We start from the raw sequence: 224,097 nt of genomic DNA, 5'->3' as shown, positions 1-224,097 counted from the left end.
TTGGTAGAATTGGGATGCGTGCCCGCATTCCTCAGCTGTAACCCCACACTCTTCATCAGAGAGAAGAAAGTCAGGGAGTGAAGGAGAGAGAGTCTCTCCCACACTGTCACACTAGGCAGAGTTTCAGCTCCTGGACATTACAGGGGTCTTACCACCCCAGAACTGGGCTCCTAAAGTTTCACCTGTGTGCTTCACTTATACACATAATTACTGCTTCCAAACTCACTCAGAGTGCGAGGGACTAGGTCAGGAAAGGCTGCCAGCCTACCACATTCTGCCCATACCAGCCTTTACAATGTGATAACCTCAGTGCTGGTATTGAGCCAAATTCACATTGCGGGCTCCTCTTGCTGTCAGTTTCAGTTGCCCCTTGGGGATCCTTCATGTCCCTTTCTGCCTGCTGGCCCCGGTTGGTACTATCTCCGGCATCAGCATCAGAAGTATCAAAAAGTGTTAAACCCCAAGAGAGATACAGTCTGGCTATTGGATCCTTTCATTCAAGCAGGATCCTTGGCCCACAGAGCACATTTCTCCAACCTCTCCCCCAGCCAGCCACATTCCAGGGACTAGAGCAAGCCTTAGCCATGAAATTGGTCCTGTTTGCTTCACTCCTCTAGGAAGAGGGGCTACCACTGCCTTAACTTTGCTTAACCAAAGAACCAAATCAGATAATTCTTGCAAAACAGGATCTGCCCCCAAGGCCTTTTGCTGTAGCCATCCTAGACACTGGCTTCAGCAAATACCTCTTTTAAAGAGCAGCTTTCCTCTGTAATAAAATAATTAAATTTTTGCCTTGTTTGGGCTCTTCTACTCAAGCTTTGGCAGTTTAATAGTGTCATCATTCAACATATAGTGAGCAGCTACCCCATGTAGGGCACTGTGCCAGGAGTGAGAGATGAAGGTAAGATACAGGCTTGCTAAATGGAAAGGGGAAAGGCCATCCAAGGCTGCAACGTCAACCCCAGGACTGCCCCAAAGAGGACAGAAAGAGCATGGGGAGGGAGGAGGAGAGCTGGGGTGGACGGGGTAGAAGACGCAGTGTTCAGGAGCCTGAAGACTGTCTGCTGGTAAAACCAGAGCAGTCTGACATTGTCTAAGGACAGCCTCAGCAGAGAAACCTTATTAGCCAAACCTATCGAAATAGACCCACTTACTAAATATATAGCCAGACTTTCACTCCCACTCAACTACATATAGAAACATCCTACAGAAATAATTTTTTTTCAGCACACCCTTGTGAAATACATGGTAACAGTCCCATTTGAGGAGCAAAATAATTGAGGTGTGGGTGGTAAGTGACTTGCCCGATATTATGGAGCAAGGCAGTGAAAACTCTAGAAACAGGCCAGGTGTGCTGGCTTGGGCCTGTAATCCTAGCACTCTGGGAAACTGAGGCGGGAGGATCACTTGAGGGTAGGAGTTCGAGACCAGCCTGAGCAAGAGTGAGACCCCGTCTCTACTAAAAATAGAAAAATTAGCCAGGCATGGTGGCACACGCCTGTAGTCCCAGCTACTCAGGGCTGAGGCAGGAGGATCACTTTAGCCCAGGAGTTTGAGGTTGCAGTGAGCTACGATGACACCACTGCACTCTACCCAGGGCGACAGAGGGAGATCCTGTCTCAAAAACAAAAACAAAAACAAAAAATCACCAGAAACAGGTTCTTAGGAGCTTCCTGGGAACTGCCTAAGATTTCACAAATGGCTGGCCCTCAGGGGAGTGTTACAGTCATCTGTGACTACGTAACAAGCCGATCCTGAACTTAGCCACTTAAAACAACAACCATTTATCTGCTTATGAATCTGCATTTGGGGCTGGGCTCATGGGCTCACCCGGGCAGTTCTTCTGCTGGTCTTGCCTGGAGTCATTCATGAGCTTGTAATCATCTGGTGGACTGACTGGAGCGGGGTGATTTAAGATGACCTTACTGACGAGACTGGGGCCTTGGTGCTAGCTGTCAGCTGTTGCTCTCAGCTGATGTCATTCAGCAGCGTGGCACTGCAGGAGCATGCCAAGAGGGCCCCCAGGAAGCTGCAAGGTCTCTTAGGCTTGAGTTCCCCTCCCTGTCCCCGTGAGCATACTCAGAGGAAAGGCCATGCGAAGACAACGCAACTGTCTGCAAGCCAGGAAGAGAGCCCTCGCCAGAACCTTGATCTTGGACTTTCTGGCGTCCAGAACCGTGAGAATATAAGTGTCTGTTGTTTAAGTCACAGAGTCTGTGGCATCGTGTCATGGAAGCCTGAGCAGACTGCTACAGACCTTTCACCGTTTGGGGCTGTTGCAAATGAAGCTGCTATGATCGTTTGTGTACAAGTCTATGTGGAGCATACACTTTCATTTCTCTTGAGTAAATACCTAGAAGTCAAACAGCTGCGTCATAGGGTACATACATGTTTACCTTTTAAAGGCACTATCAAAACTGTCTTAAACTATCAAAACTGTTTTTCAAAGTGGCTTCACCATTTTGCATTCCCACCGGCGGCGTGTGAGACTTCCAGTTGCTGTGCATCCTTGCCCACACTGGGCGAGGTCGATCGTTTTCATTTTAACCGTTCTGGTGAACGAGCGGTGGTCTCTCACTGTGGGTTTAATTTGCATTTCCCTAACGACTAATGATGTTGATCGCCTTTGCATGTACTTATTTGCCATCTCTACATCTTCTTTAGAGAAGGGTCTGTTCAAATCTTTTTGCCCTTTAGTTAGTGGTTGAGAGTTTATGAAATGTAAATGTGAATTAGCAGAAGCGTAGAACCTCCCTGGCTGTCCAGGTGGGGCAGAACACCCAGGAAGAGTCTGTGGGCATTGAGTACCCGGAGATGGGCCTGTGAGGGCAGAGAGGAAAGTGGAAGGCCTGAAGATAGAGCCTGCCGGCTTCACAGTCTCGTCTAAGTTTAGCCTTCAGGCCTCCCTAACAGTTTTCTCACCATTAGCACTGCCTTCCAGCCCCCAGATCCTCCGAGAGCCCCAACTGCATGACACTTTCTGTGGGAGTTTCCTGGTTCAGGAGTGCACCACCATATGTCACTCTTGCCTGAAGAAGCTTGCCAAGTTTGTAGGCAAATACAGAGACACCCACGATAAGTGCTTAGATAAGATTTGGCCCAGAGTCTCGTCTCAGGAGGTGGGCAGAGCTGGGAACAGAGTGGTGTCTAAAACACATTCCACTAGCTCCAAGCCTTCGGAAGGGAGGAATGGAGAGACAGGTCTGAGGAAAGATAGGAGTGAGGACGTGAGGGAACAGTTGGTGCTCAGATCAAGGACACTGTGTTCAGCCACGGATAACTCCACGCCGGAAAGAGATAAGTGGGAGAGAGTCCAGGAGAGAGCAGAAAAAATGATTAAGGAACAGAGAAGCTGATGTATGAGGCTAATTTAATAGAGCTCACCAAAGCTCGTTCATTTAACAAAATGTAACTGAAGCTAATCTTCCATCAGAGCCTGAAAGGCAATGGAAATGCACATATAAAAGACGAGGAAAGTAGCAAATGTAAGAGTCAGCTTGCCTAGCAAACCCATTAGGTACAATGAGCATAATTTCTGCATTACGTCGACCCGTTCCTGATCTAAACTTGTCTCTCTGTGTCGTGACAAGCCTCTTGTTGACATTTTCTCATTCTCTTCCACATTTCTCATTCTCTCCCTCTTCCTTTTTGCTTAGTGAATGTGATAATTATAGGCAAAACCCCAGCTCTGAGAGTTCTTGTTTCCTTACCTTTTAGACGAGTCTTTCGAGATGGGTCTTGTACATGGGTCCACCCATCCATGTTCCACCCGCTTGTCCTAGGCTGAGGTTTATCCTAATTTCCCTTGCTCCTCTTTGAGTTAGGCCTTTCCTCAAGCCAAGAATTTGGAGCAAGGTAGTAAATGATCCTAATTCTACCATCTTAACATGGTCACCCATGATGTTTTGGAGCATTTCCTTCTAATCATTTTTTCTTACATATTGGAGCCACTCAGGTCAAATCACATCATCTCAGTGCATATATTGGAGATAATCATTTCATGATGGTTAATTTTATGTGTCAACTTGACTGGGCCACAGTGGCCAGGTGTTTTCTCAAACATTCTGGATGGTTTTTTTTAGTGGACTTTGAGTAAAGCACATTGCCCTCCGCAATGTCGTGGGCCTCACCCAATCAGTTGAAGGACTGGCTAGACCAAAAGGTTGACCTCCCCCAAGCAAGAATGAACTTTGCCAGCACACTGCCTTCAAAATTCATCTGCAACATCAGCTCTTCCTGGTTCAATAGCAGGCTGCCTTTGGACCTGGATTGCAACTCTTTCCTGAGTCTCTAGCCAACTAGCCTCCCCCAACAGAATTGGACTCACGAAGCCTCCATAGTTGGGTGAGGCAATGCCCTAAAATAAATCTTTTTATGCACACATACACACACACACACACACACACATACACACACACACACTCCACACATCCTATTGACTCTGTTTCTCCGGAGAACCTTGACTGATACAAATTTGCATGTCATTAAATATCACTTTTGACGTAGCTAAGTATCTAAAATACTAAGAATATGATCATGGGCTTCCTCAACAAAGAATCCAGAACTGGGAACTTTTAAGTTAACTGAAATTATGATATGCTCAGGGAGGAGATTTTGCAAGCAAAGAAGCAGTTATTTTCAATGGTACAAAAGGCCATTGGGAAGAACGTATCTATTTCAACCCTCTTTGAACTCTATGAATTAAAAATAAAAAATTAGACTGGGCGAGGTGGCTCACACCTGTAATCTTAGCACTCTGGGAGGCCAAGGCGAGAGGATCACTTGAGGTCAGGAGTTCCAGACCAGCCTGAGGAAGAGCAACCTCAACCACTGCATTCTCCAGGGGAGTGAGGGAGACGCTGTTCCTCATCACATGGCAGAAGAGAAGAGGGCAGAGAGAGAGAGAGAGAACCCACTCCTGAAAGTCCTTTTTCAAAAGCATTAAACCCACTCATGGCCTAATCATCTCTTACAGGCCCCACTTCCCAATGCCATTGCATCAGCAATTAAATTTCCACGTGAGTTTTGGAGAGGACAAACATTCAAACCACTGCAGGCAGGCAGGCTGAGTTCCTTCCTACTCTGAGGATGATAACTACTGAACTTGTAGCTGTGAAGACAGGGGACCAGAGAGGCTCCCTCCCCGTGACCTGGTAGAAGATCCACAGCTTGCAAGTAGGACACACCCTCTGTACATCTCACTGGTCACAACTGTGCCTGGCTCAGGGAGCACCAAAAGCTTTGCCAGAACTTTAGATTTTTATAAGACAAGCCACTAGATGCAGATTAAATTGTTCTTGACCTTCCCAAGAAGTATACCAGGTAGTTAACTCTTTTCACATACAAGGTGTAATTTGGATACGTAACCCACTAGCAATCTCTTCAAGTTTCTGAGGCTTTTTAAAAGATGAGTCAGTAAACATATGCAAAATCCATTGACACTGAAAGTCACAGTAGAAGCAAGCCCATTCCATGTTAATAATGCCAAAGTCTGTTTTAAACAGTCTAGTAGTGTGCATATTACAAGATAGGGATGACATTTTTCCGTCCTCTTGTTCCAAGGGTAGAACGCTGTGGTCAGGATTTATCCAAATCAGACCAGTTATAGCAGAGGGTAGAGGAATGATCTGGGAATTTAGAGTTCTGTCTCTCAACTGGCCCCATGACTGCATAAGTCATTGAACTTTTTGAGCTTCAATTTCTTTGTTGGAGCAATAAGGATTTTACCAGAAGATTTCATCACACTTAACTGTATGAGTTTCCTGGGACTGCCATAACAATGTACCACAAACTGAGTGGCTTAAATAAGAGAAATGTATTGTGTCTCACAGTTCTGGAGGCCAGAAGTCTGAAATGAAGTGTTGATCCCTTCTGAGGGCTGCGAGGGAGAATCTTGCTGCTCTTCTAGCTTCTGTAGCCTTGGTTTGCAGATGGCCATCTTTCCCTGTGTCTTCACATTGTCTTTTCTCTATGTGTGTCTGTCTCTGTCCAAATTTCCCCTTTGTATAGGGACATCAGTCATATTGGATTAGGCCTGCCCTAATGATCTCTTTGATCATCTGCAAAGACCCCATTTCCAAATTAGGTCACATTTACAGGTACTGGGGGTTGGGATTTCAACATCTTTTGGTGGGGACACCATTCAATCCACACACTAACTTCCTAAAAATAATCAATAAGGGAGAATACATGTGAACCCAAAAGTAAACTGAAGTAGCTACCAAGAGAAGCTAGAATGAATGCCAGTAGGGAGGTAAGTGACCACAATTGCCTACCTATCCTGATCTCTGCCCAACTACAGAGTGTTCTACGGGCTCCTTCCATAGAGATTACAGGACCCACGCAGGTAGAGTGCCCAGGGAGGAAAACACACAGCTCCAGAGACATTCTCAAATAGTACCAGTAACATGTACATAGAAGTGCGAAAGTGTGTATGGATTTATCTGTTCCTTATAGATGTAGAGCCAGCAATACTCAAGCACATAAATATAGTCTTTCACACTTGATAAAAAGCCAAAATGGCTCTCTCATTCATTTATTAACTGGATCTACATGCCTATATGAACCCCATCTTCATTTTGCCTGCTGGGTGAAAATGAAAATCGCATTGACTCACCCTAGTCCTCAGACTCTCAGAAATAAAGGGTGAACCTTTCATGAGCCGCATGTCTAGGCCAGAACCCAGAAAATGTCTGTGTCCTAACCAAAGGTCAGTTATTTTTATGCTTTTCCCTTTCACCAGCATTTTACCTTGGCCTTTTTTTGCTCCCATCCTATGTGAATTTCCCATGCCTCTACCCCAACGCACACTCTCCGTAGGGAGATGCAAAATCTTTGTGGAGTGGCAACCTTTGTAACAATGAAAAAATTTCTCCCCAGATGACTCGGGACAGATTGGAGCCAAACCATTTCCTTCAGTCCCTGAGCACATTGTTTCCCTCCAGTGACTTCTGCAATCCAGAAACAGCTGCAAATTCCAGTAAAACAATGTTCTGATCCAATCCCCCAAGCCATCTTTACCCTTTTGTTTTTCTCTCTGGAGGGAGGAAACAGAAAAAATCCTTGAAAAACTGCCATGGTGCATTATTTCCAAGTGTCTGTTGATGGAGGCATGAGCCAAGCAGCCATTTTCATTGGAGAAAAGGAGGAGAGAGTAAAAATGAAAGAAAGAAAGATACAAAAAAAAAAAATGATGGAAAAGGTCATGGAGAAAAATATGAGTGGAGTAAAGTTACACAGTGGGAAAAAACTGAGCAAAGACATTGCTTATGCGATGCAGTTGAAATGTGCAGAAGGCTTACACTCACCTTGCCTCTCATTCACTTTGGACAAGTCAGGAAGCCAATCTATTTCAACATTTAATTTGGGCCATTCTTATCTGAAACTAACCCAATAAGAAAACATCAAGACATATAACAATGATACTGTGGCCAGGTGCAGTGGTGCACACCTGTAGTCCCAGCTACTTAGGAGGCTGAGACGGGGGGATCACTTGAGCCCAGGAGTTTGAGGCTATAGTACTGGTATGATTGTGCCTGTGAATAGCCACTGCACTCCAGCAGGGGCGACGTAGTGAGAACGGGTCTCAAAAAAAAAAAAAAAAATTCATCCCTGCAAGGTCTGAGAAAAAAAAAAAGATACTGTGAATTGAAAGTGCAAAAAGAGGATATTGCGCAAAGTAATTTACAGTAATACTCTTGTAATTAGCAACATCCACAATATGCTTAAATGGTGTTTCAATTTATAAAATTATCTGTCATTTGCCCTTTCAGATTCACTCTTTAGCTTTCTTCATTCTTTGCCATGCCTGGGAGACAGGTCTTTATGGATAGAATCCACGCTGGCCCTCTGGCTTCTGCTTGGGGTTAGCTAATGGGAAAACATCCCGAGGACATTGAAGAGTGGAAAGAGTGAGACTGAGGGTCGCCATGGGTTGGCGGCTTCCCTTTACTGAAGGTCACAGCTCTTGAAAGAGGGGTGTGCTCCTTCCTGTTCACGCGGGTATGGCTCTTCCTCACCCTTGCCCCTGCATGTCTTGGGGGCATGGGTAACAGAACCCTGTCATTGCTAGAACCCAGGTTACTGCACTATTCCTGTCCAGTCCCCTAAACCTCACCCACATTTTTATAAATAGATTAGTTCTTTACATTCTCCTTAATTGTCCAGTTTGAGTGTGCTCTTTGCGCCAGGAGGTGCCCTGATTATTACAATGCATAATTTTTCCCTTCAGCTAGACTCTAAGTCTCTTGAGCGCAGTCTTAGGGGATGTTCTGTGTCTCCTTCCAAACATCTAGCATGGTCCCATGTACAGAGAAAACATTTGTCATTCACAGCGTTCATGATCTCAGGAAAGTCCTTCACTTAGTCTGACCCCTCTTTCCAAGGTCACACTTCTAGACGCATTTAATGAACCACACATGATTCTATCTATTCACGCGAAGGCTGTCCATCATTGCTGTTTAATGTCTGCATTTAATGGGATTTTGTTGCTTGCAGTAGGGAGTGTGATATAATGGAAACAGTGGGTGTTTTGGAGCCTTACTGACCCAGGCTCAACTTCTAGCTCTGCTATTTAGTAGTTGGGTAACATGTGAAAAGCTAATTAAAGTTCCCAAGAACCAAACCACTGTCATTGTATGATATATAAATGTGAGATGCAGAATTGCCACATCTCTGCCTCTTTCTCCCCCTTGCTGCTTACCCATCTTTCCCAGTGTGGCCAACTGGAGTCCTTTGTGCCCAGTTTAAACACAATGGCCAGTGGTACGATAAAGCCAGTAGTACAATAGAGCCAGGTTTCTAAGGAAAAAGGGGTAGAAAAGAAAGGAAGGGAACATGGTAGAAAGTTTAGACATTGGCAACATGGACCAAGCTTATAATGAATATTTATGATTTGGGGAGATGTGGAAGAAATCATGATATCTAAAGAAGCTGATTAAAAACAAACCAACCATGAGGAAGTGTAAGAAATGAATAAGACGGGATATTCCAATGGTGCTTGTCTGAGGCAATGGTGCTATATTAGTACTCCTTTCATTGGGAGCTGGCTGAAACAAAGAATTTATCCAATGTAGAAAGGAGGACATTAAGTAGAGAGCACGTCCAAAAGAGAAACGTAGTAAGTGACCATGATTCATTCCACCCCTTAAATGAGTTGGCTGGTAAGTAATTCATAAGTTCACACCAAAATGGTACTTTAAATTTCCCAACTCTACCAATAAAATGAGCACTATCATGCAGAATTCAAAACAAGTTAATTTACTCTTGTTATTTTCCTTATAGATAAATACTCCAGTTACCTTTGCAGGGTGGGGAAGGAGGTTGCCAAGCACCCGCACAAGGCAGAGTGGGTGTGCCCTGAAAGACAACCCAAGGGAAGAGGACAGGAAGGTCTGCACCAGGCCCTGGGCTCAGAGTATCCCCATCAATGGCTGTGGCTAAGTGTGTTCTTTCTATGGGCCAAGTCTGTGTGCCTGCCTGGCTGTTGTGAAGAGTCACAGCAGGGTCACAGGGATTATAATACCTTCTTCAAAATGTTGCTGTGAGGCAGTTCAATGAGGCAACATACACAAGGCAGCTAGTATTCAGCATATAGCAGACACTCCATTCATGCTCTTTATTATTTTTTGTAGGGGTTTAGAGGCTGTATTCAATTTAGTTAAAAGGCATTTTTTTTAATTTGGTTGACATTCTGCTAGCTGATCATGCCAACTATTGCGGTGACCCCAAAGGGTTGCCCCTTCCGCTTCCCAGGCCTTGCATCCGTGATAAGCAATGACAAGGATATGACAACACTGAGAATCAAATGGTACAATGGAGTTACAGCACACAAACATTTAAGTTGCTGGAATTCAACTATATGCTCAGCAAAAGGAAATAATACAGATGCATATATACATATATGTGTAATTTCTTCCTCCTACAATATGGCCCTTAAATTCAAGCCAACTACTTCATCTGTCTGGACCAAAGAAACAGCCACGACCATCTGTTCCAACTCTGGAGGGAAAACTGGCTGTGTTGAATTCACTGAGAGACAGCACAGAATACATAAAACCATGTAATCTGTACTATATGGGTGATTTAAGAGGTTTTTAATGGAAATTTTTTTTCCATGCATAAGTTTTGCCACATGTGTTGACTTTAGAACCTAAACTTCAAACATGGTACAACACCAGTGCTACACACCATTGTGTGTCATTTTAAGTTGTCAGAGCTTAAGTGTATATGAGAAATGACTCCTAACAAAACCCGTACGTTTCAGTCAGTTTTGCACTGCTATAAAGGAAATACCCGAGGCTGGGTAACTTACAAAGAAAAGAGATTTATTTGGCTCATGGTGCTGCAGACTGTACAAGAGGCTTGGCGCCAGCATCTGCTTCTGGTGAGGGCTTCAGGAAGCTTCCAATCAAGGCAGAAAGCCAATGGGGAGCAGGAATGTCAGGTGGCAGAGAAGGAGCAAGAGAGACAGGGGGACATGCCACACTCTTTAAATAACCAGCTCTCGAGTGAACTAACATAGAGCAAGAACTCACTCATTGCCTTGGGAGAGCACCAAGCTATTCATGAAGGATCCACCCCCATGACCCAAACACTTCCCACTGGGCCCCACCTCCGACAATGGAGATGGAATTTCAACATGAGATTTGGAGAGGATGAACATCCAAACTGTATTACCCATTACTCTGAGGTTAATTTGGGAACTGCTTAGGCAGCCTCATAGCTGCAAAGACATCTGCATTACCATGTTCTCTCCAATAAATTCCTTCTGTCAATACTGGCATTATTGACATTTTCAATTATTTATTCATAAAAATACTTACTGAGTATCTACTACCTATTAGGCCCTGTGCTCAGCTCTATAAAAACGGCTTGGTCTCTGGTCTCATGGAACTCACATTCTAGGAGAGTATTCAGATACATCGATCAATTAATCACACAAATTTATGCAGTTATTTTTTCCATAAATATTCATTAAGAGCCAACTATGTGTCATTCGTTGTGCTAGGCATTGGGGATAATATTGTCAACAAAACAGATCAAAATCCCTCTTGTAGGGACTGCCAAGTGTGGTGGCTTACACCTGTATTCGGCCGAGGTGGGAGGATCCCTTGAGCTCAGAAGTTTAAGAGCAGCCTGAGCAAGAGCAAGACCCCATCTCTGCTAAAAATAGAAAGAAGTTAGCTGGACAACTAAAAAAATATAGAAAATAATTAGCCAGGCATGGTGGCGCATGCCTGTAGTCCCAGCTACTCGGGAGGCTAAGGCAGGAGGATCGCGAGAGCCCAGGAATCTGAGGTTGCTGTGAGCTAAGCTGATGTCACACACTCTAGCCCAGGCAACAGAGTGAGACTCTGTCTCAAAAAAAAAAAAAAAACATTAGATCATATCATTGAGTACTGCCTTAAAAAAAAGAATGACAAAGATGGTCAATTGTATGTGTTTTTTTAATCATAATTTAAAATTTTAAAGAAAAAAAAGAGGTTGGACTTTTCTGGATTTTTTTGAAACTCACTGCATCATGTAGTATCAGAAAATCTAGAACCAAGGGAGACTGGGAAACTGATAAGACCACATCCCTCATTCTTGCTCCTGTAATAGACATTATAATCCCAAATTGCACAGGGCTGCCTTTACTTAAAGGATATGACTGACTTGACTAAGATATATAGGAATCCAATCACAAAATAAAGCAGTACTATTAACTATCTAAAAATTAGGAAAAGAAAAAAATATGGCATATATACTGTAGGATTTGGATTACTAAAGTTCCCTGGTAGGTAGAGGGGAGGTGAACCCCAAGGGAGAACCGAGAAGGGTAGGGCTTTGCTTTTATCTGTTTTACATTTTAGGCTAGCATAACTTCTTTTTAAAACAAAAAATGTTCATGGTAAGAAAACCACTGCTCTAGAGATCATCTATAAGGAGTGAGATTCCTGGAGATTTTCCCACTAGTTATAAATTTATAAAATTTTTCTTTTTTTTTTTGAGACAGAGTCTAGCCTTGTCACCCCAGGTAGAATGCAGTGGCATCATCACAGCCTACTGAAACCTCAAACTCCTGGGCTCAAATAATCCTCCTGCCTCAGCCTCCCAAGTGGCTGGGACTACAGGCGCATGCCACCATGCCCGGCTAAGTTTTCTATTTTTTAGTAGAGATAGGGTCTTGATCTTGTTCAGGCTGGTCTCAAACTCCTGACCTCAAGCAAACCTTCCCCCTTGGCCTCCCAGAGTGCTAGGATTACAGGCATGAGCCACTGGGCCTGGCCAAAATTTTTAATTTTTACAAGCTGATGTTACTTTTGTAGTTAGAGGCAATAATGAGATTATTTTAAGATAAGAAATTCACTCTATAGGCAATGTAATTCTTAGGACACATTGTTTCTTATTCTTTGTGACTCCAGTCTTTGGCCTGGGTTCTTGCACATTGTAAATCACAATTCCTAAAAACCTTGTATTCAGTGTGACTATATTTATTTTCTAAAAGGATGAAAAATTGGAATAATGATTTTGAATAACCATTATGAGAAATCAGGTGTAAAACACATGTGATTACTAATTTTGTGTTAGAGATGGAAGATACCTCTTCTATCTCCAGCATTATTTCCAAGGGCTACCTTGCTGCTCCAAGTGCTATAAGCTGAATAGTGTCACCAGGCCCTCGGTTTATATGTTGAAGTTCTAATCCCCAGTACTTCAGAATGTGACTGTATTTGGAGATAAAGGGGTAATTAAGTTAAAATGAGGTGATTTGAGTGGGACCTAATCCAGTATGGCTGGTGCCCTTATAAGAAGACGAGATTAGGACAGAGATGAAAGACCATATTAAGACACAGGGAGGAGATGGCCATCTGCAACCACGGAGAGAGGCTTCACAAGAAACCAACCCGCCAATGCCTTGATCTTGGACTTCTAGCATCCAGAATGGTGAGAAAATAAATTTCTGTTGTTTACCATCTGGTCTGTGGTACTTTGGTATGACAACTCCTAGCAAACTAATACACTAGGTATTTTTTAAACTGCATAGAATGGACCTATTTTCACGGCATTTGCGTGCCAAATGTACAGAAATAGTATCCAAGAGAAAGGCTGTATAATACACTTTTGGGTGACCCCTAAGCCTTATGTCAGTGTGGCTTAAAGCAATAAACCTCAGCAGGCTCATCCCTAATGTCAGACAGAGGAAGCAACTGAACTGCCTGTGTGCTGGTCTCAGTGTGCACCCAGATTTGATCTCCACAAATTTGGGAGGCAGATGTTCAAAATCCATCTCATATTTTACAAGGCAGCAGAGGATAGTGTGTTAATGGAGCAAGACAGATTGGAACTGGAATGTCGGCTCCATGCCCTTACTGGCTACATGGTTTTGGGCAAGTTCACATAATTGAATAAGCTTCTACTTCGTTATCCATGAAATGGGAGTTGGTCAAAGGACACAAAATTTCGTTTAGATAGGAGGAAAAAGCTCAAGAGATCTATTGTACAATACAGTGACTATAGTTAACAACAATATATTGTAGTCTTGAAAATCACTGAGGGTAGATTTTAAGTGTTTTCACCACAAAAAATGACAAGTATGTAATGTATATTTTAATTAGTTCAATTTGGCTTGTCCACACAGTGTACAAAACATCAAAAAAAGTATTCAAAACATCATAAACAGTATTCAAAACATCATGGTGAAGAAAATAAATAAAATGGGAGTAATGATAGTATCTAACTTTAGGGCTTTTGTGATGATTAAAAAGGATGAAAGTGTAAAGCTTTTAGTACAGTACTCACCATTTAATTTTTTTATGGATACGTACTTCTCATCTCAGGAGATGGAGGAGAAATTGGCAAGGAGGGCAACAATTTCAACAAGTAACAATCAAGGAAGAAGAGAGCCTTAAGGCAATTATAGGGCCAAGTCATTTTAGTCGCCTGATTTACGGGGCACAGGGCTTCAGGTGCCTACACTATCCTCAAATGAGCAGGTGGTCTTTACACGTGGCCACAGCCGTGCTGTAAAAGGGAAGTGACACACCAGGCCATGACACAGAGCTCATGTTCCATGCACATCACAGATCTTGCCTGGAGAGCTACTCACCAGCCCTGCCTATGGGAGAAAGGAAGAGAATACCACTGAAGAGCCCCCTTCCTCACAATCTGTGTGGGGCCTGGACTTCTCTCAGATCAAGTAAAAACTGATACAGATAAAAATTATAATTCAATAACCCGAGGCAAGTTTCATGATCCCAATTGTCTTTAGCCTTTTCCAATATCAGTTAGGATGCTGTTAAGAAATACTGTAACTTCTGGCCAGAACCAATGCCTCTAAATAGGCCAGTCTTTACGTAAGTCTGCTGGCCAGCTGTGCAAAGTAAAGTCTGTTTTTCAACTTGACCCATAACTAACGGTGGAGTTGAGGTAAGTGCTGATGGATGAAGGTTGCTGCAGGACCAGCTTCTATACAACTAGAAAACGTGTGCTGAAAATGGCAATTGAAGCCAGACGTGGTGGCTCGGGCCGGTCATTCTAGCACTCTAGAAGGTGAGGTGGTGCTCTAGAGGTAAATGGCATCCCTTGAGGTCAGGAGTTCGAGACCAGCCTGAGCAAGAATGAGACCCCCGTCTCTATTACAAAGAAATGGCAATTGAATAAAATCCTACTCTAAATGTTCAAAAGGCCCATCTGGTAGCAGAAATGTGAAGCTGAAGTTTTGATTGTCTTCCCAGGATTATGGGTTTGAGAAACCAAACATTGGTCAAAAACCATTTTAGCAATTTTAGAACAGTCACCGCGCCAATACACATTTTTTCATTCTTTGGATCATTTTATCTCTTCCATGATGAGTCACGGAGTGCAGAGCTTTTAATAGTGGACATTTTAAGAACTCAGGAAGGCCCAGGCAGCTGCCCAGGCTCTCCATAAGTCTATGCTTCACATTGGATTTATATCCTTTTAAATACCAATTTTATTTCTCCAATTCAAGTGCATACACTGTTTATTAAATGGGTTATCATAGGTAATTTGACTTGGATTGTGGAGATCATTCAAATTGCATATCTTAACAATTTCAGTACTGGCTGACTTAGCGTGAAAATCTGCCAAACTATGTCCTTTGTATCTAATTAATTCTTGTCCTGCTTGAGTTAGCAGTTTTATAGTTAGTCAGTCTCTTCATTAGCGTTCTGGGAATTCTTACCCAGTCCAATGGTATGAAATTAAGGTTAGCAGAAACCTGCACTTGTCAGAGTCCTTTCCATCCTTTCTACGGACCTCCTTGAAGACACACTTTAAGATTATATTTGCTTACAAAGAACCTTCAGGAAAAGCATCAGAATTAAGTAGTTAACTGTGGACAACAAGACTTAAAATGGTCATAGTTAAAGACACAATTGACAAGAAAATTTAGTTATTTCTGTGGCCTATAATAATTCAACATAACCATAACTATGACTAATAACATATACCAAGACATATCAGAATTTTAAGAATGTCCTAAAATTTTAGAACACATATTAATAACATATTTATAAAAATATAACTCAAAAAAAGAGGTTAAACATCATTTCTTATTTGTCAATGCTTCCCATGTAATTTTTCTTTTTGAGACAGAGTCTCGCTCTGTTGCCCAGGCATCAGCCTAGCTCACAGCAACCTCAAACTCCTGGGTTTAAGCAATCCTTCTGCCTCAGCCTCCCGAGTAGCTGGGACTACAGGCATGCACCACCATGCCTGGCTAATTTTTTTCTATGTATATTTTTAGCTGTCCAAATCATTTCTTTCTATTTTTCGTAGAGACGGGGTGTCACTCTTGCTCAGACTGGTCTCAAACTCCTGACCTCTAGTGATCCTCCGGCCTTGGCCTCCCAGAGTGCTAGGATTACAGGCATGAGCCAGCCACCGCACCCGGCCTCCTATGTACTTTAATATATCAAATAAGCCTCTTTATTATCTCTCCTTTGGAACATCCCAAAGTTAGTCTGAGGTCAAAAAGACTTTCTTTTGTTTGTTTTTAATTTTTTTAGAGACTTGTTCTCACTGTGTCACCCAGGCTAATTTTTTTTTTACTTTTTGTAGAGATGGGGTCTCACTATGTTGCCCATGTTGGTCTTGAACTCTTGGCCTCAAGTGATCCCCCTGCCTTGACCTCCCAAAGTGCTGAAATTACAGGCATGAAGACTTAATTTTTAAAATTTGATTTTGAGAAGCCTGTCAAATATGTTAAAGGTTTAAAACACTTGATCTAAATAGGATCACAGGTCACTGTAACATAACAGTCATTCATTTAGCCAAAATAATAAATAAAAGATTTTTAAAAACAAAAACCTTTACTCTTTGTACTTTTGGAGCTTGAATTGCTCATTAAACAAAACTAACCACTGAAGAAGTTCAGGAAATATCACCCCAAAATATGTCACTTTGGTATATTATTGCTACCAAAAGATATGCAGAGCCAGGCTTTTTGAATTCTCCTTGTTTATCTAAAGACAGATTTTCCAAAGGAGTTCAATTGCCATCAATGCTCTCTCCAGGGAGGTCCAACAACCAGGAAAGATTAACTTTTATCACAGGAGAGGAGACTTCATCACACCCAGATAGACCTTGTCACAAACCATTACCCATTCTTCTAAGGGCCCATTGGTCTTTCCCAAAAAATATTGACTTCCTCGGGCCTGAATCCTATCATTTGCCCAAACCAAGAAAGGAAGGTATAGGAAAAGACCCAGTGAAGACAAGATGGCCAGGAAAGTCACCCCAAAACCCCAAAGGTAAGTCTTGTTAAGTAAATTTAAACCAAAGCCTTTTCCATTGTCAGAGTTTTCAGTGATTCATCTCCCTTTCTTCCTGGTGCATAGAGGCAGACACCCTTACAGATGGAGGTTTCCTTTACAGATGTGAATTTCTTTTACAAAAGGGTTTCAAAATAGCCAGCTAACAGTCAGACAGGAGTATCTTATTTCAATAGGTGATCTTTTTAACTTAGCTTCTGTTTCTTGGCTAAATTACTGAGTTCAGGGCAGACCCCATTAATGAATAGGGCAAAGAAAGCATTCTCCAGGCTTGGGTCAGCATGAACGGCTCTGAAAAAGAAGCAAGCCTACTTTACCTGAGGGCCTACTTTTTGTAAGCTCTTAATCCAGCTTTCTCTTCGCCTTGGGGTGGGATAGTAACTAGGCCAAAATGTTAGTAGATTCCATTTCCCTTATCATTTAGTCAGTTAAGATTTTTATTTGTCTTCTGTAAAGAGTCCTTTAAAAGAAGCAATAAAAATTTTGAAATCTTCTTAGATGCTTCTGCACATCACTGGGCATCCCTGAGTGAGGTTAATTCAGGAGCCCTCATTTTAAAATGCACTTCTCAAAGTGAAGTGCTCTTCATTTGAAACTTTCCCCCATAATTCCAAATTATTTTTGGTAAGATTTCTCCATTTTTGTAAGCTTCTGCTGCATCTAGAGCCTGATACTTACACAGTACTTGTAAAGGCAGGTGTAGCCAGAAGGTGGAGTACTCAGTTCTTCAGAAATTAAGGAGCCCATTTTTTTTTTTTTGTGTAGAAGGTTGGCTGTGCCTCTGAGATCCCCTCAATAGAGTTAGCCAGTGATTTTTTTCCTACTAAACAGTGTAAGAAAAAGAAACAGAGGGGATAGAACACAAAATCCCTGCAAATTTCCAAACGCTAGAGCTTGTACTCCCTGCAATAATCACCATTTACTGCCAGTTTCTGCCTGACCCAGTCAGACATGGAGACCTCTACCTGGATCCAATCCAGTTAATCACTGGATCTAATCTGATGCTGGACCTAGTCTAGTTTCTGTTGTGACGTCTGACCCTGGTCTGTATAAAAAAATTCGCTCAAACAAACTCAGTTCAAAACAGAAATCAGGCTGGGCGCAGTTACTCACGCCTGTAATCCTAGAACTCTGGGAGTCCAAGGCGGGTGGATCTTTTGAGCTCAGGAGTTCGAGACCAGCCTGAGCAAGAGTGAGATCCCATCTCTACTAAAGATAGAAAGAAATTATATGGACAACTAAAAATATATACAGAAAAAAATATTAGCCAGGCATGGTGGCACATGCCTGTAGTCCCAGCTACTCGGGAGGCTGAGGCAGGAGGATTGCTTGAGCTCAGGAGTTTGAGGTTGCTGTGAGCTAGGCTGACCCCATGGCACTCTAGCCCAGGCAACAGAGTGAGACTCTGTCTCAAAAAAAAAAAAAAAAAAAAAACAGAAATCAGTTTGGAATCCAAGAGAGAACTTGCCCCTGACCCCCAGCTGCTGCCAAAGAGCAATGGACATAATGGGCCTGGCAGTTCAGTTGTCAGTCAATGTTCTCAGGAGGTCACTGGGAGCTCTACTTCAGATTCCACTTCTGACACCATCTGTTAAAAGAAAAACTTTAGACAAATGTAACAGAATTTAACTGAGCAAAGAACAATTCTCAAATTGGGCAGACTGCAGAACCAGAACAGATTCAGAATGCTCCAGGGCTGCCATGTGGCCGGATAACATTTATGGACAGAGAAAGGAAAGTGACATATAGAAAACAAGCGAGGTACAGAAAAAGCTGAATTGGTTACAGCTGGATATTTGCCTTATTTGAACCAGGTTTGGACAGTTGGCTGCCTGTAGTTGACTGAAAATTGGCTGCTGTGATTGGCTGAGACTCAGTTACTAGTGTGTTTACACATCAAGTTAGGTTACAGTTCACTATGTCTGGATAAAACTTTAGCCCAAACTTAAAATATGGATAGAAGCAGTTTCAGGCCAAACTTAATAGCTTTTAGACCATTTCATCAAAATTTTAAAAATAATCCATGATGTAGCCTTTTTCCTTTGTTCAATGTATTTCTATGGGGGAAGATACCCTCACAACTTCCTTGTTACTCTCTTAGCATCCCCAGATAGCTTAACAGAACTTGCACTATCAATTTCAGCCTGTTCTGAAGGTCTTCACAGATAGGCTAAGGCTTTTTCTGTAAATGTGGAAAAGCTTACCCTGATCACTTGAAAATATTAACTTGCTGAGAAAATCACGTATGCATCAATGTGACTTCCGTGTTACATGGCTATCACTCACATCGAAGAATCTTGCATTGTAGCAAAAAGGATCGTAACTGGTATGTACTGAATTGTGGTTCTCCCTGGACACACGCTCTCTGCCGCCAAATTCATATACTGAAACCCCAACCTCCAATTTGATGGTATTTGGAGATGGAGCCTTTGGGAGGTAATTAAGTTCAGAGGAAGTGGTGAAGATGGGGTCCTTATGATGGGATTAGTACCCTTATAAGAAGAGACACCAGGGAGCCTGCAGTCTCTCTCTTCACCATATGAGGACAAACAGAGAAGGCAGCCATCTACAAACCAGGGACAGAGTCCTCATAAGAGCCTGATTATGCTGGCACCCTGATCTTGGACTTCAGGCCTCCAAATCTGTGAGAAAATACGTTTCTGTTGTTTAAGCCACTCAGTCTATGTTATGGCAGCCCAAGCTGACTTAGATGGTAGTCATCACAATATGACATAACAAGAGCATTTAAAGTGAGCATGTAACTCTAGAAGGGGTGGGGGTTGGAGAAAAGCTAAGTTGGGAGGAGGAGAAAGAGGTGTCAGGAAAGTCTTCCCACATGAGGCACTTCTGGCAGTTGAGTCTAGTCTGGAGGGATAGGTGGTAATTCTCCAGATGGTATCTAGGAAGATTCGGGGGCATTAAAGACCAGGGACATAGTAGTAATCTTTTTTATAGGCTGCCAACTGCTGTGGAATCTATAGCTTCAACTTCATTTGTTTTCCATGAACTCCACAATGACGTCTATGCCTTCTTCATGTACAAACATAGCATGACTAACCCACCACCATGATAGCATGTACTTTCTGCTGCTGTGCTATTTCCTGCTAAGGTGATATATTTGCGTTGCTTGCATCAGACAACTCTGAGTGATCAACTTCTGAAGAGTGGATGCATTTACAGACGGCTGCCCAGGTACAAACGATCAGTCTACAGCCATAAAATAGATAAAGTAGGCTTGTCACATTCTGAAATTGAAGCCATGATCTTGCTCTCATCAGAAAGTGCTCTAACTGATTGAACAAACTAGGCCTACATGGAGCTGGAGTTGTCATCTGGGAGATTCTTACAGGGAATGGAACATTCATTCTTCCGCTTGCATATGTACCACATATGTGCTCCTCTCAACTGGCTTTGTACATTTCCATCTTTGCCTTAATTATATTCATATAGCACTTTTTAAATACTCTGACTATAATGAAAAAAAGATAAGGAACTGAAATGGTTCCAATCCATTTCTCATGAGAAAGTTGATTCTGTGCAATCTAATCCTATTTCCTATCAGTCTCTCACTCTTGGATTTAGCAGGGAAGAATGGGACACAAAATGTGGCATAATTAAAAGAGAATGAATGAAGAAGAAAGTTAAAACAGCTAACTGTTATTGTTTTAATGTGTATCATTTTTTTAAATTCCAGAATAACCCAAGGAGGTAAGCATAACTATTAGCTACGATTTACCAGTGAAAAATAGAAGCTTAGAGAAATGAAGTAATGGCTAGAAAGTCACAGCCAGAACTCAAAGTGAGAATTCCCAGCCAAGAAGTCTAACTCCAGATTCTTTACTCTTAATCTCTGCCATATTGCTTTCCTGAAATGAGGAAAGAAAGGGAAAAAATAGTGACAAGAAAAGGGGGAGGTGAACACAAGAGGACAAAGAAAAGAGGAAGGAACTCAAGTAGCTTCTATGTTCTGGAAAATAATTGAGCGGAAATAACAGTGCCCTCCAAAGAGAACTACTTTCCTCGCGTTCATTTTATTGTTTAAAAAAAATCACTTTGTTGTTTCATTTTCTTTTTCTTACATTGCACAGTGCCTAGAATAGCACTCACTAAACAGCATATGTTCAATAAACCCTATTGACTACCCATGGATTTGTACAAGAAGCACTGAAGGACTCTGAGGCCAGCAGATATAGTGGCAGCAGATCTGTGGCAACGAGATCTTTTGGATGACGTGTTTCTTGTTGTTCACTGCTTGTCAAAAATGATAAGGTCATAAGAGCCAACCCTCCATTGGAGTGGCACCCATGAAACTGTCTGCTGTGGAATGGGTATTGTAGTCGCTCTCCATCATGTCTACCACAGCTCCAGGGTGGGCCCTGAGCGTTCTGACACCCCTCCCCATTCCCCCTGCCAGTGAATGGGTCTGGGGTAGGCAGGCCTAGGCCAGTTTGGACCAGTGAGTCACAAAGAAGAGTTTTCTAGGCACTTCTGGAAAATATGCTTCCTTACCCTTATGACAGAACCATAGGAAGTTGGTAGGAGGTGAAAAGACAGGCAACTGGCCCACTGAAAAGCCTTTCCAAACCTAGGGAACTTTCCACAGGATGAAGTCAGCTCTGGGACAGCACAGTAGAGAGCTGAAAAGAGCCACTGAATCCACCAATCCTGGCCCCTGTCCTACCTCTGATTCCCTGAATTCAGGCCATGAAATTTCTTTACAATGGAAGCTAGTTTGAAGTTGAGTTGGTATTTCTGGTACTCAGGTTTTAAAGCATTCTACTGATACATCCTGGTAAACATAAGAAATGGTAAACATGCCTGGCCTGATTTTACCCCCAGCCTGGTTCACTGGTTCACGCTATGGTTTGAGCTACTCTTGCCCTTCTGTGGTTATGACAGTGTGCTCTGCTGAAAAGTGCGGCCTTTCTCTTGTCATGCCTGCCTGGATAAAAAAGCCCAGCCAGGGTCCCAATAACCATAATCTTCTTTCTGTCCATTCATCCATCCAGCTGATGGATCAATAAATGTATATCAAGCACTTACTGTGAGCTAGACACTGTAAGGCATTTTGCTAGACACTGTAAGGCTACCAAAAAAAAAAAAAATCAGATGCTCTTGCTCTCAGAGACCTTATAGTCCAAAAGGAAAGAAAACTACATATATAATTAACTATGTCAAAAATGTAGAAAATCGTTAAGTGTTACTAGCGAAGTGCAGATAAAGTGCCACAGCACAGCAGATCAACAAAAGGAAAAGACTGTTTCCAGCTGGGAAGATTAAGGCCATTTTTGTGGAGAAAATGGATTTTGCATTAGATCTTGGATGATACAGAACCAACATAGAGGAAATAAGTGTTCCTGGCAGAGCAGAGCAGGAGAAAATGCCCAGGAGAAAATCACAGAGAACGGACAGGAAACAGTCGGATGGAATATAGGGTTGGAACTTAGAAGGGTCGTTGAGGCAAGACAGTGAAAGGATGTAATTCTAGGTCAAGCTATTACTTTGTGGGCAGTAGGGTGGGTTTTGACTCAGGTATGAGTGGGGTGATAGAATGTGGTTTTGAAAGGAGAGTATTCAAGACGGAGCAGGGCAGGAGCACACAGAGGAACCCAGGTGAGCTGGTCTCTCTGACACGTGCAGGAAACAATCTTCTGCCATCATGAGCCAGGCAGGAAGATACAGGAGACTCTACTTGTGAGGCAGGTGAGTCTAGAATGAGGGGCAGTTCCCCAGAGTCTGGGAGCAACAAGCCGGTTTCTTATCAGTCAGGCCCTGCCAGCACACTTATGAGGAGTGGGATTAGGAAACCCCTTGGTCAGAACCACAAGGACCAACAGGAATTAGGTGAGTGCCATATGTCCCCAGGGGCCAGACAGGTGAGCATGTGAGCAAAGAAGACAGGACCCAGAAGGGTGCAAACCCAGGAAGGACAGGAGAAAGGCAAGTCAGGAGCTGACCGGGCAGCAGCATAACAGGCCCAGGTAAAGGGTCCAGGCAGAGGGTCAAGAGCCTAGACAAGGACGACAGCTGTGTTGTAGGGATGAAGTGAAGCGAGCACAGGCTGCAGAGTCAAGCAGACCCACATTTGAAACCAACACTGTTTTATCTGCTGTGGAAACCTGGGCAAGCCACTTAACCTCTCTGAGGCCTCTTCTTCCTTGACTGAAAAGGAACGTAATAATGTCTACCTCACAGTTATTGTAAGGAGTGTAAATAATACATGACAAGTGCCTGGCACTTGGAGCACTCAATAAATGAGAGCTCTTGTTATTCTGTGTATCATCCTTGTTATTTACCTTGAGCCACAGATTGCTTTGGCTCAGGCTGAGAAGACAGAGGGAGGGAGAGGAGCATTTGCCAAGAACAGAGAGACCACTGGGAAGGGGAGCCAGGACTCACCAGAACCGATCGCAAATGCCTTCCCTCACTTACATATTGGCCATTTCGAATTGTCAGTTTGTCCATTTGTTCTTCTACTCAGTGGTGCTAACACCATTGTCACCAGTGTGGTGACATTTTCCCTCCAACAAAAATATAGATTTCTGGCAGGGCACGGTGGCCCACGCCTGCAATCCTAGCACTCTGGGAGGCCAAGGTAGGAGGATCACTTGAGCTCAGGAGTTTGAGAGCAGCCTGAGCAAGAGCGAAACCCTGTCTCTACCAAATATAGAAAAATTAGCCGGGCGTCATTGCATGTGCCTGTAGTCCCAGCTACTTGGGAGGCTGAGGCAGGAGGATCGCTTGAGCTCAGGAGTTTGAGGTCGCAGTGAGCAATGATGACACCACTGCACTGTCTACCCAGGTGACAGAGTGAGACTGTCTAAAAAAAAAACTCTCTCTCTCTCACTATATATAGATATAGATATAAGTATAGATATAGATATAGATATAGATATAGATATAGATATAGATATAGATTTCTGTTAAGCCAGCCACACAGCCTGTGTCCTGCCCCTGGCAGACAGTTCATCTTTTCTGTGGGGTGAGCTCTCATCGGCATTCAGGGATACCACCTGCCTGGGGCTTCTGACAACCATCCCTATGGTTTCTGGCCAGATCTCATTAGTTAAGTGAGGTCGAGCCCGGTGAGGTTAAATGCTAACAAGGGAGATGGGGGAGGGGAGAGAGACAGATGGTTACAAGAGATGGTGCTTGTGATGGGAGGGCATCACTGACCCATCCTGGTGTTAGGGGATGCTTTCTGGGTTAGAAAACCAAGGTCACAACCTTCTGCAGTCTCTGAGGAGGCACGTGACAACATATTTCATTAGATGAGGATGTTGACCACAGTGATCCTGCATATTTCCAATTGATGTGGTTTGCCTGCTTTCTCCACATTCAATTCACCCAGCTATTAGCGCCCAATCCAATAATAACCAACAATTTATTAAGCTCTTACTGCATGCCAGGCTAAAGATAGGCTAAAATGCTAGACTAGAGCATTTTACATACTGTCCCCTTTAATCTTCACCATAACTCTGTGAGAAGTCAGTACTTATTATTTTCTCCATTTTACAGATTAACAGAAGCTCAGAGAGGTTAAACAACTTGTCTAAGTGCACACAGCTAGTAAAACTGTTGAGCCAGATTGGGAACCCAAGTTTTGCTGATTCCAGATCTCCAGCTCTGAATTAGAATGCTAACCAGTGATTTTCACATTTTAATGTACACACAAGTCACCAGGGAGTTTGTTAAAATAAGGTTTTGGTTCAGTAGATGTAGATGGGGTCTGAGATGCTGCATTTCTAAGAAGCTCCTAGGTTATGTGTGGTACTGTTGGTCCATGCGCCGCACTTTGAGTCGCAAGAGGGCTTGTCTGATAGATTTGGTTCACAATGGTTGGCGGGATTCTCTTTGAAGGAAGTTGGTTTTTGGTCTTAGATAAGAGGCTTCAAAACCACTGATGAAGTGTGTGTCCTAGTTTTATGTTGCATAACAAATTACGACAAATTTAGCACCTTAAAACAACATCCATTTGTTATTTTATAGTTTTTCCACAAAAACTGGAGTCTGGGAAGGGCATGACTCTGCTCAGGTTCTCACAAGGTGGAATGAAGTTGCCAGCTGGGCAGTGTTCACACCTGGAGCTCAAGGGCCTCGTCTAAGCTCATCAGATTGTCACAGAATTCAGTTCCTGTGGCTAGAGGACGGAGGCCCCTGTTTCCTGGCTAGCTGTCAGCTAGAGGCCACTCCCAGTTCCTGGGGACTGCACTTCTGGCCACCTCGTCCTTCTATTTTCAAAGCCAGCAGCTGAGAATTTGTTCAATTCCTCTCTTTGACTTTTTCTGTCTCTTCTAGATCCAGACTTAAAGGGCTCATGTGATTAGGCCAAGCCCACCAGACAATCTCTCTATCTTAAGGCCAATGGATTTAGGACTTCAATCACATCTACAAAGTCTCTTCACAGCAGAACCTAAGTCAGTATTTGATTAACTGGGAGAAGGCTCCCGGATTCCAGAGGCAGGAAATCTTGGGGACTATCTTAGAATCCCACCATCACAAAGTGTTTTTGTTTTCCTGGAAGAGCTGTGTTGTTGACTGATCCGTGTTTTTAGAGTTGAAGAAATTGAAATTACATAAGCTTCCTCATTTCTGGTTTCATTTCTACCCTTTTGTTGTAAGCCTCTCCTTTTGTATAAAATTTACCAACAATGGTTTCAAAATAAAAACGAGCTGTCAATTTCCAGCAAATTGAGCTAAGCCCCTTTTCTCGTTTGTTCTGTAAACTGAAAGTGTAAAATAACAACTGATGCATAGATCATTTGGGTTTTTTTACTGACTCATTAGCAATGTCCAGGAATAAGTCTCCAGATGCCTAGATGTTTATGTGAGGGCAGCACTTCTTATTCAAGGAAGCTAAGTGCCCACAGATGATGTGAGCCGGCAAACGTTAGTGCCTACATTTTGAAGAAGGGTTTGTGATATCCTGATGTCAAAGATCTGACTGAGATCACAGGGGTCAAGCCCATTGTTTCTGATTTCTAGCATATTTTCCTTCCAATGGCATTGCCCTATGGTTACACAGCTTAGAAAATGGTAGCACAGTATTGTTGTCCTTCCTTGTAACTGAGAGAAGTCAAAGTAAGAAAGGGGAAGCAAGCCCCTGGAAACCTCCAGGGGAGGGAAGTCCCAGGGGTTTTCTATGCTGGAGAGAGTTCTTTCCACAAGCAAAGGAGAAAGAGAAGCAACACATCCCCCCTGTGGATTCTGGGTTTGAAAAGAGTGGCTGTCTTAGTCCATTTGGATTGCTATAACAAAATGCTATACACTGGGTGGCTTATAAACAACAGAAATGTATTTCTCACAGCTCTGATGATGGTTGGGAAGTCCAAGATCAAGGTGGAGCGGATTTGGTGTCTAATAAGGGGCCAATTCCTTGTTCATAGATGGCAGTCTTCGCATGGCAGAAAGGACAAGGGAGTTCTCTGGGGTCTCTTTTTAAGCACATTAATCCCATTCGTGAGGGCTCCACCTTCACAGTCTAATCTCCTCTCAAAAGTACCACCTCCAAATAACATCACATTGAGGATTAGGTTTCAACACATGAATTTGGGTGGGACAGACATTTAGTGTATTGCAGTGGCCAACAATAGCCCCCGTCAAGAGGTAGAGCTGGGCAAGATGTAATACAGTGGGGCTTCCACATCCACAGGCTCCTCATCCTCAGATTCAGCCATTTGTGGGTCTAACCAATCTCAAATTCAACCAACCACAGATGGAAAATATGACAAAAATAAAAAATAGCAATACAACAATAAAAATAATACAGATAAAAAACACAGATAACTATGTAGCATTCACATTATATGATTTAAAGTATATGGGAGGATGTGTGTAGGTTAAATACAAATATCACACTGTTTTATATAAGGGACTTGAGCATCTCCAGATTTTGGTATTCTGGAGGTCCTGTGACCAATCCCCCCCAATACTGAGGAATGACTATACTGGTGATTCTATTTCATTGCAATTCTCCTTAGTGCCTCCAAAGCTGTAGCAACATCCACCACACAGGAAGTAGCACAGTTTTCTTAGCCTACTCACAGCATAGAGCACAGTGAAGTAACAGCTGTAGGAAAATCCAAGTGTCCATTGCAACCTCAGGGTGAGGAGGGAAAATTGGTAGTGGTGTTGCTTCCTTCGGAGCTTAAAAGGCACAGCTGGGGTAACGCCCTTAACCACACTGTTGCCAGCACATAACCAGATCTGCTTTGCATTTTTGGTCCCATGGCATCATTTTTGAAATATGACTCATAAAAGCAGTACATTTCTACTGTGCCTGCTGAGACCTGCTTTATCACCCTCCTATTTCAGCATCAATAAAATGATGCTGTCATTCCAGCTGGGAGGTATTTTGATCGTTCCAGACAGAAAGCTAGCTGATCACATTGTGTGAGTGTGTATACTTGTGTGCATATGCCTCCCTTTTGGGGCCGAGGAGGAAATTGTCTCATCTTAGTAATGGATAAATGGATAAATGCATTTGATGGTAATGGCTTACTAACTTGAGATTTTCTATAAAATCTTATAGCACCATGGCAATTTAATAACAAAGAGAATTCCTTGCTAAAGACATCATTAGCAAAAATCCTATGCCACTAGCTTCACAGTAGAAGCATAAACATAGGGTAGTAGAGACTAGAAATAAAATAAGAGGGTTGGAGTAAATGCTCTCTAAGGGCCCCTTTCATTTAAAGAAAATTCTAAACTTCGCATTGAAAGACTTAGAAATGATGATAAATGCCTGAAAAGGAAAAGTATAAGTTTAGGAAGGTAGTGGAAATCTTCTCAACTGATAAATGAATTTGTAACAAAGGGTATTTGCATGTGTGTGTGCCTGCTGTGTTGAGAGGAATTTTTTTTAAATCTCAGAATGATGGCTCAGTTGATGGCAAATGGAAAGGACTCAGAGAGTAGCCAGAAACCCAGGAGAAAGGCAGGCGTTCCCAGAAGGTCTTGGCAGAAAGAGTCAGACCGAGAAGCAGGCTGGCCAACCAGTGCCAAGGAGGGTGAGAGTTGAACTACAGATGGGTGGAGCACAACTCACACGTTACAGAGGTCTAGTGGAGGTCTAGTCGAATTCAAATTGGCTGCTCTGAATAGTGGGGAGCAGGGACTGTACCTTGGAGGGTGAGGTTCAGAGGTAGGATTTGTATTCTTAAAAGGATTAGCAGGAGAAAGAACATAATCCAGAACAAATGGGGATGCCAGCAAGAGTCACCGAAAAGGGACCCAGGGACAGGCTGTTAAGGACTTGATCTCCAGGCATAAGGCTGGCTACTAGAATCAGGGAAAAGGTTTGTGTAGGTCCCACAGCAAGGCTAATTCGATGGTATTGTCTGGAGAAACTGGCTTAGGGCTCCTTAAATTCTCCCACCACTATAGAGTGGCTTCCAACTGGGCCAATTGCCAAATCATAGAATTAGGCAGCTGACTTCAAGAAGTTTAAGAAGCTCTTCCTGTCCTCAAGGAGTTTATAATCTATTTGGGAAGAAAAGGTTAGCAAACATGAGGCAGAAAAATATGTCCAGTGTGCCCATTTATTGTGTTATGTACAAGTTATAGGTATTAAGAAAAAGAAAAGCCAGGCGTGGTGGCTCACGCCTGTAATCCTAGCACTCTGGGAAGCCAAGGTGGGTGGATTGTTTGAGCTCAGGAGTTCGAGACCAGCCTGAGCAAGAGCGAGACCCCGTCTCTACTAAAAATAGAAAAGAAACTATATGGACAGCTAAAAACATATATATATATAGAAAAAATTAGCCGGGCATGGTGGTACATGCCTGTAGTCCCAGCTACTCAGGAGGCTGAGGCAGGAGGATTGCTCGAGCCCAGGAGTTTGAGGTTGCTGTGAGCTAGGCTGATGCCATGGCACTCTCTAGCCCGGGCAACAGAGTGAGACTCTTTCTCAAAAAAAAAAAAAAAAAAAAGAAACAAAGAAAGAAAGAAAAAGAAAAGTAAGCAGGTGCTGGAGAGGTCAAAGAAAGCATCATGGAAGAGGTGAGCTTTGGAGGATTCTGGGCCCTGTGGATAGAAGATGTTCATGGAGATGGAGAGAGGAGAGTAAGAAATGTCCTGAGATATGTTTCTCATCCTGTTTCTACTCAAGCAGGAATAGCTGAGCCTGTCCTTCCTGCAAGGGAAGCCAGGAGTGGAGCCACTAGTGAGCACTTACAAAGTGGAAGATAAAGAAAGGAAGTGGAGTTCATTTGATAAGAGAACATGATTAGAATGACTGAGATGGTAGCTCCCAGCCTCCTTCTCTGTGGCTGAGTTTGTTTCAGTCCGCTAGCTATCTAGCCTAGATTTACAACAGTGCCAATTTCAAGCCTTCAGGGCATTTTTCTAATCGCTTCCTGCCTGTGCTCCCCACCCTTATCACTCCCACTTCTTGTTTTCCTTCCCTTTGTTTAATGACTACTATTGAATCAAATTTTCCTATTAATTAAAACCCTTGGGATCTTGGAGGCTTAGTCAACTTTCCCCCCCATAGATGACATAATGATACACATTGTGTTCCAATGGCTCTGGATGGCATCGCTGACAAAATAGGTCACCTGTTGAGCATAATCAAGATGAATGTCACCATCAAGATGACTACTTTATATTGAAGAGTATGAGTCAACTCAGCATATTAGTTTATCTTCGTGACTTTTACTGTTAGGGAAAAAAAAGCGTTTTAATATATTCCTTTAGCACTGGCAGTTGCCTTTCCCAGTCTGCTGCTGCTTAAAAAATTCCTAATGGTTAATGTCAGATCCCAGGACACTGGCCTATAGTGTTGGGAAAGGAGCTAGTGTCAGAGAATCCTGGCTCTTGGTTGCCGTTTCACTCTGCAGGAGCAGTGAGAAATAGGAGCAGGGATAATCCCTTTCCTTTAGCAACTGCTTAAGCAGATCTGACATTTGGATTGGAAAAGTATATCAACTCACCCCAATTTAGAGAAATGATTTTTTAACCTTCAGAAAGTAATGTATGTACTACACCACTGAGGAGGCTTTCCGTGGGATTGTATCGGGGAAAAGCCAGACACCCTACAGAGCTCAGTTACAGACCTGGTGACCCATGCAAGGAGCTGGCAATTGTGAGAGATAATTACAATGATTGGCACTTCTCTGGCAATTTACAGCACACTGCTCTAAACTTCATCTAATCCTCTCAACAAGCCTGAGAGAAAGTGGTTATTTTATTATGCATTCTACGAATGAGGAAATAGACTCACTTTCTTAAGCAACAGTTAGTTGCAATCCAGAAATGAACTCAGTCATTCTGAATCCCAATCCCACACCGTTCCCAATAATCCAGGGGTTCTATTCCACTGTATGGCCATCAGTCGTGAGATGTTTCACATAATAATTTGTTGTTAACAACAACAGCAAACAAAAGATTTGATCGTGATACACTTCAGAATCCTAGAGTAGATATGTCTCTCATTTTCTTGAATTCAAGTGCACTTTTTGAGCAGAGAGAATGGGTCAAATAGCATCAAGCTATCTGGGGAATCACACGTACTAGTTTTATCTATGCAATAGCACTAAAAGACCGTGTCTGGTGGAGATGATAATAGTTGTCATGATTATAAGTTATTGCCCTGTTTTCTTCCCTGCAAAATACTGGGTTTCACCAAAGTTTGAATCTAAGTTCTCCCATGAAAGTGTGTTGTTTTTCACACAACATACTTTGGAAGTTTCATTCCACAGAATGGAAAGTGTCATCCATTCTAAGTATCTCCAAAGACACCAGCAGGGAGTGACTGTGGCCCATCACGCAGCCTTCCTGGTAGATCTGCCTATGGTAGCACACACACAACCTTTGAGCCCCTACTAAGTATCAAAGCTCGGTACTTATCCCTAATGCAAACCCTTTTGCTCATTATGAGATTTTAATGGACTTTTGCTTATAAGGAAAATTTGTATAACCAACTCTCAATTCTTATTTGGACATAAGATTGAAACGACAGTGTTTTATTAGTGGCAGTACTGTTACCGTATAGAAAACTGTACGTACTCTTATTACACAAGTGTAACGTAAACATTCTTGAAGAACTGGGAACTTGCTGCAGCATCACTCCTGGCCACCTCCCAGAAGTCCAGAGCTTGTATTAATACAACTTAGTGTGACAGTAGAAATATTCAAAATACGTTTGGGAGCTATTTTTACACAAAATAATGCTGTTGCTTTTTTTTTTTTTAACGATTAAAGAAAGGTACGTTTTGGTGCAAGAACAGAGGATATAAGTGTGCATTGAATAAAGATCTATGTAACCTCTGTACCACAGGTTCTCTGTGGGGGAAAGGGATATTTAGCAATGTCTGGAGACATTTTTTATTTTCACGACTGAGAGCTGGTGTGTTAACGCTATTGACTTCTAGTGGGTAGAGGCCAGAGATGCTGCTAAACACCCTACAATGCACAGCTCCTTCCCCCCATGATAAAGAATTATTTGCCCCAAAATGTCAACAAGGCTGAGGTTAAAAAACCCTAATCTAGGCCGGGCACAGTGGCCCACGTCCATAATCTTAGCACTCTGAGAGGCTAAGGTGGGAGGATTGCTTGCGGTCAGGAGTCTGAGACCAGCCTGAGCAAGAGTGAGACCCTGTCTCTACAAAAAATAGAAAAATCACCCAGGGGTGCTGGTGCATGCCTGTAGTTTCAGCTACTTGGGAGGCTGAAGCAGGAGAATCACTTGAGCCCAGGAGTTTGAGGTTGCTGTGAGCTATGATGATGCCACTGTACTCCAGTAGACTCTGGAAAAAAGAGCAAAACTCTGTCTCAAAAAAAAAAAACAAAACCCAAAAAAACCCCCAAAACAATAACAACAACAATAACAAAAAACAGAAAAGAAACCCTAATCTACACTGACACTAAAATGATATGTTGGTGGAAATTGATGTCTGATGCAGCTGAGCAAACTGGAACAGGGTTCAATCACAGAAGGGAAAAAAGTATGTTACTATAACCACATATCATGATGTCTTATGTCTTCAGCTTTTGGGAGTTAGTTTTGTTCAAGTTTCCAGCCCTTGGTGGGAAGTCGCTTCCAATGTTTCCTAGGGGTTTACTGGTGACTTTATTTTAGCTGTGGGCTTGGGATACTCTTTGCTTTATTCACTGCTACTGTCTGTTCCACACTGTTGCTTTCAGTCCCTGCATCTACTACTCCTGTCCCAGGACCACTCAGTGTCACTTTGGATCTCATTCCTCCCTCTCCCTCCCTCCCGGAAGAACATCGCTTACATGTGCTTATTGTGGGTTGCAAACTACTGCTGGCAGTTCAGGGTTATTTTTGTATTTCTCAAGTCCTCTTCACCATGGGAAGTTTCCCCCACTGCCCTTGAACTTGCATAGGATTTGGCCATCCCATCAAGTTGCTGGAGTTCTTTGCCCTCTCACATCTCTTTTTCAGATCCTTATGCTGTCTCTCTGAGTAGCCAGCAAATTCCTATTTTTTTCTTATATAATACAAACTAATATAGCCTTTGTTTCACTCTCCTCTTCCCCTGCCCTAGATGGAGTGGGAGTGGGATTATTCAAATAGGAACATCAAAGTATTTTCCTAGACAAACAACAACAACCCCCCAAACAACTCATATCCCAGGAGATAAATCATGCCACTGTTCTAAAGGCAATGTGTAAGTGTTTTGTAATACATAAAATTAATTTTCTTCCCAACACACTGGGGAGAAACAAGGTATCGTAGCTGTTATGAGCAGTGTGCACTGGAGTTAGACCATCTGGGGTTTGAATCTTGGCTCCATCACCTATTATCTGTGTGACCCTGGACAAGTTACTTTACCTCTCTTCCCTTAGCTTCCTCACTATTACAATGTGGAAAATAATAGTACCTACCTCATAGAGCTATTGTGAGAATTTTAAAAAGGTAACACACGTGAAGTGCTTTTGGTCAGTGGCTGACAAATGGTAGCTGCTCAGGAATATCAAAGAGTGGGATATGTAAGTAGCGTGCCCACATGTGAGAGCACATGCATTAAGCACATTCCAATGGAGAGGGATGGGTGTACTAAGCTATAGGAGTTCTGAAGACAAAAAGCTTCTGACATTAAAGAACACTCAGTCTCCTGGGAAAGACAGAAAAGTAAACAAATAACTTTAATGCACTGTGACAGTGTTCCAGTAGAGATCTGTTTATACTTGTTAAAGGATTTTTACTCAGCGGTGACCATGACATCCTATTGCTGTGGATTGACGTTAGTTCCTATCCCACTAGAGAATCACAATGCATCTTACAATCTCCTTGCCGTGAAGGGGAGTTAAGCAGAGTGTCCCTGGGTATCTGGATTTGGCCAGCCCCACTGCCAAAATCCACAGTTTAAGGAACAGAGATGTGTCTCCCATCTGTCTCCACTGCTGGGCTCCCCTCTCCTGGGTTGTCTTGGAGGGGGCTTCATACTCCATGGCGGGCTGCTTCTTAATTAAGACTTTGGGGCTCAGCAGTGTGTTAGAACGCAACTAGAAACAAGCCACCTCCCCCAATCCTATAGGAGAGTAAAAAAGATTCATCATCCCACATCTGAAAAGAACCCAAGTTAATGAGCAGAATTTTAAACCTGCCAGTTTTAAGTGACTTAAATCATTGGAACATACTGTATTGTTTTTAATGATTTCTATGGTGAGTAAGTGTCCTGAGTAAGCACATTTCCAAAGAGCAATGATTATGAAAAGGCAGCAAACATTATTCTTTGTATGGTTTCAAGACATTTTTGCTCCATCCTCTTCCCAACATCCAAAATATATTATGGCCTAGGGTAAGTTACAGAAACTCTGTGAGTTATTGTTTTTCTAATTAAAGTCAATGAAAACTTAGATTTTTTAAAACAACTACAGAAAATATTTGTAAAGCCTTGAGTGTCACAAAACAAGAAAGTGGCATCATTTTGAAACAGCATAAAATATAAGTCAATCAAATGAGAAAAAAAATCAAAATTGAGTTTATTCCTCACACCTGAATGGGATAAATTCCAAGTAGATAAAATATCTAAATGTATAAGATGAAACCATCAAGGTATTAGAAAAAACTAAGAGAGAGTTATTCACCTTAAAGTGGGGAAGGCCTTTCTAATGATGACATTAAACCCAGAATCATAAAAGATTGATATATTCAATCATAAAATTTTCTGCATGGGAAAAACCATAAGTATAGTCAAAAAACAAATGACAAACTGGATGGAAATATTTCCAGCTCTATTTCAGATCAAAGACTAATTTCCCTAATATATAATGAGCTCCTACAAATCAAAAAGCAAAAGATCAACAATGTAGTAGAAAAATGGGCAAAGAATATGAACAAGCAGCTTGGAGGAAGAGCTACATGTGGCACCTAGGTACACGAAAGTGGCTCAGCCTCACTCACAATAGAGAAATTCAAATTAAAGCTACACTGAGATATCAATTTTCGATTATCAAATTACCAAAGAACCAAAAATCTGACAACAGGCTCTGTTGATGAAGGTGTTCTGAAATAGGCATTTTCATACTCTGCTAGTGGGAGTATAAACCGGTGCAATAGCTAGAGAGAACAAGTTGGCACTCACTCCACTTTTAAAAATTCATGCTTCAGAAAGATATACCCCAAATATGCAAAATGAAATATATACAATATTATCTACTATAGTGTTGTTTTGTATTTCTATGTTGGGGGGCAGGGAACCCTCAGAACCAGAAGAGGTTCAGAGAACTCCCACCGTTTTTTAAGTTGCTTTTTCTTTTTTTATTAGAGATGGGGTCTCTCCGCCACCCAGACTAGATTTCATCTCCTGGGCTCAAGGGATCCTCCTGTCTCAGCCGCCCGAGTAGCTGGGACTACAGGTACACACCACGGCACCTGGCTATAGCAGTGTTTTTAAACAAAACATTATTAGCCAACTAAATGCCCATCTATAAGCATTAAAGAAATTGCGGCACAGCTATGCAATATAATACAATGCAGTGAAAAAAAAGAATGAAGTTCTTTATGTGCTAATATAATAATCTCCAATATGCATTTTTAAGTGAAAAAAGCAAGGTGCAGAACAGTGTGTATAGCATGCTATACTTTGTGTACAAAAAGGAGGAAGTATATGCATATGTAATTTTTTTCCTTGTACATCCATAAAATATCCGTATGGCTACAGTCAGCACTGGAGAGGATGTGTACCGTTTTTGTATTTTGTATTGAATATTGAACTAAATGAAGGCATTACTTATTAAAACCTTAAAGTAAGAAAATAAAAATAAGCCCAGTATTATTTAAAAAAAATATGTATATATAAATAAAATGACCAAGTTTTTAAACCCATGTGTGGTTGGTTGTCTGTCTGTTATACATCTACCCCTCCTCTCTGGTTCTTAATATAATCCAGTTTTACTTACTCATCTATCCCTCCCAACATATCCTTTGTGTCTCAGTCCACATCTGGGACTGACTGGTCTAAGGGTAATTCCATTCCCCTGGCGAGTAATTGTTTCAGGAACCCAGGCCAGAATGAATCAGTGTATGGCAGTGCCCTGAGGACAGGGGCTGGCTCAAGAATAAGCATGTAACTAAAATTATGCTGGAGGTTCCCGGGAAAGAGGCCTCCCTGCTTTTAGGTGAATTTCTAATTGATGGCATCTCTATATGAAACTAGTAACGGGTATAACCATTTGCCTTCATGAAGGAAGCAGCTCAAGGTCAAAGCCAAAACTTAGAGGAGGTGATCTCAGGGTATTGCAGAAAGATAAACCACTAAATTAAACTTCCCCTGAAGCCTGCCTACCTCCTGGACTTCCAGTTATATGAAGCAATCATTTTCCTTACTGTTGACGTGAGTTTGAATAGAATTTTCTGTTACTTGAAGCTGCAGGCTAGTACCCATGTAGCACAGAGAATGTTTCCAAGAATCTAAGTGAAACACATGGGTAAGTCAGAAGGAAAAAATGTCTCCAAAGTTTCTCAGACTTAGCAAACTGCCAAAGCACATGGCATGTGTTGACATAAAAACTTTCCAAATCAGGCTCTGAACTCCAATTAGAATATGGTGCAGAAGTCGAGGGGGAGGGGTGGAGAGACTCAGCTGGGAGATATCGCACATCAGCAGTGGTTGTGAATGGGTAGTGGGCCTGCTGGCTGAATTCTTATCTCTCTTTTCTATATTTTCTCAGATAAAAAATATGAATGTATTACTTTTAGGAAGAAAAGCTAAATACTAGCCGAAATGAGTAACATGTGTGTGACATAAAACTCAGGAAGTACAAAAGATATATGAGTCTTTCTCTCAGCCCTGTGGTGATGCCTGCTATTTCCTCAGATGTCCTGTTAGGGACATTAAATACACAGATAATCACAATCTATTCCTTTTTCTTTAGGAAAATAACAGCATATGACTACGGTCCCCAACCCCCGGGCTGCTGACTGGTACCTGTTTGGAACCGGGGTGCACAGCAGGACGCAAGTGGAGCTTCATCTGCACTTCCAGCCTCTCCCCATCACTCAGCATCTCCAGTTCCCGGTCCGTGGAAAACTTTTTTTCTATGAAACCAGTCCCTGGTCCCAAAAAGTTTGGGGATCGCTGGCATGTGACATGCGCTGTTCCATATTTTTTTCCACTTCGCCATTTATCTTAAAGATCAGTCCTCATCAGTTCATTAAAAGCTATTTCAGTATGCGATTAGCTGCTTGGAATTCTATGTCTTAATATCAAAAGATAGAAAATAATCGGTGTTTATACTATTTATAACTCTCTAAGGATTCCCAAGACTAGGGGAATTTTTTTTAATACCCTATGTTTAGAGGTATCATAACTTAGAATTCTGTGTTTTTAATAGAAGATTGTGATGTGGATGGTTCATGGACTACACATTGAGAAACACTTGTCACAGGACTTGAGGCATAATGAGTTTAAAGGATGGAAATACTGAGAGAAAGGGAGCAAGAAAGCTGGATGAACAGGGAGGTATTACTTTGCATCATCATCTTTGCTGAATTATTTGAAGATTTTATCCTAAATATGTTATCCCCCAGGATGTATAAACAAAATATGCCATTTATGCATAATTAGAAAATGGTTATGTATGTTAACAGCTGCTGAATTCCAATAGGCAAGACAAAACAAAAATCCCACCAAAACCAAAAAAACCAAAGACCCAAATCAAATCAACAAATAAAACTAATATGAAATATATTCCCACATACTGTCAAGGTTTCCATAAAGAAAGCTGTGAAAAGTCTCCAGCAGAAAGACCTTTTTATTACATCATTGGAATCCCCAAACGTTCTGGCCATCTAAACAAAATGCAATGAGTCTGGAATGTTGAATTTCCCAGGACTCTTCCATTCTGCTTAGATTCCTTGACTTGGGGCTAGGACTAATTTAGAAACAGCAAAGGGTGGATTGAAACAGGAGTTTATCTGATTCCACACCCCATAATCTTTCCAATACTTTCCCACCAAGGAATGTTTCTGGTGCTCCTTGCCAGAGGAGCCAGACTTCCGGCCTCTAGAGGTGACAATTCTCTCATTTCTGCATAAATACAGGGAGGCATTACAGATGACACTGGTAGCTACTAACAGGGAAGGTCGAGCTCTTCAGAGAATTCCCTAGCTCCATCAATTGTCCCAGTGGATCCAGGGACAATTATGCTACCCTGAAATTATGCTACCCTTGCTGAAACATCAAGGTAAACAAGCTCTTTAATACAATATAGTTAAACACATAAGGAATCAAACTGACACAGAACAATCTTTTAATGTCAAAAGGTAGAAAACGATGTGTGGGTATATTGTTTCTAATTTATGGATTCCCAATATTTGGGGAAGTTTTGTAATATTCCATGTATTTCCTCTTTCCTTTCATTGTCTTGCCCTAAAAGTGTTTAAGAAAAGTGAATAGGTTTTTTGAGTTGCAACAAGATACTCTCAGGAACACACAAAATCATAAGAAGAATTACTGAACTAGTTAATGTCATGTTTTAAAACATGTTTGAAAATACTCTTCATATGGAATTGACATTAAAAAAACAGTAGATTAAGTTGAGATTTCCAAGAAGGATCATCTTCTACATAGAAAGTCTTTTATTTTTATTTATTTAGCTTCATATCCAGATATTGGTATTTTATAATTATATTATGTAAGATTTGGGAAGTCTCCTCCCCCCTTTTATTTATTTTTCTGATATGATACAAAGTGGTATAGAGCAAATGGCTAAAAGAGAACCAGGGACGGATTCTAGGGCATTTCCCTTCTTCACCTTTATTCCATATACTTTTTCCCTTCCTTGAACTGATCTTCAAAGCTGGTAAAATGCTTTTAAATGTTGAAGAGTTGCCAAATGAATGCTAAAACAGGTTAAAATCTCTAACTGCAAATCACTGGGTTTTGTGCTTTATTTATTGAATTTATATGAACTGAGAGTCAATTGACCTTAACAGCTTTCTGGTTGGCACTGTGGGACATGCTGAGAAGTGCCCTGCCCTCAAGGAATGTACAGTTTAAATGGAGGGATATCAAGTAGTACACAAATCAGTGCTAAGTGAGCAGAACATGAATGCTCTAGGCTGTTCAAACAATAGATGAATGAATTTGGAGTAGACATAGTGGATTTTAGTAGGCAGGTGGAGGGGGTAAGGTTTTCTAGGTAAGACAAATGGTATCAGAGCACAGAGGCAGAAATTAATAAATGGGTGGGCTGATAAAAATAAATAGGTATGCTGATATTCACCAATAAAAACGGGTCATGCTGGGCAGTAGCTGCAGTTAAGTTTGAGAAAATAGTGATTCAGGCTGTCGGGGACCTTGAATGCCCAGCTAAGTAGTATGCCTTTAGTCCTGTAAGCAACTGAAGGGAATTAAAGGCTTTTAAGAAAAGTGGATTAGGGAGATTAGTTTGTTGGTGGAAGGTAGAACAGTTTAGAAGAGGAGAGGTTGGTGGCAATAGGAGGCTATTGGGTATGAGTTAATGAGGGCATCCATCAAGATGGTTGATCTGGCAGCATAAAAGGAAGGGTAGAGCAAGAGAAAGACTATAAGAGACTAGATAATGGGGGAGGGTATATGAGGTTTCAAGTCTGAGCGAGTTGGAAAATGTTGGCTTTACTAAGAGGAAGAAGAGGGGCTGGTCTCTGGGAAGACATGAGTACTTGCTGTGTTTGGGTTGTTGGCAGGACATGTGGGCCATGATGTCTAAACTAGATCACTGTCCCCACATAAACTGACCAGAGCTGCAGTTTGTACAACTCTTCTCCAAGGTGGGCTTGGGTGGGGTTATTAAAGGCTTTGCACACTCAGCTTTGCCTTTTTAGGCAGGGAAAGAGCATCTGCTATCGAGCATTCTCAGTCCTCAGGGGGCCTATAAGCTAGTCAGGAAATATCATTTTAATAGGATTAGCTGAAAGATGAGCAAATGTCAGGTGATGGTTTGGTAATACGTCATGGCTGGTAACTTTGACATGCTAAGTGTCACATTATTCATGGCTTCTATGCATGGCTAAGAGGGTTAACACTTAGTAAATCAAATCCCTGAATTTTTTTGTCCTGTTCTTATATTTTATGGGTATGATGAAGTGTTACCTTGGACAAACCATTTAACCTCTCTGTGCCTCGGGTTCTTGTTTATAAAGTAGGAAGCTTGTGGCAGCATTCACATTTTGAAAGCTACAGATAAAAAGCACTGTAGGATTCTCTCTCCCTCCTACCCCAATGACTGAGTCATTTGAAAAGGTCAGTCTTTTCATTAGATTGTTTCAATTTGCTGCTCCCTAAATCAGTTAATTAGCATTTTTCTAAAATGATTCTACCAGTCCAGAGTTGAAAGATGTAGTCTCTAACTGCCCTTTCTACCTTCTGGGCCTGCCAATCCTGCTGGCGCCTTTTCACCCAGTGGCTGTTGCCATGTGACTACCACCATCAGGCTCTGGGATCAACCCCAGCCCTTTTAGAGGGGAGTTAGAGTTCTATGTTAACAGTCTGTGACCTCGACATAAGGCAACCATGCTCTGTGTGAAATTCGGTCCAGTTCCAGGTATTAAGCTCTTGTTTTGTTTGTAAGTCTCACTCCGTCCTCTACGCCCAGACTTTGGATACTTGTTTTATTCTCCTGAGCCCCTAAAACTTGCCCAGCCCATTAGCTCAAGGACTTGAATTCTATTTGTCTTCATCAGTTATCCATAGGGACTAAAGTCCAGCCCTAGAAGACCTCAGCACTGAGGCTGGGAGCTTGATATAAGCAACGTGTTTTCTCAATACTTGCCATGACTTCCTGATTTTTGCCTGCTCCTGGATTTCCCAAGGCTGTGTTCCAGCTGTCCCCTGGCTTGCAACACTTGCTTGCATTCTCGGTGTTGAATAGGCCTGATGCCGGCTGCCTCCTTGGCCTGCTGCCAGTACCATATCCTCCAGATAGTGTCTTCTGGCTGAACGTTCATCCCGCCAGCTGGGTCTGCCTCCAATTCCATGGATGTATCTGGTTCTAGTCTCCATTTCTCCCTGTCGACCTCATGCTCATTACAGTTAATCCTTTTATATTAAACCACAGTGGATATTTGCTGGTGTGGAAACTGATGTGGCATTGGAATTTTATTCTTGTTTACGTCTTTGTGTTGGGAAGCTTGGGATCACTTCCAAAACCTCCTCAGAGAGCTTTCCTGTCTCCTTGAGGAGAAACAAATGAAAACTTGATAATACCTTGTGTCTATGACTGAGCTTCAAGGCCACTATTTCAATTGTAAAATTACATTATTTAATTATAATTTTGTGTTTGGATATACAAATATATTTAAAATTGTATTATTGATCAGTTCAAAATCTTACCTTAATGGATAAGGTAGAGTGTACTGAGAAATAAACTTCCAAAGTTTAGTTCATGTAGTTAGGATGACTGCAGGTTTCAAAGTTCTTCTAAACCAATTATTACTTATAAGAATTTGGGCAATCACTTAGTTCTTTAAGCATAAGTTTCCTCATCCATTAAAATAAGGGTAGCCACTATGTTGCCCTCACAGGAGTATCTGGAAGGTCAAATAAAATGGAGGGTGACACGTTTGAACAGCTATAAAGTTATATGGAAGTATTGCAGTGGGTTTTCATTACTTTTGCTAAAATGTCACCAGTCTCTTTTGCCTCTCTTGCTTCCCTCATTAATGATAGCAACTTTAATCCGGGAATACAGAGTACTTTTATTGCTGTAACACAAACTTCTATAAACTCAAACTTCAAACTCTTTTTAAGAAAATTTCATTCAACGAGATCATTATAAACAATACACAGAGCCAAGAATGAGTCCAAGTTTTTACAGCTTATAAAAAGTACAAAACCTTATTGTAATTTGGGGTGGAGTCACACTTAATCTTTCAACTCCGTTTAGAGATGGGCCCATTGATAAAAATGGTTTCTAGTTACAGCACATCAAAAAAATAAAATCACCACATACAAACGATAACCTGTCCATTCCATACTTTCATCTCTTGTAACTTCTATTACTTTTTTATTTTTGGAAGTAGTAAATTCTCCAATCCTGAGCTGGGTGTCTATTTTTCTCACCTAAGGGCCAACACAGTTCTTGCTTAAACTGGGTGCGTTTGTGACTTTTCAACAGTGCCATCCGCGGTACCTAATTCTTCCAGGCCTTCAGTGAGTATCTCACATGTTAGCTTCAGCTCTTCCCAGGTCTTTAATGAATGTCATAAACGTCAGCCAGGATGCTTTTCTGAAGACAAAGGGTTTCGGAGTCAGAAAGGCCCCGTTCAGGGACTGCTAAGCGAACCTGCCAGGTTCGTCTCCCCGGGGCGGAATGGGGTCCCCTAGAGCCGCTACCCGCGTCACCCTCCGCTCCGCTGCCCCGGGCCGCGGCCGCGCCGGCGCGCACTTCTCCCGGGGGTCGGCAGGGGGCGCCCGCGGCGGCCAAGGCGCTGCGCACCCCCGCGGGGAGCCGGCCCAGGGGGCGGGGAGAGAGGGAGGAGGAGCTGGAGGGGGCGCGGCTTCCTCCCCGTCGCGCCCGGGCGCCGGGCCTGCTTCTCCGCCTGGCGCAGGGCTGGCGGCAGGCGGGGGTCGCGGCGGCGGCGGCGGCGGCGGCGGGGGCGCTGGCGGGCCGTGGCCGGCGGGGGCCTGGCCCCGGCTCCGGGTGTTAGGAGACAAGATGGCGGCGGCGCTCTGGAGGCCGGTCTCCTCCTCTTCGCTCTCCTCCGCCCCGCCGCTCGCCGCCTCCTCCTCCTCGGTCTCCTCCTCCTCGTCCGCTGCCTCCTCCTCCTCCTGCAGCAGCACTAGAGACCGCCGAAGCGCCGGGTCGCTCTCCCGGAGCTCCGGAGGGGGATAGACCGGGCAGCTGCAGGCTCCGGCGACCGCGGCCGAGCTGGGGCCGGGGCGGGGACGGCGACGGCGGCGGCGGCGGCGGCGCCGGGTGGGGATGGGGTCGCAGACGCTGCAAATCCTCCGACAGGGGGTGTGGGCCGCGCTCAGCGGGGGCTGGTACTACGACCCGCACCAGGCCACCTTCGTGAACGCGCTGCACCTCTACCTGTGGCTGTTTCTGCTGGGCCTGCCCTTCACCCTCTACATGGTGAGCGTTGGGGCGGGGAGCGGGTGGCTCCTTCCCCCTCCTGGCTGGCGGGGCAGCGCCCGCTTCCCAGAGTCCGCCGGCGCTCGCGCCTCCCGGGCCGGGCGCTGGGGTTGCGCCCTCTTCCTTGCCCGGGGCGCGCAGCCCACCGTCCTGCGCCCCGGCGCGCTCGGGGACCGCAGCCCCACTCGGTGGAGGCTCCCCTCCCCCACGCCTCCTCCCCGCTCTCCCCTCTTCAGGGCTTCCCCTGTGTCGGCGACGACTGGAGAAACGAGTCAGCAGAAGCCCGCGCCTCCGCCCCCGTGCCCCCCGCCCGTTCACTGGGAAATAACAGCTTGCTCGGCCCCTTCTCAGGGGGTCCTTAACCTTCCCCCCGGAGGGGCAGATTCCTGCTGGGCTCCCTGCCCTTGCTGTGTTGTGGAAGGCGCCGAGCGTTTTGCTCCTTTAGGGGACGCCGCATCCATCCTTGGCACGCTCGCTTATTTGCGCTCTGTTCCCCGGGCGCCTGGGCACCCCTGGGCTCTCCCTTCACCCGCGGCGGTTCTCGCACCCGTCGCCGGGGAGAATCCTTCCTCCACCTCGCCCCTGCCCCGCGTGCGGGCCTTGGGCGCGGGCCTGGGACGTGTGCCGCTCTGCTCGGAACGTGTGTGTGCGTCGTCCGGGCGCTCGCTCGGGTCTAGGTGGCGGTGGAAAACCTGGCTCTTGACCGTCAGGCCTCTAAAAACCATCGTTTTGCTTCCCACTGGCTCCTCTCTGTTCCGCTCCGTGGTCAGTGGCTGCGGTGTTTCCAGGCCAGCTTTGGGGGGAGGGAGCGGGGGAGATACGGGGAATCTGGCTGGCATTTCAGCGGATTTGTTTGGGTTGGTTCAAGGCCTGTGACTGATAGGAGAAAGGAAACTGCCGCCTGTTGCTGAATTCGGTACGATCAGCTTCTCGCACTGATTTACGTTTTTAAGCCATATTTTCACTGAAAGTTGTTTAAGCACCCGTCTTTTTTTTTTTTTTAAAGCACATTAGGTTAGGGTGGGACATTAGAGAAACTAATCTGGATAGAAATGATGTTTAAAGCTTCAGTTAAATTTTTAAAGTAACCGGAAGGGAGAAAAGGACAGTAACTTTTTATTTTAGGAGAATTCCTTTGAATATGTTTCTGCTAACTCTGTGGTTCTTCTCCGAGCTAGAATAGGTGCTGAGTTAGAAAAACTGGGAATGTGACTACCAGAAGTGCCAAAGGCGAGAACACCCAATTCTTCCTGAAGTGAAGCTCAGTTTCAATAACTGGCAGGAAAGTGTCTCCTTGGGGGAAGATGGGCTATATTTCACATTCTCAAGCAGATTCAGATTTTTCATTGAAATTGTTTTGAAGGGACTTATTGTTTAAAGTAAAAAAGCCACTTAAAAAATGCTGATGGCTTATGGCTTATTTTATTAGGGGACTTGTTCAGTCTTGTTGCATTCTGCAAATTTATCATGAAGTGTTATAATTTTAAATTAATTCTGGCCTAGGGAATTCTATTTGCACTACTCTACCTTCCAGGAATATGACATCATTAGTGAACAGGTTAATTACTTTGGGTGTAAGAATCCTCAGGCTGTGTCACGGAGCTTTCATAACAGATTTATATCCAGGAGAATTGTAAATTTAAAACTGAAAATGATTCTTGAGAGGTAAGGATTAGTTGCAGTGTCCCAGTGTAAGTAAGGTTTCTTTGTTAGCACCGTTAGTTAACTGTGTGTCATGATTAAGTCTCTGTGTGTAATTTACAAGCATGGCTAAAAGGATATTAGAGCAAATGGAAACCAATACATTGAGTTTACTTGCTTCATTTTGGGCATTTATTCAGTTAAATTTAATTCTCAAATATGTGAGTGTCTACTGTGTAGTAGATACTTTGCTGGGTTCTAGGAAAATAACATTGCTTCTCTGACCAATTCATGGTAATTCCACTCCTCCCAAACATTTACAAAAAACTCTTTGATTCTTTTCTTTCTCTTTGTTCACATCCAGTCTGTCAGCAAATCTTGTGGGTTCTATCCTCAAAACCTAACTAGACTCCAACTTATCATCACCAGCATCATCATCACTCCCTTGGTTCAAGCCACCTTTATCTCTCTCCTGGATTATTGCAGTGTTCTAATGAGGCATACTGCTTCCATTCTTTATTCTCTATTCTGCATACAGAAGTCTGTGATTCCTTCAGGTCACCTCACTCTTCTCCTCTCAGAGCCTACCCTCTTATGTGTCTATCCCCCACCCCAACCACACACACATTGCCTTCCTACTCTTCTTCCCCCACAAGTCTGCTCCTGCCACAGGGCCTTTGGCTTGTTCTTCCCCCTCTGTCTGGATGACTCCTGCCCTCCAGAGATCTGTGTGGCTTGCTCAACTTGTTTCAGGTTTCTGGTATATGTGAGGCTTTTCCTGATACCCTATGTGAAATAATAACTTCTTCAGTTCTTAAAACACTTCCTAGTCCTCCTACCCTCTTTTTAAATAGTATAATACTTATCCCTAACTAATATATATTTATTTGCTTTATATCTTTATTATCTCATCAGAATATATGCTCTCTGAGGGCAGGAGCTTTATTTTGTTCACTGCTATATTCTCAGGCCCTAGCTAGGTCAGTGCTAAGTACATGGTAAGTACTTAGATATTAAATGAATGATGACAAGTGAATTAGACACAGCTTTTGCCCTCAAGAACTGTAAAGTCTAGCCTGGGAATAATGCAAAATTACAACCATTAGAACTTTTATGAAATGCTGAGTAAAGAGTGACCCTGATCTTTATAGGCAGGGGATGAATCCTAGTCTACAGGTGGTCAGCAAAGAGGATTTGTAAACATTTCAGGAAACATTCTAGTGCTGTGATATTGAGGTGGAGAGTTTGAAGTACATACCTACAATAAAGTAAAATCCAACATTCTGTGTAAAATAAAATTTCAAAAAATATATATTATTATTTGTATGCTCTTTTAGTAATAATTAGAATTGATAATGACTTTATTAAGTATATGTATAGGTTCTTTATCCCAAACCCTGTGTCCTTATGAGGCTTAGCTGCTAGTGACTTGTTTTGTGACCTTCGGCAGATGGGTGAGCTGTGAGCTGGGATTTACACAGAGCTTTCTGAAGCCAAAGCCACTGTACCTGTTGCCTTTTTTTCTTTTTTTCTTTTTTAAAAGAGCCTAAGTCTGTTTTTGTACACTGAGTTAGGAAAAAGTCTTAGAACTTTTTATGTAAGATTCACTTTTGCTATCTATTTAGGAGCTTTTGTGGATACTTTGAAAGGTAGAATTTATAGTTTCTAGCAATTATGAAAACTTTTAAGTAGTGAAAATCAAGAAGAAATTTTTTCTTCTTAATTCTGATTGTTTCCCTTAAGGTACTCACTCCCTTTTATCTTCTTATAATTATTTTTGTATGTGACATGCCACAGATGGTGTGCTTTTTCAGGGTGGGTGGCAGATTGGAATTTGTATCTTGATTTTTGAATTTTGGTTTTGTTATTGATTGTCCTTTGGGCAAGACTCTACCTTTCTGAACCTTGATGTACTCATCTGTGAGATATTTCGTGTGTATTTTCCAAGAAAATATTTGTGAAATAGAAGAAATTATTCACCTTCAGAGTGGCCTTCAGTAAATGTCATTTGAAAGAATGGCTAATTAGAAGTGTTTCCTGTATAATGCTGTATGACTGGAGGAGATTAGCTAGCTCTGGATTTATTAAGTGAAACCATTATTGTAACATATTGCTCAACATACTTTCATCTATAAAGAATTATAGCCGTAGGTGATGAAATAGAACATTAAAATCTATTTATGTAAGTGGTCCTCAAGCTCTAGTTGACATCAGAATCACTTGACAATGTTAAAAATGTGCACATGTGCAAACCCATTCTGATTCAGTAGATCTGGAGTGTGGCCCATTAATTTGTATTTTATAAACATTCCACATAAGTTCAAAGAACGTGATCAGTATCCCTAAATCCCAGCCCCTGATTTATATCCAGCTGCTACTCGGTGTATCCTCTCGGTTGTTTCAGAGGCATCTCAGAGGTACATGTCCAAAAGCTTCTGAATTGCCCACTAAACCCACCTTCCCTACCACCCCCACAAAACTTTTTTTCTCACTCTGTTATCTCAGTTAATAACACTATTTTGTATCTGGCTGCTAGTACTATTCCCCTCCCCCTCTCCTTATGAGCAAATCTTATCAGTTCTACTCTCAGAATATTTCAGATGTTCCTTTCCACTTCTGAGTCCATGCCGTTGTTTGTCTGTACTACTGCCTTAGCCTCTTTGCTGGTCTTTGGCTTCTGTTGATGCCCCTTTACAATTCTTTCTCCACAAAATAAAAGATATAAATCTGTTTGTGTCATTCTCTCTTTTTAATATCCTTTAATTATTTTCTTTAGCATTTAGAGTAAAATCCAGCATCCTTACTATGGCATCATCCAAGCCAATTCTGCCTTTGTTTACAGTTTGTGCAGGTTTCCCACTGTACCCCAGTCACACTGGCCTTCTTTCTGTTAGTTCAGCTTACTTAGCTTCTTCTTCCTGCAGGGCCTTTGCACATGCCATGTCTTCTGAAAGGGTACTCTCGTTTTTTATTCTTTGCAAGGCTGGCTGCTGCTTATTCTTTAGGGTTGGGCTTAAATATTATCTCCTTACAGAGACCTAACCTGATAACCATAAATAGGTTCCCGCTCTTTTTTCCATCATTCCATCCTGCAACTTTCTTCCATGGTGCTTATCACAAACATATATTTATATCTTTGTTTATTTGTCTGTTCTTTCTCTCCCCACCCCCACCCCTCCCAACCCCTGTGTCTCCAGTGTCTGCTTTACTGCTTGGCTCATATTAGTCTCTAAATAAAGGGTTATTAAATGAATTTTTACATAGGTGAACCTTCTTTGGACTTATCAACATAACAAATAGAGAACAGTTGGGGGTGGACAGAGTAGTCTGGTAGTTTGTTATATGGTGAAGTCATGCCTTATCTAGAGGTTAGTTTCAGTGTTGGTGTGCAAGACAAAAATTAAGTATAGAATTACTGAAAAATACAGAATGACTGCTGAAAAACCCTTAAATCACTAAAAGTGCAACTTATATGGCTCTTTGTGCAGTTATACATACATGTATACACACATGATATATACAGTATTATATACTATATAAATTTATGGATAGATTATATTCAGAAACTAAGTCATATAAAATTTATGAAGGTTTCAACTTTTTCTTCCTGGTTATCATCATTATTATTTTCTGTAGCTGATTGTTATCTGTATAATGATAAATCCTTTATTATGTTGATTTCTTTGAGGCGCTCAGGTCATTTTTCTGCCTAAAAATTTGAAAGTATTTAAAGTCATTATAAACAAGATTTAGTTGAGATCACTAAAACAGAAATCTTCATATTTTAAAATTTATATTTCTTAAAAAGTCAGAAAAGTTATTGTCCTATAAGTTAGTAGTTTAGCACATGATTATTTAGTATTAGAATGTTTTCTGTGCCTGTAGGAAAAAGTGAATGAGTAGTGGATGGCCTGTTTTGATTTAGCCTGTGCAGTTTCTCACCAGTATTTTCAATATTTAGTATCAAGGTGAGTCTAATTATTTCCATAATTGGTGATGGCACAGACATAGATCTTATCTGTCTGTTCTATCACCTATAATAAATTAAGAGTACACTGTCCAAAGATGGTTTACAAATGAAGTATCCAAAAAGCAGCCATATTTTTCAACTTGTAGAAAAGCTTGTGAATTTATAATGATGGCAATTGATTCCTAAAATGTTCTACTGTCTTTTGTTACATAAAGATGGAACGTTTTCTGCCATTTGAGAAATGACTCCAAATCATAAAATCATTTGGCATTTGGAAAACTAGGAAAGTTTGTATTTCTTTTCCATCCTTTGAATACAGATTTAACTAAGTAGTTCTTTTCTTTAGCTGATTTTACTGAGAGTTAAATGTTCCAATATTTTATTATGAGAATTTTCAAGCATATAGAAAAGTTGAGAAAATTGTACCCCCACCTGGATTTTACAGTTTTTTATATTATAATACATATCTTCATTTATGCATCCCTCTGTGTACCTTTTTTAGGGGGATGCACATAAAGTAAGTTACAGACCTCAGTACAGAGCACCCCTAGACACTTCAGCAGGTGCACCATTAGCTCAAGTTTCAAAGGCACAAATAAACGTTCAGGGAACCATTGATGAGTTTTGATAAAAGCATATACCTGTGTAGCACAAACCCTGCACGTTGTTATTAGCATCACCCCAGATAGTTTCTGCTTGCTCTTCCCAGTTGGTCCTCTCACCTTTGTTCTGATTTCTTTATATTATAAATTAGTTTATCCGTTCTAGAACTTCATATAGATGGAATCATGTGGCATTTACTTTGTGTAAGCCTTCTTCACTCACGTTTGAGATTCACCCATAGGTTGTATCGGTAGCTTGTTGTTTTTATTGCTGAGTAGTATTCCTTTGTATGAGTAGGCTACAATTTGTTCATCTTCTTACATTCTCCAGTGGATGAAGACCCAGGCTCCTTTCAGCTTTTGGCTATTTTGTATAAGGGTGTCACATCAACATCAGAGTAGGTTTTATCAGAACTCAAAGGCATTGAAAAACTTTATTGAATATCAAAACCCTTTTCTCTTTCCAAGTAAGACTTTTAATTTAAAATAAATTAATAATTGCATACTGATATCCTCTCATTTCAATTTTAATAGTCTTTAATACTCTACTTTCATTTGTTCAGTATTTTTCTTTGTCAATGCAGTAAAGTCTTTTTCTTCAACTATTCTAATTTAGCTAGATCAGAAATTATAGATAAGTAAAAAGAAGAAAATAAAAACCATTGGTAATCACATCACCCCAGCCTGCAGAACATGTTAGTAACCAAAATGTATTTGGAGCTACAAATACTTACTCGACTTCTTTGCTTACCAAAATGAGCTCATAGAATTTGTACTGTTGGGAGGCCTTCTAGCTTCACTTGGCTATAAATTGTGAATGTTTCCATGTGGGGGAAAAAAGTGACTTTTTAAATAGCTCTGTAATAGACCATAGTATAGATTCGTTACTGTGTATCTAATCATTTTCCTGTTATTGGTTATGTAGGTTGTTTCTAGTTTTTAGTTATTTAGAAAACACTAGCATGAATATTCTTGTGGTTAAATCTTTGTACTGGTTTTTGTATAAATTCCTAAAAATAGACTCGTTGGATTAAAGGATATGCATATTTTCCTTTGATAAATAATCATTCATTTTATAAACATTAAGTGAATCTTTATATTGAGAGAGAATATGAATGAGAGAATGAGGACTTGGTAGATAATAAGGCAGGGTTCCTGAAAAGGCAAAATAGGATTATGGTCCAGAAAGTAAAGGATCATCCTCAGAAAGGAAGAAGGAAAGAGATAAAGATGAATGCTGATGAGGACGGGGTAAACACTTGATGGAAAAAGTTGAGGTTGATCTTTTATGATTTATGTAATCTCCTTGAAGTACAAAGTGAGTGTTTCCCGTTAAGGGTAAGGGGGAGGGTAAGGGGATAGTCAAAGTGTGAGGAAGATCCCCCAAGTGTGAAATGCTATCCTTGCTTTTAGTGAGTGGGAAACTGAACTATTGATGGTAGGATTGCTGAGCAATTTTGAGGGTACGTTTGAATTCAGAGTGTTGAAGAGGAATGTTCAGGAGAGATATTTGGGATAAAATTTACTTGGAAGTTATCAGCATATAGATAAGATCTGGGGAGAAAGTATAACTCAATAAAATGAAAATGGCCTTGGACAGAATTGCAAAACCCGACAGCACTTAAAAATCAGCAAAGGAGACAAGAAAGGTAGGAAAATGAAGAGAGAAACAGAGCCAAGGAAAGACAGTACAGCCATACCTTGGAGATACTGTGGGTTCACTTCCAGACCACAGTAACAAAGCGAATATTGCAATAAAGTGAGTCACCCAAATTTTTTGGTTTCCCAGTGCATGGGTTACGGATGATAGTTATGTTTACACTATATTGTAACCTATTAAGTGTGCAGTACCACTATGTCTGGAAAAAAGTATACTGGCCCGTATACTTTTCACACCTGTAATTGCAACCACTCAGGAAGCTGAGGTGGTAGAAACACTAGAGCCCAGGAGTTCAAGGCTGCAGGGAGTTACTATCGTGAAACTGTGCTCCAGCCTGGGTGACAGAGCAAGACTACATCTCTAACAAATAAAAAATGTAAAAATATACCTACCTTAATTAAAAATACTTTATTGCTAAAAATGCTAATTATTATCTGAGCATTCAACGAATTATAGTCTTTTTGCTGTTTGAAGGTCTTTCCTTGATGGTTACTGACTGATCAGGGTGGTGGTTGTGGAAGGTTTGAGTAGCTGTTTCAGTTTCTTAAAATAAGATAACAATCAAGTTAGCCACATCAATTGGCTCTTCCTTTCATGAAAGGTTTCTCTGTAGCACGCAATGCTGTTTAGATGGCATTTTACCCACAGCAGAATTTCTTTCAAAATTGGAGTCAGTCCTCTCAAACCCTGCCACTGCTTTCTCTATCAATTAAATTTACATAATAATCTAAATCCTTTGTTGTCATTTCAACAGTGTTCATAGCGTCTTCACCAGGAGTCGATTCCGTCTCCAAAAACCACTTTATTTTCTCATCCATAAGAAGCAACTGCTCATTTGTTTAAGTTTTATCATGAGATTGCAGCAAGTCAGCCACATCTTCAGGCTCCACTTCTAGTTCTCTTGCTGTTTCCACATCTGCAGTTACTTACTTATTCTGCTAAAGTCTTCAACCCCTCAAAGTCATCCATGAGGGGTGGAATCAACTTCTTTCAAATTTCTGTTAATGTTGATATTTTGACCTCCTCCCATGAATCATGAATGTTCTTAGTGACATCTAGAGTGATGAATCATTTTGAGAAGGTTCAATTTATTTTGCTCAGCTCTGTCAGAGGAATCCCTATGTATGGTAGGTAGAGCCTTATGAAATGTATTTCTTAAATACCCAGACTTGAAAGTTGAAATTACTCCTTGACCCATGGGGTCCAGAATGGATGTTGTGTTAGCAGGCATGAAAACAATGTTAATCTTCTTGTACCTATCCATTAAAGCTCCTGGGTGACTAGGTGCATTGTCAATGAGCAGTAATATTTTGAAAGGAATTTTTTTTTTTCTGAGCAATAGGTCTTAACAGTGGGCTTCAAATATTCAGCAAACCAGGCTGTAAACAGATGTGCTGTCATCCAGGCTTTGGTGGTCTATTTGTAGAGCACAAGCTGAGTAGATTTGCTGTAATTCCTTAAAGTCCTAGGATTTTCAGAATGGCAGATGAGCATTGGTTGTCACCAGCTACGTTAGCCCCTACCAAGAGAGTCAGCCTGCCCTTTGAAGCCAGGCATTGACTTCTCCTATTTAGCTGTGAAAGTCCTAGATGGCATCCTCTCCTAGTAGAAGGCTGTTTTGTCTACATTGAAAATCTGTTGTTTACTTTAGCCACCTTCATCAGTTACCTTAGCTTGATCTCCTGGATAACTTGCTGCAGTGTCTCCATCGGCTCTGGCTTCTTCACCTTGCATTTTTTTTTTTTTTTTTTTTTTAGACAGAGTCTTGCCGTGTTGCCTAGGCTAGAGTGCCCTGGCGTCAGCCTAGCTCACAGCAACCTCAAATTCCTGGGCTCAAGCAGTCTCCTTGCGTCAGTCTCCTTAGTAGCTTGGCCTATAGGTGTGTGCCACCACGCGTGGCTATTTTTTTCTATTTTTAGTTGTCCAGCTAATTTCTTTCTATTTTTAGTAGAGACGGGTCTTGCTCTTGCTCAGGCTGGTCTCGAACTCCTGACCTCCAGCCATCCTCCTGCCTCGGCCTCCCAGAATGCTAGGATTACAGGTGTGAGCCACCATGCCCGGCCCACCTTGCAGTTTTATGATATGGAGACGGCTTCTTTCCTTAAACATCATCATGAACCAACCTCTGCTAGCTTCCAACTTTTCTTGTGATGCTTCTTCACCTCTTTTAACCTTCATAGAATTAAAGGGAGTTAGGGCCTTGCCTGGATTAGGCTTTAGTTTAAGGGAATATTGTGGCTGGTTTGATCCAGACCACTTGAACTTTCTCTCTGTCAGCAATAAGACTGTTGTGCTTCCTCATTATTATTTGTGTGTTCACTGGAGTAGCACTTGTAATTTTCTTCAAGAACTTTGCATTCACAACTTGGCTAACTGGTGCAAGAGGCCTAACTTTGGTTTTATCTTAGCTTTTGACTTGCCTTCCTCACTAAGCTTAATCATTTCTAGCTTTTGATTTAAAGTGAGATGTGTGACTCTTTCACTTGAACATTCTTCACCATTTCATATGGATGGGCTTTGTGGCACCGCAAAACAATTACAATGGTAACATCAGAGATCACCGTAACAGATACAATATTAATGAAAAAGTTTGAAATATTTTGGAAATTACTGAAATGTGACTCAGAGACATGAAGTGAGCACATCCTGTTGGAAAAATGAAACCAATAGACTTGCTCCATGCAGGGTTGCCACAACCCTTCAATTTGTAAAAAATGCAGCATTTGCTAAGCCCAATAAAAAGGGGTCTGTCTGCGTTTTCAATTGGTCAAAAATGACAAATTGCCCTCCCGCAAGGTAGTTCTAATTTAAATTTCCATCAGCATTATTAAGAGTACTTGTCTTCCTACCCTTTTGCAACATTTTTCAAAACAGTGTTATTGTAAATTTCTTATTCAATGGAATGTTGAATAAAACCATTTCAGTAATACTTTGTCTTTGATAATCGGCAGACTTTCTCTTAAACTTTTTAATTCAAACTTCTTTTAGTCCAAATTAAGGATGTTTATTGCACTAAGACATAATCACATAACAAATTTGATCTGATTTTTCCAGCTCTTGGTACTCAGATTTTCACAGCAGGCAACTTGATAAGCAGAGATGTTTCTTTAAGAGAGACTGATTGCTTCCTTCTGTTACTTAATCTGAGTTAAATGATTTTCCTGTGTCTGTGAGCAAAGCTGGAGAGGGTGTGAATTATCTGGTAGGTGGAGTAGGACACCTGGGAGTAGTAACACTAGAGTAGCATAGACCAAAGATATGGAAAAAGGAAGATTACAACAAGCGTGTAGATTTTACTACTGTTGACTTCTTGAACAGTGAAATAAGTAGCTACTGATTCTGGTTCTTCTGCTTCTTCTGCCTGTCCCCTCCAAAAGATTAGATGCTTTATTTGGTAGAATTGCAAAACAGTTTAGAGATCTTCCTTTATTGTTGGAACCTGAATAGTTATCTTTTATAACTTGCACCATTGGTGCTAGTTGCTTTGTGTTACAGGGAAGAAAAGAAAACCTAGGGAAAAGCAAGCCATTTCCTTTTGAGGTTTTAATGGGAGGGAAAAAGTACTGTTCCGCAGAGCTTTGTACAAACCAAATACAAAGAACCCTGAGTGCCAACTGCCCTGAGAATAGGCAGGAAGATTAGTCATAAATTTGAGAAGCTTGAATCACATATCTGGCTGTTTTCCTTCCCCCCCTCACTTCTTGTTTAAGTGTTGTCTACATGTAAACTAAACAGGTATAATGACCATAGTTATCATCTTTAAAAATTTACATTTTAATATAATCTTAGGTTTACAGAAAAGTTGCAAAGATAGTACAGAAAGTTCCCATATACCCTTCACCCAGCTTCTTCTAATATTAGAATGTTACATAACCATGGTTCTTTTATAAAAATTACGAAATTAACATTGGTATAGTACTACTAACAGACATCATACTTTATTTGGATTTCATCAGTTGTACATTTTCTGTTTCAAGATTCAATCCAGGATATTGTGTTGCAGTTAGTATCATCATCTTTAGTAAGGCTGGCTGGCTTATGTTTTTCCTTAATATGCTGGGTTTCTATTCTTTGAGGAATTATACAATGTATAACAACTTATCAAATGTATCTTATAAAAATAATCCGTAAAAGATTTTAAGGCTTTGATAGATACATTTTAGATGGACAAAAGAAGAGAGTATTCTGAATATTTTTGAATTGTGTATTGACCTTTAACATGTATTTTATTTAGGCTATTTTAAAACTGAGATATTTTACATATGAGGAATTGTATAAAATGAAATAATTCTAAGTTGAAAAAGACTTTAGACCTCAGGTAGGGCAGAATGGGCACCTGTCTCTTAGCTTCCTGTATAATGCTGTTTTTCCTAATTTATAAATTAGAGGCTACGAACAAGTACACAGCCATATTACAAGGTAGAATATGAATAATTATGTGTCATAAAGTGTTCAAGAATTGGAAGTAATTCCTAGAATGCTCTATGCAGAGGATATTCATACTTTCAAAACATTTTCTGGGCTGGGCGTCGTGGCTCACGCCTGTAATTCTAGCTCTCTGGGAGGCCGAGGTGGGTGGATTGTTTGAGCTCAGGAGTTCAAGACCAGCCTGAGCAAGAGCTAGACCCTGTCTCTACTAAAAAAATAGAAAGAAATTAGCTGGACAACTAAAAATATATATAATATAAAAACTAAGCTGGGCATAGTGGTGCATACCTGTAGTCCCAGCTACTCGGGAGGCTGAGGCAGAAGGATTGCTTGAGCCCAGGAGTTTGAGGTTGCTGTGAGCTAGGCTGAGGCCATGGCACTCTAGCCCAGGCAACAGAGTGAGACTCAACAAAACAAAACATTTTCTTTGTGCTGGGCACTGTGGTAGGCCTTATGGTGGGACTTCTATGAGGTTTGTTATTTGTGGTGAAATAGCATTTCCATAGTCTTCCCACTGGGCAAATGAATATTTGTTCTGCGGAAAAGATTATTAATTAAAAGAATAGGTGTTCTTGGGTATAGTGTTTTGCTCTGCTGTCAAATATTTAATATATCCAGCATGTTAAGGGTTTCTCAGTGATTTATTTTTTAACTTCTGAGATATTATTTATGTTCATAGCATTACCATTTCTGGTATGTATCTGGAACAGTTAAAGAAAGGATGTAAAAACAAACAAGAAGCCCCAAATAAACCAATTATCATTTACATTTAGCAGTATTCTATTTTATTTTCCCAGAAATATACATTACACATGATTTCCACAAGCTTCACAGACCCCCATCACAAAACAAAAATTAACTGGCTGGGGAGTTAAGAGGTTTTCTTTTGTTTTTGTTTTTTTGGCATTTTAGTAATGAAATCCTCTATTTAAAGAATTTTTTTTAAGTGAGAATAAATATAGTTAATCTAAAAAAAAATTATACTGTATTTAGAAAGACTCACTTTTTTTAGTTCCTCATGTCACAGGAATAATAAAGTATACAGTATGTGTTATTGAAGAATAAGCTTAAAGTAATCTTATTTTTCCACTTAATGTGAAGATTTTGAAACGAATAAGAAAGTTGAAAAAATAGTACGTCGTCACCCATATTTCCACCTAGACTGTACAATTATGAGCGTTTTGAAAAATAATTGCTTCAGCTATGTACAGATGTATGATACTTCTCTGTACACACACTCTCATTCACATATGTATCTGAGTAATTGATATGTTACAGACATCATGACACTTTACCCCTAAATGGTTCAGGTTTCATCTCCTATATAATTATAATACCCTTATCACATTAGACATAATTGAAAATTCCCTAATATCTAACATCTACTCTATGTTCACCTTCCCCCAATTACCCTAAAAATGTCATTTTTAATTTAAATTTTTTTATTATTTCAGAATACTAAGAGAGTACAAATGTTTTTGTTACATGGATACCTTGTATAATGCCCAAGTTGGGGCCTTTAGTGTGCCCATTACCAGTAAAAATGTCATTTTTAGCCAGGTTTTCCAAATTGGGATCCAGTTAGGATTTAATCACTTTTCCCCCCATCCAATTAACTTTTAAAAAGTCTAGGTAAAAAAAAAAATGTATATATATATATATGTAAATTATAGTGTTTTACATTATGGATCTATTTAGTTGTGATGTCATTTATTTAATTGTGATGTCATCTCCCCCATTCTCTATAGTTCCTGTAAACGTAAACCTTATTTTATTGTCCAAAGTTAAAGTTCCTAGAATTTACAAATTTTAACATGAATAGCATTGTATTGCAAATTTCTCTATTATCATTACTTTGCCTTTGATTTGGTAATCTTGCATACGTACTGACAAATATTTATAGCATCATTTTTGTTCACATCATTATGCAGTGTCACTGTTATTCAAGCTTTTATTGTGTTGTCTGTTTTGGTTTTCTTCCTTATTAATGATGTATCTGTAGGTAAAGTAAAGAAAGTCAAAGTAACTGTAAAATCACAAAGTGTACCACATAACTCTTCACACTACTCCAGGCATTCACATGTGGTTTTCAGCTAATTTTAACTTTCTACTTTTTTGGTTACTAATAGGGGTAAGGAGAGTTATGGGATGATTTCAAACTACGTCTCCCCTCTCCTCCACTCCAATTTCTTTGTGAGCTATTGGTCACCTCTCTTCCTTCTTTCCTTCCTTCCTTCCTTTCTTTTTCCCTTCCCTTCCCTTCCCTTCCCTTCCCTTCCCTTCCCTTCCCTTCCCTTCCCTTCCCTTCCCTTCCCTGTCTTGTCCTGTCCTGTCCTTTCCTGTCCTTTCCTTTCCTTCTTTTTTTTTAGACAGGGTCTTGCTCTGTTGCCTGGGGCTAGAGTATCATGGTGTCATCATAGCTCACTGCTACCTCCTGGGCTCAAGTGATCCTCCTGCCTTAGCCTTCTGAGTTAATTTTTCTATTTTTTGTAGAGATGGGGTCTTGCTCATGCACAGGCTGGTCTTGAAGTCTTGGGCTCAAGCAGTCTTCCCATATCAGCCTCCCAAAGTGCTAGGATTACAGGCATGAGCCACCACACTGGGCTTATCTTTCTGTAGCAAGATGCATATCATAACACAGGCTAGAGTGAAGCTAATTCAAGGATGCTTTTTTTTTTTTTTTTTTAAAGGAAGTTATTCAGCAGCTGTGAAAGATTATTAGGAATTCTTTTTTGTACCTTACTAGTGTGTGCCATGATACTTCACTTGAGAATTGCTGGCCTGTTACACATGACATGGTCTTTTATATAGGTGATCCATAGGACAGAGCTATCATCACCTTTCTTCAAACAAAACAAAACAAAACAGCCATGTAATAACTGGGAATTAGCTTACCTGAGATCCTGTACTGCTCCACCCCAATACATCAGAATCTGGAGGAGATTCTCAGCCATGTACATTTTGAAAAACAACTCTCCCAACGTGTACCAATAGAAAAAGCCTCCAGGTGATTCTGGTGGATACTCCAAGCTAATGGAGTATCTACCTTGAGAGATCTTAGTCTGTTATTTGTGAATGTCTGAAAACACCTTATTGTTTCTTACTTTGGTTCTGGTTTAACTCATCTCCTTTTTTCAGCAGTGAATGAATTGTCACATAACTCTGATTCTGGTTAGACTATTATGGTACTGATCCTAGTAACACTTAATGTAGTACTTTTTATCCAGTATGGTATATTTCTCGAGCATTTCACCTTTCAGTTAAAAATCTTTTATTAGGTTTTTGTCCTGAAAATAATACTAGCTGTAGGTACTGTTCTAGACAATATGTTAAGTATATATACTCCAAAATAAAAGTCTTCTGTTTTCCTCTCTGTCCTTTGCCCCACTAGTTCTCACTCTTCAGAGATAATGGTTGGTATCTCTTGGTATTGTACATATACAAACATACATACATATTATGTGTGTACTTTAAATCTAATGGGATTATATTGTGCTGTACTTTCCATTGAGGTTCATGTAGCTCTTGTTTATTTTTTGAACCATTTGTGTAGTAATCCATTATATGAATGTATTATAACTAATATTTTATTTATCATTTTTTGCTGTTATGAACAGTGCTGTGACAGGTCATGAACATTTATGTATATAAGATTTTACTTGTGGGAATTTATGGCATAATGTCATGAGGCATACACATTTAAAATTAAATTAGATGTTGCCAAATTACACCTCAAAAAAATTCTGCCAATTTATATTCTCACCAGTGTTTGAAGGGACCTGTTTCCTTTTGTTCTTCCCAACATTGGTTATTATGAATCTTTTTTAATGTGATAGTGTCAAATGGTATCTTATTTTAATTTATGTTTTCTTAATAAGTTTTTGAGTATTTTTTCATATGCTTAGTAAACATTTATATCTTTTAACTGCCTTCTGTAAACTGTTTTTTTAAATACTCGTTGTCTAAGTGATTGTGAGAGCCCTTTTTATATACATAAAAATTAGCTCTTTGTGATATGTTAAAGTTTTATGCTAATTTCTCTTTTAACTTTATGATAGGGTTTTTGAGTATATAAACTTGAAATATTTAGTATTCACACCAGTTTCCTTCTTGTTATAAAGGCTTTTCCTATTAAAGGTTTGTAAAAAAAAAAAAATTCATGTTTTCTTCGGGTAGTTTTAAAATTTAGTAATAAATTTGTATGGTTAAGTCAAAAAACAACACCACAACACTAACAGGTGGTGAAAGGTTGACTTTCTATAGCTGTCTACAGTGCTCACATTTTCCACTATTGCACCGCCTTCCACAAGAAACCACTGTGAACAGATTCTTGTGAATCTCACCATAGCTTACAGATGAAAATTCAAATATATTTGTCTCCCTCCCCCAACATACTATTGTATATTGGTTTCCCCCACATAATATATATCTTAAACATCTGTCTGTCAGTGCCTAAAGGGCTTTTTCTGTTATTTTAATAGTTGCCTAGTATTCCATTGTCTGAATGTACTCTTTAACCTGTTCCCTGCTGATGGACATACAATTTTTTGTAGCCTTTTGCTAACATTATTAAGATAAATTCCTAGAAATAGGATTGCTTTTGTCAAAGGGTAAATGCTTTTGTAATTTTGAAAGTTATTGTCAAATTGCCCTCTTGAGGGGTGGTATTATTCACTTTGCATGTCTTCAAGCAATCTGTGAGAGTACCTGATTCCCTATAGCCTCATTTCAGTTTGCTATTTTCATAGGTAAGAAATAGATCTTAGAGTGGTTTTAATTTAAGTTTTTCCTATAAAGAAAAGCTTAAGGTCCTTTTTATTTCATTTTTCTGTGAACAGTTCATATGCTTTATCCATTTTTCTAGCATATTGTTTTTTTTTTAATACCAAGGGGCTTGTATATGTTAAAGAGATTAGTCCTTTGTGGTATAATTGTAAACGTCTAATAGTTTTATAGTTTATCCCATTTAGAATTTATTTTGCTGTAAGCAATGTGTGGGGGCTAGTTAAGAAAAATAATATTTGACAGGTAATTGTCCCTTTCATAATCTGAATTTCTCCTGGGGTAATTTTGGGTTTTCTGTTCCATCAATATGTGTATTCTTACATGAATCCCAATTTTTTTTTTTTAGTGACTCTAGTTTTTTACATTTTTTTTCTTTCATAGTAATCTTACTGTGTTATTCTTTCTTTTTATTATTTTTCTGGCTATTGTTGCATGCTTACTCCTCCATTTTAAGTTTCCTAAGAATACTATTAAATTTTTAATTGAGAGGGCATTAAATTTGCGGATTACTTTGGGGGAGGGGAGTTTGACATCTATTTGATATTGAGTAAGGTGAGCTTTCCATTTATTCAAGTATTCTTTTATGTCCCTCAGAGTATTTTTCTAAAAGTTTTCTTCTTCATGACCTTGCACATTTACCCTTAAGGATTAATCTTAGATTTTAGTTTCTAACATTAATGTAAATGGAACCGGTTTTTTCATTGTTTCTAATTGGTTATGGTTTGTATATAAGAAAATTACTGATATTTTAAAATAAACCTTTTATTTTAGAATAGTTTTAGATTTATAGAAAAGTTGCAGAGATAGTGCAGAGGGATCCCATATATGCCTCACCCAGTTTCTCCTCTTGTTAACATCTTTGATTCCTAGGGTACATTTATCACAACCAGTGAACCAATATTGATGCATCATTATTAACTTAAAGTCTATACTTTATTCACATTTCTTTAGTTTTTACTTAATGTCCTTTTTATGTTCCAGGTTCCCATCCCAAACTATTGATTTTAGTTTATCAATTTTGCAACCAGCCACCTTAGAAATTGCCTTATTCTTTCTAATAATTTTTATGGTGATTTTTAAAGGAGTTTCAGATATGTGATTATGTTTGTAAATAACAATTTTCACATCTTTTTGATATACTTTTTTCTCTTGTGTAATCGCTTTGTGACTTCTGGTCATTTACTGTCAGACAGACATTTACCTTTGTGTATTCTGAGGTCTCACAAATCTCACCTGCCTCATCTTTTTTGTACCTCATCTTTTTTGTAGCTCATCTTTGGTTCCTTTGAACTGTGTGTATTCAGAGGTCTTTTTGTTTGCTTATCTTAATCTTGTCACCACATTGCTTAAACATTAAAAATATCAGGTATTTATTGTGCCATTATATATCCATCCACCATATGCTTTCAAGTTTTCTCATTTAATTCTCATCGTAGCCTTGTGAAATGTAGATACTGTTATCCCCATTTTACAGATGAGGAAATAGAGGCTCCTAGAAGTTAAATCATTGGCTCAGGGTTATGCAGATTGCCTCTGCTGTTTCTTCCCTTTGATCTCAGGACCACCACTGTCACCTGCCACTGTGAACAGTGAACAGTCATGCAGGGTGCTTCTTTCTGATTAGTATGCTTCTGAAAGCCTGCCTGTGATTGATTTGAGATGAGCTAAATGTCCCCTGATCTTTTCCAGTCTGTGTTCTGAGTCCTCGACTCAGAGCTGCCCGTCCCATCACCATCTAATTATACCCTTCATCTTGGCTCCTCTTCTTGACCAGCATATTATGTGAATACAGTGGAAGCCCATTTATAAAGTACAGTGTTCTCCCAGGGATTTAGCTATGGTTCTCGCATATACTTAAAGTGAGATAATTTGTCTCACTGATCATTGGGGCCGGGCTAGCCTTGTTCTATGGCACACCATATAAATGGATTTCATTAAACTTTAATGTCCTTTCACTTATTGGTCTAATATGGGTCTTTCTTCCTGCTGTGTTTATATGAGATGCTTTCTCTCTCTCTTGCTGTTGCTCCTGCCATCACACCTGCTCCTTCACTCCTGTTACAGAGATGCACCATTCACAGTGTGTTTATATCCTGTCCATCCCAGTTTATTGTGAACAAAATCTGGATCATAGTCCTTATGAATATGTAAATAGAGGCAAGAGAAGCAAGTGCTGCCATTTAGTTGAATGTTTCAAGGGATGGAAACCTTTTTGGGGGGACTTTAACCTAAAGTTAGAAAAGTAGTGCTATTGGCCTCTAGTGGCTGGAGGCCAAGGATGGTGCTAAATCTCCCACAATGCACAGGGTGCCCTCCCTACACCAAAGGATTGTCTGGCCTAAAGTGTCAACAGTGTCAACACTGAGAAACTGCCATAGGGCATACATTCTCAGTGAGTGTGATGTCTTCATGGGGCAAAAACTAGCTCTTGAGAGATACTGTATGAAAAAAATCTTACCATTTTAGATTTAAAGTACAGGTGTACATACTGTAAATACAGGTATATAATATATCTGTGGTATTAAAATTTCATGAGGGTGGGCATGATGAGGAAAAAATGCCCAAAAAGCCTCCTTAGGAGGGCAATAATTAAAAAAAAAAAATGGATGAGAAACACTGCCTGGGAGGGAGACTGTCTAGTATAGTGGTTAAAAACTCAGGCAGTGGAGTCAGACTGTCTGGGTATGAATTCTGTTTCTACCACTTACCAGCTGTGAGCAAATGACTTTTTACTCTCGGTTTTCTCATCTGTAAAATGGAAATAATAATATTAGTACTTTGTTCTAAGGATTGTTGTGAGATAATCCATTTAAAGCACCTGGTACTTGGCAAAACACTAAATTACTCATTCTCCTAAGAAGCTCAAAGAGAGGAAGAAAGGATCTTGTTTATTGCTTTATTACCATTCCTTAGAGAAGTACCTGGAACTTAATAAGTGTTCTAGAAATATATGTTGAATGAATAAAGCTCTTACGCATTAAGTGTGTCTAAGTTGCCTTAAAGGTAAATGAGGAAATAGTGGTAGTAAGATATGCTGTGCTTTCCTACATTATTTTTTTCTATTAGGCATCTTTCGCATTTACTTCACCTTAAATTTAGTGTGTGATACATTGCCTAATTTTAGCACTTTCTTTTAAAGGTAGAAATGGATTATATGGCATGCAATACCGTCATTCTGTCTCAAGCAAATTAAGTGAGCTCAGGGCAGATGTGATGGAAATGATGTATGGGTTCTGATCATACTCTTATGAGAACTAATATACTTCCTTTAATTTACATATCATATTGATTTTCATTCTTGTGTTAGGATTTCAGCTTGCAGTTGATTCCACTGAATGTTAGTGAAACATAAAAGAATACAGTCACCCTCTGGGAGGCCGAGGCGGGTGGATCGCTTGAGGTCAGGAGTTCAAGACCAGCCTGAGCGAGACCCTGTCTCTACTAAAAATAGAAATAAAAATTATCTGGCCAACTAAAAAAATATATAGAAAAAATTAGCCGGGCATGGTGGCACATGCCTGTAGTCCCAGCTACTCGGGAGGCTGAGGCAGTAGGATTGTTTGAGCCCAGGAGTTTGAGGTTGCTGTGAGCTAGGCTGATGCCACGGCACTCACTCTAGCCCGGGCAACAGAGTGAGACTCTGTCTCAAAAAAAAAAAAAAAAAAAGAATACAATTAAAATAACTTGACAATCTAATTTTTGTGTGTAGTAATATTTTATTTTTAAAATATTTATTTTTTACTTTATCCTTATAGTTTTGACTGCTCTTTGGCTTATTTTGTTATTGAATTAAATTATTTTTATTGTTAAGTCTTAAATTTGAGCTATTGTGTTATTTATTTTGTGCTTGTGCATATATAAGACTATAGTTATGCTTTTATATAAGAGCAAGGAGAATCTCATTGTTCTATATTTATTTTCCCATTATATATATCCTGAACCAGCATTTTGTGAAATATGGTAAAAAGCAGCAACCTAGCTACTGTTCTTCAGAATTGCCAAGTCATGTTGACAGAACTTGTTAATGAATGCTTAATTTTACTTACTGTGAATTCTGAAAAACTGTTTTAATAGACTATATCAGAAGCACATGGAATAAAGAACTAGGTCAAGCTATTTAAATTGGACTTTAGGAGACAGCTTCTTGTCCTCATATTTACCGTTTAGAAATACAGCTTTTATCAATTTACTCAGGGACTTACTTAGACTGATTAAACTAATAAAAGAGTGATTTATACACCAAAATGTCAAGTTACTAATTTACAAAAGGAGATATTAATCAAGATAGTTCTCAGTATAGGGCACCTCACTCTCTTTCCAGGTTGGTTAGGTTTAATCAGAAAATCATGTGTAAATCAATACTTTATTGATGCCTCTCAAGTTATATTCGTATACATAATTCAGATTCCATTTTAGGAATTTTTGAATAAAGAATGGAATCCATTCTCTGGATGATACCATCTGGATAATCCTGAAAGATAAATCTATACCACACTCTTTCTTTTAGATGGTTAAATGCCTCTACCTTTTTGTTTTTATTTGCTGTTCTGACATTTTAATAACGAGTTACAATTTTCAGACATGAGGTTTTTTTTTAGTACACTTTAGGTTTGCTATTGCTTGATGGCTTGGGAATAAGTACCTTACTATCATCATAAAACCATTTCAGTACATGAGATAGGGAAGATTAGTTTTGGAAAAGGTTTTTGTGAATCACTAATTCCATCTATAAGGTTTAGATTGTTGGATATGTTGTATTTGGGGGCATACCTCTTTGTTACCTTCATGTTTGAAAAATTCCAAAGTGTGCTACCTTTAACAAATTCTTCTAGACAGGAATTATTTGGAGACCCTTTTGGAATTATGTGAACATTATTACCTTGCTTTTGTTCTCTACGGTAATCTAAAGATAATTTTGGAAACTGGGGAAAGCTCTGCTGTTAAGTATTAGTACATTCTACTCCCCCCTGCACCATCTTGCTCTTGTTTTGTATTATTCTTTCTATAGTCCACCATATGACTGTATATTTGATTTATAAGGCTAGGTCCCTACTTACCCCAGAACTAACCCTCAGGAAAGAAAGAATTATCATATTGTCTGAGTCATTACAAAGTCGCTTGTATGATTTGCTCTGTTACCTTTTTCCCTCCAAGTTCTTTTTTTTGTCTTTATAACAAGATGTCTGGTTTTTAAACAGTCTTTAAAAATTTAACATAGATAATAGTAGCTATTACTAGGGTTATAACAATAATTTGCAAGTGTTGAATATCATAATAAATTTTTAAAGATTAAATTAAAAGTAGCTTATGGAGATAAGAATATGTATTTATGGGAAGAATGCAAAAAAAGAACAGTTGTCCATAATGAAATACAGGTGGATATTTGTGACAAATAGAATTTCTAGTAACAGCATTATATGTACATTCAGAAAGTGTAACTCAAATGATTTATACTAAAATGATGATGTAAATGTGCTATGTAAACCTATGTTAGATAACCTGATGATGACTTCTGTGATGAAGAAAGCTCTTGCTAAAGATGTATATGAATAAATTGGACAAAATTGCTTCATGAAATAGAGTAGAAAACTAATATATTTAAATATGTTTTATGTAACATTTTAACTGTGAAGATGTTGACTTTCACCAAAATTTATAGATCCAAGTTGTCTAAAACCCTTTTTTTGCTTTTCTTTCTTTAAATAAGAGTATAAAAGTATAGGAAAACTCCTATAAAGTATATAACATTTATTTTAGTCCATCAGTATACATCCTTACATTTATTTGTTAGGATGTTTTTTCAATGTTTTTTCAACCCTTTGTATGACTCATTAGCTAAAGGGGATTTTTGCATCTTTTAATGGTTGAAAAAAATCAAAAGTAGAGTAATATTTTGTGACACATGAAAATTACTTGAAATTCAAATTTCAGTGTCCATAAGTAAAGTTTTATTGGAACACACCATGCACATTTGTTTACATATTGTGTGTGGTGACTTTTACACTATTACAGCAGAGTTGAATAGTTATAACAAATCATCTGCAAACTGAAATATTTGTTGTTTTGTCTTAAAACAAAAGTCTGGTGACTCTTGAGTGTGGAGCCAAACTGCTTTTTAATTGTCATTTTGAGACCAAGTTACTTAGCTCTTTGTGCCTTAGTTTCTCCATCTGGAAAATGGGTAGTATATTGGAGCCAGCCTCATGAGATGATTCTGAGGGTTAAATGGGTTGTACCTAAAGCATTTAGAAACATGCTGTGCACACGGTAATCACTAAGTATTAGAGTATTAGATGTTGGTTAACAGTAAGTATTAGATTTAATTGATGGTCACTTTGTAACTTAGACTGGAAAAGATGCATTGAAATTAGTTCTGATGGAGAACAGCTATAAGTATATTAAGGAAGCAGTCTTTGGCAATAGCATACTTCTAAATCTTGAGTCAGTGGTGCAGGAAATAGTGAAAATTATAAATCCATAGCAAAGCATAGATAGTGAGCATATGTCTTTACATTGCTGCACAAGGAAAGGAGTATTGTGTAAAGATTGTGTTTCTGCCATGAGGAGTGCTAGCCATAGGGGAGAATTATGCACTTAAGTTTTTAAAATGAAATATAGGGTTGTTGCATGACTGTGATAATTCTAGTATGACCATTTCTATGATTCCAGGTGGCTTTTTCAGGAGTTCTGTCAGAAATGTATTTGACATTTTGAATAGTTTGAACCTATCACTCCTGGATTAAATAGCACAATTTTTTCTATTAAGGATAAGCTGTCAGAATTTAAGAATACTAAACCATGGTGTAAATGGCTCAGTCTCCCAGCTTATTTCTCAACATTCTGTTTTCTTTCCTCACTGGAGAGAAAACAGTGAAATACTCAACCATCCAACTCCTTTTTTTAAATTGTGGTAAACACATGCGTGCATGTGCGTGCGCACACATACACACACACACACACGTACTATTTACCATCTGAACTATTTAAAAAAATTTTTTTTTCAGAGATGGGGTCTCACTAAGTTGCCCAGGCTGAACTCAAATTCTCCTGGGCTCATGTAACCCTGGGATTATAGCTGTGCACCACCATGCCTGGCCATCTTAACCATTTTATTTATTTATTTATTTATTTATTTATTATTTTGAGACAGGGTCTCTCTGTTGCCTGGGCTAGAATGCAGTGGAGTCATCACTGCAGCCTCAAATTCTGGGGCTCAAGCGATCTCCTGCCTTAGCCTCTTGCCGAGTAGCTGAGATGACAGTCATGCACCACTATGCCAGGCTAAGTTTTTAATTTTCTGTGGAGACAGGGTCTTGAGATGTTGCCCAGGCTGTTCTGGAACTTCTGGCCTCAAGCGATCCTCTCAAAATGCTAGGATTACAGGCATATGAGCCCCAGCACTCAGCCTAAGAGGGGTGATCTTATTAAAAGCATGTAACCCAGTTGTCAGTATGGCAGCTTTTTGGGTTTATATTTGATCTGAATTATGTAGAGTTATGTGATAACCATTAACACTTCCTGCTATTCCCAGTGGTATGTAATTAAGAGTAAAAAATTTTTTTTTTTGAATAATTGCAAATAAGGAGGAAGGAAAGAAACTGCCTTGGTATGGAACTTGACCTATTAATTAAATCATTCATCGTTTTGTCTAATTATAAAAGAACTACATACTCATTACCAAAAAAATTTAAAGAATACAGTGAAGTATAAGTTTATACTTGGTATACATTACATTATATTGTATTTATACAGTTTATCTTTGTTGTTGCAAGTAGCTGTAGTTTTCAATGCCATATCATATTCCACTGGCAAATAGTTTACAATTTTCCATTTTTCTCCTGATTTTCAATTGAGGTCCCATTTTTTAAAAAAATTTTCTTAGTGCTGCATGTATAAGAATTTCTCTCAATTTTATGCTTATAAGAATTGCTGGGCCTTGGGCTATGTATCTGTCAATTTATATTTCTACTAGCAGTTCATAAGAGTTCTGGTTCTTCATACTTAATTTTTATCTGATTTCTCAATTTTTGTCTATAGAGATGAGTATTAAATGGAATATTGTTGTGGTTTTAAATTTCCTTGTTACTGGTGAAATTGAACATGTTTTCATCTCTTGGTTTTATTGGCCATTTACTTTTTTTTTTCTTTGTAAGGTTTATCTTTTGTCCTTTTAATTGGTTTGTTTGCCTCTTTGTCATTGATTTTGAAGGAATTCTTTATATATATCCTGTATATACACATATATGCATATACACATACATATATATAGTAATACATGCTTTAATATGTCTTCTCCTAGTGTGTAGCTTGTCTTTTAATTTGTAGTGTCTCTCAATGAACAGAAGTTCTTAATTTTACTTCATCAGTCCTTTTATATTGTGTGTGCTTTAAGAGTCACATTTAAGAAATCTTCCATCTCCGAACGTCATATAGACATTCTTTTATAGTTCTTCTAAAAGTTTTAATAAAGTTTTGCTCTTTACATGAAAGTCTTTCATCCATCTGTCAGTTTAAGAAATTAAAATGTGATGAATCTTTACTTAGAATACATAGTTCACATGTTTGCTGAATGCCCATTGAGTCTGTGAGGCCAAAAGTTTGGCAAACATTGCCTTAAATAATGAGGTAGTTGCAATAGTGTGGGGGGGGACCCCCAAATAAGCATACAAGGTTTGTTACATTAATGATGGATATTTTAAGAGATTTGTTAGAAAAAATTGTTTTTCAGAGCCATAGGCTCTAAGTTACAGACACTGATTTCTGACTGAACTGGTTTTAATACCTGAGTATTACTAATCTGCACAATAAGTGAATCTCAAAAATCAAGCATAGCATAATAAAACTGAAAAATACCCAGCTTGTCTTTTTTTTTTTAAATTTTATAGCCTTTTGGTATATAAGACATGTAAGACACATAGATGTTTAAGATGTATAAGAAGAGCTGCTCAAGCCTGTGATGACTCTGCAGGCCTTTATCTTGTGCTTTCAGTGCCATGACCTTTGTAGTTATTTGTCCGTCAGTATTGCACCACCTGCTCTGCCACCTTCCTTGTCTGCTATCCACTGTTTACCGTTTCCTAGGAAAGAAGTAAAACCAGCCCTTTTTTATAAGCAGTTTATACCTGTAGATAGACTTTATACTGTGGAAATAAAAACAGATCAGCTTTATTACCAAAGGATGGTTCATATGCTTGGCTGCATCAGCATTAACTGGAACGTGACATCTACAATAAAATATTATAGCCTAAGATAAAAAGTATCCTTTTGGAAATACTAGTACTTTTTAAAGTATTGTTTGTTATGCAACATAATTAACATTAAGTCAATAATTACCTGCTAGAAAAATTCAAAATAGAGGTTTTAGTTTAAAATCATCGAATGAGATACAAAAATTATATTTTAAACAGAAAAATAAGCAATTTTATCTTGTAAATTATTTCTTTTCTGAAGAAGAGCCTGGTTTGCCATGAGATTCTGCTTGTTGCTCTTTAGAATTCTGATTTCTTTCCTTTTTTTAAAAAAATTTTTTGTAGAGATGGGGGGAGGGGGGTTCTTGCTATGTTGCCCAGGCTGGTCTTGAACTCCTGGCCCCATGTGATCCTCCTGCCTTGGCCTTTCAAAGTGCTGGGATTACAGGTGTGAGCCACCACACCTGGCTAAGAACCATTTTATTAAGCTCATGGAGACTAATTAGAATTCTGAATATCTCTGAAAATCTTTCTTTAAAAATGTAATATTGATATATCTGATTTAAGAAAATGTAAAAGCAAATAGTAAATACCACTGATTTTGCCCTTTTGGTGTATATAATCCATAAAACTGAACAATAGGGGACCTAACTAGTTTCTAGTTTGTTGGTGTTTGATTTTAGGGGATCATTGAAACCCAGTAAAGGCAGACACCATTTAAAATTTTCTTGTAATATTAGTGAGTCACAATTACTGGAAGGGTTTATGATCCATCATGATTTGATACTAACATTGTCAGCTGCCCTGGAATCAGTTGAGAGCTCAGTGAAGTAATGCAAGTATAGTAGAGAACAAGTTTAAACAGTCACCAAATAGCCTGGTGTGTGTCCATGCACTTTTACCTGCTTTGGGAAAAGAGAAACTATCACAGCACAGCTGTCCTTTGTCACCTAGAAACCTCTAGGGTAACTACTGGCAGGGCTTATGCATTTAAACCAGATAGTAGAAAACAAATGGGTAACTTTTGCAATTTCAGTAGAAAATACAAGTGTTATTCATCAGATATTGGTTTCTAGTATGTAATGGTCACTTAAATTTTTAAGATTTTTCAGCGTTTTTAAAAAAGAAATTCTGTGGTTAATGTTTAAATCATGCACGGCTCAGTGTGTTTCTTGGCATTCAGTTGCCACTGCTCTTAGCAGTGTAGTAGTAGGGTGAGAGAGTTTGTTTAGATCTGTTTTAAGTATCTGTAATCTTTTTGTGGGGGCAAATACTGTAGACCATTCAATGTTAAGTACTCTGTTTTATCTTTTCCCATTTGGAAGAGCCATTAACATTTTCACTGAGTGTTTCTAACACTCCCAGTAAAAATGTTAGGATTGTTGCCTTTCTGTCTACTTAATATAATCAATCATTTTTATCTTAATGTGGACTACAGTGAATTGATGGAACTCTGATTTAATTTTCATTGACACTTTACATTTTAAAATGGAATTTGTAACATGGTAAAATGCACAGTGAAATAGGTATAAGAAACCTCGCTTAATATTGTTATTAGGGTGTTATTAAAATGTGTGATCTTGGCTAAGTCATTTAAATTCCTGTCTGGAAATGAGGGTGTTGAACTAAATCTCCAATAATTCTAGTTTTTATGTGAACATTTCAGATGGAAACCAGCATAGAGTATTTTTGTAAATTCTCCCAAGTGGCATATCTGTTTGTATCAGACAGTTTATGTTTGCGTGTGAGTGTGTGTGTGTGTGTGTGTGTGTGTGTGAGAGACAGAGAGAGTGGCTATTTTGCTCAGAAAAGGTTGTTCAGGGCACTTCTGTTTTTTATAATGGATACTAGATTTATTGAAGCTATACATGAAACAATGAAGAATTTTATTAAACTCAACACTTTACAAATTTAACATTTTAGCAATCATTTTAAGAGAGGTTTTTTAATAGCTTAAGATCCCTTTACATTGCATTTATAAATTTAGTGTTTATTTTTAAATACTTAAATTATCTGAAAAATTTTTGTAAGTTGAGAAGATGCAGGACAAATGCTCAGTTTCTCCTGCTATACTCTCACAGCACAGAGCACTTCTGACAGGAGATGTGTGGGGGTATTTCTCTACACACCAGGTGGTAAACCAACTTTGAGGCAGATTCTCCAGTGGACAGCAGCTGGGTGTCCTCTAATTCAGTTTAGTTCTGACACTCTGCCTGGAGATAGCATCAGATCCCACAAGTTGAGGGCTCAGTCCCACAAAATTGCCCGCACATTTGATGACAATCGAAAGCCCCAGGTTGTTTTACTTGTGCTTCTGAGTCATAAATTGGGGTTCACACCACCCCTTCCTTGTGTTTAACTAATTTGCTAGAGTGGCTCACAGAACTCATGGGAACACTTCACTTACATTTACCAGTTTATTATAAAGGATATTACAAAAGATACAGATGAAAAGATGCATAGGGCGAGGCATAAGGGAAAGGGCCTGCAGCTTCCATGCCTTTTCTGGTCAGATCACCCTCCAGAAGCCTCCGCATGTTGAGTTATCCTGAAGCTCCCAAACCCTGTCCTGGCTTTTTATGAAGGTTCATTACGATTGATTACATCATTCATTGGCCATTGGTGATCAACTCAACCTTCACCCCTCTTGCCTCCCTGGAGGTCACGGAGTGGGACTGAAAGTTCCAACCCTCTAATCACTGATTGCCAGAAGAACCTGCTTGGTTCTTCAAGACCTTTTCAATTTCGCCATCTGAAGCAATTTGAGGTTATCCTTTCCAAGCACATTTGGGGTCATGTTGTCAGATGGCTGAGGCTGGATCTTATGAAAACATGTGGAATCTAGAGCTACAGACATCCAGGATGATCTTTCCCCATGAAAGGGATAAGTTGAGCCTAGTTTTATATTCTGCCAACAGTGACTCTTAGGTCATGCCTTGCAAATGGGTTGGTCTTTAAACCTGCCACCTTTGGATTCAGATTCCCCATCATTTAATCCTCAGGTATGACGGGTCTTCAGTCCCCACACCGAGGACGCTGGACTGACTTATTTAATTTACTCTGTTGCTTGATTCTGTTCTGTATTTTTTATTGGTCAGGCTAAAATTTTTAAGCATTTTAAAGCATTTATTTATTTTAAAATAAAACCTGCTTGGATTTTACATAGCTCCCATGTCTTACCTGGACAGTCACAGTTCTAAGGTCATTCTCATGACAGTTTTAACTTCCAGTTTTCTGGAACACAAAGAATGTCTGTATCCTAAAAAAAAGTTACACAGAGCACACAAACAGGGATTATATTTGGATTACAACCTTGATTTCTTCACATATGGAGTAATATAATACCTTAGCTCTCCAATTGTATTATAAGGTTTTTGGCCTGGACTGTATCCCAGTGCTGGCCAATGGAAATGTAACTAGAGCCACATATGTAATTTAACAGGTTCTAGTAGCCACAGTAAGTAAAAAGAAACAGGTGAAGTGAATTTATTTTATTTAATCCAGTATAATTTAAATGATTATTTCAAGAAATAATCAACATAAAAATTGAGTTAGTTTACATCCTTTTCTTCATACTGATTCTTTGAAATTCCGTGCTATTTTATTCTTACTGCACATCCCAATTCAGACTAACCACATTTCAAGTGATCAATAGCCGCATGTTGCTGGTGGCTTCGGTGTTAGGCAATGCAGTTGTATATGTACTTCTGCAACTTAGCTCTGGTAACATAATTGTTGCTATGTATGTAAATGTGTATATTTATTTTAGGTACAGATTTCTCTAATTGAATAGAAAATATTTTGAAATATATGTCTTTATTTTCTTTCTCTTAAAGGCCCTTCCTTCTTCCATGATTATAGTAGCAGTTTATTGTCCTGTGATAGCTGCTGTTTTCATTGTTCTGAAGATGGTCAACTATCGACTACACAGAGCCCTTGATGCCGGAGAAGTTGTAGATAGGAGTGCAAATGAGTTCACAGATCAGCGAGCCAAAGCTGAACAAGGCAACTGTTCAACCAGGAGAAAAGACAGCAATGGACCGAGGTAAGGAAACCTATGTCACTCTGTTTGTAACGATACAGATCGTGGTATGTGTATAATGGTGGGATTATTGTGTTGTACCTGTTCTCTTTATATGATATTAAGGCAGCATTAGATCTTACACTTTAGATACAATGACGAGTACAGATTGTAATATTAGAACAGAACAAAGCTAACTGGCATGTTTGAGGGATTAAATCAATATCCTTGCCCTCAATACTAAACAAATTAGACCAATCTGCCACTGTATAATAGTTACTTACACCAAAGGCCAAAGTCAATGAAAAACAGCCTAAAGAAATAATTAAACATGGTATATCAATCTCAAAATATACATCTTAAGCAAAGTGTAATAATATTTTACTTGACATTTATAATCTGCATTTTTCACTTAATCTATTGTAAACATCTTTCAGTTTTATATTCTTACCTTAAAAACTTAGCTTCTCCTTTCCTTGATCTTTGCAAGACTGACTTCTTAAAATTCAACTCTGGGCTAGATGTCATCTCCTCTTGGAGGTTTTCCCTTCCCATCCCAGCTGAAGTATTACTCCTATTGCTCACAGTCCCATTCTGTTGGAGACCTTGGCCTCAACCGCTTTCTCTTTGACAGATGAATCTACTTTATTTTATTCATAGTCAGAAGTTTATTGTGACCTCATAGAAATAACAGGTACCAGTAAGTAATATAACAGCAGTTTCTTTGTGAACACTTGACATATATAAACCTATTTAATTCTCAAAACAATTCTATGAGGCAGACACTGTTATTATCCCAGATTTACAGATGTGAAAACTGAGGTGAAAAAGATCAAATAATCTAAGCAGTTGTTTCCACTCAGCATGATATGAACTATTTCAGGTGTCAAAGTACAAGTAATATAATGAAAAGGAGGCATTCTTCCGCGTATTTTCCAGTGCATTGAAAGCCTTTGTTTATCCCTTTTCAGTTACATTTTTATTCATCCCTAACATGATTACCCTGTTTGTTCATTGAACAAATATTTTACCCTTGTAATAATTTTTTATTGCATTAATCACTACCTGAAATTACCTTAATCATTTATTTGCATTTATAAGCTTCTTGAAGGCAGGGGCCTTGTTTTTCCTATACACTATTATATTCCCAGGTCCTAAATCAGAGTCTAGCTCTGATAGGTAGGTACTCAGGAAATACTGGAAGTAGTGAAAACAGTTTTTCTGTGATATTATGTTTCATGATGCATAGTATTCCATTGAGTAGATACATTATAATTTAACTATCCTTTTTTAAATTATTTAAATTATTTCCAAATTTAAATATTAGAAATATCATTGTGATGTTTAAATTTTAGATGATTAAATGTTTTACCATAATTTATCAAAGATGGAATTACTAGAAAGCCTATATACACTGCCAAATTCCAAAGATTTTATTAAAATCTTTTACAAAGGTTTTAGCTAGTAGAAGCAGTACTTTGAGGGCTGCTTGTTTTACACTTTTGACAACACTGAGTATTTAGTGTTTTGAAAAAATGTGATATCTCATTGTTTAATTTTTCCATTTTTAGATTAGTGAAACAGAAATATTTTCCTTGTTATTGCCATTTATATTTGCTGTTTTGTGAATTGCGTATTCTTCTATTGGTGGTTAATTTTTTTGCTGTTTATTTGGAGAAGATATTTATGGAGGATAGCAACTCTTTTCTTTATCTTCTGTGTCAAATACTTTCCCTCAGTTTATAGTATTTTGTCTATTTATATGCCATAATTTATTTTTTTATTTTTATTTTTTTTGAGACAGAGTCTCACTCTGTTGCCCAGGCTAGAGTGCTGTGGCATCAGCCTAGCTCACAGCAACCTCAAACTCCTGGGCTTAAGCAATCCTACTGCCTCAGCCTCCCAAGTAGCTGGGACTACAGACATGTGCCACCATGCCAGGCTAATTTTTTCTATATATTTTTAGTTGTCCAGCTAATTTCTTCCTATTTTTAGTAGAGATGGGGGTCTTGCTCTTGCTCAGGCTGGTCTTGAACTCCTAACCTTGAGCGATCCTCCTGCCTCGGCCTCCCAGAGTGCTAGGATTACAGGTGTGAGCCACCATGCCCGCCTATGTATGTTTGTTATTTCTGCTTTTGATATCAAGTTTTGTAGAATTTTCTCTTCTCCCAAATTATATAAATATTCACTTGTATCTCCTTTCCGTATTTTTATCATTTTACTTTTTACTCTTAAGTTATAGTCAATTTGAAAACATTGTCACTTAATATGTTTGTTTGTCCAAACACCATTCGTTAAATAATTCATTTTTCCCAGTAATTTTAAATCTTTCTTTTTCACGTAGCATACTTACATATACTTCTGTCAGTTTCTGAGCTTTGTTTTCTGCCCCATTGATCTTTCTTTTTTTATTTATACCATACTGTTTTTATCATAGGAGCTTTATAATATGCATAATACTTAGCAGTGTGAATCCCTCCTCAATATTTTTCTTTTTCAGTATTATTTTGGTTATTCTCATACATATATTTACTTTTTTGTGAGATGTCTTCCTATGTGCTCATCCTCCAAAAAATTCCATTAGAATTTTCATAATTATATTAAATTTGGAGAAACTTAACCTTTAAAATAGGAACGTGGATGAGATTTCCATTTATTTTCATATTTTTATTTATCATCCATTTATTCATTTTTCTGTCTCATAGCATTTCAGATTTTTTAAATGGCTTCTGTACATTTCTTAGGTCTATTCTATTTCTATTAATAAATGCATACTCTTACATTGTGGGTAAGCAAACAGAATGTAGACTATGCACTTTGTCAGCTAAGGCTTGAATCACCTCCTAATTGTATGACCTTGGAGGAGTTACTTAAACTTTTTATGCCTTGGCTTCCTCATCAGAATGATGAGGCAAATGATGGGATTATCTCATAGACTTATTACAAGGAGTAAATGAGATAATATACATAAAGCACTTGAACAATTCTTGACATATATTAACTACTTCATACTTGTTCTAATTATTTTTGGATATTATGTGTATTTTTCATTGCTTCTGTTCCATCTTTTAGTTTTAAAAAATTTATTGTGAAATACATACATTCTAGACAGTATGTCAAATATATATATACTTTAGAGAATAATCATGTGAATACTTAATTACCCACCGCACAGCTTAAGAACTAGATTATGCAAATACCATACAAGCTCCTCATACTCCTTTCTTGTTTCATTCCACTCTTTTCTTTAAGAGTAATCATTATCCTGAATTTTATGTGAATAATGTTTTCTTTATTGTTATACAATCTTTGTAGATATTCGTAAGCATATGTATTATTTATTTTGTCTGCTTTAGGACATTCTAAAGAGAATCATACCAAATGTATATTCTCTGTGAGTGGCTGTTTTGGAGAGTATAGTATTTTACATATTATTTTATTGACTTACCCATACTGATGTGTGTAGCTAGAATTTTTTTTTTTTTTTTTTGTGACAGGGTCTTGCTCTGTTGCCTAGGCCTAGAGTGCAGTGATGTCATCATAGCTCACTACAGCCTCGAACTCCTGGGCGCAAGTGATCCTCCTGCCTTAGCCTCCCAAGTAGCTGGGACTACGGGCTTTTGCCGCCACACCCAGCTAATTTTTCTAATTTTTGTAGAGATGGAGTCTTGTTATGTTGCTCAAGCGGTCTTCTCACCTTGGTCTCCCCAAGTGCTAGGATTACAGGTGTGAGCTACCATGCCTGGCCTGTAGCTAGAAGTATTCAGAGTCACTGTCATACAGTCTACCACTGTAGGGATAGACTACAATCTTTTTATCCATTCTTCTGTTGATAGCTATTCAGATTCTTTCCAGTTTTTTCCTCTGGTAACACATTAATGTATATATCTTCTGGTACACGTGTATATCTAGTTTATATAAGCTGGTCCACAGGACATTTTTATGTTCAATTTTATTAGGCAATTCCAAGCTGTTTGCTAATGATTTTACCAGTTTACGCTCTTAGCAGTAATGTATGAAAGCCCTTATTGTTCCACATCCTTATGCACAGTAGATACTGGCAAACTTTAAGAATTTGCCATTCACTTAAGTATAAATTATGTCTCATTATGACTTAGTTAACTTTGCTGATTACTAATGAGGTTGAGAGTCTTATTTTATATATATGGTCCCTTTAGATTTTCTCTTCTTTCCAATGCCCATTTATGTCTTTAGTTTTCTTTGGAGCTGTCTTTTTCTTAGTGATTATTAGGAATTTTTTAATATAATCATACTACTCTTTTACTAGTTATGTACACTATAGACATCTCCCAGTTTGTAACTTGTCATTTTGGTTTCCTTAAGGTTTCTTATGATTATTGTACATTCTTAAATTGAATATAATGAAATTGATCATTTTTAGTAGTTAACATTTCATATTCATATTTAATATTTAATATTCTTCTTGTCTTTTTAAAATTTCATGTTTTGTTTTTTTTTTACATTTCAGTTCTACCTGAAATTATTTTATTCTGTGGTGTCAGGTAGGGACTTAAGAGTTACTGTTTTCTTTATGAATGACTGGTTTACCCAGTATTGGTTAAATGGACTATCTTTTCTTTAGTAACCTGCAGTATTCTCTCTGGCATAAATTAAGTTTTCAGATATGGTGGTGTGTTTCTGGAGTGTCTTCTGTTCTGTTGATCTAGTTGCCTATGCCTATGCCATTAGCACACTGTCCTAATTATATCTTTATAATTATGTAGCTTTATATCATGGCTCTTGGTAGCCGGTGGGGCAAACTTCCCACCTTGTTCTTTTTCAGGAGTGACTTTGCTATTCTTGGCTCTTGGCTTTTTGATATAAACTTTAGAGTCCACTAGACAAAGTCTGCAAGAACTTGATATTTTTATTGGAATTGTACTGAATATGTAGATCCCTCTATGAGAATTTATATCTTTATAATATTGAATTTCTCCATTTATGTAGTTTTTCAAAAATGTCTTCCAGTAAAGTTTTAATCATTTTCTCCATGAAAAGGATATTTATTATTTTATAGTGTTTCTACTATTATAAAACTTTTTTATAATTATATTTTCTGTTTTTTCTTCCTTAACAGTAGCAGTTTACTTTATCCAGCAACCTTATTAAACTCTCTTATTAATGGTGATACTTTGGTCTGTAGGTTATTTCTTTTTTTTTTTCTTTTTTTTTTCTGGAGACAGAGTCTGACTCTGTTTCCCAGGCTAGAGTGCCATGGTAGCTCACAGCAACCTCAAACTCATGGGCTTGAGCGATCCTCCTGCCTCAGTAGGAGGCAGTAGCTGGGACTACAGATGTGTGCCACCACACCTGGCTAATTTTTTTATTTTTAGTAGAGATGGGGTCTTGCTCTTGCTCAGGCTGGTCTTGATCTCCTCATCTTAAGTGATCCTCCCACCTCGGCCTCCCAGAGTGCTAGCTAGCATTACAGACATGAGCCACCACGCCTGGCCTGGTTTTTTCTTGATTTTCTATAAATGATGACAGTTGTATTTCTTCCTTTCTAATCCTTCTTCTTTTTGATTAATGTTTTCATTGGCTGTGACTCCTAGCACATGGTTAAATTGGAAGTGGTACACCATGGTTATTGGTGTACATCCATGTCTTTTTTTCTAATCTTAAAGAGAGTATTTTTTTCACCATTAAGTAACACCTTTTTTGTAGGTTTTGATTTTGACATCTTCTTTTCCTTTCCCTCCCACTTGTAGAATCTCACATTTTGTTCTAAGAAAAAATGAACAGGAAAATAAATACTTTTATTTCTAGAGCCCATCCCCATGCTTGCTACATTATAGCTATCAATTTGTTGCCTGAATGAATAAATATAGTAGGACTACTTGAGCCTTATGTTTTTCACTGGTCTCTCTTTTATGTGGTATAGCAGTTCAAAAATGCTTAAATCTTTATCTTAGAGAAAGAGTCAAAGTTACTAATGTTTGTATCACATTGCTAATGCTTTAGGAGAGGATATTGAATTTTATGATTTAAATACAAATATTTGGAGACAGATCATATTTTCTCTGTTTCTCATGGCAGTAACACTTATTATGAACTAAGGATCAGCTTAAACTCTGAAGCTGAATTTTAGGCGAAGTTTCCTGAGAGAGATATATTCTATTTAAGAACTTTATTTTTATCTATTCATATTTTTTATGAGCACCATTTTAACCTAGATTAGGTTTATAAATTTAGTACTGTGATGGTGCTGCAGAGTTTCTGATCAAAGCCTGAACATGAACAATTAATGTGATACTAATAACAAATTAGTTTGTGAAGTCTCCTCTATAATTCAGATTAGACCCCTTCTGCTTTTCTGCCTTTCCCTGTACCTGGTTTTTTTTCTTTTTAACAGATGGGGAAATTAAGGCAGAAAGGTAGAGATTCCCTGAATTTGGTGTATTGCTTACTGCAGTAGACCACTTTGCTTCTGTGAGAATTGTAAACTACTATACTTTCCAGGTATGTGCTGAAATCTCCATTGCTGAAAACCTGCAAGTCTTGCTAATAAAGAAAACTCTTACTCAGCCATTTATATGTTTAGCTATATTTAGAACATCTATAGCTTGGCTAAAAGTTTTACTGTGGAATTTGTAGAGAAGAGAGAAGTACAGAAATTTTGCTAGATGATTTTTTTTTTTTTAAAGCAGGTGTCCATTTTTTCCATCATCTTTTTTGTTCCTTTGATAGCTCATTTCTTCCTACCCAGTGTTGACCATTAACCATTAGTTTTAGATCCTTGTTTCTCAACTGGGGGTGATTTTGCCCCCAAATTCCCGGAATTTGGCAATGTCTGGAGACATTTTTTTGATTGTCATAACTTGAGGGAATGCTGCTGCTATCTAGTGTGTGAAGGCCAGGGATGCTGCTAGCCATCCTACAATGCACAGGACAGTCTTCCACGATCAAGAATTAGGTGGCCCCAGAATGTCAGCAGGGCTGTGGTTAAAAATCCTTTTTCTAGATAATGGTGTTTACTTTTGTTTTTGAACTGGAAAGAGAACTTCATGCCCATTTGGTATAAGGTAGTATTGTTTCTTAGAAAGAACATGGGCTGGCTGGTCCGAAGGTAGTGAGTTATCTCACTTGATTGTTCACAGTCAGTTACAGATTGAACTCCTTGTTCTGTTACTTTCCCTCCTCCTCACTACTGCACTTGACTAGTCTTAAAAAAAAAACAAAGAAAGAACATGGGCTTTAAGGTTCATAGACCTGGTTTTCAAACCTATCTCAGTTCATGCTGGTTATGAGTACTTATATTTAGGTGTGTGAAAAAAAAAAAGAAAGAACAGACATAACACATTGTAGAGTGCTGATAAGTATTGTTTGTTTTCTTCCCTCCCATCTGAACTCCATATCCCAATGACTCAGTTTATGTTGTTTACTCCTCTTACACCTTAGACAAGTTTTTATAGCTTTTGATTTTTAGTGTTTTCATGTATAAAATGAGAATAGTAGTACTTATATGATAGATTAGGAAAGATTTCATCAGAGAATGCAAGTAAAGCACATACTCCTATGATTGAAATATAATAGATACTTAGTAAATATTTGTTTTCATTTATCAATAATAACTTTATGTTCAAATTGTAATCATTTGGACTTGCTATCAGAAGTGATGTATAAAACTAGGCAACATTGTCTGTCAACTGACAAATGTGGTCTCGCCATACAGTAGAACATTATTTAACCATAAAAAGGAATGAATGCATGCTACAAACATGGATAAACCTTGAAAACATTATGCTAGGTGAAAGAAGCCAGTCCCAAAAGATCACCTACTATATAATTCCATTTATATGAAATGTTCAGAATAGGCAGATCTGTAGAGCCAGAAGGTAGAATAGTGGTTGTCTAGGGCTGGAGAGGATGGAAAAGGGGAGTAATAGCTAAAGGGGTTTGTTTTTGAGGTGATACAAATGTCCTAGAGTTGATGGTTTTATAACTTTATGGATATACTAAAAACCATTGAATTTTACAGTTTAAATGGGTGAATTTATGGTATGTGAATCATATATCAATAAAACTGATAGTGTAAACTAAGCAAGATGAGGGCTCTCTGTCCTTTCTCTAGTGTTGAGTATTTTATTTCTTAATCTGTACCTTGCCCTTCATCTTGTGATTTCTGTGGATCTCACTTAGAGGACGTATTCTAGTGGAGATAACAGTAATATTGGTGGTTATTACTCACCACGAATGCAGTGTGCTGATAGCTGACTCTGTATACATATTAAGATTTTTCCAGTTTAGAAAAATTTCTCATACTGGCCTATATAGCTTCTATGAGTTAACACCAAACAACTCTCAGACTTGAACATATTCTACATTTCTCACACATGGGCATGTGTGTAGAGAATTGGCCATTACATTTGTAACTGAGTTCCAATATGTTTTATTTTTATAAATGGATAGCAAGTTAGAAAGCTAATTTTCCTTATTGAACATTAGCTAGCTAACTGTAGCCAATGGCCTAGAGTTAGGAACCCATTAATAGGAACCCAGGAACATTATAGTTATGAGACCATTAATAATAAAAACATGTTAGAATTCAAACTACTATAATAATAGATACTTAAATGGAAGGTATGCTTTCAAGCAAATGATATTTTGCTTGTATCTTTTGATTGCAAGGGTCAGAATACCTCACCTAAATAGGCTCGAGGGAATTTACTGCTCACATTACTGTAAAGTCTGCATGTGAGAAATGTCTTCAGGTGTATCAGCATGCAGAGTTTCAAACATTTGCTTTATGTCCCCACTTCCCTTCTTTTAGCCAAGCTCTGCTCTTTTCTATTAGTTGGCTTCTTAGGCAGGCTCTCCCTTACGGTTGTAAGATGGCTGCAGCAGCTCCAGGCTTACATCTCTTCCTAAGTCTAGCAGATAGAAATTCCCTCTCTCAACAGTAGGAGACTCCTGGCCTGATTCATACTAGCCCGTGTTGGGCCGTGTACTTGTTCCAGAACTAATCTCAATAGCCACAAGAATGGGATGTGCTGATTGACATTGGCCAGTTAAGTCCACCCCTAAACTTGAGGATGGGGTCAATATTACCCAAAACCCTGTGAGAATTTGGAAAGAGGGGATTTAGCAGAAGAATTTTGGGTTGCTTTTTTTGTTAGCCAGGAGGCTAAATTGGATGCTGGATGGCTAGTTTATATCTATTATAATGTCCAGAAATATACTAGAACTTTTATCCTGAGAATAAATAGCTAAAAATTTTATTGAGTACTTACTGTTTGCACCAGGAAGAATAAGTAAAAAAAAAAACCTTTGGGCAAAAAAATAGGATTATGGCTTGTTCTAAGAGTTGTTTTCCTAAGGAAACTTATTGTATGGCATTTTCTAAGTTTTTTGAAATTTGGTGTGATTTTTCTTTTCCCTAATTTTGACTTCCTGTTATCTGTAAGTACCATATATGGGCTTCCCCAGCTCTTTGAATCTAGTACTTTTCTCTCTTTGGTCTTTCTATATTGCTACTACATATCATCGTTTTACTTTTTTAACTTACGCCTTCAAATTCAGCACACACAAATCTAAAATCTTAGTTTCCAGTTCTGTAAAACAGGTTAGTAGTATCCCAGTTAAATTGTACTTACTTAAATAATACAGATACAAATAGCTTGACCAGGATGATTGTTCTCTTTATGTGTTCATCATTGTGTCATGCAGCTCAGTCACACTGATCTCTTGGAGAGATCAGTTGATGGTATATCTGATTACTTTCTGTGTTTACAATTGACCAATTTCTCTTTGCTCTTGGGGAAAAAAAGCAAACGTTTCTTTGCAAGAGTGGTTTTATGGCACGTATAACATATTTAGTATGCTATAATTATAAGTAAGACCAGTTTCTAATGTTTGATTGGATGTAGACAGTTTGAGATTAGAGAGTTTTAAATATTTTCAAGTAGTGATGTGGTTGTAAAATAGTTGCCATTATCAGACTTGTAAATGAACAATGATCATTCTTTCCTTTTATTGCTTGCTCCATTAAAAATCAGAACCTTTTGGTTTTATAGAAAAAAGTATAATAATAATATAAATAAATATAAGTATAAAGTATAAAATAATATAAATAAGAAACAGAAAAACATGGTGTCAGAACAATGATAGTTACTGTCTCTTTCTCATTTTTTTCTCCACAGTGATCCTGGTGGAGGGATTGAAATGTCTGAGTTCATTCGAGAGGCCACACCCCCAGTTGGTTGCAGTTCAAGAAATTCTTATGCGGGTCTAGATCCAAGCAACCAGGTAGGGACCTGAGCTCTTCTATTTTGCCTTTTTCCCTTCTTCCTGGTGGTGGTCTCAGTTATTCTTATGTCTGCAATAGACAATTGGTGTTTTGTTTTATCTTTCTGATTATTATTTTTTGATTGTTTATTAATAACATCTTTTAATAACATTCTTTTAAAGTGACTTTTCACATTAATTACATGTTTGTTGAGCATGTACCTCATGCTTATTTTTAGGTATATGGTTTTGATCAAGACAGTTGTGAATGCCATTAGGAGATTTAGCTTCTAGCTTGCATTGTCTTATTTGCCTTCACATCATCATCTGTATTGGAGAGGTATAGATGTCTGTGGTTATCCCTAGTTGAAACATAGCAAAAAAGTTAAATAACTTGCTCAAAGTCTCAGTGTTCAAGATGTTAATGATAAGAGCTAAAAGTAAAATACAAATCTACTTTTGCCAACTTTAATGTCTTTTTGCTCTGTAACATTTACTTTTAACGTAAAATAGTAGCTCTGAAAGTATTATCTCAAAACTTGGCTGAAGCCCGGACTCTCATTCTGGCTAACCTTGGCTGGACCTTTGCTGCTACAGCTCTCTTATTCGTCCTCAACATCTGCTACACAAGTCAGAGTCCCAGTTATTCCTGCTTGTCTTCTCAGCAGATGTCTTTACTAGGTAGAGTAAAATTCTGTAAGTATAAGATTGTAAACTTTGTGAGAAACTTTAAAGGTTTTTTCATATTAAACTATGGGTTTTAGTGGTCATTATGTCAGCCCTTCATTATGTAGAAGAAGAAATAGCTGATTGATATCAAGGTCTAAGCTAGACCTCACTTCTCACTTCAGCTTTCCTATTGTTATACTGCTAGTACTCAGCTTGTGGATTGAAGCTTCCTTTCTGTTCTAGAGAGAGACTTACTCCTCTTTATTTTCTGGCCTAACTCTAGCTCATCTTGTAACTGCCTCCCATTTCTCAAGATTTTTTCAAAGACCTTATGGTGTTGACCCTTTCTTTTGCACTTATTTATGCTATTATGGAGCACTTATTTGTAGTACTTATTTTAGTGCTTAGTTTTTGGTGTATGGTATGTGGCAGTTTATAAGCCTCTACAGAGTAGGTTTTCTTCTTTTTTCCACTGTCTAATCTACTGCCTTGTGTACAGTTCACTTTTAATTAATGGTTACTAATTATATTTACGTGTATAGGTAATAGAACTTTAGAGCTAGAATCAGACCTCTCTCCTCATTTAACAAATGAGTAAGTAGCACACATAAATTCCACTAACTCTATCCCATAGTGTTCTACTCTTCTACACTGGTAGCCCTATATTAGCTAAGAACAATACTATGGAAAACGCCATATTCTATGAATCAAAATCTTGAACAGAATTTTGTTTCCTAATATATTTTGATAGATTTGCCTCCATCTGAATTGCATTTTCATGATTTAAAGTTGAAGTGAAAGAATTTTTGGTAACGGTTTTAATTGTGATTTAGTATAGAACAAGCAGGTCCTTAAATTTGTCTTCCTTCCATAACAAACTGATGAAATGAGAGGTGTCAGAATTTAAAAGAAAAAAATATTGTGAATGGGGCTATGACATACTAATTAGATTGATACTTTTTAAGTTTCAGATTTTACAATGCCTGTTTGAAGAAGAGTGTTACTATCCTTGATCCTGTTTTTTGTTGGCTTTGTGCCTTTTTCAGTATCTTTTTGTAGACTAAAATGACTCAATCCTTGAACATGGCTGCATGTTTTATATTTTTAATTAACCCTAGCTTTCTTCTTGACAAATGTAGGCAGTGTCAAATTACCCCGAGGAATAAGGCTACATTTTTCCAATAATTTTTTGGAGAGCCACACCTTTTTTTGATTTTTGTAGTAGGACAGGTGAAAAGAGTATAGCAGTGGCCGGCCACCTTTGGATACTCTGCCCTTGGCATTGCGTCTGTTGGAATTTGCCCTGTTTGTTTTAAGGAGAGAGTCCCTTCTTGAATGTAATTAAAGCATATGTGCACACAGCATGCCTTTTCCTTATAATAGAAACTTTTTACCTAAAATAGTAATTTTTGAATAAACATTGGCCAGTATTACAAGTTGTGCTAATAGGATTGTAGTGTTTTTGTTTTATACTGTTTATAGCAAAGTAAAAGCTTGACATAATTATTGTTACCCTTTAGAGAAGCTGAGGGGAAGAAGTAGAATCAGGCTTTTTGTATATTTGTGGAGATATTATCAATGTAGACATACTGTTTTTTCTTTTACATATTCTGTTATATATCATTTGTTGTCACACATTATCATAGTTGTTTATGTAACTGTCTTCTGTATTAAATAATGGACTCATGGACCATAGTGGCTACGTCATAGTCATTGTTATTCTTTCTTTCTTGCCGTCTCTACCCTTCTCCCTTCCATCTTCTACCCTCATTTCCCTTTCCTTTCATTTTTCCCCCTTTTTTTCTCTCCCTTGTCTTCTTCTCTTTTCTTTTGTTACTTGTCTACCTTCAAATATTTTAGTGCTTGATAGTATTCAAGGCATTTTACTTAATCTAGGATGGGGAGTGGTCTTACCCTCAAAGAGATTGTGACTTCATAGTAGATATGATATAAGTAACCAGACTTATAAATGTGATATGTATTACTAAGGAAATATAAGTGCAAGACGCAAAGTAATTATTGCCTTAGAAATGGTACAGGCCGGGTGTGGTGGCTCACACCTGTAATCCTAGCACTCTGGAAGGCCAAGGTGGGTGGATCCTTTGAGTTCAGGAGTTCGAGACCAGCCTGAGCAAGAGCGAGACCCTGTCTCTACTAAAAATAGAAAGAAATTAGCAGGACAACTAAAAAAATATATATAAAAAATTAGCCGGGCATGGTGGTGCATGCCTGTAGTCCCAGCTACTTGGGAGGCGGAGGCAGGAGGATTGCTTGAGCCTAGGAGTTTGAGGTTGCTGTGAGCGAGGCTGACGCTATGGCACGCTATCCTGGGCAACAGAGTGAGACTCTGTCTCAAAAAAAAAAAAGAAATGGTACAGAAGGGCTAATGATTTCCGAGGAGAAAATAATTATTTCCAGCTGAAGAGAAAGGCCAGGCTTTGTAGGGGAAGTGGCCTTGCCCAATATGCTCTCTAGTTAGAAGTAACCTTTCTTCTCTGACATCCATCATCCTTCCTGGACCTTTCCTATGGCACTTATCAAAGAGAAGAAATAGTGGAATGTTTTAGTTTATGCAAACTGCTTAAATAAATTTCACCCCCGCAAATGTAGGAAGATATTATTTTTTCTTAATTTTTTTCATTTTTTGAAAATTTAACAAATCACAGTAAACAAAAAGAAGAAAATTAAAATCATCCATAATGTAATCGAAAAACTTTCCTAAACAAAGTGGAATTATAGTGTGTATGCTGTATGGAAGTTGATTCTCTTTAGCAAATGCATCATGAATGTTAATGTCATTAGGTATTTTTCTACAGTGACACTTTGAGGAATGCATTGCATTTGGATGTACTATAATTTATATCCTTGATCCTCTGTTTTTTCATATGCAAATAGTCATGATGCTTAGATATTTTTGGGGGAAGCTTAATACAGAAAAGCATGAAGAGCAAAATTTAATTGCCCCATTGTATCCATTAAGAATGCTTTTTTTTCTTTGGAGACAGAGTCTTGCTCTGTTGCCTGGGCTAGATTGCTGTGGCATCAGTCTAGCTAATGATGCCCAGCTAATTTTTCTATTTTTAGTATAGTCAGGGTCTCACTCTTGGCTCAGGCTGGTCTTGAACTCCTGAGTTCAAGTGATCCACCCACCTTGGCCTCTTCAGAGTGCTAGGATTACAGGCATGAGCCACCAGTGCCCAGCCAAGAATGCTTTTGTCAGCAAGTAATAGAATATCCAACTAACAGTGACTTAAAGAGATAGGAGTCTGTCACCTAAATCTGGAGGTGATTGTTCAGCAGCTCAGTAATGTTAGGGTTCTGGTTTGGCGTTTTCACAGTTCTCTAGGCTTTTCCCTCAGGGTTACAGGATGAGTACAGCAGCTTCAGTTATGATTATTGAAAAGTTAGGAGGCAGGCAACGGTGTGGGCAGAGAGATTTTCCTTGGGTCACCTTCTTGGCAGACATGAAAAGATCTTTTACTGGAGCTGTCCAGCATTCTCTCCCATACATTCATTGACCGTAACTAGGTCATATACCAACCTCTAGACAGGGGACTGGGCCTACTTCTCATGGACCAGAAGATGTATGACCAGTGCCTGAACAAAATAAGGAGCTTATTAAGGAAGGAGAAGGAGAACACTTTGAGGTTGTGAGCAAATGACTACTATGCCCATATTCAAAAAGTTTTGGGTGTTTTTTTTAAAGTTTAAATTCTTAGAAGGGTATGCATAAAATGGTATTTTTGTTGACATGTTTGTTTTTAAATTTCTATCCAGGAAATTATGTGTTTATAACTCTAGTAGAAGAATAATGTGTGTTAGTTCTATAACTTGTGTAGCAGGTGTGGTAAGAACGAAACTTTTCTTTTTCAGTAAAATGCTTTTTGGCCTTTTTCATTCTGGGTAATTGCAGTGCCTTTTATAGCTAATTGAAAGTAGAAATTAGGAAAAACTGGGAGAATCAAGCTTAATAAATAGCTAAAAATACTACAAAGCTTATTTTTTATTGGCTGCATCAAGAGTTTATTGGTAGTTTCAACCCATATCTGTGTGCTTATTTTTATTTACTTTTTACGCTGGCATATAGCTTATATAGCATTGTACGCATCTTCAGTATGTAGCTCAGGGAATTTTTACATCTGTGTACATCCATTCAATTGCCATCCAGATCAAGAAAGTCCCTCATGCCCCTTCAAAGTCAACATTAACCTGTATTTTGAGCTGATGTCTTGTGGTATGGTATAATCCTATTTAAATTGAATCAATAAAAAGGAAGACTTGGTAAAATATGAAGTAGTATGTGAATAGTCTTAATTTTACTTTACAGGCGTAAATTTGGTTGACTGGGTTCTTTGAATCCTATAACAGGTTATAGGAGGAGTTTCTAAGACTTGTTGATTTAGTAACTGTCATGTTGTTATGTTTGGTTTCCCTAATTTGTTTGTGGAATTTGCAGTATTTATGTAATTTTTATGGTAGTATTAATAAATAGTGGCTCTGAAATTTTAGGGAAGTGTTATACCATCTTGAATATAAGCACTAAAAGTTCAGCAATCAGATTTTTGTTTTCTATCTATAGTTTGTGCTAAAAATTCATTTTTTTGTGGATGATTTAGATTTTTATTCTTTTTAAATAAATGTTCTGTCTACAAAGAAGTATTTACTTTTTGTCTGGAACTAAGGAAAGTACATAATGATATACTCACTAATAATCTGACAGTAAGATTTATGTTGCTCTTTGTAGCATATGCTAAAATGTTTTGTCCCCCAAACCTTCCCTTTATGTACCCTGAGAAGTATAAATTTATTTCAGTTAGACATAACACCTGGGTTTGCTGTTGTTTGTACCATGAGCATGTCATGATGCAATGTAAAAAATGATAATTGTATGACGTGAGTTGCTTGAGGTCGGAGGCATCTGGCCCTTGGGGCTCCTTCATTCCTGAGCATGCAGAGGGATTCAGTGTCTCAGCACATCTGTAAGATACACGCAGCATGTGCCACAGCACACAGGTTGTATGGCTCTGATAGAACGTGGCCAAGGTGTCTGTTAATATTGATAAAGTGACTGATAACATGTTTGATATGATAATTTTGATGACATATTTAGCATTTTAATTCATTTTATTTACTCATGTCCTGTTTTCAGATTGGGTCTGGCTCCTCTCGTCTTGGAACAGCAGCAACTATTAAAGGTAGACAGAATCGAATTTAAAAGTTGCCCCCGACTTTCCATTTCATTTTTGGTTGTAATAAAGATAAGTACTGTACATTTAAATGTAATGAAAAATCGTTCTTGAAATTATTTTATAGATAAGATTATATATCTTATTAACAGTTGTTTGATATAAATTGTATTCCTCTTTCATCATCCAAATTTCTCAAAAGAATGTTACCATTTGTGTTACATTCCATGGATTATAAGTTTGATCTATAAGAAATTTTCTTGCCTCAAGGGAAAATACTTTTATGAGTTTTGGTAGGGTTCATGATAAATTAAGTACTTTGATGTGAAACCTTTAAATGTGGGCATAGATGAGACACTAAAAAAAGGGAAAGTTATTTTCTGTCATTTGTTCTATACATACTTCAGATGTATAGAACATATAATAATAAATATGTAATAAAATAAATACTTCTTATTTTTACCCTATAATTTTTTGAGCTTGCTAATTTTCCCTAGGAGGGAAATTTACATTGTTTTAAGCCATTACATAATTTGCATTTCTTTTTAAAATCTACTTATTTTTAAAGAAACAGTTTTGTTAGTTATATTATGCAGCTTTCCGTATTACATGGTTTATAGTTCTGTGAGAATAATTATGTTCTCTGATAGTCTGTGATACTTCTTATAAGTTCAGTGCTTCTATTACTGTAATCCTTGATACACAAAACTGCTTTAGTTGATAGATATCTACCATATGCCTTGATGTCCTTCCTTGGTTATGCCGCACTACAGCCTTTACTTTTAAAATAGGGGCCTCACATGTTTCTCTTAACTTTGTAGGAGATACAGACACTGCTAAGACTTCTGATGATATCAGTTTAAGTCTGGGCCAGAGCTCTAGTCTTTGTAAGGAAGGAAGTGAAGAACAAGGTAAGAACATTATACTTCATAGTGACGTTGTATATTATGGTGACCTGAATGAATTTGTGGAATATACTGCTCACAATTTGGCAGAAGTTGAGAATAATTTATTATGGTATTTTTAGGAAATGTTAATATAAAATGTTACTGTAATGATAGTAATAAAGCATTATAAGTGCTTTTAGCTTATTGGAGTTCAGTTATACATATTCTGCCAAATAAACATGGTACCTTCCTGTAGCAGATTGTTAATAGAAATTTTGGCCATATGTGAATATTTTTTTCTTCTTATTCAGCTCCATTGCAAATGTATATTTTGGTTTTTACTGAGTTTTTTAAACTACCACATTTTCATGTTTGATTTTTAATTTTTAAACATACAAAGACAAATATGTCATCCCTATTTTCAAATGGAATTGTCCAAGGTTATATAATCAATGAGCCATAACTGGATTAGAAACCTGTCTTTTATTTCTACCCAATTATAACCCTGTTATTTTTATTTTTATTAACCTATGGGTGATATTTGGGCAGACAGGCTGATAAATTTCCTCTTCTTAATTATGCAACTTGTTTATGAGGCTACAAATACATCACTGAATTATGACATTTGTCCATTAATTTAATACTTTACCCAGGTTTATTTTTTTTTCTTTTTATTTTCTTTACCCAAAAACCCATTCCAAATGAACCAGGTTCATTTCTTACAAGCATATTTTGTTACTGTTATTTGGAACTTTAAGTTTTTAACTCTTTTTTTAAATTATAATACCCCCATCATTGTTGATTTGCTTTTATGGACTACCCCTTCCAACCCTACCAACCCCCAAAACTGAAAGACCTCTAAACATACAGTATGCAGTATGGTATAGGTACTTTTTTAAAAATGAAAGGTGAATCAATTACTTGGAGAATTACAGTATCATTTTCTATAATATATGTGACCATTTGTATATCTCCACAACTAGATAATAACCTTAGAGGGATTGGTGCCACTGCATTTAGGGGGTCATATATGTCTTTATCTTATTTTATATCTGCAAAGTACCATGTGCAGGCAAGAATTTTATAATTTGGCAGGTTGGGAATTATATACACACAAATCTACCTTTGCAGGTATGCAGTAACACAGATCATGATGTCTGACATTCTCTGACGGCATAGTGTTGTCCAAATTCAGGGTCAGCATACATTTTCTGTAAGAGGCCAGATAGCTTTGTAGGCCATATGGTCTCTCTTGCTACTCAACTACTTAACTATGCCTTTGTAGAGTGAAAGGAGCCATAAAAATACACAAATGAGTGGGCATGGCTGTGCTACACTAAAGCTTCATTTACAAAAACAAATAGAGGACAGGATTTGGCTCCATGGGCTTTCATTTGTAACCCTTGGTTGAAGTTCTCTTCTAAGCACCTTATATGCATTCAACCAGTTAATATTCACTTAATAAGCATTTGAAGTCGATACTGTTACTATTCTCACTTTACAGATGAGCATATTATGTCTTAAGAAAGCAGTTATTAGAAACTTGCCCAAAGTCACACAGTTACAAAGTGGCAGTCCTATAATCCAGATCTAGTTTGGATTATAGGACTATACTATATTCCTTTGTATATCTATAGAAATAAACCTATATTACACTCCTTTCATATAGTTTTATAATTTCTGTTTATTATATAACATTTTTCCACGTTTTTAACATTTAACAAGTATTGAGTATTCATTATGTTTATGGTACTGTTTTAAGTACTGGAAAAAATCAGCAAACACAAAAATTTCTACCCTCTTGTGGCTTCCATACTAGTATAGAATCATACGAGTGTAAGTTTATATATGTGGTAAATAGAGACAGGATAGGGAGAAATTGTAGTTTTGCATAGAGTGAGAACAAAGAGCTGAAGCAGGAGGAATGAGCTGTCAGGGTATCTGGGGAGGGAGGGACTCCCTCCATGCAGAGGGGAACAGCAAGGGCAAAAGCCCTAAAGTAGGAACATGCCTGTAGCTTTGAGAAATAATGTGGCTGGTGTGGAGTAAGTGAGGGGCCAAACTGCATAGAGTCTTTTAAGCCATTTTAAAGGTGTTAGTTTTAATTTTGAGTGAGATGGTTTGTGTTATGTTTTAACAAAATCACTCTAGCTCCTGTGTTGAGAAATATATTAAAAGGGGCAAAAGATAAGGCAGAGAACTCAGTTCGCAGATTACTGCAATAATCCAGGGCACAGATCATAGTAGCAAGAAATAGAGAGGGGGGGGGGAGAAAGTGTATGTGTGGAAGATATTAATAAGAGGATATGTTGATGGATTTTGATATGTTATATGAAAGAAATAGTAGTCATTGGATGACTCTAAGGCTTTTGGGTTAAGTGGCTGGGAGGATGAAGTGCCCGTTAACTGAAAGGGGGAAGACTGAGGAGGAGCAGATTTGGAGAGGTAAGAGAGGGAGTTCAGTTTGGGACATATCTGATATGAGGGGGTATTAGACCTGTAAGTGGCATGAGTAGATAGGTCTGGATTTCAGGTGAAAGATCAGGGTTGGAGTTTTAAGTTTAGGAGTTGTCAGTGCATAAATACAAAAAATAAAATAAAATCATGTCAAATATGGTGTTGAGTTATTAAAAGTTCATAAACTAACAGGGCAAGCCTGCTTGGGGTTTACGTTGCCTGGCTTCCTAATCCAAATCCTTCTTCCTGGCTATGGTTTGGCACCACCTAGTGGCAAGTGTTCCTTCTGGCTTAAATACCATTTGATACTGGTTTGCTGGCTGGTTTGGATTTATAGGACAGTGAACTTTAGTTAGGTGGTTAGCAGTTGTATGATTAGTTGGCACTCATTTTGTCACAGGATTCAGGATGATTGGAAGAAAACTGAGGAGGTATGTGTGGGGGTGCTCTTGATTATTTCACTTCTAAGAAGGGGTAATCTATAATTTCCCTGCCTAGCCTCACTCATGTCTTCTCTATCTAAGATTAGAACTTTAGACCATCCCCATATGAGTACAGGGGCTGGGTAGAAGATGGAGGAACTACTAGTTACAGGTATTTCTGAATTTCAGTTTATTGTGGGGACAAAACTGGATGAGATCTATAAAGAGGAAGTGTAGATAGAAAAATGAAAAGCCTTAAGGACTGAACCCTGAGCCCCTCCAGTTTAAGAAGTCTAGGAGACTGAGTAGGAATAACTGATGAGATGGATATTATATCCCTGTGTTTCAAGGAGAACGGATTGATCAGCTTTGTCAAATGCTGCTAATAGGTCAAGGGACACGAGGATGGAGACTTGACCATTGGAGTTAATAATGTAAAGAGAGTTGGTGACCTTGATAAGCACAGTCTTAATGGAGTGGGATTGGAATCTGCTTAAGAGGGAACTGGAGAAGAAGAATCGAAGACAGTGAATATAAACTATTCTTTTAGTGAATTTTTATAAAGGGGGCAGAGACCTTACATGATAACTAGCAGGGGAATTAAGGATAAGGGAGGGATTTGGATTTTATAAGATGTTGTAAGGGAAATAATAGCATGTTTTTGTAATTGATGGGCATGATCTGGAAGAGAGGAGGAAAATAATGATTTTTGTTTATGAAAGTAATGTACGTTAAAAAGTTTAAGTGTGAAGAAAAAATAGTTTGTACTTCTGTCACTGAGAAGCTATTGTTAATTTTTTTGGTGTTTCACTTTTTTTTGTATTTTTTTAATTGCAGTATAATGCAGTGGTTTTTAATCTATTCACAAGGTTGTATACCCATCACCACTATCTAATTCCAGAACATTTTCATCACTCCAAAAAGAAACCTGTACCCATTACAAATCCCCATTTCCTCCTTCAACTTCAGCCCCTGATAACTACTAGTTTACTTTTTATCTCTATGTATTTGCCTATTCTGGACATTTCATATAAATGGAATTATATATTATGTGGTTTTTAGTGTCTGGCTTCTTTTACTTACCATATTATAGCATGTGTTAGGACTTTATATTTTTATGGCTGGCTATGGTAAATCACTTTTAACATTTGTACAAACATATGCACGTATGCATTCTTTTTTGTCCCTCAAATATGATTTATTCAGCAATCACTATAGGAAATACAGAGAATTACAGCACATTAAAAGCACAAGAATTGTAGGTATCATGTTAAAAGTTAAATAAAAGAGGCTCTGGTTAAATGGAAAGACAAATGAACTTGCAAGATATATTTGTTGAGTAGCTGAGGATAAAAGTACAAACGGGACATGGGAAGTGCAGCAGCCTGACTCATCAATCCCTCTTTTCAGAATGGGCTCAACAGGTTTGCAAAAGGGATGGGCACAGATAACCTCCACTCTGACTTCCTGCTAATAAGTGCTAAGTAGTCTTAGAAAGAAAGGAAAGGAATATGAAAGACTAGAAGAAATAAGGAGAGAAGTAGGGAGTGTAGGGGATAGAGAGAGAGGGGGAGATTAGGAAAATAAGTACATCAAGCAGTATGACAACTTTTCTGAAAAAGTGAAGTATCTTTTCTTCATTCCCTCTGGAAGTTTGGTCACAGTGCTTTATAAGTGACATAACCTGGAAAATTAGTTTAAAGCCCATGTACAGAAATTGATGAATTCTTTGCATTCTCCTACTTTTTAAATAACGAAGTCTATAGATCTTAAAGTATTAATAGGAACAAAGTGGCTGTGTTTCCTGTGACGGTTGAGAAGCAGTGTTTCAATTTACTTCTCCTCGGAGAGATTCTGTAGCTTTACTGAAAGACAGCTGACTTAAATAGGAACAATAGTAATTAGATTTCCCAGATAGTTATATTTTAAGTGCAGAATATTTTCTAGCTGGTAAATAGCTCAATTTAAAAAGACATTAAAAGCAGTAGTTATAGTTTCTCCATAAATGGAAATGAAAGTCCACTTGTAAAGGACCAGAAGTCACCATGATTTATATATCTATAAATGTTTTCCCCCAGCACATTATTGTAGATCAATCTTTACTGCTTACATTTAAAATACCAATTACTTTGTAACATGTGTGATACAATTCAATTATTTAGCTGTGTTCTGCACAAGATTCAGGTAAAACTAAAGCTAACGACCTTATTCACAGAACATTTTTTTTTTTTTTGAGACACGAGGTCTCTGTTGTCTGGGGTAGCGTGCAGTGGCATGATCCTATATAGCTCACTGCAGCCTCAAACTCCTGGGCTCAAGTGATCTCCTGTGTCAGCCCCCTGAGTAGTTGGTATTATAGGCCCATGCCACTACACCTGGCTAATTCATGGAACATATAAAAGAGTCTACACACAACTATATCTTAAGTTACAATCATGCATACTAAATATGCATATAGAATATGGCTTACACATCAAAAGAGATCTAAGTTGTGAGTTATAAAATCTCACTACTTGGGCTTAACAGCTCCTGATTGTATCCATTTCTAAAATATTGCTTCCCGTTGTGAAACCCAGGAAGGAGGCAGGTGCAACAGAAAACTCGTTAGGATGGATCGATGGATCCTCCTTCATGTCATTTAATTGAAGACTACTCTTCTTGATTGTTTTCACAAAGATAAATTCACTGAAGCCCACAAACATTGAAATGTGTGTATACTGAAAACTTAACTTACAACACCTAATTGTGCTTGACCTTTCTTGTCAGCTAATAACAAATAAAGGTAGTTCTTCAGTTTGGAGCAAAGGAAAAGCTTTGCACTTGCCCAGTCAAAACATGACAAGGAAGCAGGGCCTTTGAGGGTTGCAGTTTGTTTCTATGTAGTAAAATTTAAAAGTCATATCACATAATGTTATCTGTACAGAAAAGGGTGGGCTTCCATTTTCATAGACATTTTTCAACATACACGCACACACTTCTTGCCTCTTATCCATTGGCTTGTAATATATTTTGTTACATCTTGATGGGATGAACGCCCCAGAAGGGAAATTCCATATTCCATTCCAGTGTCTGTCTTCACTAATGGCTGACAGTCTGTTTTCATGGACTGTAGATACCGTGTGCCCTGTGTTGTGAGCACACCTGTGGAGGTGATGCATGAGTCCTTTGGCGACACAGGAAGGATGCAGGTTCATCCACTGGGTTCAGACAGAGGTTTCCCTGCCATTTCCCAGGATGAGAGTTACAGTGAGATGTTCATCAGGTCACTGCACTGGCACTATGATGCTCCATTGTAGCCACAGGACTTCAGCTTCAGCTTCTGAGCAGTCCTACCTTTCACTCTGTTCTCATGCGTTTGAAGTAAAGGACAATCTAAGTAGCCTGTTCCCCAGCACTGCAACAGAATATTTTCCCCATAATTTTGTTTTTGCCTTCCTTTTATTTAAGACCTTGAAATATTTGAAGTTATAACACTTTGTATAAGACAGTGCAAGAAAGTAAATTTACAAAAGCTTCATCTTCTGCACATGTAATACACAGTCACTATGACTGGCTCAAAGTGAGGAAAATTTAAAATTGACTTTTGTCTTAAAAATTTATCTGGCTTAATTGAAGAAGGCCAGGTTGTGGAGGAAAAACAATGGCAGCAGCACTGGCTAAAAACAGCAACTTGAATGTATTTGGCCAGAATTATTAGCTCAAAATTTATGTTCTTCTTAATTCCTTGTATAGAAGTCCATAAAAATGGCTTGATCCAATTATATGTTGAAAAACGAGATATAGCTTTGTGCAAAATTGAGAATTTAGGATATTGTCATGCTGTTTTCATTATCCTCTCATGTTTAAAATGACAGAAGCCTTTAAGGTGTTTCAGATCTATGGATGTGTATCAGCATGCTTTTCTTCAGCATTTCCTAAGTCTTCTGAGTTCTTATAAAGATCAGGTGCACCTTGTGCAGCTAACTCTTTCCGCCTCTCTTTGTTCTGCTGAATGATGTCCATCAGGTTGTTTTTGAAGCTCGTCAGGTCCACTGCTGCAAGGGAATAGTCTGGGGAATAGGACCCATCACTCAGGCAGCCTTTTGTATTTGATTGTCTTAGTGCATCAGCAACATGTATCCCACAATGGTGGTTGAGCTAACAATAACAACCGAAGAAATCAGAAAATACCAATATCAGGATACGAGATGGGGGAGAAAAACCCAAATAACTTTATAAAACTGACTGGAGAAGCAGGATAGCAGAAGCTCAGGCCCAGTTTCATGCTCACCTCCCGTCCTTCCCTCCCCAAAGGGAGAGAGGGCCGGATACTCCTTGGCACATTTCTTAGTCCCTTAGCATTCTTTTTAACTTGCAGAACTGGAATTGTACTTTTTATATAGTGCTACCTTTTTTACTTAAGTATTTTTCTCATATTATTATATAATCTTTAAAAAGGTTTTTAGTGCCTTTATGAGCTTATTGATAGACTACATAATTTACTCAGCCATTTTTTATGGACATTGTTATCCTTTTTGTATTTTACGAACTTTTGTAATAACCTGAGATGAACAACTTTGTGCTAAAACCTTATACACATATTTGATTTTATCCTTTCACAGCAAATTCTAGAAATAGATTACTGATCAAAGGGTAAGAATACTTTTTCAAGGTTTTTGGCCATATTACCAGACTGATTAGGAGAAGGTTACACCAGTTTGCACCACCTTGAGGAGTATGTGAGTGTGCCTTTCTTATCCTAAACACTACTAATAACAATTACTGAAAAAAAGTTTAATTAGATAAAAAATAGTATATCTCTCTGTGTTGATTTGAGCCTCTTAACTTTGATGTATCTTTGACTCTATTGGTATGAGTAAGAACAAATGTGTAATAAAGTATATTTACTTGAAAATTTCCTAAAACCACCTAAAATTCTTCCTGACAGAATTAAACCTTTTATAGTATATTTGTTTAGCACCACTGAAGAGAGTACATGTTTTAAAGTAAGTTTGGCTGTCCTTTTTAAAATGAAAAACTTAAATTTCTGCTTTTTAAATGTCTTGGAGTGGTTTTGATCATTAGTATTTTTTTAAAAGTACTTTACTGTATAGTAGATTTAGTGATTTTCAACTACTTGTTTAGAGTTAAATTTTTATTCTGGAAAATTCATATCCTTGAAATATGACTATCACACCATTCCATAATTGTTGAGAGTTTATAGAAATAACATTATTATTTAATACTACAAAAAAGTAAATACAATGTTAACTTTTAAATTTTGGTATTTAGAGGATATAAGAGCCCAAGTACAGTGTCAGCTGTTTGGGACAAATGATAAAGAACATGGGTTTTACTTATCTTGAAAAGTTTAAAACATAAGAGAAAGCTTCATAGGTCATAAATCACAGTTTACATAATAGAATGTAGAGGCTGTCTCTGAGTTTTTAATTATTTAGGTCTAATCTAGGTTTAGATTTTTTAAAAGTATATAAACATTTCTAGTAACTGATTTTATTTTAATCTTAGGGGGAAATGTCTGCTTACATCATTGGGATTCTACTGGGAAGAGTCTGACTTACTATAGAATCTATTATTGTACTTTGTGCAGCTATGACAAATAAGACAATAATTTTTTTTTTTATTGAACTAATAGCAGGTTCAAACCACCCTTGTCTGTCAAAATGTGTGTAAAGAAATCAGCTGTTGTGCAGTTTGGTTGTCAAGCTATATTCTAAGATAAATTACAATGTAGGTAGATAGATAGATAGATTTATTTATATCTATATCTATATTTACATTTATATGCATAGTATATATGTTAAGTCACTAATCACTGCCCTGAATGATTAAAAGATACAGGAGGATAATGTATTTTTATGAGGTATTTTGTAATTGCTTATTAATAATGAAAAAGAAAAGAATATGCTATTTTGCCCTGTAATTATTGTTGTTGTTGTTTTAACTGTTACAAATAGCAAGATGCCTTACATCATTATATCATCTCTTGTTTGGGCATTGGTCAGCCTTTTTATTTATTTATTTTCTGGTTCTGATTACTGTAGGTTTTTGTTGATTTATAAAATAATTCATATTAGTTTTTAGAAAGGATTTTAGTATTGTGTTAGTGAGGTGAAACAGTGACACCTGTCATTAACTATGGCAGCACTGTACCAAGCAGTATATGTTATTAACTCAGTTATGCCTTCCCTCTGACTCAGTGAGGTGATACCACATTTTACAGATGAGGAAACAGAGGCTCAGAGGGTAACCTGAGGTTAGAGACAGAGTTTGCATAGAAATCCAGATCCATTTTAAATATAATCCTTTGTTGCCTCTTATTTTAATGTTGGTAGTCTATAGAACTTTTTCTGAGGCAGGTTGAAGAACTCAAAGATTTGGAAGTTCAGTTCATTCCATCAGTAGAATGCTTTCTTTGTGCAGCTGTGAAATAGAAACCAGTTCTTTGGAATGACTGGCCAACTCTTAGTGAGCTGCTTGGGAAATTGTTTATACTTGATTTACTGTATGCAGTGAATTCTTTCCATTGTAAACAGTAGAAAAACAGAGCATGCATTTGTGTTAACATTTCCAAATATGTGTTTGAAACAGATTTGGCAACTGATCGGAAGCTCTTTCGTCTGGTCTCCAATGACTCCTTCATCTCCATTCAGCCTTCCTTATCCTCTTGTGGACAGGACTTACCAAGGGACTTCAGTGACAAAGTGAGCCAGCCAAGTCATAGCCACCACCACCACGTTGATCAGTCTCTGTCCAACGCCTGTGACACAGAAGTAGCTTCTCTTGTACCTTTACATTCACACTCGTATAGGAAAGATCACCGGCCACGAGGTGTACCACGGACTTCTAGCTCTGCTGTGGCTTTTCCTGACACTTCACTGAATGACTTCCCTCTTTATCAGCAGAGACGTGGGTTAGATCCAGTTAGTGAGTTAGAATCTTCAAAACCTCATTCTGGATCCAAAGAATCTTTGGTGGAAAATTCTGGTTTATCTGGGGAATTTCAGCTTGCTGGTGACTTGAGAAAGAGTAATTCTCAGCCACCCACAAAAAGTGGGAAGATCAAACCTCTGAAAGCAGACAAAAGCGTGGACAGCTTGAGGAGCCTGAGTACACGGAGTAGTGGGTCAACAGAGAGCTACTGCAGTGGGACAGACAGGGACACCAACAGTACTGTCAGCAGCTATAAAAGTGAGCAGACCAGCTCAACTCACATAGAGAGCGTCTTGTCAGAGCACGAGGAGTCTCCTAAAGTAGGAACGAAGAGTGGCAGGAAAAAAGAGTGCTGTGCTGACCCAGAAGAGAAGAGTAGCTGTCCCAGTGACAAAAGGACTAGCAGTGAAAAGACTGCTGTGGAAGAGAGTACAAACAGTGGGGCTCCCGAGGCCAAGGACTCCCACACCTCCGAAGAGATGCACAGCCAGAGGAAGCTCAGCACCTCTGCCTCTGAAGAAGCCAATACAAATCCCCATGCAAACGAGGTTACTTCCCAGGGGGACAGACCACATGCAAACTCAGTGGAAAACAAAGAGGAGCAGAGTGATAAGTCAGCTGTTTCAGTGGATTCAAAAGTGTGTAAAGATGTTGGCGGAAAGCAAAAGGAAGGGGATGTCCGACCCAAATCCTCTAGTGTAATCCACCGGACAGCCTCTGCCCACAAGCCAGGCAGGAGACGGACAGGAAAAAAACGGGCCAGCAGTTTTGATTCTAGTCGGCATAGGGACTATGTTTCCTTTCGAGGTGTTTCTGGTACCAAACCACATAGCGCTATATTTTGTCATGATGAGGACTCCAGTGATCAAAGTGACTTGAGTAGAGCATCGAGTGTTCAGTCTGCTCACCAGTTCAGCAGCGACAGCTCTTCTAGCACTTCTCATTCCTGTCAGTCTCCTGAGGGCAGGTACAGTGCTCTCAAGACCAAACATACTCATAAGGAAAGGGGAACCGACTCTGAACACACACACAAAGCTCATTTGGGTCCTGAAGGAACTGGCAAAAAGCGAGCAACACGTCGGACTTCCAGCACGAATAGTGCCAAGACTCGTGCCCGAGTGTTGAGCTTGGACAGTGGCACGGTAGCATGTTTGAATGACCCAAACAGGCTAATGGCACCTGAAAGTATAAAACCCTTAACCACTTCCAAATCAGATCTTGAGGCCAAAGAGGGAGAGGTGCTAGATGAGCTATCTTTATTGGGACGGGCTTCCCAGTTAGAGACAGTCACTCGATCTAGGAATAGCTTGCCAAGCCAGGTTGCATTTCCTGAAGGGGAGGAGCAAGATGCAGGCAGTGGAGGTAAGTAAACTACAAAAAGAGATTTTCCCAAGAGTCACTACAATTTTTGGCACTGTTTATTAGAGTAATACTGGTTAAAATATGCCTTCTGTTAATATTCTACCTTCTACTATGTTATTAGAGTAAACTTTCTTCAGTGGAAAAGAAGGTGGTTATCCTAGTAAAGGTTTTGGTATGAACACCAAGAAAAAAAAATTTTTTTTTTTTTTTTTTTTTTGAGACAGTCTCACTCTGTTACCTGAGCTAGAGTGCTGTGGTGTCAGCCTAGCTCACAGCAACCTCAAATTCCTCCTGGGCCCAAGTGATCCTCCTACCTCAGCCTCCTGAGTAGCTGGGACTACAGGTGCAAGCCACCATGCCTGAAGAAAATATTTTTTCCATTGTAATACTTGAATATATCAATTTGTTCTTGATGGCATTCACTTTTCTAAGCCAGTTACCACCTGTGAATGTTTTGCCAGGAATAACAAAAATTATTCCTCTTTGTATAAGAATTGAACAACAAAATTTATAATTATATTAGGGTGTCAAAACCATTTTTAGTCATCTCCTATACACTGTGTGCCACTGAACTTTCAGAATTAGATCATTCAAGCTGTTATATGACTTTTTCCAAATATTGCTTTAGCTCTGGTTACGTACTTTGAAAATTATGGCTCTTTTTTATCTGTTTCTTTGGTTTTATATCTTGCTTACTCAAGTTTCATATATTAAGAAAATTTTATTTTTCTCTATAATTTCACACTTTATTCTTAAAGTTTACTAAATCGAGGTTTGTCATTTATATTGGCATTTTGTATCTGTTCATTGATGCACGGTGTCCTCTCTGATAACGTGCTGGTGTTTTGGTTAAAGTAATAGCTTATTTATTTCAAGTTTATGGGGAATTGTGCAAAATTAGACAGGTGATTTTATATTCTATCAGTGTGTGTTGGCCTCTTTGTTTATTTTGGAGTTGTTTTTTCCTGTTTTCTTTTGTCCAAAATAGTTTGGTTCTGGTTATTATAGAATTTCCTTTTTGAATAGAATCAGAAGAATGAGGTCCTCTGTTATCTAAGGTGCTTTTTTAGCTTCTACCACCATTCCCTTTATTTACGCTTGCTTGTATCTTTAGTTTTGAAGTTTATAGTCTGTCTGGCATAGTAATGTTCAGTCACTTATTAAAAGTTAAGCTGGATTTTCTGTGGGTGTTTTTTTTTTTCAGTCTCCAGTACATTCTGGTTATAAGCTGGTTTTCTGTTTGTACAAATATTCTGAAACATATGAATGTGCTTTTTCTCTCAAAGAATTTTAATTTCATCCAGAGTATTTTAAAAGCTCACATTGTGGTAAACACTCTCTTTGGTTTTGTTTTTGGTAAAGTTTCTAACAGATTAATTTCTAATGAGAATGTAAATAAATGATCTTTAGTACCTAAGGAAAAAAGTAGGCTATGAAACCTCAATATTGAGAACTAATTATATCTGAAGTGGCTGTAATCATTTGGTGACAATACAGTAATTAAATTCCCTAGAGTCTTTGACCTGGATACCATTCTGTTTTGTATAAAAAATCAGAAATACTTTTAGTGATTTCACAAATCATATCAGATATGTTCACAATGTGCAAGAAACCATTGAGTTTTAAAATACAGCTTAATTTTTAAAGTTGTTTTCAAAATGAATTTTAAGAGTGAACATGTTATGATAGAAAATTATTGCTGTTCTAAATGTTGTTGAAATGTAAATACTGAAAAAAATGTACAAGAGCTATAGTAAATCCTAATGTCTGTGTATTTAAAATGTCATTCTCTTTTCACAGGGAATGTGGGGTATCCTGTTTTCAGAAATAGTCATATGCAAGGTGTTATTTGCTGATCAGTGCAATTCTTTGACTAAAAAAGCCCTCATTTTTCGAGGTTCCTGATTTTATTTTCTTTTATTTCTATTCTTCATAATCCCATTAAATGTTAATAAGAAACAATGAACTAAAAATTTCCATCTACTTTGGTGGAAGAAATGTATTATAATAGTTTTGTGGGTTGTTGAAAAGTACCTTTTTGTTTAAGGAAGGTGTTGCAGGGGCTATTTTAATTTGGGTTTCGTTGGGTTTAGAATAAAAATAAGAGGAAACTAAACTACTTAAATGTGTTGGGGATTTATACTTAGTTGGATTTTATTACAACTAAATGTAGGGGTTTTGTTGGAGGGTTATTTGGACTTTTTGGAAGATTGGAGGCAGTGGGAGGGGATTTGTTTTTGGTTTTCATTTTGAAAACTTACATAGAATCTCAAATACTTGTTAAAGATATTTGTTTTATTAGCATTGCTTGTTACAGTCCTATCTGACAATTTAGATGTTTTTGGCCTACATAGTATTCTTCCTTACATAATGTACTCCTGAAATGTGTTAACAAAACGCATTACTGATTGACCATTCATATGCCTATACATAAACCATAGATAGATTTTATCCTAATGAATTCGAAGGTGTTGATGAGTTCCCAGTGATTTCTTTTTGTTTAGTTTTTAAAGTGGGTGTTGTAGTTAACATGGAGGGATGGAATTTAGAAAATGTACTTTAAAGTACTAAAATAAAATACTCTAAAATAGGAGCTAATCTAGTTTAGTGACATGGAGTCATATACTTTTGTTAGAGGGCTCCACTGTAGTTGTGACTCTAGGAAAACTCCTTCCCTTCTTGAAGCCTCAACTTCCTTGTCTTAAAATGAGATGATAATAGTGTCTATCTCATGGGGTTGTTGTGAGGATTAAAGGAGTTAGTTAATACCCATAAAATGCTTACAACAGTGTCTGGCACATAGTAAATACTTAGTAATGCTGCTATTATCAAACAGGCCAGTTTGTTATGCTATGCAAATGTATCCTGTCCTTGTTTAACCTTATTAATTCAATGGTATAAAATTCAAGTAGAAGAAAATGATTAAATATATAAATAAATTAGAGAGTCTAATTGTATCATTGTGAAACAGGACAATAGTAAAAATAAAAATAACATCTGAATTCCTAATTTCTTACAAAATACCAACAGAAAAACATGTTTAATAACATCTAATCTAGCAACATGGATTTTAAACTTATTTTTGCTGTAATATGTCATATAACTTATGTTTTGATATTGAGTCACATAGCAAATGATTGTTTTCATAGGACCTAACACCATTAATCAAGTACTTTGGTAAACTAGGATTTCATCAATAGTGGTCCGTGTTTACTTAGGAAAATGTTTTAAGTTCAAACTAAGGCATTTTTCTATTGACTTCTTATTTTGTATCTACTTTTTTTAATAATTATAAGATATATCTTTAATAATTTATGACTAATAATATTTAAGAATAAAAAAGTATACACAAGTTATATATGATAGAAAAATATCCTGTTTTCTAGCCTGTATTACTTTTAATAAAGTCCTTTTCTTTTTGTCCACTTAAGCTTGTTTCCTCTCTGATTCAATACCATTATTATGGCATATTTTCTATATCAGTTATCAAATTACAAAGAGTAGCCAGAATGGAGAGATTTGTGTTTACTTATTGTTTGTACTTTTTTCTGAATTCCTTAACCCCTATTTCTTTGAGAAAATTATTTGAAATATAATGTTTGGGTCACTATCTTCTAACCATGAAATAGGATAGTATTATAATATTGTGAGGAACTAAAGATAATCTTTAAAGAAAAGTCAAATCTTTTCAACAAACAATTTATGAGGGTTTGTGCTGTACATACAAATTGAAGGTCTACTGTATACCCAAATATCATTGAACGTTAGAAAGCAAAGAAAAAGATCAGTGAACAAGAAAATGTGAATTAAAGCTTTTGTACTTTACTTTAGAGGGACTCTAAAGTCTAATAAACTTAATTCTCTGATTTTCCAGTCTACATGGCAAGTTAGAAGAAGCAAATTAGAAGGGATGGGTACTTGTAGAGGCTGTCATAATGACAGCAGAAGAAATACACAGCTAACCCTAAAGAAAGAGATGTAATAACTCGACAAACCAAAGCAAGAAATGTAACAGTATGTAGTTATTAAATGTAGGGGCAAACGTATCTTTTTTCTTTTAATAGTGTTCAAGGACATGATAGTATCATAATTTACTGCTGTATTATGGTATTAATGCTGTAATAATTGTATATGTGGCTGACTTTGATTCATTAAAAGATTATGTTTTGGTTGTACTGTGAAGAAAGCTTAGACATATACAAATGCATAGAAGAATGCTCAGTAAATACAGTAAAATATGCTTGGAAAAATTATCTTCCCTTACAAAATTATCAAGGGAAAAAAAGAAAAGAAGTATTTTATTGGTGAAGCATATTTGCTGTTTATATATGGAATTATATCTATTATATTTTATATTATAATTATATATAGAATTCCTCAAAACAGCCTGTGCCTGATTTTGTCAGATGGAGAAAACATTATAGAATTTTTCTTTCTAGCAGCCGTGAAGTTCTGGCTAAGGAATGAAACGGTTACATTTCATACCGCCTCTAATTACTGACTGAATATTCTGGCATTAAATCTGTGTCTTAGTTTCTTCAATTGTAAAACAGGAAAACTGTCTAGGCCTGTCTCACAGTTAACTGTCAGACTCTAATGAGCTTAAACCTAATAAGCTTAGAAGTGTGAAAATGCTTTATAAATTGTAGATTCATTATGTAAACTAAGACACTGATGCCTTTTAGTTATTTGTAAGAACATTTCCCTTTTCAAATATGTCACTTTAAAATATATATTCTTCACTAATGACCCCTTATTAGGTGAATCTCCTGAAAATATATGCAAAATTATATCAGAATGCAGTTTTCTGGGAGAGGGTTGATATTTTTCATCCTGTTCACAAAGGATTAAAAAAGATTAGTAACCACCTGTGAAAGTAAGTAATCCTTAAACTGTATCTTTCAGGAATTGTTTTGTGTAAATTTTGACTACAGAATATCATCTAATTTCTTGAAAACTTCTCAGATTTGTTTGGCTGCTGCATTTGTGGAAAATATCAGTAAGGATATGCAGATTCTCTTTAACTCAAAACACAACTAATAATTTTGTTGTTGTTTGCCATTATTTGTTGGCTTACTTATCAAGAAGTAGAGTAATCCTTTAAAATGTTTTCCCAGATGGAAATTATTTTAATTCAGAATTGATGCTTAGAAGTTGTACAGTAGGTTGTCATTGTTCTTTTAGCCGCTCAGTAACTGACACAAGCATTTGTTTTTTCATTAGAACAAAAATCTTTGCATGTTAATGTTAGCATTATTCTTGGCTGACACAGAAACTAAGAAAGAGAAAAGCTGTTTTAAAGTAGATTTCATGCCTAGACTAAAATATTTCTTTTAGAATTTTTTTTTGCAAAATTATTGGAATGTTCATTTTTTACATCGTAATTTTAAGTAAAATAGTTTTTACCTTGAAGAATGTTTGTGTATTTCATAATGTTTACAGATGTCTTTTATATTTATGAGATGTATATGTACTTATTTAGTTCATACTTTTGTTGCTTCTCTTAAAAATTTAATTTCCTAGTAGCATTTTTTCTTGATCTTTTTGAGGTGTACCAAACACATTTTTATTTTCATGGTCTTCCCAGATTTACTCCTTTTCCCCCCACAATAAACATTTCTCACCAAAAAGAACAGTTTTCTTGAGTAGTTTCCTCTGCCTAAATTTTTATCAATTTATTTAATTGCAGTTGATCTATTGTAAGAGGCCAGAGCAGTACCTAACCACTAGAAAGTAACTTACTATAGATGAATCCTTTCACTTATCAGTGAGCTATATGATTGACAGTGATTTTAAAGTGGCATCTTTATCTGTTGTATCTATACTCACAGTTTTACTTTTTGAAATAGAATGTGAACAGCGCTTACCTCGTACCTCACCAAATTTTGCTCTTTTGTTCATTCCAGCCATTCTGGAAGTATATTAGTACCTTTAATACTTTCTCTGTTTTCATTCAGAGTAAAACGTTGTTTTGATGCCCCTATATAAAAATAAGTAGTTGCACTAAAATAATTAAGTATAGAATGCTTAGACTTTTCCTTAACTCAGGAAGTAGTTCCTGAGGTGGGACGTATGTATTGTGGATGTTACTGTCTTTGTGGTTTTCAGGAATAGACAAGACCACAGCTGTCTAAAATGTTTGAGGATGTTTGTGCATTGTCCATGAATTGCACTTAGGCACACACGCAGTAAGTGCTTAAACTTAAGTCAATGGTTGCGTCACTATACCAAAAGTAAAAAGTTATATTATCTGAAAGTCCCTCTTAAACTTATTATGATTGTAAATTTGGTCTTTTGAAGTCCTTTTTTTTTTTTAAACACAAATGATAAACTGTTGAAATTTTGAAAACAAAACAAGAAATACATTAAAAACATACAACTTTCTCTGTATTCTTGGAAGTATTCAAAAACTGTCTTGTCATTCATGGTTTTTGAATTACTTGAATGTTTGCGATTTCTTTCTCCTTTACCTCTGCATGCATAAAATTTAATCGTACCTATGGTACTAATTTTTCACTATTTGCATTTTATACTCTTGCTATTGAAGTAGTTAATTTCATTCTTCTTTCTCAGAAGATACTGAATTTTAAGGAACCAATTTTAAAAGTATTTTCTCCTTCCTCCCCGGTTCCCTAGTTACAATATTTTTTTTCTTTCTCCTATAAAGTTAAATGGTTCAAAAAGAGTTTATTACATTTGGATTGTGAAAGTGAATTTTCATCAAATATGGTTATAACTTGTGTGACTATATGCTTGTAGTAAGTTATTTTAAGCTTTAAAGACACTTCCCCCCCCATTAGTTCTAGTAGAAATGGACCCCCACTGGACCCTGTTCCAAATAGAGATGTTCTGTCACATTCCCAGTGGGGCATGGCTTAATCTTATCTACTGTGGCCATAAATTATAGCATACCATTTTCAATTGAATGTGTGATCCTAGCTACTGTTAAATCAATTGCCAAGTAAACATTTTGAAAACTTTTAACAGTAGGTATTTATACCCTATTACAAAGGATAACATATGCACTAATCATAACTCCACTTTAATACATTGTTCAATGGATGCCTAAACTTTTCATCTTGGTATGTTTCTTATACTATTAAGAAAGTAAGTAATGTAATATGTAGCTATTTTGTAGATAACAAAGTATAATTTGTATATTATTAGCCAAAAAATTGTTTTCTGAAGAGGCCAAAGAACATTTTGACTAAAAATGGGCACATTTCCCAAGTAGGAGGAAGATAGTAAAGAAACTTATCTTCTATTTCTCTTCTACCTATTCTCAGTATTCAGTGATCATATACTGCTCTTTTCTACATCCCTCCAAATAATTTTAATGCATTTTATGGACTAAATTATCTTCTGTAAATTATGTCTGGGTAAATTTTACTCTGCTATTTTGGTTCAAACAAAATTCACAACTAGAGAGAATGTTTGAAAGTTTTTTTTTTTTTTGAGGCAGTTTCACTTTGTTACCCGGGCTAGAGTGAGTGCCGTGGTGTCAGCCTAGCTCACAGCAACCTCAATCTCCTGGGCTTAAGCGATCCTCCTGCCTCAGCCTCCCGAGTAGCTGGGACTACAGGCATGCGTCACTATGCCCAGCTAATTTTTTCTATATATATTTTTAGTTGTCCAGATAATTTTTATTTCTATTTTTAGTAGAGACGAGGTCTCGCTCAGGCTGGTCTCGAACCCCTGACCTCGAGAACCCCTGACCTCAAGAACCCCTGACCTCGAGCGATCCACCTGCCTCGACCTCCCAGAGTGCTAGGATTACAGGCGTGAGCCACCGCGCCCGGCCTGTTTGAAAGTTTTTTAATGAAGTTTAGATTGTCCTGTACATTCAGCACAATAGTTTGTTGTTAAATAATGGTTTAAAATAATAATATAATAGTTTATAATTACAGAATGGAAATCTTCAATATAGTATTTCACAAAATAAGTATTGTATTGAGTTTTTAAATAGTGACTTAAAATCCATAACCTGATTTAACCTTGCTGATGTCTAAGAACTGTTAACAGGTATACCAATTACTCTTCTAATTTTTCATTTCTTTCCTCAACTGGCTTGTTTTCTTCTCTGTTTTGTTTCATTCTTCAGCCATTGACTGCCTTGCCCGATAAGTGTTTTCTCTTCTGTGACAATGATGGTTGCATCTTCATTTTATTGAGGTCATGGTTGTCAGGAATTGGCAAAGTGTACAGTGTGCGTTGTAGATGTGGTAACAAAAAGGCAGCCTTGACTTTTTAGATCAGCATTGTCCAATATAGCTTTCTGTGATGATGGAAATGTTCTATATCTGCAATGTCCAATAATGGCAGCCACCCGCTACATGTAGATAGTGAGCATTTCAAGTATGGGTTCATGAATCCAAGGAACAGAATTTTATATTTTATTTAATTTTAAGTTTAAATAGCCATGTATGGCTAATGGCTACCATATTGGACAGCACAGTTCTAGATGACCAGATTCAATCAGCATCATTTGCTGTCATAAGCCTTATATAATTTTTGTATGCAAGAGCTTTCACCCCATAAGTAACAACCTTTTCACATATAAAGGAATTTTCATGTTTGGAGAGAACATTTCTGTACTAATTTTTTTGTCTTTATTCATATTTGCTGACAAAATACCCTTTCTCAAAATGAAAATGATTCCCAAAATACTTAGGTCCCACTAGGAAACAATTGTTTTATATTCCAAGGGTGAAAATCTTTTATGTTTTGTTTTAGAAACCGCGATCAACCAATATGTATGGTTAAAAAAAAAAAATCCATGTAGTTCTACTAAGCCATTGTTGTGATTTTCTTGTTGTGTGCTTGGTTTTAGTTTGTACTTTATTGCTCCTAAATTAAGCTGTGAGTTTATATGCTTGCCATTTGCCATTTTGCTGATAATTTGCTTCCTGATGTTAAGAGGACCAGGGTCCAGGGCATCAAGTTGAATAAAGTTTGATGGTAGTGAAGAACCCTACAGTTAAGATACATTCATGCTATGTTGAACATTTAACAAACTAGTTATGCAACCTTGCAGTCAGAGGTTTTCTTTAATGCTATCAAAGTTATGGCCCGGAGCATTGCAAGATAAATTTACTGCCTTACTCCTTGGCATCAGCAATGAAGTGCTCTCTTTGCTGCTTTTACTGTCATCATGGGAGTAAGAAACAAGTGCCCCATTCCCATTAGTAGAAACTAACAAATACTGTACTTTTAAGCCTGACTTAATTAAAGGGGGAACGGAGGTATGTGGGACAAAAGTAAATGAGAGTTTCAGGAAAAAAATTAAAGCAACAGCGATCTTAAAAATAGGAAATTGAGGTTGAAGAGAAGATAGTAAGGCTAGATAATAGATCAAAAACATTATTTTTAAAGAAACAGTTATCTTTAAATAAATGACACATACCTCTGTGTATTACTTGATACGATAAGCCGACAGTGTACATGTGAAAGCAGTTTGGAGTATTTAGACAAGTTTTCTTTACCCATGAGGGTGGGAAGTCAAGGGAAAGACAGGCTCAGCTGCTATTTACATCTGACCTAGGCTCCCGTTTGACCTAAGTCTGTCTTGATGCAGCAGCACAGGCCAGCGAGGAGGCGGTGTCATTTCGCCGTGAACGCAGCACATTTAGGCGCCAGGCAGTACGGCGCCGGCACAATGCAGGGAGTAACCCTACCCCTCCTACCTTGCTCATCGGATCACCCCTAAGGTATGATATTTTGAAATTCCACCAAGTTTAGCATGCATGTAACAAATCTTCTAACCTATCAGTCCCAAGAAAGCATTTGAAGAGCCTTTTCCTTTCTGTTTCTCTCCTATACATTTAAGCCTCTTTAGGTTTTCTCTGCATGTGACCATGAGCCTATTACGTTATGCATGCCTTATGTTGTGCTATTTAAACAAAATGATCAGATTGGTTTAGCCAATTTTAAATTGCAAAATCACTTTAGGGCAGTTATAGAAATGTAAACAGTGGGCCTTAAATCAGCTTTTCTTTTTTTCCTACTCAAAATTAATAACATTAATGGAACATCTTTTTCTAGCATCTAGACAGTATTTAGTGTGAACAAATACAAAACCAAATGGTGAGCTTGTTGAGGAATAACAGATAACTGACTCCCACTTGATAAGCCAGTTTGATTATTTTATCTCACTAAAATATGATATATTTTATTTTATATTGCTTAAAACTTGGTGTCTTTTATTTCATAATAACCAGGACCTAGTAAATAACACAGAACTAATGAAATATTTAGTGTATGTAAAGTATGGTCGATTGGATATATATATTTGTATGCACATTTTTGTTGAATTCTCAACCACTATGGTATATAAAACAAAAACATTTTTACATTTTCCAATAATCCTAAGTAAGAAAGCATCCATTCATAACATTGGGGATAACTTTCCATTAAAATTCTAGTAACTTGTTTTATTCTTAATTGTATCAAATCTAATGAGCACATGCCTTGAATTAGAAATGTAAAACTCTATTCAGAAGACTTGTACTTTAAGAATACAAATATGGACATAAATACTTTACATGTGCTTGCTTAAACAGTACATATATTATACCATATACTTTTATTAACTTCTATGCCCCAGAGCACATTATATGGATTATTTTCCTTCCACATTTTAATTTTAAATTCAAAAGGAAGAGCATTTGATGAAATAATTGTTAGTGAGTGCATGGTAGGTTGGAAGAGGTAAACCTTCCCTTGTTAAAACCTTGTTCTTGAGAGTAACAAAGTCCTTATTTCTTTAAAATACTACTTTATTTTATATTCCCCTGAGATTTAAGACTTATTTTCCTGGATTTTACATTACAGTCAGGGACTTTATCTTTCATAGGTCATGTACCTAATTAATCCTCCATAATTCTTTAAAAGTAATATGGATTAATCAAACTAATATTTAAAATATAAAAATGAGAGGAAACAAATTTAAAAAGTAACATTTGGTTCTGGAAACCTTTTCTGAGCCCCTTTGCCTTTTGTGAGCGTTCTCTTCTCTTTCCTTTCAACCTCCTGCCCTTTTCCGCCTGAGGTAACTTTTCTTTCTGCTGGTGGATTTCGGGCATAGTCCCAACATGCAGAAAGAGCTCAGCATTTTATTTTACTTTTTCTATTATATTTCTAACCTCTTTTTTTTTCCACTTTGAATAATACTTGCCGTAGACAACAACTTTGCTTTCTTACTCATTTTGTGTTGTTATTTCTTAAACTTTTTTTTTCAAACCTTCTCTTTTTGATCTTCAAAAATCCTTTCATTCTTTGCCACAAATGACCCTAGTGGATCCCACTCACCAAAGAATTGTAGACAAATTAGTTTTTTTCTCTATCTGGTGGAATATTAAAGAGCTGTGTTCTAACTCTAAGCAATTACGTACAATTTTCCCATGTTTTTCTAGGGTTTTAAATATATCACTGTTTAAATAAAGATAGGGTGTAAAACCTGTTTCTAAAGTGCCCACGTTAGAATTTTTGGAAAGTAGTCTTCCAGTAGTCAGCATGTAGCTTTTGTTGATGTTCCAGGATTATTTCTAGTACAAAGGTTGCATATGTCTTAAATCAGCTGTCCTCATCATGGGTGAAGTAAAATAAAATTTAGCTATGAGGAATTAGAAATACCAATTTATTAAAATCATTTTTATAATTGTGAGAATATTCAGGTAAAGTATATTGGTATTATTTCTCCCTGTGAGTTATACTTGGTCTTAGCCAAAAGACCAAGAAGCGATTCTCAATGCAAGTTACAGAGTAATAATCTCATCTTTAAATAAATGTAGGGTGGTGTGATCACTTAAAGTTTAGAAAACTTGAAAAAAATGGTATGGATGTGGCAATACTTTCATTACAATTACTATATAAATACTAGTAAAATCTGATAATTTATTTTAAACTTTAACAAATAGTTAAAAAAACAACTTGGTAAAATATATGTCCCCAAGGATTAGTAATGAATTATCAATTTCCTAACAAAGAGAAATTGCATGTATTTTATAATGCTTGTAAGAATATACTGTTTCAGAATTTTTTTCAAGATTTTTTTTTTATTTAGCCTTATAGGTAGGTTTTATAGACCCTTGCTAATTCTTCACAGTTATTAGGGCTAAAAAAGACAAATATTTTAAAGTTGTCTGATACAGATATTAAGAGTTGGCTTTACATTTATCAACCTAAATGTGATATCTTTTTGAATTCTAGTTAGTGGACTGGAATGGAAAGAAATGAAATCATCAGTGCATTTTGGGGAAGGGAAAAAAAGCTTTAGTGTATTCTTAGATTTATTTTTAAAAATATAAGATGGGAGGAAAATACATAAGATTGAAAGATCTCTAATAAAATGAGGTCATAGTAATAACTGAGAGTCCATGATTAGGAATTCATAGGGATCATTTTATCGTGCTCAGAAATGAATCCACCAGCTATTTGTTGTGTGTGTACTATGTTCAAGACATTCTTGTGCGTTTTCTCTGGAATCTGGAGATTCATAGGAATGATATAGTCCTAGAGTTTGCATTTTGGTTGGGGAGACCCATACAAAGATAGCTAGCAGTGTAAGGCAGAATGTATCAAGGACCAATTAAGTGGTATAGAGGAAGGAAAGATGAAGGCCAACTATTTTTCTGTCATTTCAATTAAAAAATGTTAAACAGTAAGATTGCATGTTAGTAATAGCTGATAGTTACAGACCTAAATTTCTACCTTTCTTTTTGCAGTGTTACAAAATAGTTGCTACCTTTTCTCAAACTGGTAGTTAGGACATATAATTAAAAATGTAAAAAAAGATTAATTCATGTGAATTATTAATTAAAGATGAAGTAGAGCCCCCCAGGAAAATGTTTTCTAACAATTTATGCAAAAATGAAGGCATTTTGTTGTTGTTAAAGGATTTGAAAATAGGAATTCAGGCACAGGAAGGGGAAAAAGAGAATATAAATGTATTTATAAAAAATGGTAAAGATGGTAAATTACGTATGTATATTTTACCTTAATAAAATAATTTAAAATAAAAAGAAAATAGGAATTCAAGGAACATAAATATTTTATTACTAGCTTTTCATGTTCAAAAACTTGTTTATAATCATATAGATTTTGGCTAATTTTCTTTATTTCTTTATTCTAGAATTGATTTTCCTGGATTGCCTAATATTTTTAAAACCTTTTTGTATACGTGGATGTACATTGTGCATCTCTATGTTGAAGATTAGTATGTTCTCAAATATGTTCACGTTAAAATACATCTAACTGCTATATAGCTATTTTGCTTAGGATTTTAAGTGAAAAAATTGGTAGAAAAATTTGTTGAGTACATATTGTATAAAATTCCACTGTCTCTGAATCTGAAGGGACAAGGGACACAGTACTTGAACTGCTTAAACACTTTTTCCTCACTGTTTTCTCCCTTGTGAAATTTGTTTATTTTGGTAAGATTTGTGGATAAATTTAGATAGATTCTGAGGAAGAGTAACAGATTAACTATACGTGTATAGAAAGTAAAAACTTATCCCCCAAATCATCTCTTGATTTGTATCTATTGTACAAAGATCTAGTCTGAAGAAATTATTAAATAAGTACTTTCATAGTTAAGGCTCAAAAAAATAATGCCAGTAAGGATTGAAAAGTCAATATTTTCCAGACTTGATTTTTTCATATGTCGTATCCATTGTTATGCTCTGCTTGGAATGTGTACTTTTCATTGGCTCTAAAAGAAGCCTGAAAAATGAGTGTTCCAGGTAGTTCTGGTTAATGGAACTTTCTGGGATGATGAAAATATTCTATAATCTGCCCTGTCTAATATAGTAGATACTAACTACTGGCCGTTGCCCACTTTGGTAGCTAGTAGCTAATGGTAGCCACTAGCTATGTTATGTGGTTTTTGAGCATTTGAAATGTGGTTAGCATGACTGAGGAACTAAAATACTAATTAATTTAAGTAGTCACAGACTACTATACTGGACAGTGTAGTTCCAGAGTATATTCTGTTGCCATAATCATAGGCTTAAACAACATATAAGTATTTTCTACTTGGCCTTTTATTTCGTGGTTAGTCTGTAGCAGATGTACCAGAGAAGCTATTACATTGAATTCAAAGGATTAGAGATAACTTGATACTCATGAAAAATGATAAAGTAACTGAATAAGGCCATCCTCAGTGGCATTCTTCTTTTGTTCTAGAGGTTTAATAAGTTTAGTTATAGGCTCTGCGATTGTTCAAAGTAAAGTTAAATTGACAGAATGCAGAGTCGTAGTGAAGATCATACAGAGAATGACATATAATCATTATACTCAAAATGATTTCATGAGTTGTCAGTTTAAATTTGTTTAAATATTATACTAAGAACATTAAAATCCATAGTATCTTAAGTGTATGAGAATATAAAATGAATTAATAATAGTTTCTTAATTATTTAGAAAATTTAGATAATTTTATAAAAATTTTTAGTAAGTAAATTTGTAATAAAATACTAAGTATTTAAAATTTGTATCAAATTTAAAAAAGACTGTAATATCCTTTGAGAAATTCTTGGTTTCTAACTCATTTAAATCATTTTTAAGATTTTCTACAATGATGGATCCTCCCCCCCACCCCCCACCGTGAGACGGGGTCTCGCTGTGTAGCCCAGGTTGGTCTGGAATGCCTGGGCTCCAGTGATCCTCCCACCTCAGCCTCCTGAGTCTCCCGGCAATGATGGGATCCTTGTTAATGAGACTACAATATGGATTGGAAAAGGAAATAAAATTTGTTAAGGGAACATAATTTTTAACTAACACCTTGTACATGAAGCATGTGGCCTTATTTCGGAAATATGTAGACTTTTTAGAGATAACACTTTATGTTAATTAATTCTACTTCTGTCAATATCCCATGGCCATTTGTATTTCACTTAGTTGAGTCAGTTATTCTGGTTTTCTTGTACTAGTTTGTGATTTTCTTTCGATTCAAAATTTGGTTGCATTTGGTAAAGATTCTTTAGTTTTCACATGCACAGAAATTTTGTTTTATTGTGAATTTGAGATCCCAGAATAGTTGAAAGAACTATTCTAGAATTATTACAAGGCTATAAATAAAAATGCATGTTTAACTGAAAAATACAGTTATCTATTGGGGACCAGCTACAACACATATAAATTGAATGTACTCATGATTCTTTTTGGCTGCTTTCTTTTCCTTTATACTAAAATTTAGTAGGCTTGAGGAGGAAAAAAGTCTCAGATTAACCAGTTTACATATACATTAAATGTTTACTACATTCATCAGATTTGAATCAGATTTATAAAGATCAAAAGACTTAAGTCTGTCAGTGTAATCTGTATATTTTACAAAGTGTTGGCTCTTTCCTAGGTTACATTGATAAAAATGTCTTTTTGAAATCAGTTTTCTATATTGATTTCATTCGAGCTGTTGTTTTCTCTTTTCTTCCCTGTAATGTCTCCCCAATCCATGTTTTTTCCTAGCCTTCAAGATGGTCAGCAAGGCCCGCAGTCCACAGCCCAGGTCAAAGTCCAGTCCCGCCCCCCTTCCCAGGCTGCAGTGCTCAGTGCTAGTGCCTCCTTGCTGGTGAGAAATGGGAGTGTCCACTTAGAAGCATCACATGACAATGCATCTGCTGTAGGCGGTAGCAGTTTGCACGATGAACTTGGTATGCAGGCCTTATGTAATCTTGGGATACAGAACTTAAATGCAGCAGATAATGGGTAGCAATGATTGCAATTTTTTTCTTGAGATAGCTTCATTTTGGAACTATACATAGGAGCACTTTTTATACAGGATTTGCCCTTTGTGTAAGGAAAATTTGACTTTTGCTCTTTTCTGTTTCTACTCTTACTTTGCATTGTCTTTGAGTACGTCCATTATTAATAGGTACTTGAGTGTCCTCTTAAAATGATTTGGGCAATTCTGTTATCGCAAGGCATTTGTACCATGTGGGAAAATGTTGATTTTTTTAAAAAACGATTTTGACTACACCTGAATTTCTTTGAATTCTTTGAATGTGCTCTAGAAAAGGGAAAACTGCTTTCTAATTATCTATTACTGAAGAATCTTTCAAGTATTGTATACTTCACAGTATGTCTGTCACCTGTAGTAGGAGATACTATAATTCAAAATGCAATACTCCGAGGACATCATGACTCAAATAATAACTTTATAAAGTTTATTACTTTTTCTTGTTAATACTTCTATAAATATACATATACATTGTTAAATAGTATCAGGTATGGTATCACTTAAAACCTCAGTAATACATATCTACTCAAATATCTGCCTTCTGTGTTATTTAAGGATAATATTTTATACTACTTTGGAGTGTGTGTCTCTATATAATCCAGCTTTCTTGTGCTCACAGTGATGATTAATAACGATTTAAGTAAATATTAATATAATGAAGAAGGAAATCTTGTTATTCAGAAAGACTCACTTGAAAGCACTTACTCATTGTGATTTCATTATCCATGTTACACCTGCTTTTCACTTGTAAAGGTGATAATCCAGTTGATGCTTTAACTAGACAGATACGAAGTATAAAGTGCCCAATTAGGTTTAATAAAACTTTATATGTTATCTATTCATTGACTGTTTTTCCTTTTTGTAAAAGTCTCTAGTTACAGAGAAGTATTAATAATATATATGCATATTGATGAAAATAATCTGTAGCAAATCTTGCAGAAATTTGAAAATGGTCATCTAAGATATTTATAACATTCGAATGTATGGTGATTTCTAAATAAAATGAGAAAGCAATAAAACATTTTAATTTTAAATTTAGAATGCTTTTGCTTTTGAGTTTGGAGAGGCAAGAAAATGTATAAGGAGGTTGCTTGAGAGAGAATAAGTAGACTCTAATTTAGCTACTTATTTTAGTTGCAAGTGATACCTTGTTAGTTGCATATATATATAATTCTCTTATATAATACTTTATATTGATATTTTTCTTTGGTTAACCCAACATTCCTGTAGACAAAGGATTTGTGAATCTTTAAATATAAAATTACCATCATTATCTCATTGTCCATTGGCTTTATGGTAGTGTAGATCAGCTAAAATAAAAGGCTTCATTTTGATCCATTACAGATTTTTAGACTTTTATCGGATCAAGCATACAATGACACAGTAGATAATTTTCCTCTATAAAAATTGTTAGTTTGCTCAAAAAATTTGCTAAGTGATCTTTAATTATAAAGCCCGTTCCTAATGCCACATGCAGATTTTTGAAAATATTAATTTATGATGTCTTGGCCAATTCTGAAAATAAAATCTGCTTCTGACTGAAGGTGACTTTTAGCATCTGGTGGTGGATATTCAGGATATTCTCTTGAAATTTTGATTTTATCTCTTGTGTTAACAACTTTCTGGTAGCTAGTTCTTGACCTGTGGTAGCTGAATACTGCCAAGTTGAATGCTTAGTAATAATTAGCACAAAACAAGCAGTCAATGGAAAGTGTATATCTGTTCCATAGCCCATAAAGTTGGCCAAAAAAGATTCTAAAAATGAACTGCAGCTGAACTTAAAGGAATTGGTAGAGAAGCTAAAATATTTTATTGTGTAGTTTAATTATTTATGTAATTTTAATTAGCAGTAGTAAGAAAATGTGTGAATTAATTTGTGTACTATATACTCAAGTATGTTGAAGTTAGTCATGGTATTCCCTAAAAGTATGGAATATTTACATAGGTTTGCTTCCTTCCAAATTTAGCTTCTTCTATTAAAAAATTTTAACCAATTATTACATATGAAAATATATCCATATGCATAAGACATTTATATAAAACACTTATATACACATATATACACACTCATACACACCCAGACTTATATGTGCACTCAGATATGTTCAAGTGTATATAATGTTTGCATATGTATATATTTCTATGCCTATTTGGATCAAAGGAAACTCTCAACCAGACATTGTTTAATTCCAAGCCTAGATAGTTTTCCTAGACTGTGTTTTCTACATCTTTATTTTGTGGTATCCATGATAGATAACCACATCCATTTCCTATACTAAATTCTCAGAATTCTTATTTCTCTGTTGCATTTTAACTAGCATTTTAGGGTTACCAGGTAACGTTAGACATCATGGAAGAATTCACCAAAGGTAGCAGTATAAGGATTTTATTAGTTTATTCAGCAGAGGAAAAAGTATTTGCATCGTATATTCAGCAAGCATAATTTTTAATCATAATTTTAGAAACAATTATAAGTGGTATAATTCATTTCCATGCAAATCTATTTTTAAAAAGGTTCAAATGACATAAATGATGGATGAGTTTTGATGTTAACATCTTTGAAAAGGAAATTTCTATCAGAATTTCTTAAATCCTTCAATGTAATGTGTTGTTTTTTATTTTAAAGACCGCACTTTAAAGGTTAATTTCCTTCCCATCAGTCTTATTGGACTTGCTATTTGCTGTTGATTTTATACTATTTTCTGTATTAAACTATAATATTAAATAAAACAAGCTGTGGGTTAGTGCCCACGTTAAGTCACACAAGAGACTGAATACAAGTAGAACAAAAAGTTCTATTTTGTATCTGCTAAATTTTTCTATAAAATTTGGCAATTACTTTTCAGTTTTTATGTTAATCCTAGCTTCCTCTTATAAATTAAGACTAATAAAATGATGCAATGATGAAACATGCCATTATAGTTGATTTTACACCCTTAATGTGTAACAACATCTCAAAGGAAATGTAGAGAAGATCAGATAGAGCAGGAACACGTGCCTGTGTTTTTTTCTGTGTATGAAATTAGTGGGGGTCAATGGTGAGGGCAAGTTTTGAAAAAGTATGTGTAAAATTATTATTAATATTTTATCTTTATGTGAAAAATTAAAAAGTTACTGTTATAATACAGACAAGAAATGAGGACAAAGGAGTTTATGTTTCTCAAGACATAACATACATAAATATCATGGGTAGTGTTTCTCTAAGACTATCTTAATTTGATTAATATATTATAGGTTTAAAAAGTGATGCTTAAATTGATTTTGCTAAAGTTTTCTTTTGTTTCATTACTGCACAAGGATTGACAAAGGAAGTATTTTTTGAGATAATATGCCTTACTGCAGAGCTTATTAACCTGAAAATGTAGTCAGTTCTAGGAGAAGACTCGAAGGAAACCTGACAACACTCTATTGCTCTTCTTAATAAACAGTTTATAGCAGCTGTGCATTATTAAGCAGAACTGTAATTTGGAAGTTTCAAAATTTTTACTTTAAAAAACAGACTCAGATGATTTATATACTTTTAGTGATTTTTATTAGAGTTGGTCTTGATGTTTATAAAAGATTATATGTGTTACTCTGTAGCATTTTGGGCTATAAGTACTTTTCCTTGTTACTGTAATTACAGAGTCAGAGGACTATAAGGGACCTTGGACTTTATACTTCAGTTCCCTATGTTACGGTAGATTATTTTCATTCATCTGAACAAAAAAGATTAATTCTTTTTGTAACAACCTTTGTCTTGTCCTTTATTGTTTTTGAGTACAAAAAATACTAAATGTTAATTTTTGATCCTTTTTGGGGGTGAGAGGCAACAAAGTATATGTAAATAAATGTAAAATGTTTATTGAAACAAAAATGCTTCATTATGTCTGGAAGGAAGAAGTGATAAGAGGTTTGGGGCATATATTCTACTTATGCTTCCTTTTGATAAAATTGGAATGTGCTTTTCACATCCTTTTAACAGAAATACAAGTTTATAAATATTGGAAAATATAATGAAGAAAATTAAGTCATCTGTAATCTCATCACTCATTCACTATTATTAGAATATTTTATAATTTACTCCTTCCAGTCTTTTTTAATGTACACATCTATATACTTTTCTAAAATAGAATTAGGCTTATATTTTGTGACCTTTGTGCCGTGTATGAGTTTTGTAATTTGCTTTTTTCAGTTAGCATGTCTGAACATTTACTGATGTTATTAACTGTTCTTTAACTTGTTTTTAATTGGCTGCAAAATATTTTGTCACTGAGATCTACATGAAAGGCAGTACAGTATAGTGGACTCTTGAGCCAGACGTCCTGGCTTCCAATCCATGCTCTACCACTTACTAGCTGTATAATCTTGGGCAAGTTTATTTTCTCTCCCCATGCCTCAGTTTCTTCATTTATCAAAGGGGGAGAATAATAAAACCTATTTTGTAGGTTTATTGTGAGGGTTAAAGTATGCAAAGCAGTTAGAACAGTATTTAGCAATAGTAAGTTTTTATGTAAATAATCATTGGTATCATTATTATTGATAAAATATTATTATATTATGATTTATTTAACCAGTTAACTAACCCCATTGTTAGTCTTCAAGTTGTTTCCTGGTATTTCCTATTGTAGTAAACACTGTGCTGAACATCCTTTATGGATGCTTTTGTGTACAGCTGAGATTATTAACTTAGGATAAATATGTTGAAGTGGAATTATCAGTCAAGGGGATTATACATTACTGGCGCTTTGATGTATACTGTTAATTGCTTTATGGGAAACTCATAGCAGTTTATACTTTATCTGATAGGGTTTGGGATGTCTGATAGGGTATCTGTTTTATCCCCACAAATAATAAAAGTTAAAAATAGATCTAGATAAATTTTATCTACTGCAACCTTTATCCCCTGGATAATTTTCAGATGTTTATCATTGTTACTATGGAAAAAATACAGTAACAATTCTAAGACTACAGTAGAATATTATTTCAAACAGTTTTGGATACCTGAACTGCTCTAGGAATTTTACCAAAATTTACAGGGACTGGTTAAGACATTTAATTTGTCTCTTGCTAATATGTTGTAAAGAATTCATTGAAGCACTAGACTGAATTATCTGCTTTCTAACATTAAACATTCTTAAGATTTTAAATTAAAGTTGATTAATACATGCATTAGTTGGAATATAGGTTAGATTCGTTAAATTAGGAGAGACCCCTCAAATCAATGGCTGAAATAAAAGAGAAGGTTATATTTCTCTCATAACTGTTTAACGGGAGCCATTCCTGGCAAATGGATTGACTGTGTTAACTTTCACATGTGGCTTCCCTGCCTGGTCCAAAGTGACTGATGTAGTTGTTGACATTTCCCAGCAAACAGGAAGGTGGAGGGACTAAAAAGGGCAAGGACATCCAGACTTTAGCTTTCTCACTGTGACTTGGAAAATGTGCCTTTCACTTTCTCCCACCTCCCGTTGGCCATACATAGTCATGGGGCAACTTCTAGCTGTAGGAGAGGCTGGGAAATGTCTCTAACTATGGGGACAAAAGTCCAGCTCAAATTCAGTGAGGGGAAGGTCCTATTATTGAAAGGAATAAGAAGCAGATGGATACCAGAGGTAATTCGTCAGTCTTTGGCAAATAAGACAGTAAGAATTTCAAATCAAGATGAAGATCAGTGACTGGACAAGTTGGGAGTTCAAAGAAAAGAAATGCAGTGGCCAGCAATCATCGGCCAAAAGCCGAACATTGCTTATAATTTTTAAAATTGCAAATTAAAAACAAGATTGAGATTATCATCTGGTGAAAGTGTAGTGGTGTTGGAAAGGTCTAGAGAAATAGATAACTAAATGACAGGACGTTTTTATAAGGCAATTTAGAATTACAGACCAAAGTACTTATATATTTCTTGTTTATCTATCTATCTATCTGTTTATTTAAATCTTTATTCTTGCCCTGCTTTGTCCATGTTGAGAATCATATCTTTTAATCCACAAATTTTCCAAACATGCAGAGACGTATATATGTAGATATTTATTGTAGCATTGTTTGTAATTTTGAAAAACTGTGAAAAAATCTGTGTCCATCACTAGAGAACTGCTTAAAGAAATGATAGTACCTGTATAATGTAATATTCAGAACTTGATACATCTGTCTTAGTGACATGGAAAATTAGGGTATTTAGTAATAAAAAAGGCAAATTCCAGAACAATGTGTATGAGGAGAATGATCCATTTGTCAGGGGACAAAATGTATATAATAATTGTTCAGAAGGACACAGAAAATGCTTTTGGCAGTGGCTGTCCCTGGGGAGTAGGGAACTTTATTTTGTATATTACAAAATAATCTTCTGATTAGTAATATTTTTTAAATGAAACACCAAAACAAGACAACAAATACCAATGTCATTTCCAAGAATCTTGGTTAGTATCTTGTGGGACTTTCACTGACTACGTGCTGTCTCATGCCCATCCATCTACTCAGACTCTTACCTGGCAGGTCTTTTTTTTCTTGTTTTTTTCATCAATTTTATGAATATATAATTTAGGTACAATAAATTGCATTCATTTAGCATGTACAGTTCACTGAGTTTTAACAGATACGTATACCTGTGAAATACCACAGTCCAGATGCAGGACATTTCCATCACCTTCAAAAGATTCTTTGTGCCCCACTGCAGTCCATCCCTCCTGGCCGTAGGCAGCCATTAATCTGCTTTCTGTTACTGTGATTTTTCCCTCTTCTGAAAGTTGATATAAATAGTCATACAATATACTGCATTTTGTACTTAGTTTTTCACAGAGCATAATGCTTTTTGAGACCCTCATGTTGTTGCATGTATTAGTGGTTTGTTCTTACAATGCTGAGTACGTGCTTACTGAATATTGTTCATCCATTCACCTGTTGATGGGTGTTTGTGTTGTTTCGAGTTCTTGGCTATTGTGAATAAAATTTCTAAACTGTCTTTTTGGAAACAGTTCTATCTTTCCACCAGTGAGTTTGAGTTGTCAGCATTTGCTTTTGTTGGCCTTTATAACTTTAGACCTAATGGGTGTGTAATGGTTTAAATTCATTGTGGTTTACATTTACATTTCTCTTGTGACTCAGGATGATGAGCATCTTTTGATGTATTTATTGGCTATAATACATTTTCTTTTGTGAAGTGTGTCCAAATATTTTATTCATTTTTAAAACCGAGTTCTTTGTCTTCTAACTGTTGAGGTTAAATACAACTCATTTGTCAAATATAAATTATAAATATTTTCTCCCATTTTGTGGCTTGCCTTTTTGCTTACCTGACCAATCTTAATGTCATCAATATCATTGTTACAGATTATTTTACCAAGGTAAGGAGGACTTGTTCCTTTGAAATGAAATGTGAGCACATGATGAAATCATAGCAGAATGTAAACTTGTACATTCACTTTTGGAAAGTTAAGCTGATCTGGGGACTAGGGAGTGGGAGTGGAGTCATAATGATAAATTGACCCGTGTTAAGCCAGAACTAGAGAATGAGGTGGCCATATCAATAAAACATATCCGTGTATACATCTCCTTGTTGCCAAACGATAGAGATATCTGTCTTTCTTTACCAGTCACCTAAAGCTCTCTTCTAAACCAATCTCTTTCTTATACCTGCCCTTTTCCCTATTCTTTTGTTTTAAAAACCTAGCACAGTGTTGCATATTCCAGGAAGAAAAACAAGACTGGTTCTAAATATCGAAACTTGAAATTACAAGTATTAGTAGCATAGTGACTTGATTTTCATTGTATCACAAGAATTAAAGAGGTTTTAGGAACCTAAGGTTCTTGGTCTAGGACAGGGGTTGGCAAACTGCAGTTTGTGGGTTAAGTCCAGCTTTTGATGCCTGTTTTTGTAAATGAAGTAAATAAAATGAATTAGTGTAAAGTAAATTCATGTTTATATTATGTCCCATCTATGGCTGCATTCATGTACAATGGTAGAATTGAATTATTGCAACAGAGACTTATGTGGCCCACAAAGCCTAAAATATTTATTATCTAGCCCTTCACAGAAAAAGTTGCTGACCCCTGATCTAGGGAGAAACAAGTCCATTAACCTGTAAGCGATATAGTGAATCATTTCTGTCTGGGTGAAAATTCAGAGTCACCACTCATGATAGTAAGGGGTGGGGATGCTATCCAAGAAATTAAAGCTGATGTTAAAGGCCTTCTCTCTTAAAAGTGCAATTTATTCATTGAGATGGCATTGTGAACACATTTATCACCATCAGAAACAAGCATTTTTTGTACTTATTGAGTACTGAAGTTAGTCATATAGATGTATGTGCTCCTCCAACAGTCTTCTAAAACCCACTTTATAAATTTACTGCCCATGTGTCTCTCTCTGTTCTTGTATCCCCTCCCTGCCCTAAGAGTAATACTCGAAAAATGAGAAATCAGTTTAGGCAGTGTTAACAGGTTTAGGCTTGGAGGGCCCAGAAACAGAGGTGGGGTTGGAGGTCAAGTAAGAAAATTATCCAAGAAATTTAAGAGGCCCCCTTTATTGTCGGTACATAGAAGATTAGAAAAACCATAAAGGTGATTTGTTGCTCTAGTAACGACAAGATGCATAGGTATCTTTAGAAAATGAGTGACATCAAGAACACAACAGGAGTTTCTTGAGTTCTAGTGACTATATTCTTAGAATTCTTGAGCACGTGGTGAAGATTTTTGCTGATAGGACGAGTTAGAGAATCTCATGCATTTTTCATGTCTTTTATGAGTATCTTGCCAGTATTTGTTTAGAATTTGTCTGCTGTACCATTCATGGCTTTAGACAAATGGTTTAAGTGTCCTTGGTCATCAAGTCAGTATTTAATATTACTCAACCTTCCTATTCCTCATCACTTAATTATTGACCTATTGTTACTTTGACATGCTACATCAAAAAAACAGTTTTGTGTAATTAACAAACTTAATTTTTATAGACAATAAGTCATTATTGAATATTCGAGACTGAGAAATGCCAGGTATCTTACCTTTTTTAGATCTTTAGAGATGCCATCTCATGGCCACTAACATTTTTACAAGTCCGACATTCCAGCTTCTAGTTTTGTTTGTTGAAAATTTGTTGTTCTCTCCTTAAGTCATGACAGAGCCATTCAGTCAGATATAATTAATTATAACTTGGGAGCTGAATCATATGATGGCTTGATAAGGAAGATGCATTTCTTTGATCTGCTTTCTTCCCAGTTTATATTTATTAGAAAAAAATCAGTATTTAAATTGGAGTATTATTCTTAATGCAGAATAATATTAAAATAGATTTAATAATAAGGGCACATTTTACTTTGGATTTAAAGTTTAGATATGATTTTAATCTCAAATGGGATATGTAAAACTGCTGTGTATGCTGAGAAAACTTGGATAAATTTAAGATAATCTTTATAACCAATAGCAATATATACTTATTTCTGTTTCAGTTATTTTTAAAGCTGCCTTCAGTAGATTATATTAGCACATTAAAATGTTACTAAATTTTTCACTGAAACCTTAAACTGTACCTTTTTTAGTGTAATTTTTTCTGATTTGTTTATCTTATGAATAAGATTTGGTACTTCTGAAGTGCCGGCAGTTGCTAAACCCAGAGATATGAGGGAGACAGAATTTTCTTTTGGAGTTAAGTTTGGAATATACCATGAAGCCTTATTACAATGTTAGTTTGTTCTGACAAGTGCCATGTATATTTTTAAGAACCTGAACAAGCTCCTAAAGTTTAGTAGGCAAACAAAAACTTCTTAAGGAAAAAACAATAAAGCACTGTTGAAGTCATGCACATCTGTTCAAATCATAGCGTCCCTTAGACATGTTTCATGCTTCCATTTAAATTTTACTTGTCATTGGTTTGTATAGAAACATTTAGAGTTGTAGATTTAGGTAGTAATAAAACTACTCAATTTTTCTACCTCTCTTTCTACCTAAAAAAGCTTTCTTTTGCATTCTTTATGTTTATGTTTATATTTAAAATATACCAAGAACAGAAATTTTATTATTAAAAATCATATGGAAGGCTTAAATACTCAGAATATACTATAATAATTTAAATTCTGTTAAATATAGAATAACATTTCTAAAATACATACGAATTATGTGTCATAACACATAGGTTTATGCATTCCATTCTTACTGAACTTCACACACAGTAGCCAAGCACTCCCTGTTCTTTGTTAGTCTGCGATTTATTCATTTAACATAGCTTTATAATTCTGCATTCATGCAATCTGTGATTTTGATTAGGTGTTTCTTTTTTCTCTTAAGGTAAGTTTAATTATGATAGCACAGCTACTCTTTGATTATCCATGATAAATGAGGAAAGAGCAGAGCATAAAAAAGTAAAATTTAAAATAACTTTTAAATTTAGTAATATATCTATGAAGTAGCCAAATTAACAGCTTGTGTCATTTCATTTTAGTTTATTAATCTGGTTTCTGTGAATGAATGTCTCATGAATTAAAGACAAGAAGAGAACAAACATAGTCTTAGATAATCCACATGCGAATAACCTTGAAAAACACAGCAAGTGAACTGAGCATTTCACAGAAAGCTTTCTTCCTAAGTTATCTCAGGAATATATTATTTTGACAAAAAATGTTACTGTAGAAAACATTAAAGAAAATTTTGTATATTCTATCTCATGACCCATAGAAAGTACTTAATCATATTTATTGAAGTTTTTTTTTCCTGGTTGTAGTCTTTTTAAAGAATTAAGTAGTGCTTGAGATGTTATGTAAGCCCTTAGTTATATAATGGTTATATTATTAGTATATTATGGAGTCCTTTCATTGTCATTTTTTAAAGTATTTAACTTAAATTTTAAAAAAATTCTATTGTATGCTGTTTGCATTGTAGACATGGAAAAAAATCAGACTTTTAGCCCTGCTATCAAGTTGAAATTGCCTTTTAAGATTTCTAATATTTGTAACCTCAGTAATTCCACCTATTAAAACAGAAACCTCACACTCAAAAAGCAGCCTGGAGTAGACCCAAATGATTGCAGAGTTATATAATTCATCTTATTGCCCTCATGGAAATTTATATTAATTTATTTATGCTCCCTTTCTACCATCAATATGGCTACCTTAGATCCTCAAAGGTGAGAAATGCAGTTCAGGCAGTATGTAGAGTTTTAAAATTCTGTTACAGAAATTATTTCATATTATTAAATTCATTTTAAGCAAGTTGTTTTTATTTTAACGTATGTTCATTTGCAACCAATACAATTTCTAAACCTTTTATTGGTTTTGTAGAGATATTTGGCTGTTGCAATTGCTGTTTCTAAATTTTTCATAACATTGTTGTGGTAGAATCATACAATTAATAACATTCATTAAATGCTATAGTTTAATTATTGCTGACATTATTATAGCTCATTCAGTTCATTGAACTTCCTTAGATCCCTCTTGACACTTTTCATTTCTTCTTTAAAAAAAAAAAAAAGAACAGAACTCAGGAGGCAGTCACACAATTTTGTTGTCCTGCCATTTGAGCTATCTTAGAACTTAAGCAGCTTTGCAAATGGCCACTCACCACCTGCAAGTAGTGGTCAGGTGACTTTTAAATAGCATTAAATTCATTCATATGATTACTTGAATTGTATGTGCTAACTAGGAGAAAAGAGAGAGACTGGTATTGGAAAGCTGACTTAATAACAATTATATATGTTTACATTTATCCTACTGTCCAGCATTCCTTTTCAGTTCACCTCATGCTGAATTACATACAGATCATTGTTTTAAAAATATTTTTGAAAAAATGTTACAGTGTATTTTCTTAAAATGTAAAAAGTTATCAAGTTTAGTGTATCATAAAGAAAAAATTGTGAGTATTCTAATGGCTTTTTAAAATAATCATTTATTTGCTAGGTAAGTTCTCTTCTACGATCTATGAGACTGGTGGCTGTGATATGTCACTTGTGAATTTTGAACCAGCAGCAAGAAGAGCATCTAATATCTGGTATGTGTGAAGTCATATTAGGAGTGTATATGTACTTGCGTATATTTGCCATATTTAATGTTTTAGCCTTGAGATAGAAAAGTTAATTTTTTTGTTTTTATAATTTATTTTTCTAACTGACAAAAATTGTGTATAGTTATGGTGTACAACATGATGTTTTGAAATAGTATACATTATTAAATGGCTAAACTGAGTTAATGAACATACATATTACCTCACATACTTATTTTTTTTGTGGTGAGAACACTTAAAATCTGCTCTCTCAGTGATTTTCAGGTATATTATACATTGTTAACTATAGTCACCAGGTCAGATATAAAAGTTATTTTGAAAACATGTTTATATTGGCCCTAATAATTTTTCATAATGCATTTGTTTCTGAAAAGTTAAGGTAGAATTCTTTTGCTATGAAGAGAATATTATTTTTAAAATCAGAACCATTCTGTGTTTTAAAAAATTAAATCAGAATTTCCTGTAGATCTTATAGTGTCTTCCCACAGTTTCAAATTTAACCATAAATTTCGTACTCTACATACTGTGTGATATAAAAAAAGCTTATCAGAAAACTATTTATAATAAGTCAAACCCATCAGTTCTCTTTCTTTATATAATTTTAAAATTTCATTTCCTTATAAGAGTTTGGTCAAGTACCTATTTAAATGATTAACTTTCATTTTATTTAAAATTTCTTTTATTAGCTTTAAAGAGGAATTTCTTAAAGTATGTCACATGTTACCTTTTGCTTCTTTTCTCTCCTTCCCTTAGGAAGGAATTGTAAGATAATGAAGTTAGAAGAAAAGTAAATAAGTAAAATTAAACAAATTAGAAATCTTGATCATATAGCATAATCAATTATAGTTTTAGAATGTTAAAATTTTCTTTTCTAAAATTTTAATCGTATTGATTATTCAAATCGCTGTTTTGAAATCCATTATTGATTAATTAGCTCACTTTTCCCACAAGGGTTGTTCGATTCTTATTTTAGAACTTCTGTTTAATAATGGGTCATATCTGTTTCAATATTGCACATCTAAGGGGAGTTTACTTATTTTTAAGTTTTGTGGTGCTATGTAAATCAATGGGATCTTGCAGTCACTCAATTCATCATGCTGAAAAGATAGAACATATAGATAAACTATTCTCTTTAAGCTTCTTTAATCCAGGTTCAGAATTCACCCTCTCAAATAATTATTAAATTTAATTATTAAAAATTAGAGTGTTACCTGATTCTGTAACAGTGAAAATAATAGGAGGATGGAGAAATAGAAACACTGTTATTATGTTTAGTGTAATTCAAAAGGACAATTCCTTATACCATAATGTAGTAAAACCTCAAATTTTGAAATCCAAACATAACCGAAATGTGGAAGCTGAATTGTCATGTTCTAGGCTATTATATTATACCTTAAATTTATTATATCTTTACTGATTCCAGGTAAAATATGTTAATTATTTTCTCTGCATTATCTCATTTAAACATTTTCACAGGAACCTCGTGATATAGGTACTAATATGTACTGATGGGGAAACTGAGATAGAAAGAGGTTAGGTAACTCGAATTCAGTTGAAGCAAAGATTTGAGTATAGACACTCTGACCCAGAGGCTATGCTCTTAATCACAACTCTAGGAAAATGCTATTTAGCATTTTGAAGTTTACATGGAAAAGTGAAGATAGTATAAATCTCATCTATTTGTTAAAGGATTTATTTTTCTTTCCACTGTTTGACAAACTGTTTATTCTTTAAAGTCTTTTTCATTTTATTTTAGTGACACGGATTCTCATGTATCCAGTTCTACCTCAGTTCGATTTTATCCACATGATGTGGTAGGTTTTTCTTTATTTTTATAACATGATATAATTTCAGATTAAATATGAAATATACATCTATATAAACAGCTATAAAAATCAGAAAAATTGATAAAGTTACAAAATGTTAACTTTATTGAAAACTATGGCAAAATCACCTTTGCCGTCCCACAGAGGATCTCTACTTATAAGTCCCTTGATAAGAAGCAAACAAACTTAAAACAGTGTTAAAGTGTAGCCATGTTTATGAATCAGTAATTACACATTTTGAGGTTATGTAAAGGTCCATTTACTCACCAACTTCGTAATCTGATTGTATCATTTTTTATTGTGCCATTTTGCCCTCTTACTTTATATATGGAGTAGTTTTTTTAAATATTGGTTAATTATTAGTTATTCATATACCAGTGTGCGTGTGTGGAAAGCTTAGTAATGACAATACCATATAAAAAGTATGCCATGTGAGATACAGTGGAGATTTTTAAAAAATAGCGCTACTTTTGCCATCAAGAAGTGTATATTCAAGTTGGAAAAAACAAAATGGATGAAATACATATGAACAACAAATGTAGACACATGTAGATGAATTTAGTACAAAAGGGATTAATTTTTAAGTAGCTTCCTGAAGATGAATTATGAGCAGGGTTTTAAGACCATACATTTGAATTGGCATAGAGCAGTGGTTTTCAACAGGTGGATATTTGGCGATGTCTGAAAACATTTTTGCTTGTCATCACTGGGGGCATGCTACTGGTATCTAATGGATAGGGGCCAGGGATGCTGTTAAACATCTTACAGTGAACTGCACAGCTCCCACAAGAAAGAATTATCTGGCCCCAAATGTCTGTGGTGCCAAAGTTGAGGAACCCTGGCATAGAATATAAGAAAAAAAGTGTTTTGAGAAGTATTTGTCAGTGTTTAGAGATAGAAATGGCTGTGTTATATACAAGAAGCAAATTTTCTTGACAGTACTCATGTATGTGTTTGAAAAGTAAAGACTCTCCCTGCTTTTTTGCTATAGTGTATTACTGGAAACTCCATAGGAAAACAAAAATGGGAAGATGATTATATTATTGTTTTCTACTTTTAAATGGTGTAAGAGCCTTGAGATAGCAAAATGCTACCTAGTACTATGCCAGATACAGTAAACTTTTGATGCTTTCAGAGGAAGAGGAGACTGGTGAACTGGTACATGGATGAGTTAAAGCTACAAGAAATGTAGTGCCATAATTTCTTATATAGCCTCAGGTGTGCAGCCTGCCAAAACAAAGAGGGTGAGGGATTTGAACATAATTACAACAGTGGTAAGAGACTATGGGAAGAAATGAGAGTTGAAGGCATTGAATCTAAGGCAGCATAGCTGAGATTTGACACTAATAATGAGGTTCATAGCTCAATGAGAAAAGACCATAATGTGACAGGAAGAAGAGAAACCACTAACGATTCACTGTAAATGATTTTAATGGATTCACTGGCTGTACAGTTATGAAACCTTAAGATTTCAGACATTTTCCTAATAAAACCTTTCTAAAAGGTCTATTGATTAATTTACTTTGTTTTAGTTCACTTCCTATTGTTACCTTCTGTAGTTTCTAATGATCATAACATACTCACAAGGAGTGGACTAGAGTAGGGAATTAAAAGGCTTAGGTAATTGACAAGCTGATTGAGTAACTCTTGAATTATGATTTGCCTGAAGACATTTTAAGCCTTCCAATGCTGACTTTCTTTTAGCTCTCTCTCCCACAGATTCGGTTGAATAGACTATTGACCATTGATACAGATTTGTTGGAGCAACAGGACATTGATCTAAGCCCTGACTTGGCAGCTACTTACGGTCCAACAGAAGAAGCTGCCCAAAAGATTAAACACTATTATCGCTTTTGGATCCTACCCCAACTATGGATCGGCATTAACTTTGACAGACTCACACTTTTGGCCTTGTTTGATAGGTGAGAATTAAATTTAAAATATTTGTTATTTTATATGACTAAGTTTGTAACCAAATTTTGATACCAAGTGGTTTCGTTTTCCCCGTCTCTTAGTAATCTGAAATAATCCAAAAATTCATTTACTAGAATTACTTAAATACAGGCTCTTATATATCTTGAGAATGAAGACAGTGACAGTCTAGAAACTGTTTTGAGAATTGGTTTTTTAAACTTGATTGTATGTCTACTTTATTTGCCATCCAACCTTGTTAATATAACAGAAAAGCAGATGTTTAGGAGAGTAAGGTTTTTTAATAGATATTAGAACTATATTATGTAGTATAATTAGTACTTCCCAATTCACTGTAGCATGTTTTATTTGTATATAAGAATTTTTGTTGTGTCCACATGAAACTTTTTTTTCGGTATGATCCAAAACCTTATTCAAACCCAGTACCAAAAAGACATCTCAGCATATTATGAGCTTCATATTGATATCTTCTCTTTTTTTAGTCTGATTAATTTCTTATATTTATAATATACTTATTAATTTTTCTATCTGTAGAAATCGTGAGATCCTGGAAAATGTGTTAGCTGTCATCCTGGCTATTCTTGTGGCTTTTTTGGGATCTATTCTTCTCATACAAGGCTTCTTCAGAGATATCTGGGTCTTCCAGTTCTGCCTGGTCATAGCCAGCTGTCAATACTCACTACTTAAGGTACCAGTATCTCTTCTTTTCATGCTAAGGAATAATATTTGTGTTAAAAGTCAGAAGGTTTTGTACCATTCACTGAATTATAGTAAGATGATATTATTTTTCTTGGATGTTTATATAAAATTGTGTAGGTAACAAAAAGGGGATATAAACTTAAAAAATAATTATATGTAAGTAGAGCTTCCTAAAACTATTTTTTATATTATAAAGAAAATATTTGTGTATTTGTTAAAATAAGACTTTGCATTCTTGAAATTTATTTCTTTCTCATTTGTCAACATTAACTCTCCCACTCCCATATTTTGAATCTCTATTCTATGGGTGAAATTTATTAAAATCTGTCATTGGTAAATATAATAATGTCATAAGTAGTATATTATGTTCTTTTGGAACATGGAAAAGAGAAGATTAGTGTCCCTCTGTTATTGTTTAATAGTGACTCAAAAATTCCAAATGTTAATTTTAAGCTTTCAAAAAATGGGAGAATCAACCCATAAAACCCAAATTTTCACCTTCTATTTAAAAATCAGTTTGGATTATTAACACAGACTGTTTTCTTTCTTTCGTTCTTTTCTTTTCTTTTCTTTTCTTTTCTTTTCTTTTCTTTTCTTTTCTTTTCTTTTCTTTTCTTTTCTTTTCTTTCTTTTCTTTCTTTGTAAATACACTTTGCTTCGTATTGGTTATTTGCCTTATACATGCTAACATGCAGAGCCTTCAGTCATCCTAAAAACTATTCATTTAGTGCTATTTATACTACAAGCTGGTCCTTTCTTCTCTCTCCATTTATTGTGGGATACCTGGAGTAAGCCACCTAAGTCATCTGCTTCATCTCTTTAAGACTCACCCGTACTTTCCTCATTGCAGTACTGAAATTACAGTCTTTGTGGTTGCTAATAATCATTCTAATTGTTAAATCTATGTCCTTTTCTTAGTCTCCATTCTGCAAGTGCTGCATTGTTTAATACCTATTAGTACGGTCTTCCATATTTATGTTCTTCTGATTGTTTATCTGTGACTTTATACTCCCCTGATGATTCTCATACATTTCAGATCACTGTATTCTCTTTTATTGATGTGTCTTTGTTCTTTTATGTTCTTTTATCTTAATTTATGTTAATTCTCTGGAGTTTTATTTGGTCCTCTTCTCAGTTTATATTCCTTGCCAGTGAAGTCATCCTCTTTTATCATTTTATTTGCTGCCCCCATATATGAGTTATGTCCAGATTTACATCTCAAAGCCTTCACCTATTTTGCAAGCTTTAATGTTATACATACAACAGACAGTTGGAAATATTTTGAAAAGAGCACATTATCATCTGATTAATTTTTCTTTCCCAATTTCTTTGCTCAGAATCTTAGACTCTGCTTCTTCCTCCTTGATTCCTAATAACAAGTAACCAAATCCCTTTGATTAAATTTGGTAATTCTATGTTAAATTTACTGATCTTTTAAAAATATTTTTTGTTGATTTTTTTGAGAAAAGGTCTTGCTCTCTTACTCTGACTAGAGTGCAGTGGCGTCATCATAGCTTACTGCAACTTCATGCTTCTGGGCTCAAGTGATCCTCCTGCCACAGCTTCCTGAATAGCTGGGACTATAGGCACGTGCCACATACCCAGCTAATTTTTTTATTTTTATTTTTTGTGGAGATGGGGTGTCACTATATTGTTTAGGCTGGTCTCTCAAACTCCAGGTCTCAAGTGATCCTCCTGTCTCGGTCTCCCAAAGTGCTAAGAGTACAGGCATGAGCCACCATACTTGGACTGGTCTTCATTCTTGTCTTTCATTTCAGCCACCATAATCTATCCTTTTATTGCCTGAAACCATTCAAATTCGTTTCTTCTCTCTAGTGTCTGTTGTTCAGTTAATTTTGTCTGCTGCTTTCAGGTTAATATGGTTTAATATGGAAAAGGCAAAAGGTGACTGAGATTTTTTACTCTTGTTGACTAGAAAAATAGTAATAGTAATGTCATAAACAGAAATAAAGAAGGCAAGAACAAAAGCTTTTAGAGGATAAGTGTTATAGTTGAAAGAGTTTAAAGATTTCCGGGACTCAAATCCAGCCAAGGATCAAATGCCAAATTCAGCAGGCTTTGTCCAGTGTAGAATTGTAGGGTAGTGATAGACCATCCTAGTGAAATTGTTTGGTATGCCACTGGAAATGAACTGAAACTTGGAAGAAAAGTCATGATTTGGGAAATAGCTGTGTAATGCTTTTTGAACATTTTTATAGGAAGTTAATAAAGTCTCTTAAAAGGATACAGCTTAGCTTATTTGATTATTTCGATGTAAAAATGCAGGTAATGTAATTAATACAGGTATCATTCAATTGTTTAGTAAGCTTGAATTTTGTGGGCAGAACTAGAATTATTGTTATAAGCTAACCGGTTATTATTGTACATTTCCTAAATGGAGATATGTCCCATGAGAAAGAATTCTGAGTTAACAATATTTATGTATAGTAACAAGCCAAGCATTGAGATGAATCTGTCTATGCTATTTCAAAAACTTTAAGCTAGATGCAAATTATTAATTAATCAAAATAAGTAATCTTATTTCTCGACTCTTATCAGGAAAGATTTGAGATGTTTTTAATATCACAGTGATATCAGTATCTGGAACTGATGTTTCATCTGGGGAAAAGATTAATGGAGGTCATTTTACGATTGTGGAATATTTACTTGAAACCATTTCAGGCATTTTGTAAGTTGCTTATAAAATTACCAGGAATTCAGCAGTGTAATTTGTCTTTTTGTTTCATTTTTAGAGTGTTCAACCAGATTCTTCTTCTCCCAGACATGTAAGTTACTCTAATATGGCTATAACTTGTAGTTTCTTAACATTTATCAAGGGCTTTTTTGGGGGGGGGGCAGCGAATGCATCAGATTGAATTAAGATTTATGCTATTATTTTCTCATCTAAGTTTTGACACAGTACTAGAAACAGGTGATTTATTAGCTTGAAATAAAATGACACTGTATTTGTGGACTCTAAATTAAATCTTGGTTGAAAATGAGCATAATAATTCATTTTTTGATAGCTTGTTTCAGGCTATCAATTAGGTAGATATTGTTCATATAAACTGATGATTATTTGCATTTAGTAAATTTTGAATAATAGATTGTGATAAATATTGAAAATAGAGTTTCAAAGTGAGGAAAACTTTATATTATTTCACTTAGGTAATCATTAGGAGGAAGAATAAAGAAGTAATACTTTAGTTTGGTGTTAAGGTCATTAGACTAAGTGATGAGATAAAAACCTTGTTCACTTTGTGACTTTAGACAAAAATATTATCTCTCTAGCACTGTTTATTGTGAATTATGAACCAATTTTAGATCTAACTTTAGTATTTAATAGAAAGGCCAAAGGATATTCTCTTTAAAATAGTTCAAAAATAGACTTCAAGAATAGATTATGATGATGCTTTGTTTCTTGAATATAATTATGTTTTTTATCTGTACACTGGAATAATTAATAGTGGGAATAGATGAGCAAAATAAAACAAGGAGGCAAATGATTTTCTTTTGACTGATATGTTTATTATTTTGTAAGAATGTTTTTGAAATATAATGATATATGAAAGCATTGCTTTTTAACTTTTTATTTTGATGTAATTTCAGACTTAGAGAAAAGTTACAAGGGTAGTACAAAGAAACCTAGATAATTTTCACCCAGATTTCCTGTGTTAACATTTTACCATATTTGTTTAATCACTTTCTAGCACATAGTCTCTCTCTCTCTCTCTCTCTCTCTCTCTCTCTCTACTTGCAGACATCATGCCTCTTGATCTCTAAATATCTCAGCATATGTTTCCCAGAAACAAAGGCATTCCTTTACATTAGTTTAATGTAACTATCAAAATTAGAACATTAACATTGATACAGTACTGTTAATTCACAGATCTTAATTCAGGTTTTGCCCATTGACTCAATTGGCAATAGAAAGTTCCTGATTATGTTTGGTCTCTTAAATCTCCTTTAGTCTGGAGGAATTCTTCAGTATTTGTCTTTCATGATATTAAAATATTTGATGGATACAGGCCACTTACTTTATGGACTCTCTCGGTTTGAGTTTGTCTGATGTTTCTTTCTGATTTGATACAGGCCACAGTTTTTTGGTAGGAATGCTACAAAAGTGATGCTCTCTGCAGTATTAACATTTTGGGCTAGATGATCCTTTGCTGAGGGTGGGTGGGTACTGTCCTATGCATTGTAGGATGTTTAACATCCTTTCTGACTTCCACCCACTGAATGCTAGTAGGACCACTGCCCCAATTCTGACAACAAAAATGTGTCCAGACATTGCCAAATGTCCCCTGGGGAGCAAAACCCCCTCCCTTTTCCTTAAGGAGCCATTACTCTACGGTAATGTTATTGTTTTTCTCTTGTAGTTAATATGTATCTCATAGGGAGATAATTTGAGGCTTTATATATGTGTTGCTATGCTATAAACTTCTATCCACTTGCTTTAGTACCTACTGATGTTTCTTGCCTGATTCACTTATCATTTGATGGTTGCCAAATAATGATTTTACTAATTCCATGATTCCTTCTACATATGTTAGTTGACTTTTTACTGTAAGGAAGAATTTTCCCTTCTGCTTATGTATGTATGAATATATGTATTAGTGTGTATAAATGGATTATTTTATTCAGTGGATTACATTACTAGTATTACTTATTTCAATGCTCAAATTATCTTTGATTGGGCCACTGAGAGTTCATCAAGCTGCCTTCTGTGTCCTTTTGAAATATCTCTGTCATTCTTTAAGTATATCCTACCTTTTTGTCACAACAGTATGTTCCAGGTTCAGCTTATACTTTACCTACCCTAGCATGAAACCAGCCTTTTCTCTGTGGAGCCCTGGTGTTTTGTGTATGTTATGTGTTTTGTAAACTAAGTTCTAGATGCTAGTAATCTTTATTATTAGAATGTCATTGCTTCCAGGTCTTCTCAGTGGAGAAAGCTAGGAAATATACATACATATGTACATATACACACATATACACACATTATCTATTCTTATATCTATATATATGCATATTTAAAATAATGAGTTCATACTGATACCTCTAATTTTAATTCAGTGTCACAGTTCATTCTATTCTTCCTCCTTTCTATGTCGTTTCCTTCTGTGACTGTCAGAAACCTGGCTTCCATGTGGAAAAATTTTGAATCCTTAGAATATAAACCATCAATGATCTCAATAACTAGTTGTGACTCTTAAAATTAACTAATCTCACTTTTTAAAACATATCATTTTCAGGGTCATAATCGTATCATTGCCTACAGTAGACCAGTTTATTTCTGTTTATGTTGTGGTCTTATTTGGCTCTTGGATTATGGTAGCAGAAACCTGACTGCAAACAAGTTCAAATTATATGGAATAACTTTCACCAATCCACTGGTGTTTATATCAGCCAGGGATTTAGTTATAGGTGAGTCATCTTTAAGTATCTAATCTTAATATTAATTTATTTGTATATCAACAGTTAAGTTATAAACATCAATTAAATAGATAAAAATAGTTTTAATAAGCTTGTTTTGCTATTTATTGTAATTCTCTCTGAGGAGCAAAACTATAGGGCTATGATGAATGAAAAAAGCTAATGATAACAAATATAGTAATTCTTCTGTTATTGAAGCAGATGCAATGGAAAGGTTTTCTTGAATTCTTTGTCTTAGGTTCCTGTTATGTGAAAATGGTTGAAATAATTTTAAAAGGTGTAGTTTATAGGTTGAAAATATTTAATACCCATGTAATTATGTCAAAATAAATAAAATGATATCTTTTAAAAATTGCTTAGTAAGTAGTTGATATTAATTTTGGATTCTTTTTTATCATTTATGATCTTTCAATGAACAAAAGATAGATACAGTATAATATTTTTTAATATACTTTTCTTTCCTTCTATAGTGTTTACACTCTGTTTCCCAATAGTATTTTTCATTGGTCTCCTGCCTCAGGTGAATACATTTGTAATGTACCTTTGTGAACAATTGGATATTCATATCTTTGGTGGTAATGGTGAGTATTTCTTTATAAAAATTATATATTACTTTTACAAATAATGTGGTGATACGCTGAACATTAAAATGCTTTTCTAGTTTTCAGTTTAGAATCAAAATTAGAAGAAAAGACATGTAATAATTGAAAATTGAGAAACAATTAATTTGTAAATAGGAAAAAGTATTTTAGTGAAAGATCCAGGAATAATGGAGTAGATGTGTAAGAAGTGATAAAATCTGTGAAACGAAGAGTTATAGTGAGTTTACATGGAACTTGTATAAACTTATGAGATATTTATAAAAGATTATCCCAAATAGATACCATCATCATATAAAATTACCATTAAAGACAATCTGTTACCCATGTTTTAAAAATAAAGTCTCACTATCTTAGCGATCCCCTCTTCCTTATTACTAATAATCCCATTGGATCTAGTTTTTGATGTTATTATGGTTTGTAATTAGTCAGATCTGTGCTTTTTTGTGAAAATTAACATATAGGAATACAGGTTTACTTCTGTGGGTAATACAAGTTCTGTTTACATAGACAAATATTTTTCAGTGAATACTTAGTACATCTCCAGTTCTTTTTTAGGCCTCTGAAAGCTTCGTTTTTTTATATTTTTTGTCAATATAAGATGCATTCTTTTTTTCTTTCCTTGAGACAATGTTGCTCTGTCATCCTGGGTAGAGTGCAGTGGCGACATCATAGCTCACTGCAACCTCAAACTCCTGGGCTCAAGTGATCCTCCTGCCTCAGCCTCCTGAGCAGCTGGGGCTACAGGTGCACGCCATGACGCCTGGCTAATTTTCTATTTTTTAGTAGAGATGGGGTCTTGCTCTTGCTCAGGCTAGTCTTGAACTCCTGAGCTCAAGCGATCCCCGCCCCCTCCTTGGCCTCCCAGAGTGCTAGTATTATAGGAGTGAGCCACACCATGCACAGCCGAAGATACGTTCTTGAAGCATAATATAGGTATAATTTTTTTCTGCTATGTGTAAATGTTCATTACTTCCAAGATGAATATATTTTATCCTGTCACAAATGTTAAGGATAGCAAATCTGTCACGTCAAGATCTTTTGAAAGTACAGGATGAAATAACAGAATTTTAAAAAATCATATGAGTAGATATTTAATTATATTCAACATTATAACATTTTAAATGCTTTTTGATGACCTTATAATCTTTTTTCATAGATGTTTATAAAATATTGATTTTTTTTTTTTTTTCCTTTACTGTCTAGCCACTACAAGCCTTCTTGCGGCACTTTACAGTTTTATCTGCAGCATTGTGGCAGTAGCCTTATTATATGGATTGTGTTATGGAGCTTTAAAGGTGAGCAATAAATTGTAGACTGTTTTGTGTTTAAGACTATATTTCCATATGAAGATTGTTTTAAAATTGACTAATAATGATTTCTTTTCCTGGTGCCACTTTAGCATTAATTTCCATGATTTTCATATGATTATCATTATATTTATTCTCATTTACATTGAATGTGAAAGCAATTTAATAATTAACCATTATTAAAGAATATTATTTTCATGCAGTAATCATAGGTTAATATTAGATACAGACTATTAAAAACTAGGCTCATCTAGGGGTGGGCATGGTAATTATAGAATATGAAATTAATTTCAGATTTTTAGTTAAAGAATTTATATAACCACTTTTCATATCAAGGTTTCTTTAAACTTACAAGTTCAAGGACTACAATTTAAGATACATGCTAGTAAAAATTAATACACTGAAATTTAGTGTCATGATTGGGTTAGAAGGATCTGGATGAGCCTTATGAGCTCCCTTTTAAAAGGTTGTCACCAAATCGTAAACATGAAAATTAAAAATTTTTTATAAACAACTTTTAACCCCTGACACATACTTCTGGTTTTTTTTGGGTTTTGTGACTAATGCAAGATAATCAGAATGGTAGGGTTGAAAGGACTATGAAAGTGACTCACAGCATCCTTCCTTGCCTCATTTATTAAGTAGAATTTATAGAGCACTTACTGTAGGCCAGGTATTACGCTAAGAGCCATTTTCTGCTTTTAAGGAACTGATAGGTTAGCTATGATTAATAAGTCAACCAACATGTTCAATACAGGGTAATGAAGGTTATGAAGACAGTGCTGTGGCTATACAAATCAAGACTACTTTATTCAACTGAAAGGGATTTAAAACAATTTTCTAAGGGGGTGATTTTCACCAAATTTTGAAGGACAAATAGACATTACCTAATTAAAACAAGGGATGAAGAGCTATGGAGTTGTAAAGAAAATGGGTTATGTAGAGGAAACAGCAAATAATTTGGAATTGCTGGAAGTTTGGGTTCATAAGGAAAGAAGGATGGCCTTTGAGAAGGCTGGAAAGGTAAGCAAAGGCTGGATCATGAGATATCTTTTATCCTAAATGTGGTCGGGTGAAGATAGAAAACCATCAGTGTATTTGAGGTAGAGCAAGGAAATGATCAGAGTTGCGTTTTAGAAAGATGGCTGGTCTCCATTGTGAAGGAGATTGAAGTCTAAGCAGGAGAGACCAAAGTAGGGAGACTGTCGTGGTGTAATGTTGAAATTAGAGGGACTTACCTAAAATTGGATTCCATGAATATATTTGGGGACTATCTGGATAAAGAGAAAACCAGAATATGGTCCAGGATGATTTCTGGGCAGGGTCTGGCTTGAACAACTGGTTAGGGAGTGGTGCGAATGTACAAGATTGGAAGCCTTTGAGTTTGTTGGGGAAGGTGATTGTTTACATTTTTATACTTTATTTGTTGATATTTATGAGGTATCCAGAGATGCATAGTAGATAATTGTATGCAGAGAGCCTTAAGGTAGTGATTCATAGATTTAGATGTCATGAACAAAATTCAATAAAATGTAAGAAAAGACTGTTAATGTGGATTGACAAGAGAGAATAGATGGGGGAAGAACCCTGGGAAATGCCAATATTGAAGTATTGAATATAGCAGAAACACACGAAGGAAATTTCAGAGGCAGTAGAGTCTGAAAAAGGTTTTTGTTGAATTTGACAGTTAATAGGAAATTGGTGACTTAACAAAAGCGGCTTCTTTGGTGTTTTGGTTAAGGAAACCAGATTAATATAAGTTTAGGTTTGAATATACATCAAGGAAATGTATCCTACTCTTTCTAGAACATAGTTTGGAGATACACACATATACACATAATGGGAGTTGCTTTCTGGTCTTTGTCTTTTAAAAAGCTCTGAGACAGGCCGGGCGCGGTGGCTCACGCCTGTAATCCTAGCTCTGGGAGGCCGAGGCGGGTGGATCGCTCGAGGTCAGGAGTTCGAGACCAGCTCTGAGCAAGAGTGAGACCCCGTCTCTACTAAAAAATAGAAAGAAATTATCTGGCCAACTAAAAATATATATACAAAAAAAATTAGCCGGGCATGGTGGCTCATGCCTGTAGTCCCAGCTACTAGGGAGGCTGAGGCAGTAGGATCGCTTAAGCCCAGGAGTCTGAGGTTGCTGTGAGCTAGGCTGATGCCACGGCACTCACTCTAGCCCGGGCAACAAAGTGACACTCTGTCTCAAAAAAAAAAAAAAATAAAAAAAAAAAAAAATAAAAAGCTCTGAGACTAGATTGCATTTAGAAGTGAGGAAGAAAAATTTAGTAGAGGGAAGATAATCAATGGAGGTAAGCCCAGGAAAGAACTGGAGGCAGTAAGATCCAAACCCAGGCTTCTGCCCTAGGCAACACCTATAAAACAACCTGGCTAAAGGTGTGAGATCATGTTTTGAGTCATGTTTTGGAAAGTGAATCATTATTTGAAAGTTGTGGTTATAGACATTAACAAGTGCAATAAGTTTTCTAGCCTAGTTTAGAAAGGCCTATTCCACTATAATTATATAGAAGAACAGCAGCAATTGTAAAACTGCCAGCAAGACTCCTGTGTCCTAAGGTGGGCAGGTAAATGTTTTTTCCTTTTTTCTGGGGCATGGCATTTACATTAGACAATTTTAGTTTTAACTATGACTCATTAGAGTGTAATAAAGCTATAGATGTATGCATGAGCAGAGATTATGTACAGGCATACCACATTTTATTGTGCATCACTTTATTGTGCTTCTCAGATATTGTGTTTTTAACAAATTGAATGTTTGTGGCAACCCTACATTGCACAGGTCTGTAGGTGCCACTTTTCCAATACTATGTGCTCACTTTGTGTCTCTGTGTCACATTTTGGTAACTCTCCCAATGCTTCAAAATTTATTATTACTGTATCTGTTATGGTGATATGTAATTAGTGATCTTTCATGTTTTTATTGTAATTGATTATTTTGGGGCACCAGGAACCACATTGATATAAATGAAGGTGAAATTAATAGATCAATGTTGTATGTGTTCTGACTGTTCCACCAACTGGCTGTTCCCCCATCTCTCTTCCTCTCCTCATGCTTCCCTATTCCCTGAGACACAGCTATATTTAAATTAGGCCACTTATTAACCCTACAATAGCCTATAAGTATTCAAGTGAAAGGAACAGGTTTTTTTTTTTTAATTTCAGAATATTATGGGGGTACAAATGCTCTGGTTACATGTATTGCCTTGGCACCACTGGAAGGAAGAGCTGTATGTCTCTAACATTAAATCAAAAGCTAGACAGTAAGCTTAGTGAGGAAAGCATGTTGAAAGTCAAGATAGGACAAAGCAAGGCATCTTTTGCCAAAGAGTTATCAAAATTGTGAATGCAAAGGAAAAGCTCTTGAAGGAAATTAAAAATACTACTCCAGTGAATGCACAAATAACAGGAAGGCACAACAGTCTTATTGCTGGTATGGAGAAAGTCTGAGTGGTCTGGATAGAAGGTGAAACCAGCTACAACATTCTCTTAAGCCAAAGCCAAGTTCAGAGCAAGGCTCTAAGTCTCTTCAATTCTGTGAAAGCTGAGAAAGGTGAGGAAGCTGCAGAAGAAAAGTTGGAACCTGGCAGAGGCTAGTTCATGAGGTTTAAAGAAAGAAGCTGTCTCTATAACATAAGAGTGCAAGGTGAAGCACTTTAATATATATATATATTTGAGACAGAGTTTTGCTCTGTTGCTTGGGCTAAAGTGCTGTGGCATCAGCCTAGCTCACAGCAACCTCAAACTCCTGGTCTCAAGCAATCCTCCTGCCTCACAGGGTGACTCTCTTATTAGGGGCTAATGTAGCTGGTGACTTTAGGTTGAAGCCAGTGTTCATTTACCATTCTGAAAATCCTAGGGCCCTTAAGAATTTGGCTAAATCTCCTCTGCCTGTGCTCTCTGAATGAAACAACAAAGCTTGGATGATAACATATTTGTTTTAGAACATGGTTTGCTGGATATTTTAAGCACACTGTTGAGACCTACTCCAAAAAAAAAAGATTCCTTTCAAAATATTATTGTTCATTGACAGTGCATCAAGTTTCCCAGGAACTCTGATGGAGAAGTACAAGCAGATTTATGTTGTTTTCATGCCTGCTAACACATCCATTCTGCAGCCCATGGATCAAGGAGTAATTTCAACTACTAGTCTTATTAATTAAGAAATATTTCATGTGGTTATGTGGCTACAGCTACCATAGACAGTGATGAATCCTCTGATGAATCTGGGAAAAGTAAATTGAAAACCTCTGGAAAGGATTCACCATTCTAGAAGCAATGAAGCACACTCATGATCCATGGGAGGAGGTCAAACTATCCACATTCACCGGAGTTTGGAAGAAGTTGATTCCAACACTCATTCAGGGATGACTTTGAGGGGTTCAGGACTTCCGTGGAGAAAGTAACTGCAGATGTGGTGGAAACAACAAGAGAACTAGAATTATAAGTGAAGCCCGAAGATGTGACTGAATTGTTGCAATCTCATGGTAAAACTTGAACGGATGAGGAGTTGCTTCTTATGGATGAGCAAAGAAAATGGTTCCTGGAGATGGAACTAGTTCCTGGCGAAGATGCTGTGAACATTGTTAAAATGACAAGAAAGGATTTAGACTATTACATAAAGTTAGTTGATAAAGCAGTGGCAGAGTTTGAGAGGGTAGACTCCAATTCTGAAAGAAATTCTACTATGGGTAAAATGCTATCAAACAGCATCACATGCTACAAAGGATTCATTCGTGAATGGAAGAGTCCGTCGATGCAGCAAGCTCCATTGTTTTCTTACTTTCAGAAATTACCACAGCCACTCCACCCTTCAGCAGCCGTCACTCTGATCAGGCAGTAGCCATTAACTGCAAGGCAAGACCCTCCGCCAGCACAAAGACTACAACTCACTGAAGGCTAAGATGATAGTTAGCATTTTTAGCCATAAAGCAATTTTAAATTAAGATATTTACACATATACTTTTTATACATAATACTATTGTACACGTAATAGACAGGAGTACAGTGTGAACGTATCTTTTATTTGCACTAGGACATAAAAAAATTGTGACTTGCTTTATTGCAATATCAGCTTTATTATAGTGATCTGGAACCAAACCCATAATCTCTGAGGTATGCCTGTACAGGGATTTCGTTATAGCAGTGTTTGTAATAGTAAAAAGCTTGTAATGAGCCAGGCATGGTGGGTCATGCTTATAATCCCAATTACTTGGAAGGCTGAGGTGGAGGATTGGTTGATGACCAGTCTAGGCAACATAGCAAGACCTCGTCTCTAAAAAAATAAAAATAAAAAAGATTAACTAGGCATTTTATTGTACACCTGTAGTCCTAGGTACTTGGGAGGCTGAGGTAGGAGGATCACTTGACAAGAGTTTGAAGCTATGGTGAGCTATGTTTGTGCCACTGCATTCTAGCCTGGGTGACAGAGCAAGACTCTGTTTCTAAAAAAATAAAATAAAAATATTTAAAAAAGCTGAGAATGACCTAATAGCTGTCATTCATGACTGGTCAAATCATTTATCGTATAGCTATACAAAGGAATGCTATCCAGTCATGAAAAAGAATAAAATACATTTTTTACATGCTAGTGTGGTGTAATTTCTGAGACATACTGTTGGCTTTTTTTTTTCTTTAAATAGGAGAGCAGTATGCCCAAAATTGATGTTTCCTTTGTGCTATTTTTTAAAAGTGCACATGAAGTTTTGTAGATACTTACAGAATAATAGGATAGGATACTTATAGAATTAATACATAAGAAATTTAAAATAGTGGCTACTTCTGGACAGTTAGAATGATTAGGGACTATATCGCATACCTTTAGGAATGGTTTAATTTTTCTTTTCATCTATTCATCAAAATAGGCTTTTATGTCTGTGTGACATCTGCTTTCCTTTTATTCTTGTTTTTCCTTGAACATTTTTTGTTAATTTTTTTTAATAGAAATAGGGTCTGACTATGTTGCCCAAGCTGGTCTCAAACTTCCAGCCTTAAGTGATCCTCCCACCTCAGCCTCTTAGAGTGGTGGGATTACCGGTGTGTGCCACTGCACACAGCCTCCTTGAAATTTTTAGCGGGATGCATACATAGTTCCTTAAAAGCTAAATATTTTTCTTTAAGACCACTCTAGTGTATTCTATTAACATGTGTAAACATTTCAGGTGTTTTCATACTCTTTAGAGATTAGGGCCATTATGTAATAAAGTAAAAACATTTAGACCTTGGAGGAAATCAGGGCCCACTACAGTGGGTAAAATAAACCTACCTTTTAATCCTTTGACCTAGGTCAGCTTCCATAAGTGGTTTTGTTTTTCATAGTTTCTGTCCCTGTCCCACTTCTGAATCAGACAGAATTCATTAACAACTCAGAGGTACTTGGGTTTTGTTTTCCTTTTTGTTTTTCTAGTTAGCAATTCAGTAGAAGTAGTAGTTACTATCAACTTGTTTATACATAATTTGTAAGTTAGGGAGGTTTCTTAGTTCAGGCTGTTATCTTAATAACAAAGTACCACGGACTAGGTGACTTATAAATAGCAGTACAGTTCTTGAGGCTGGAAGTCAGAGATCAGAGTGGTGGCATGGTCAGGTTCTGGTGAGGACTATCTTCCAGGTTGCAAATAGCTGACTTCTTGTATGCTTACATGACAAAAAGGGGACTGGAGAGCTCTCTGAGATTCCTTTTATAATGACACCAATCCCAATCATGAGGGCTCTACCCTTATGACCTTCTTACCTCCAAGGTGCCTCTTCGTAATACCATCACTTTGGGGGTTTGGATTTCAACATTAAGTCGAGGGCAGGGGGCACAGACAACACGAGGTGTTCATGAATGGCTTCTGTTAATAATATATGATAATTTTAAATTCTTAATCTAAATAAAATAAACAAGTCATTTTGAGATAACCTTAAGAATGCTCTTCTTTTGTCTAAGAATACTAAGTGGTGTCAAGTATTTGTCAAATAAAGGCAGGCATCTTTTGTTTTTTCCCCCTAAATACTCATTTTATTTTGTTTTAATTGAGACAAAATTTACATACCAGTGAAATCCACATATCTTAAGTATATAATTTGATAAGTTTTGACAAATGCATATACCTGTGTGATCTACACCCTTATTAAGCTATGAAATAGTTTCATCACTCCAGAAACTTCCTTGTATGACTTCCTGCCTTCTCTACCATCTACTGTTCTTACTTCCTTCACTGTAGATTAGGTTTGCAGTTCTTGAACTTCGCATAAATGGAATCGTACTGTAGGTACTGTTTTGTGTCTGACATATTTTGTTCAGTATGATGATGCTGTTGAAAGTCGTCCACATTGTGTGTAGCAGGAATTTGTTTCTTTTTATTGGAGGAGTATTCCATTTAGTTTTAAGTCCCTCTTGCCCCCATTGTATGAATATATTACAGGTTATCTACTGTCTTAATGATGGATATTTGAATTGTTTCCAATTTAGGGTTATTATGAATGAGGCAGTTAGGAACATTCTTTTGTATGTCTTTATGTGGACACGTGTTTTCATTTCTGTTGGCCAAATACCTAGAGATGAATTGTTTTCTAAAGTGGTTATGCTGCCTATCTTTTTTTTTGTTTAAATTTTATCAAAGTTATACATGCAGATAATTTAGAGTCAAATAGTTCTATAAGACTTATTACCAGAAACAGCAATCTCCTACTCTTCTAACCTTCCTACCTTCCGTAGACTTTACTCTCAACCATTTGAGCTGATTCTTTATTTACCTCCACATATCTACCTAACTTTTATTTCTACTTCTGGTATTTTCTTAAGTTTTAAGCAGTATCCATGGACTGCCCTTTATGGAAATTGTAGGTTTGACTTTCTATCTCCCCACCCCAGCCTCTACCACACACACAGCCTCTCTTACCTGCCGCCTTATTATTTCTGTGCAAATGCTTCTTCCTACCTATATTTTGTTTTCTCCTTTGTTTTCTTATATATTTATTTCTTTTCATTCTCAAACTCTTGACATGTTTAACTTTTTTTTTCAGTACATTCAGACATGTGAGGGGTTCACCTTCTGGCTCTACCACTTAATTGGACAAATTACTTAAGCCCTTGTGTCTTAGCTTTTTCTTCTATGAATTGGGGAGTAATAGTGCATATTTACAAGAGTTATGGTAAAAATTATTTAGGGAATACTTACAAAGATCTAAGAATGTGGCTCTACAAATACTGTTCAATATGATGAACCTTATATTGAGGTTTTGAGTTAGGCATTTAAAAATGTTTATGTTGCGACTATTTTTAAGTGGGGGAAAGGGGACAAATTTTATTAAAAACTTTCATTTGGTTCCCTACTCATACAATTTTTCCTTTCCAAATCCCCAGAGAAAGATGAAGGATTAGAATGGTGTCTACCTCACAGGACAGACTCAAGAACTATTAACTATTCCTGTTAACAGTATGATTCACTCTATGCCACGTTTTATGCTAATAGACCTTAGAGATACTACAGCGAGCAGAGCCAACATGGCATAGCCGCATGTTTGTTGGCCTTGGAAGCTAGCATTTATATTATTTCCTTCTGGGAATATGCCATCATTCATTTAGGAAACAGTTGATTTTTCCTACTCCATTATTATATATAATATTATACAATATTTATATACTGTTATTTTATTCTTCACAAAGGAGTGCGTAGTTTACTGTAAAATTAATACCCCTTAAAATCTGAAAGAACTGGTAGCAACATGCATCAGAAGGAAAATATTCCTACCATATGACTAGAGCTTTATTACCCGAAGAAATCTGAAGCTTTAGTACCAAAGGAAATCTAGAAGATAGATTCTAGCTCATCAGAAAATAATAAGTCTAAATTTTTCTGGAATCAAATGCAATTAATAGTGTGGCGAAAATTTTTTGTTGAATTTGATTTCATTGTTTTCTGGAAATATTGGCATAAAAGGATTATATGATGGATTATAAATTAGATGCATATTATTCTGTTAAATTTTTTTTTAAATAGGATTCTTGGGATGGCCAGCATATTCCAGTACTTTTCTCCGTTTTTTGTGGTTTGTTAGTGGCAGTATCCTATCATCTCAGTCGACAAAGCAGTGATCCATCTGTACTTTTGTAAGTGAAATCAATTGCTATTGAATTAAAGAAATTTAAATATGTCAGCATTTCCTTCAAACAATTGCCAAGATACCTTTTTCCCAGTGCCTTTCCAAAGTGCCATTTGGCTTAATCTAGATTAAATTTCAAAATACATTAACTTTGGGTCATTCTGACCAGTGTTTGTTAGTTTTTTCCCTCCCAAGTATTGAAACTATATTTAATAAAAATATTTTCACTGTATGCTTATTTATGATATCGTAAACATTTTGGAATTTATCATTTGTTAATGAGTAAATATATTTGGATCACTTGGTTTTCTGTCATCTTTATTTGCCATTTGAATTACTGGTTTTCAGATTATGTATGTATTTTCTATTAATTATTTTCTCTTAATTTTCTTAATGTAAAGTTCTTTGGTGCAATCCAAGATTTTTCCAAAAACAGAAGAGAAAAATCCAGAAGACCCTCTATCTGAAGTAAAAGATCCACTGCCTGAAAAACTTAGAAATTCTGTTGTAAGTTTTAGCTTTTAGAATCACCAAAAAGACTTAAATTTTAGATGGTTGATCTTGTTATAAAATGAACACTTTTTGGAAATTTTTAGTAATTGGGGGAAAACATATATAGTTATATTTAATAAGATTAGTTGTACATTGTTGATTGCCTTCATTCCAAATTTTAACATGTAAGAAATGCTCATTCCTCAGACTTGGTTTCTATGTAGACCAATATGCTAAACATTTATTTTTAGGTCAGATGAAATTAAGTAATTTCAGTGGCATAGAATTTTTATTCCTAATCAGTTTAGAGTAGGAACTGAAAGATCAGTGTTAACATAAATTACATTTATTTTGTTGGTATTGTTCTTGTTGATAAAAACTGTGTCTTTATAAGTCATTTACTAGTGTTTTAGAATGTTTTATTTCTCAAGACCAGTCTGAAAGTTTGTGTGTTTCCCAGTTTGAACAGAAAGAACAGTAACCTATATTAATGTAATATAGTTAAGTAAATGTAATAATTTTTAAAAATTTCTAATTTAGTGAATTATAATTTTGCCTGTATTCTTTTAGTCATTGTTTAAAAAATGAGTTCTATAGATTCATGTCTGTTTTATAGAACAAATATAAAACATCATTTTCTCAGATTTTAGATTATTTCCATTTGTGAAAAACTAAATGTATATGTGTTGAATTAGAGATAACATTTACTTTCAGTGAACTTGAGCTATTTACATATTTTTTAGAAAACTTTAGAAGTACAAAACTACCTCAAGATATAATTTAAACAAATTTGTTTTCTGACTTTAGTTTCCATGTTAGCAAAGCATATTTCATGTTAAATGCAGTAGTATAGTCTGAATCTAGCTTATAAGCATAAATCTAATGGATCAACTGATAACCAAAGATATTGAGGTTTCTGGTTTTTGCTATAATCACTGAAAACCAAAATCTAGTAAGTAAAATATGACATATGCAGTTTTAATATTTCAAAAGACCAATGAAAACATACCTTATCCAAAGGATTAAACCCCTATAAATGACACTATGACCAGGCACAGTGGCACACTGTGTAGTCCCATCTAGCTGAGGCAGGAGCATTGCTTGAGCCCAGGAGTTCTGGGCTATAATATGCTATGATCACACTTGTAAATAGCCATGGCATTCCAGCCTGGGCAACATAGTGAAACCTGGTCTCAAAAAAAAAAAATTCTAAAAAATGTTGTAGCAACTTACATCCTTTTCCTCTATGTAAAAGTAAAACTTACAGACCCATGGGGGAATAAAAATCTTCATTGTAATTGCACTGTTATACAGCTAGCAGAACTAGATAAATTGTTTGGTTTCCTTTGTATTGCAGTATAATACCAAAATATGAGGAAATTGAAGAAGAAAGTAATATTTATTGTTTTTAATTATTATGTGTAAGAAATATCTAGAAGTTTCCAGAGTATCAATGTAAAATTATTTCTTAAACTTTGCTAGTTGGGAATAAAGGAAAGATTTTTACAAATTTTAATGTAATTGTTTGGTAATTCTTTTTTTTTCAACAGGGTGAGCGTTTACAGTCTGACCTAGTAGTATGCATTGTAATTGGTGTGCTGTATTTTGCTATTCATGTAAGCACAGTCTTCACAGCATTGCAGGTAAAGAATAATTTTGTTCTTTTAATTGGGGGAAAATACAGTCTTGCCCTGCATAACAACATGTCAGTCAGCTACAGACTACATATATGATGGCGGTCCCATAAGATTATAATCGAACTGTCTTACATGTGTACCATTTTTTAAATATTTTATACCATACTTTAACTGTATGTTTGCTGTGTTTAGATACACAAATACTTACATTGTTTTACAGTTGCCTGCAGTGTTCAGTACAGTAACACACTGTACATGTTTATCGCTTAGGAGCAACAGGCTATACCATAAGCCTAGGTGTGTAGTAGGCTACACTGTCTAGGTTTGTGTAAGTACACTGTGATGTTTGTATAATGACGAAATCACCTAACATAGTCTCGGAATGTATCCTGTCTCTAAATGATGCATGACTATAACTTTGTTTGGACTCATTTCTAATCTGATAGTAATGTTTGTCCATAATGCTGAAATATGTGACTTTTTATTTGGTTTTATCAAAAAAATATTAATTTTCTTACAGTTTCTCTGAGCCATGAATCTGGAATTGGCTTATCTGGATGATTCTAGCTCAGGATCTTTCATTATGCTGCAGTCATCTGAGGTTCATTATTTACAGGCCTCAGTTCCTTCTGACTGTTGGCCAGAGACCTCAGTTCCCCTCCATGTGGTTCTCACCATACGCTGCCTGAGTGTCGTCACAAAATGACAGCAGATTTCCACCAGAGCAAGTGACCCTTGAGAGAGAAACCCCAAGACAGAAGCTGCAGTCCCTTATAACCTGATATTGGAAGTGATATCCCACCACTTCTTCCATACTGTGTTGGTAACTTAGATCAACCCTCCTACATTGTGGGAAGAGAATATACGCAAGTGTAAACACCAGGAGGGAAGGATCATGGGGACTATTTCAGAGGCCGACAACCACAGCTCACCCTCTGGCCTCAGTGACTGACATCCTCCCTTATGCAAAATGCACTTATCCCCTCGTAAAACCCCTAAAAGTCTCATTCCAGTACAGTTCGAGGTCTAGAACCTTATCATCTAAAGGTTTGGGAATGGGTGAGGTTCCTCAGGTGTTGTTCCTTATGTACAGTTCCTCAAGCACAGTTCCTTGCATCTGTAGCCCATGTAATTACCATGTTTAGTGTTCTCCCATTCTTTTGTGTAGATCCATATTTCCACATGGTTTGTAGGGCTTCTGCTGAAACATCTGCTGTTAGTGTGATGGTCATTCCCTTGTATGTGACTTGATGCTTTTCTATTGCTATTTTTAGAATTCTCCCTTTGTCTTTGACTTTTGACAATTTGACTATAATGTGCCTTGGAGAAGACCTATGTGGGTGCACGTATAATATTTGGGAATCTTTGAGCTTCTAGTATCTGGTTGTCTGTATCTCTTGCAAGACTTGGAGGTTTTCAGCCATTATTTCATTGAGTAATCTCTCTATTCCTTTGTCCATTCCTTCCATCTGGACAAAATTTGAATATTTGTTAGTTTTTTAGTTTTGCATATATCATGTAGGCTTTCTTTATTTTTTTATTCTTTTTACTACTTGGTTATTTCAAAACACTTGTGTTCAAATTTAGAAATTCTTTCTTCTTGGTCTAGTCTGTTGTTGGCGCTCTTAATTATGTATTATTTTACTCATTGAACTCTTTAGTTACAGAATTTCTATTTGGTTCTTTTTTATGATATCTCTTTGTTGATGTTCTCACTTAGATCATGAATTTTTTTTTTTTTTTTTTTTTTTTTTTTTTTTTTTTTTGAGACAGAGTCTTGCTCTGTTGCCTGGGCTAGAGTGCCATGGTGTCAGCCTAGCTCACAGAAACCTCAAACTCCAGGGCTTAAGCAATGCTTCTGCCTCAGCCTCCCGAGTAGCTGGGACTACAGACATGTGCCACCATGCCTGGCTAATTTTTTTTTATATATATATTTTTAGCTGTCCAGATCATTTCTTTCTATTTTTAGTGGAGACGGGGTCTCCCTCTTGCTCAGGCTGGTCTCGAACTCCTGACCTCGAGCAATCCTCCCACCTCGGCCTCCCAGAGTGCTGGGATTACAGGCGTGAGCCACTGCGCCCGGCCAGATCATGATTTTTTTTCCTAATTTCTTTGTATTATTTATCTATGTTCTCTTTTATCTCACTGAATTTCCTCAATATCATTATTTTGAATCCTTTTTAGGCATTTAATATATTTCCTTTTCTTTGGGGTCTTTCACTGGAGAATTATTATGTTCCTTTGGAAGTGTCACATTTTCTTGCCTTTTTATGTTTCTTGTGTCCTTACCATGATATCTGTTCATGATTTTTAACAGTTGCTTTTTCCAATTTTATGGTTTATCTTTTTTGGGGAAAAACTTCTTTCTGTAGATGTATCTATGATGTTGGTTGGGCAGGATGCATTGCTTCTGGGTGGGTGCAGTAATGTGTCCCTGTGATTTCTAAGGCTGTAATTGGTGTCAGTGGTGTCTGTGAGTTCCTCAGTGGCTTAGGCTGTGTTTGTTAATGGAGGCAGTAGCAAGGCTTGCTTGGGATGGGGATGCCAGGTGGGCTGGTCCTTGGGCACCAGTGGTGGCAGCAGTGCGTTGGGTGTGCTAGTCCTTGGACTGCTGGGCAGCATACATGAGCACTGGTGGTATTGGGTCCAGGTGGGCCAGTCCTTGGGCCTCCAGTTGATATACTTGGGTGTTGGTGGTAGTAGGGAGGAGAAATTTTAAGATGTGTTATCCTTCTAACAAATGACTCTTCTTCAGTATGAGTCAGGATGTGATGACTCAGATGATTGTCCCTGCTGAAAGCCTTACCATACCCTTCGTAGTCACAAACAAATGGTCTCTGCCCTGTGTGCTTACACAAGTGTGCATCAAGCTTCTAGGCCGTGTTATAATTGACAATGTAGTTGAGGAAGGAGCAGACAACCCTCCTGGGAAGCGTGAAGGGTGGCAGGAAAGAGGCTGGGCTCTTGGCGGCTGTGATGTGTTCATCAGTGATGCCCATGGATGACACCACCTCAGTGACGGAGGCTGGTGGCTCTAGGGTGCCTGGGCCTCCACACCTTGGGTCAGGCATGTAGCCGTGTGCCAAGCCATGTTCTGTGAACCAGTATATGCAGCTGACTGTTCCAGACAGACCCTACCATAGTCCATGCCCTTGATCTTTACTATTTAAAACAATACACTGCTCTGAATGTCATGTAGAACATTCTTATGGTAGAAAGCAGTATAACTCAGGCCACTCTCTCATTATATACAGTAGTATGAGACACCAAAGAAAGTAGTTAATGCATTTTAAAATATCTATGATATATGAACAGCCACTAACTTTCAAGACTGAGTTAATCAGGAAAAAATGCGTAATATAGAAATGTTAACTGTAGAAAAATGTTTGGTTTTTAGATTCTAAAATTCTTTTTGCTCTTCATTATCAAATGGAAAACTAAACTGACGAATTTGAAGTTCTACAATGATTCTCAAAATCACTCCTAATTTTTTCAGTTTTTTGTACTTATTTTTTTAGCCTGCTCTCAAGTATGTGTTGTATGCACTGGTTGGCTTTGTGGGATTTGTAACCCATTACGTACTGCCTCAAGTTAGAAAACAACTACCGTGGCACTGTTTCTCTCATCCTCTGCTAAAGACAGTGGAGTATAATCAGTATGAAGTTCGAAGTAAGTATATCATTAGCTCTCTTTCTTTTAATACTATGACTTTTTCCCCTTATTAGGCTGATAGTTTAATATATGTTGAGTTCAATAAGTATCATCAAGAAACACTTTGGCTTATATGTTTTATACTTAGATTTCAAGCTGTAAATGAGTCAAATCTCTTGCAGGATGCTCTAATTTCAGCTGAAGTATAAATATGAGTTCTACAATGCCAGTTTTCCACAGGAAAAACTCACTTCTTCTCTAAATTGGTCTGCACAGATCTCTCATTGATGACTCCTTGTGTGCGTCTATGACTTCTCTGTCACGACCCTTCACTTCCCCTAATAAGGCTTTTTTGTTGTTGTTGTTGTCATATACAGGCAACGCAATCCTTAAATCACAGGGAGAAGAGAGAAGTCTTTGATCCTGTTTCTACCAGAGACACTATGTCCTACCAGAGAGGAGTATAAAAGAATTTATAAAGTGCAAAGAAGTTGAAACATTTTGTAATTGTCATTATTAGTTCAGATTTGGGATGAAATATAAAAATTACTCAAAAAGAGATAGAAGGCCAGTCCACTTGGCAAGCTTCTTCCTTGCCACTGCAAACACTGACTTTTCTTTCCCGTTGTTACGTATTCAGTTCTTGTTCATTGGCCCCATGACCTGTAATATACTGTTACTTCCTCATTTTAGGGAAATAATAAAAGTTCATACCTATATCATTTATTATATAACAATGATTGAATAGGCCAATTTTTTCCCCTCAGACTTTTCCCATGGTGAATTACTGTAAAGAGAGTAAATTACTCAATTGCATTCACAAAGGAAATTTCCTGGGCCTTTTAGTGAAATTGATTGAAACATCATGTTACTGTAATCTTGATCACCCGTTTAATCTTGGAGAGATAAATAAACAGTAATTTGTAGGTTGCAGTAATAACTCTGGTAGACCTTTTACAAAATTTGTATTCATTTAATAAGAAAAAATGACATGAAACTGTATAAGAATATGTACTGGCCCATTTCTGCCATCAGGAAAATAATTCAGTATGAGATTTTTTTTTGACAGTGAACTATTAGTATTGTTTTCATATATAAATGATAGCAAGTATATCTAGTTTGTTTTAAAGATCAGTTTTCATTAAATTATTGATTATATTGTTTATTTTTGATCTTTATAGAACATTTAGTCTAAATTTTTATAAATTTTGAATCATCATAACATTTTTGACTTATTAATAGTACTAGGTAATAGCAAAGTTGTTTTTTTTTCATCATACTGATTTTAGCAATTGAAAGAAAAAATATTATTCGTTAGAGACCTTCCAAAAGAACTTCCAGGTAAGTGACTGATTTCAAATAGCCGAAGAACCATGTTTTAAATGTTTTATTTTATCCCAGACACTTTCTCCAATAAAATAATATTGAAGTGTTAGAAAAAATATTATTGGCAATGAAAATGACTTTTATGAAGTATGTGAATTCAAATCATAGCATATTTTATATTTGTTCTGAGATAGCATATCTTATATGTATATGTGTATGCAACTATATACATATATCTTAGCATTTTAAAAACAGATTATTTAGTAGATCATTTATTTTTTGGGGGGAAGAGCAGTGTAATAGTATCTTTTTCTCCATAAGCTCTAAGCATAAATGAGAAAAGTTATTGTTAAGAACTGAGGTTTCAAGAATTCTAAATGTAAGTCATGTCTAAGTTGCATATTTTTAAGTGTTTCAAAGCTAATTGAAGTACTAGATTCTTTACATTTTAATTTATAGTATAGAACTAAATTTAAGTTATAAGATTTTCCTTTCTCATCACATTACCTAAACTACTGTATATGTTAGATGACATGTGGTCTTCTTGACTTATATTGCCCTGTTAGATGCAGCCACTATGATGTGGTTTGAGAAACTTCATGTGTGGCTTCTTTTTGTGGAGAAGAATATCATCTATCCATTGATTGTCCTTAATGAACTTAGTAGCAGTGCAGAGAAAATTGCTAGTCCAAAAAAATTGGATACAGAGTAAGTACAATAATTCTGTAATCTAAGCCTGACTGTTGGAGGCTGTCATAAACAGTGTTTTAAAGTTTTGATCAAATATCACATAATCATTGTCTTTTTGGAGCAAGGCACTCTGAGTTTAAAAATTCAGGTGAGATTTTTGTCTTTGTCTTCCCTTTTTTAAACATCTGTTTCTGCTATTGGCATATTCACTACCCCATACATCTCATCACCAATTGGTATTTTATGAGAGGATATTTATTTAGTAAGGTTAATTTTTAATATTAGATGGCAAGTTTGATAGATGGCTAAATTTTATACTATATAGGTAGTTACTTGCCTCCATGGTCGTCCTGCGGGACTACTCGCTGGAGTATGTACATGTTGTTGAGTAAGCGTTAATGTATGTATTTCATGTGCTAAGTGCAGTTGATGTTAAAGCAGTAGAAATACTGAGAAACTAGAGAACCAGATGTCAGATTTACAATACTATTTTTAAAATATGCTTACTCATATAAAGGATAAGAATCATAATACATACTATTAAAAGGGAATATTATACTAAGATTCTTTCAGGATCTGATTTGCTTAGCCATATAAATCATTTTTAGAAACTGAAATTTGATCTATATATTGTAAGGTTAGTAAATTCTGTGGTTATTTTTCTAAAATTAGTAAATTTTCTAATGTTTTCAGTCATGAGGTCATGATTTGTGCTTTCTTTCTATCATAGATTAGGTGCTTTAATGATCACCATTGCTGGTTTGAAGTTGCTACGATCCTCGTTTAGCAGCCCTACGTATCAGTATGTCACAGTCATCTTTACTGTGCTCTTTTTCAAATTTGACTATGAAGCCTTTTCAGAGACCATGCTTTTGGATCTCTTCTTCATGTCCATACTCTTCCACAAGGTAATTTATCACTGAAAGGAATATCCTTATCTATAAAAATTACCTCCTTAAGTAATATGCTTTTTAATGAGGATTATGCTTATATTTCGTTGGTTTTATTATCTTTTAAGGAAGTAATATCTCTCTTCAATCAATCAGTTATTTAGGAGCATGTTAGCATCCCTAAACAATGCTAGTCACTGCAATTCATAAAAGATATATTTCTTGCTATAGCTAGGAAGATAAGATTAAGTTCCATAGAAAGATGAGAGAAACATTAATAAGTATATATTTTTAAATATATAGAATCTTCCAAATGGGGTATAGTTTTGAATAATTCTAGAAATAGAATTGGTAATAATTTAATTGGGCCATGGGCTGCTGGACGGATGGAGGGAGCAAATTCTAGCTGAGGATAATAACCTGACAGCCAAATGCAAACAGTAGATGCTGAGGACACTTTGGCCAGATGGGAGCAATCAGAAATTAGCCTGATGTAACATTTGCAGAATACTGTGAAGTTTACAGAATGCTTCAAAAATGTGTTATCCATCCATGAGATAGATGTTCTTACGCCTTTTACAAATGAGATGATAAAACCTGGGTCTTCTGCCTCCCAGTCCAAGGATCTTTTTGCTGAACCACACTACCTTTCTGAATGAAATAGTTTGTACAGTCAGATTATTTATAAGTTAAATAGCAATTAGATTTCATGTTAACACTGACCACATACAAAGGACTTTGACATATATTATCCCATTTGATAGGTAACAGAGAGCTGAAGCAAATGAACAGCTACAAAACACAATGAAAATCCAATTTTAGGAAAGTTAGCCTGGTCAGCCACATTTGGGATGAATTGGGGAAGAGAGAACGTAAAGGTACGGAGAACAGCTTAAGAGATTGTGACAATAATTTAGATGTGATAGAGATCTGACCTAGGATGGGAACAGTAAAAATGGAAAACCATTAACCTGAATAAGGTTTCATTGGTAGTCATTTTCCATATTGTGGTAAATAGCTTCTGAAATATTCCAGTATTGTATTTGTTCAACCACTAATTCGTGTGCATTTTATCATTTATTTCCTCTTTTAGTGAGTGTGGTTATTAACCAAAGGCGGAATCCTGAAAGTTAGTAAGAGAATTGTTTGTATAAAGAAGCATGTAGTTTCTCACAGATTTAAATATTAATATTTAGATTGAAAATTGTATTTCATCTTATTTTACTGGTTAGGAAAAAGTGAAAGTTGTAGTAAAATATAAACTAAATCTTTGAAATATAGTTGCTACACTTAACTCTGCATTAGTTTGGGTTTTCTTAATACTTTCATTTATTTTTAAATATTTTTTTGAGAGCATACCAGTTTCCAGAACTGTTATAAATGCTTAGGGCTACATCAGTGAACAAAACAAAGAAAGCTCTCCCCTTACGGAGTTTGATTTTACATCATCAGTAGATAGAACTTAACTGTGATAATAAGTAATTTTCAAGGGATCTCTTCAGATATATTTTTAATTCTAAGATATTGTTGTAAGGTGCACCATGGATTTAATAACCTTTTGAGAAAAAAATTAAAGGTATACAGAAATGTTTTTACCTACCAACCCCTTACCCATGTAATTACATATTATTTTTTTGTTTAATATTACAGTCAAAATTTGAGTACAGTCTGTTTCACATTTAGAATCTGAAGAGTTTTCTGAGTCACTGCTTTTAAGTAGTTATAATGGCATTTTGGTGATACAAATTCTGCTTTTATTTACTGTGATCTCGATCACTTTAGAACCAAGGGTTGCCAGCATGATTTTGAGTCATGGCAAAGAATACTGGGGTTCATCTGCATTTTCTAATCAAATGAAGTTGTGATTTCTTTTTTAAATTGGATGTTAAACAAATTCATTTGTAAATCAGTTTAAGTATTTTTAAGAGATTAGGTATGTATTTGTTGTGTAATCATGGCACCGAATTAGTCAGAACTTCTTGCTTTTAAGATTCTATGATTTGTGTTGAGAGTTTGACTTTGTATTGCCTAACATGCAGAAGCAATCTTGGACAAACATAGCAATTCTGTTTCAGTATTGAAGACATGTTCAACAACAATAACAGATCCAAACTTAAATTTTTAAGATGAAAATGTGTACTGTGTTTTTATTGACAACACTTGAGGTTGTCAACACATGCCTAGAACACACAACTACATTTTTATGCAAACCAGCAGGGACAATTACATTACAACTGCTGTTTTCATTTTCCTTTTGACATTGCATTTAAAACATACTCAGTTTCCAAAGCATTAAAATTTGGGGAAAATGTGTCGTAGAATAAAATAAATATGTGTATTACTTAAGCTTTATAGACATCTAGAGTTCTTTTCAAGGACAGTTATTTTGCTGCTTCTTGCCTTTGTTTGTTTTGCTTATGGTAGTAGTAATATATTGCCAATAGAGGGCATAGCATGTTTTAAACAGATGAAACAAATTCCTAAGTCAGCTAGCTGTTTTTACTTAAAAATAGTGTCTTCATTGAGAAATAAATACAGTGTTTTGGCAGTTGATATATTTTTTCCTATTACGCAAATGGCAAATAATTTCAATGTCATTTCCCTATTAGGAAGAAAATACATTTTACAAGTTTTCCATTTCAAAATATGTGATGATAAGTTTTTTTACAAATGGCTTTACTTTTTCTCCTACAGCTTTGGGAGCTTCTTTATAAATTGCAGTTCGTGTATACCTATATTGCCCCGTGGCAGATTACGTGGGGTTCTGCCTTCCATGCTTTTGCTCAGCCCTTTGCAGTGCCCCGTATCCTTCTGATTAAAGTTTTATAAGAATGAACAGTCATATCCTTTATAGGCATAGAATATAGTTAGCTATGTAATAAATCATCAAGATTTCGATTGTTTAGCTTGTATTAATGTCTGTGACTCATAGATCATCTTAATATGAGGAAAGTATTAAAGTTTTATAAATAAGTAATGCTAATTTAAAATTTTATGTCTTCATATATGAATATTAAAGTTCATTAATTTCTAATACATACAAAATATGTTTAGAAATAGTTTTAATAAAGACATAAAACTTTTTTAGTAATATGATTACAGTTAAATTCTGTCCAAAGTTTTCTATTCTCGTCATTTCTTAAAAGTATTTTGTAAATAATAGTAAGGGTTAGTGATAACATTGATGTTGAAATGCAGACTTTTGGTGTCTGCAAATTTTAGTTTTAACCTTTTAGAAAATTGAAACCAACCATCTCTTCCCAAGATTGATGTGTGGACTTTTACCAAATACATATTAGCAAATAGTTACTTGGCCCCCTTCAAAGCATCATACCACGTTGTACTTACCTTGTTGTGTCTTTTTATTGGTAGCCCCTTATACTGTCCAGTGACACTCTCTCTGTATTCTTCTGGTGAACCTCATTTTTTTAATTGTTGTAATCTAAATGTATTTGTGAGTTTTGTTTTTTGTTTCAGTTTGGTTTGGTTTTTTTTGGGGGGGGGGGTGTGCTCAGATGAATGTTAATTTCCTTAACCAGTTTCCCATAGATTCAGCCATGTTGTTTATTCAGGCTGTTGTGTCAGCCTTCTTCTCTACTCCACTGAACCCCTTTCTGGGAAGTGCAATATTCATCACTTCATATGTTCGACCTGTGAAATTCTGGGAGAGAGACTATAAGTGAGTAGAATAAAACACTTGAAAAGCAATTTTTATCTTTTTTGCTAGTAAAAACTATTGATAGCATAATTATTTGAAGTATTTATGGTTCATAATTGTGTTGAAATGATTATTTTTACTAAAAATTTGTATACTACAAAAGAGTTGGGAAAAAATCATTTTTTATTTTTTTCTACTCATAAGATTTTAAAACAATGTTTTGATTGAATATATTCATTTTTATATCTTTTCTTTTGGTAATATTTCTGAGAATTATTTCACATTAATAATACTCTGAAACTTTATACAGTGTTATTATAATAGTCATAATGAATTATTTCATAGTTTTCTTAGAAATAGCTGGCTATTTCTAGAGCTAAATTTTTTTATAGGTTATTTCTGCCTTTTCGTGAAGAAAGCTTTTAATGACGACCTTTGTACATGAAGTGTTTTGTTCACTTAGGCTTAGTTCCTTAGGCTACCTTTTTAATGCTTAGTGACCATCTTTTTATGTAATCTCTTCAAATTTCATTGTATTTAAGGAAGAATTCCTAAAAGGGTAACTACTGAGTTGTGGAGTATAAACATTTTTTAAAGGCTTTTAATATGTATTAACACATGGATTTAGAAAGAGCTTGTACAAATTTATAACTGGCCATCTCCACGACAGCCTTTCTCTCTACACTTTCACACATTGGCATATTTAACAGGTGAAAACTGTAATCTCATCTTTTAAACAATGAACTAGTTTGTGGACTTGAAATATTTACTTTGGTCGTTTATCTAAAACCAGATGTTATTTCTCATTTTGGTGATTTTCAGTGTTATTTATGTCTTATTCTTCTGGGCAAATTCTAGCCCAAAATAATGTTCTATAACAACAGTTCTTAAACTTTTTGGTTTCAGAACCACTTTACACTCTTAAAGATTATGGAAGTGCCAAAGAGTTTTTTAAATATGGGTTTTCTCTACCAATATTTACTGTAGCAGAAAGAAAAATTCAAAAAATGTTAAATGTTTACCAAGAGTTCAAGGCTATAGTGTGCTCTGATCACACTGGTGAATGCTATGAATAGCCACTGCATTCCAGCATGACAATATAGCAAGAACCAGTCTCTCTTTTTTTTAAATTATTTTTTTATTTTGCCTGCTTCTTTTTTCCTTCATAGAGACCCAGTCTTTTTAAAAATAAAAATGGATCTGCTTGTGTTTGCATAGAATGTCTGTAAAGGTTGCCTAAGAAACTACCATATTTCCACAAACCTAAGGCTGTTTGATGCTGAAGCTCCCTTTTTGATTAATTAATTTTAAAATAACAATACTATATCCAGTGCATGCTAACATAAATAACATTTTAAATTAAGAACAACTATATTTCTCCCCCTGCTAAAAAAAATTAGTGAGAAGAGTGGCATTGTTTTATAGTTTTGCAAATCTTTTAAAGTGTGGCTTATTGAAAGATAGCTGGATTCTCATACCTGCTTCTGCATTCAGTCTGTTGTAATATGTTGTTTTGGTTCAAGCATATGAAGAAAATCCGGCCTTACACAGATATGTAGTTGGAAAAGAAAAGTATTTTAATAGCCTCTTAAGACAATTGTGGATATTTTTCTTTGCTCCTTCACTAAACCTCAAGAACTGGTAGTTTCTTAAAACTAGTTGCAGTGTGAAATCTAAACCATATCTGCAAACTTTTGGAGCTGTATTGCATCAAAATTTACTAATCTGTCGTATACTTTGAATGAATGTTTTACCTATGCATAATTTTGTAATGTTATTTATTGGTCATTTGGAAAATATTGGTTCACTGCGTAATGAAGATCTTCCAAATATTGACACATTTCATTATGCAATGTTTTAAAAAATGTTTATTCATATCAACACCAATTTCAAAAAAATATTAAGTATTGGGACTCTATCAAGCTCATGGTGGTAGATACAAGTTTCCAAAATTCTCATTTTGGCGTGAAAGCTTGAATTTTATCATTGTCAATAGATACTGCCAGTTTTTCTTGAAATGACAGACTGGCTTTCTTTTTTGTTTGTGCAAGCAATGTGTTAAATACCCTCATCTGAATGATCTCAAAATTTTTCCATTAGCCGTTCAAGTAAAAATGGCGTTCCAAGAAAAAAAAGCAGCTGGTTCAGCTTGCAATTCAAACAGTTGCATAAATGTTTTCCCTTGTGGCAACCATTGTACTTCAGAGTGGAGCAGAAATGCTTTATGTGTATTTTCTCATTTTGCCATAGAGTATTAAAAAGGCCTGTACTAAGGGGTTGAGATTTAATAAAATTAATAATTTTTACTGCTTCATTAGGGATGTTTTAAAATGAAACTTGAATTTTTTGTTTTGTTTGCTTTATTGTGCAAGTGTGGCAGTGAAGAGTAGCATGATTTGGTGCCAGTGTCTTGATTCATGCTCAGACAACAGCAGTCTTATCCGCCGTTGCGTTTACACCACAGTGCAGTTGGCAACACAGTGAAAAATGGCAAATAGCAATTCCGTATTATTATGAAAATAGTTTTGGTCTGGAAAACTTCCTAAAAGAGTCTTGGATTCTGTGGACGACATTTTGGGAACTGCTGTTCTAAGGAACATTGTGCCACTGGCCGTTAATGGATGTACCTTCCCCTTGCAAAAAATGTTGCATTGTTAAGAACCATATACAGTATGTAGTTTTGCATCCTGGTCAATTTTTTTTCACAGTACACTCGTAGATGTCTTTCTACACATTGTGCAATTAAAAAACTGCTATGTTTATGTGTGGTTAAGGTGGTAAAGAAGAAAAAATATTCCCCCTTAAAGTGTGCCACTAAGGTGTTTTATCATTATACTAATCATAGATTTTTCTTCAGAGATTTTCATAAAGTGACAATATTTATTTCATCTATATCCTATAGTTTCTATCTCACTCTAAATTATTGAACATTTTTAAAATGTAAAGAAAGTTACTGAAAATGTTTTATTTTTTCCTCTTCAGTACAAAGCGAGTGGATCATTCAAATACCAGATTGGCTTCCCAGCTTGATAGAAATCCAGGTAATCTCTATTTGTGAGCAAGGAGGCAAGTCTGAGGATTTATTTTACCCATATATGTTTATATTCACTCCCGACTTGTTGGGAATCCTCTATGAATTCAAAATAGTCATTTTTTAAAAATGTAATATCTTTTGCTTTATTTGGTTTATTTTAGCAAAGTATATGTGAATTGATCTATAATTTATATATTCATCTTTTGTATTATAAAATGCATTTTGAGAGGGCTGATGGGGATAAAATAATGCCATTCAAAGATGGTTCTTTCATAGGTTAAAAAGTAGAAAACAGTTAAAGTAAAATTGGTCAGTTGTGTTGAAGGGTATGCAGTCATACTGATAAATGTTTTATTAATATGTTTGCTTCCACCTTTCCCTCAATGTTAAGGTAAATGTTAATTTTATACAGTTTATTATATACAGAGATATCATCTAGGCAGCCCAATAACCACTTAAGACAGAGCTTCAGTCGGTGAGTCTTTGGTGGTGGTACCATTATCTAAAATCTGGTTCTTAGTTTTGTCATTTGGGAAACATCATTTTGTCGGCCTGCCTAATAGTCTGACAGAGAAAAAGTGAGTCTCGTTGCCCCAACCATAAGAGATTAATATATCAACCAGAACTCCAGTGTGTTAATTTACTAAAGGAAATCTTATTCCCAGATAGACTGGAATATTTGTATCCGTTTGACTCATGAATTCCTTCAAATACTCTTTCCATCTGAGAAAGCAAACTAGAAGAATCAGATTGATTCTTAATTATACAATTGGGTTAAGGAGAACCAGTTATTTGATATTAATGACTGTCATAATCATGTTCTGGTAAAGAGAAGAACCATTTCAGCTGTGGTATGTGCTTGTAAAGGGTTGGAGTTCTTGTGATGATGATGCCATCCTACGTAATAAAAAGCACATGTCCTGAATTAATATACACGCTTTTGTGATAGGCAGATGTAGAATTGTTAGTCATTTTATTGACATTAAAACCTGGGATTCCCCTTTCATTATTACTTAGTTTAGCTGAGTTTAAAATTATAATTAAGCTTTAAATATTTTGCCATTCTCTATTACTATACTTTGGGCACCCTTTTACAGATTATTGCTTTGTATGGGTTACTTCTAGAGATGGCCATATCATTTATTGAGTGGTGTTTTATCTTAATGTTTTTCTTAAGGATAACATGAAACATCAGTATTGTAGGTCCTTTGCTGCTATGTCTGCATATAGAGTTTATTTCTGTTTAGTATTAGCCATCTTGATATTTAGGTTCTTTTTGATTGACCAACTTCTCTTTGTTTTGGAGTGTCTTATTTATTCACATCTTGTATGATTTTATCCATTTCCTTTACCAAGTAGTCTTTTTCTTCTCCTTTTGAATTGTTTTATCTTTTGTATTTCTCTTGTATGGTTTTAATTATAAGGCATATTTCATTGAATAACTTATGGACTGTTAAAGAGGTGGAAAAGTTCTTAGATTACATCTAATCCAGTTCCTATTTTTTATTGATGGAAACCATAGATTCCATAAGCATAGGTTATGTTACTTCTAAATCTAAATTATAAAACCTTTCCATTATCCTGTATTTCATTTTTATATAGAAACTGTTATGGGTATGAATATTACTTTCCTTGCCAAAGAAATATAATTAATTATAACCCTAACTGGAAGTTAGTTTTAATATTTTTAAAAATCTTGTTTGCTGATATAAAGGGGACTTAAGATGAAATTTAACTTCTTTTTAATCCCTTCTTTATAGGATCAGATGACAACAATCTGAATTCCATCTTTTATGAGCATTTAACTAGATCCCTGCAACACAGTCTCTGTGGTGATTTGCTGCTAGGACGGTGGGGAAACTACAGTACCGGGGACTGTTTCATCCTTGCCTCTGACTACCTGAACGCGTTAGTACACCTCATAGAGATAGGCAACGGTCTGGTCACTTTCCAGCTGCGGGGACTTGAATTCAGAGGTAAGATATTCGTTCACTTTTTTTTCTTTAGTATACTCCTGTGACAGTTAAGTTTTATATGTTCATATTTCAAATGAAAAGTTGTTATAAAATTAGATCTTTGGAGTTGTGGAGTGTGAAAAGTTGTTAAAGAGTAATTATTAGACTTTTCCCCCAAAATTCATATTCCAAGAAGAATCATTTTTACTATATGGCATCATATGACTTGTTTTCCTGGAGATGTTGAATTTCTGTTACAATGTGTGTGTCCTCTTGCTGGTCCCTTTTGTGACCAGCGCCATAAATGTGTTAGATGGCTAGCAGCATAGAATGCTGAATTTTTGTATGAGGGAGAGTAGCTAACCAAGTGACATTCATATAGACACCATGCCTTTGTGCTCAATAATGTTTTTAATTGAAGTAAAATTCACACAATGTAAAATTAACGGTGGCATTTAGTATATTCACAATGTTGTATAGCTGCCACCTCTGTCTAGTTCCAAAGCATTTTCATCACTCCAAAATAAAACCCCGTACCCATTAAGCAGTTACTACCCATTTCCCCCTCCCACCAGCCTGCACACTTTTATGTACTGACAAAGCTGTTTCTACTCAGAAAATCGTGTGTTCAGAAACATACCAACTTGATGTTATCAACTCCTGTAAATTGATTAACTTGAATAGGAAGTTCAAGTACTGTTATTAAATATCTTTCCAGTCTAGGGAACTTTAGGACTTACGAGTTTTGAGAGAGTTTTTGATTTCTTCTAAGAAGTGCTTTTGAGTGTTTTTAATCAGGAATAGGAAATAACAAAAGCATTTGACTAGGATCAAGTCAAATCTCTACCCCCTATAGCTTTATTTTTACTCTGGTATTGAATCAGAAGGCTTACACCTTTGTTTTGGCATGTCAGTGGAACAAGTATTTCTCTAGAAGTTATTAATAACACTATTCACTAGAAATAAGACTTTGGGTATGTAGCACTCAAATTAATTCAATAAATGTTTATGTTTATTACTTATTTATGATTTGTTTGTGATCTATTCATTTCTTCTCCCTCCTTTCTATCCTCCTTCCCTCCCTCTCTCCTCAAAATGTCCTATTCTTGTCTTATGAATGTTTGTTTCTGCCTCTCCATCAGGAGCCTAGGACCTTAACTCCATCTCTTCTAGAGTCTTCCCCCATGTTCAAACCTTATCCAGCTAGATGCGTCCAAAAGTCAGCAGCACACCCTTACTTAAATCTACTACTGCTATGACTTTTAACTCCCTTTTTAAGTTTTGGCACCTGAAGTTTTCATCCTTGTTTTTTAATTTTATTTATTTTTTTATTTCACAAATGTGCATGGGAAGGCTTTTTTGTTGAGCATTTCCAATGTGTGTGTGTGAAATGGAGTGGTGCCCTTCTTATCATCTGCTCATTCTACCATATTAATCAGGAATTTTCCAAATTAAAAAATTTGAGCCAAATTCTCACTCTTCCAACTTTCATTCTCCAGTACTCAGTAGATTCAAATAAATTTTTAGATAAATCCTTTGCTATTCAAACTCTAATTATTTGACAGTCAAAACTCAAATTTGGAAACATGGTATCCCTTACTATCTGAACTTGTGCTAGACTTAGATAACGAGGAATACCTGTATTCTTCACTCAGACGCTGGGATTTTTTTATTGATGCACAATATTTTACATGTTTATGGGGTACATGTGATATTTTGTTATAGTCATAGAATGCATAATGATGAAGTCAGGGAATTTGGGGTATACATCACCTTGAGTATTTATCATTTCTGTGTATTAGGAACATTTCAAGTTCTCTCTCCTAGCTACTTTGGAATATATAATACATTGTTTCTAACTGTAGTCATCCTACTCTGCTATCAATCATTAGAACTTATACCTTCTATCTAACTGTATGATTGTACCCATTGACCAACCTCTCTTTGTCACCCCCTCCCATTCACACACGGGATTTTTTTTTAAAGGTATAGTTGATCATCTCACTTCCATGATTAAAAATTTTTGGTGACTCTCAGTTTCATTTAAGATAGAATAAAAATGCCCTGATGTGTCCTACAACACTTTGTGATCTGGCCTATGCCACTTTCTCCATCCTCACTTTACAGCATTGTCCTCACTCACTCTAGTCACCCTGGCCTTCTCGCAGCTTCTTAGATGTGCCAAATTCTTTACTAAGGACTTCTCTTTGCTCAGAAAGCACCAACCATCTCCCCTCCTCCCACCAACCCTCCATCTGGCTAATTCCATAATTATCTTTAGATGTTTGCCTTTGTGTCACTTTCTCAGAGAAGTCTTTTCTGACCATCTATCTGGCATGATTATCTGTTATCACCCTGTTTTTACTCCTTAGCACTTACCATAGTTAGAATCTTAAACAGTCATGCGCCACATGACAACAGTGGTCCCATAAGATTATAATGGAGCTGAATAATTCCTTTTGTCTAGTGACAGCGTAGCCATCCTAATATCATAGCACAACATGTTACCTGTGTTTGTGGTGATGCTGGTGTAAATAAATCTGCGCTACCACAGTCTGTAAGTCCAGCAATACAATTATGAACTGTGCCTAATACTTGATAATAATGATGAGTTACTATGTTACTAGATTATGTATTTACTTTTTATTGGTATTTTATAGTGTGTTCCTTCTACTAATGAAAAAAATTTTACTGTAAAACAGTATGCCACATTACCCGGCAGCCGCCTTGTACATCTTGTGTTTACTGAGTCTCTTGATTGCATCATTTTCTCTGTGCTTTATTTGATCTCGTGTTGTCTTGTTCATCATGGTCTCTAAGTATATAAAATTCATGGCTCATGTTGCCAGTAAGAGGCCACATGGAGTGATTGACCTGGAAACAAAATTAAAAGTGATCAGGGACTAACAAGGTGGAAAATCAGTGATGGTTATTGCTCTCCAGGCCAGCATGTCCCCTTGCACCGCAGCTACAATCTTGAAGAACAAGAACTAAGTGACAGAAGCTGTTTAAGGATCTGCTTCATTGCAGGCAACGAGACTAACAAAAATTCAAGACGGGCCTGTGTCAGATATGGGGAAAATTCTAATGACCTGGATTGAAGACCAGACACAGAAGCAAATCCCTCTCAGCACCGTGGTGATCATGGCCAAAGCAAAATGTTTGCTTGCGATGTTGAGAGAAAAGGCTGGACCTGACTATAATGCTGAGTTTACTGCTGGCTCTGGGTAGTTTAAATAGTTCAAGAATCATTGTTCATCACAAGATGTGAAAGTGAGTGGTGAGTCTGTGAGTGCTGATGTGAAGGCAGCTGAAGAATGTTGGCAAACTCCAGATAAGCTGATTGTGGAGGGACATTACTTGCCAGAGCAAATCTTCAGTATGGATGAAAACTCCATTCTGGAAACGGACACCTAAAAGGACCTTCATCCATAGGAGGCCCAGCTGACGCCAGGTTTCAAGGCTTTTAAGGACAGGAGAGCAGCAGTCTTGCTTGGGGTGGTGTTGCAGGCTACAAATTGAAGCCCTGTGTGATCTGGCACAGCGAGAACCCCTGGGCCTTCCAGCATAGCAGTGAGCACACCAGGCCCATGGCGACAGGAGCAATAAGAAGTCATGGATCACTCAGTTCCTCTTCCAAGACACCCTCCTGAATCACCGTGCCAGAGAGGCGGAGAGGTACTGTTGGAGAGTAACGTACCTTTCAAGATTTTGTTTATTGTTAAAAATGCCCCTCCACTGTTCATCCTCCTTTTATTGGTGATCTTCATCCCAGTGTCCAAGGGGTGTTCCTCTCTTCAAACACCATCCCTTTGATCCAATCAATGGATCAAGGAGTTACAGCAGTTTAAGGCTGACTGCCTGAGGAGGACCTTTGCCCAGGCCATCGCTGTAACCGAGGAAGACACCGAGAAGACTCTTTGCAATTCTGGAAGGATTACATCTGTGACTGCATCCAGAACTTTGCTTGGGCTTAGGGTGATGTCACCAAGAAGCATATGAATGACATCTGGAAGAAGACGCTCGCGGTTCGTCCATGACTTCAAGGGATTTACCAAAGGTGAGGAGGTTAGGCTGTGGCTGAGGTGGCAAATGACTTTAACCTGGGTGTGGATGAGGGTGACATTGAGGAGCTCCTAGAGGTGGTTCCTAAGGAATTACTAGTGTGGAGTTGCGAGAACTGGACCAGGAATGCATAGCTGAAAAAGAGGCAAGAGAAAAGGAAACTACAGGAGAAGAAAAAAGAACTCTGAAGAAAATTCACAGTGAAGCATTTAGGAGAAGCTTTTGCAGGCCTTGATAGACTCTTCAAAAAGTCTGAAAGCATGAACCCCAACACTGAAAGGTTTTTAATAATAAGAACGTTCATGGTGCATTATCTGTTTACAAGCAAATCTATGATGAAAAAAAGAAACAAGGCAAGAAAAATCACTATGGTCATGTTTCTGAAAAGAGTGACACCTCCTCAAGAAGAGCCTCAGGCAGGTCCTCCAGGAGGTATTCCAGAAGAAGGCATTGTTATCTTAGTAGATGACAGCTCCATGTGTGTTATTGCTCCTGAAGACCTTCCAGTGGGACAAGATGTGGAGGTGGAAGATAGTGATTTTTGACAATCCTGATCATGTGTAGGCCTGGGCTAATGTGTGTGCTTGTGTCTTAGTTTTTAAGAAAATATTTAAAAAGTTAAAAAATAAAAAATTTTAAAAGTAGAAAAAAGCTTACAGAATGAATAAGGATATAAAGAAAGAAAATATTTGTGTGTAGCTGTATGTGTTTGTGTTTCAAGCTAAGTGTTATTACGGAAGAGTCAAAAAGTTTGAAAAAATTTTAAAGTTTATAAAGTAAAAAAGTTACAGTAAGCTAAGGCTAATTTATTATTGAAGAAAAAATTTTTTATCACTGTTGCCTAATCTAAGTCTACAGTGTTTGTAGAGTGTACAGTAGTGTGCAGTAATGTCCTAGGCTTTAACATTCTCTCACCACTCACTCACTGACTTAGCAGAACAACTTCTAGTCCTGCAAAGCTCCATTCATGGTAAGTGCCCTATACAAGTGTACTATTTTTTATCTTTTATACCATATTTCGATTGTTCCTTTTTTATGTTTAGATACACAGATACTTACCATTGTGTTCCAATTGCCTACAGGATAGTAACGTGCTGTACAGGTTTGTAGCCTAGGAGCAATAGGCTGTTCCATCTAGGTGTGTGTAAGTACACTCTAGGATGTTTGCACAATGACAAAATCACCTGACAATGCATTTCTCAGGATGTAAACCTGTGGTTATGTGACACGTGACCGTGTTTATTGTTTAAAGTTTAGTTTTTTTCTAGCCCAGGGGTTGACAGACTTTTCCTGTTAGGAGCCACATATTTAATAGTAAATATTTTAGGATTGGGGAGCCATGCACATTCTCTGTTGTATATTCTTCTTTGTTGTTTTTTCTTTCAAACAACCTTTACAAATATAAAAACCATTCTTAGCTTGGATTTGGCCTGGGGCTGAATTTGTCAGCCTTTGCTCTGGACCAGTGGCCCCCAACCTTTTTGGCACCAGGGACCGGTTTCATGGAAGACATTTTTTCCACAGTTGGGAGTATGGGGCAGAGATGGTTTCAGGATGATTCAAGTGCATTACATTTATTGTGTAGTCAGACCTCTCTGCTAATGATAATCTGTACTTGCAGCTGCTCCCCAGCTCTAGCATCACCGCCTCAGCTCCACCTCAGATCATCAGGCATTGGATTCTCATAAGGAGTGTGCAGCCTAGATCCCTCGCATGCACGGTTTGCAGTAGGGTTCATGCTCCTGTGAGACTCTAATGCTGCTGCTGATCTGACAGGAGGCGGAGCTTGTGCTGTGATGAGAGCGATGGGGAGCAGCTGGAGATACAGATGACGCTTCGTTGTCACTCATCACTAGCCCCCCACCCCCACTCCCTCACCTCCTGATGTGCAGCCCAGGGCCTCACAGTTCCAGGGGATTGGGGACTGCAGCTCTAGACTAGGCAGATTCCCAAGGGCAGGAATCACATCTGCTCTGTTCATCATTTTGTATCTAGCACCTATCACACAGAGCAATTACTATATAATACAGATTTTGTTGATTTTGTAGAATGATTAAATAATGTAAGTGTACAGCCTTTTTGTCCTTTCTCCCCATTCCAGGGTTCTCACAGGGTATGATTATGTTCTTGCTCCAATGTCGATGTGCTCCCTGGTTATTTTCTTTATTTTATGGTGTTATTCCCTGTTCTTACTTACCCTCTCAGAATATTAATCAAGAATATCATTATTTTGCCGGGTAGATATTTGGATCTGCTGAGCATTTTTATGTAGTTTCTGAGACATGTTCCATTAAATCAATTTAATCTTTTTGATTTTATTTGTCTATTGTGTTGGATGCTTAATCTTAAGCAATATTTAAAGAAATTTTTTGACCAGTTTCTTATAGGTACTGGTTAAACCCATTCATATTTTTTCATTTCTTTTTTTAGTTTACTGATACTTTCAAGATTCTTTTCCATGTAAATTTTATGTGAAAAATTTTTCTATATCAGAATTTTCTGATTACGACTTTTACCATGTTAACTTTTTATTTGTGTTACCACTACTAAGTACAATTTTCCAAGTCAGACTTTACAGGTCAAAAATTTGTTATGCTGATTGGATTCCTTTGAATTTGTACTCAGATTCATTTTGACATTTCTAGTTTTCATGGTGGTTAGTTTTATTTATTTTTATCAGTAATATTTCCTATAATAGCTGAAAGATCTCACTGATCTAGGGTATAATTGTTAATGGTTCCTCAGAGATGCTCTAGAATACCTTTCCAAGTCTCAGAATTCTTTTTTCAATTATTGTTAATTTTTGTACTTATTATTGACTTTATTTTTCTGAGAAAAATATATTACTAGAATATGTTGGGGTTGAAAATATTCTTGAGGTTAGTATGGTAGAGTAAAAAGATCCTGCTTTAATTCAGTTATCCCATTTACTTTATTTTGGTACTTTGAACAAGGACCTCATTGAGTAAATGTCAAAAATTTTAAATTCATCCTTCCCACATACGATCTCTGTACACCAAAAACAAAGTGATCTGCACAAAATACAGCTCTCATTATGTTATTTCCTCATTTAAAAACCTTTGATCAACTTTCCAGAAAGAAAATGAATAAAATGAGGTAATGACAAATAATACCTAAGGAATAGTCCCAATTTCATCATAATTAAAAAAAAAAAACAGGCTCAGGAAATTTCTTCTAGAAATTGGGTAATTCTGCCCACGTTCTAGCACATGATAAAGAAGCTTTTAAAAAAACTAATGTAATACTGATATCAAAATATGACTAAGCTGACATTTAAAAAATACTCTGGACTGGGCGCGGCGGTTAACGCCTGTAATCCTAGCACTCTGGAAGGCCAAGGTGGGTGGATTGTTTGAGCTCAGGAGTTCAAGAGCAGCCTGAGCAAGAATGAGACCCGTCTCTACTAAAAATAGAAAAAATTAAGCCAAGCAACTGAAAGTAGATACAAAAAATAAGCCGGGCATGGTGCCTGACATCTGTAGTCCCAGCTACTTGGGAAGCCGAGGCAGGAGGATCACTTGAGCCCCCAGGAGTTTGAGGTTGCTGTGAGCTAGGCTGACACCATGGCACTCTAGCCTGGGTGACAGAGTGAGACTCTGTCTCAAAAGAAAAAAAAAAGGAGTAAAAAATACTCTATTTTAATTTCACTTGTGACTATAGATGTAAAAAAATCTCTAATTCTGAAATAAACAGAAAGCAGCAGTACTTTGTTTAAAGTAGCCCTCACAGATTCAACCATTTTTCATTTTGAAATTAATTTGAGTATTAGAAAGCAAATTAATAGAATTCGGTTTATTTGAAAAGGAGAAAATATATTATGATCCTCTCAAAAGATGCCAGAAAACATTTGATTAAATTTCATTTCCATTATTGGTTTGAAAGATATTTTACAAAATTACACACGTCTTTATTATGTTAAAAAAACATGTATGTGTAAGTACAGGCATACCTTGGAGATGTTGCAGATTCAATTCCAGACCACTGCAATAAAGCAAATATTTCAGTAAAGCAAGTCACCAATTTTTTGGTTTTCTAGTGCATGTAAAAGTTATGTTTACATTGTATTGCAGTCTGTTTAAATGTGTAATAGCATTATTTCTAAAAAAAAAAAAGAAAGAAAAAAAAGAAAAACAGTGACTTTATTGCCCAGCCTCAGTGACTCATGCTATAATCTTAGCACTTTGGGAGGCCAAGGCAGGAGGATCACTTGAGGCCAGTCTGAGCAACATAGTGAGATCCCATCTACAAAAAACAGACAAATTAGCTGGGCATGGTGGCATGGCACCTGTAGCCCCAGCTTCTCAGGAGGCTGAGACAGGAGGATCGCTTGAGCCCAGGCACTTGAGGTTGTAGTGAACTATGATGACACCACTGCACTCTACCCTGAGCAATAGAGTTGAGACCCTGTCTCAAAAACAAAACACAAACTTTATTTATAAAAAATGCTAACAATCATCTGAGCCTTCAGTGAGTCATAATCTTTTTTGATGATGGAGGATTTTGCCTTGCAGTTGATGGCTACTGCCTGATCAGAGTGACGGCTGCTGAAGGGTGGAGTGGCTGTGGTAATTTCTGAAAGTAAGAAAACAATGGAGCTTGCTGCATCGACGGACTCTTCCATTCACGAATAAATCCTTTGTAGCATGCGATGCTGTTTGATAGCATTTTACCCATAGTAGAATTTCTTTCAGAATTGGAGTCTACCCTCTCAAACTCTGCCACTGCTTTATCAACTAACTTTATGTAATAGTCTAAATCCTTTCTTGTCATTTTAACAATGTTCACAGCATCTTCGCCAGGAACTAGTTCCATCTCCAGGAACCATTTTCTTTGCTCATCCATAAGAAGCAACTCCTCATCCGTTCAAGTTTTACCATGAGATGGCAACAATTCAGTCACATCTTCGGGCTTCACTTATAATTCTAGTTCTCTTGTTGTTTCCACCACATCTGCAGTTACTTTCTCCACGGAAGTCTTGAACCCCTCAAAGTCATCCCTGAATGAGTGTTGGAATCAACTTCTTCCAAACTCCTGTGAATGTGGATAGTTTGACCTCCTCCCATGGATCACGAATGTGCTTAATTGCTTCTAGAATGGTGAATCCTTTCCAGAGGTTTTCAGTTTACTTTTCCCAGATTCATCAGAGGATTCATCACTGTCTATGGTAGCTGTAGCCACATAACCACATGAAATATTTCTTAATTAATAAGACTAGCAGTTGAAATTACTCCTTGATCCACGGGCTGCAGAGTGGGTGTGTTAGCAGGCATGAAAACAACATTAATCTGCTTGTACTTCTTCATCAGAGTTCTTGGGTGACTTGGTGCACTGTCAATGAACAATAATATTTTGAAAGGAATCTTTTTTTTTGGAATAGGTCTCAACAGTGTGCTTAAAATATCCAGCAAACCATGTTCTAAAACAAATATGTTATCATCCAAGCTTTGTTGTTTCATTCAGAGAGCACAGGCAGAGGAGATTTAGCCAAATTCTTAAGGGCCCTAGGATTTTCAGAATAGTAAATGAACATTGGCTTCGACCTAAAGTCACCAGCTGCATTAGCCGCTAACAGGAGACTCAGCCTTTCCTTTGAAGCCAGGCATTGACTTCTCTTCTCTAGCTGTGAAATTCCGCAGTGGCATCTTCTTCCAATACAAGGATGTTATCAATGATCTTAGCTAGATTTTCTGGATAACTTGCTACAACTTCTACATCTGTACTTGCTGCTTCACCTTGCACTTTTATGTTATAGAGACAGCTTCTTTCTTTAAACCTTATGAACTAGCCTCTGCCAGGTTCCAACTTTTCTTCCGCAGCTTCCTCACTTCTCTCAGCCTTCACAGAATTGAAGAGACTTGGGGCCTTGATCTGAATTTGGCTTTGTATTAAGAGACTGTTGTAGCTGATTTGATCGTCTATCCAGACCACTCAGACTTTCTCCATACCAGCAATGAGGCTGTTTTGCTTTCCTATTATTTGTGTGTTCCCTGGAGTAGTACTTTTAATTTGCATTCATAACATGGCTATTTGGCATGAGAGGCCTAGCTTTGGCCTGTGTCAGCTTTTGAGTTGCCTATCTCACTAAACTTAATTATTTCTAGCTTTTGATATAAAGTAAGAGTTGTGCAGCTCTTTCTGTCACTTGAATAAGCTTATTCATTCTGGTTTTTGATTTAAGGTGGGAGACATGTGACTTTTACTTTCAAGTTTCACTTGAACTTAGAGGCCATTATGAGGCTATTAATTGGCCTAATTTTAGCATTGTTGTGTCCTAGTGAATAGGGAGACTCCGGGAAAGGAAAGGAGACGGGAATGGCTGGTCGGTGGAGCAGTCTGAACACACATTCGTTGATTTTGCATGGGCATGATTCATGATGCCCCTAAACAGTCACATTAGTAACATCAAAGATGACTGATCACAGATCACCACAATATATATAATAGTATTGAAAGAGGGCTGGACGTGGTGGTTCACACCTATAATCCCAGCACTTTGGGAGGCCAAGGCATGAGGATTGCTTGAGGCCAGGAATTCAAGATCAGCCTGAACAACATAGTGAGACCCCCATCTCTACAAAGAGTAAAAAAAAAAAAAGAAAAGCGTTGACATATTGTGAGAGTTACCAAAATGATCCAGAGACAGGAAGTCGGCACATGCTGTTGGAAAAATGGCATCAACGGACTTGCATCGTGCAGTGTTGTCACAAACCTTTAATAGGTGAAAAACACAGTACCCGCAAAGTGCAACAAACAGCGTGTATTCCTGTTAATGTCAGGTCAAGACAAGGGTTTTTCTTCTCAACACCTTATAACATTATTATGGATGTCTTGGCTAGCATGATTAAACAAGAAAATTAAATAATGGAATTATTGAGGGTTCTAGAATGCTAAACAGTACAGCTTCTTAGCTTGGCAGGAATAGCCTATTAGCCAGATCTTTCATTGTACCACCAGCACTATCATCTGAGGTTGGTTTCATGGCATCAGTTTCTTTCAGTCATGTTTTTCAAATGTGGATGGTGTGTATATATATTTGTTAAAGGATGAAAGTTACTGTATAGTTTGATTTAAATTATTTAATATAACTTAGATATGTGCCTATATACAATTAAGTATAATCACTTTATAGTCTTCACATAATATAAGGAATTTACAAATTAAATGGAAGAAAGACCACAGAACAAAATAAAAATTAACATTAACAAATCATATTTTGTTGGTATGAGATTACTATGGGTCTAATTCTATATTTAATCTGTGTTTGTATTTTTACTTCAGTGACACTAATTCAATCAATTCCTTTTTGATAAGTATGTTGTATAGAAAAATATAACTTCAAAGATTTGTTTGCTAGTACAAAATAATCGGACCTTATACTTAATTGGAACTTTATAAGTAGGTAAGCCTCAAATGCCAGTAATGTAATCTTATACAGTTATTGTTGGAATTGGGAAGAGAACAATCTTAATTGTGTCTTTAATATTAAATTATAATAAACCCTTGCAAGTTATATAGCCAAGTAAACAGGATGTATATAATATTTATGCTTGCAGCATGGACATGATACTGGTAAATGGAGCTCAGATTCTTTTGAGTTTTGCATGTCTGTCTATATTCCTGTGTGTCTGGTATGATTCAGTATTTGTTCTGCTGGGTTTTTTTGTTTTTAATTAACTCAAACCTTCAGGAGCTGTGTGTTACTCTTTGGTCCTTCATTTGATATGAATGCAATTGTAAACTCATTTGAAAAGTTTGGAAACTAATGAGTCAAAATTATAGGGGTTACTTTACAGATTTCCAGAACTTTTAATGTGCTAATGTACATTGTGATTCTGGAGGAGATGAATATACCGAATGCCTGATTTCTGGAGTTTGCTACAATTTGTTAATAAATATTCTGAGGCAAATCAATCCCATACTTTGAATTGCTGTCAGTGAGTCTGTTTCATAAATCTCTCGTGTCCTTGATACATTCATTTTTTTTTCCGTTTCATAATTTTTCCGCTTTGTTTGTAATGGTCTCTGTTCCTGTCTCTCTCTCTTTTTAAGGTACCTACTGTCAACAACGGGAAGTAGAGGCCATTACTGAAGGCGTAGAGGAAGATGAAGGATTTTGCTGTTGTGAACCCGGCCATATTCCTCACGTGCTTTCATTTAATGCTGCATTTAGCCAGCGCTGGCTAGCTTGGGAAGTGATAGTCACTAAGTATATTCTGGAGGGTTATAGCATCACTGACAATAGTGCTGCTTCTATGCTTCAGGTCTTTGATCTTCGGAAAGTACTCACCACTTACTATGTCAAGGTAAGGGTATGTGCCTTAGATCTTCAGATAATCGGAGTCCCTTATTGGGAAAGACATATATTTTTAAATATATATATATATAGATAGATAGATAGATTGATTGATTGATTTTTTTCCTTGTGCTTTGCTTCTAAGTAGTGATTTAAATTTTCTAGGATCCAGAAAAGTCAGTAAAAATATACCTACAAAAGTCTTGCTGTTTCTTTCTTTACTGGATTCTTTCCATTCATTCATTAATAATAGTAGCTAGTATTTGTAACTTACATGTTTTAGGCACTGTGCTAAGGAATATATACATACATATATACACACACGTGTATTTTACTTAATTCTGTGAAGAAATTTTACTTCCTTGTTTTACAGGTAAGGATCAGAAGTTAACTTGCCCAAGGTCCTCTAACTAGCAAGTGGAGTTTGGCATTTAAAACCCAGGCTTGTCTCACTCCTGAGCCCTTCCTGTTAACCACTACTTTGTACTGCTTTCAACAAACTGAATTAAAGTATTGCAAAATTTGGGAGGTCCCCAAGACCACCCTCATTTCTTACACCAGCTGAAATTTCTGGGTTCCCAAGAGCACGCATAGGTTCTGTAATTTGCTAGAGAGATCCACAGAACTCAATAAAGTTGTTCTACTCACATTGTACTTGTGTTATTACTGTGGAAGGATACAGATTAAAATCAGGCAAGGGAAGAGGTACATAGGGCATTGTCCAGAGACACCAAGGTGAGGAGTTTCCAGTTGTCCTCTCCCAGTGGAGTTGTGCAGATGCCTGTTTCTCCCAGCAACCAGGTGTGGCAACACTCACAGGGTGTTGCCAACGGAGGAAGCTTGCCTGAGGTTGGTTGGCATCCTGAGTCTTTACTGGGTGTAGTCACATAGACATGGTTGACCACTCAGAGTCTCCAGGACCTCCAAAGGTCATGTTGATACTACATGGCTCTAGGTTCCCAGTTGAGCAGACTGTCTTATCAGGCAGGACATTCCAAGTGCTGAGTGTTTACCTCCTGAGACCCAAGGGCAAAGGCCAAAGCTCGTATTAGGCAAGGTTAGTCTTTTACTGCACAATATATTTTATTTTTGCTTAAGAGTTTACAGAAATACAGCATAGTTATGATTTGGAGGCTTACAGGTGAAGCCAATATTTTAAAAGTATGTGTGCTAAGCTTTAGTGATCCATATCTGAATTTTCCATATCGTATGTTATTACCTCTACTTACCACCTTATTTGTGCTGATAGGCGGAAATGAACCTTGAGCTTTCCATTTAATGTTTGGTTAAACCCAACCCGAAGAAGTGAGAGAGATTGATTTTACAACATTTTTTACGTGTGTGTGTGCGTGCGTGCGTGCCTGCACAACGTTTTCTGTCTCTAGTTCTAAATACATACTTTAAATACGTATTTTCTGTTGCTTTATTGTTAGCTATATTTCTATAAGTTGACCTGGGATCACAAGAAATTTGAATAACTTTCCATGAAAAATTATTCAACATAAATGCACCACAGTAACTTTTTTTCACCTCTTAAAATATCCTAAATTCAAAAGCTCTAAAATCAATAGACTAGAATTGTTTTGAAGTAGCCTTGCTGAATTTATGGTTTTTATTTTAAAGTATTATGTTTTTTCATCCAGGAAGCCCTGAGGCATTTTGTTATAGCATTCTTAAAATACATATATAGAATATTGACCTAGAGTGAAATATTTTTGAGTTATACTACCACTAGAAACAGTTGGAATTTATTTCACTGAGGCATTGGAGATCCTTCAGATTGTGATTTAACCTGATGTTTTTCTCTTGTCCACATTAGGGTATCATTTATTATGTTACAACCTCGTCTAAGTTAGAGGAGTGGCTAGCTAATGAGACAATGCAGGAAGGACTACGTCTGTGTGCAGATCGTAATTATGTTGATGTGGACCCAACATTTAATCCAAACATTGATGAAGACTATGACCACCGACTAGCAGGCATATCCAGGGAAAGTTTCTGTGTGATTTACCTCAACTGGATAGAGTATTGCTCCTCCCGAAGAGCAAAGGTAGAGTTTGTTTAATCCATTTGCAACTCTTTGAATTCAGGCTTTGAATCTAGGTTTCCAAAGATGGAAAGAATATCCCTATTAGTTATTACAAGGCCATTTTTCCCACTTTCCTCTTTCTGATCTTGTAGGTAAGAAAACATGTTTGGTTCATTATGGTTGGGCCAAACCAACTCTGCCAAAACAGGTTAAAGAAAAGTGGTCTCCTCCTTTCTTTCATTTGCAGTGTCCTAATCTCACTGCCCAGGTAGCAACCCCTCCACCCTGTGCAGGCATGTGTTTTACACAAATTAAAATTATGTGTGTTACTCTCCAAAATCTAGTGTTTAAGAAATTCCCCCTCCATTTGCCAGACTTAAGGATAATTAAATATCTGTCTGAAATACAAAGTCTAAACTAGTGCTGTCTAATAGACCTTTCTGCAGTGATGGGAATGTCCTGTGCTTTCCAATCCCATATGTGGCTATTAAACACTTGAAATGTGGCTAGTACAACTAAAGAACTGCATTTTAAATATTTAATATTAATATTAAATATTAAGTAATATTTACACATTATTTAATTTTCATTGATTTAAATTCAACAGCCCATATGGCTGGTGGCTACTGTTTTGGACAGTGTACATGAAGACCAGTGACTTTCACATATTAACGTGGGTAAAAATGACCTTGGAACTTGTAAAAATGCAGATTCCTGGGCCTTACCTGAGAGATTCTGATTCAGCAGGTCTAGGCTGGGGATGTAAAAAATCCATCACCCTGGGTGATTTTAATTTAGGTGGTTCCCAATCCACACATTGGGATATCCTGTCCTATCTTGAAAGTAAGATGAGTTACAGGCTTCAGCAACTACTTCTTCCTTCTAGGTCCCATGACTCTGGTGGTAGTATTGCACCCCTGTCAGACTCCAGGGAACATAAACACAATACCAAGGCCTGTAATTACAAAGCTAATCCCTACCACCACTATTGCTTTCCAGGTAAAAGCCTTGTGTAATTGAACCACAGCATGCTGTGTACAGATTTGCTCTATATCGTGGAGCATAGTGAGTTACCTTAACAACCAGTGCCTTTATCATGGTGTGGGATGTACATACCACCCATCTTCAGATTTAACACCTGGTTTAGTCCTTCTTTTGCAACTACTCACAGTACTACACCCCATCATATCAGCCTCTTTTCATCAGACTTAGAACTTTTTCCATCATATTTTTATCTGTTAAACAAAGAAATGCTTTATTGATACAAACACACACACAAACTTTAAAGCAGTAAGAAATTTAAATAGCCATATCATAGCAAACAGGTGGCCAGTTCAACATTCAGGGTCGCCAGATGCAGGGAGACAGCAGCAGATGGGATTCCTGTGTGGAGAGGGCATCTTCACAGGCGGAGAAGGCCTAGCTGTAACAGCTTTTCAAGTTCTCTCTCCTGAGCGAGGAGGAGGGGCGCTCCATTGGAGGGGAGGTGTGCAGTCTGGTACTCTTCAGGCAGGTCAAAACCCTCAACATCTAGAGGATTGAAGGGAAAGAATTTTTTCTGTTTCTGGATAGCTGTCATCTGAGCAGGAGCAGAACTCTTTGCTCTGACAGTCTTTGTGGGCATAAGGCCCGGATCCCAGCTGCAGCCCATCCCTAGGAGCCACTTCTCCAGTGTCTGCCTACTTCTCCATCCTCCGTACCAACAAAGAGCAGAGTAGCCACTCTCTATTATTCTAAGACTCTGCCTCCAGTATTTTTAAAAGTATTTTTTCTGTCTTTTCCCCCTTTTGTGAAGACTCCAACTACATTTATATTAGACTATTTGATGTTGTCCTATAGCTCACTAATGCCTTGTTCATTTCTTTCAGTCTTTTTTTCTCTGTGTGTTTTATTTTGCATAGTTTCTAGTGCTATGTTTTTGAGATCATTTGTCTTCTCTTCTGCTTTGTTTAACATACCATTAATCGCATCCAGTGTATGTTTTATTTTGGACATTGCATTACTTTGTATCTCGGAAGTTTGATTTGGGTCTTTTTTTATAAATCTTCCGTGTGTCACTTAACATAGTAGACTATTCCTCTACCTTCTTGAACTTGTGAGATATAGTTATGATAACTGTTTTAATATCCTTGTTGGCTAATTCTCACATCTGTGTCAGTTCTGGGTCAGTTTTGATGGATTGAGTGATAAATTGATGATTTTTCTTATTATGGATCATATTTTCCTGCCACTTTACATGCCTGGCAATTCTTGATTAGATGCCAAACTTTATGAATTTTTCCTTGAAGGGTGCTGGATATTTTTGTATTCCTATAAATATTCTTGAACTTTGTTCTGTGACATAGATAAATTTCTTAGGGACAGTTTGATCCTTTCAGGGCTTGCTTAGAATGGACCAGAGCAGCCTTTAGTCTGGGGCTAATTTTTCCCCATTACTGAGACAATACCTTCTGAGTACACTAGGCAGTCATGAGATTTTCCGTTGTCCTGACTGTTGCTTTGGATGGTTCTGTCCTCAGTCTTGGGTCCTCCTTGCATGTGTTGATCAGTACTCTGGTGAGACTCAAGAGAGACCCTCTGCAGATCTTGGGAGCGTTCTCTGTAGCTCTCTCTTCTCTAGCACTTTGCCCTGTGAACTCTAGCTGACACATAGACCTCTAGACTCAACCTTTCTTTGTGCTGTGGCCTGGAAACTCTCTAGGAAATACGCTCTGTCAATTGTAGGGCTACCTCTTTTGTTTCCCATATCTCAGGGATGAGCGTCCAGTGTCTGAAAATTGTTTTTATATATTGTGCCCATTTCCTTGGTAGTTTCAGGTAGGAGGGCAGATATGATATCTGTTACTTCATCTTGGCTAGAAGCAGAACCTTGAAGTAAGTTTTTTTTTAAATTTTTTTTCTCATCACAGAAGCAGTACATTTTCAGCATAGAAAGTTGACAGGATTGGGGAGGGAGAGAGGAAAATAAAGAACAAAAATCACCCATAATTTTCTCACCCATTATAACCACCTTTAGTGTTTTTTGTTTGTGTAATTTCAAGTCTATACCCACTCTCTCTTTTATTTTTTTTTTGTATTTCTTAATACTAGTTCTGCCATATTCTTTATTTACTATTTTGTAACCTGGACCCAAAATTCTTTTCAAAGAGCCTGCTTGGTGAAACTGGAATATATGCTATATGAGGTAATATATCTTTGGAAACAGTCTAATTGGCAGCAACTAGGGCATCGCTAACACAGTTGCTATTAATTAGCTAAATTATCCAATTAATGGTAATGAATTAAATTAACCAGTCAATATTAAGTTAATATCTTAGATAGCTCCCCTTTCTTATTTATAAGTTAATGGTTTATAAAGCCAAAAATATATACTGCTGGCAAAGTTAGAATAAGTAAGCTCATTATTAGCCTATATTATTGATTCTTCAACTTTAGTATGCGTTAGAATCACCTGGAGAGTGATTGCTGGACCCCACCTCCAGAATTTCATTTCATAGATCTGGAGTAGCCTAAAATTTGCATTTTTAACAAGTTCCCAGGTGATGGTGCTGCTGCTGGTCCTAGTACTGTACTTTGAGATTGTTTCTTTCGGTCACTGAGGGACTACCAAAATTTTCCTTAGCACTGTGTAAGGTAAACCATTTTGTGACTATTATTGGACTTTCTTAGAGTAAAAAGAAAGGACAGTTACCAGCTTCTTTCAATAGTCAAGGTATGCAATTGTTAAAAAATAAAATTAAAAAATTTAGGGGAAACAATATTCTATGGATATCAGTTTGATTTTCTTTACTATGTTTATGGTCACAAAGAGGCTAACATGGCTGCTACTAATAGCCTGCTTGACAAGTTATGGTCAGAAATAACTATAGAATACGGAATATTGTATTTTCAGGAGAAGGTAATGTCAGTAATACTAGTAAGTACTTTGAAATGTTTAGCTAGGATCCTAATTTATAATACAGGCAGTTTTCTTTGTTGTTATTATGTTCCAACATTATAAAGCTTTAGATTTTATCTAAGGATTCCAAAGAACCTCCCCATACACATTCATGCTTCATTTCATGCTGTTTTATTGCTAAATTTATTTTCAGTGGAACTTTTGTTTGAAAAGATACAAATTAGGTACTAATTGAGTTATTTATCGTTTTGCTGATATATTAATTAGGTATATTTTGATTTGTTAAATACTTATATACCTTTTTGATAACAGTGTTCTTTGTTTTTTAAAGCCACTGGATGTGGACAAAGATTCATCCCTGGTAACTCTTTGTTATGGACTCTGTGTTCTGGGACGGAGAGCTTTGGGGACTGCATCCCACCATATGTCCAGGTAAAGAAGGCATTTCTGTTTTCAGGAGGAGAGTATGGGAAGCTGTATAACCTAAATCTGAAATCATATTTTGTGGAAGCATTCATTCTATGCTACTTTATTACAGAAGTCTCTGGATTTTATCTTGAGATCTTTTTGCTGAATATAGTTGAGTTGTCCTAACTGGTTAATAGAACTGGCTTTTAAAATTCACACATGTGTGGGTATCTATTGATAATGATAATTTAACGAATTCAAGACATTTTAAAATACAATCACCCCATGAAGTTTGATTGGTCTCTTCCCATTTACATCTATTTTTCTAATAAGTTCATTTGTTTTTATTTTTCCATATTTTCTTGCAGCCTCTGTCCAGAGCATTTATACTTTTTAATATAGTCAATATTAGATTTGGGGACTCTGAATCTAAACTGAATTTCTTGACATATATAGCCAAATGAATCAGAATTAAGAAATACCACACATTTTGAATTTCTTCTCTGATAACAACATGTTTTCCATTAATCCCTTCATAATTTATTTTAACTTATAGGCTCTCTGCCTGTTGTCTGTTTTGATGGACTTACTATTTCAGTGGTTCATAAACCAGGGTCTCAGGTCAGACAGGCCCTCCCTATCTCTTGTGATTCTGGTTCAGGGGTTCTGACATTAGTTCTTGGAATCTGCATTTTGAAAACTCTCCCAGGTGATTCTGATGTACACCCAAATGTAAGAATCAGTGACATGGAAGACTTTTGTCAAAATATGTGAATTTTTATCTCCAATCTTAACAGTAATTTAGAGTCATTCCTCTATGGATTGCATGCCCTATTTAAAGGAGATTTCCGTATTTCTTCAATTCGAGATGAATGGATCTTTGCTGACATGGAATTGCTAAGAAAAGTAGTTGTCCCTGGAATCCGTATGTCCATTAAACTTCATCAGGTAACAAGATGAAATTTCTCTAAGGTGTTTATGATAATTCTTCACATGAATTCCAAGTTATGTTTCTTAGGAACCTTTTGAGAAATATTCTGATGTGAACCAAAGAAAAACATGATTTCGTGACAAGATATTAAACCTTAAAAGTCTGAACCTGTGTTTCAAACAGTAAATTTGAATATTAATATTAGAGAGTGACTGATCTAGGCATGAACTTGAAGAAAAATTAAGCAGTGACAAACTAGAAATAAAGGTCTTTGGTCCTGTAATACTTGCTTTGACTTCATGTGATTGTAATTAACTCCTCTTCCCTGGATGAATGTTAGCCAACTCCAAATGTGCAGTATAGCAACAACTCAGGAGTGTTGTAAGTTCTACTGTTACTGAACTGAGTTTCATTTTGTGTGTTATGTAAAATAATAGTTGGTTAGGACGGATTTAGCCTTAGTTAAATAATCCTAGTGGGGTAATAACATTGAAACGGGGCCCCACAATGCATTTCCAAAGCCCTAGATCATTTCAAGACTACACTGTGAAATTAAGTCCTGGTGCTTGCTCCTCTCATCATTCCACTGGATGGTAGTTATCAGATCTGACGATAGAGACCCCATGATAAAACTCATTAAAATGCATCTGCTGTGTTCAAGTCTGATTGAATCTCCCCTCCTCCCCCGCAAAAACAACAAAAGGTAATTTAACTCTTCAAGTGATTTTACTATGATCTAAAGTGTTAGAATGAAGTTACCATCTCATAGTCTTTAGGAGCATTGCTAATAAAGGATGTATTGTTTGGAAATCTCTGTTAAAAATGGAATACTATTTTGAGGATGATGGGGAAAATATTCATTTGGGATCAAATAGAATTGTCCCTCTTCATACTAGCTTTAGAGTTTTGAGACAAAATTCAATGCATTTAAATGAAAAGGAGATAATTACTTCAGATTAAAATGTTTTTAAAACTTCAGAATTTCTCAAAAGGTACCAGTTGTATAGCTACCGTGTAAGAAATACTGTATTTTGTATAACATAATTATCTAACAACTTCTGACAGACTTCTTTAATCCTAAATGTTATGACAGATACTTTATCTCCATTTGTCTGAGAAGAAACTGAGCACAGAGTTCAAAGCCTTAGGATGCCTTAGGTCTCTACCTCTAGTCTCTCCTTGCCGGTACTCTTACCTGTTCCTGCTGGGTCTTTTTCTAAATGTATTCCTTTGGCTATGGCATTATTGCCTATGTCAATGGTTGGCTTGAGTACAAATGAGTGACTTTACCTGAGTACAAAAATCGTCAACCTCCCAACTATAAATATGAAGGTAGCCAATATAATATTTATATTTCTTCAGTAACACTCCATTTCAAAAACTCAGATTTCTGTTATGGTTATTTTAGTATATGTCCTGTATCCTCTATTAATTTGTAGGTTTATAAAAGGGAGATGCATTTCGTATACCTCTTTCTGTGCTACTTGCCACAGAATCTTGCACATGGTAGTAGATACTGAATAACCATTTATCACGTGAATGAGTAGTTATTGAGACCAAGAGCCTTTACAGGGGAGACTTTACTAACTTCTCTACGACTAGGACCATTAATTTTTGCACTCAAAGCTCAGAGCTTTCAGCTATATCTTAATTAGATGAGAGGCAGGATAAAATGGTATATTAGAACCATTCTAAAGATGTGACCTTATATGAAAAGTGCCTAGTTAAGAAGAAACACAATACAAAGACCTTTTATGTAGTTTTAGCCTTTCTTAACTAACAAAGAAATAATCTTTCAACAGAAAATATATACATATGAAAAAAGATATGAAAAACCAGCCTAAAAGAAAAAAACAAAGAAAATATATAAAAACTGCAAATGATATTTGTTTATCCAGAACTTAGAGAAGAGGGTTAGATTGATTGAGAAATTTACAAAATAAGTATAGCAGTAATGAATGAACTTGTAACCTGATTGTGATTGAGAACCTGTAATTTATCTCTAACAATATTAATGTGTTAATATGAAATGTTCATATTAAATCAGCTTTTAAGAACTTTCTATTAGTAACTTAGTAACTATAGAAGTTATTATCATCCTGGAAGTCATTGTTTTTTTCCTAAAAACTTTATATATTTTTTATTTTTTCATTTAGGATCATTTCACTTCTCCAGATGAGTATGATGACCCTACTGTGCTCTATGAAGCCATTGTATCTCATGAAAAAAACCTCGTGATAGCCCATGAGGGGGACCCTGCATGGCGGAGCGCAGTCCTTGCCAATTCTCCCTCCTTGCTTGCTCTGCGCCATGTCATGGACGATGGCACCAATGAATATAAAATCATCATGCTCAACAGACGCTACTTGAGCTTCAGGGTCATTAAAGTACGTTTTGAGGCATTTATTTGTGTGTAAAAAAATGGAAGTTGGATAACTTGACCCAAACTTTAAAAAAGTAATTGAAATTTTTCACAGAAGCAAAATGACTATACCATAATACATTAGTGTTTTTTGTTTATGAGCACTTAATTTGACTTATTTTGTTAGTAATTCTGTCCTCTGAAATTTTCTCATGTGCTATAAATCTTTAAAATTTTTGCTTATTTCAATTTTGGCAGTGCTTTGTCCGTTATATGTCAGGTCTTAGTATCTGTCATACATGCAATTTGGGCAGGATCTCTTTTTAAACATCTAATGGCTTTTTAAACATCTTTAGGAGGCTTAATTTCTGAACTTTTATTTTGATAGTTTATTTATTTTTATCTACATTATTTAAGTAACCCCCAAATGTCACATTCTTTCAACTCTTAATTTGATACCTCTCATTTCTATAAAAAAAATCTATTATCTTGTTTACAAAATTCAGTACTTTGCCAATTTGAAGAACTAAATGGACGCCATTTTACTTGATACTTTTACAAGACAGCTGGGAAAGGAGCTCTGTAGGTGCTTATTATTTAACAACCTGCAATTGACAAAGGAAAACTGGTTAACTTTCACTCAAATGTGACCTACTTATATTTGTTTCCTGCTTTTCACAGTTGGGTATCATAATGTTTGTTATATTTTTCCCATATCTGCTCTTCTATTTCTGTGAATGTTATTCTTGGTCCTTTAACCTAAGTCCCATGTGTTCTGGTTTTCAGGTCAATAAGGAATGTGTCCGAGGTCTCTGGGCAGGGCAACAGCAGGAGCTTGTTTTTCTACGTAACCGTAACCCAGAGAGAGGCAGCATCCAAAATGCAAAGCAAGCCCTGAGAAACATGATAAACTCATCTTGTGACCAACCTATTGGCTACCCGATCTTTGTCTCACCCCTGACAACTTCTTATTCTGACAGCCATGAACAGCTTAAAGATATTCTTGGGGGACCTATCAGCTTGGGAAATATCAGAAACTTCATAGTGTCAACCTGGCACAGGTGAGCCATGGGGTTGCAGTTTTCAGTAACGGTGTATCATTACCCTTTTATCTAGATAATGTGCATTAGCATCACCTGGGGAACTTGTAGAAAAAACAGATGCCTTGGTACAATATAAACCTATTATCTCTGAACTTCAGGAAGTATTAGGTCATTAAATATGAAATGTCCAATTTTGAATCAAAATTTAGTTTATGATATCTCAAACAAGAAGCAGTACCTAAGCTTGCACGTAAACCATCAACACAGTTTTGCCATCTTAACAGTAGTTTGTTTATGCCAGCAGCAGAGAAGCCTGAAAAGTGAGTAGTGATGAAATCGTGAAAGGCGTTTTCCACAGCTTGTTGAGAATTAAGTATTTTTCCTTGCAAGAAATGGTCTAAAGCCTGGAAGAAGTGGTAGTCAGTTGGTGCAAGGTCTGGTGAAGACAGTGGATGGTAGAGTTTCCAAGTCCAGCCTCTGTAATTTGAGCAGCGTTGTTTGTGTGACATGTGGTCGAGCGTTGTTTTGCAAGAGGGTTGGCCTGTCTCTGTTGACCAATCTTTGCTACTTAATTGCAAACATCCTCCTCTTTTCATCCAGTTGGTTGCTGTAGACATTGCTATAATCGGTTGACCAGGTTTCATGAAGCTGTGGTGGATAATACCAACGCTGGACCACCAAACAGACACCATTAGCTTTTTTTGATGAATATTCAATTTTGGGCTGTGTTTTGGCACTTCATCTTTATCTAACCATTGTGCTTGGCAATTGTCAAAAAGAATCCATTTTTTATCACATGCAACAATACAGTGTAGAAATGGTTTACCTTTATGTCATGACAGCAAAGAAAGGCACACTTCGAGTCAATTTCTCTTCTGATATTCCTTTAATTCACGCAGAACCCATCTATCCATCTATTTGCCCTGCTGATTTGTTTCAAATGGTCTAATATTGTTGGAATAGTAATGTCAAACCTTGCTGCTAATTCACACGTACGTTGAGATGCATTTGCTTCCACTACAGCTTTCAGCTCATCATTATCCACCTTGGTCTTAGGTCACCCACATGGCTCATTTTCTTTCCTTCCTTCCTTCCTTCCTCCCTCCCTCCCTCCCTCCCTTCCTCCCTTCCTCCCTCCCTCCCTCCCTCCCTTCCTCCCTCCCTCCCTCCCTCCCTTCCACCCTCCCTCCTTCCCTCCCTCCCTCCCTCCCTTCCTTCCTTCCTTCCCTCCCTCCCTCCCTCCCTCCCTTCTCTCTCTTTCTCTCTCTCTTTCTTCTCTCTCTCTCTCTCTCTCTCTCTCTCTCTCTCTCTCTCTCTCTCCCTCTCTCTCTCTTCTTTCTTTCTTTTCTTTCTTTCTTTTCGACAGAGTCTTACTCTGTCACCTGGGCTAGAGTGCCGTGGCATCAGCCTAGCTCATGGCAACCTCAAACTCCTGGTCTCAAGTGATCCTCCTGCCCCAGCCTCCCGAGTAGCTGGGACTACAGGCGTGTGCCACGACACCTGGCTAATTTTTCTATTTTTAGTAGAGCTGGGGTCTCACTCTTGCTCAGACTCACCTCAAACTCCTGAGCTCAAGCAATCCTCCTGCCTCGGCCTCCCAGGTGCTAGGATTATAGGCATGAGCCACTGCACCTGGCCCATGTGGCTCATTTTCAAGATTAAAATCACCAGAATGGAACTTCTCAAACCATATATCTACTGTGTGTTCATTAGCCACATCCTTCCCAAACATTTCATTGATATTTAGAGCTGTCTGCGCTGCATTGGTTCCACAAAGGAACTCATATAAAAAGTAACTCGAATTTTTGACTTGTCCATGGTTTCACAAAAATGGCTCTAAAAAAAATTTGAAAGATAATGTCAAGCCAACACATGCATTTGAAAGAATGACAATGTACCTTCACAATAAAAAGAAAACAAGAAGTGTCAAAGTGAAATGTCAAAGATATCAACTCTCAAACTTAGTATTAATACTTAAGGAAATCAGACATTTCATGCTTAATAACCTAATAGAATCTGAGCAGTTTTATCTTCAAAATCTTATTAGATAAATCTAATGTACAATCCAGGTTAAGAACCATTGTTCTGGTATTTGGTAGAATCTTGAATAATCCCCTTTCCTTTGTTTAATTTTTTTGACTCTTTATTGCATATTGCCACTATTAGAATGTATGGGCCAGCAAACAGGGCAGATTAAGAGAAAAACATAAGAAACATGCAAGTTGATTCCTTTCTTCTATTTTAGCATCTGTTCCATCACTAGGGGAGCACTCTGCACGTGTTGGAACCTCTGGTTGTGCAATCTAGAGATACTCTGCCTTTTTAACAATCTAACATCACCCAAATCTTAAATCTGCAGTGTTTTCAAGTATTCACATGAATTTTTTCTCTGTTGTTAGTCTAGTGAATTAGAATGTCTTGTGTAAGAACATCACAGTTTCATGGCAAAGAAAAATTTTAGAACATTGTTTTTAATTTCTTAAGAATTATTCAGATTCTTAATTGTCAGAGCTTAAGAAAAACAGAATCTGGTGATTAGAGAAGCAAACTCTCAGATGGGCTCACTGTCAATCCCTAGCCAAACACAAGAAAGAAAAGAAGCCAGGGAAGACATTTTTTTTCCCCAGAGAATATCTGTTGTGCTGGAATTACCTTAAAGAAGTTCTTTCCTCCTAAGAGAAATGGCCAGCTGTCTTGGTTTGCTCAGTCATCCTACATTAAAAAAAAATAAAAAGGAAAAATGATTGCAGCAGCTCTCTTCAAGTGTGCTGTACTAACCAGTATAAATAAATTAGATTTTTCAGGGGTTGTATACTTCAGAGTCACTGAACAGACACTGGCAAGAATTCTGTTTTTAGCTGTGATCTTAATGGTACGACTGTGTTACATACAGTCCTTTATTATGTTGTAGGAAAGATGATAGCGTATATAAAAGTGAAGTAGATTGGAAAGATTTGAAGCAGTGAGTATAAGAATGATACAGTTTCAAGCCATGCAGATGCAAACATAACAGACTTTTGTTCCCAATATTGATTGCACCATAAAGATGTTCAAAGGTGAACATTAGTAACATTAACAGTTCAGAATATCTCGAAAAAGAAAAAAATACTCATGTTGAAGTGATCGGCGGGGATAACACTTCCTACTCTGGTATGTGTTCCTAGGCTAAGGAAAGGTTGTGGAGCTGGATGTAACAGTGGTGGCAATATTGAAGATTCTGATGCTGGAGGTGGAACTTCCTGCACTGGTAATAATGCTACAACTGCCAATGATCCCCACAGCAATGTGTCCCAGGGGAGCACCGGGAATCCTGGGCAAGGATCGGGAGCAGGACTCCATCCACCTGTGACATCTTATCCCCCAATGCTAGGTAATGTGCAGCAAAGCTATACGTGTAATGTTAGCCTCTTAGCCGTGGGGGCCAGTTAGTATGTTGTGTAAAGAGGATTACATATGATCTACTTGCAAAAAAAGAGAAATAGAATATTATGTTTGATTCCCAGATGTACATTATCCCATTTGTTTATGTTAGTCATTTTTTATGTATTTAAATATATGTATCACATACATAATCCTTTTAACTTGACATTTGACGTGAATAGTCAGGGCATTAAGTATTCCTTGAAAATACTATTTTTAAAGGCTAATATTTCATTATTATAATTTATTAAACTTCTCTTGGACAATGACTTGATTTCTTCTGACATAATGTTGTAATAATCTTTGTATGTAAATCTTTGTAATCACTTATTATTTTCTTAGACTGGAGACTTTTAAAATGGAATCATTGGGCCAAAACTTATGAGAATTATAATATATAATACCAAAAATCTTTCCGTGAAGTTTTTTTTTCTTTTTACCAGTTGGTGCTCTCACCAGTCATATAGAGAAATGCCCATCTTATAAGCCTTCACTGGCCTTGAGTGTTGTCAGTTCCCACCTCTGCTCCCTGTTTGCTCAGGGGGGTTTGAGAAAGGGACGCCTTTAATTTTATTCTTTCAGTTTGCATTGCTCTGATACCTGAGATTAGAAGTTTTTAATGAGTTTATCAGCTGCTCCTCTTACTGAAGTGCCTATTAAAGTATCTTGCTTTTTTTTCTATTTGGTTATCGTTTTCTTAATTGATTATTTATATTTTATGTCTGGAATTTGAGTTCTTTGTCATTTTTCTGTACTAAAAATATCTTTTCCCATTCTGTCCCTTGACTTTTCATTCCCTTACTATGAAAAATGCTTGTCTTCTTTCAATGAGAAGTTTTTAATTTTAGTGTAGAACAATTTGCTAATCTTTTCCTTTATGACTAGTACTTTTTGTATCCTATTTAAGAAAATGTTCCCTATCCCAGGGCCCCCAAAGTGTGCTTTTACAAACTTACCTTTGACGTGAGATCGACACGCCTCCTGGTGTGCAGTAGAAATCGGGTTCCGTCTGCTTCCATAGGGCTGGTCAGTTGCTCTACACAGCGTTGTCTCTCCCACACTGCTTCACATGGATTAGAAGAAGTTTTAAGACATTTCCTTAAGGAAGAAAAATTCCAGTAGAATTGGAATGAAGAGTCTACATAGATGTGTGATCAACGTATTGAATTTTTTTTTTTTTTACTTTTAAGTGAAAACCTAAAACTTTCAATTTACCTTTTCAAATGTACTTTTTGCTCTTACATTTATTAGCTCCTTTTATTTTCAGGTAAAAAGTACATGTAGCTGTGTTTTCAATATAATTAATGATAATTTTCTAAACTTTACTCTTATGAGTCAGGAAAGAGACAAGTCTGAAGAATTGTATCAAGCCACCTGAAAAAAGATGCAGAAGAACCTACTCTTCAGCATCACTGATAATTTGTATTTAGTAGTAATCCCTTAATGTATACGTAAGTCACAGTGTGGTATCCACTGTCTCTCTATGGGCAGTGTAGCTTGTCATTGCAGTGGATTGAAAGGACAGTAATATTAATACTACACCTTGAGAAACAATGCGTACAGATCATGCCACATGGTAGATCCTTGATAAATATTTCTCTTTTTTTAATTGACAAATAAAAATTGTAAATATTTATGTTATGCAATATCATATTTTGATCTATGAATACATTGTGAAATGATTAAATCTAGCTAGTTAACATATCCATCACTTCATATACTTATTTTTTATGGTAAGAGTATTTTAGATCTACTCAGCAGTTCTCAAGCATGCAGCACTTTATTACTAACCTTAGTCACCATGCTGCGCAGCAGATCTCTGACTCCTGCTGACTGAAACTTTGTACCCTTTGGCCAACATCTCTCCCCCCTTCTCCCCTCCCCTGGCAACCACCATTCTACTCTCTGCTTCTCTGAGTCCAACTTTTTTAGATTCCACATGAGTGAGATCATCCAGTATTTTTTTTTTATTTTAATAAACATCTCACTGGGATATAATTTGCGGTATTTCTTAATGTTTCTAATTGTCTCATTTTCATAAGATATTTCATTATTGATATATTAAAGCGATATTCTTGTTATTCTGAAATCATTCTGTGGAAGATATTTTAGAATTTATCCCAAAGTCCTGATATTTGCTATAAAATACTTAATTATGTCTTTCTTATGCCCCAGAATTTGAATTTTAAAAAACCTTAGGAAATAAAAATTAAATTATAAAAACCACATAAGAGAACAAATCTCAGATATCTGGGGTTTTCTTTTTTTTTTTTTTTTTTTATAACTTTAAAAATTTTAGATAGGAAGTTCTTTTTTTTTTCTTTTAATTTTTAGTTTTTGCCTTTCTCGACATGCTCTAATAAATACTAAGTTCTGTCAGTTCAGCAAGTAATTGCTTAAGGGAGAAAGTCTTATGAACTACAAAACAAAAGCATCATGTTCCCTTTGAGTGAGTGCTGTTACTGCTTCTCCTTCTAGGCACCAGCCACAGCTCTCACTCTGTACAGTCAGGCCTGGTCAGACAGTCCCCTGCCCGCGCCTCAGTAGCCAGCCAGTCTTCCTACTGCTACAGCAGCCGGCACTCGTCTCTCCGCATGTCCACCACAGGATTTGTGCCTTGTCGGCGCTCTTCCACCAGTCAGATTTCACTTCGAAACTTGCCATCATCCATCCAGTCCCGCCTGTCGATGGTGAACCAGATGGAACCCTCCAGTCAAAGCGGCTTGGCCTGTGTGCAGCATGGCCTCCCTTCTTCCAGCAGCTCCAGCCAAAGCATCCCGGCCTGCAAACATCACACTCTCGTGGGCTTTCTTGGGACAGAGGGAGGTCAGAGCAGTGCCACTGATGCCCAGCCAGGGAACACCTTAAGTCCTGCCAATAATTCACACACCAAAAAGGGGGAAGTGATTTACAGAGTCCAAGTAAGTAAGCCCAGAGATCATCTTGTGCTGTTTTTGTTTCTTATCTCATTTGTTTTTGTTTCTTATTTGTTAAATGAAGAACTCTTGTGAAACATCTTATCTTACTTAGTCTGAAGACTAGACTGTTTTTGAATGTTGGGGAAAAAAAGGTTTTGTCAGGTTAAAAACTAAAAGCAGGCCAGGCACGGTGGCTCATGCCTGTAATCCTAGCACTTTGGAAAGTCAAGGCCGGAGGATCACTTGAGCCCAGGAGTTCGAGACCAGCCTGACCAATATAACAGGACCTTGTCTCTACAAAAAATTGAAAAATTAGTTGGGCATGGTGTCAGGTGCCTTAGTCCCAGCTACTCGGGAGGCTGAGGCAGGGGGATCGCTTGAACCCAGGAGTTTGAGGCTGCATTGATGACACCACTGCAACAGAGCAAGGCTCTGTCTCAAAACAAAAAACATAAAATAACAACAACAAAAAAAACAGTACACAAGCAGTTTTGCTGTGATAAAATTTGTACCCTATTCAGCCATTGTAATAAAGTCTTCCAGTAGGCTAAAAGGAAATCAGGATGTGGCTCTTTAGATTTTTTTTTTATTCCATTATAGGAATAAAAAAAAAAAACTTGAAATACAAAGAATCCTGTGAAAGAAATTTTGTTTGGGAATATATAATTTTTCAACATCAGGAAAAAAACGAATTGGAAATGATTCGTATTTATATGTAATATAGATTGTGGATCCCAGTCAAATTCTGGAAGGGATCAACCTGTCAAAAAGGAAAGAACTACAGTGGCCTGATGAGGGAATTCGGTTAAAAGCTGGGAGAAATAGCTGGAAAGATTGGAGTCCTCAGGAGGGCATGGAAGGCCATGTAAGTTGTTTTATGAAGCTAACTGTCTGGTGGTGTGACTTTTTTATAGTCTGACTGACTTGTGTGCATGGTTTGAGCTGCTTTATATACTTATATTTAATTTTTAAAATTGCTCAGTAAGGGATAAAAGTCTGTGAGTATATTCAAGGTCTCTAGCACTAATTTCCTGTTTTATTCTAAATTGTTAGGTGATTCACCGATGGGTGCCTTGCAGCAGAGATCCAGGTACTAGATCCCACATCGACAAGGCAGTGCTTCTGGTCCAGATTGATGATAAATATGTGACTGTAATTGAAACTGGGGTACTAGAACTCGGGGCTGAAGTGTGAGCCAGTGTTTTATAACTACACTTCTTTTTCCCTCTCAATTCCAAGACGTTGGAAAGAGAGGAGCAAGCAGAAGATGCCTGCAGGTATCACTTTGATCCTCTGTGGGAGAGACTTGAAAACAGTGAGCTTGGTTCAGCACCTCTCTTTTGCCGTTCACCCTGACTCCTGTCACTGTTCCATCCCCAAATAAAGCTGAATATTTTTTTAAGTTAGCTGCTAAGAAAACACTTTGCATGAAGGATAAAGTTCAGTTAAAATACATCCTTAAAAAAAGTTTTTCCTATGCATTGCCTATGCTTTAAATCAACAAATTCTTCATTTCTAAACTATGAGCTCATATTTTTCTAATTTCTTTGCCAAAAATAATCGCCATGTTTTGTCATAGAACATGAAATCCAATTACCTTGATTTTTAAAATCAGACCAGTGTAGAAACACATTCAGTTTGACATATAGCAGTATAAAAGTTTAATGTACAGTGAAAGAGACTATGAATAGACATAGATTTATCTTATTCCTTGAGCGCTAAAAACTTTAATGAAAAATCTGCACTAATTTTTTACAACAATGCACTAAAGTCTGAGATTTCTCAGAACATTTATTTATATATAAAATAAAATGCCATTATTTAAATTGCCTTTGGAATTAACCCCTTCCCTTTCCTTATAAACATAAATAGCAGAAACTGTGCTGCTCACTTTTCTGTTAGTAGTCTGTACTTCATGCCAGTACATTGGATGTTTTCTTTAAAATGAATCTGAAATCTCAAGATATAATAGCTTTGTCATTGACATTTCCCGGAGCCACCAGTCAGTGATCGGTCGCGTGAACACCACTGCCAGCTACCGTGTCCACATTTCAGACGAGCTCCACGTGCCCTGGTTCTCTCCACCCGGGGCAAGCTCTGCTGGGGTCACTTCTGGGAAGAAAATACTTCGGCTTTTCAAAGAAGAAGATGAACATCCAGGAATTTAAAGAAAGGATCAATTGCCTTTTATTTATTTTAAGAGTTCCTAGCTCTTGAAGTTATTTACATGCAGTTCAGTTAATCAAGTAAAATTTTTTTCAAAAAAAATGTTCCAAATGGTGCAGTTCTTATTGTTATATCCCTCTTTAATAATAACTTTGTTTTTTTATTTTTCCCCCTCTTCTTTTTCTATTACTTGAATTTTATTTCCTGTAATTTATAGTGTGTAGCTGTAATTTGAAAATATTTATAACTGTGAAATTGACTTAATTCATATGTTGTTGCAGAACTTAAATTTTATTGGTTTTTTAAAAAGCATGTATTCAGGGAAATATATTACTCAGATTTACAATTGGGCTACATGGGAACTGCAATTTAGATTTAATTTGCAACTTAGCATTTTTTAAATCCTTAAGAAAATTTTCCATTTTGGTGTGAAACTCCAAAGAACATTGTACATCTTCTCTGAGCATTTAGGAGCAGCCATCTTTCTACCCCCTGTGAATAGAAAGTAAAAAGAGGCAGGTAAAATTAATTTTAATAACATATTCTATTTAATCCAGTATATCCAAAGTATTACTATTTCAATATGTGACACTAGCCATATTTCAAGTACTCAATAGCTACATGTGCCTGGTGGGTGCTGTATTGGACAGCACAGGTTTAAAGTATCTTTTGATGACATGAGAGAAGAGAGAAGCTGTTTTTCCTGTTAATTCCGATGTAGATCTCACAGTATAGCGTAAGGTTACAGTAGAAGGAATGAGAACTGAGAAAGTAAATAGCTAATGTACCGAATCCATTTCCACTTCAAAACCTATTTATTTTCTTTTTATTTCTAATTTTAAATTTTTGTGGTCATTCAGAACCTAATGTGCCTTGTGTTGACGTTTCTGTAGACTTCATACTTCACAAAATTTACTGTTTAAAAATACTTGTCAAATGATTTACTGAACCTTTATACAAAGGTACTCTTTCTAAATTGACCATTTAAAAATGTGTTTTCTGGTACTGTTACTATATTCTGTATTTGCCTCATTTTGGCAAATCTACAGTATGCCATTAAAGTTCAGTATTGTTTTTGGTTTTTTGGGTTTTTTTTTTTTGTGAAACAATATATTATCTGTCTATCTGCATACATATATTTTTAAAATCTTCTCAAAGGGACTATGCTCCCAGATGCTTGTTCTCTTTCTGAAGTGAATATTACCCTTTCATTGCCTAGATAAGAGATAAGTGCAGCCTTTTCACTCTTAAATGGAAGGTAATTCATTTTCTCATGCAGAATTTAAAAAAAAAAATCTTCAGATGATTTAATCAGAAGAGGTAGAATTTTTGTTGTTCCTAGCCCCTCCTCCAAAAAATTGTTAAACACATCACATACTCTGAAAAAGTCATATTTCAAGTATGAGATTAGATTTTATATGGAGCATATATATTGGGTTTTGATTTGGGGTAGCAATTGATAGACATTTTTCTCAAAACAAGTTAAATTTTGTTATTATATAACTCTTTAGTGAATTTATAAATTAGAAACCCTAAGAGAAGCCCTGTTATTTTTAAAGTCTAAAACTGATAGTCTTTTAAAAATTATAATACTTTTTAAATAATTGCACCAGGGGAAATAGTGATAATTAAAGAAAGGTTTATGTCTTAAGAATAATTTGATCTAAATTATCATATAAAAAGAAACACCTAAACAACTTAAGTGATGAAAATTAATTAAATTGATCATAAATGTCTTATTCCTCACCTCCCAGAGAATAGTGAGCTACTTGTTTTGATTCTCTGCTTAACCTTCTTCAGTAATGTATAAGACTCCAGTATACATTAATGTCTTCAGTTCATAATTGCCAAAATTTTGGCTTCCATAATTTGAAAATAAAAAGATACAATTAAAACACTAGCATTTTATTCATTTCCTTTAAATAGAGTTGCATGATTGTAATCTTTCTGCCTTTTTCTTGTTTGTTTGATTTTATTTTTCCCCCATTTCATGAAAAAGGCGATCCTAGAATGAGTTGTTAATTGTTGCTTTTTTTCCTTTTATTCAGTAGCAGAAAACATTTTATAATTCCTAATTAAGCTTTTGGTTAATCTACCAATGTACACCTTGGTGTGAACTCTTTTTTTACACCATTTTCAACACTGGCTAAAAATTTAAATGTTGACTTTTTGCTAAAGAACTTTAATTTTTCCAAGAATCTAGGTTAATATAAGATGTTGATATTTAAGGAACTTGGGGGAGTAGGTGGTAAGGCAGTATGTGTATTTTTTAAGATAGGCAAGGATTAATTACCTTTTAGGAAATTAATGAACAAACTTAAATCAGCGTTCTGCCTTCTTTGAGTTTCCATTACTAGAGGATTAAAATCCATTAGGTTTGAAGTATTTTGAAAAATATTTCAAGTATATCTGACATACTTCTAATTTTTGCAATAGAAGTAGTCAGACAATATTCCTGTCCTTAGCAAGACATGGAAAGTTACTCAGTGTACTAAATGTCAGACAACGAAAATGTAAGTTTTATGTAGGAAAGTATAACTTAAGATGTGTTTTTCTTTCTAGATTAATTTTTGTGTGTCATGTCAAAGTATAAGAAACGGCCTCACATCTAAGCAAAGGTAACTTAGCCTTAATTAATCCCACTTTGCTTCTGAGCAGCACCCTCCTGCCTCTGCTTAGCAAGTCTCTGGTGGGTTGCTGTATTGAGTCATTAGTCCAGAACTGCGTCTTTTAAGCTTAGGACTCACCCAGTGTCTAAATTTTTTTCCTCTTTGCTAACTTTTAAGTGTCCTTTCTCCTTAAGTAAATATGTGACTTGATAAAAAAGTAATAATTTTGTGTGAGAATTCTTTGAACTTATGTTTACTAGCAACAAACTATAAACGGCTGTCCAGATTGTTAATTTTATATTTATTTTAATTTTTCATGAATTTTCATGGACAAAGCCCTTTCTGGGGTTTTTTTGTTGTTTTTTTTAAGTCCTCATTCTTTTTTGTAGTGTAATTATATAAAATTACTTTGTATGGACACAGACCGAGTTAATTTTTTCTTTTGATATGATACATTGTTCAGAGAGGATATAAAATACCCCTTTTAATTCTAGAGGCTTTTCCTTTAATTCCAAGAGCAGTGGAGAGGATAATGTCAATCAAGGCTAATGGTACATGGAAACGGTTAATGGACTTTGAACTTTCTGTTTCAGTCTTAAGTGTGGTATATTGAGTTTTATTGGTCTGGAGGAAGAGGAAAATTAGATACTAGGCAGCATAAATTTTAATATTATGTTGAATGTGTATAGCTTTTTAAAACTAAGTATTAAAAAACTAACCCTTCTTTTTCTTCATTTCTCTTTTGTTATAAAAAATCTGGTTGATATAAATCCAGGCCTTCTCATTTTTAACTTGCTAAATGTTTAGGTTAAGAATTGTGATTGAAAAGGATTTCATTATTCTACAAATAGATCTGGTAGGATATGAGTGGAGTACTAATTTTGCTTGAAACAGAAGTATATTTTCTGCTTTGAATCACCAGAGTCATCTGTCAAGAATTATATAAGAATTTCTCTTTATTGCCTATAAGCTATGTATTCTTTCTCAATTAGGGTAAATAATGTCTGTTGGTAAGCTGAACTTTATTATCTGCCATTTTGTGGAATCAACATAACATTCTTTGGGGGAACTAGAGCTGATTGTCACTTCAAGGTTATATGACAACTTTGTTCTAAGACTTATACCTATTATATAGGGTTATACCTTTTTTCGTATGCCTCAGCTCTGTACCTGACAATTTATGATTCAGTGGAGCCAAGCTGGAAGGAACAAAGGTCATCTAACACTGTGATGGGATGAATTCCTGGGTGTTATTTCACAGATGAGGTGACACCTTGGGATTCAAAACAGACTAGTAGTAGAGAATGAGATGGCTGCTCCAGATGACTCTCGGGTTTAGTGTACTTGTGGTTGAACAAGATTTTTTACATAATGTGGGGGAGGGAGAATCATGTCTGCTTATGCTTTTTAAAAGCTTATAGTTTAAGTAAAAGTAGATTGTAAAAACTGATTACTTTAACCCTATACAAGTCTGGCAATGAGCTCTGCATGAGGAAATGGAAGGAAGAATATTAAAACTGATTCTAGGAAGGTACGTGTGAAAAAGGAAAATGGGTTTTCCTTTTCTGATCATGGGCTCTGGAAAGTATTCATTGCCTTTACCAGCACTCAGTATAAACCAGAGATAAGGATATATGTACTTGCGTGTGTCTGTGAGTGTGCGTGTGTGTCTGAGTGTTATTCTAAACAGCTTGTAAATATTGTAGTTGTTTAAAATGGAAAAATAAAGGCTGAGGTGTTTTTTGGCAAATATATTGCATCAAAAATACAGTATTGACAGTGGATAAAACACTAAGGAAATAAATTTTTTTCATTTTGTCTTCTGTCTATTTTTGTCAAATTAAGAAAAAGTATGCTATATTAAGTTCTGTATGGAATATTCTTAAAACATGATTCTGAAATCATTTTAAACAAGCTTTGGCCTGTAAACATGTAATTCAGCTTATAGTAAATCAGAAATGTACACATTTCATGTTAAAAGAGGGTCTCTTTCATGCTTTCCTTGGTAGAAAGATTGTAATTTGTACCTTCTGCAATGATCTGAATGTTACATGTTCATGATATAATAGTAGGTGGAACACGTAGGATGATAAAAATGTGTATGTGTTCAAATGCACACTAAATTATGATACAGAAAATGGAAAGAACATTTGGATTGTGGTCATCAAAATCAGGCAAATACTAACTTGTTTAGTATACTTGTGGTGTGTAACCTAGTAATTTCACATAGTAATACTTAAAAGAACATGCAAGCTGATTTACAGTGAGTATAGACATACTCTTGATTAAATCACTTGTTAAGCCTTTAATGAATCATTTTAACTTAGTGACAGCCAGAACCAGCAAGATACAGATTCTTTGTGTTTTGCATCACAGTCCCAAATAATTTGCTATCTTTCTTCTGGGATCATGGTGGCATAACTGGAAACAGTGGTATTTAGTCTTGAAGAACAGTGTTTCTCTACAGTGGCAGGAAATGTGCTGGTTAAATGAAACACATCTTCAGAGAAAGGAATTCCCTGCGTGAGTGAGTTGCAGTCATCTCAGAGCCAAAGATTCAAAGGGCTACTGACATGAAATTTGGATCCCCTAAAACTTCCTTCTTACTCTTAAAGTGCAGTTTACTTAGGATTTTTTTCCCTAAAGGATCCCAAAATACTTTGCTGACCTGTAGCCAATGAATCTCACCAGGTAGGTGCACTTTCCCCAGGGCTAGGGTGGAAAGGAGCACTTTGTGAAGTAAGGGCCTGACTGAACAGTGGTTTCCTGGGTATTCGATTAGCACTTTTTATACAAAATATTTATTTTTGTCCCTTCATATATGCTTATCAAAGGCAACTTCATACCTTGAAAAATATAATTTGATGCAAGAGGATCCCTAGGTTGCTTGGTAATTTCTCAAGATGTACATTAACAGCAAGTGGCCAGAGATGAATCTATCTTGTCTGGAAGACTTTCAAGAGACTGTTTCAGGGCCCAATATACTGTGCAAAAAGGGAAAAGTCATCTTTTAGTCCAGCGTTCCTTTTTGCTTCCAAGAACATTGTTCATGGATACATCAACAACTGGCCCATATAAGAATACTCAAGATGTCTGGTCCCATCTTGAAGCAAATACTTTTGACCTATCTTTATCAGATAAAGTCAGCAACCCAGGATAGCACTCAACTTAAGCAGATAACACTGTAGTGCCTCTGTGTGTTTGTAGTACAATTGGCTCTTGAACAACGAGGGGGTTAGGAGCACCAGTACCCTGCACTGTTAAAAATCCACGTGTAACTTTTGACTCCCCAAAACTTACTCTTAATACTATTAATAATAGGCTACAGTTGACCAGAGGCCTTACTGATAACAGTCAACTAATATGTATTTTGTGTATGTATTATATACTGTATTTTTACAATAAAGTAAGCTAGAGAATAGAATTAAAATCATAGGGAAGAGAAAATATATTTACTATTTATTAAGCAGACGTGGATCATCATAAAGGTCTTCATCATCGTGGTCTTCAGCTTGAGTAGGCCAAGGAAGAGAAGGAAGAGGAAGCGTTGGTCTTGTCTCAGGAGTGGCAAAGGCCAAAGAAAATCTGCATGTAAGTTGACCCATGCAGCTCAAACCTGTGTTGTTCAAGGGTCATCTGTACTACTAATGAGTATACTCTCACACCACTTCTCAGTTGTAGACCAATGATTAGTAATAATACAATGTTCCACAGATATCGCAGTGGTAATTCTACAGTGTAATACAAATATCTAAAGGTGCACCTTTCTTTAAACAAAATGCAAATTTGTTTAGCTTATAAATTTGGGAGAGACTCCTTTTGTACATTTGCAATGTGAAACAGCATTTCTTTACTGAGTTCTGTAATATTAATTTTCTCAGGATGTTTACAGTTGCGACAAAGTGAAAACCAAATTCAAAGTTCCTGAAACAAATAGACAAGGTTGCCCACTATCTCCACTTCTATTCAACATAGTGCTGGAAGTCCTTGCCAGAGCAATCAGACAAGAGAGGGGAATTAAGAGTGTCCAGATGGGTGCAGAAGAGGTCAAACTCTCACTCTTTGCTGACGATATGATATTATATCTAGAAAATCCCAAGGATTTAGTCAAGAGACTCCTGGAATTGATAAATGAATTCAGTAAAGTCTAAGGATACAAAATCAGTGCACACAAATCAGTGGCATTCCTATACACCAATAACAGTCAAGCTGAAAATCAAATTAAGGACGCAACACCTTTCACAATAGCTTCAAAGAAAATATTTAGGAATATATTTAACAAAGGAGGTGAGAGACATATATAGGGAGAACTATGAAACACTGAGAAAAATTATAGACGATCTAAACAGATCCTCATGGATTGGTAGAATCAATATTTTTAAAAAGTGATCTACAAAATTAATGCAATCCCTATCAAAATGCCACCATCATTCTTTACAGATTTAGAAAAAATAATTATATGCTTCATCTGGAACCAGAGAAGACCTCATATAGCCAAAGCAATCTTAGGCAAAAAGAACAAATTGGGAGGCATCAGTCTGCCAGATTTCAAGCTTTTTTTTTTTTTTTTTTTTGAGACAGTGTCACTGTGTTGCCCAGGCTAGAGTGAGTGCCATGGCATCAGCCTAGCTCACAGCAACCTCAAACTCCTGGGCTTAAGCGATCCTACTGCCTCAGCCTCCCGAGTAGCTGGGACTACAGGCATGCGCCACCATGCTCGGTTAATTTTTTCTATATATATTTTAGTTGGCCAGATAATTTCTTTCTATTTTAAGTAGAGATGGGGTCTCGCTCTTTGCTCAGGCTGGTCTCGAACTCCTAACCTCGAGCGATCCACCCGCCTCGGCCTCTCAGAGTGCTAGGATTAGAGGCGTGAGCCACTGCGCCCGGCCCAGACTTCAAGCTTTACTACAGGACTATAGTAACCAAAACAGCATGGTACTGGCACAAGAACAGACATACAGACCTTTAGAATAGGACAGAGATCCCAGATATAAAACCATCCTCATATTGTCATCTAACCTTCAACAAAGCAGACAAAAATGTACACTGGGGAAAAGAATCTCTATTCAATAAGTGGAACTAGGAAAACTGGATATACACATACAGAAGATTGAAACTGGATCCCCACCTCTCACCTCTCACAAAAATCAACTCACAATGGATAACAGACTTAAACCTAAGGCATGATACCTTAAGAATTCTGGAAGAAAACATTGGGAAGACTCTTTCCGACATTGGCCTAGGCAAAGAATTTATGAAGAAGACCCCCAAAGCAATCACAGCAGCAGCAAAAATAAATAAATGGGGCCTGATCAAATTAAAAAGCTTCTGCACAGCCAAGGAAACTACCATTAGAGTGAATACAGAACCTACAAAATGGGAGAAAATATTTGGTCTCTACTCATCTGATAAAGGACTGATAACAAGAATCTATGTAGAACTTAAGAAAATCAACAAGAAAAATTCAAACAACCCCATCAAATAAATGGACAAAGGACATGAACAGAAACTTTTCAAAAGAAGACAGACTAAGGACCAGCAAACATAAAAAGTGCTCATTATCTCTAATCATTAGGGAAATGCAAATCAAAACTACAATGAGATATCACCTAACTCCAGTGAGAATGGCCCTTATCAAAAAGTTCTGAAACAACAAATGCTGGCATGGATGTGGAGAGGTTGGAACATTCTTACACTGCTGGTGGGATGCAAATTAGTACAACCCCTGTGGAAAGTAATTTGGAGATACCTCAAAGAGCTAAAAACAGAAACCATTTGATCCAGCCATCCCACTACTAGGCATCTATCCAAAGGAAAAAAAGACATTCTATAATAAAGGCATCTGCACTCAAATGTTTATAGCAGCACAATTCACAGCTGCAAAGATGTGGAAACAACCCAAGTGCCCATCAGTACATGAATGGATTAATAAAATGTGGTATATGTATACCATGGAATACTACTCAATTACAAAAAACAATGGTGATCTAGCACCTCTTATATTATCCTGGATAGAGCTTGAGCCCATCCTTCGAAGTGAGGTATCACAAGCATGGAAAAATATGCACCACATGTACTCGCCATCAAATTGGTACTAACTGCTCAACAGTAAGGTGTTCACATGGTAGTAATGCTCACTGAGTGCCAGTAGGGGTGGGGTGGGGGAGAGGTAAATTCACAATTGATGGAAGTGGAATGCACTGTATGGGGGAGGGACATATTTGTAGCCCTGGCTTGGGTGGGGCAAACAGCATTACATGTAACCAAAATGTGCCCCCATAATATCCTGAATTAAAAAAAAAAAGTCTTAAATGGAAAGATACACATACATATTCCAGTGAAATTCATATGCATAAAAAAGTGAAAATATTCCAAGTATTAAATTCTGTTATATATCATGGTAGTATTTTAAATTTTGTCTATATGCTTTTTCTCAGTTTTCTACAATGAATTTTCATGTACCTGCATCAATTATAATGAAAAAACAGTGAAAAATCAAAAAATAGTTTTTACTTCAAAGGTTATCTGAGAGGGTCTTGAACACCCTTAGGGGTCTGCAAACTAGGCTATGAGAGTCACTGTTAAAGGAATGTGTCCATCTCATTTTCATTTTCAAATTTATTGATATAAAGTAACTCATAATATTCTTTCATCTTTGTAGTGTCTATAATATCTGTCAAGATGTTCCCTTTTTCATTCCTGGTATGGATTATTTTTGTCTTTTCTTGATTAGGCTCAACAAAAGATTATCTTTTCAAAGAATCAACTTTGGTTATGTCAATCATTTCTATTGTTTTTGTTTTACTTTATTCATTTCTGCATTTACATTTATTCCTTCTTTCTTATTTAGTTTGCTATTCTTTTCTAGCTTCTTGAGATGGACACTCAGTTCTTGGGTTTTCAGCCTTTGTTCTTTTCTACTGTGTACATTTTAAGATTACATGCATTGGCTTTAGCTGTGTCAGATAAGTTTTGATGTCATATTTTTCTTTTACCAATCAGTTCAAACTATTATCTGATTTTTGATCCATGGGCTAATTAGTTAATTTCTGAATATTTAGCGGTTGTCTAGTTATCATTTTCTAGTTATTGCTTAACTATTGTCAGAGAAACTATTAATTCTTTGAAATTGTTTAGCCTTGCTTTGTGGTTCAGTATATTGTCAATTTTAGTAAATGTTGCAATGGATGTTTGAGGAAAAAATGTGTATCTGCAATTATGAAAACCTTCTATACCATATAGATCCATTAATTCAATTTTGTTACATTACTCAGATTCTGTATATTCTTATTGATTTTGAGGGGGGTCTATAGTTGTATGTTTATTTTTCCTTGTAGTTCTATCAACTTTTGATTTATATATTTGAGGCTATGTTATTAGGTACATATAAATTTGGAGGAATTTTTTTTATGAATTGACCCCTTCAATTATAAAATACCCTCTTCATCTCTAGTAATACTCTTTGCCCTAAGGTTACTTTATCCTATGTTAGTATAACTGTATCAGGTTTGTATAGTATAACTTTATCTGTCATTTTATTTTCAACTTTTCTATGTCTTATATGTAAGTTGTTCTTTTATAAACCACCATATAGTTAGGATTTTTAATTCAGTCTGACAATCTTTGCCTTTTAAGTGGAGTATTTATTCCATTTATATTTAAGGTAATTATTGATATTTTGGCTTAAATTTACCATCTTACTGTTTCTTGTTTGTCTGATTTTTTTCTGTGTATGTCTTATCACATTTTGGAATAAATCATTTTTATTAGTATATCCCTCCCTTTGCTTATTACCTATATATATATTTACTATTCTTTTGCTGGTTATCAAAGTTATAACTTGTCTACTCAATTAGTACTTTACCATCTCCTGAACTATATAAGAATCTTTGAGCCCCTTAACTCCATTACTACTTTCCCATCTTTTGTACTGTTTTGTCATGCATTTTGAACTCCCTGGATATTTTAAACTTCAAAAATATTATTTAGCATGACATTTATTAATTTGGATTTATGTACATATTTGCTCTTTCCATTGTTCTTTATTCCTTTCTATATCTTTGTGGTTTCATTCAGGATAATATTTCTTCTGCCTGAAGAGCTCTCTTTACTATTTCTTGATCGGCTAGTGGCAAATTTCTTGAATTTTTATTTTTCCTAGTGTGAAAAAAATTTTTTTTTTCCATTCTTGAAGGATGTTTTTCTGAGATACAGAGATCTGAATTGGCAATCATACTCTTTCTGCAGTTCAAAAGAATCATGCTATTGCCTTCTGCCTTCCATGGTTTCTTTTAATCTTATTGCTCATTTCAGGGCAATGTCTTTTATTCCTCTGATTATTTTTAAGATTTCATTTTTGTCTTTGATTTTTAATAGCTTTCCATATTGTGCCTGTGTGTAGTTTTCTTTGTATTTATCTTGCCAAAGTTTTTTGTCATCTCTTGAATCTTGGCCATTATCTCTTCAGATATTCCTTTTGCCATGATATGCATAAGTTAAACCTTTTTACAATGTCCCTTATCTCTTATATTCTTTTCTGAATTTTCTATCTTTAGTGTCTCCATATTTAGTCTGAATACTTTATTCTACATATCTTTCAGGTTTCCTTTCTTCATCTGTATTTAATCTTCTGTTAAACTCGTCTATTGAGATCTTAATTTTAGTTTTTGTATTTTTCAGTTCCAGATTTTACATTTGATTCAATATATTTTCAGTTATCTGCTGATATTCTCATTTATTTAATTTATTAAACATATTAACTACAGTTATTTTAAAATTCATATATGATAATTTCGATATCTGGGTCTCCTGTAGATCTGTTTTTTTTCTATTAGTTTTCAGTTTTGTCTTCTGTTTGCTTATTTCTGATTGAGTGCCAGACATTGTATATGAAAATATATAGATAATTGAGGCTCTGGGTTTAAAAAGAAGATTTACTTTTACTTTGGCAGACAAGGTAGGAAGTCAGGGAATGAGCTGTTTGGAAGATAGACCTCAGTCTTCTGAGAACTGATCTATTTCTAGTTCACCTTTATTCCTAGGGCATAGCCCTTTAGGTATCCAAACTTAAAGTCCAGGTTTCATCTTTGGTTGGCCCTGCATTGTAGTTATTGACACCTCAGCCTTGTGAGAGTCCAAAAGCACTGCTCAGCTTTTCAGCCTTTCAGCCATCACTTTCAAATGGGCAGATGTGGCACCAAACACCAGTCTTATTTCTCTAGGCTTCGCTTCTCTCTGGGGTTTTGGCTCCTAAAGTCGTAGTTACTATGGTAGCACTCCAGTCCCTTCATATATATTTTTATACTTTGTGCAGCTTTTATTATTGTTTTGGATTAAAGGGTTGATCTGAAACAAGCTAATTTGTTGTTTTTTGTGGTGGGGGGATCTTCCATGTCATCAATACTTTTCTTACTATCAACTGGCATCCTCACCTCCTATCTCTATATCACAAAATCTCATTACTCAAGCTTTGACCTTTCACTTGGACTTTCAAAAGCTTGAATATCAAGCTTTTGACCTACCCGCGATGTTTTTTCACTTCAGGTTCAGCCATGTGTTCGTTGCTAGCTAGCCTACAGATTGTGCCCAGTCATGATGGCGAGAGTTGGAGGTAGTGAGTGGAATGCACAAGGTTTCATGGTGCAAACCAAGTCCACTTAGGTAGCAGGAGCTGAGGGAGAACAGGATCAACAACCTCAGAATTGGATGTCAGTGTGACAGCAATTCTGAAGTTTGTGTTACAGCCAGTCTAAAATGTATCATAGAGGTATGCCAGGCACCTCAGATAAAACACATATAATGTCTAGACTAGTGAAAGAGTTGCATTAACGTTTTGTACTCCTGGAGGCTCTGATTAGATTACAGAGTCACATTACTTGTGATTTAGAAATCGGTGTTTCCTCTTTGGTTGCAACACAATGGGTTTTTCCATGTTCTCTTTTCTAGGCAGTGACTTTCCTGGCCCAAGGTCCTTACTGGCTGTCCTCTGTGTCAGACATGACACACCGGGTGACTTAGCTGCAGCAATAGCAGAGACAGGAGATAGCCCATGCAAAATCCTTTTCCAACCCTGAGCTTAACCTTTTAATCCATTCTAAATGAAATAAAATCTCCGTTGATAACCTAAGGACTGAAATATGCTTCAGGTAAAAAGTAAGTGAACTTTGTCATTTTCATGAGCTGGGTGAGATGAGTGTTTGGAAAAGTTAAGTGGTTTAACTACCGAAAACCACCCAGTCCACAGGCTCATGATTCATTTTATGTGACCTTAGGCTTATTTTTTCTTTGAGGATATGGGGCCAGAGGACAGGAGGCAAAAAATAGCTTCACTTGGATCCTACCTTTTCCTTTCTGGAAACCAGAAAACCATTCAATTCCACGAGTTCCAACATGTCCCTCATTAACAGAGAAACAGATTAGATCACCCTCTGGAAATTCAGGGCAGAAAGGAAACCCACAGGTGATCTGGGCCAGGGGTGAGACAGCCAGAGAAAAAAATGATGGCTAGTGAAACAGGAGCAGCTTGGATGTCTCCAGGAATTCGATGGTTTGGCATAGCCACCAAAGCAAGCTCTGGCTCACTCACCTGTGGTCACACGGAAAGCCTCGTGGAAACTGAGCACTGGCCCTTAAGAAATGCAAGAGCCTGGGTCCCTGCTTTTCTACATAACATTGACAATCAAGTCAAATGTAGGATGCATTTTTTCATAATGAAATTTTCATTAACATCATTTTCTCTAGTTAAAGTCGTATGCGGTGTGTTTTAGATAAAGGAGAAAGTTAATACAGAGCTAGAATTAACGTGAAGCAAGATTGGGGCAAATTCCTCTCAGTACAGGACATGTGGATTGAAAGTGAGGCCCTGAAGAAGTCCCTGGAGGCTATGAGGCAACCTGGGCCTGGACTGAGGTGTTGATTTTGTGGGGGGTCCGCTATGGAAGCAGACTCTGAGCCTGACCTTTTTGCACAGAAGTTGACTAGGGAGTACTTTTAGGAACGATACATCTGATAGAGGAAAAGAAGCAACTGGGAAGAGGAAGAAATTGAACTGTGATGCAGTTACAACAAAGACTTTGGTCGAAATTCATGGGGAGATGGAGAAGGGTGGCCCTGCTGAGACGTCCTGATTAAAACAAGGTGGCTGGGGGCAGTTCCCAGGAAGTCCTAGAGCTGGGCTTGCAGCTAGGTGAATGACTGCCTCCCTCCAGAAGTAGAATCTGGATGGGACACCACAATATTCCCTTGAGCTCTTGTACTGCTCCTGTCTACATATCTCCCTCCTCTACTGCCTTTTTGAGAGTTCTGACTGGCACCTCTGCTAGTCCAGGTAGCTAACCTCCTGTGTGACCCAAGCACTCTCACCCTTGAGAGCTCAGAGCCTCTGGTCACCATGCCCTTCTCAAGCAGTGGCTGCTTTACTTGACTGAGTATTTTCCATTTAAATTGTGAAAGGAATTTGCCAAGAGACACCCAGTGGATCACCTGGATGCCAAGCATGTGCCTTCCTGCCCCATGTGTGACAGCAGCCTGCCTTCTGATGATCCAGGTCAGCTACCCTGCCGTGGTGGTCACTCCTTTCCTTGCCTGCTGCTGGTCTCAACACAAAGAGCCCAAAGTGACTGGGTGATGGCATTAGCTTAAAGGTGAATGGGATTCTTGCTTTGTCTCCTAGTGGAAGTTTTCCCCCTTTGGAAACCAGGATCTTTAGACCCACAGAGCCTAAAGTTGCAGGAGTAAGAAGAACAAATTCCCCAGGTGAGTCATTGATAAAGAAGGTGAGCGGGGCCACTCCTGTTTCTATCTATCAGTTCTCAGTCTCATGTATTGCTCCTATTGAGGCCACATAACCACTATAATGGTCATTGACATAGGGTGTGTCTTGCATCCTAAAGGATGGTGTCCATCCTCATAGAAAATTATTTCCAAGCTGCGCCTCAGCTGTACCTTTAAAAGCCATCCAATGGCTCTATCAGGCCAGCAGCTCCCACAAGGTGTGATACGATCATTGGAACTTGTGGCCACATGCCACTGTTCTGCCCGCTTTGCTGTAGAGTCCCTTGGTCTGCCCAGTGCTACTTGGGATCCTGTGTTGGTGGATCTGACCCTGTCAACCCTTGATGATACTGCTGGCTGCAATCAAGAAAAGGCAAACCCATACCTTGAACACGTGTCAATTCTAGTTGAGATAAACAACTGCCCCCATCTGGAGCAGAAGAGGTCCAGTGTGAACAACTTGCTATCAAGTGAGTGGTTGCCCTCCTTCAGGGATGGGCATTGTATGGGGCTCAGCAGTCTCTGCTCCATGCAGGTTAAACGTTTGGCAGCATCAGTAGCTCGATCTGTCTTGGTGAATGGAATCCTTCTGTGCTGCCACCATGGCTATGCCTTTCATGCACCCATTTTGCCAGTGCAGGAGTGAATAGGTATTAATCTTGTATCACGGAAAAAATGTTCTCATATTGATAAACTTGCTCATCCAACTTTATGATCTATTTCTCTTGATTCGGTATCCTCCAGATGCAGTCCCATACGTATTGTCTCTGCTTCTGCCAGTACACACTGGCTAGGTCTTACAGCTTCTTCAATGTATAGTCCATCCCCAGTGAAGAAGGTGGCTGATGTCACCTGGCCAAATCATTAGCACTACTTGGTTGTTGAGTGCCTCTTCCACAGCGGATGCTCTCCAGTGAGCATGGACATGCACTCCAAGATCTGTGCACTCCACGCCCTCTTCCAGAGATCCATCCCTGTGCTCAACCCTTCTCTCCAATCTTACCTATCTCCTAGGCCCCTGACCCTATGCCCACCAGCCATGCCATTTGCGATCCACACAAGTCCATGTTTTTTCTGGCCTCAGACCTATTCTCTTTCCACACAAAGTGGATGGCCCCATAGCCTGACTTTTGCCTTGCAATGATTTCCCCTCATTATGGTCTTAAAGGGCTACCTGAGTGGGGCTATATATATGGCAGCTGCCATCTGTTTTGGGCTTGCAGCTACATATTGAACCAACTTACCTGTGAACCGAACTTGGATTTTTTTTCTTCCTCTGTTAGTAGCTTATAAGGGATTCACCCCTCACTCCATTGGCCACAGATGAGAACTGAGAGAAGGCAGGTGTGTGATAGTAGTGCAAGACATAGGAGGGGTTTGGACTGCCTGCTCATGCAGTGTACTTATGCCCTTTTTCCCTGTTCACGCCCAATCCCCGATGTACCACTTCCATCTTAGGATGGATTACTGCAAGGCCCACTCAGACTTATGGCTTAATGGCTGACAAGTTGCATGATCAAATACTCTCTACCAAGACCCAGTAGCAAACCAGGAGCTGTTTCTAAATGACATATAGTTCTCTGTTGCAAATGCCATGGCCTTACTCCAGAACCCTATGGGTCTATATTGTGTTTACCATAAACTCTATACAGCATTTTTTCCCAACCACAGATAAGTTGAATACCAGATGGTTGTATGGACCAAGTGGTGAGGCTGCTTATACCACATCCTGAACTGGCTGCAGAGCCATTTCCTGCTCTGGGCCCCACTCAAACCTGGTAGCTTTCTGCATGACTTGGCAAATGGGTCAGAGCAAGGTTCCTATGAATGGACTATGCTGACCTTAGAACCCGAGTTGATATATGGGGTATTAGTGATGGAAGAAGTGAGTCCTTTATTTTGAAGGGGACATCCCAGCAGACTCCTGAATATTTATAGGGTTTATCTCCCACTGTACTTCCCACCTCTTGCTCATCCATTCTCATTGGCATAATGTCATCAATGGAATGTTCTGTAGCATGTGCAGAAGGTCTAGCTTTCCTCAGACTATATTTTGACAGAGGGCAGTAAATTAACATAATCCTGGGGCAAGACTATAAATGTATAGGGTTATCCCAGCTCATATGAATGCAAACCACTGTGTGTGCTCATTCTCCACAGGGGTGCATAAGCACACATTTGCCAGAGTGGCTGTATACCGTGTACCTGATGCAGCATTAATTTGCTCTAGCAAACATGCCACGCCTGTATGGTTTTTGTAGGGGCCTGACTGTCAAATCAGTTGGAATATGGGGGTCACCACCCTCTCCTTCATGTCTCTTTTAGTTCCCACAAGATATGATACTGTTTGTGATTTACTATCTTGTCTGAAAGCAAGAAGGGAGAAATTTCAATAGGCTTCCATTTGACTTTCCCCAATGTGGTTGACTACCTAGTTGGTGCACCTAACTACCAAGTGTGCCCATTCTGATTATATGTTTAAGGATGAGGGAAATAGCCACTGGACAGCTCTGTCGCCCAGTGGGCCCCCCATGAGACCTGCACAAATACTTTTTGGCCGGTCCCCGTATGTCCTCTGCACCCTGCATCTCACAGAGGGGTCATGGGTGTGCTTTGGGTGCCCAGTATCAATTACCTCAGGCTTTGGATTTGAGGTACAGGGGCTGGGGCCACCCTGCCAGCATTACTGGATGTGGGCTGCCCTCAGGAGGAGACTTAACCTTGGGTAAGTCAGCTTCCTTTAGATGCAGGGCAGCTCCTAGGGAGGGACTTAACTCTGTGCTGCGAAAGGCAATGAGCACATCGTCATAAAGAGCAATCCAGGTGGCACATGGCATCCGTTATACTGACACTGGCAATACGGAGGAGGGCTACAGATAGGAGAATGAGCTCTGGAAGAACGCTGATAGGATATGCTGACCAGGTAGCATGTGAAGGAAGACAGGGTTCTTTCATTCAAGAAACATTTAATTCCTTCTCTGTGCCCAGTCCTGTGCTAGATGCAGGTCACAGACATGAAAAGTCCTTGACGTCAAGGAGCTCACAATTGGAAAGCACATGCCAACAGGAGGGTCGCGGCAGGGCCAAGATCTCAGTCTGCTGCAATGGGAATGGGGGATGTGGCTAAAAAGACAGACGATCCTCTGACGAAATGGAGCTTTCTATTAGCTTCGGGTGTCTCTTGAGGTTTTGATAATTTATATTTTACTACAACATGATTTTATAGCTTAAAATGAAGACATTTAATGCTACATGTATGTATACCCTTTGCTGTGTCCAGTGGATTTTGGCTATAAGGTGTTCTTTTCATTGTTATCTCGATGGCTTTTAATTTCCTTTTGATTTCTTCTTTGACCCAAGGGTATATAGGTATGTGCTTCTTAATTTCCAAATACTGAATATTAATTACTTTAATGTCTCCTTCCTAATTTATTTTCAATAGCATTGGGTTTTGGTCAGAGCGAGTAGCTCATATAAGCTCTACTTTAAAACATCTGCTAAAAAATGTTGTGTTAAAGGTTTTTTAAATCAAGTATGGAGTCAAATTGTGTGAATGCAAATATTCAGTCAACAAATACTCATTGAACTTGACTCTATGCCAGGCTCTAAGTGCTGGCGATACAGCAGTGAAGAGCACAGACATACTTTGTTTTGTGGAGTTTACATTTTAGCAAAATTACAACGTTCCATTGAGAAATAAACATACAATCAAGTTCATTGAGTATTTTATTCAGTGCCCTGTGTTCATACTTATTTTTTGTCTGTGAGATCTGTTCAACTCTAAAAAGTTTTCCCCTATTATTCTTGTTCATCTAGGTCTGCTTTATTTGTAATATTTTTTTAATATTTTAGATGCTTTGTTTTTTTGATACTTACATGTTTACAATCATTAGAGCCTTTTCATAAATTGTACTTTTGATAATTGCATGATATCCTGTATATTAGATTTACTTTCCTTACTAATATTAGTCTTGCTGCTGTTTTTGCTTTTGTGTGTTTGCAGTGGCCTAATATAAAGTGATTTTTGACCTTGATTATTTTATTTTAGTTAGTTGAATATAGTTGGGTTTTGTTTTATATCCTAATATGATAATCTCTTTTTTCCCTGTAATAATGCAGTTCTCTCATGTTTAGTATTATGACTGCATAGTTGATTTCATTCCTTTCGTGCATTTATTTATTCATTTATTTAACAAACATCTGTTAAGTGCCTACTAAGTACCAAACGTACTGGGGATTTAGTGATGAGCAAAACAGATGAAATGCCAAACTCATGATATGTGTATTGGGGGGTTAAATATACTAAATATAATAAATCAGTAAAATATTGAGTATATATAGAAGGTGATAAAATGTATACAGAAATATCAAATAGGGTACGGTTATGGGCATTGTTAGGGGGATTAAAATTTTAAAAGGGTGGACAGAGTAGGCCCCATTGAAAAAATGACACCCAAATCCTTGGCTCAAAAGGAGACAACTTCTTCCTTGAGGACTCTGGAGTACAATACTAGTACGGTACTAGTCTTAGTGTCCACCCTTATCAGTAATCACACACACACACACACACACACACACATGTGCACACACACGTGCACACACACACGCACACGCTCCCCCACACACCCCCATCTCACTGAATTGCACTGCACATGAGAACTAGAGATCTAAATTGTGGACGTCTGAGAGAATCCCACGGCAGGGAGTGGGTCCAGCCTCACACATGACAACAGAGTGCTCAGGAGTGTCCCTTCCTTCTGTTCTTGGGGGAAGTGATGAGGGCCCCAAAGTCAGGAAAGCTCCCAAATCTCTACAAGCAAAGTCCCAGGAGAGGATGGCTCTGCCTCTGTGGTGTGCCTCATGCAAACGGCCACAAGGTGGCAGCAGGCGCTCGGCCCAGCCAGGTGGGGAGGCTGAGCACAGATGTGTCAGGGTCCGGGAGTGGGGAACGTAACCCGAGATACCCAGGTTCCAGAAGAGAGGTGAGGAATGGAAAGTAAATGAATGAAAGGCTCTTGGAAGCCGTTTAAATCAGGAGTCCACACACTGGTTGTTCCCTGGCCACTGGCCATTTCTGGTTGACATATGTATCGCTCCACTCCTGCATGGGTGTGCATTTGCCACACTTAGGTGTTTTCCTCTGGCTAAATAGGAGCCCTACAACTATAAGCCTAAAATCCGAAGTCGCCCGTTCAAAGATCCTGGGTCTTGCAGAATCAGTGTTGTGCAAAGTGCTTTATTTCCATCGTTTCACTGAATCTCACAAGAGGCTTCATGTGGGCTGTAAGGATTGCTCCAGATGTGTCCGCAGCCACCAACCTGTTCCTCTCAGAGGACACTAGTCATGCAGTCTCCCGAAGACAAACAGCACACTGCCCTGCTTCCCTCCCGACAGACTGGACAGCTGACGGTGACAAGTTGAGTGTGCTAGAGTGAAGGCAGCCTCAGGTCCCGTGTTCTAATAGCTGAAAATGATCGTTTGCATCCTGGGCAGTTTAATGAAGATGCCCCAGTGGCCAGGCCCAGTGCAGGGGCCTTGGTGCTGTCAGGACACACTCGTATGAGGGTTGTATGCACATGCCACCCCCCCTCCATCTCAGAATGACAGCTAGACACTAGGCAAGATGAGGAGGTGGTTAAATAGGAAAAGGAAACCTGAGGGACTAGAAGGGGAACCCTGGGGTAACAGGGAGAGTGATGGGGGGCAGCAGCTCCTGGCCCAGAGCCGGGGGAGCCAAGGGAAGAGGCTGGAGGGGGTCCTGCCGAGCTGCAGCCCCAGCCCCTGAGGCGGGAGCTCTGCCCTGAGCTCCGGGCACCTCTGAGGGGACACAACACAGCAGACACTGGGAAGGTAGAACAAACAGCTGGAAGCTGGAATGAACTGCAAGAGCCTTGGGTGGAGCAATGCTACAATTAAGGAGCTTCCCTCTCCCCTCCCTCCTCCCTCCTCCCTTCCTTGCAGTCTCCCTTTGGCCCTTCTTGGCAGAACCGAGGAAGGAGCCAGGTGACGTAGGACAAGGTATGTGCAGAATCTGGGCCCAGCATCACAGAGTAGAGATGACAGGCTGCCTGGCAGCTCTGCCCCAAGTCACCACATGGTAGGCCTGTGTTGCAAGACAGAGTAGCCACCCATCTCTTTGATGGAATCAAGCTGGGAGAGAAGGGAGAGGCTCCGCGTGCTGAGCAGGGGGTGGAGGGCTACAGGATCCTCACAGCAGTGGGGAGCTGGCAGGACTGTCCATGCAGGAGAGGAGAATGACTTCATGGAAGGCTTCGAGAGGCTGGAACTCCACTCCTGGGACTCTGGGGCATTGGCACAGCAGAGCTGGTGACCTTCAGCCTTCCAGGTGGTACCACAGGCGGGGACAGGAGCCACCCTGGTGATAGCCCTGGGTAGGCTGAAGGCCAAAGGAGGCTCCCTGCATGCCTGGCTCTGCAGAAGACCCCAGACTCTTTGCTCACCTTTGGAGGAGTATGTACAGGAGAAGGCACTAACGATGACAGGTTGAATTTACACCCTGCCCAGAGGGGTGAGGGTTTGTGGTCCAAATTAATTTGATTTAAAGAAAATAAATGTACAATTTCTAACAGACCTGAGTTGATGGTGAATGATCCTTCAAGCTCATCTGATGACCACAAACTGCCAGCTGCCTGCACACGCCCAGGGCCTCACTCTGTGGCCACCAGCATCACCCTGACCCTCACAGCCTTCCTTGTTGAGGGTGGTCCAGCCGGGCGCCTCCGCATCAGCAACAGGCTCCTTTGGAACTGTGGGGGCATGATGAATTCCTTTCACATAAGTAAAATGCAAATCACAGCTGCTGTTTGTCACCAGCTTACTCTGTCCAAGGAGTTTCTTGACCTTGGCACCGTGCTGTGCGTTGCAGGATGTTTAGCACCATCTCTGATCTCTACCCACTAGATCCCAGTAGCACCAACCCTCACTGCCCTCAAGTTGTGACAACCAATTTTTGTCTCTAAACATTGCCAAATGTTCCCTTCTGGTAGGGGTAGGGGGAGCTCCCTGGTAGAAAACCAGTGAATTAACACAATTAACTCATTTACTCCTCACAACAACCCTGTGAGGTAGGTTCTGTTATTACCCCTCATTTATTTATTTCAATTTTTTAAAATTGTGGTGAAATGCATGTATGTGGGACTCACAGCAAGTTGCTGCACCTCTCCTGCCTCAGTTTCCCTTTCTGTCAAAAGACAGTACAAATAGCAGCAGTATTCTCAAAAGCCAAAATGTGGAACCAACCCAAGTGTCCATTGATGGATGAATGGACAAAACATGGCATATACATACATATATACATAAAATTTACTCTTAATGATTTTTAGGTGTACAGTTCAGTGGCATTAAGTACATCACATTGTTGTGCAACCTGCAACACCATCCATCTCAGAACTCTCGTCATCTTGCAAAACCGAAACTCTGTACCCATTAAGCAGTAAGTCCCCATTTCTCTCTTCCCCTGGCCCCTGGCAACTGCCATTCTACCTTCTGTCTCTCTGAATTTGACTACTCTAGGTACTCATGTAAGTGGAGTCATACAGTATTTGTCCTTTGATTTGGCATGATGTCTTCAGTGTTCATCCATGTTTCAGCACATGTCAGAATTTTCTTCCTTTTTGAGACTGAATAATATTTCATTGTATGGATATACCACGTTTTGTTTACCCATTCATCAAGGGACACTTGGGTTGCTTCCACCTTTTGGCTTTTGTGAATAGTGCTGCTATTTGTACTTCCTTTTGACAGAAGAGGAAACTGAGGCATGAGAGGTCAAGTACCTTGTTGCGAGTCCCACGGCAAGCAAGGAGCATGGCCGGATTCCAGCTGAGCAGCCGGCTTCAGAGGCTGTGCTGTGGAGCATTGTATGGCAGGGAGCCCTTCCCAGTGCACACAGCCAGGACCCAGGAACGAGAACCCCCTCCTGCGACATCCGATCAGTGGGACCTGTTACTGCTCTGCTGGGAGCTGAGTCAGGTGGAAAATTTGGAGAGATGTGGGTGTTGGGGATTAGGGAGTGGTTGCTTTTTTGTTTCTGCATCAAACTTTGAGTCTTATTTTATCCCTGGAAAGCCTGGGTCAAATTGTGAGGTAGAGAGACTTCTTCAGTGATGGCCCCCCAACGGGAAACTCCCACCATCTGTTCTCCCACCACCATTAACCACACCATCCCCACCCAACTGCCTGCTCAGGGATGGGGTTTGAGGTTCATGTGCTTCTACATACCAAGAGAATAGCTACTATTCCTAGAAGGCCTTCTGCTTGAGAATCCCTCAACAGACCCATTAATAAATTCTTCCTTGGAGACTGACCGCATGGCATAGGCCTAGTATAAGAGATATATGTAGTCACCACACAGAGGGAAAAGAAACCAGTCATCCCATTGTTTTACGCAGTGCTTAACAAAAATGTCTGTATAACAAAGTCTACGAAGCTCAGAGGAACTCTGTGGTTTGAGGCTTTGCGTCAAGGTCCACCACACTTCCTGATGAATCACTTCCTTGTCTGGGTAGCACTTGTGTGTCAGATCTTCACGAGAAACCCCTGACTCTTCAGGTCTGCAGGTTTCCAAATATCAGATTTCTAAAATGTAGAGTGGCCCACGGTTTCACTGCTTCCTTTGGTATCAGTGCGTTTCATTTTGAGCAAAGACAAGAAGAGGCCCCTATGAAATCGCACCACCACAGACAACAGGAAACACGCCAATCCGTGTCCACAGGCCTCTCACCTTTTCCCCACAGCCAGGGAGACCTGCCCGGGTAGGCTCATTTCACACCTTCTTGGCTGGGTTTTGGGAAATGTTGCAGTTAACGTAATGAGAGAAGGCAAGCTCTTATCTCTCCTTCCCCCAACTCGGTATCAGCACAGTAGTTGCAGCAATAAAGCAAACTCAGTTCTTTCTGCCTGCAATTGTCTAGTTACAAGGGGAAAAAGTAAAAACTGAAGCTTGCTGTGTTCTCTGTCTCAGTCTGCTTTGTGCTGCTATAACAGAATACCTGACGCTGGGTAATTTATAAAGAACAGGAATGTATTTTTCACAGTTTTGGAAGCCGGGAAGTCCAAGATCAAGGATCCAGCATGTTTGGTGTCTAGCGAGGACCTGGTTTCTCCTTCTAGGGTGGTACATTGAGTGCTGCATTTTCCAGAGGGAGTGGAATGCTGTTCCTCTCCTGGCAGAAGAGCAGACGAGGGGGAATCTACTCCCATGAGCCTCAATCCATTCCTGAGGGCTCCACCCTCATGACCTAAGCGTGTCCCATTAAGCCCCACCACGCAACGCTGTTGCATTGGGGATTAAGTTTCCAACGCATGAGTTTTGGAGGGGACAAAACCAGTCAAACCATAGCACCCTCTCCCCAACTTTTACAAAAAGCCTGGCATTTGAGAGATCTGATAGCCCAGTTAGAGAATGAGGTAATGGAGGGTCCCACACCACCTACATCCTGTAAAACCTGAGGCCCACCAAACCGCACAGCAAATTATGAACACAAAAGGCACCTCTCATTGTTGCTTTCTTGTCTCCCAGCTCAAAACGGCTCTTCCCCTTCAGCCCAAGACATGAAGCCACCCAGGACTTGTGGTATGACACAAAATAAAAAGATGTGATCTTTGTCTCTGGTTCCTGATATAGATCGCCTCAAAACCCCTGGAATTCACTGTCTTTTGTGTTAATAAGATGACTCTGGATGGGGTCTGGGCACCAGGAAAACCAACCTTGTAATTAGAGGATTAGAACTTTCTCTCCCATTTCTCCACTCCTGACCTCCAGAAAGGGGAAAGCGATTGGATCTTGAGTCTAATCGCCAGATGGCCAATGATTTAATCAACTGTGCCTGTGTAATGAAGCCACCACAAAAACCCCTAAAGGACAGGGGTTCAGAGAGCTCCTGAGTTGACAAACACATGGGTGTGCTGGGAGGGTGTTGCATGCTGGGACGGTGTTGCATGCTGGGAGGGTATTGCATGCTGGGAAGGTATTGCATGCTGGGAGGGTGTTGCATGCTGGGACGGTATTGCATGCTGGGAGGGTATTGCATGCTGGGAGGGCATGGAATCCCCAACCCCATGAGTCTCTTCCCTTTGGCTGTCCCTGAGTTGTATCCTTTGTAATAAAACAGCAAACATAAGTAAAGTGTTTTCCTGAGTTTTATGAGTTGTTCTAGTGAATTACCAAACCCGAGGAGGGGGTTGTGGGAACCCCCATACTAATAGGCAGCCAGTCAGAAGTAGGGGTGGCCTCTTGGACTTGGGGCTGGTGTCTGAAGTGGGCGCAGTCTTGTGGGACTGAGCCTTTAACTTGCAGGGTCTGTGCTAACTGCAGGAGTTAGTGTCAGAACTGGATTTACTGCTGGACACCTGTTGGTGTCAGAGAATTGGTTATGGGTGTGGGAAGCACTCCACACACTTGGTATCAGAAGCCTCAAGAAAACCCACTACACCTGTTTTTCTCCCCAACAGTGGAATTGCTAAACTACAGTCTGTTTCTACTACATTTCTTCCCCTCTTGCAGTTCCACTTTCCCGGGAAGCTTGGGCAATTAGCTTTGTTGCGGGGCTGTCTTACGTGTCGTACCACGTGTAGCATCATCTCTGACCGCTACCTACTAGATAGATGCCAGTAGCAACAACCTAAAAGTCCCTGGTTGCCGTCACAAAGTGTGGTAACTCCCTTGTAACAAAAGCTAGACCTTAAAAAAAAAAAAAAAAAAGTCTAGTTGAGCATGTGGCCTGAGACCTGGGGTCTGGTCCTGCCCGAGCTCCCTCTGTGGCCTTGGGCAGGGCTACTTAGCCTCTTGGTGTCCTCCGCTGAACAATGAGAGGGTCAGACTAGACCAATCTACATTCCATTCAGCAGCAAAATGCTGGGCTGCTGGGCTGGTCTTACCTGCCTGAGCGGAAATTAAGCCCATTAAAGGTATTATAGTAACTCAGGCTGCGACCTGGTTTTTGTTGTATCAAAGCCTGAATTCCTGCCTGTCCAAATGATTTGACCCCAAGTCTCCCATTTCATTTCACAGAATGAGGCCTGCAGGGGCCTGACAGGGGATCCGTGTTGGGGACAGATGTTGCCGACAACCTGAACAAGAAGAGAATTCACCTGAGACTTTGGAATTAACTGCGTTCAGGAGTCAAAGTGAGGGCACCTTCACCTTCCCTGCTGCGGCTGTGCTGGGGAGCCCAGGCCCAGAGGAGCAGGTGGTGTCCTTCCTGGCAGGAGGAGGGGAGTGCGGGATCCAGAGCATCCACCAGGCCGTCACTCTGCCTAGCTGCCTGCTGGGTCCCTCTGCAGCCAGCAGCCTTCGTGGCCCAGCCTGCCCTGCAGAGACCACGTTCTGGAGGCAGCAGTCACCACCCTCCTGCAGCTCTGTCCTTCAAAGATAGAACACTTGTGCCTAGCAGGCAACGACAACATTGGAGGTAGGAAAGTCCATTCTCTAAAAAATCA

General features: G+C 37.1%; 1 protein-coding gene across 2 annotated transcripts; it reads left to right on the top strand.

Annotated features, from left to right (window-relative positions):
- The first annotated feature begins 41,700 nt into the window (after positions 1-41,700).
- Positions 41,701-202,679, top strand: PCNX1 (pecanex 1). 2 transcript variants are annotated; one of them, XM_045564689.1, is made up of 36 exons: positions 41,701-42,302; positions 72,413-72,621; positions 82,758-82,863; positions 88,661-88,706; positions 89,519-89,608; positions 99,055-100,758; positions 110,333-110,465; positions 116,221-116,405; positions 128,353-128,443; positions 130,212-130,269; positions 131,986-132,203; positions 132,748-132,901; positions 135,666-135,698; positions 138,168-138,339; positions 138,819-138,929; positions 140,154-140,245; positions 149,263-149,372; positions 149,767-149,872; positions 151,408-151,500; positions 155,013-155,163; positions 157,038-157,179; positions 157,892-158,069; positions 160,746-160,854; positions 161,601-161,730; positions 164,692-164,750; positions 166,504-166,719; positions 178,834-179,087; positions 180,897-181,127; positions 185,336-185,436; positions 186,210-186,360; positions 188,500-188,730; positions 189,492-189,766; positions 192,913-193,118; positions 195,647-196,089; positions 196,811-196,951; positions 197,140-202,679. In XM_045564689.1, exons 1-36 carry the CDS (start codon positions 42,150-42,152, stop codon positions 197,278-197,280), a joined length of 7,023 nt encoding a protein of 2,340 aa, XP_045420645.1. In that variant the 5' UTR covers positions 41,701-42,149; the 3' UTR covers positions 197,281-202,679. The 2 variants fall into 2 exon arrangements, with proteins under 2 accessions (XP_045420645.1, XP_045420654.1); XM_045564698.1 differs by lacking the exons at positions 110,333-110,465; positions 116,221-116,405 and having other exon boundaries at positions 41,876-42,302; positions 197,140-197,492.
- The last annotated feature ends 21,418 nt before the right edge of the window (positions 202,680-224,097 follow it).

Source organism: Lemur catta, chromosome 1 (genome assembly GCF_020740605.2).
Source record: "Lemur catta isolate mLemCat1 chromosome 1, mLemCat1.pri, whole genome shotgun sequence".
Classification (NCBI taxonomy): domain Eukaryota; kingdom Metazoa; phylum Chordata; class Mammalia; order Primates; family Lemuridae; genus Lemur; species Lemur catta.
This window is presented reverse-complemented; position numbering and strand designations above follow the sequence as displayed.

Coding starts and splice junctions, on each gene's coding strand:
- PCNX1 (XM_045564689.1), top strand. CDS start 42,150: ATGGGGTCGCAGACGCTGCAAATCCTCCGACAGGGGGTGTGGGCCGCG. Junction 155,164..157,037: donor TAATCAGTATGAAGTTCGAA/GTAAGTATATCA, acceptor TTGCCCTGTTAG/ATGCAGCCACTATGATGTGG. Junction 158,070..160,745: donor TGTCCATACTCTTCCACAAG/GTAATTTATCAC, acceptor TTTCTCCTACAG/CTTTGGGAGCTTCTTTATAA.